Genomic DNA, 238883 nt, shown 5'->3' with positions numbered 1-238883 from the left:
ACCGAAGGTCGTGGGTTCGAATCTCGCTCATGACACTAACTTCTTCATTTCAACCAAAACCTTACGTAAAAAGGTTAACTTTTGTGTTATTTTCAAAACTTTAAAATTTTCGGCCGAAATTACAATGATACGATTTGAAAAATATTTTGGTCGTATGTAAATATGGAATGTTTATCCCTGGAACAACCTAGGTTCCTATTAACATTACAGTTTAATTATTATTCATAATAATAAAATAATAAGTATATGGTGCATGTACAGAATAGCGTGAATTTACAGTAAGTACTTGCTCAAATCAAGAGAATTCTACAAAAACCATGTATCACAATGTAGTTTCTTTTTACTTCTCGTTTACCACAAGAAATGATAAATAAAATAATCATCATAAGTATTTTTAATTCTTGGATCAATATTTGATGTTATTATTTTTTATAGAGTATAAAAACCCATTCAGTGAACCCTTCTAGCAGGTTTTAACTCTGATTCTAGTTGATCATTAAATGCAAAAATTATGGCAATCTATAAGTTACAAATAATTAACAACAAAAATGTATAAATAAAACATTGGTATCACTCTTTGAAAAACAAACATATTCACAAGATTTGCATTCCATTAAATATTTATTTAGAATTCAGGTCGTACAATTCGTCGATGGCTATAATTTTCAAATTATGATGAAAAATATTCCGCTCCACGTTTCAATGTACAACTCAAACGAGCTCCTGTTTTTAACCCCGCTGGAAATAATTAATCCCCCAGTATCGGACAGTAACAAAATGCGATCACCGAGATAAATCCTGTTTAAAATTAGGAGGTGTTGTTTTTACTATAAAGCAGCCGAGATTTATTGTTCTATTCAAATGATCTCATCTCGTCGGACGTGATACTACGTTCACTATTTTATCGTACAACAGAGAACTCCCTCCTTTCCACCAGATCCAGGAAATAGAAAGTTTGAATCAAAATTATCGTTTTACCTCTGTGCATGAAATATGTAATCAATTATCTCTTGCCTGGTACTTGCATGTATTTTCAAAAATACAGGCGAATTGTACTTTGCATCTGCTATGTTCAGCAGCCTCAGTATAATTATATATATATATATATATGTGTGTGTGTGTGTGTGTGTGTGTGTGTGTGTGTGTGTGTGTGTGTGTGTGTGTGTGTGTGTGTGTTCTGGGTAGGCAGTAACCGAAGATCAGCCATTTTCTAAAGACGACGATAGTTATTTTATCTGCAGCCTTATTACTATTTTATTAAACTCGGCTATTTCATAGACAAGAATCGCTTTCTTTATAACGAGGGTTCGCAACAGCAGAGGTCATATCAACCCTCGGGGTGCCGGTGTTTTTGAAAAAAAAAAATCCCATTTGTAAGTATGTCGGGTTCGAATGCAGGGCCGCTGGATTCGAACCCGGGACCTTCACCTTACAGTGATGAGCGCTGTATCAACGCCTAAACCGTTGCGGCCGCCGATGCTCCCAATCACTATTATTAAAACTTACTTTGTTCCAACGTTTAAATTTATCTCGGAAAATTGAACAATTCGTCCTTTCAGAATCTAGATTGTTATTATTAACAAAGGATTTAATTATTGGTTTTTGCTTTAAGGTCTATGGTGGTGGTTGATCATGTTGATTAGCAATTATCTTATATAACTGTCATAATTAACATTCGGACATTTAATAAATTAATAGTAAATGAAGGGTAATAAAGGTATACATGCGTTATACATTTTCACAACTGCCATCTATGAGCTGTGGACGAAACCATCGTAAGGGTATCGTAGAACGGCGTGCAAGGGCCTTCACCTTCGGTATACCATCTTGTTAAACAAATAAACATTCTGTACAGTGAAATTTTTGTTTATTTAGTAAAGTTTATAGAAATATTTAAAAAAAAAGTCATTGTATCAAATGTTGTAAGTTGCGTGTATACACATTGGATACGATTTTCAGGAAAAATTTACATTTATTTCAAACCCACTCGGCGTAAAATCAAGTCTATTTTTTCGACGGCTATTGAAATTATAGTTGGAAACTTTTAACTTTTTTAAACTTATCTTAGCATCGATATCCTTTAAATAAAATTGCTCTACTTTTTTTAATTCTCTCCGAGCATCGGATTAGATACCAAGGAATAAATTTAAATGTGAAAACTAGAAAAAAAAGTCATGGGGAAAAGGAAGGCACGCTACATATAATGGTGAATTGCGTTCTCGACCACGGTTTAGCTGACACGACCTTAAGAACAAGATAACAAATGTGACCTGTCCAAGCTCATAACTCGGAATGAAGGTCAAAGTAACACACAGTGTCTTTTATCCCGCTACACAAACTTTTCCCTGTTGAGTTCACAAGTACAAATCTACAATCGCACAATCTAAATAAAGTTTAAAGTCTAAAAAATCTATTTATTTCGAATAACAATTACAGAATAAACGAAAAATTTTCTTTGAATCGCATCATCGCATATTATTTATCAAAATAAATAGGAACAAGAACAACTCAAACTAGTGTTTTTTCCGGGCTGAATATAAATCCTATATGGTATTGTGGAACAATGAGAAAATTTCTTTACTGCAGTATTTATATTTCTAAAATGACCACACAAAACTATTCTGTCTGATAACACCATAAATTTTTTTAACGTGTAATTTAACCCTTTTGAATTTATGGTGACTTTCGTTTTGATGAATTTTTTATTAGTGATGGATATAAATGAAAATATACAAATGGAAATATTGCTTTAGCGTCTATGCTGCGTTTAGCTCATAAAGAGACACGAAACAATGAAAAAACACAAGAATGTGGTTTAATTGCATAATTTGTGGTGTCTATGTCACCACCATCCGTATCAAAACTTTAATAGGAAAATAGAATAAGCTTTAAAGGTTAGTCAAAATTTGAGAAGAACCTGAGTGAATATACACTTTCCAGTTTCACCATGATATTCTGTAATAACACAAAATAAATTTGATTTGTACATCTCAAAACACTTCCTCTTGCTGGAATTATAGTTTTTTAGTAGATGTGTTGGCATCTCCTCTACTTCTTTACAAAATATGCACGTGCCTGTTTAATCACAGCAATCTTCATCAGTCTGCAGGGTTCTGTCAAGAAACCCGTGAGGATTCGAAGTTTTTCCAGTTTCCTTTGATGCTTTCTGCTGCTTCTTTCGTTTCAAAATTTTCCTAGAAGATTCTTGGATTGTTTATGTACATTGGGTGAATTCCACTATTGCCTCATTTTTCATTTGTTTTTCTGTCGAATATACTTCATTGATAGTGTGAATCCTTATGCCTGCACCTGTAAGCATGCAAGGGCGTCCGCTCTCTCGTTGCCCCAATGCATGTCCTGGGACCCAGCAGAGTGTGACTTTATTTTGCGACCTAATTTATTCAGTTTTGTTTTGCAATTCAGGTCCATCTTTAATCTAATCAAGTTTGAACTTAATGATTTGATGTTTCCTTGGCTCTCTGACACGAGAGCTACATTCTTTTTTCAAGTTGAACTGGGTCATGTCTCATTTTCATGTCTGGAAATTACTAGTGTATTTTCCGTGGGTTCTGATATTTGGTTCCAGGACCGAACACTCCTGCCCCATAAAGCAAACAAATGCATTAATAAAAGATAATTTTTGCTTACGACGAGAGGTTGCTACCGTTACGGAACTGAGATAACAGATTTTTATACAAATAAAACTTTCTTTGTGACATACTAAGAATAGTAGAGCGTGTGCGAGCGATTTTTTAGAAAATCATAAAAATAGTGTTGACTTTCGAAGAGTTTTTACTGATTTCATCCTTAATTTCCTCACGTGAAATGACGTAGGCTGGAAGAAAAGACATTCAGTTTTCCAACGGTTATTATAACGTTGAATTTAAATGAAAAGTACTTTTTTAATGGAACACCGAACTTTGTAGGGGGAAAATAGCCCCTGGCGAATCCAGCTCAAAAATGTCTATTTTGTACGTAGTGCTTAAAGCTGAATTTCTACGCTGAAGCGTCTAGTTTCTATAACCGTTTTGAAAATCGGTTTAACTTCACAGACATTTATGTAGTTGACATTAATACCTATTGTGAGTAATTCGTTTCACTCAAATTGAGCCGTGGGAAATTGTCGAATGCATGTCTTGTCTGTTATGACTTTCTCTCGTTTCACTTGCTTTTAAATATTATTTTTTTCGAAAATAACTTGATTATTACTTCACTGTTATCCATATGAAATTTTAAGGCAATTCAGATTACTATTACTACCCCCACGTAATGACATGAATTTACCATCCGTAAATTAATAAGGACTAGTGATATGAAGTAAAACGTTAAGTTTTTGTTGATTCCATACTTATTTTTTCACTTATAGTAGCATAAAATCTAAACATTGTTACACAAGGCTGAAATTAAAGTAATTTCTCTTTCAAATTCTTCCAATAACGTCGACTTTGGATAAAATCCAGAAGGACTCGTTTCAAGTATTTTACGACTCACCACGACTTCGCTTTTCTTTTCTTCACGACTTCTCCTTGTCAGTCATAGAACGTTGTACTACTAAAACAAACCTCGGGATGAAATAAAAAATAGCCTCAAAGTCTAAAAGGCAACCTTCATATTCAATTAAACTATTTTTTTAGATAACCCTAAAAATGAAAACTCATGGTTTAGGCGATCATCTTTTTCTATGCCATTATTGGACCACCAAAAAATGTAGATTGCGAAGAATTTCTATAAATTGAGGAATTAATTATAATAAGCATAAAGAATTTCCGTTTTGGATCTTTGCTAAATAGAAAATATATAAATCATCCTGAAATCCTACCTGCCCGAGAAATACTTTAGAGTGTGGTCGGATCATCACACTCCTTGTACAGGATGACCGCGGGAGTCCCTCAAGGAAGCGTCCTCGGCCCTCTGCTGTACACCACTGTCCTAACATATGCTGTTGAGACTATTCTCGAACTCCAACCCCGTTATATCCCATCTCTCCAGACTCACCTATATTATCGGACAATTGTTCAAAAAATGGCGAATCACACGAAACACCACAAAGTCCTAAAATGTAACTTCACCCCCGTCGCATCACTGCACCTCCAATCTATTATAACCTCATCCTCCCTTCCCACCTCAAAAGTCGCTCAACGACATCCCGATACAAGTGCCCAATGGTGGGAATGTAACGACGATACCGACTATTTTAAAAAAACTACTAGACAGCAGATTTAAACTCTCCCTTGACTATGAAATACGCATATACAACTCAATGCTGAAACTGGACTTTGGGGTTCAAATAAACCTTCCACATCAAGAACGCCCTGTTGTGTCTAACTACACTATTCATAACGACCTAAATGTTTCGGTTTTAAATGAAATTGTAAAATCCAGCTACAAACAATACTACACTAGCCTCTAATCCCCACGTTAGAGATTTCTCGATCTCTTCTCCGCAATTCTCCTCGACGTGTCAAAAGGCAGTGGCCTCGTGACCTGCTCGAGTGCTGAGTACGAGTGATTAACTGATGATTTCTGATGAAGGAGGACTATTCGTTTTTGTTTTCCTTTTAGTTTGAATTACCTCGTTATCTATGTAACCCACCGAGACTGTTGACGGAGGCAGTGGTACGGAAAAATGTTCTTTTATTGTGGATCTTAACAGCGGTTTAAACAAAAACACGGACAAAAGTCATATTTTTTTCTTCTATTTTTCAATTTAGCCAGCAGACAGAGGAAGCATAAAGTTGTTTCACAGCAAAAATCTTTCTTTGTAAGCTGCTTTGAAAAAGGAGTAAACCCAACTTTAAATGTGTCACGGCCAGTTCAGCCCGCTGTATCAGTTTAGAATACATTATGAGAGAAGCAGCCAGAACATTTTAAAAAGAGAAACCCTTTAAATCAACCTCTTTTATATCAGGCACTGCGCAGTTATCATCAGGAAAAGAATGTATTTTTTAATTTGAGAACGATAAAATCAACACTGAAATGCAAACACATTTGAATATTTGCCGGAGTAAAAGATCGTTTGGCCGGGAAATAAAATGACACTGTTTTATTTTTAAAGCACAGACATTCTCGTATGTCCTGAACGTATACAGTTTATTTATTCAAGAAAAAACCTAAGGTAAAACCTTGTTCTAGTTTATTTTTAGTAATTTTAAAAACTTCAAGGAAGGAAAAATACAGGATAAAGTTACTAGTAAAAGATATAATCTAAACAAACAAAAATTAAGCACCGATCTTTAGCTTGAAATTTCAGATTAAAGGTTCGCTTAATTATTTATAGTCGTACAACAGATTCGTACCCGAATTCCTTGTAGCTAGGGGAGTGGGCAGAAGATCATCCTGTACCTATTAATTACCGGGTCGGCCGAAGGCAGCTCAGCTATGAATATCAATGATTGCCATTGCAGGAAACCAGATCTTTATGTTGTCAAGGTGAAATTTTTCACATCTACATTTCGTTGGGATGGATCTACGTTATCGGTCGGGGCGAGAAGAGGTGTTGGGTCGGTGCCACCACCTAGCGTGAGAGCTTCCAACTTTTTCAACCATCTCTGGCTTACTGGATCTAGACTACAAACTGAATACACCCTTGGATATAGAATAAAAATTATAACTTAATCAAATTATATATAACAATATTATAAAAAAGGCTTTGATGGTGATTTGAAATGCTTAGCCAAGAGAATTCAATGACCTACGAAAGACAAAACTATGATGATTTGGTGTTCATTAATTGAAGAATCATATTAAAAATAATACTCCACAAATTTATTTAAAAAGTATTTATGAATTGTTTCTGAACAAGTATGATCATTTTGCATATAGATTAATAATTTTAGTTCGTTTAACAGATTTATACTTCACATAGTTAAAATTTATGTTATTACCAGACTGTATAACAAGTTGATAAATAGTGACATATTATTGCAGAGAGATGCACGCCAGTTTACTGTTTACAAAACTGAAAGCAAGCGTAGACCAGAATGATAAGAGAAGAATGTTAAAAAATGGAACTAGAGGTCTTAGGTAATCCTCTCGGATGTCGTTGGAAGTCAGGGCAAGACTACGGGAACAGCCACCAGATCTGTTCAGCCAGCAACACACGCTTTAACGTAATAGTCATTCTTAAATAAACACTTTCCAGAAAAAATACCGTTCATTTAAGTTGGGTGGTATAGCTGTATAGCACTGAGTAGTCCTCCTTTCAACTTTTCACATTACACTTTAATCCCAAAAAATGCATTCGATTTGACGGTGACATTCCTACTCACTCTCTGAAGGACTGGCGCACTTGAATACTTCGAGTCATATATCTCTGCATGTTGGGCCCATATAAGGCCTGTGTCCTAAAGCCAAGCATCCCTGTGTGAAACACGTATGTCCTATTCGAATCCGACCTCTCTTTTATTCAAGACATAAGTGCTTCACTGTGAATCTCACCCACCGATAATCATTTTTTTTCACTTCACAGGGCTGGATCGTGTCAATTACAGATCTGGGTATTGGTATGTCCATCATTGATAGAATTTCAAAACTTTCTGTTAAAAGTAAAATTAAGTTTTTAAAAAATGAAAAAAGTTCTTTGGAATGTTCAGTTCGAATTCATTAGGTAAATAAATTTCCATGCAAGCCCACTGTTAAGCGGCTGTAATAATTTGCAGAAAAGAATGCGTTAATTTCCTCTTCAAATCTGGCTGGCGATAAACAAGTAGTTTGGTCATTTCCGTTCGTTTTGCTCGAACTATTCTAACGCTTTTGGTTTTTCAGACTCGTTTCGTCTTCCGGAATATTTGGTTGACCAATTCATTAATACCGTTTACTCAAAATTCAATTGGCTCACCGTTTGTTTTTACCTAACTGCATTATGCATTTTATTTCGCCGGGGCTGTAAGCAGGATGGGGCTACAGACCTAAACTATTACTAGTTGCTTATTTTTTTTTAAGTGTGTTTATTATCGCAGAAGAGAAGAGAGACAGAAAGATAGATGAACATCTATCTAGTCAGAGAGAGGGAGGAAGAAAGGTAGAAAGTAAGAAAGAGAGAAAACGGACAGAGGCTGACACAGTTTCAGTTGAGAAGAGAGAGAAAGAGAGACAGACAGTTAAAAAAAGGAAGAGACAGAAATAAAGATAGAGATATATACATAAATAGAAAGAAAGATATATAGATATATATAGAGAGAGAGAGAGAGAGAGAGAGAGAGAGAGAGAGAGAGAGATGGAGTGAGAGCTAGATCTTGGGTTAGGATGCCCTACTTCAGATCTAGTATTTCAGCAATTTTCTGATCATTTTACCTTTTCATCAAATTGGTGGGTCAACATTTTTCCGTTTTATTTTCCTTAATTTCCTTTACAAATTTATATATTCGTGTTATATAACTTATCTTCATTTTATTTACAGGCCAGAGAAAGGCGGAAAAAGCCAACATGCGGCACAGTGTTGCAGTCGATCCTTCAAAAATAGTTCACGAAAACACTGAGTGAGTATACGTTCATTTTTTAATTAGTTGTATATATGACATATGAACGACGCATATGTCATATTTTCCTATTGACATTTCAACTGTAAAACCATTAAAACCATCGATTAAGTTTCGTGGTGGGATTGACAAAATAAATTCTTTTCAATTAATTAATCTATAAATAAGGTATTGGTTGTGATAAAAAAGTCAGTGTCACGGGCGGGATTCGAACCCTCGACCTTCGGCTAAATACGCCGCTGCTCTACCACTTGAAGTCACGATAGCTCAAGCGGTAGAGCAGCGGCGTATTTAGCCGATGGTCGTGGGTTCGAATCTCGCTCGTGACACTGACTTTTTATCTCAACCAATACCTTACTTAAAGATTAATTAACTGTAAAAACATTCTTTAAACGTATATGCTTGAAGCAATAGTTCTTCAGTATTTAAAATTAATGAGGACTATTTTGACCTAAACAAAGCTAGTTTTTCGCCTGCCTCCAAAAAACCAAATTCCCAACATTTTATCAAATTTATCTAACGCTGTTCTCACCTACAAGGAAAAACGTAAAAACTTCGAAATGAAATTTAGTGAATAATTTTTTTTTTTAAGAGTAAGAAAAAGCGACAAAAAACGGCTGGTTGATTCTTCCACCAAATAAATTTAATTTGAAATCCTGAGTTAAGCTCGCGTTACTTACAGGAAAGAAAGTGGAAGATACCCTTATAAAGACTGCGGGGAGATTAACTTATAGTTTTGTCGTTTTCTCTGATTTCGGTCCTCCTATCCTCGCTGTTTTACCTTCTCGTCATATTGCTGTTGTTTTGATCCGGTTGATCGGATCGGGTCCATACAAATCAACTTTCCTTGACTTGATCTTTTAATTAACTATTGGGTTGTCCGGAAAATAATGCAGGATTTTGGTATTAAACAAAAAAAAAGAAACTAGTTACTTTAAAGCAATGTTCTTTAATCAAAATAATTTCCCATACTCTCAATACATTTCTCCCAACGTGTTGGTAACTTATTAATTCCGTCTGAGTAGAATTCAGAATTTTTAGAATTGATAAAGTCAATAAATGCATTTTCCAGTTCCGTTTGATTTTTGAATATTATGTGTTGTAAGTAGTGGTCCAGGTGTCTAAAAAAATGGTAGTCAGTAGGCGAGAGGTCCGGAGAGTAGGGTGGGTGAGGCAAAGTTTCATAGCCAAGCTCCAATAATTTTTGTGACGTTACACGTGACACATGTGGTCGAGCGTTGTCATGCAACAAAATGGGCCCTTTCCGATTGACCAAAGAGGGCTTCATTACTGCCAATTTCTGATGCATGGTATTAATTTGGTTACAGTATGATTCAGCATTGATGGTTTCGCCAGGATTTAAGAAGCTGTAGTGTATTAAACCAAATGAAGCCCACCATACCGTAACCATTACCTTTTTTTGATGAGTTGGGGGCTTTGGAAAATGTATTGGAGCTTCTCCTTTGTCGAGCCACTGTCCAGAACGTCTAGTGTTATCGTAGAGAATCCACTTTTCGTCACATGTAACAATTCTGGCCAGAAATGGGTCATTTTTGTTTCGACAAAGAAGTGATGCACAAACATCAAAGCGCTGATTTTTTTGGCGATCGTTTAATGAGTGTGGAACCCAATTTTCGAGTTTTTTCACTTTTCCAATCGCCTTGAGGTGGTCAGCGACGGTCGTTTTACTGACTTTGAGTTGCTCTGCAAGTTCTCGAACAGTTGTTTTGGGGTTTTCTTCCACCACTGATCGCAGAACATCATCATTAAGAGAGGAAGGCCTTCCACGACCTTCTTCATCTTCAAGGCTGAAATCTCCCTCCCGAAATTTTTTAAACCACCTTTGCACAGTGCACTCATTAACACAACCCTCGCCCCAGACTTGGTTAATGTTTCTAGCCGTTTGGGCTCCGCTTCGGCCGAGTTTAAACTCGTAAAAGAAAATCGTACGAAATTCTCGCTTTGACATTATAAGGATGACTGAATTATTTCCAAGTAGCGGAATGCTACAGAGGTAAACAAACAATATCATTTGGAAGAGGATTAATAAGTGTTGACATTCATACAAATGAGTAATCCTGTAAACGTAAACAGAATATTTTATATAGATTTTTTTTAATGAAAACTTAAAATCCTGCATTATTTTCCGGACAACCCAATATATACCTCAGGGATTTAAGGAGGGAGAGGCAAGACTGCACATCAACGAAAATGACAAGCCGAAACGCCTCAGGCAGGTTAACAAATGATCAAAAATGACCACACTCCATAAAAAGAAATTGGCTCACCGTTGTCAATGATGTGGGTGGCGACTAGGTGCTGATTTGGACAGACGATAGCGAAAAATAAATTGGTTGGGTCTTCACGATTTGTGTGCCTTAGTTGCCTTAGCTCCAGAATGACGATGGATTATCTTAACGTATCTCTTTTCAAGTGAGTTTATTTTTACAAAATACTAATTGAAAGTTTAAAAAAATAAATGGTGAAATGAAGGGAGGAGGATGAGGGAGGAAGCAAAAATAATAAAAGAAATATAAAAACGTACGTCTTTATATTTTCCTTTTCCATTAAATTTAAAGAAAATAATAAAAATATCACATAGGATCAATGAACCGAGATTGAACAATTTTTAATACAATTTGCATTTTTCATCTCAAAAGATGGAATGGCTCGGTATCAGTTTTTTGTAGGGAAATACCTTAAGGCTCGTGTGCCTAAAAGATTCTTTGAGGGTAAAGAATTCCACCTCTCAGAACCACCATCTCCAGCTCTTCACATAAATCTCTTTGAGCATTTATTTGGAGGAAAAAGTGTCTCATGCACTGAGAAGGAAAATGGGATGAAAAGCTACAGGAGGCGCGAGTTGGATTTGTCTCTTTCAAAAGAAATAATAAAACCACTTATTTCAGGATCTTACACGTTTTGCCTTTTAAATTTTTACGGCTTTTCAATACAAAACAAAACTTTAAATTTAATTCTATAAGGAAGGATATCATCTTTAGTATTTAAATTACCATTTTAAATCACCATACAATAAACAAACATCAAATTGTACGATGTATTCTTGGCAAATCATTTGACTTTGTGCTCAATTTTACTCCTAATAAGGCAAATATGTTTTCTTACCAAAAGATTTTATTGCTGTGAATTTATCCAAATTGTGTAAAGGAGAAAGTCCTTTATTTTATTTCTTATCGTGAAAATCAAAATGATACCGCCCTTTTTCGGATAGGAAGTCGAGGGTTGGAATATGGATCCACTTTATCTGTCTCCGAAAGAATCCGGTGTACCATTCGAGATATCTGCAACCCGAAATCCTTTGGGTCTTCTCCCTTTCTATCATTCCATAAAATCGATCCAACCACTCGTCTCCCGAAAAAAATCAGATTAAGGATACGTCCTTAACTTTTCAACGTGCTCAATCGTTTTTCTCTAACTTTTCAATTGACGCGGGTACGCTTGTCACCGAAAATACTTCACTAAGAGGAGTTAAAAGTACGAACGTAAATAAGTCTGCTTAATTAATTCAAATAAACTTTTTCCTATTCTTTCAAACTCTTTGTTCTGAAGATAAAACAATGTCTGCATTATTTACCAACCCATGACATTATTATAATAATTTAATTAATAATTTTTATTCCGGTACACTTCAACCATTCCAAACCAACAGAAAAAATGTATGATTATATATAAGACAAAAAAAATGTAGGTAGAAAAAATACATTAGTAATAACCAAAACATCACAAATTCCTTAATTAAAATACATTATACTTTCTTACGTGTTTATGTAAATATAAGAGATGAGCCCGAGAGATTGATAGTCAGAAACGAAAAGAAAGCTCGATTATGAGAGAAATGAGAGAAGGAGGGATGGGGGGCAAGGAGAGAGAGTGAGAGGGAGGGAAATAGATGTAGCAAATCTTAATTATAAAATCGAGTGAATAGAAAGATAGGTGAAGTAAGATAAGACTGTGAAAGAGGACATAAAAAAGAACTAGAGAAAGAGAGCGAGAGAGAGAGAGGCAGAAAGAAAGAGTAAAGGAGGGATCGAGAGAGAAAGAGGGAGAGGGTGAGAGAGAATTAGGTGCAGGTGGAGACCAAAAGATCAAACAGGTAACTAGAAAGAAAGAAAAACTTTATTGTATTCTGGGAGTAGGTTCCCTTAAGGACAATAATAAAAAAAATATAAATGTATAAAACTGTTCTCTGAGGGACAAAACAATAATTTAGCAATATAATACTATAATACATGGAATGGTAGGACACACACACACACACACACACACACACACACACACATANTTGTTCTACCATTCCATGTATTATATTGAGAAAGAAAAATTAAAAAAATCGTTTTGTTTTTATTTTATTTAATATTGCATTGTTACATAGTACATGTAACGTACATATATATAACGACTATATAATACCAAATAAAACAAAGAGTACCAAGTAGAAAGAGAGAGAGAGAGGGTCAGTTTAAGTGCATAAATATCGAGAAAATCTGCCAGACAGCTGTACAGACGAAAATATTGATAGAAGAGCGAGAGATGATGAGCAGTTGAATGGTTAAGCGGGTGTGAATGATATAAATACACCCTAAACTCAATAATCTCGTACAAAGTTTACCTTTATCTGTCATCACAGAGATAACTTGTTCAAAGGATGTTATCTTTTATAAATTCGTCCTGACGTCTGCGAAGTAAAGTACCTGAAGATCACTCGTTTCCGAACCAACTAGTCCGACTAAAGTTGTTGGTCTGAGTTAAAAGCAGGGTAGGACAGAACAACAAATCCTCTATTAAAGATGGCAAATTGCCGAAACTCGATTGAAATAGGAAGAGCAAGTTGATCAGAAAGCGACTACTTTTATATACCAAAACATTATTAGAATATAATTATCTTTTCAGTCGCACTTGAAGTTCTCGGCTCGTTTCCTAGCATTATTTGAGATTACTTTGGGAAAAGTATTGTAAAGTGCTTTAATTCCTTAACCGCAACACTCACAGGTTATTGGATTTCAAGCTCTCCTCACAGACAGGCGTTACTTAACCTTTTTTACAATAGATTTAATCATGGCAAAATGTGTACCAGCACCTAAAATTTGAAAAATCACAAATGATTGTGAAAGTTTGTACTGCTATATAACAGTTTAATGTAAATCAGTTGTTGCTCAGGAAAACATAGAGTAAATGTCCAGTTCAGCCCGCAAATCGATGCTTCGACTTACCCAAAAGCAATTACCTCCAGATAATAATGTTCAAGTCTTGAAATATCAAGAAGTTACACATTACCACAGCTTGTTATCTCTCGGTTAAATTATGCATTTTTGTTAGAATATTCGGTTTGTACGACAGAATTAACTATTTGGTTGAATTATGCAGATGCCGTTTCAGCCTGCGGCGAGCCTACCAGGCCTGTTGAATCATTGATTCCAATTCTAGCCTCGTGGGGCCGGCTAATTAACTGATGTTCACCCCATCGTTTTAAAATTTCAAAATCGGTATGGAGGGGGCTGTTTATTTTATTGCATTTTTCCCCCCGGTTGAAGCGGTCAAATAAATTCAAATCAGGTGGGGACGCAATCAGTGACCAGCTTCAACAGGTTTTGATACTCGTAGGAGTACGCTAACGATTATTACGTAAAACTATAAACTATGCCTGTCTAATATAGATTTTGATAACTTCGGAAATTGTTGTTTTTCTTTTTTAATATATTTGCTTTGTAGTTGTGCCCAGACGCACCGTCACACTTCACCAGAGCTGATTTTTTTAAATTAAGTGTCCATCCTCCTAACACTCTACGAAAGTTATAATCAAAGGTTTTAAGAATCGTTTTATCATTTGGGAGTTACCCACCGGATCGATAGTAGATTTGGAAATAGGGAGGCTTAAGTACGTTGAATCATCGGTCTACTAGCTCGTTCCATGATCAATCATTATTAAGGTTATCTCCTGGCTCAAACGGATCCAAACATCTGGTATCAATCCTCCGATAACGCACCCCCATGACAGACCTATTGCCCATAGACGTAAATAATGAAAAACATATAAAAGGGGTAAACTAGGCTGTTCCCGACCAAATACCCACGGTCGTTCCCACCGCAGCTTCCTCTTTATTGAACAATATCACTTCGTCGTACCAGGGGGAAAAACAGGGAAATCATGACTTAATATTCAGATCCGAATTCCAGGAACGTGGTTTATTTCCTGTGCACCCTTTTGTCTTGTCTTCCTCGGGGAATTTTTCTTTTTTACAATAGATTGGTTGATTAGAAAAGTGTATTAATCAAATCTCTAGCATACTATTGTTATAAAGGAACAAGATTCTTTTTATGCGATTGTTGAATAAATAAAATCTGCCTCTTTTCTAATTATACCATAAAATAAATGATGAAAGGCTGGTCGGAGAAAAGCAGATCGATTATAATCACCCTCACAGTGTCATCATCATCAGAGCTATACAAATTTAAGTTAAAGCAACAAACATGTTTTGTGTTTTTAATTGTGTGTAATGTTTTGACATTAGACGTATTTTTATCGCTGGGTCGCTGAAAATAAAATAAGAGCTTCTCTCAGGCACAATTTAATTTTCCTCCGAATCAATATTGAATCCACGTGTGGTCGAATGAAAACATACAAGCCGACAAAATGCTAATACAAATCAGCTTCAACATAAATACAGCGGAAGGGAGTGGAAAGCGGAGACTGTACGACCGGTGTTATCTATGTTGTCTCAGCCGTGCGTTAATGTGCTTGAGGGTGAGCACCCCTTCCTGTACTTAACATCTAATTGTTTCTATCAGTTGGAAACTGTTAACCCTCGGGTTAATAATTCAACTCGCGGTTTTTGGGCATTGTTCCCCTAGGTCTAGCAGACCAAAACATTAAAGATATGAGGACTAGGGGAGTGATAACATATCTCAAGAATTAACGTCTCAATACAAAAAAAGTTAAAAAGTTTTACATGGAAACTAGTAAAATCAGTGAATTTTATTCTGGTTCAATTTAATCTAGCATAATCAATTAACAGTCCATTCAATAGCTTTTTCTTTAAAATGTACTCTTTGTTTCCCGTGTTTGTGCTTTTGCGCTCCTCAGAATTTCCTCTCCAATGTTTCAATTCTGGCAACATATTGCATGACTGATTCTGCAATTCAAAGAGGGGAGAAAAGGGAATGGCAGAAAAATAATGTGACAATATTGGAACGGCAGAAGGGCTGAGGGGTTGTTAACTGGGTAGGTTTTATTTTTTATTTAACAACGCCACTTTTCTCCGACTATAGATGTTAAAATATTCACGTAACCGCTGTACTGTATTAAATGTGTTACTAAACTGTTTGGACATTATATTTTGAATGATTGAACTTAGATGAAATCACATAGGAGACGACCTTTTTACGACCTGCGCACCGCGCTATTGGTCTATTGTGAATCTCCTTTTTTTTTTAATGTAGAGCTCCTCCTTAAGCTTGGAGGCTTTTTACCATTCGCCAAAGCTTTTTCGAGGCGTTAGGTGTGTATCCTTCAGGCTCTGGCCTTTCCTCTCCCAAAATTAGGAATCTCAGCCTACATAGGACATGTTCCGCAGTTTCTTCTTCTTCTTGGCAATATCTGCACAGGCTTGGTTCTGCACTCCGAGTATATATGACTCCGGGGTCTGCAGTGTCCAGTTAGTAGTCCAACTGTTATTCTAGTTCTAGATTTAGTAGTTCTACTGTTTGTTTCTGCAATGGTCCTTTGATATTTTTTCGCATGTCTTTGTCCTGACATACATCCCCATTGAGCTGAAGTGTTTAATCTATTGTCTAATGGATCCGCGTTTTTGGCAATTTGGTAAGCCACAAAAGGATTCAGGGCCAATAGGTGTCCTCATTAAACTTCCCTTGACTATAATTTATCGGCCTCTTCGTTGCCCATCTGCCCTGTGTGCCCTGGCACCCAGACAAGGGTAATTTTGTTATTTTCTCCACTCTCTGTCAGCGCCCTAAAGCAGTCCCAAACGTTTCTGGATTTTACCGTCGATGCGGCAATTGCCTTCAGTGCCGCCTGGCTGGCGGTGTAGGTGTCTATTCTTCTGTTGATAATCCCCAGCCTTTTTATCTCCCTAGTAGTAGTAGTAGTAGTGGCATATTGTCCAAGTCTTATATGAATTGTAATCCTTGGTTTACTTCGGTAAATGCCAGCTCCTGACCCATATTCGGTTTTGAAGCCATCTGTAAAGCAGATATGGTAGGCATTAACTGGGTTCCCTTTCTCCCGGTTTGCTCTACAATAATTGAGAAACCGGGTGGTTGGGTAACATTGGAACTCAATTTGAGCGATTGAGGGGCGATGACGTATCGAGGTGATGGTCGTTTAAGGCAGCGTGGTATGTTCTCGGCATGGGAAATTGTGTGGAACATATGGAAGCGAATGTTGAGGACGTAATGGATAAAGGTTAATGGGGTGTAAGCGGCTTTGACAATATGTCTTGAATTTCAGTTGGAAGGATTTGATGAGATCGTTGTTGGATTCTCACAGTTCTACTCAGTATGTCCAAATTTGTCGTAATAAATGTCTCGCATAAAACTAGTTGAATTTTGACGATCAAAATAAACTTCCGTCCTAAAATGCTTTACAGTTGTCCATGTCTTTGGGGAAGCTGCCTCATATGACTTGTGTTAAGATTCCATGTCAGTCTGCTTTCTAGGTACAGTCCTAAGTATCTGGCTTGAGTGGAAGCCAATACTTGGAGGGCAAGTTTTATATTCAACCTTGCCTTCCAGGTTTTTGCAACATTGTTTGATAGCAAAGTGTTTTTTGATACTGATAGATAGAATTCCGGTTAGAATTGTCCTGATAGTTGGTGATGATACTTGTTGAGTGAACGGGAAAGTACAAATGGTATACGGGGTTGAGCCAAGAATACCACCTTGTAAGATGCCGGCTTATATGGTACAAATATTCTGAAGCAGAGTTCAGTTAAATAGGATATCAAGATAATTATATTTTTTAAGCATTTCCTACATAAGCAACTAACACAAGGCTGTAAAATATTTAACGAAATAGCATATCGATATAACGTGTCAAGTTCCAAGATAACAAAACTTTATTTGAAGTACACCGGTATCTTCGAGGATAAATTCACGCAATTGAGATATATTTCAAGGGTGCAAAAAGAAGGACATAGCTATCCTGTCAGATAGCCAGGCAGCTTTCAGAGCACTAAGTACAAAAATCATTAGCTCAAAGATGGTGCTGAATTGCAAAATTAAATTAAATATATTAGGTATATAAAATAATTGTATGTGTCCCAGGACATGAAGGAGTAAAAGTATACGAAAAAGTAGACAGCCTTGGAAGAAAATGGGCTGATAGTTCTTGTACCCTTTTGTGGCATAGGGATACACATTATCAATGAATATCTTAGAGAAAAAGAATAGATGAAAATGAGGAAACGATGGAATTCACTGGACAGACAATCCAAGAACCTCCAACGGTATGTATCAAAGGAAGCAAATTTGGAATCCTAAAAGGATTCTTAACAAGAGACACTAACTACGGAAAATTTGGATAATACAACACATTACGTGCAGATTCTGCAAGGATGCACAGGAGGAACTGTAGCGCTACATTTGCCCACAGGAAGAAAATGCTTTGGGATTTTAACGTAAACTTTGAAGAATTTTAAGGCTTGAATTTTTAAGAATTGAAGAACACAGAGACCTAATAAGACCATGGCATAGTAATACAATTTCTTGTTAAACTAGGACTCTCCAGTGTGCTTTAATACGAGGGAAAGGCATTAGCCTTAATGACAAAGATAAAAAAATCAAATTTTCTGAATTAGGTATTTAAAAATGTTTTTGATAAAAGTTTGATTAAAGTTTCGGAAGTAGTTTGAAAACAAGACATTTTCATGAAGCATTTGCTTACAGTTTGTGTGAAAACACCATTGAGTTGTACAATATTTTATAATGAATCGCTTCAATGGGCATTTTATTGAAATACAAAACCTTCAACTTTTTATAAGAAACCTGAGAAAGATGGGAAAATTGTATTCCGTTTAGAAAGACGGCTTAAAGTGCAGGTAAAACTTTTCCAATAACTGAGAAAGCGCCGTCCCCGTTGGAATGATTCAGAAGCACCATTTTCCTCCAGGAGAATTTCCAGGGGGGGATGAAAAGGGAACAAAACCGCACATAATTGGCTTTCGATTCTCTTCCTCTGTCACACGGGCGGACTTAACAGGTTGGAAGACTTACGGGAAACATGTTACTGGAGTCGAATATACGGGGAAAGGCCGAAACGTCCTCCGCCGAAGGAGATAAATAATTTTTATGGCCCATCTTTCCCCTCTGCCTCGTTGATCTTTTAGCTGACAGACACAGAGTAGGAAAACACGTGAAACTCCGTTCAATAATGTTTTGACAAATAGATGAAAATACATATCATTTTATTTTTTCAAAAGATACCTATATTCAGTGTGAACTTTCTTGATATAGTACAACATTGAATAACTGCATGTACCACTTATTAAGCACCAAAAAAAAAAATTTGACTTCGATTGACTCTTATATTATTATCATACTAATGATTAATACAATTTAAAAAATATCTGACATAAGGAAATACATAAATTCACTCATTAACCGTAAAAACGTAAGTTGCACCTCACCCTGTAGAAAATATTGAAGGTCAGTTGTCCTTTTCAAATTGCGGACATCAAATGAGGCAAAAATATTTTCAAACACAAAATTGGACTAGGAATTAAACTCTTGTTAATGTAATGGCAGCTCGACTGTAGGATATTTATTTATGAGGTCTGAGCAGTAGGACGAACTTGAACTTCGTATCTAATCACTCTGATGAGCACATTCTGAATTTGGGGGGGGGGGTTCAGGTACTCAGTCAGTCCTTACTGTTTTGCTTCACCCTGCTTATATCCAGACCAACCACCAGCGAAATGCCAGAATGATCTGAACGAACAAACTTCATGTACTATTTTCAGAAATTTACAAACTGAAAAATTATTGTTGCGTTAATATTATAATGATTAATTTTAGAGATTTAACTGCTCGGCTCTCAGAAAACCTCAGCTGAAAAATCTAACGTTTCTTCCAGCTTTATGTTTTCATAAAGGTAGGACGTAGCGTAGTCATTTCCGATCATGTTTTTATGTATATCTGACGCTTTTCGGCATTTTACCATCTTTAGGAAAGGGCAGGAGTATAAGCAGGGTGAGACAGGACAACAAAACCCACCACAGTCCAAAATGAACATAACTACCAAACCACAGGTTCATCATCAGTAGAAAAGTCATACATTTAAGCATGTAAGGAAAAGTAAATATGCTTACATGGAAAACCTTTAAATAGCAATAAAGAAATCTCACAAGGTAGAAATAACAAAACATTTTATACATCTACATACTTTTAAACCAATGGTAATAATTAAAATGTTACATATTTTAATAAAGATAAAAAATTTGTGACATTTTGGGTAGTCTGGGGAGTGATGGACCTGAATTTTGGTTGTTACCGATCATCCATTACGTGTTTATTACGCGCGTCAACGTTTTGGCAACTTAGCAGATGGGACTTAAGCCGACTTAACCAGAGTGATACAGGACAACAAATCACATCACTGAAGATGAAGGAATGTCGAAACACGTCTGAACGGACAGTCCAAAAGTATCAGAAACGATTAAACAACAGATGACCTCGGACCCAAGGATAAAATGTTATAAATTAAGAAAGAAAGGAGAGTAAAAATGCCCAGGTGGAAAACCTCAAACATACAAAACACTTCTTGTTCTGTACGACCATGAAAATTTTCAAAAATGACGCTATCAAAAATCGCAAAATGAGTTAAAGGGTTAGGTAGTTAGGTTGTTACAGATCATCCAGGTCTGGCTATCCTCGCTGTTTTGGTCTGCCAACTTCCTTTATTGGTTTGTGTTGACAGGATAGCCAAAATAATAGAAAACTTCTGAAGCTAGTGAAATATTCAAACAGAATTATTCGCCAGAATTACAGCAGTAAAACATGTTTGATTTCTATGTCTGCATGAACAAAAACTCCTTCGTTTTATTTATTTATTTTTATTACAAACATTCATAACCCCGCTTCGTATGTCATATCATTTATCTTTAACTATATCAACTTTGTAGTATTGGTTATAATTTATGAATAAATTATTTTGACGTACAGGCAACACGTTTCAATGTAACACAATGATTTCGAGCTTTCTTAATCTATATAAACCAAAATTATTATTTTTTTCAATGTAGCATATTTCCATGTGAAACACAACTGCATTAGTTAGATTGAAGAACTTGGTTGCCATTTTTCCTGTCCTTTTCATAAATGGAAATTATCCAATATTCGAGGCATTTTACAAATATTTCAGAAGAAAGAAACCGTTGAAATGTCAAATTTCGCACATATTTGTAGGTTTTTCAATCGAATTAAAATTTAGTTTCGGACTAATGAAATTTTGTTCACGACCATTCCTTTTTCTAATCTTTCCCCATTGCTTATTTATGCGATTCGTTTTTGAAAATCTCTAGCTCCGAGGGTTAAAAGGGATTAACGGGAGCGGGGAAACAGCCTCAGGAGTTGTCGGGGTTGGGGGGTTGGCTTTAATCGGCGGGGCGAGGAATGAGTGGAGTGACAAACATCCGTACACAGGGCTGGGGGATGGTAATGGATAGGGGAAGTATGGTCCCCTTCGCTACCATTACGCCAATGGTTTACATCACGCCAACATCACGGAGGGCAGTCGAAGACAAAGTCAACTAAAAGGTGATTTTTCCCTTCCCGGCTCTATCATGTTACAGGAGCTATTAGTCTCCCCAGGGGATCTCGGCTGACGTTGAAGAACACTGTCTGTTTGTCTACAATCCGATTCCCTTTTCGAAATTTTTAAAAAGGTTTTTGACGAATCTTTCTATAAAAATGTAGTTATTATGACACAATTATACTCATTACATCCAATATTATCCCACATATTGGCACTTAAAAGGTGAGGATTCGGACGTAGGATCAGTGATTTTAATGAAACATTTTTTTGATACTAGGTCAAAAAAGTTAACGTGTGTGTTCTTGATAATGGCCCCTACTCCTAATTTATTTAAATATGTTTTTATGAGGTTTCTGACCTCGTAGTATATGTATTCTTCTTAAATAATCGTTTTATATATGTTTATCTATCGATTCATTTTTACGAAGAATAATTTAAAACGTGATCTTAATAAATGAGATTAGATTGGTACAAACATCAAAAATTATAAAAACCAAAAGAAGGCTTCAGAACAGTAGGCCAAAAATATATATACTTTTATATTTTAAATTAAAATAAGTTTTAAGCTCCATTGAAAGGTCTAAAGTACGACGTTTTTTGTCAATTCAAAATAGAAATTTTATGGGCGGATTATCCGGGATGCAATTTTTTTCGGATGTCTGGTTCACTAAAAAATTTATAACTATTCTAATTTTTATGTGAATTAAACTCTATTGCCACCGTTGGAAAAATGGATTTCTAATGTTTTGGTTATGTAAACAATGTTTCGATTATATGTGCTCATAAGTAAGAAAAATAAGGTTGATGTCTACAAAAAGATGTCAATTTTTTAATTTTATATCCCTGGTTTTATTAATTTTTTGAGGTCATTACGTGTAGTGTATAGTGGTCGACAAGCTTGTTAAGGGCCACTACCACTACCTCCATAGCTTCTCCGGAGTGAGTGATATTATGTCGCGCGTGCATATATTGTTCTCCTATTAATCTCCAAAACCTTGACTCGTCCGAAAACAAGATTTCAGTCCAATCTTGCATTTCTAACTTGAAGTGTTGCTTCTTCTTCAACAGCGGTAGAATGTCGATTACGGAGTACATTCCAAACAATAAAACGATCATCTCTCTCAGATGTGACACGATGGCGACCTGATCCATGCCTTCTTGAGTAACCTCCAGTATCTTGGTAGCGATGGGAGAACCTTCGAATATCTGTTCTGGGAATGTTGAGCACCCTGGCCACATACATTTGACTTCATCCATCTTCCAACAATGCTATGATTCTTGCCGAATCTGTATCATTTTTAACCACCTCCCAAACATACAGAAAATTAAGAATGGTACAATTTAAAAAAATCAAACCACTGGAACGTTAGAAAAACCAACAAAGAAAAGATTAACTATTCGAAGATTTATTTACAAAATACAGTCGTAAACACAAGTTGGAGATTTTATCTGTGTTTGATTTACTTTCACTCTTTTAAAACGGCTCAAATATAATTGTAAGATAGACAGTTGAGGATTGTTAAAAAGATAATTAAAAATGTTAAGATTATAATTTGATGGCTGTACCAAGAAATTCCAACCAATTTAATAAAGGATATGCATAAGGAAGGTTTCCTGAATTAACAATAATATCTAAGCTTAGAGTTCAAATAAAGAATAATTTTTTGTATTTTCCCCTATCAATCTATTTTTATATTGATCACACAGATACGCAAATAAGAAATTCAGAATAATTAAAAATTTGTTTAGTTGAGGTAAAAAAGTCATTGTCACGAGCGGGATTCGAACCCACGACCTTCGGCTAGATAGGCCGCTATTCTACCACTTGAGCTATCGTAAAAAATTCAAAAAGGTGGAGTTGAGATGGGAAGTTGGTGTGATAGCTCAAGTGGTAGAGTAGCGGCGTATCTAGCCGAAGGTCGTGGGTTCGAATCCCGCTCGTGACACTGACTTTCTTATCTCAACTAAAAACCTTAATTGATTGAAAGATTTAATTGGTCAAGCGGACCACGAAAACTAGTGAATTTAATCATTAAAAATTAATTTCAAGAATTGTTATCAGTTATCATTTAAAAACACCTGATGGACTGAATTATGAGAGTTTATGATGGGGAATTTTTATTCTTCCCGCCGGTAATCAAGCCGCGGCCATAAATAACATCGAGTTTTATGCTTGGCTTCGGCTGCTATCATAAATGTACTGAAAGGCTCAATGAAAATCCCCTATTTCAACTTCTGAAACTCTCTGAAAAATATTTTTTTACTGCTTAGTGTTTTGAAAAATATAAATTTCCTTTATTTAAATATGAAAGAAATGTTCCTAAAATATGCAGAAAGGCGGCAAGGGAAGGGTAAATAAGATGAATATTAGTATTAAGAAAATTACTGTTAGTCTTTTCAGAGGATCTTCGGAAGAGGTCAAAACAGAGAAAACTTCCTTACGGTTTTCGCCGAGCTTTCGACAGTTTTATACTGTCATCTTCGGGGCTTTAAAACCTTAATAGGAAATTAAACAACATGGTGTTTTGGGCACAGAAGTAAATTATGTTCTTTTCGGCTCAGCATCTCATATAAGTCTAAAAAACCAATAAAATCCACCTTTTTTTAGTTTTTCAGGTACAAATGATCACAGTACGTTCCCCAATATAAATATATATATATATACAATTAACTTATTTTAAAAACAATAAAGTAGGATCACAGATCAAATCAATAAAAACCGATAAAAACAATCTCTACGACGAGGGGAAACAAAGGATACGGATCTCGAAAGCTCGGCGAAAACCGTAAGGAAGTTTTCTCTGTTTTGACCTCTTCCGAAGATCCTCTGAAAAGACTTCTTGTATCCAGCAGGTCGATAATCTAGTTCATCGTAAAATTACTGTTTTAAATTAGGAAGGATTAGAAAGATGCTCTGATCGGGAAGTTTAAATAACCGTTAATATAGCGTTATTAAAATAATGCTTAAACATCTATGTGAAACATTCAGGAATGAGCTGAGTAACCTTTGAAAGACTAATTTGAATATGTTTTAGAAATCATAAAATCCCAAAGCATTTCACTTAAAACGTAACACATAACTGTAACAACTTAAACGAATTAACAGTTGTTTTTTTTAACACAAGTTTTAATCTTTGCTGACAACCAGAAATGATCAAACGTGTAAAAATGTCTGGTATGTTTTTTAATTCATAATTTTACTGAAACAGAGAGAAAAGAGAGAAATTTCCTCTACATGCTAAACTTTTACAAAATTTAATAAAGTCCTGAATTTGAAGGAATTTATAAAATTAAATTAATTAATTAATTAAAAAAATATTGGATTTAAATTAGCAACATATTTTAATGAATAATTCAGAAATGTTTTCTTATTAAATATATATTTTCTTTTATTTTATGTACATTTTATATTGCTAGTTGTAATGACAATAGTCGTAAAAATTCAAATTGAAAAACTTGATCTAAATCAAAATCAGGTAATAAACAACTTACATATAAACCGATGTTTGGCATTGAAGAATTCGAATGAACGTTTTTAATACCGACCCAATCATTTCATCCGGTGACCCATCAGATTATCAAGTAATTTTCTTTATTGGTTCGTTCATTTGTGCTTTACTGCATGATCGCCGTTAAAAGCTCGATGTGAAATTTACGAATGACTGATAAAAAGCCGTCCAACCGGTTATGTTTCGAGTATGTCGATAAAAGTCGAATTGTGCCAATTCAATTAACTCCCTTGATTGCACTAAATCGTCCAAGCGTAGCGAAATCGATTACAATGCTCATTCAAAAATATTACACTTTTCAAGTACGCTGGGAAAGACGAATGTCATAAAAACTTAAATTTTGTTCGGTTCCGTGCTATTATCAGATTGACATGATTTTTCTATCAATATTTTAAAAATATAAGTCGGACGTTTGCGATCATTTTGGTCTGCCATCCCATTAGTTTTGGTATGGATGTTGCCATCTTATTAATTGTCTTGCTTCACCTTGCTTATAACCCAGACTAATATCAATACGCGTCAGCAGATCAAAACGAAGAAAATAGGCTGCCCAAATGTTCACTAACGACCAAATTGTTACTTCACCGTACGGCAGAATTCAAAGAGTCTTAACTTTTTATTATTTTTTCGATTAATTAAGATTTTTAGTTAAAATAAAAAAGTCAGTGTCACGAGCTGGATTCGAACCCACGGCCTTCGGCTAGATACGCCGCTACTCTACCACTTGAGCTATCGTGACTTCAAGATCGTGGGTTCGAATACCGCTCGTGACACTGACTTTTTTATCTCAACTAAAAACCTTAATTAATTGAAAGATATTAATTGGTCAAGCGGACCACGTAAACTAGTGAATTTTTATATTTTGTTAACAATTACAAAATTACGGAAATCCAGACTCAGCAATTGCAAGTGTCTACGCACAAAGCTTAAGAAAAAAGAAAGACAGTATTGCCTGACATTTAGAGTGATAACTAAAGGCTGTTACGAAATATTTCAATTATTGTTGATTATTGATTCAATTATTGTTAGCTTATTTTCTTTTATGTGCTTTTGTCTATTTTTTCTTGTATTTTAATTCTTATTGTAACTGTTCGTACAAATTTTCGTCTGCCGAGGTTTTATGTTGGGTCAATCCAAAAAAATTACCAAGACAAAGCGAACAAGAATTTTTTTGTTAAAGTGTGAAGTATCGTCGTGGGGTCATCTGGATAATGAACATGTACTTTTGTCGTTTTCTATCATTCTAAATCGCTTATACTCGCTTTTCTGGTCTATCTGAATCGTTTCAGCATTTCGCCATCTTCAAAGGTTTATCTTGGCAATCATGTCCACGCAAGCCAACAATACATATATACGCCTGATACAGACCCAAAAAGAGATGAAGGCAGGTCAAAATGAACTAAAACGATCAAATTGCAAGGCATATATTCCAATTTAATGAAATATACAAATTTTTTTAGTTCCTATGAGGTTTAGAAAAAAACTTGCGTTCTTATTGCAAACGATCATTGTCGTTTGAAGACGATTTTCCTGTGTAGGTCGTAGGTAACCCAGCACAAAACTAGAACAGGTTTTTTTCTCGTCTGTAGAATCCTTGGACCCGGATTTTTTTCCATCCCTCTTTATCAGGGTCGTCAAATGAGGTTTTCGCCTCGTCAGCAGGGCGAGACAGTTATTACAAACATAACGGGACCCCGGCGAACGGGTTGACATCTTCCTAGGGCGCGTAAATCACTTTCACGCACACGCGATCCAGCCGGCCGCACGCCCCCCCGCTAGATAACAAGTCATAGGTGGCGAAAAAATGGAAAGGGGATGGAACGAAACCAAAATCACGTCCCTCGCATATACCAGATAAATCAAGGGCCCTCTTTTAAAACTTAGTGCTGGAAACAATAGTGGTTGCGCAGTAACGAGACTCAGAGGGAGGATCAATATAGACAGGCGTGCCAGGGCGTTTCGAGTTAGTACGGTGCCTGACGGTGTCTGGAAAGGGTCTCCTCTGTCAGTATGTGGATTAGTACACGAGGTACGTCGCTAATATCTTTTTATCTAGTCTCTATTATTCTCTAATTATTTTTTTTTAAATTATTTCACTGTAAAATAAAAACATTCCAATTTTTAAACACCAGAAAAAACTGACCGTTCATTTTCCAAACTATTTTCTAAAAATCTCTCAATAACTATTTTGAACACAGTAAATACATATTTACTTTTCCCCATTCCAATCAAAAATTAAGTTTTTGAAGTTTGTCTTTATGTTTAACAGTGTCTTAATTTTTTCATTGCGAATTATAAAGTCTTAATTTAAAAAAAGGTCTTTTGCTTTTTGAAGATTTTAACTATTCAATATAATAAAAAAGCTATCTCTTGTAGCACAATAAGCACTTAAATTAAAACAATCTGCATTGCAAAACGTGCACGTCAAATTTTCTTTTCAAGTTATAACTTAATCCTGATAAGTTAGACTTAATTTTTAAGCAAATTCAGTAAAATATATTCATAATTGTTTCGAACATAGCTAAAAATGGCGTTGGGTCATTTTCTAGATTTTATAATTTAAAAAAACACAGAGAAATTGCAGCATTAACAGGATGAATGAATACATTTTTCACAAATACATTTTGAATTATTTTCTGTCAACTAAAAGACGTTCTCTATTTAGCTATAAGTAATTTTATGATTGTAAACCACTCTAACTGTTAAGAAAATGTAAATAAGTAATCAATTCGGGCAGAACAATTTTTTTTACAGTTCAGTTTATTGTAAAAATGTATTGTTCAGAAAAACGCGAGAAAGCACGCATTAAACTTCATTCGTTAAAATTATTAACTTAATCGTGATAAGTGAAACCTTTGTGTTTTACGAAAGGTAGTTGAAATTATTAATTAATTTTATTTAATTGTCTTTTACGTCTCACAAAATTATCGTTTATCTAATGCTAAGTGTTTTTCCTCAATTTTTTTTTTCTGTTTGACAGTCGGTCAAATTTGAAATATGAATTGGTCAAGTAATAGTAAAGACTTCATTTGTACGATTTGGAAAAGCTTTACGAATAAACAAATTTCAAAGAGAATAACAGTCTAGACCTGAAAACGTTTTCTTTGTATGTATTATACACCCAAAAATATTTTTAAAAAATGGATAGATAGACAGATAACAAGCTATTGAAGAAATTCATGCAAAAATAATTTCCGTCCACATTAATTGAAATTATCGTTGAATACCAATACGGAATAAATGTATAAAATTAATAATTGTTAATAACAATATATAAAACATTTGCTTTTCAAAAATAAATAAAAATGTCACAAAACACCTTGTGTACATACATGCAAGTGCAAATTTTGTAAATATGCACTAATATAAAAATATAAAATAACAAGTTACTATGATTAAACCTGCCTATTAAAAGGCATCACCCTTCAAAATTGGAAATCACTTATTAATTCCTTCCTATATTTTATAGCTTGTACAATGTAGCCATATAATGTTTAACATTTATCGCCTTTTAATATCACTCTTAAAATGTGCCTTGTCAAAAGTTCTCGATTAAATTTCTTAACCCTACGTTACTTTATTGGACATAGCGCGAGGAAAATTATATGTATCTTCAATCAAATTAAAATTACGACATTTATTTTGATTACAATATGTACACGAGAAAAATTCAGATTTAAAGCCTCTTCTCTGATGAAATGTAATTCTTATTTGTCAAATAATCTACATACAGGTTTTTGTACATCTCATATAGTGATTTTTTCCTTTTTTTTAAATAATTTAGTCTTTAATTCAAACTTTACATATTTTGTACATTCTTTCTCTGTAAATCTTAATTAATCAAATAAATAACTTGTTATTTTTGAAAGTAAGGAATGCTAATAACATCTTATTTTACGAACAGAAGCAAAGATGTACATTACTTTCGGCAGCATTGAAGCAGTCCCTTATATGCCAGTTTTAGGATTAGGGCGTTAGGGATTGTGGGATAGATTTTAAAAGAAACATAAACTTTTACGTTAATTATTTCGCCATAAACAATTAGTATTAAACAAATAAAATCTTGTTTATTTTTCTTGAATTTTAATACTGCAGGTTTAATTTCTTAGTGTTATATCACAATTTTCTTTCTAATTAATAACAACAGCAAAAAGTACTGGGACAAAGGCTTGCTAAACTCCCAATTAAACTGTCACTGTGCTGTGACATTCTCAGTTAGGTAAATTAGCCCTACCTTGTTTTTAGTTATTTTTCATAGAACGGCACAATTTTTCATGTTTACTGGCACGGTGCAGTCGATTTTTTTTGTTCTGTTGAGCGAAGAAATTTTAAAAATCTTCTGCCAAAGTTTAAGCCTGCGCACACATCAAATAGTTAAATGTATAGAAAAAAGTCTGCACTTTTCGTATGATCGTTGGAAATCGAATGAAGGACCCTATTTTATTTGCTATTATTGGTTTTTACCGAAAGGACCGAAAGTAATTCTGTGTCATTCCTACACATCGGACCTGTTTTTACCCCTTACACCCAGCTGATTTCATTTATACTGTGCTCACTTTGCATTTTATAGAATAATAAGCGATATGAAACCTTCCGTTGGTTGTGAAGGCTCGATGCTCTTTTTAAAAATGACAAAGGGCCTAGGTATTCAGTGAATAAGTAATTTAAAGCCACTCTACACTTCTTGGTTGAACAAAGGCGGAGTGTTATTAATCCCAGAGATCCTTGGACGTCCTTGAATTAAAATGAATATTTCAGGATGAATTGTATCCAACCCCCCTAGGATTTTCCGTTTTACACTTCTTAATAAAATGATAATGGCAGGACTACTTTTTTTTAAAGGGCAAGGTCAACAAGGCAAATTGATTAAAAATGTACACTGCTGTTAACTAACCTCAAACACAAAATACGACTAAAAATGTACCAAAAGCACTAAAACCATTACAAATGTTTAGCAGGTAGAACAATTTTCGTTAAAATAAATATTGTTTGCCATTTTTATTACATGCCTTTATTTTACAATATTGGTATTTAGTTTCAACTTTGTAAACTCCAGATAAGACTTCTTCTAAGGGATCAAGATTACCTTATGTACCTTTTCCAAACCAAATTGACTTTTTTCTTTAAAAAATTGAATTTTTTTTTTTTAAATTGACCTTTTATGTGTTAATTTGAACCTAAAGTTTTTAGTTGATATTGGTCTACGCTTCGGTGAAAACAAGTTGAATTGCTTCTTACTGGGTACGTCTTCATTCGCCCTTGTCATCCGTATGCGTTTTGATATTTAGCAATCTTCTGTGGTGGCTTTGTCGTCTTGTTTCACGTAATTTATAATGCTGACCTTCAAACATGGTCAGAAGCTGAAATGCGTATGCTAGACCAAAATATCGACGATAAATAGACCAGTCTATTCGAACTGATCAAGCTACATGTTCATGATTCCGCAGAGGATGTAACTACCTAAAAAAACACTTGATTTCATAAAAATCACCCAGACCTGACACTGAAGATGGTTAGATACTGAAACGCAAACGACACCAAACTAGAACGTACGGACCGAAAATTATTGGAACAAACAAGTTACAGTTCATCACCCATCGTGCTAATACACATACCAAATCTCAAAATTGAAAAAAATTAATAATAAAATAAATAAAATGTAATATAATTGCCTTCATAAAAGTCTCTAACGTAAACGGATACCAGGGGTCCTCTGGCACAAAGACAGTTCAGCTTCATTTGCCATGTTACCATGATGCAGGATGTTTATTAAGTCCAATTCTTTTCACTGTATTCTTTCTCACTCCTGACCTCTTAAGAAATTTCAAATTTATGAATAATGAATAGTTTGATCTTTCAACCAACTTGAAATATTGACGGATACAGATGGTCGACTAGATAGTGACATCGCAGCCGTTATAGTAAGCAACCTTGGAAATATAAACCACCTTGACTATAAAATTGAACTAGATATAAAACAATTAAAACTTAAAGTTGATGGTCGAAAACACTGGGTCCATCTATCACTTGCTGGTTTCGATATGACTCAAATGTGTTTCGACTTTACACAAGAAGTTCCGTGAGTCCTCAAGAGTAGATGGACCCAGTAAGTGACCAGTCAGTTCATCATGGTCCATAAATAGGTACATTAGGCGGTAAAAAGTTCATTTACATCAGTAAAATGTTAAATTAAATTTTATATGTTCGCATGTCATGTTACCCTCTGGCATCATTGTAAACATATTATGACAATAACTCATGAGCGGTTTGGCTGACGTTCTACTACTTCAACTGTTGTCAGCAGTACTGACATTGCTAAGTCCTCTGGAGAAAGAACATAGCACAATGTAACCCACTCAAAAAAGGGGTGGTCATTAAATCAAAAATTAATTCTGTAACGTGAAGACTTCTTTTAACAGTGGTAATAATATTGGCCAAACTTTTAAAACTAACGTGCAATATTTAGCACATAACAACCAACACCTGTGATTATTGATCAATTTTTTACCTTTGATTATAGAAATTGTCAGGTTGTTTTGTCAGAACCAAAATGAATCAATCAAAATAGTGTTATATGCCCAAAAGCCAGGTGATGGATGTAAGAGGGATATTGATTTCTGTAATGTATAATCAATTTTAATCAATTAATATCGTGTCCTACATTGTGTTAAACTTTTCCAATTTAATTATTTCGATCCTCTTCATGGCCGAGAGGATAAATTACTTTGTTGGAGACATTACGAGCCAGTTCGTGAAACAGAACCCAGGTGCGGGAACAATGGGCCGAGTGGGCGTCGGCCCTTGTGGCCCTTTTACCACAGAACAAGCTCATTGTTCACAAAGCCACACATCAATATTAATTAAAAACTAGGTAATTTTTAAAATATTTTGAGCATAAGATGTCTAGTTCCTTTGTAAAAAAATAAGAAATTATTCCAGTAAAATATGTTATTGCACTATTAAATCAAAATAGTAAAATTTGTAATTTTTTTGGGAATAAATTGTCCAAATCTCAGTTAAAATATTTAAAAAACTAAATCTAAGTTTATTCGTTGAAAATTGAGTATGCCAATGTAAACATTTTTTTTAAATTAGTGTTATCATTTATTTTAGTATGATAGCTGTGTTGGCCTATTTATTTGGGAATTTGCTATCTTCATTGTTGGTCTGTTGCTACCCTGCTTATAACTATGACATACATGATGCAGTTATTTAAACGAAAAATCTATTTTGATAACATAGAAGATGCACAGAAGCCGAATCGCATATGACATAACCCCGCGGACCGCACTGAAAAATCCCCCAACTTGCTTAATTCGTGTAAGATTTTGCTACTTACCGTTATTCGATATGGATTTTAAAAAGTTTATCATTTTTCTTCATCCCCAGTAAACCGGATGAATATCGAGAACTCTGATGGAGTCTGACGTGCGTAATTGTAATTTATTAGCGCGAATGGAGGGACTACTTCCACACGGGTCAACCCGAGGAATCTTGAGCACTCTGAGAGAGTGTGAACGCAGTCCGGTACGCGTAAATGTAATTTATTGTCACGAATGGTGGTACTCCTTCACCACGACCTACCCCGAGAAATATCGAGTATTCTGGAGATGAATGGAGCGACTAGCAACTTGTTTTTAAAAATATATTTTTTGTCTGTCTATATATGTAAAATTGATCGGTTTATTGCATGCATATTTTTATCCTTTATTGACGAAGCCTTGAGGTAGATAGAGGGTGACTAAAGAATAGAGAAATAGACTTACCTTAATACCTAAAGCCTAATTTACGTCAATATAACTTTGGTGCAGTGACAGAAAAATTAATTGGTAGGAATAATAAGCAAAAGGGCAAGAAAATAATGAAAGAAGAAGTGGGCATGCGATGACCAATTTATCGTTATTCGCCTACACTAAAAATACATAAAATTTATCTTAATCAAAACCTTACGTAGAAAGAATAATTAATTAAAAAAGTAACTTGGACAATTGACGATTAAAACATAAATGGATTAATATTTAATAAGTAAAAGAAGTATCATTTACATAAACAGCTCCCTGTGGCCACGTCATATGTCGCTGAAAATCCAATCTTGATTACACGACATTTGAAAATGTCAAAAAGAGGGAAAATTCGAACGGTTGTAGGTTGAAATGGAAAGTTGGTGTCCGACAAGATCGAAGTCACGCTAGCTCCAGTGGTAGAGCAGGGGCGTATTTAGCCGGATGTCGTGGGTTCGAATCCCGCTCGTGGCATTACTTTTTTATCTCGACCAAGACTTTACATAGAAACAATAATTAATTGAAAGAAGTAACTTGGTCAATTGAGCACTAAAACGTAAATGGAATATTACACAAAATGTTGAGGCTTTAAATTGAAGATTGGTTCAACAACAATTAATATAAATTTGTTTTTTGAGACTTTATAATGTCAATATAAATACACTCCATATTTTTTCATATAAATATGTATTTTCCTAGGGCTCTCTTATTATTTTGGATCCATATTAATTTGAGCCATTGTTGACTTTTTTCAATTGTCCCGGAGTTATTGCAATTGCACAGATGTCTACGTTTGGACCACAATCAACTTCGCTCGTAGCTAGAAGAGAATTGGCCATTGTGTTTCTCCTGCATTGTTCCATCCATGCGCCAACTACCCTATCAGCAATCTGAGTAGTTTCGAGCCCTTGTACACTCACATTAAGAATTTAACCTTTTTTAAAAATATATTTAAACTTTATGTTAATATAAATATGTATTTATGCGAGAGAGAGAGAACACTTTTCATGGCGTTTAGCCCTTTAAAAAAACTTTCTTTTTTCCTTTGAATAAACAGCTACCGGGCTGATTAATGTCAGATTAAACTTCCTTCAGTTTGCTCTGGAATTACGTTCAAAGCCTTTGCCACTTCAGGCTCTCAATTCTCAATTATAGTCCTTCACAGAAGAACCGGCGAGGCGTTGAATTAACGAGTGAACATTTCGATGAAGCGGCCATAAAATTTAACTGCTCTTGCAAGATTTTCGATCTTTCGTTTTCATTTTAATTTGCGACTTGTTAGCGATTTCAGAATTCCCATTAGAAAGTGTTACTAGCCAATTGGTGTACATAAAATAAAATAGGAACAACACGATTTTCAATCTGTTTCTAATATAACATCACGTTAAATAATCAATAGTTAATGTCTCGCATTTATCGAGTCAGATCGTAAGTGTGGATCGTAACTGGAAAATTGGACCATAGTCGAATATCACAAGGATTGGCAAGATGAAGAAATCTTCATATTCAAAGTACGACAGTTTTCTTTCAATATTCTTGGAGCATATCAATCCAAGAAAGTATTACAAATATATTTTCTTACATCCTAGTCAACAAGTTTATAACTAGATCTCGGTAAATAAGATCTGTATACGCAATTTTATAATTAATTTAAACATTTTGTTGTGGTATAAAATGAAAACGAAACAGTACCGTCAAAGATTTTTGGATTGTCGGACATTATTTCTAGTTTGAATGGTTTCTAACATTCTGATGTGTTTTGGCCCACCGGACTCGTTTAGGCATTTCGCCATCTTCAGCAGTGGGCTTTGTTGTCTTGCCCCGCCCTACTTATTTCCTCGACCGGGGACCCCGGTGACCGATTGGTTAGTGCAGCCGATCCGCATTTGCATACCTAACTGTTCTGGATTCGAATCCCGGGCCTTGCCATTGAAATTTTATTTGAGATCAATTTTGATTAATTATTGTAAAGTGATTTAACACCTCATACGCGAAAATTAACGGTTTATTTTAAATTTTCTTCTTTACGATAGAAATTATTTTACTTTACTTTTACTGATTACCCGCTGATTATAGCAGCAAAATGCAATGTACAATAAAAAATTCCCAAATCCGATCGTCTCGTTATAATCCTAGAAATCTATATGAGTGCCATTGAAAATACCTAGTGGCTTAATCTATTTTTTTGTCTATTCATTTCCTGTGTTCTCTTCTATTCTTCATTTGTCCGAAACCTCATAAGGAACAAACAATACATGCATTTGTTAAAAAAACCACAGATTTGCAGGCAAGTTTCAACTACTTCCGCCTAGAATGGAAATAATTAAAACTGGTAAATTCGTTAAAACTTTCTCCGCATTTTCGACGGTCCCGACGAAGTCCGAGAGGGCTTAGTTGCCTGTTAGGTTTAAGGTTAGTAACCTGTTTCCCAGAGGGCCCGGAGAGAAAATGAGCTTAGATGTTCTCGTCCTCATCAAGGGAACAAATAAAAGGGGAAGCCGTTTGATGTAGCAATCCCTTCTTCGTTGCAACGCTAAAAAGGTTGAAAGAATAAAATGTTTGGTCATTATTAAGCTTTCGAGTTTGAATATTTTTAATATAACGTCAATAACGTCTTTTATTATTTTCTTTCCGTTTTGGCTCAATTTAATTTTTTTTTTTTTTTTTCAATTTGTTAGATATTGTTAGATTTATTCATGAGGTCACTGGAGTGAAAGATATATTCGATGGTTTTGTACAGTTTCAATCTGCTTTTTGACATCTTAGGTAGTACATCTGTTTGTTAGCTTGTCCCGTGATGTATCAAAAAGTTGCTTCATTGATTGGTCAGGGATATAAGAGGGCTTGAAGCAAGGTGACAGACGGCGAACAGTCTGAATACGGCACAACACCGATGCGCGTCTGACATACCATGACAAGGAAGAGACTTAAAAAATGACAAAAACTACAAAACAACAAGTTTTGCAGTATACTTAAATATACAATTAAAATATAAGTAAAGTAATGCAGAAGGTTGTAAGGTCTAACTAACCGTTCGGTTGTACATTATCTATTTTATTTTTGAATATTAGAGTTATTTGGACGTTAAGATATACAAAACAATTAATTAAGATTTTTACTTGAGATAAAAAAGTCAATGGCACGAGCGGGATTCGAACCCACGATCTTCGGCTTGATACGCCGCTCCTCTACCACTTGAGCTATCGTGACCTCGATCCACTTCCAGCGACAAAAGTAGCTTCCAGTAAAGTAGGTCCATTTTTTGTAAATAAACAATTCGGATTTGTTTTAAGCACTCTTTAAAGCAACTAAGCATTATTAAATACAGCGAAGAAAAAATAAAAATATTTGGGCTGAATTCTCCAGGAGACATTATTTTTCGTACGATGTCGAGTGTTCCACATAAAAATTCATAATCCCTCTGGACTTCATTCAAATTCAACGTTATGACAACCGTCGGAAAGCTTAATTTCCCTAATTTCCATCTCTGTAAACGAGGTTTAGACTTGTCATTACAAGTGATAAACATAAAGATTAAACCAACAAAAACTTCTCAAACATTTAGTTTTTAAATTAGTTTTCTAATTAACTTTTCGATGGTCAAATTTGTGCCCTTACGTGTGATTAATAGAGTTCTAATCCTCTGTAAAATTTCATGTGAATCGTTTTAAAGTTAACAAAATCTTTCTGATTTTTGAAGAGCATCGGACGGCATGAATAAACTTAATACGCTTTTCCAACATTGTTTTACGATCAAATACACTAAAAAATAATAACATAATACAATATATTAATACCTACAACAAAATAATAAGGAAATTCGTAAAACACAGTTGGAAAAGCGTAATAAATTTACTCAAACCCAAATAACCGTATTTAGGGATATTTTTGGGGTTCGATATTTGAATATCAACTTTTTCAGGATAAAGAATGTTTTAACTTTTTCCCATGGCTCCTAGGCAACGTTTGGACACGTCTAAAAACGTCGACCTAAATCACGAAAAAAATAATTCATAAAAATCAGTGATCCACATCCTTAGCCCCCTATATCTAACATAACTATATGCTATAGAAAATATTGTAAATTTATTATAAAATGTGTAAAAATTAACTATGTAACTTAATAGATTTTAGTCATTCTAAGTGAAAGAGGGTGCCATGATAGGCGAGTGGTTAGAGTGAAAGAGACCCTGTGGTCGTGGGTTCAATTCCAACCTTAACCAATTTTCTTTCCCCCCCCCTTCTTCCCAAAATATGATATACATACTACATGGAATTTGGTTAATATGAAAAAGCAAAAAGGGCATTACAAAAAAAACCTCATCCGTTTTACTAACCCCTTTTTTATTTATCAACTGAGACCAGGATTGTCTGTTACGTGTAGGTTATAATGCGTTAAGCCTCTGACATGTTACATGTGGAACCGCTGTAGACCACGAGGTCATGAGTTCGATTCTCACAGTCGCCTCAGAAATTTTATACACGCGTCCCGTCCCCAACTGATTGATTTGTGGATGCTGGAGCCAAGAAAACCTTCCATTGCTCATGAAAGAATCATTTGACCTACTAGTTGGGCTTTTTTGGACCCTTTTTCAAAGTACAAAACGTTCTGAGAACACCTTTGTTCCAGAAATAGCGAAATCTTGTACATAAAATTCCATCAATCCTTTTCCACACATCCAAATCCTTGATCCGTCAGCTCAGTTCCACTATCAACCAGATGATCTCCCCATCTTTTTATAGCGCCGATGGTCACGTGATTCTCTACGTAGTGACGAATTGGAAAATTGAAAAGGTGAAGTCATTAATTATTTACTCTAAAGGAGAATCACTGGGGGAGTTTGTCGTGCTTCGTTCTGACAGCTTTTGTACAGTTGTAATTGTTTTACAACTGTAAAAATCAATAAAAATATCAACCAAGTTAGGTTGAATACAGAAAAGATTATTGAAATTTACAACTAATTCAAAAAGTTGTTAATCGTCCTAATACAGTTTAAAGTTAAACTTTGTTATGACTAATGAGAAATGACGTCCCGACTGTGCTTTAGCGCCGAGTTACTTCACGAGCTAAGATTTACAAGATGTTTATTATTATTTCGTAAAGTCCCGTCCCGATGGATTCAAGTTCCTTAAGGCGCACTCGAATGCCCGGAATAAAGAGCCGATTGTTCGAAATTCGCCTCTAGTTGATCAGAAATTAGCCAGAAACAACAAACTTCTCTCCACAGATTGAAACGGGAAATAACGAAGTTACAACCCTCTCAAAGTTACGTGCTACTCTGTATCTTTTAATTACATTGTATAACATGCAAAGTTTTAAAATCATTCGTATGACAAGGTAATTTAAAAATTTCAAAACATTGGATGTTTTCAAGCTACGAATTTAACATAAACGCAAAATATGTGAATACTCTAAAAATGTTATATATCTGCTGAAAGATTGATATTGATTACATATTAACTTTCTTGTTTATTCCAACCATAAACCAAACAGAACATAAAAACCTTTCGGATCTTGATTAGAGTTACACGCTCGTGAACATTTCTAATAGGATTATAGTTACATGTTCCGTGTTAAAAGCGTATTTAAAAACTCCACCTCCGTTCAGCAAGCCATCATTTTGGAATTGTTTAGATATTCGTTTTATAATAAAACTATAAGCATTCATGGAAAAGGTCCAACATGTGCTGTGTTGACGCCCACTCCACTTCTTCCCACGGAATCCCGGAACGACTCCTACTTTCAAACAAGTCCCTGTTTGTTAATGAATCACAGGCGAGCATGGAAAACATGCTAATTTGTATCTAAAGGTAAATTACATGTATGTTAATACCGTAAATGGAACTAAACGCAAATTGAGTGAATAAACATTAAACGAAAAAGACGAAAATAAACAGCTCATGTAATTAAGCCTATTATTAATATTATTGCTCATAAAAAACAGCTGTTTGCAAAGGTAAAAACAGTTAAGATGCTAATCAATAAAATATAAGTAGGTTTTTACAGTGAATTACATTTAGTTTAATTTACTGATTAATTGAGAATCTCTCTCTCTCTCTCTCTCTCTCTCTCTCTCTCTCTCTCTCTCTCTCTCTCTTTCTTTCTTTCTTTCTCTCTATCTATCTATCTATCAATCTATCTACCTGCTCTCTCTCTCACTCTCACTCTCCCTCCTTCTCCTCTCTCACTCTCTCTCTCACTCTCCCTCGCTTTCTCTTTCTCACTCTCTCACCCTCTCTCTCTTTCTCTCTTTCTTTCTTTCTTTCTTTCTTTCTTTCTCTCTCTCTATCTATCTATCAATCTATCTATCTGCTCTCTCTCTCTCTCTCTCTCTCTCTCTCTCTCTCTCTCTCTCTCTCTCTCTCTCTCTCTCTCTCTCTCTCTCTCTCTCTCTCTCTCTCTCTCTCTCTCTATCTCTCTACCTCTCTTTCTATCTTTCTCCTCTTCCTTTTTCTTACACACATTCCACATATAGTCTGTAAGAAGATCTGTCACGAAAATCATTATAATTTTTAGTTAAATGACTTTCTTTTTCTTTTTTTATGATGAAATTTTCAAGTTGAATTATTATTATTAATAATGAAGCAAATGTTTCATTATTATTTTCAAACAAACAAGAATTTATTTAGAGAAATTCTCATTTTCTATTTGTTTAACTTTGTTAACTCAACAAAATTTTGTTATTTTGGTTTTTATTATATAAAAATATAAACAGTTAATTTGCCAAACAAATAGAAAAACTAGTGTTGCTTTCCCCATAAAGAGCAGTAGCTTGAAAGCAGTCCTGGCGTCTACTTCGTATAATCAAACGTTACCAGGTTGGCAAAAGAAAATATTTTATTTATCTTTAGTATGATTATTTTGATTGAGATTTTTTTTCCAAAATTTGAATTTGTTTGTTTATTTTATAGAAAGGAATATAATTTTTTATTTCTAATTCGGATTTTATTTTATTTGTATTATTTCCACTGCGCAGAAAGGGCCTGCTAAATATTTTTTTAAAATTATTGTCCCATTCAGCACGTGTCCTAATAAAAGATACCACATATCTTCATTACATATCACTTAACTAAATACATACATACGGACACGTATAAATAATTCTGTATTCATGTTACTTATTAGAGTTTGAATTTTGCTACATTTCTTCATAAATAACTATGAAAATAGCTCGTGCAAAAAAGACATACGTACACTCACAAAAATAAGTATATACATGTAAATATACTCCTACATTCCCCTTTCTTACATATGTGTTTTTGCTTTGTATGGTTTAGAATTTGGCTGTGCTTAGTCGGTATTTTTCTAGTTTATAAAATTTTATAAATAGTTAATAAAACACAGACTGGAACACATTGATTTTGAAGTTCAGGTAAGTAAAACTTCAGGCACATATTTCATGGCAATAAATATTTTTAATTGCCTATGGACCTCTGTACCTTCATGTACGTGATATGTCTTATTTATTAGAATGAATGCATTTATTAGCGTGAACGTAAGGGCTTATCCCCTATCACCGTTAGAATATCGAGTACTTTGGTGTACTGTTAAAAAATTGTGGTAAATGAATGTAATTTTGTACAATAGTACGAATAGAGGGGCTCATCCTCAATTATCGCTGGGAATATACTCTCTAGCTAAATGATCAAGAAAAGACAGAGTCGGTCTCTCTCCAATCTTCCTAATTGGTTTAATCATAATTGGCTGGAGAAACACGCAAATAAATTAGTGGGATTAAAACGCGAGAAAGACGAAAATTCAATTATCCAAATGAAAAAGACATTAATAAATATTGTGGTATTAAAACTTACGGTTTTTCGTGATGATGAATATGTAACTTGGTAGTTTCCGTATTTTTTGGTCTCTTCGCTGTTTTGGTCTGTCAAACTTCATAAATAAATTATGAAAATATTTCCCTCGTTTTTCCCAATTGTTCCTAACATGACTAATTTTTACTTTATTAGATTTTTATACAATGAAGCAATTCTTTCTTTTTGTTATGGAATGTTGTCATTTAATAGAATAAATTTTTGTTTAATTTATGTTAGCATGGTATTAAAATTGTCAGTGGAGTAAATAAGTATGTAAGTAACGTAATTCCTGTCATACGGGAGGGCTTAACGTCAAACTTTGGGTGTTGAGGACGAGGGATCAGACTTTACAATACTTTTTTATATTATTCCAATTATGAAACCATGGTATGAACACAGAACTGGAGGCGTTGCAAACTCCTTAGGTCACCGCGGTCGCCTGCCCTTGTTTGGTTTGGTAAAAAAGTGAAAAAAACTTGTTAATCTTATTTTTGTGTTTGATGATTAGATCCTAGGACATTTTTTGTTGGTTGAGGCAAACTAAATTAATTTCACATTAAACTAAAGGTTTTATAGAATTAATTAAAAACAGGTCTGAATCTTATTATAAAAAATAGTTAAAAATCTTCCTACCAGTCTTTTCAAAACTTGGTTCTTAAAGCTCACTTCCTGTCTTCATCGTTGGAAGCCATCTCATAGCAATATGTGTGTATTGTTTAAAAAAAGCTTAAAATTAGCAAGCAAACGGGCTCGTACACTAGCAGAGGGAAATTTCCCTTCATTCGAGGCACGTGCGGTCCCGCTCTGTGAATCCTATTCAATCCTCAAGCATTTCGTACGCGTTTCTTCAATTTGCTTGCCCCGCTCGGTTAGAGTTACGATAACCATTTTTTTTTCTTTGGGGTAAACACGATTTGGGAAGATGTTGATAGCGATTGCAAAATCATTCCCACGTAGAGCATTTTAGTGGGCTGGCGCTTTATCTCATCCTTTTGTTCCCAGCATATCCGGTTGTTATGAAGGATCTGAGTTTGTAGGAACATATGCTTTTATGTTGAGTGCCGAGCCGTATGAAATCCCAGAGAGATAATCGAATAATCCGTGTGTCTTTTATGTTACGAAACAAACAATAACTAATATGGAAACAGCAAATTAACAGAACATTACCACATAAACATTTTTTTAAATGATTAAGGAGTGAGGTTATGATACACAAAACAGGTCAGATTTTTTTAAGAGGCCAAAAGAAAACTACGTTATCTATATATTGTTATAACAACAAATTTCTATTTTATGACCTGTTCTTTAGGTAATTTTATTTTCAATTGAGAGATATCCTCTGGGATTTGCTGAGTGATGATTCTGCAGTTTGGTTATTTCTGATCATTTGGGCGTTTATCCGCGCTGTTTTGTTTTATAAGACACGTTTCAGATTTATAGCATAAACATACCAAAAAACTCACTAATTTCGTGGTCCGCTTGACCAATTAAATCATTACAATTAATTAAGGTTTTTAGTTGAGATGAAAAAAAGCTAATGGCACGAGAGGGATTCGAACCCACGACCTTCGGCTAGATATGCCGCTGCTCTACAACCTGAGCTATCGTGACCTCGATCCACTCGGACATCAACTCCCCATCTCAACCCCACCTTTTGAGTTTTCCCTCCTTTTGCCATTTTTCAAATGTCGTGTAATCGGATTGGATTCTCGACGACAATTGAAATGGCGACGGAGAGCCTTAGTGAAGTGTACTTCATTTTAATTCATTAAATTCACTAATTTCGTAGTCCGCTTGACCAATTAAATCATTACAATTAATTAAGGCTTTCAGTTGAGATGAAAAATGGCAAATAATGCTAATTAATAATGCTCAATTGCTTTAAAGAGTGCTTAAAACAAATCCGAATTGTTTATTTACAAAAAATGGACCTACTTTACTTGAAGCTACTTTTGGTTTTTGTAACGTTTTGTATATCGTATAAAGCCATTTGTATGAAAATGGCAAAAAGGAGGGAAAATTCAAAAGGAGCTGTTGAGTTGGGAAGTTGGTGTCCGAGTGGATCGAGGTCACGATAGCTCAGATGGTAGAGCAACAGCATATCAAGCCGAAGATCGTGGGTTCGAATCCCTCTCGTGCCAATAGCTTTTTTTCATCTCAACTACAAACCTTAATTAATTGTAATACCAAAAAACACAGAATAATGTTGAAACAGCGAGGATAAGCCGACCTTCTAATTTTACAATAAAATCACAATTTTTACACTACGGTACCTTAAGGTTCAGTCTGTGTTAGTACCTCGAACGGATATCTTCAGATTTAAAGGTTAAAACGAGTCAACCCCTTTACGACGAGGCACGACCAATATTGGTTTACTGTGCAATCTCCAAAATTGTTTAGTGCTCTTCGTTAAGGTTAAGGCTTTTTATCAGATCCCAAGACTCTGATAAAACAGAGGCTATTCTGCTGTCCCGAATTCTGTCTCCGAAGTCTGCAGTGTCCAGCCAGTAGTCCTACCACCATTATTATCCTTACACGTCACAGGTTCAGTAGTCTGCAGTTAGGCTAAGTTTTGATGCTTCGAAGAACTTTTTCACATGTCTTTGTCCTGAACCGAGGACTTATTTTGAACCAATTGGCTGATTTTTGGCAATTTGGTATGCAGCAACAGGGATCAGGACCGATAAGGGTCATGCTGTTAGTCTATTTATCGGCCTCCTCTTTACCCTTCTGATGATTTACCTTAAAACCCAAACAAGGCTAATTTTGTTGACGTCCCCAATGTCATACAAGGCCTAAACTTTACTACCGATGAGGCAGTTATCTCTAATGCCGCCAAGCATGAAATTAGATGGGAAGTCTTTTGTTGTGTGTACCAAGGTTTATACGAGTTCAAGACATTGGTTTATTTGTGGTGTTTAGTGACCAATAATTAATTATTATTTGAGGATGGTGAGATGCGGTCTGGTGTAACATAGACCATTTTCTTTGTCCGGGCAACGTTTCGGCACACAGTAATGACACATCTACACATAAAACAAACACTTTGAGTGAGTACTAATACTTTGATTGAGTCTAAAATTTCCATCCTTGTGTAAATTCATTTTTTCATATCTTACAGGTATTTGTATAATTTAAACAATGTTTATAAATCCCATGCGCTGAAGATGATCTCAATAAAGATCGAAACGTTGGCACGATTAAGAAAATGTTTTTCTAAACCTTCGTCACACCAGACCGCATCTCACGATCTCCAAATAAAGATTTGTTTATTTTTATAGATATCCGCTCCATAAATACATAATAATCATTTACCAACATTGCTATAAGACATGTAAATTAATCTTCCATTATACGATGTAAACACCTTTCGAAAGCTTGTTAATTAAATGCATGCTTTAAAACATTTGAAAAAAATTTAAACTATATCACGAAATATTCATGGATTTAAGCTTATAGCAGTAATAAACAGTTGAAATAATTATATATATAATATTTAGCCTTGTTGTTAGTAGGCTTCACACGAAATGCCTGTTGTTCGAATGAAGGCGAAATCCCTAGAAGGAAGGGAAATATCGCCCCGCCGCAGATGTGATGCACGTGTCAACGTTGACGTTCTTGAAAGAAAAAAATCCTCGGTTGATCCGGTCGGGCTTAAGGACGCGAATCCGAGGGTGGAATCCGGCTGCTTTCGTATGCAGACCCAGTAAATGTCCGGGGGCGGGTTATGAAACTAGAGAATAGAAGGAGCTGGTATTGATGCCGATCGATTTTCCACCCATCGGGATATATCGTTTTTTACCCCTTTATGCATAAGTTGACCCTAAGGACCAAGATAATGTTAAACACAAGTCAATCCAACGTCTTAAAATAATAATCCAGCTGGCTACAATGAGAAGATTGGATATTTACTAAAGCATGGTACATGCAAATACGGGAGAGAAATGAGAGAGGGAAGGAATGAGTTGGATAGATAAAGAAAATAGGTAGAGGGAAAGAAAGGATGAGAGAAAGAGTTAGAGGGATAAAGAGAGAGAGAGAGAGAGAGAGAGAGAGAGAGAGAGAGAGAGAGAGAGATGCATACAGATATTTTTTTTTACTAGGGTTCGAGAAAGCAGAGGTCATAGCAGCAACCCTTGGAATGCCGGTGTTTTTGAAAAAATCCATCGTAATTGTATCGGGTTCGAATTCAGGGCTGCTAGATTTGAACCCCGGACCTTTCCCTTCCTTTGTCAACGCCTTAACCGTCGCGGCCACCGACGGCCCCTGATAGAGAGATAAACAGGTAGAGATAGATATATAGAGACAGATAGAGAGAGTTACAGAGACAAGAAAAAGATAGGGGGTGTGAGAGAGAGTGAATGAGAGCTAGAGAGAATGATAAAGAAGAAGATAGATAGACATACGTAGGGGGAGAGAGAGAGAGAGAGTGAGAAAGAGAGGGAAAGATAAAGAGGAAGATAGATAGACATACGCAGAGGGAGTGACTGAGTGAGTGAGAGAGAGAGTGTGAGAGAGAGTGAGTGAGAAGGTGGGAAGGAGAATGTGATTGTAGATTGACAGGCTGAGAACCGATTTTGTCAAAACTGCTTGGAACCACCTGTTACTAGTTAATATTCATCTTAAGCCAAAGTCAGCTCATTGCAATCAACACGTTATTAACACCTAATTATTGTGTGCAATAAATTTTCCAATCAAATGGTTAAACACCTGGAGAAAATGAATCATTGGCTCCACGGCAATTTCAATGCATTTTTGACTTTCAGAGAAAAGCGGCACCATTAACTTCAAAGGAATGAATTGAACGATCCCTTTGAGCTAACTCTAAGCTGTTGGGCAGGAAATATCCCTCATATCCCTCGGGACCTTTCCACTCAAAGATGCCGTTGACTTGACCTGCTCAAACAAATCTCCTTTATAAAAGAAACGGATTTTGACAAATTTTGTTAGAAAGTAAGAGAACACCAAGGGATCTTGAAAATTGAAAGCTGCATTTTTCCGCTGTTCTGTGAGCAGTAACGTCGATTGTTTGCAGCTTAGTTAGTCTTTTGTGTTCTATCTGTAACAAAATACGGGTCTGTTGGGCGGTCGTACATTTCTGTCCGAAAATGGCTGATGGTTTGATAGATATTTTTGGCAATTGGAAAATTGAAAGTGCAATAACAGGCTTATCACAGATCATGTCCACTTCTTACGATTGTCTACTGATTTAAATCTTAGTTAAATCATAAGTGTAATTTTTCGTAATTTGGTTTGTAAGTGCCTCTGAGAGTGTTTATAATGCCGTTTATACTCCTGTTACGAATTGATATTTCACGGCACACACGCCGTTTTGAAATATGATCGCGGGTCCAATTAGATCAGAGCCGCATCTATCATTCAAACTGCCAGTATATTACGAATTTCACGGCTGGCGGGGCAATTTGTCATAAAACTGGTTTTATTACCGAGCCCGGCTGAAACAAATTGCCAGGGTGGCCGCTCACCCGCAAGTTCGGCGAAGGTCAGGGACTTGAACTTCCTTCCCGTTCCTCCCGCAGAAAATCGCAGCATAATTGTTATCAAAATGTACGAAATAAAACATCGTGACCTGAATTACCATTATTTGTAAAATACGGAGGGTAATAAAGTGGACGTGACGGAATTTATTGGGTGGGAGCGTTTGGGCCGGGGTCCGAGCACCAATGGGACTAGCTTCCGGTGATAGATAAAGCGTTTTTCACGAAAGGCGATTTATATTGACCCTCCTGTTTGTCCAGACACATTAAAACCCACGTTCATTACAGGATCACTTCCACTTCATTATTGGGAAATTAAAAGTTTAATTAGCAAAACTTGACAACTTAATGTTCAGATCGCTCCAACCTCTCCAAATTAAATTTATAGGTTTGATCTGTAAGTCGAGTTTCAGTCTATCGCTATTATAAATAGAGATCTTGCGTCACCTTTATTATTTCCCTCAAAATGGTAAAGAGCAGAAACACGTCAGTCTAACTAAAACAGCGAAGATGCAGATGTACATACATGTGTAAAAATTCGCGATGATTACTGCACCTTTTAACAGCTACATCCCGAGTTCTGTACCTATACCACACCGTTCCGAATTTATCAAGAAATTGATTAATAGGCCCCGTTTTAGTAGGCTAGGTAGTACCTTCAAAATCCTCCAAAGCTTTGCGCATTTCTTCTTGCGGGTAAGCGTAGTACCATAGTTTATAGGTAGATGCTTTTTGCAGAATCCTCGTATTCTTTGTTGGTTTATAGCAATCTTCCTCAAGTGCCCATCCTGCCCAAAGTGCTGCGTTAAGAATTCGGAGTTTTTCGTGCTTCTTTTAAACCATTCTATTATCTCTTTCTTCCCAAATCTCGCCAAGGGATTTTTGGATTGTCAAACAGCTAAGATAGATAGATCAAAAAATATTGATAACTAAATTACAAGTTCCTAACCCATCTGACCACACGAAGAAATCTAACGATGTTTGTAAATATTAGGATATTTCTACCTACTGAAAAAATGAAAAAAAAAATTATTTCAAGAATATTTTGATAGAATAGACGAACATCTGATAAGGATTGAAAAGCAATAAAGCGATCTTGCGGGGCACCAGGTCGATGGCGTGACTGATGAGTTTCTCGAAATAAATCTTGTCATGAGACAAGCTAATACAGAGCTTTAGTCATTATTTGCTAAAATTGAAAACGGTGTAGATTTAGAGACTGACAAAACAGAACTCATCTAATCACGTATTTTACGAGGCCGATCATCACGTCTACACGGAATCCGGCTATTTTTGACAAATAATACAAACGATCAACGCAATTTGTTAGTTGTGATTACTCGTGAAAAGAAAATTGTACCGGTAAAACTAGATGTCCTTAATGGGTACAGAAATTGTATGGCAAAATGTGCATAAAACATCAAAGATAGACATGGTTCACGAACACTTTGGATCAAGGCATGGTCTTGAAGATAAAAGCAAATTCAGTTTGACCTATTTTAAGCCATCATCAGGGCAAAACAATCTTAAATATGTCTATCAACTGACATATTCAAGTGTTTTACAGGCCATCTCAAATTTCCTTGAAGACCGCTTAGTCGCAGCAGTATCAGCTGATTTTGCTTTTCTTTTCAAGACCACACCTCAATCGAGTGTTTGTGAGTGAAAAATCGATACTTCTAACACTGAAAATGGGTATGGTTGCCGAACAAGTCTTTTATTATGACACCATAAAAAGGTCCTATAAGGTAAAATCTTAGGTCCCAGATAAACAGGGTAGTTGCCAGACTATTTATATCAAAACTGCTGTAGACAGAAGAGGCACGGTTGGGATTTCCACAAGGAGAGCTAAAAGATAAGGAAAAAGGTACTGCATTCATCCAATCAATCAGGACAAGCCATTCATACTGCACGAAAAGCAACAATAATATTAAAAATAATAACAAGGACCATAAATGTGCACACTTTTCCTGTCAAAACGTCCTATTTTGATGAACACAGTGCGGAAGGCTTTTTCGCTACCCCACACGAACCTAATCTCATAATCTTATCATGATTTTTCAAGGATTGTAAAGACAAAGGACGCATTCTAGCATGAACGAAAAGAGTAAGCAATTCTTCAGGAATGATTTCGAATTGTCTACGAATCCATTGATAACCTTAACGACAAGATAATATTTCATCCTACCTCAGGACAGTTTGCATCCTGAATTGTCAAATTGACAACGCAAAAGACTCGATGATAATAGAACGGAGTAGTTCTCAATATGTTCATAAACTTGGATAAAAAATCGATCAACTAACTAATATCCTGAAGTTCAGTAGCAGAGCAGGTAGGACTGGTTTTTTTGTGTCAGGGTATATTTGAACTTATCTACCTCCACTCTTACGCCAAAAGAGAGCATATTAGCAAGTCTCCATATGAAAAAGTATGGAGAATATAAAATATGGAGGATAAAAGCATGGGACTCTTTTCTATCTACTACTTAATCACAGATATCATTGTAAAACAAACTCCTGTATCTAAATGGTTTAAAAAAGCTAAATAGATGTGTTAATACTAGTGTTTAAAACGCCCTTCTCCGATTTGGCAACATGTTTTTAAGACAACGTTCCCTTAAACCTTCTTAAAAGGCTCAAAGGGGGTTTCAGCGATTAAGTCAGTGTTAAGGAGACGTGTTTCCTAATTAGTTGCCAGATGGCTTTACTAATCGTAGCTATATTAACTACCAAAGGGTGCCAGCAAGGGAAGGTCGCCTCTTACAATCAAACTACTTTAAACTTACCTAATTTATGCAAAACCGCGAGGCCATTAATTTCTAACGACAAAGTGATTTTGTAAATAAATAACTATTTCTTTGGTAACGTATGCTGAAAGCTGGCCATGTTGGAAGCATTGATTGGGAATAAATTCTGGGACAATATGGACTAGATGAAAGTTGGAAAGACTCTTTATTTCCTAATTTTTCTGACCCGTTTACTAAACAAGATTCCTGTCACCGGCGAATTAATCGGGGTAGATAAAGTCAAATGTTACCCGGCCTGGTCTCTTATCCGTTCTTGTCACAATTTCGGAGTTAATCTAATTTCGTGGTTACAGCTGATATATTTTCTCTGGGCTAATGTAGTTATCCGTGTTTGGCCACTGATAGCATCTGCTCTTGTTGACACGAAATATTGATTGTGATAAGCCAGCAACGCAGTGCTAAACCTCGTTTTTTCCCAACTGTTAGAAAACTTCCTACAAAAAAAATTAACTTCTTTCCGTCTATTTCCGTTAACAAATGGCATGACGTGTTCATTGGCAAACTGGCAGACGACGACTTAGACGATGCGCAAAATTTCAAAGTGATTTGAGTTTAACACGCAAATGTTATATGCAAATCAGTCTGAACAAAATGAATACCTATTTTTACGGAAAAAATTAAGAATTTTTATTTCTTATAAATAGTTATTAATTGCCTAGGCACTTCCTATAACGGTAATTTGGAATATGAAATTATAGTGCAGCCCATTGTATGTCCTCAAGTTAGTAAGCTCTGCAAGAATGACACACTATATTATGCATTACACACATTATCGCAAATCTTTACAGGACGCAAAAAGAAAATGTTAGCATAAAAGGTAGCACATCGGATGGCATAGAAATCAAGATAGGGTTAGAAGGGGTGCATTATGCCGCCACTACTATTTAACATACACCTCGGAACCGGTTACAGAAAAAATCTTGATAAGGTGAAGCAGGGTGTAAAGCTGAACCCCAATAAATAATATCCGATATGCAGACGATACAGTTTTAATTGCAAACACCGAAAGTCTACAAAGCCTACTTGATAAGGTGTCACAAAAAAGGTAATAAACATGATTTAAAACCTAAATGCGGCAAAGACAAAATTTATGTTTATCACTAAAACCTTGGACGTATAAAGTTAAGATTATGTCACGTTAGGCAAGCTGGCCTGAGGAAGAACCTGGCCAATCGTAAACCCAGAACCTATAATTGGGGTAACAGTAAAAACAGTATTCTCCGCCTTTTCAGAAAGAACAAATTTTGCATAGAGGGCAGCACATCGGATGACATAGAAATCAAGATAGTATGAGACGGGGGTGCATCATGCCGCCACTACTATTTAACATATACCTCGGAAACGGTTACAGAAAAGATCTTGATAAGGTGTAGGATAAGAGTGTAAAGCTGAACCCCAATAAATAATATCCGATATGCGGACGGTACAGTTTTAATTACAAACAGTGAAAATCTACAAAGCCTACTTGATAAAGTGTCACAAAAAAGATAATAAACGTGGTTTAAAACTAAATGCGGCAAAGACAAAACTTATGTTTATCAATAAAACACCTACAATGGATGTATAAAATTAAGTATGTCACGAGTATTCTCCGCCTCTTCAGAAAGAACAAATTTTGCATAGAGGGCAGCACATCGTTTGACATAGAAATCAAGATAGAGTGAAACGGGGGTGCATCATGTCATCACTACTATTTAACATATACCCTGGAATGGTTACAGAAAAGATCTTGATAAGGTGAAGGATAAGAGTTTAAAGCTGAATCCCAATAAATAATATCCGATATGAAGACGTTACAGTTTTAATTGCAAACAGCGAAAGTCTACAAAGTCTACTTGACAAGGTGTCACAAAAAAGGTAATAAACATGGTTTAAAACCTAAATGCTGCAAAGACAAAATTTATATTTATCAATGAAACACCTACCTTGGGCGTATAAAGTTAAGATTATGTTACGTTAGGCAAGCTGGCCTGAGGAGGATCAACCAGGCTAACCGTAAACCCAGAATCTATAATTGGGGTAACAGTGAAATCATGGTAATCTTCTCCTTTTCAGAAAGAACAAAGTGACAAAATAGATATGAAACGTAGTAAACCTATAATTCAAGAACCTTCGACAAAACTATACTACACTTGGCTACAACAAAACAGCGTAAAGCTCAGATGAGGTCAATAGCATCTGAGAAATCACTTTCCCAACGTGGGTAAATTGAACGTTGACCCAATTCGTACGTTATGAAATGAGAAGGTAGAACCTACCACCCATATTATTTTCAAATGCGAACTGCGAAGTGGAGACATAGTACAGAGTGCCAAGATGACCAGGGAAAAAGCATTGCAGCAACAACTGCCAATGTACCTGACGCGCCAATGTAATTGACAGAACGAATAGCGGGGCCTAAACCGTGCCAAAATATCACACATGCTTTACAAATGATCGATTCTTGACTTTAACGCATTTAGCAAAGTTAGCCCAGTTTGCATGAATACTTCCCGGATGTCTATATTCTTCAGATTTTACAGATAGGTAGATAAAACATTTTACTTCGTTACATTGTGAGCAGTCTCTTTTTAAATTAGGATGTGATTCCAAATATTTTTATTACATTGTTAAACTAAAAAATTGTCATAAAAACCTTGTTCTCTTCGTTTACGAATATGAAAACCTATTTTAGAAAGAACTGACAAAAAGACTGCTCTCTCTTCAATTGAAGCCCGTTTGTACTAAGTGAAAATATTCACGAGGTGGCTTTCTATGGGTATTTCCTCACCTGGAAATGACTTCTTCAATTGATGCAAAAGGGGGGAAAAAGCCTGCGGGGGAAAGGATATCGAGGCAAAGGACCACAAGAGGGTGGGGCCGGAGTAATCTCACCCTCGGGAGAGTGTGGATTATTCTTCCTCCCTTCCAACCCCGTCCAAAACGGATAGTTGCTTAAATGCTAGGAATTATTTCCTCAGATGCTGGAAAAAGTTTTGTAAACAATTTGTTCAGTTGAGGTTTATTACTTTTGAAATGGGGTAGCTCGTGGGGGGGGGGGTCCGCTCCCGAAATCGATTAGGCTTCGGGCCCTCTTCCAGGCATTAAAAACCTCAGGATCGACGGGCTCACGCATTTGAATTTCTTCTCAATTAAACCGTTCACTAATCCTTAATCCTTTTTAAAGCCTATCGTCTATCAATGAGATTTGGGTTTGTATTAGATGTCGCCTGTATTTAGAGCAGAGAGGATTTTCACACGGTACAAATGATGATTTTGTTTTTGAATGTTCCTCTTCTTAACTTGATTATAATTTACCGAACCGGTCTACATCAAAAGTACGTGAATTTTGGTATTTGTAATGTGCAGATATATAGATTCAGAGGTCCATGGTGTCCGATTCCTAATGTTACGCTTGCAAAATCCCCTCGTAGACCACAGATTTTTAATTGCGAATAATGTGTACAAATTTCAATTAACTATTCTTTTTATGTAAGGTCTTGGTTGAGATGAAAAAGCTAGTGTCACGAGCACGATTCGAACCCACGACCTTCGGCTCAATACGCCGCTGCTCTAACCACTTGTGTCTTCGATCCACTCGGATACCAACTCCCCATTCTCAACTACAACCTTTCGAATTTTCCCACCTGTTTGCCATTTTTTCAAATGTCGTGTAATCATGTTTCGATTCTCAGCGACTTATGAAGTGGCCACGTGTAGGTGTTAGTGACGTGATTACTTCTTTACCTACTATATACTAATCCATGGTTTAATTAACCATATTAATTATTTAAATTAATTATTCTTTTTATGTAAGGTCTTGGTTGTGTAGAATGTTTTCCTAATGGTTGAACATCTCGACCGCGACGTCCAGCGGGTAGTCTTCCTGTATAAAAGGAATTTCTTTACTGTAGTTTTGACTTATAGTAATGATTTTTTTTAAACTAGAGGAAGATTAGTTGAAGATGTTTCACAATACACTGTGAAGTCTATGATGCAGTGCAGCAAAAAGTACGACAAAACAGCAACTTCCAACGTCAAAACGTACACTCAAAATTTCCAAAAACAATTCTGTCTACTTTAGTTTCTAGTAATTCTTGCAATAAACCAAAACGCTCGGCAAGAATTGTCGATATTTCCTTATACGTCTTAAATATTCTTGTCTTCATAAGTCTATTGCTGTATTTAATCCTTTGTTCAGCACCGGAGTTAAATACTACTTGGTCCTACTTATTTGAAATTCTAATAACCTGGAAATGGGTGATTTGTTGTTATTGGCGTTGCCGCAACAGCTTTGTGTCTCATGAATATGTATTCTTGGTCTTATTATTTTGGATAGGGGCTATTGATTAACGAGTGTGTGAACCCTGTATAAAACAATATTAAAATTTGAAATAATTAAAAATTCATCATTACCAGGCTTCATGAGTTATTGTCTGATTTGTCCTGACGATTTTCATTTATAAGTGTAGTTCACAAACTCTTACCTTTTATGTATAAAACAGACAAGAATTGTTCATAAGACAATTGAGTATAATACTTTAAAAAGTATCCTCTGTAAAATTCAAGTAACAGTACGGACAATAGTTCAATTGGCGTGACATAAAAATAGGAAAAATCATCTTTGACATTAGACTTTTCAAACTTAATCTTCAACTAGTTATATTTACATGTACATACACTAGAGTAAACATGGACTTTTATTCAAATAAAGGATTTCCCATGGAAATAAATGTTATTTAATTTACCCTTTCGTAATACAGGTACCCGAGAAACCCCGGGTGTCAGACAAAGTAGGAAAAGGTCGTCGGGAAAACTAGTCCGAGAAAGTACAAAAGTATCCGTTTCAAAGAGTGTTAATCAAGAAGGGGTTGTAGAACGGCATGAATGAAGGGGCGTCAACGGATGGTGGACCTTGGGAGCCGCCCGGCAGATCAATACCCGCTCTCAGGCACAAGGACACACGTAAATCCACGTGCAGAATTTACCCCTGGGGAACGGATGAAAAATTGACCCGACTTGTTTATTTCGCCTGGAGATATATAGGCGAAACTAAAAAGTCTAGTTTTAAAAGGGTCCTACAATCAGATGGTGGGATGTTACCAATACCTTAATTTTCCTAGAGTTTCTTCTGAAGATCAGTTACTTATAAATTGACTTCAAATATACAGATAATTGAGAAATTATTAGAGATTTGGTTTGCATAAATAATGAAAAATAAATTAAAATAAAAAAGTACTAATAGAAGAAAACCGAAAAAAATACATCTAAGAAAATAAAGTCGGTTGATTTTTAAATTTCCTATCGAGCTTTCTATTGACTCTTCTTCTGAGATAATAAAACGCCTAGAAATTTTACAATGTAATAAATATTTTCATAATTCAAACAATACTAATCAATTTATTATTTGGAGAACGTGAGATGTGTTCTTGTATGATGTAGGTTTATAAAAACATTTTCTTTATGGTGGCAACGTTTCGATTTTTATTTAGATCATCTTCAGGGCCTGTGAGTTACGAACATTGTTGGGATTATAAAAATAAATGTAAGATGTAAAAATAAATTTATACAATGATATACACAATGTAGAAATTTTTGGTTATTCAAAGTATTTGTACTCACTCAAAAATGTGTCGCACGATCTCCAAACAATCATTAATTAACGGTCACTAAATACTACAAACGTCTGCACGAGAAGAGCGAAGAACAACATGGGATTCCATGAACAATTTTTTTTTAATACGGAGAAAACCACACTTTGAGTGAGTACAAATACTTTGAATAAACCTAAAATTTCTATATTGCGTACATCATTGTATAAATTCATTTTCACATCTCACATGTATCTGTATAATCCAAACAATGATTGTAAATCACAGGCCCTGAAGATGATCTAAATAAAGATCGAAACGTTGGCGCAATAAAGAAAATGTTTTTCTAAACCTACATCAAAAGAAAACCATTAATTTTGGGGCTGTAAGAAAAAAAAGACACCTCCGTTTTCGGTAAAACTCGGGACGGCATCAAAAACCTACTTTCATGCTCAAGGATCGACTTCATGTCCGATGCTTACTCGCTCCCTGTAAGGGTTCAAGGCCTGGCACTCCTCGACCAATTGTGACACACCTCGACCTTTAGCTATAAGCTGGACACGTAAGCAAGGTTTTCCCCAAAAACACGTGTCCATTCATTCTTATTATTAGTCTTTCTCTTAATTGTATTTTCTGCTACTTTTTATAGACGTACTTTACATAGAATTTAAGTCTTTTTTGTAATATTGAGCTAATGAAATTCTTAAGTTCAGTAAATAACGATTGCAGAAGTTAATAGCAAAACTACTAAACCTAACTTGTTAGTTATTCAGAAATCTTGAGATGTGGTCTGGTGATGTAGGTTTCAGAAAAACATTTTCTTTATCGTGCCGACGTTTCGATCTTTATTGAGATCATCTTCAGGGCCTGGGATTTACAAACATTGTTTACATTTAACAAATACATTAACTTGTTAGTATTAGAATGGTAGTACTGTTGTCTGGATACAGCAGACTTCGGAGGCATCGAGGTATCGATTCCTCTGATTAAAAAAATCAACCTTGTGGTGGAAGAAGAAACAGTTGAATATCTTCCTTGTTGTGGCGTATGTAAATTGAAATTGCTCTCGGGGGAGAGGAAAAGCTTGAAGGATATACACGGGAGCTATTAAAGACCTGGTAAGAGTTGAACTGTCGCGGTGCGTAAGGTCAAAAGGCCGACTCGTTTTAACCTTTAACCTTTAAATGAACTCTGATTTGCGTATTTAATGCATGTTGAAGACCTTTACATTTTATAGGATATAAAAGAAAACCGGAATTCAGATTGCATTCACCTAAAACGTTCCCTCCTTACTAGTTATTCACCATTTGTAGTACGATCATCTTGTTGTGCTTATATCTCCTTATTTGTAATGACCAGATAACCTCTGAATATAGCGAAATCCAGAAACCTGCCTTGCAGTCTAAACCGGCCCGAATCTGATAGAAGATTATCAAAATGTATGATTTTATCCGATATTATAATACAAATATAAAATAGTTAAATTCGCAAAAATAATTTCGTTATGTTAATTTATTTAATGTATTTAAAAATAAGAAATGTTTAATAATTGTATGTTTTAACATGAACACCGTTTTGTTTTAGGTAAGTTGAGAGCATTCTTTCATCCTGGTGGTAAAGTTGTAAGTCTGACAATTTCTATCTAACTAGCAAAATCTGTAATAAAACTGAAGTATATTAAGTAAGGAGTTTTGGTGATTTCGGTTGTATAGAAATTTATAATTAAGTATAAATGAATTAAATTTCACTTATAACAATGAAACAGGTTTGATTTTTACACACTTTGTAGGTTATAATATTATGTTAGCATATTAGATATAGTTAACATGGGGAGCCTACGGAGAATAAAAAATAAAAATAGTAGACACGTGGTATACCTCCACTTTTTTATTTTTTTGAGAAAACAAAACAAATTGTAGTAACTTTAAAATGAATCCGCTGATCCACATAAAACTTAGTGGAAGTTTAAAGATCTATAAACTGCTCGTAATGGCACAAATATGGTCTACGTCAATAAATTATAAGCGGAGATAAAAAATAAAACGTATGAAGGATGTTTTGCTAATTTAATAATTTTTCCGGGGGGCGTCGGTGGCCGCAAGGTTTAGTCTTTGACACGGCGCTCATCACTGTAAGGTAAAGGTCCCGGGTTCGAATCCAGCGGCCCTGCATTCGAACCCGACATTCTTACAAATGGGCTTTTTTTCAAAAACACCGGCACCCTGAGGGTTTATATGACCTCTGCTGTTGCGAACCCTCGTAAAAAAAGAAATAATTTTTCCCTTTCTCGTTTAAACAGTTGTTTACATAACAGAAGTAGAGAAATTAATCTTTCCAACCGTTTGGGAATCGTTGAATTTAAATTAAATCTAAAGGAATCATTAATTTTTAAGATGAACACCGGACATATGCGAGAAAAAAATTGTCCCCAGCGAATCCAACCCAAAAATGAATTTTTTTTTATCAATATAAAAATTCATCATGGTCTTTTGCTGGAGTATCCTTAAAAAAATTCGATTAGGTTTTTCGAACAAAAAGTCCTATTTTACTGTCAATGCCTTTTGATTTTTGTAAACTTTTATCTATCTAATCTCACCTGGTATGGTATTTTTCTACCCTAAAATGAGTTATTATTATAATTAATTTATTAAGGCTTTTTGTTGGGATAGAAAAGTCAGTGGCACGAACGGGATTCGAACCCACGATCTTCGGCTAGATACGCCGCTGCTCTACCACTTGAGCTATCGTGACCTCGATCCACTCGGTCACTAACTTCCCATCATAAAATGAAATATATTAATTGGTCAAGCGGACCCCCAAAACTAGTGAATTATAATTAAAGTTTAAAACCATCAAATTCAATTGAAAATCGAATTAGTTTCATTCAATCTCCAAGTAGAATTGGCCCACAAACGTAAAGTTGTAATTTTATTACGGGTGTTTATTGTTCATTCCTTTCTCCAGGCTTGCAAGTTGGAGGCCCAATCGCCCCTGCTTTGCGTTAAAACAACTTTAACTGAGTTGCAACTTGTTTCTTTGAACTTGCCCCCTTACAGGTCGTCAGATCTGATTATTCTCGCCCTCCGACCGTCTGCTGAGTAAGTTGTTTTAAGGTGGGAAATTGCGAAAAATAACACGCAAAGCGGAAGTAGTTTACCTGTTTGGACTTCAACAGGTTATTTCTCACAAGGTCTGGGGATATATAAGTATGATTATTTTATTGTCCACTGTTATTGCTGATATGGTACTCGATTTCCGCTATCGACCCTCATTACACAGACAATTTAACGAATTACAAGTACATACACATGTAATTGATATCAATGTACATATATACACATAATTACTATTTATTCGCCCACACCTCACATTATATACAATTCATGTGTGATAAAACACCCCCGTTTCCCTTAAGAAGACCGGGGACGCAACATTTACCCGCCCGACTGAGTACCATCTTGTCAGCCGTCATGGCTACTCGCCCTCAGTAAGCAAAGGTTGGCACCTTTATCAGATGTGACTCACTGAGCACCTTTCTGTTCAAACAAGACGCCTGCGCGGGTTTTGACCCAAATCAAGTTTCCGTGTATCAGTCCGTATTGAGTTGAGGACGCTCAGACGACGCTGCCGGAGTCCCTCGAATGCGTGAGAAGTGGTGGATGGGAACGGATAGTGGACGTTGATGCCACGAATGGCGTCCTTTACTGAAGGCAGTCTCCTCTAGGTGGTGGTTAGCAATTGCACTTTAAAATAACCGCGGCCGGGATGGATCCGGAAGTTGTTACGCTGGAGGAGCCCCAATCCTGTGGGAGATAGAGTGGCCTTCTCTATCTAGGGAGTGCGTGGGAGACCAGGCTGCTGTATTTCGGCCTTGGTAGCCCTTTACGCGCGGCATACGGTCTGACGCACAATGCGGACCCGACCATTCGGAATGGGCAAGCGGGGAGGGAGGTTCGTCTTGGCCCCTCTAGGCTGGGACAGCTTCTGTACCAACACTTGCGGTTGTAACACACATTCAGTCGTGAGCGGAGGTGCGTCATCTCTAATCTTGAGAAGCAAACGTGGTAAGGCCATGCGCCAGTTACGGACGCTAAAGATCCTCATTGTCCTTTTAAGGACGACCGAGAATTTGGGAACGACTGACAGTCGGGTATGGCCTATCCTCAATTGGGTTAGCTCGTTCCTTCTTTCCGGTTCAGATTCTCAGAAGACCATCGTGCTCTTGATTCGCGAGAGCTTCTGGGACGAACCTGACCACTGATGCTGCCAACGCTCTCTTACCACATTGTTTACTGCTCGCACAGCGTTACTGGGCCGGATCGCGGTGGTTCAGGACCTTTCGCTGCCTCGTCTGCATGTTCGTAGCCCTCCAGCCCGACGTATGTAGGTATGAATAATCGAAAAATGTTAACTAATCAATGAATTAATTCACACATAAGTAGCAAATTACTAAATATTTCATTGGTTCCAATTGTTAGCTTTAAAAGAACATAATTAAACCAGAAAACATAAATGATAAAAAACTTGAAACAAATAAAATAAATAATATAAATTCCAACTAAAGTCTTTACTGTTAATAAAACGTAGAACGACAAATGTCAGGTAATTTTAAATTCTCTGGACATTATGTTAGAGTCTGCCCGTTCTAGCTGGCTCCAACAAACTATCTCACTTTGGACTTTTTTGAAGGAAGTTTTAAAAGATATCTTTGAAACACAGAAAAGCTGGCGAAATTGACTCGAAGCTACTACGTAGATTAGAACTTGTACTCGTGGATTTTGTGTTTCATTTTAGATGACGAACATTTTAATGAAAAATAATGAATAACTAACCTTAAAGTTTTCCCCCTTCATAACCATATGAAAATATGAATTTTATATCGGTGTTTATATCGAACACGAAAGCTAGAACTTACAGTCATGACCCGAGAAAAGAAGAAGTTTAATGAGATTTCCATTGTTTAGTCAGTGCAAAACACAGTGTAAAGTTTCATTAACTAACATTATAATATCATAAAAAACCTTTTATATTTCTTAAGGAATCGAATTAACGAGTTTTTAAAAAATTGCAACTTATCGAAAGAAAGGAAAAAGAAACCTTGTTATAACTTCTTTCCCCAGGAGGACTCTGAGTCGGTGGAAGGACCGGAATCGATGATGTACCTCTCATAAATTGGCATAGATAAGGGAAAAAATCGGGCCCGTTCTATTTCTCCGTTTCGGCCCCAGCTTTGCTTTCTGCTTGCCACGCCCTGTGCTTGTTAGGGCGGCGAAGAGAAAAGGCAAAAAGCCAAACTTTCCCTTTATTCCATCCTAATGATCGGAAGACAGGGGAATTGAAATGGTTGCAATTCTAACGAGTCTGTTAATAGCTATGCTAAAGTTTCACTGAAAGCTAAAAATCGGCCCAGGCAATCGCTATCAACCTGCAAAACCTATAACTTTGAGCAAACACGTTAATTTCTCTATTAATAAACAAAGGAAATTATGACCAAATGTACAAGTTTATAAACATTTCTTTCAAAACCAAATTTTTGAGAAAACGGGTCTGTTTGTCTACAAAACAAATCTTCCACTGAGTAATTTGGTAGTCGAATTCTATGCTATAGTTTTGATTTGCGTTAAAATAAGACTTTTCAAAATAATCTTGTTTCGCCAATTTGTTTTACTAATATTATAAATCAGTTGGTAAAGGACCCAGAAAAAGTGGCCATCTGCACAAGTGGAAGAACGGCGTACGCAGGGCAAAGCAGAGACATTCGTCAAAGATAGGCGGTTGCAGCTTAATGATGCTGGTATGAATCATAGGAATGGAATTTCGGAGATCATTTCCATTCCGGAGGAGGCTACTGGGCAACTTTTGGCCATCGTAGAACCTCTGTATTATGAATCAGTCCGATCATGATTTTCGTTACAGTACAACAATAGTTTGACAACTATGAAACGTTATTGCAGGGCTTCCCAAACTTTTAAGCCAGCGAACTCTTTTCACACAGCAAAATCCAGGGCGGAACCCTCTCATTCAGGTATTTAAAATTAGATATAAACTTATAGTGTATAGTAAATTAACGTTTTATACCTTCTTAATTAGGTGATGGAGGGGGATATAACTATGAAAACAAACGTAGATTGACATAATTAACTTTATTTACAAAATCCTGTACACAAAATTCAAATTGTACAGAACGGAACCAATAGGTAGGTAAACTCGAGCCAAATTCAAAAGTAATAATTTGAACATTGATGATTAATGAATTAATGGGAAGAGTGAGGATGTTTTAAACTGCCCAATTTGGATTTGTTCGATTTAATTTTTGATAGCTGGAGACGGATGATGGGTTCAGCTTTTAGGCAGTTTCGGGGATTTGTTTTTGTGGGTGTATAGATAGAAATCAGATTCTCATAGAGTCAAATGGAATAACACAATAACTGCTGCTGCAATCCTTTGATTTATTTTTTATTTTAGTAATCACTTCATCGTTTGGCCAGTCATTGCTTTTGCACCATCTGTCCACACGTCAATGCAATTAGACCAAGGAATTTCGTTAGTTGTAAACAAATCGTAAACAAACGGAATATTTCGGCATCTGTTGCATTGGCAGGAAGTGGTTTGCTCAAGGGAAGATCTTCATCGAAACATCAAACATAAAAGCGCCAAACATAAAGTTTTAATGTTTTTTTCGTCAAGCATGCAAGATTCAATATCTTTAACACACGCTTTCACCACATTTCAGCGATGGTATGAGCTTTATCTGCCTGTGCAACTCGATAGCTTATCCAGAAGACGCTTTTAGCAAGTTTTCCTTATCAGTTGTTGTATGAAATTTAATGAAGGTTTGAGAAGCAGCCAGATCGGTGCGCTTCCTCCTGCAAAAATCAGTATTTAACTGGAACCATTGATCTGTTTCGAAGAACTTTCGTGCAAATCGCACACTGAGCTTTACACTCATCAGTCTCTGTAAATCCCAAATCTAAGTAGCTGTCGTCGCCCTAACACTTATTAGATATTCCATATCCACCGGCTATTTGGCCTGCACCTATTCGGAGACTTGTAGAATTTGCGCATGCTGGATCCAGTATCAACAATGAAATTTGTAGGAAACCGAACAACCGTCCAGCCTGGTCCCGCCCATCTCACTTACCTTACCTATTTTGCTTACGTGCCCAAAAGTAAACATAGAATGAATAAATAAAAATAAAAAACTCATTTTCTGTACTCATTATCAGTTTTTGTAATTTTATTTATTCTAACTAATTTGTATTTGTAATTATTAATTTTTTTCGAAGTTCGCCGCGGACCCCTTCCTAGTTAGAGTCGGACCAAAGTTTGGGAAGCCTTGCGTGGATCAAGAGGTTAAGAAAGTTCACATTGGGATTATTGTTTTCAAGTACTATTCGTAACACGTTGAAAGAGAGGTAGGTTGAATAAAATTTGTCAGGGAAGATAATACATAAAAGCCAAAAGCGTAGAGGCACATTTTGGCTCCGACCGAGCGCTCCTAATCTCCTCTTGACAGATAGTCCCGATGCCTAATGTTATCTTACACCTGGAATATCAAAACGTAATTTTCGCGAGTGGTTTAATCGACACCCTGAAATATCGGAACGTTAGATTCTTCTTCTTTTTTGAAGCTGATCTACGTGAGCGCTTGCGTAAACCGGAATTTATGGTTTTCCAAATCGGTTCCCCCCAAAATGACCATGGCAATAGATCAGAAGTGGGGGGGCCTCGTGCCGCCCAAGGCGTAACCGTGGCCGCAAGTGCTTTCATATATCTTCGTACCCGTCAGCTTTTATTCTATTTGAAAACGCTTGGGAATATTATTTTTCTTTTGTTGAACAAAGAACTATCGAACTCTCCATTTCTTTCGAAATTCTGAACTAAAAGTAACGGACCTGACCAAACTATCATACCAGCTACCAAAAGAAACGTATAAAATTCATTGAAGGTGGGAGATTATCAATCAACCCCAACATTCCAGCGCGTGGATGTATTACATTTGGAAAGAACCCTTTTAAGTACTTATTTTTAATTTCAAATATCTCAAATGTCAAAAACCTAAATTAAATTATCAAATATTAATCACCATAATATTGAAAAAATGACATTTGTTTATAACACAGTAATGGTAAACATCGTGTGGTGTTTTGTGACCGTTAGTCAATGATTATTCGGAGATCGTGAGATGCGGTCTGGTGTGAAGTAGGTTTTAAAAATGCTTTCTTTGTCGTGCCAACTTTTCGATCTTTATTGAGATCATCTTCAGGGCCTGGAATTTACAAACATTGTTTAAATTTAACAAATACATGTAGGATGTGGAAAAGAAATGAATTTTTACAATGCAAAAAATATTTTGTATATTCAATCAAAGTATTTGTACTCACTCAAAGTGTTTGTTTTCTGCAGTACAAATACTTTGAATATAAAAAAATATATGTTATGTTTGTAAATCCCAGGCCCTGAAGATGACCTCAATAACGATCGAAACGTTGGTACGATTAAGAAAATGTTTTTCTCAAACCTACGTCACACCAGGCCGCATTTCACGATGTCCGAATAATCATCGTGTATACAATATAGCCATACACAATTAAGCAAAGTTCACTTTCACTGTTGCTTCATTTTAAAATGATTATCAAAGTACTTGTATTTTTAGCGTCAATCTGTTGCTGTTTTTATTAAACAGATAATCCAAGCTTGCGAGAGCCTTTCTGCTTGGTTGATGTGTTCCATGAATAAACAAATTTTGCCTTAAAGTCGGGATCGCTGGTTGGTAGCAGTATTAATAGACACTGATTACTTTATGGGGTCAATCTGTACTCGCTTATTTCTAATATTTCACTCATATATTTATCGCCATCATCAGTCACAACAAGGAACTTTTGTACTTTTGTAAGGCAGTGATTGGACTGACATCGTGCAAAATGAAATAAGCTACCCCACTATCAAACGTTTATATTAATATCGCAACTGTACAGTCGCTGTACATCGAAAATAAAGTGCAAAAAAGCAGAGGTGTTGGTGGCACAGGTGTTTTTGAATTTGTAATCAAAATATTGTTCATGCCGGTATACAAATGTATCAAAAAAAAGTAAACGAAAAACCTGTAATCCAAGAAAGATTAATGTACCCGTTGGGTGTCTCTGACGAGGAGTCAAACCTCTTTACAATACTTCTTTTTCAAATTATCATCAATTAAAATTTCAAGGAGTATGCCTGGTCTCTCCGTGTGGCATGTCTCTTCATGCCAACATGAAATTTGGCCGTTATCGATCGCTGTCCATCTATTTTGGAGACCGACACCCAATGGCTAGTTATACGTCAAGCCCTCCCGTTTCACAGGATTCACTTAACTTAAGCCCCATTTACTACACGACGATAGTGTTGTGAGAGTGGCTGTCGAGAGATTAATGCAAGAACTATTGTCCTGTAACCTTCTTGATGAGTCATGAGAGGATTGTCGGTTTTGATAGTTGAGAGTAGCTAACGCGATAGTCACAGCTACTTTCGTAGTCATTATCACATGCAACAACGACACTCACACTTTTATGATAGCACGTTATCAAAACACTCCGACACCCGGCACGTTAGTACAGTAGTTACCACTGCGATTAATTCGTTACCATTATTCTACAAAAACAACTCACACTCCCATACTGTTGCGAGAGAATAATCGTGAGAGATTTCTGTCGTCCTGTAAACGAAGTAAATACTGTTAGACACGTTGCAACATTTCTATTCTTTCTATAACCAAGTTTAAGTTTACAGTTTTGCCACAACAAAAAAGCTGGTTACTCTTTGGAGGGTTTGGGTGGTTTGATGACAATCCTTTCTTTCACTGCGACCTAAGCAGATCTATTGTTGAACTCCTATAACTATACCTTGGACAATGAGCTTTTCCTTATAAAGCTAAGCACTTTGTTTGGTGTGTTTTCGCGGACTCCTTTGGTGTGAGAAATATCCTACCAAAGCGATTGTACCGTAACCGGTCTAATTTTTCACATTCGATTGGAAAAAATCGTGTAAGAAAGTGTTGGGAAGTCCCAAAAGTATTTTTTCCTTTTTTTTTCTTTTATATCTTTTTTATCGACGGCATTCGTTGTCAATGATGCAGAGGGTCGTTAGCGGTTCAGCGACCCGGTACAAAGTCCTCACAAAGTTTGTTCATTCGAAGAATTCCATGTTCGGATTGTGGTCATTTCATGATTATTTACTTTTCAAGAACATCTGCAGGCTTAGTGAAGCTCTAAGCCAACGTTGCATGGCAGAGTACGAAGTAGAACGAAAAGCCTTAGAAGCATGCACGTCATGGCTGTATGTCAACTGATGCTTCAAATTAAAAGTAGAATGAACACAACGTCATAATTACCAGCGACATATCAACTCAGAAATAGGAGAAAAATTGAATAAGTTTTTCGGCTGGACTTCTAAAATATAGTTAAATAAATTTACCAAATTAATATTATTTATGCAATAATTTTACTACGCACATTTTGAGTTTATTTAGTTGTAAATTATGTTCAGCCTTTTTGAAGTAAAAAGTCAAAACACAAGGATTTTGATTAATAAAAAATCAGATGTCAAAGCGCAAAGAATTTAGTGACATATTCGCCTCAGTATAGGTATTTCTGAAGCACTTATTGCAATGCTGAAGATATTAACTAATCACATTAAATAAATTTATTGCCAAATAAGTTGTAAAATATATTAGGATTAGATGCAATGTTCTATTTATTCTCCTGTAAAGTACAATTTCATTAATGATAGTATAATCCACGTATATTCATTTGAGTAGGCCTGGAGCCAAATAAATTACAGTTAATTATGAAAGTAACACTGGATTAGTAAGAATCGGGTTGTTAACAGGCTGAATTATTCCACCTTTGTCCGTTTAATTGATTAATTCCAAGTTGGATTAGTCGTTAATTGTTCCGTTGTTCAAAGCGAAAGGGCTGTTAGACGGAATTTCAGATCTGTCCAAATTGATCCTGTTCATGTTTGAAAATACCACCTAACGAGAATTTCCGATTAAACATCGTCCACAGGAAAATCGAGCCGTGATGTAGAACGCCCTAAATTTACAATTATCATTAACGTATCGACCACATTGGGATCGTCACGCACATCGAATAACAATAAACAAAACCCTTTCGAGTGGATCATCAAACTTACACTTGTAAATCTATTGTAGTTTTGTTTTTTTAACCAATATCAATCTATATTATATTTGTTCGTTTAGATACAAAAATATTTATCATGAATTAAATGACACAGCGTTGATATTCCGATACAAAATAATTCTCTGTACTAGGCAGAAGCATTGTTGAAATTGCTTGCGTCCTCATATTCCTAAAAATTCTCTAATTGTGTCTGACGATCTGCCAGGTCAGTGCATTGCATATAAATTCAGTAATCATAATTGACTGTATTAATTAACCATTCTTTTTATGTAAGGTCTTGGTTGAGATAAAAAAGTCAGTGTCATGAGCGGGATTCGAACGCATGACCTTCGTCTAAATACGCCCCTGCTCTCTACTTGAGCTATCTCAACCAATACCTTGCATAAAAATTAATTGAAAGAGGTAACTTGGTCAATTGACCACTAAAACATAAATGGATTATTGACATTGAACATTTGAAACTGATTACACATTTGAAAATGGCAAAAAAAGAGAAGATTCGAACTGTGGTCGGTTGAGATGGAGAGATGGTGTCCGAGAGGATCGAAGTCACGATAGCTCAAGTGGACACTGACTTTTTTTATCTCAATCAAGACCTTACATAAAAAGAATAATTAATTGAAAGAAGTGACTTGACCACTAAAACATAAATGTATTAATTAATTTCATTAATTATACTTTTTATCTACAGTTTTTATTGAGATGAAAATCTAGTGTCGTGAGCAGGATTCGAACCTCCGACCTTCTGCTCAATAAGCCGCTGTGTCAGAAATCACGTAGCTCAAGTACGTCTCCACTTGAGCTAACTCAACCAAGACCTTTCTTAAAAAGAATAATTAATTGAAAGTAGTAACTTGGTCAATTGACCACTAAAACATAAACGGATTACTGACATTGAACATTTGAAACTGATTACACGACATTTGAAAATGGCAAAAAGAGGGAAAATTCGAACAGCTGAAGGTTGAGAAGGAGCCGAATACCGGGGCTAGTTGGGTTCGAATCCTGCTCGTGACTCTAGCTTTTTCATTTCAACCAAGACCATATATAAAAAGTATAATTAATTTAAAATTAGTATTATATTGAAGTATCACCGGTGGGTCAAAACACAGCCAACTCGACCTTAGTTTTAAAAAACCTGCTTTTACGCTTGTGCTAGTCATTGCTTGCTCCATTAGTGATGAGAAGACGTCAGAGATCATGCTTTAAGCCTGTTTAGACCTTATATAGTTTGTCACATTATAATTTGTAGAATGAGTAAACCAAAGATAATCACCACAGTATAAAACCGAATCCTTTTTGGCGAACCATTCATTGAGATTTGCCACCTATGTCCATGCTATAATTCAAGTTATATTTGATAACTTAAGACAATCCCACCCTAAACCACTTATAAAGGAAATTACCCTCTGCAACAACCAACGTCAAACGTCATTAAAAACATCTTCACAACAGATGTCTTTATTAATTTCCATCTTGTAAGGCAGAAGTTTTTTTAATGATTCTATTATCAGATGTTTTTCTTGTATTTTTCTTTCCTGGCAATATTTTCTTAATATGTGGTATATTTTTCCTGCATATAATGTTTTGGTACAATAATAAAAAAAAGAACGTGTAAATTTGTAACCCATTGAACTTATTAACTGAATTTTCCAGTAGCGATGCTCATAAAGTTCCAAAATGGGATATTGAGAGATCGAAAGTTATGGGAAGAATTGATAGGCATGTAAAATACAGATGAAACCCGATCATTCATGACCTGAATTCCATTCTTGGCTGAGGGGCCGCAATATATCAGTCACTGTACTTCAGACCGTATCGACGGATGCTGAAACCATACCTACCACCTAGAACGTTCATTTGGGTGTTTTCTTACATCTTACGGATACTTAAGAAATTCTCGGGACTTTCGTTGTGTGTTTTCGGTTGCCGACGACACTTAATTGCGCTATGCAGTGTCATATGTGTAAAATGAATGTGTGCCTTGTGAAGAACGTGCGCGGTTTCATATTTCGTGTTTATAGCGTCTGTTATACATGACAAATCTCACTTTCGTGTGCCACATCCAACTTTCTCATAATTCATACCCGAAGACCTGTATAATTATAACAATGAAGCAATTATTTTAAGACCTCGCCGCCTTTATTTAATTAAAATTGGGAAGAAATTAGCCCCATATATACAAAGATGTAAAAACGTGCACACAATAACAATATTATAAATTAAACCGTTTAAATTTATGATTTATGCTGGTAAGTATTTGCCTTGCTCAAATAACGTCGGTGACTTATCGTAGGCCAATTTCATTTCATCTACATCTCGGAGATATTTTTGGATATATTTTTCAGGAAATACTACTATTTACATTTGTAATAACGCCCAAAGAAGAGATAAACAGACAGAAAAATGCAATGCCAAGTTCTCTTATCATTTGCAGTATCGGTCATGATGTCATCGTTGACGTTCGCACTTTCTCCTCACTGACGATAACGAAAACTCCCACGAAATAGGCACAAAAGATTCCTTTCTAAATTCGACTCACCGCACAAAATATCATATATTTAACAGATTTTAAGTGGCGTTAAGTCGTAAATTATCCTTTATTTCCTGGCAAGTGTTGATAAGTCGGACTAAGCGAGAGGAACTTCTTTTGATTTATCGCGTTAAGGGAGGATTGCCCGGGACTTACTTCGTGTACTTAACGTCCAAAGTTTGTTTTATGCACTGCATTGTTGAAGCAAAATTTTCTTTTTTGCTTTTTATTACCCTTTATGTCTTAGAAAAACAACAACAATAGCAAGTCAGTACCAAATTAAGCAATTAAAGTTAAAATATGGCGTGTTAACTATTCGATGCCTATAGTTTTCAGACTGCACTATAATCCTAACTACCAAATAAACAAATTTTCCGAAAACAATTTTTTAATGTTCCGAATTGTTACACCTATACACCAAAAATGAGCTTTCAATTATTAAATCTATTTATATTGTGCATACTTTCCTGGAGATTATTAAAATATCGATCGGTATTCCGCTCGAAGAGAATATGCATTGTTAACGTGCTCGGCCGCCGAACGATCGGCACTTAGACGAAGTCCATCTAAAACGGGGCCACTCCGTTATTGAAGAAAGTACGAACAATAGCCTTTTGTGGGCGAATGGGCCACAAGTGGTGCTGAAGCACCAGGAGAGTCACTTGCGGTCTAAATGGCCCGACGGCATTGCCGGGCACGCTTTCGGCCTCGGGACTTATTTCCAACTTTCAAATCCCTTTCAACGGTTCGCTTGTTATGTCATGACGACGAAATAGTATTTCGATCTGGCACATCTTTCTCAGAAAAATAAACAGTACGATTAGTTAGGAGTTAGGATAGTAAACTGATACCATGATTGTATGGAGAATATAATAAATAACAATCAGTACCAGTCTGCCTTCGATGTTTGTATTGAGAAAGTAGAACATTCTTCAAACGGTGAAAAATATACGTCAATTATTTCAGCGAAGTATCGCTCAAGGTTTTGCCAGTCAGGTTTCGGTATTTCGCCATCTTCATTGTTGCATTGTTTGCTTTTGTGTTGGCATAAGATGAGATTGGTCCCCTTTGGAAAAAGATTGGATTTGATATTTTATGACAATCTTGTTACATGTTATAATTACAACATATAATTTGCGGATGCGTAGACATATAATGGATTCTTTAATAAATAAATTGAGGGGAGCTAGTCACCACTATTAGTCACATTACTTCACCAAAAAAACTTCACTACCTACTCAAAAGAAAAAAAGATCGCGGGGCCATTTCCTCTTGAGACTCTTTGTGGGATTGTGTGTATGGTTTCTATTAGGCAAGGTTTGGGCGATTTTTTGGGTAAATGGAATTTTGGAGTTGTGGAGACATGTGGGACATAATACGGAGTATTTATATTGATCTGAGAACGTTAAATTGAAAGATTTGAGTGACTGAATGTTTACCAGTTCCCCTGTTCTATCTGTATGCCCAAATCGGTTGTAGTAGCGTTTGTTTTTCGTCGATAGTTTAGATTGACATCCTATAAGTTTGTAGAGTAGACCGTAGCGTCCGTTTAGGCCTTGTCGTTTCAGTCGTGTATGCTGATTCCATGTTAAGCATGCGTACAAGTGGAACCTAAGATCCAACGCAGTAGGATTTGGGGATAGGAACATTTTTATAAAATATTGTAATAGGAGATTTGTTACCAAGTGGAAATGTGACAAGGACGCACTTGCTGTCTATTCATCTCTTTTTCCATTGTCAACTCCAATCTGCCTATGAAATATGTCTCTGTACATCTTCCGCCAGGTACGAGGATAGTATAGCTGTTTCATCGACAAAAGATGCAAGGAGGGTGGTATGTGTAGTGGGAACATCTGCAATGTAAAGTATATATTCACTAATTTCGTGGTCCGCTTGACCAATTAATATATTACAATTAATTAAGGTGTTTAGTTGAGATAACAATAAAAATGGCAAAAAGGAAGGAAAATTCAAAAGCTGATGTCCGAGTGGATCGAGGTCACGAGAGCTCAAGTGGTAGAGCAGCGGCGTATCTAGCCGAAGATCATGGGTTCGAATCCCGCTCGTGCCATTGACTTTTTTATCTCAACTAAAAACCTTAATTAATTGTAATAAAGTATGTAGAGGATTGGGCCGAGCACACTGCCCTGCCGAAATCCCATTGCCAGATATCCTCATTCAGATTTGGGAGTAATTTGATCCTTGTCGGACCCGAAAAAACCGCACTGTTAGATAAGAGCGGAAAATTAAGTAGAGGGAATTTGGAAGGACATGCTTTAATTTGGACAGGAGGCCATTGTGGCACCTCAAGAAAAGCACTCACACTCATTAAGCTCTCTTCCTACTAATGTGAACATTTCACTTCTCAAAACGGCATAGAAGTACTGCATGAATAAATCGAAGGAGAACTGAAGTGGGCAGATATGCTACGGTTTTTCGGAAAGTCTAGCAATTCACGTGGGAAATAGTTTGGAATTTGCTACAAATAAAAGACGTATTACAAAATATACCCTTAACGCGCCTAACTATGTAGGTAAAACAACAGTTGAAGGATGCGAGATGAAAGTGATAAATAGAAAAATAAATCCAAAGAATTAACTTACTATAAACCTGTTCATATAGCCTTCGATTTTTCAATCAGAAATAAAAAATGTTTGTAATTCACTCGACGAAAACTGCACTTTATGATAGTCAAGGAGCACTCAAAGTTTTAACCTGAAATGTGGTGAAGCAAAAGGTGTCTGCGTTGCATGTAGCTGGCGAGAGTCAGAGACTAAAATGACCACCATCGTCCTGAGCACTCAGGGCACAGGTGTAATGAGCAAACAGATATTCTGGCCAAGAGTAAAGACAGAATGAGCACTTCCGGTCCCATACCCAATTTTGGGTAAGATACATTAAATCTTGGCTCTTTAATGAGTCCAAATCGTTATGGAACAACACCTCATGTTCGAGAGAGGGTTAAGAGATTAATAGGGGAAAAAATCCAAAGGCTGAATAAACTATAAACTATCTCTATATCATCCATGTTGTGTCTAATGTGTGTGCTTGGGTTTATTACCTCTATTTGCCTATCGATTAGGTGTTGGCCAGGGTTATAAGCAGGGTTAGCCAAGACAACAAAGCTTCCACTGAAGGAGGCAAAATACTAAAATACGTTTGAGTGACATCGAAAGCAGCGAGTATAGAGACCCATGTTAAATATTCCAACCATTCAAGATAGGACTCAGGTGGCGTACGTTCAGCAAAGGTAGTCTAGTAGAACTGGGCCCTTATCAGGTACCAACTGGAAATAGATGGAAGACGATAGTAACAATAGTATCCTCTCTAAAATAAAATAAATTGAAACAGTGCATAAGATGGCGAGATGAACTCAGTGTTTTATGGTAATGCTTGGTCAAGAGATGAAATGTAGACCTAATACAAGACGAACAAGTTGAGGAATAATAATTATAAACCATATATGTAACCATTATTGACCTATTAATTATTTTAATTAATTACATTTTTTATCTAAGGTCTTTGTTGAGATAAAAAGCTAGGGTCACGAGCGGGATTCGAACCCACGACCTTCGGCTCAATATGCCTAGTTTTTCATCTCCACGCAGACCTTAGATAAAAAGTATAATTAATTAAAATAATAATAAATTAATAGTAGTAATGTAATAGTTTGAAATATCCGATGATTGGCCAGATGTTTGCGAGATCATCACGAAAGATCACGAAAAGCGTCTAGTGTCACTAGTAGCAGTTATACTAAGTTCTTTTGATCGATCACACCCTTATTATTGTTCTGGCCCGAGGTTCCCAGCTGTTCCGGAAAGACGGGATTCCTAACCTTGGCCTTAACGTCCACAAATGCTCAAAGGACGGCTTGGTCTTTTTAAATATAGAAACAGTATGGTGTGTGATCCATGCGATCCCCCACGTAGACCCGGATTGAAGGGTAGTAGGCTATGATTCATTCAGCGCCTATCGATCCCGCCTCCGGGACGTCGGAAGTCGGCCTCTTTAACCCAGACATGCGATACACGTTTTCAACACATGTTCACGCGTCTTGTTCATTATTCAACCGAAATTCGGTTCTGACCGGTCTCTGGAAATTGTCCGATCGTAAAATGCGTTTCTGGCATTCGGCCCTTTTTCCCCTGTGGCAAAAGGTACATAAAAATCCATGATTTATAGGCCAGACTAGAACAGCTTTTAAAACCACCTATCAAGGAGAACGCGTTACGATGGCCGAAATAAACAAAAGAATTAACAAATGACACGACTAAACCGGCTTTCCTAAATTTCCTCGATAAACCCCAGAATTAATAAACAACTCAAATTATTTCGACCAAGAAAATCTTTCAATCAGGAATTAACGCAATCGTTTATTACGCTAAGTGTGCTATCGTGCTGTTAAATACGAATTCACGTGCATGCTAAATGTTTTCAGGAAGTCTATTTTTTAGGTTATGTTTTGCATTGTCCCTTATTAAAACCGATTAATTGATTTTTTTTACTTTAACTATTTTTAGTTTATCGATCTATTTTGCTTTTTCCTTTCTTTTGCCAAAAATCCCTTTATAAGCAGTACGTGATAAGAAAATTAAAACATTGAACAATTTTACAAATTAGCACACTTTCACCTAGGTTAGCGAACCCTATTCTAATAGAATGTGCTATCAGTTTCGAAATGGCACATGTGTGTCAGACGACTTTGTCTTTTTAGTCTGTTCATCTCCAGTCATCTTGGTTTGCACCCTTGCCGTTTTGTATTTTGAGTTCCTGTGAAATCTTGCCATCGTAAAGAAGAAGACAGTTTTCAGGATTTGTTACCAAAAATCGATATGATTTCATTAAAAGAGCGTAGGAGGATAGAAACGGCGTCCATCGACCATCTAAAAATAGCACTGTTTAGTTCTGCCTCATCAGTGTGCCTGAAAAATAAGACGAATTGGAATAACCCATTAATTTCCATTTTAAAAATAGCTCCCCTGCTAAACGGTCATGAAGTACAAAAATATGTAACCTCTTTTATATAACTGAAAAGAACCTATTTTTACATCATCAATCGTATCTCTTTACTACTGAACCCTGGCGAACCATTTCTGCGTGAGGTTAGGCACGACTTAAATACATTTTCCATAACAGTTGGTATTATTATAATAAACCGTTTATATATTGGGCAACATCTCGATCTTTTATTTGCACAGTTCGTCCACTTGATTCATCGAATGTTTTGCGCTCAAAAGGTTTATGTATTTACACTAAATTTTTAATTATTTTATTAGCTTCTACTTAATTCTATAAATACTCAATTAATTATACACATTTTTTCGAAAGGAAGCTCAAGTGGTAGAGCAGCGGCGTATTAGCCGAAAGTCGAGGGTTCGAATCCCGCCTGTGACACAAATTTTTCATTTCGAAAAAATTGGGTACAATTAATTGAGTGTTTATGTATTTGTTCAAACCAATGTTTATTGGATAAATGGCTGAAATAGTATTGGCTTTACTACCCAAAAATCCCTACATCCACTGTTCCAAGACATAAAAACATGAGTAAAATTGAATTGTTGATCCTGCAATCACTTATCTTTTTGTTATCTAATTCGTTTCATTGTTCGTCCTGTTCACAATTTCGCAATTCTTCGAAGTGTTCCCTCGAGTAGTCGAAGGTCCTGGTTTGACCATCGTCAGGAGTCATTACAAACGATCTTGGAGACCATTTTTATAGTCTTAAAGCCATTCGGAAGCCCCAACAATTTTACAGTTCAGAGAGGTCGGAAGTTCGGAACATCAGAGCTATTAATATTCTCTGATTATATTTGAAAGTACTTCTTGTTTGAGTCGGCCAAAATTAACTATTTCACTGGACGCTTTCTCCGCAAGGACATTAACATTGCAAACATGAAACATATGATCCAGGTTTGCACACTTATGAATATTCAAGAATTATAAGTAGACTAATTTTAAGCATCCCTTCGGACGTTATCTTCTTTATTAAACTTTCAAACAACACTTCAATACCCCACTGTTGAATTATTTCTAAGGGGCTCAGAAGTAATCTTCCTGTTAGTCGGCGTTTCCCCTAAAAACGTCAGACGATAGGTCCAATGACTCACCAAAGCTATCAAAAATATCGTTTTGTCGATTCCCCGACGGGTCGTTTACTTTGTTTGATGATCAGACATCATGAGTACCATCAGTATGGAGGATTTGAGGGCAGTCGAGCCCGCTAAATGCGATGTAGGGTCACACTTTCTGTACTTTTCACTGAAACGTTGTTATTTAAGAAAATAATATTGTCTGTACTAGTTGCCCCTCGAACCCTTGAACAAACGTCATTATTTCAGGTCATTCGAAAATTAACTGAAAAGTCATTACAATTCAAAGTTTAATTCTCAATTGTATTTGAAATATTTCACTTTGCAGTTTGTTCAAACTTTTACAACTTTGTCGTCCTATAAAGTCCACCGTATAACTGAAGTCTTTGCACTACATTAAATTGGATAACACCAATGGAAAGAGATTTGAAAAACTCATGAGATTTATGTGTTTGATTTAAATTTTTTATTTATTTTGACTCTCAGTGCAAACATTCTATTTTATACGTCAGCATTTCTTTTCTTGCTTTGTAGTTTGTATGTCGAATTTTTTGGTACCGTTTGTAATCGAAAAATTAAGTTTTTAGCAATTAGTCAAAACCTGTTACATCGTACGTAATTAATCTTACGTTCGTGTGTTTAAAGCTCATTAGTAGGAGCATTTTTTTCCTGTAAGCGCTGTATATATATATACAGGGTGAATTGCTACTCGTGCTACAAACTTCTCCAGTAGATTCTTCACCCTAAAATGAACAAAAAAGTTCATATTGTCCATGGTCCGATTCNTCGGACCATGGACAATATGAACTTTTTTGTTCATTTTAGGGTGAAGAATCTACTGGAGAAGTTTGTAGCACGAGTAGCAATTCACCCTGTATATTATATATCAGTACTAAACCCAGAAAATCTTACCTAAACTTTAGACAAGAATTTTGAAAACTCGAAAAGTTTATAAGTGATTTTGTATTTTGTTTGCTTAGAGTTTCAGTATAAAAATAAAGATAAATATAAATTAAGATAAATCTAGTAGTGTTTCCAATGCTATATACTGTAGGATTGAAATTTTATGAGATACTGTATGAAACTGTATGAAAAGAGGTTGGGAAAGTTTGAAGTAACCTGAAAAGTGAAATACATATTTATAATTACAATTGAAAATCATCGACTTCTGTTCACGGGATACCGTGATTCGTTTAGATTATCGTGTGGTAAATAAATAAATACAAATACAAACACTGTTGGATCTCGAGAAACCCGATAGTAGAAAAATATAGAGTCTGAAACGTGATATTTGATCATCTAAAGTTTAGATTCTAAACGATGTAAAATTAAACAAAATCAGCTTTTCTTTTCATAGGTTCTGGCACCCGGGAATGCTTACCCACTTCTTATTATCTTAACCTGAAATCCCACCAAACCGACCTCTGCTTCAGGAAGTAATACAAGGGGCAATAAGTTCTAGGAAATCAATCCGAAGCCGTGTCCTGCAAGGGAGCATTCTTGGTCCCAACATTTATATCGTCTAAACTCGTGATCTACCCTAATAACATTATCAACACCTATGCAGATGCAATATCTTTCAGATATTGATATTGATATTGATATTCACCTATGCAGATAGGATTCATCCTGTAACTCGAATTCTATCTACGCTACCTTCAACATCCAAGAATATCTTATGCTTGCGGAAGACTAGTGCAAAAAGTAGAGGATCAAAAGTCCTCAGGCAAATTTTCAACGCTACTTACTACTTCAATAACCCTACTTTCCGCAACGACCTCAAAATTCCGTTTGTCAACGAACTGATCCGTTCCCGATTCCAAAAGTTTCACATTAACCTCTCGACCCATCTTACCCTAGTGCTCGAGTCCTCTCAACACACCCATCCGGAGAACCCACCAGGTCGGCTTAATAGACGATGGTCTCGAGACCTCCTTGCCCCTCACACCGACAGCAAAGGCATGCTTCTTCCGGGTGCAGCGCTGGCACTAGTGTTAGAGCTATGACCGTGTGAAAAACGTATTGTGACCACATTTTAAATATGTACTAATTAAAAAAGGTTAACGGGGGTTACCCAGTAAAGTTTTCTTCATTATTAATCAACTCCGTTATAGAATAATTAAATATTAAAAATCAGGAATATATTCAATTTAAAAGCAAACAGTCAGTTCCTTCGTCGAGCTTTCGAGGAATCCTTCAACAGGACTTTTAAAATATTATTAATAATTTACAAGGGTTTTAATCATGTGAGGAATTTCTTAGCAAAGTAATTGGACTAGTTGAATAGTTTAGTACTGAGTGTAGTAATCATCCCTTAAATTATCGATCCCTTGAAGTCTAACTAAAACGAGACTGACTGAATCATGAAAGTATTGATCGACCGTTTAGGACGCCTTAGAACAAATATTTTCAAATAGCAAAAAAACTAAGGCTTAGTTTTCTTCTAAAATAACATTATTTGAGTGAAATAGCTTTTTTTGGAGGACAACTAGAAGGTTGTAGTCTTCATTATAACGAAATAATAGAAGTGAAACAATGTTCCTGGGGTATTTTTCGAATTGACCTGCTAGAAAGAACCTAATCAAAGAATGCTGGCACGGCCAATTAAATATTTGCGTTATCTCGAAGCAAGTTACGCGGAACTCTTCTCATCTCCTTCTAATCGCAGTTCACACTTGGCTGCCCGGGTAAATAGTACACCTCCAGGCTCCCCTTCCGTTTGCTTTGCCCGTTAGTTCACTTTCGGCGTCAAAAACATCGGAAAATGTGTCCGGCTGAGTGAGACCTCTGTTATACGCTTAAATCTCGCCTGTAATTACGTTTCAGTTCGTTTGCCATCATGGTATGACTTCTCAAAGATCCGTCTGTATGGAAAATATTCCAGATTTATTTCACAAGGTTTTATGGCCTCGAATCTCTTAAAATGAATTTAAATTCTACAACAATTGAATTGCGGAGTGAACGGACGGAAAACCAATGCCCACTTGTACTTTACATTCTATTTGAAATGGGCTTCGTGTGTTCGAGAACTTGTAAGCCTTTTGCTGTGTCCGGAACGGATTAGTGTGTTCTCTAAAGGTTTGCCGCAGATTGGACCACAACATTTTGTACATGCCCTGATAAAACTATTGAGTTAAAGGTTTCAAAATATCAATAAGACAACACTTAACAATTCTTTGTTAAGTTTTATTTGACCAATTCTTTCTTTATAGTTCCTGAATAAATTCACCATTCCCATTTTGAAATTTGGTCTTTGATCGTCGATCAACTGATTAGTTTGATTTTTGTCATCTCTAAATCCGTTCTTTTTACCTGCTTTTCATTTTTCCTCCTGTCTGTCTTATGTATTTGTTTCCACATTTGTATACTATACAACATTACGTTTTTAATGGATTTGAGATGGATGACCTAGTTTATTAGGTGATAGTGTGCTGTTGGTAGAACGAGTGGCAATCAATGAACCAGATGGTTTATTGACGTTGTTAATGTCGAGTACCGAGTATGGGCTTCTGACCCTTGTGAGCCAATTCTGCAGTCGAGTGAGCGATTAGTGCGAGCTGTTGAGTGGACCCTGTTATTTCTGTGCTCTTTCGGCATCTTCAGTATAAGTTTTGGATACTATTTGTGAAGTCAAGTTTGTTTTTAGCAAGGTTCATTTGGTCAGTGGAGTGATGATCTTGATCTTTTTGATTAGATTCACTAATTTCGTGGTCCGCTTGACCAATTAAAGTCACTAATTTTGTGGTCCGCTTGACCAATTACTTATCTCAACTAAAAACCTTACTTAATTGTAACTTTTTGATTAGTCTTGCGGACCTTTGGATTTTGATCATTTCAAACAAGTATTGTGATAATGTACGACACCAGATATATACATAAATACATCAGGAATTACCACATTTATGACCTCTTCTATTGTTACATTTTTCTGAGCTCTGCGGGGTGATGAATCTAGAGGGTTGTTTTTTCTGATTATTTTTATGGCTTATGCCCACTAGTTTGATCCGTCGGACTCGTTTCGGCTATTTGTCATTCTCTGCGGTTGGTCAGGGTTATAAGTAGGGTGAGGCAAGACAAAAAATCTTCCATTATAGATGGCGAAATCCGAAATGCTTCAGGCATGGAGATTCATCACGCTGGGGCTCAAGTAAAAATTCTAACTTTATCTTCAGTGTGACCTATATAAATTATTATTCCATACCATGGCAAATGCCCTTAATCCCATAAAACTCTTCTCGTACCTCTTATTGTGCCTCCGGTGCCTCACCAAAGTGATACCCTGACCAGGATAGTGACTTACATTTACATCCATGATCTCTGATTTCTCCTGACAAATTTGGCATTTTTCTGTTTCTTCTTTGCCCATCTATTTTAGGTACCAGTTAAGAGAGTAGTGGCCAATATAGAAACATTAGAAACTTTAGAAATGTTCATCAAGTCTTCCCCTCCTGATGAAGAAGAATACTTTGGCCTTATTTATGAGAAATTTGTAAATATGTAGGCTTGCCTCATTCTTGGTGCTTTTATCCAGTGTTTTTGTTTTTCTTTCTCAGGCCGTTTTTCCAGCTTAGATTTAACCCACTTTCTAGTGTGTGCTTTTGGTCCCATTAGTGAAAGGGCCACCTAAAATAATCGGTAACGACCTAATTTCAAATTCATCTCCACACAGAATAAATGGATAAATATCTCAATTGAATATTAATTTTTTCAATAGGCTGTTTGATTTGTTTTCATTCCCTGTATGAGAATGCGGTCCACTGATGTCCGTTCATATGTCGATTGGTTTGATGTATGTCTTTCGTTTAGTTTATCGATCGTCGTAGCCGCTGTCGTGCGTTATGTTTATTCTTCGTGTTTGTACTTTTCATTGGTTTAGTCATCCGTCAAATATGAGTGCAGACATGATGTCTATGATCTGTCTGAGTGGGTGGTTTTGAGTCTGCTCATTTGATGTTGTGCTGTTAGTTTTCTGTATATGTTTTTTCTGTGTTTTTTATTTGTTTGTATTTGTAAACGACTAAAACACTACCCCAACCTTCAAAAAGAAATCTCTCGATGTAAATTTAATAAGATTACTTGAATAATAATCATCAATTTTTAGCAAATGAATAACAGATTTAAAGCGGTAGTCGCCAACGTTATAATTTGATGTGTTCCACGTCAAATTTGACCTTCGTTATTCAGCTGTTCTCGTCTTTACCCTCGGATTTTTTTCCCATGGGTTAATAGTTGGCTTGTCGACGTTGTTGACAATGGATAGTTAATGAGAGGCCTTTATCAATTGGGCCGTCGTGCCGATACCAGCGGCACTTGAATACAAATCACGACGAGCCGGTGGCTCTTGTTCATTAATCAAAATCCTTTCAGCAGAAGCGATGCCTGCCAGATTTTTATATTTGCTTGAGTGACATACATTGAAAAATTACATAATATTGTTTTTTTTCCACTGGAAATAGTAATTATGAGATATGTTGTGACCGTACGTTAGTCGTAAAACATGGGCTAAATTACTCGAATGAAAAAAATCATTTAATATAAGCGTGAGGTTAATTGATCCCAGCGAAGAACATCAACGAATAGTGGATGGTTAAATAACCTGAAAATTTTAGGCAATGTGATTATTAAAAAAAAAAAAAACATTAACGCCAACGCCATAAAAAATAAAACGAAAATCCTAGACACCATAAAGATGCAAGATAGCTAATAATCAATAAAGGGAATACAGAAAATAAGAGCACCAAAAAATATCTCGAAAAAAGAGTTGATAAAGAAAGGCAGATTAGGAACTTATATAAAACAATACGATTGGCAGATGTTTAACTACTATAAACCTGGGTTCGAATCCAGTGGCCCTGCATTCGAACCCGACATACTTACAAATGGGCTTTTTTTCAAAAACACCGGCACTCTGAGGGTTTATATGACCTCTGATGTTGCGAACCCTAGTTAAAAAATATTTAAAAAACTTTAAAAAAAAACTAAACAATAATAATCATTATTAATTTAATTAATAATCCTAAATTATTGTTATTATAAACTTTCAATTACTTAATATTTTTATGTAAGGTTTTGGTTGAAATACAAAAGTTAGTGTCACAAGCGGGATTCGAACCCACGGCCTTCGGCTGAATACGCCGCTGCTCTAACCACTGAGCTGTCGTACTTCGATCCACTCGGACCCCAGCTCCCCATCACAACCTACAAATCTATAGCTCAAGTGGTTAGAGCAGCGGCGTATTTAGCTGAACGACGTGGGTTCGAATCCCACACATGACACTAACTTTTTCATTTCAACCAAAACGCTACATAAAAAGATTAAGTAATTGAAGAAGTAATTTGGTCAATAGACCACTAAATATAATTGATTTAATAAGTAAAACGAAGTATAGCTTCACTAGCAGTTCCCCGTGGACACTTCATATGTCGCCGAGAATCGAATTCTGATTACACGACATTTGAAAAATGTCAAAAAGATTGAAAATTCGAAAGGTTGTAGGTTGAGATGGGGAGTTGGTGTCCGAGTGGATCAAAGTCACGATAACTCAAGTTGTAGAGCAGCGGCGTTTTTAGAGGAAGGTAGTTGGTTCGAATCCCGCTCGTGACAGTAACTTTTTCATTTCAACCAAAACCTTACATAAAATGATTAAGTAATTGAATGAAGAAATTTAGTCAATAGACTACTAAATATCATGGAGTTATTATAAACTATACTTCAGGTCAGATTGCAGCACGCCAAACAAAAAGAAATTACATGACTTAACCGGTCGTAATTACGCATGTAAAGTTATGAAAATGTTAAGTCCGTTGCTTAGGATCACTAAAAACACAAACAAGGTAGATCTTGGGGGAAAAAAGGAAAAATAGTACTTGAAATAAAATTAATTTAGGTTTGTCTTTGGCGAGAAGTAATTATAAAAGATTCTGTAGGTAAATCATCACTGGTACACACGAAAATTAAAAAGAATTAACGGAAGTCTGAGGCTCTTTCACGGATTGTAAGCTCATAATTGATCAACTGGGCGAAAATGCTCGACGTGGAGCCTGTGCGTGAGCGAATGTTTGCTTGTCCTGGGAGGGCAGCCGTCCCGTTTCTGCGGGAGTTGTATTTCGGTGAGTAACACAATTGAAAAGGGGGAGCCACAATGGTCGAAAGAGGGAACAGCTCGAGCGTGAACGGAATTAAACCGATTGCACGGGGCCGATAACAACGCAGAGATAGTGCCATCCACAAGCAGCCCAGTACATCCGATTCGAAATGGCCGGGACTCGTTCCTTGGATTGAATCGATCCTTTTTTTGCCGAGTGCGTCAAAAGGTTTATGGGCACCGTGATTGAATCCCCCTATGGAATTAATTAATTGATATTCACAAAATGCCACACCCCAGGGATCCTACATGGCGATATCCCGCATTTTTTCCACTAAACCGAGGACAAAATATTGATTTCCGTGAAAGGTGAAATTCAATTATGACTTAAAAGTACAGTTACGTTAGTACATAATTCTCGTCAGTCTTTCATCACATAATAACTAATCAGAGAATTCCCACCGAGTTGTACAAACATCACATAGCAGTTCATTGGTTGTCCCATGAAAAGAATGTTTTTGGAGTACAGGAATAAAAGTAAATAAAAAATTAAATATATTTTGTACAAAGTACCATCTTTTTTCAATTTTTGTGTATTCAAACATGAGGTCGGACTTATACACCCAACAGAATAGGTGTCACCTGTTAACCAATACCATATAGTTTTTGATTTCATTTATTTAAATTTGGCCAATTTCTTGATTAAACATAGTTTAGTTTATTGTTGTCCCCTCCAGAAACGCACAAGTAATTATTAAAACCATAAATCATTATCAATTTTTGGATGATCGTTTTGTTTTGTCAAGTGATCAATGATCGAGGGCTAACCATTGACCCCGTCGTCAAATTATCACATTGATTAATTTTTGCTTTTATATTAATATATTTACGTCTAAAAATAGTTCATATTTTTGATCTGCAAGCAGAAAAATAATACTCTTTTGGGGTTTAATCTTTTGACGATTGAAATACCATAGAGGTATCAGATGACTCTACTCCGGAGAAGGGGTGATGGAAAGGGTATTAGAAGTAACCACAACATTTAACACTTTTGGAAACGTGCCTCTGTATTTCAGACAGAAACTGTGACAATTGAACACTACGGCAGCGAGATTAAAAGGTTAGTTATGACCAACAAAAGCCAACTACATCATTAAAGGCAACTACCTCATCGGTAGAAAAATCCAGGGTAGTTTGGAAATGCACCAAAGCCCCGCCAGATATTGTGAAAAATAACAAAACTCCTTGTTTTTGTACTAGGGCAACGAAGAGGCCGATAAATTAGACAAGGAAAGTTCGATGAGGACTCCATTCTGACCTGAACCATTTTGCGGCATACCGAATTCCCAAAACCGGAGATCCATCATACAATGGGTTAAAAAGCCATCCTCGATTCAATGGGTTTGTATTCCATGGCAGGGTCATGCGAAAGGTTAATTAAAGGAACGCTGCAGAAACTAACGATAGAATTACTAAAAATAGGACGTGTTCGGATTAGAATTGGGCTGCTTACTGGACACTATCTTCAAAGGCATATGGAAGTAGGAGAAAAGGTCTGGGCAGATATGGCCAGGAAGAAGTAAAAACAGCAAAATACTGAGACCCCTGTGAGAGAAAAAGGCACTCCCTTATGGAGACACGTGCTAACATTGAATAAAGCTTTGAGGTCTGGTAAAAAAACTTTAAGCTTAACAAAAGCTCTAAACAGTAATGAAATTGCATAGTAGACCAATATAGGTCGAGCAATTAATAACACAAAAATTAATATGGGACAGCCCAATGCGATGACAAACAAAATTATCTTGGAAAATTGAACAAGAATAAACAATTAAGAGCACCGTTGGCAGCAGCGGATGAGACATTGACACGGCAAATTATCACTTGTAAGGGCTGCGGGTTCGATTCTCGGCACCCTGAACTCAAAAACAATTTACTTACAAAACATCGATACCCTAAGGGTTGTGTTGACTTGCACTATTGCAAAAAATGTTTTTTTACTTGTGATATTTTTGACAAACAGTAATATTCAGGTTGCGAATGGTTCGTTACTGTTACATTGGTTTCAGTAATTTCATTATTTTTTAAATTGTAAAAATTATCGCTTTCTCAAATAACCGTGTCAGTTGATGGTTTGCGCAAATTTAAAAAAAATCCTGATCTGAAATGAAAAGGAAGCGAATCAGGACTACTTCAATTAAGAGGAGTTTCTCAGCGACCCTGGCCCCTCGTGTCCTTTAGTCCCTTATTCAAATGTCGCTTGTAGAATCTGTTTATTCATGAGGATGAGCCTGAGCAATCTGATAGCGCTGCAGCATTCATGTGCTCTTCCTTCCTTCTGTGGCAACAGGCAGAAGGAGCAAGGATTCAGCAATAATGGACGTTATTTTCGTTGACCTTTTTAAAATTGATTAGACGACTTAATAAGCACTGCGATGCAAAAAAATTTACTGTTATCATTTATTGTGTGTTAAATTTAATATTCGTTTAATGTAACTTCAATTCAGTTGTTATGCTGTACCTAACGTTCTCACAGATTTAATTTAAATTTGTAACATTTTGTAGTAAATATCTACGGGAATGCTGCGGTATATCACCATATTTTGAAGTTGGTCAGGGATATAAACCGGGTAAGGCAAGACAACAAAACCCCACTGAAATGAGTAAGGCTGTAATGATATGAAACCTCCAAACATCAGTTTGTTTATAGACTATTTTTATATAATCAGTACGTACTGACAGCTAACAGAGAACACGGTATTAATTATTGTAAAAAAATTATTGTGTCCAATAAACAAAATTATGGAATTAAAACCTTTTATTTTGTCTGGTGATTAGTGACCGTTAGTCGATGATTATTCAGAAATCGTGAGATGCGGTCTGGTGTGAAGTAGGTTTTAGAAAAACATTTTCTTTATTGTGCCAACGTTTCGATCTTTATTGGGATCATCTTCAGTGCGCCAAGTGTTTGTTGGCCCCACCCCTTTAATATCCAACGTATATATACATAAAACAGCAATTGAGATCATCTTCAGGGCCTGGAATTTACAAACATTGTTTACAATTAACAAATACATGTATGATGTGGAAAAAAGTGAATTTAAACAGTGCAACAAAATATTTTTTAATTATTATTTAATTTTAGTACTTTTATTATGTAATTTTTCAAAATCTCTTCATTAAACTCTCCTGCAATAAACAATATAATAATTCCTAATAAATTTTAATGAAATTTATAATAAAAATAAAATAAGCATCCTAGAAAAAGTAAATGCCACAAAATTGGCAATATCCCTACTCATTTTTGAGTTGTTTATATTATTTTTATCAAGAAACATTGTATTCTTTTTTCGCGCACGAAAAAATCCAAGAATGCATTGTTTTGGGAAAATCAAAGAGTAAGACTTTTGCTCACATTTTGCCTTTCAAATTATTACAATTTTTTTCGTAAGTCTCAAAAATGGTCGCAACTTTAAAAAGACTTCACTGACCTACAGAAATCTTTACAGGGGTTTAGTATTAATTACGTATAAATTATACGAAATTACACAGTTTTGGCCTCCGTAAATAAATTCGAACCGTACGCATCAAATTAAACTTTTAAGGAGTATTTGTTTATTTCATCTTTTTTTATGCACTTTCTTCCCCAAATTGAAACATGAAAAATTGCGAAAAAATTGCCTAATCCAATCCATTATTATTTTCTTATCCCACATGAAAAAATTTCTTCATAAATCGTATAATACATGATTATTATACTCCATATAATATTATTTGAAGTGAGTGAAGGCAGAAAAATGTAATTAAAAATATTAAATATTAAATTATTTATATTATTTTTTATTCGTACTTCATTGAACTTCACAGTGACATGAACCAGTTACTCCGTACGTTTCTGATCATCCTAGTGCACTTGAGATTCGGTGTTTCGTCATCTTCAGTGGTTTTCTGTATTATTTTACTTAGTCCTCAACAATTACAATAATGAACAGACTTTTATAACACGAAAGGTTTCAATAATCAATTCATCAACTAAGTGATTAATTTTACTACAAACATTTTACACATTAATTCAAACTCAGTCGCTCTGCAGCTGTGGCTGCCCTGAACGTATTTTACGTTATGGGAATAAGTTGGTGGACGAACCCCGGTTTCTGGTTTCAAAAAATTTAAGCCTACAACCTACAGAAAGCATGTAACAGACATTGGATAAAGGCGCATTGAATGGTATTTTGTGGAGACCATATAAAAGCAATGGGGTTGTGGATATGACAGCCGAATCTGAAGATCATACTTGAAGTATTTGCAGAAATTTTTCGTCAATAGGAAAATTCAAAAGCTTTAAACTGTTTGTAAGTTGAACTATCTTTAACTATTTCTATAATTTTCAGTATGTTCTGTACCAACCAAAGCGAAAAAAGGTGGACACCTCTTCCATCTAATACAAAGCCAATGATCCATTTTTGCATAACATCATCCTTCAAAATTTCGATAATTTTAAACTGTCAGGTTTTAATTTGGCAATGTGCAGAATGGAGTGCTCACCCAAAACAGGTATCAGTTGGTGGTCAGTGAAGAGTGTTCGTTACAACTCATTGGTAGCAGTCGATAGCACTGATGTCAACGATTACTTGTTTTGTACCAAAAATTAAGCCATTAGGATCCAGCATTGATAAATCAAAATGGCCCTTTTCTCCTGCATAATAATGAAATACCTGGTATCTCAAAACCGATATAACCGAAACAGAAAACTTTGATTTGAAGTCGGATGTAGGATGTATGAACATTCGATGTACTTATTTGTTAAAACATTGTTAATACGAACGAGTTAATGTGAAAATAAAAAAATTAGGCTGTTATCTGCCTCTTAATCGTGCTATGGTTATAAATACAGGTTTAAAAAATCAACGAGCCCTTTTTATGAGCTGCTTTGAATGAGGACACAAAAAATGGCTAAGGGATTGTTTCGTTGAAGATTAGACTTTCTCCAGTAAGCCGTTGCTGTGGCAACTCACACTCTTAGCAGATATTGGATTATCCCAAGTTTTTTAAAGGGTGTCCCGGGCGTGACTGCCGAGCGGAAAAAACTGCAAAGTGGTTTGTTTTCCCTCCGAGGTCATACGGACAGAGATGTTAGACGAAAACGGAAGAGATCGTCCGTCTGCGCGGTTCGAGCTCAACTCGTTAAGATCGGGACAATTTCGAAGCGGAATGTCGGATCCACGTCTCAATCCTCTCGTCCGATTTTCTTCTTTTATTTCTCTCCCTGTGGATCCTGCTATCCTTTTCTTCTGCCTGCCAACGAACGCATCTCGCTATTGTCCAGCCGATTCGCTACGCTGGAGGAGACGCTCCTCGATCCCCGCTCATGCGGAAATTCCATCCTCACGGTAAAAACGTACAAAAATAAAAACACAGCTTTATCTTACAGATACTACTCTGACAATTTTATATCCATCGATACATTTTAAAATCAAATAAATTTAATATTTTCCATTTTTAATAGTGACTTTATGACCGCTCAACATAGGAAAAAAAGAACTCTTACACCGACAGTTTTTTGATTTAGTAAAATGTACTGTAAAATTAATTACAATTATAAAACTGATTAATGTTTTAAGAATAGAAAATTTGTTTAATGAGAACTCGCTCAATGGGGGCATCCTAAAATAGGTATCTCCTGGGTGATGAACCATTAGATTAGCCATGATTTTTCAAAAAATTACCAAGTTAAAAAACATCTTTTTCGTACGGTGATTATAAGATTTTTAATTTGAATAGTTAATGGCCAAAGCATAGGTCCATTATTTTCCCAAAGTTTCTGCTGTCACAGTAATGTGTTGGCTTGAAATATGCCATCGTTTATCTGCGTATAAGGACTGTCCTATTCTCCCCTAGTGCCATTAACACTTCCCTTATCTGCTATCATGCCGAGAATATTGCTGTTCATTCAATGCATTCCGAGCGACTTACTAGGATCGTTTTATTTATTAACATAGAAGCAAAATCTAACGCATTCATTTTTCCATAACACAAAATATCTGTTGTAAGTATAAATTGATTGTTTGAATGGGTTTAAAACAAACTGTCCTATTTATCCAATGATTGTCCCTTCTATACCAGCTGTTTTTGTGATCTGACGGGATTCCACGGTTCAACTTATAGACCTCGCAAAAATTTTAATTTACTATATATTAATCCATTTATGCTTAGTGGTCTAATTGGTCATATTAATTATTGCAATTAATTATTCTTTTTATGTAAGGTCTTGATTGAGATGAAAAGTTAGTGTCACGAGCGGGATTCGAACCCACGACCTTTTGCTCAATACGCCGCTGCTCTAACCACTTTTGACTTCGATCCACTCGGACACCAACTCCCCATTCTCAACCTACAACCTTTCGAATTTTCCCTCCAGTTTGCCATTTTTCAAATGTCGTCGCTCTAACCACTTGAGCTATCGTGACAACACATTTTAATTTAGATTCATTCAGCCGAAAACAGAGAAATAGAAGATGAAAACGTTCTCTTTCTCTGAAATGAATCTTTCCTCCCGAAACGTGCCTATTCGTATAAATGGCAATATTTGCATAAATATATCCTAAATCGGTCGTTTTAACGTTTATTTTCGACCTATCTTGTAAGGCTATAAGTATTCTACGTGATTCTCTTTAACAGTACATGAATCTAATCAATATTTTTAAGCATTAAACCTTTCAGACAATTTATTTGGTTCACAATCTCCCAGCCATTCATCGTTTTATGTCAGTTTTTAATTAGTTAATTAATGATACAAGAAGTAATAATTTAGTATATCACAATCAAAAAACAGTTCTTGTTATAGCATTCATTAAAAAAAAAACTGTCTGCTAAAAGGTAATCACCATATCATACGGCTTAATGGGTTAGTGGAAAGCTTCCGCAGAACTCTAAAAGCGTCGTTAAGGCAGTTCTGAACTACTCACCTCACTGGTCCCTGACATTGCCAGCCATTCTATTCGGATTGCGAACATTACTTAAAGAAGACCTCTGTATGGTTAAAATTGAGACAAGCTCTCTGCCATACTCCAGTGTACTCTTTGCAAGCCAACTTGGTCTGATGATGGAGAATTAAGTATGGGAATCAAACACTCTCTCAAAACTCTCGTAGTTCCCAAAAATAGAACCTGAAACTCTGAAATAATGGGACATATGGCCAAAAATGAAAGAGAATACTCGCCGAGGTAACCTAACCTCAATAATAACCTCAACCGGTGAATAACACTCAATAGAAACATCGTTCAGATTGGAATAATTAAGGCAGATAAGTTCGCAGTTAAGTTTGAAGTACCAACATAAAATCTTAGGGGACAACTTTAGATTATTATTGTTAAGTCAAAGCTTTTGAATGAACGAGTTTGTTATAGAGCGCAGAAATTCATTGAATCTTAGGGCTAGATGTAGATGTATTAGTCGGGTGTAATATACTGCGCCCGTTAAGAGTTTCTGCCTAAAGCACACCGGTGAGTCCTATTTCAACAAGGACCTTGATTAGTAGGCCCGTTTTCAGTGGTTGAATCTCTTCCAAGGTCACATCATCACCACTTCCTCCTACGGGCAAGAGTAGCTCCGCAGGTTGTTAGTAGATGTGTTGGTGTCTCCTCTCTTTGCACAATCTGTATGTGCCGTCTTGGATTATTCCAATATTCTTTAAGTGTCCATTTAGCTTGCAGTGTCCTGTTAAGAATCCTATTAGGATTCGCAGTTTAGTCCTGCTTCCTTTGGCACATTCTGTAACCTCTTTCATTCCGAAATTTGTTAGGGGATTCTTGAACAGTCTGTGTTCAATGAGTGAATTTCGTTGTTCCTTCATTTCCTTTTTGTCCTTCTGTTTGAGGTACTCATTAATAGTGTGGGTTCCTGTGCCACAAAAGGGTTCGGGTTCTATCAGCGGTGTAGCAGCCCCTTTTCTTGCAAGGGTGATCTTAGGACTGATTCAGTACAACTTTCAAAAACCCTAGAACGAAAATGAACGATTCAAAAGATGAGAACTTACAAGCCTTATTATTTTTTATAATTGTTGTTCATGGTAATTTAAACTACTCAATTAAATCCTTAATTACAATTTATTTATTTGTTTTCAGGTCTGACCTTCTCATAGTGAGTAACGTCACACAGAGCAAGAGCCTATGCAATATAAAGATGGTAAGTAATAAGTTTTTTTACATTTTAAAATCTTTTGTCCATGTTATCATTAAGAGAAACGTATAATTTCGCGTGGAAAATGTAATTTTCTACAAATAGATGTGAAGAAGTACGCTCAAGCCAAAGATGTGCATAGTTTCTTCGTCGGATAACTTTTCCAAAACCACTTTACAATGACGTGCCTTGAGAGGCGAAAAGATGACGGAAAAGGGGGAAGGGTAAAGTTCTAAGCCTGACGAAAAAGTCCCTCAGCCCAATCCTTACAATCCGGCCTCTCTAATGGGACGGGTAATCCCAAAAGAAAATGGAAAATCCCCTAGAAAAATAACACAAGCTTCTTACGTTCGTGCTGCCACTATTTGACAATACATAGATTTAACTATATTGTTGTCTGGATATGTTAAAAATCTTTTTTTTTTAAATATAAATACTTGGTACTTTCTTAACAAAGTAAACCACCGGACCCAAATATTTTGATTTGCCGATCCTAGCTATTTTGTCGGTGTTTTGTTGTACTTCCGTCTGCTTTTATACGTGACCAACCGTAGGCTTTAGTATATTGTAGTATGTAAAAACCGAGCTATATCAGGATATATACTTAACTTAACTTTATTTATTTTATAAATTTTAATTATTTATGTGCCTACCAATTCTATGAACTGGTTGCTTATTGATCAAAAATACCTAAGCAATTTCATTCTTCCTATAAATATAAAAAAGGCAAGAATTTTTTTTTTTTTGACCTTGTGCAACCACACATCAGCCATGCCGTCAATCCGGGATGTTAAGCGGAGGAAACCGACGAGAAGAAGCCGCTGCGCCCCGGGCAGCGACAGACCACGACCACGCAGCGGTATGAGCTGCCATGCTTTTTTTTTTCTTCTTTTTTTTTAAGGCAAGAATTTAAAAATGTAAATAGTTCTCCATCATTATACTTGAATAGGCGTGTGTGAATGTGGCTAGTTTTCAAAACTACATGCTTTGGAGGCGGGACTTACAATTCCGAGGATACATATAAAATGTAGGGTAAGATTAAGAAGTTAATTAAGTTAAGAAAAATATCGGTGCTTTGTATAACGTATGACCGTGAATCCGTCCAGTTTCGCTGATTTTTTCACAAAGCTCGTTTGATATTCGTCCCCTTTTTCGAAGGATATCTGAAACTTCAGTCACAATAACTTCATTTGGGGTGGCGAAGGACAGAATTCCCCTTGAAGAAATAACGTTTCCCCTCAATCCCAAAAAAAGGTTGCATAATTTAAGAACGGATGGTGAAAATCGACAGACCATAACTATCGTGTTCCCTCCCATGGAGCTACAAGCTTTAAAAAATGTCCGAAGGGTTTCTGCGGGTTTGGCGAATAGGGGGAAAACCTGGAAGCAAATATCTATGGAGTTAGTATAGTTTTATGATATAATATGTATATTAAATAGATCAATTCTGAAAATTTAAACTATAACAAAAACCACCATAACTAATTAAACGTAAACTGAAGTGGTTCCTCTTCTCCCATTGTGCCGGGATCAACCATATACCCAAAATACCAACAACGCTTTTAAGTGAGAATGTAAAGAAAAATGTAAAAGAAGTACTATTGGATTATTTTTACGAACGAACATGTGTTGAAGTTGAACATTTCCGTGCATTATTATGTCATATTTTGTTATAATTGTCAACATTCTGAGGTGGGTTTGTTTTATAGCTTCACCCCGCTTATATTCTAACCAGCCAACATTCATTTACCCGCAGACCTTCTGGGGAAATCGCAAAACAAAAATATGTTTAACTCTTCAGACAGAAAATTATGGGAAATGGCAAAAATACAGCATTAATTTAGTTCAACCATGATTATGATGAGTAAGAGAAGGAAGAGCCGAAACGGGGTTATTCTGCGCTTAATTAAAGAACGCTTAATTCCCGGACCGCTTCAGCCTAGTGGCTTGTACTTTCACTAGCTCTCTTAAGTTCGGATCAGTCGACTTGGATCTTTTTTTAAGAAGTAAAATGACTGCTATATCTTATTCCCGAGCCATCTAGGTACCCTACCGCAGGCAATGTCTCCATGCAGTGGTTGCTTCGCATCCGAATAAAACACGGTAGACAGTTTCTTCCTCCCATTGCAAGAAAGCACAAATGAACCTTGTCTTTGCATATACCCATGTTGTGTAGTTTTTCCCCGATGCCAGTGATTGGTGGTCCTATCACTACACTTATTTTTACCCTGCTTAGCTATAGCAATGTGTGCTAGTTTTGGCGAGTGTTGTTTAAAATGCGGGTCCGGCACCTCTAAAGTTTGGGCATTTCTCCTTTTACCTTGAGTGGACCCATTCTGAGATAGAGGATTTTATGGTTGATGTATAATAGGTTACGGATCGATGACTGGTGGCATATTCTCCCCTGGTCAGTTTGTCTTGTCCTATATCCAAAAATTTCTTTGCGCCTTGGCATTATAGTATAATATCAATAATAATAACTATTTTACCCTTGTTCAGATACTACGACATGGCAAAGGGGCAACGAGAAGCCCGATAAATGTGTAAAGACAAGTCCACTAAGGACATCTAAGGTCCTTGAATCCTTTGCGGCCATATTGCCAAAAACGTAGCAATGGTTTAAGAATATATTCTCGGTTCAATTCTATTCCACGACGTGCTTCATCATGGGACCAACGCAAAAATTATAAGCAGGACTACTAAACCAAGGAACAATAGTAAGACTGCTGACTGGTCATTGCACACTTTTGAGGCGAATCTATAGACTCAGTAGAAACAAGCCTGGGCAGACATTGCCGAAAAGAAGAAAACAATGGACGGTCTTTCAGTCTAAGGTTCCTACTCCTAGGGGTATAAACGAATATAAACGAAGAGCTAAACAGAATAATAGAGATTGCACAATATCGCATATATTGCTCAATATATTGGCCCCGCTGCATAAGGGCTTTTGTACCGTAAGGTTAAGCGGCCCATAGACGGTCAATATTATTGTACAATATAGATTGCACAATAATTTAACGGTTGCCCCTTAACGTTCAATAATATTGTACAAAATTTTGTTTGTGCAATGAACTGTACCACTTGTTGATACTTCACAAACTGACTGATATTGCGCAATAATGCCAACAGACGATGAGATTTTGAGATTTTCCAGGTTGTACAATATATTTTCAACTTTTCGTCAATCACGCAATGTGTTGTACAAACTTTCAATATCGTCTACACACGATCAATTAAATTCCACAACCCAAAATATTGTGCAATAATATTGATCGTCTATGGGCCGCTTAAGGTTATTATGTTTTCCCAGGTTTTAGATCTGTTGGATGCATTAATTCAATATTTGTGATATTTTGTCGCTATAATGCTTTTAGGACTGCTTTTCCGCACAAACAAATGTTTCAATGCTCATGTGTTGCGTTTGCACAGAATATACTTGTTATTGTTGTAAGCCCGAAATCTTTAGTCCCCATACTAATTATTGTGTGTATTTTCCTAGCTTGTCCTTATTTATGTTTCAATTCGAACTAGGTTTAGTAGTGTTTCTGAGACACGTGATTGTGTTGTTTTCATCGCCCCTGTGATGCGTAGATTAGCCAATCTTTGCAGGCCGCCTAATTTTTTGATAATTGTTTTTTGTTGAGCTTTAATCCACCGGATTAGTTAGCCATAAGATTAAAATTGCAATACCTACTATAAATAATTTTACAAGTACAAAATTTTCCTTTTTACATTTTGTCGATACCAATATTTCTAACGAATAACAAATAACATAAAAAGCTTCCAGGAGTGTTTTCGGTTTATAATATCAAACCCCAAGCAACCCTGGTTGAATACTCATTTGCCGGATTTAATTATTCAATTCAAACCGTCCCTACCTTATTGCTTACAATTCGGAGGGTTAATCTGGAAGTGCTGAAATCACTGTAAAATGTATTACAGCCAACTAACGTTGCTAAATGCAAACAATTCCGGGTTCGCTGGTTAAAATTGCAAACATTTTCAAAGATTTGGTCAATTTATGACTGGCAAAACATCGACAAAACGTTTTACCAGATAGGATAAACTTTATTTAACATAAATATTTCATAAACCATTTTTTGATTAATTATAATCAAATTAAATATTTGGTATATTTATGTTACAATATTTAATTTTCTAATAATAAAATTTGCTTAAATTTGCTTAAACTGACATTAAATATATCTATATTTTCGAACGAATTTAACAAATTTGTTGTTCTTGGTATACAATTGAATTTGGCATAATTAGTTCTATGGCAATCGATGGAGAATGTTATTTGACTTTTGGAATGGTAAGATGGAACATGAAAGTTAATTCGATTAAGCAGTAATGGGCAATCAGTTAAGGCAATTTATACAGTAATATACAATCAATGAAATTCCTTCTGTACAGAACAGTCGTCAATTTCAGATCCGTCATTAACGATGAGTATGCATTATCTATAGTGTATCTCTGTATTCTCCAATTGTTCTGTAATATATCAGGCATAAAAATCATTTTTGAACCTTTTCTATGCAACTGATATGGATGGATTGAAAGGGAGCCCAAAATGGTGAATCCAATATTGTAGTCTTACAGTGGAAGTGTATAAAATTTTAAGTGTATCTGGATCATGGAATGTTTGTTATGACGCGTAATAAATCCCAAAGTTTTATTGGCTTTAGCAATAGTTTTGTTAATGTGTGTGTGAAAGTTTGTCTGTCTGTCAATAATGATGCCAAGATTTTTAACAATTCCATATCTAATGAGAAGCGAGTCTGGTTAGCGAGGGTAGTTAAACTTGATAGAATATTTTGTTTTATCTTACAATTAATTAAGGTTTTCAGTTGAGATAAAAAAGTCAATGGCACGAGCGGGATTCGAACCCGAAAGGAGGGAAAATTCAAAAAGGTTGGTTGAGATGGGAGGTTGGTGTCCGAGTGGATCGAGGTCACGATAGCTCAAGTGGGAGAGCAGTGGCGTATCAAGCCGACGATCGTGGGTTCGAATCCCGCTCGTGCCATTGACTTTTTTATCTAAACTGAAAACCTTAATTAATTGTAAGATATTAATTGGTCAAGTGGACCACGAAACTAGTGAATTTTGTTTTATGGAAAGTCATAACTGAACATTTGCCAGAATTAAAAGAATATATTAGTTTAAACACCAGTTATTAAGTATTACGAAGGCATGTTAAAGTTGTAAGCAGTCAGAAACAGAATTAATTTTTAGGAATATTTTTAAATCATCCGCAAAAAGTAAAGTCATAACGGATGGAAGAGAATCAGAGATATCGTTTATATAGATGTTAAACAGAAAAGGCACTATGTGCGACCCTTGAGGAACTCCAGAAGTTGCTAGAAAACTATGACTAATTGTAATCATTTAAGCGTTTATGTAAATCTATGCAAATAAATCAGTAATAATATTGTGGATGTTACATTTTAATAGGCTGTACAAACATTTTATAGTATTTCTCAGGAAAACTAAACGAATAAAATTATGTTTCGATTTTTTTCCCTAACATGTGTTTACATAGACATTTGATAAATAAATGAATGGAGAAAAATAATGTTTAAATTTCTGAATAACTAATGCAGTTATTTTATATTATTGTTCTTTCAACTGTATTTGAATAATGTTTTAAGGCATACAATACGTTAAGCACACAAGCATAAGTTTTGCCGATAGTACAAAGAAACGAACAGAATGCTGTTATGTGTGAGTAATCGAGTCACAGGTGGAGATGAGCGCGCAGCAGTTATAACTGGAAAAGTAATTAAATTGATATCAGATGTTGGTGTTCGAAGTTAGCCAATTACGAATATCCCGGGGGAGATTGTTTGGGCCTTTGAATTGTTCCTACATTACAGTTTCAAATCCAGTTATGGACCCATAACGCCCACCGCGGCCTTCCTACTCCAGAAATGCTGAAAAAAATGTTAGAAACAAAACTTTGGTTACTGTTTGACCAGTAGAGTAGGCAATGGAAACTTGAGGTGGAGTTATCAGTTAATAAATGTGGTCATTTAAGACTAACAATAGTAAGTGGTTCACGACGTCTTTAGAGTAGCTGCCCAATGCTAACAACTAAAGTTAATAGAAATTCAGGAAAAAAGGCGATAGAGTGGGTTTGAACCATGTGCGCACCCCTAACCGTTGCACGTTAGACACTATTGTATGGCTGGAATTACTTTACTTTTACTTATTTTTGACTATCAGAGTTGTGCCGCTGAATTATATGAATAACAGTCGTCACGTCTAAAGTGAAAAGTCCAGTTCTGTTTTAAGATAAATTAAACTTGACAAAGAGTAGATTAATTGGCTTTAGGGAGAACTAGGGGGAAGTGTGCGCATTTGAGAAGAAAATGAGATCAGATAAAGAAAAAAAAATGGAGAGATCTAAAGAAAACGCTCCCAATTTTCGTTATTGTCATCGTCATAAGTATTATCGTTTTACGCAGCATATGTGTTAATATATTTATTTTTATCCTCGGATTGTCTAGATATTCGATATCCCTATAAACCGGGGAACCAATAAATGACGATATTGAAAGAACTCGTGGAATTTTCATTTTGGCCCGGCGGATCGTGAGTTCCATAGAAATTATGCTACCAACGAGGAGGGCCCACTAATTCCCTCTCGGTTATGTGGATAATAAGCTGATTCCGCTTTGGAGACCAGAGTGGCCGTGGATACACGTGACCGCAACCGTGTTTGCCGACACTGGGGCGAAACCCGAGTTATAACGGCTGAATTCCCCTGGCGGATGCAGGTATCCGTTTGTTTAGGGTAATCAAAGCCTAATTTCGGAGCTTTGTTTGATTAAACAACTTATCAAACAGCAGGGCCCGCTGGATCAATAAGTCTAATTGGATGAAGCATCGGCCGGGATGAATAAAGCTATTAATTCGACGGGATCAGAAGAAACGACCAATTAGTCAACGAATCGTCAAAATCTCTTGTTTAACAGTGTTTCCTTATCGCCAGTAAAATCTAGTTTAATAGAGTTATTAAAGCTTAGTTCACATCTTTCTATATGTATAAGGATCCCTGAAAGTATATGCCATCTTCAGTATTCAAGATTTATGACTGCATAAAGATTTTAGAAATGTACTTTTTTTACGATTTAAACCAAATTATATATTCTACAATTAATTAAGGTTTTTAGTTGAGATAAAAAAGTCAATGGCCCGAGCGGGATTCGAATCCACGATTTTCGGCTAGATACGCCGGTGCTCTACCACTTGAGCTATCGTGAGGTCACGAGCTCAAGTGGTAGAGCAGCGGCGTATCAAGCCGAAGATCGTGGGTTCGAATCCCGCTCGTGCCATTGGCTTTTTTATCTCAACTAAAAACCTTAATTAATTGTAATATATTAATTGGTCAAGCGAAGCACGAAATTAGGGAATGAAATTATATATTCTAATACTGATTTAACTAATTGGTTCAAATTTTCATTTCAAACTTGAACATGTTGGACCATTTTGTATGTCATTTTTACTTTATCCATGACTTTAGTTTGATCAGTCTATTCCTGATTATATTCCAGGCCAAACAAAATTAATTAAGCCGAAATAGATCACATACCATAACAGTGAGAATATAGATAATAATTTTCCTTATTTGATCAGGGATATAAGCTGAGCGAGGTAAGATACCATCAACCTAGGTCTGCGGTGTATATTTTGGTTTTGTTTGTTTTTTTATCGTTTTTGGCCTGTCGTGCGCGTTTTGCCTTGTCGCCATCATCCAACCAGCGAGGATAGGCAGATTGTGATGAATCATAAACGACAAAACTACAAGTTTCTATGTCAAGTGCAACCTCGTTTTGTGGACCCTGTAAAAGTCAAATCTACCGGCACCAGACCTGTATTGTTTTGCCAGAATGGTTTGAACATATTGTATTATTCAGAGGTGGGTCAGGGATGTAAACACGGTGAAGCAAGGCAACAAACACCACAGCAGTTATTCCAGTGGTGGATGTTGTGTTGCCTCAACAAGCTTATACCTCTGAACTCGATAGCAAAAAAATGAAAAGCGCGTCTGACAGGCCAAAATAGACGATCGAAACGGTGAGAAAAACCAAGCTAAATGTTAAACACTTTGCAAACCCCATGCTGAATGCTCACTATTTAACTCAGTAACCGGGGATGTTGAGACGTTGCAGTAAACGCCAAATTACTCAGTAAATGAGTCTCAAGAGTTTGGACTGTGGTGCTCCATACGCCACACAATTGGAAAAGCCAAGGACAGAGGATACACACGATAGCCCTTACCAAAGCTTTCAGATCTTATAAGTAGACTTAACAAAGAGCTGTAGACAATAATAGAGATTGTACAATAGACCAATATTAGTCGCGGTGCGTACGTGGTAGAGATGCCGACTACTTTTAAACTTAACTTTTACCCCATAGGCCAAAAAGTAGGTCCAAGTTGGACAAATCGATGGGAGGTGTGTTGATTACCTTGATTGTAAATAAGCAAGGAGAACAATGATCCAGACAAACAGAATTCTGATTCGTCGTCATATAATTGCTCAACTGATATGTGCAACTTATGTTATTAAAAAGTATATATGCAGATCCAAATATTGCAAAGTTTCTATTGTTGGGATTGTGGATTGAGTAAAGTGTCGATCTGGTTTTTGAAAATTTTGTTTATTTATTTATTTAATTTTTTTTGGAATTTATTGTTGCCCTCCATTTGTCTATTCTTAAATTTCTGGCAGATAAGAGGCTTTTTTGCAGACTCGGCATTGTGGACTGTTTGAAGAAATAGATTGGCTTTGAAATTTGATCCATTTCCTCTGTGGTCAACAAGGTGATGAACATTCTAGTCTGCCTAACATCGTTGTGATGGGTGTAGTATTGCCTCGCCCTGCTTACATCCCTTTTCAACCACTGAATTTTTTCATACTGTAAAACGACAACCAACAAAAGTAGGCAATCCAAAATTATTCAAAAAGACAAATACCATGCAAATAGGTGTGTGTAGCACAAGGCGACACATGACTTGATATAGAGGTTTCTCTGTCGTAGTCACGACATTTAGCTTCGTTGTTTCTGATTAGTTTTATTTAGTATGCCATCTTTGGTACTGTGTCGGATGTCTGACAGAGCAAAAATAATTAAAAACGACAATGCCTAAGAAATCCCTCAAAGTACAACTTGTTAAATTGTACAGAGTACTAGAAAAGGTGTCGTTTTATGTATGAAAATCAAATTTATGCCATGTATTTTTACCTCCAGCTTAGCTATGTACAAATAAAAGAAATTGTAACTTGCGACTCCTTAAAACAAGTGAAAATATCCACTGGACAAACTTTCGTCTGTAATGATAATATACAAAATTTTCTAGAAAAATCTGTAACTATTCAAAGGCTAAAGGACGACACAAGAAGAAACACTTATTTCTAAAAACAACTAAATATGTTTGGTTTGATGTAAAATCTCAAAGAAGAAATGTAAAATCGTTTATTTTCACAGATGTTTATTAATTCTTTGACGTTTTGATGTTTTTTACTGCTTAATTTCAACTTATATTCGTTAGCCCTAACTGCTGAATAAAGTTAGAACTTTACTTATACGACGTCTTAAGAACATAAAGGACATAAAATTACGACCTGGGAGTATAACTTTGTTACAGAAGTTTATTCAGGTGTATTAATACGAAAAAAAGGTTTCATTTGACTAAACTACAACTTTTCCTATAAATTATTTCCAAGTTTTGAATGAACGGTTTTTCCATTTTTCACAGCGGACAGGGATTTTCTTTTCTGACACAATGGCACGGTAGAATGTTTGGGATTCTTTTAATAATGTAGACGCACAGGGTTAGTTTCAAAGCGAAGAATTATTCAGGAGATGAAAACGCGCTTTTCCGACAACATTCCGTCCAAGAATAATAAAAAGCCGCCTGTTGAAAATCACACCCGAATAATTCCTGGAACACCTCTTTTGACAGAAAAGATTACGATTTCATTTAATAAGATAACTAATGGTTTTAACCGTTTCGACGTTTTGCAAAAGAGGAAAATCAATTATATGAATTGCCCAATTTCTTGAGCATTAAGTGTTTTGGGGAAAAACATCATTCCGGGCATATGTATATGTCTTCATTTACCGTTAACAGCAAAGGAATTCACTATGCTCAAATTTGGATTAACGGATCAAAGTTGGTTTCATCCTCTTTTTCCTGCTGGAATCCTTCAAAGCCAAATAAATCCGAATGATAAGGCCGGGGGGTTACAATGAAACTTTAAATTTTAACTTTCTTATTTGACAAATAAAAAATTATGGAGTATAAATGAACAGATTGAATAAACCAAGCTTTTTTAGGTTATTTGTTTTGGTTGTAATTTTCAGTTTACTTTTAATTATCGCTTTGTTGTCGAAATCAGATATCGTTGAATAACTTCCGTCAACAGATTTCCGTCACACGTAGACCCGAACAATGTTTCATAGTCAACTTGTTTCATGCCGAGTGCCTATTGAAAAGGGGTTTTCTTTCATGTGCAACATTGCCAAAAGATAATATCCTAATATTGAATGTCGAGAATTATTTCATTTCACTTTCTTTTGAAACAAAGATACGATTATTAAGCATACCCTTATCACACCTTGGTCGTGCTTAAACCGATGGCCGTTTAAGGCACATGCATAAATCATGTAAATTTCGTAACTCACGACTGCCATCATGCCGCGCTTATTTAAAAGACACAATACACAAATTGGAATATAAATTAGTTAAATCAGATAATGTTTTACAGTTAAATCTTGTCGAATATTTTTGAAACTTTCAATAAAACTCATAAGGCTATAATGTAGGCTATAATTATGTCAAACGCGTTTGTTACATACAGTCTCATATGAAAAAATGTTCATACGTGGTTTTATCAGCACTTATTCATGCCCTATTAAATAGTGTTAGTTGTAAATTAAATTCATATTTAAAAAAAACCGTCTGACGGGTAGGCTAAATCAGCATGACCGTTCTGTTATGCATGATAGCGTTTGACGCCTTACCGAAGACTAATATGTATTACAAAATCAGTATTGTTATAGTTACAGCACTAAAGCAGTGTTGTTATAGTTACATTGTAATACCAGTATTGTTACAGTTACAGTACCATCGTAGTTTTTTTTTGTTAAATTACTAAAACAGTAAAGCTATAGGTACCATACGTGCTACAACAGTATCGTTCAAGCTACAATATTATGAAACCTTATTTTACTAGAACAGTATAGTTACATTACAAAACCAGTATTGTTACAGTTACATTACTGCCATAGTTTTCTTATACGTAACTAAAACAGTGTAGGTATAGTTACCGTACGAACTAAAAGCGTATTGTTGTAGCTAAATTATTGTACAAAGTTGTTTTAGTTACATTGTTACACAGTGCTGTTATAGTTATAATATAGCCGTGCTATTAGCTACGTTCCCAAAAGATTGCTCTTATAGTTTTACTTTGCAATATTATTAAAGGATGTAACTAAAACAGTATTTTTATAGTTACTGACATAATTATATTGCTATAGAATGTTGTTATAGTTACAACATTTGTTATAGTTTCTTATACAACCGATAATAACAGAACAACATAATGGTATCCTTAATACTGCAGTCTTGTTATAATAATATTATAGTAACGTATAGTAATAGTTATACTTTATTTATTAAATCTTCTGAGAACTACAGCATATTGTTGTAGCTACATTACTGTACAATATTGTTATAGTTACATTAGCTGATCTAGGTACAGTAATATAACAGTGCTATTAGCTACGTTCCCAAAATACTGCTGTTATAGTTTTAATTCGCAATATTATTATAAATAACGTCACTAAAACAATATTGTTATAGTTAAAATATTAAAGCAAGATTGATATATAATATTGCTACAGATTGTTGTTATAGTTACAACAGTTGTTATAGATTTTTATACGATCGATAATTACAGAACAACCTAATGGTATCCTTAATTCTGCAGTCTAGTTATAATAATATTACGTACATATATTATATCGTACAGTAATAGTTATGTTTTATTTATTAAATCTTCTGAGAACTACAGCATATTGTTGTAGCTACATTACTGTATAATATTGTTATGGTTACATTAGCTGATCTAGGTACAGTAATATAACAGTGCTATTAGCTACGTTCCCAAAATACTGCTGTTATAGTTTTACTTCGCAATATTATTACAAATAACGTTACTAAAACAATATTGTTATAGTTACAATATTAAAGCAAGATTGATATATAATATTGCTATAGATTGTTGTTATAGTTACAACAGTTGTTCTAGTTTTTTATACAATCGATAATTACAGAACAAAATAATGGTATCCTTAATACTGCAGTCTAGTTATAATAACATTACTTACATATATTATATCGTACAGTAATAGTTATATTTTATTTATTAAATCTTCTGAGAACTGCAGTGTACTATTACAGCTAAATTACTGTACAATGTTGTTATAGTTACATTAGCTGATCTATACAGTAATATAACAGTGCTATTACCTACGTTCCCAAAATACTGCTGTTATAGTTTTACTTCGTAATATTATTATAAATAACGTTCCTAAAACAGTATTGTTATAGTTACAGTACTAAAGCAAGATTGATATAATAATATTGCTATAGAATGTTGTTATAATTTCTTATACAACCGATAATTACAGAACAACATAATGGTATCCTTAATACGGCAGTCTCGTTATAATAATATTATACGTTATTATAGTATCGTACTGTACTAGTTATAGGTTATTTATTAAATCTTCTGCCTAGTTTAAACCTAGTCTATTATAATTATATCCCTAGTTAAATATTTAATTATTTAATTATGAGAAATAAAAAATGTGAAATAATACAGAAAACATGCTTTGAGAAATCATTAAACCCAATGATTATTTAGTCTCATAAATAGGTTTGAGATTGATTTTTTCCAAATTCCGAAAACGAGGAACCAATTATTGTTTTTAATTGTAATACTTACTAATCAAATTTATTAAATAGTATTGTTGTTGTTCAAACATTGGGTTTAAATAAAGGCTCCTATGCATTAAGGGGTGAATGTTTTCTTATAAACGTCATTGCCCCATCTCTCTTCGTGATGGATGTTAGTTGCGACAGCAGTTAAAAGAAAGCGTGAGGGCAGGTGAAGATGAATTTAAGGAAGACGACTAATGAAAAGGTTTGAAGGGTGTCGGTCTACGTCAAGTATCTTGTAACGTAACAAGGTTCAAGCCCTGGGTCCTCCCCCAAATCCAATAACCAGGAAGGAACGGGGTGACCCTAGCCAGCCAATTCCGCCTCTCTCGCCATTTCTCTTCGCTAAACTTATTGCACCCTAACCGAGTAACAAAACAAACGGGTCACGGGGTTACTGCACTTCCCGAAGGTTACTGCGACCCGCCACAGAGCACTTGTCCCTTGATTTCATTCGGCCATAACCCAAATAGTCACAACTGGTTTTATGGCTTTTCGAATTGCAATTAACTATCACCAAAGAAATTCACTTTTCGTGTCTTTACGAATTTCAGCAAAGAGCGAAGAAAGAGAAAAAACCTAAAATCTATTAAATCCACATCTTAAGTAATCTAGTAATATTCAAATCAAAAAGTGTGTAATGACATTCAATCTAAAACTTAGACTTAAAAATTCCTCTTTCAGAATTAATAATTAATAATTAATAATTTTTTTACCGTCTCGAAAATTGAATTCGATAATTTAATCATGAGAAAAAATGCTCCCAGCTAATTCAGCTCAAAAATGTTTGTTTTTGGTATGCAATAAAAATTAGTATTTAGGCACTTGAAAGTTGCTTAAAACTAATCCAAATTGTTTTTTCTTCTATCACATATCCAATCCCGTCTATTATTTTATTATCCTAGATTTAAAAACAAATTAATGATTATATAATAATCTTGAAATACATAAACCAAAAAGGCAGGGAAACATACATTAAAACTGGGCTCCTATGGCAACAAGCCAGACACGAGACTAATATTTGACAACCTAGTGTCACCAAAAAAATGTTTTATCAATAAAATCGGTGTTGTAGTCCTTTCCTTGACACTACATAATAATATAATGAAATGCATGAAACCCGAGAAAAAAAAATCAATTGTGAGACCTCTTGGGTTCAGCTGATGAACCAGCAGTTTGTACTTTTAAGGTTATTGTGATTATTGTGATCCTCCTTTTCTCGCTGTTTTGGCTCAACTTACATAACCTCTCCCGTTCTTATGCGACCTCCTGTCTTTCCTTGGTACCCATTGATGTGGTTCCCTTCGGGTGGCCGAATTAAAGGAGGTAACGCATCCTACGAAGAGCAGCCTGGAGCTGGAGGACCTTCGGCTGTGCAACCCGAAAGAAAAAAAGTCAGTCGTGGTCAATAGCCTCTTCCCTGAAACAATAATGTAGACAATCACGTCTGAAGGAAAAACAAGAATAACCTGGGGTGTGGGACGTTAATTTTTTGCGTCTTATGAATACTCCTGATTACCATGTCCCAACCCTTGATAACAAGAAGAGGTTAAGCGAAGCAAACTCTCTGAAGCACAAGAAATCTTCGTACACCGGCGAAAGAACCGATCATTTGAGTCCGTGAACAGCTCTGGCTGAAAAGATGAGGTCTGAAAAGATCAGATGGAGCATGACTGATTGAACTACCGGTGCAAGCAATGGTAGTGGTACTTTGGGGAGGCTCCTAAAGAGTACTTAGTATTTGGGACTGTCATTCAAATGGTGCTGGTTTTGCAACCTTTTGCCGAATGGCTTGGTTCTCTAGGGGTGGTTAGCATTCCACTTAAAACGAAAGCCAATGCCCGCCTATCGGAAGTTCTTAGCTAGAGGAGCCCTTACACTTGGGGGTGATGGAACAGCCAATTCCATCGTCAGGAATACGCTCGGAGGTCCGGACAGAAATCATTTCACTCCTTTGACAAAGCGAGGAATAAACTCCTCTTGATAGTCCTGTAAGCATAATTGCATCGCCTCCAAACTTGTTATAAACGAACGTCTAATAAGGCCAAGCGCCAGGTGCGGACGAAAAATAACCTCATCTTCTCTTAGGCGATTCTCCACCTAGGGAATTAAGACACATATACATATGTATAATACGTTAGAAAGAGAATGCTAAAACTGTTTAGCAATTTCTCAAAAGGCTAAACAAGCTTATAACAAAAATGCTAGAAACAATTTAACGGTACTTATATTTTACTATATTACTATTTTCTACTTTAAACAATTTTTTTAATATCAGCAAGATTTGTGCTTGACGAAAGATGTTATTTTAAAACGAATCCATTATTAAAAATTGTTGAATATCTTTTGATTAATCTCTGTCGAATACAAAGTTACTTGAAAACCCGTACAGTGGAAATTAATCGGTCTTGTTTATATGAGTTCCTTTTGACAAGTGATTGAAACCAAGTCCGAATGGTTTTTAATCAACAATTGTTCAAACTACGGTACATCCGAGGTTTTTCCGGTGTGGAAAAATTCCCGGCCAGCCGTTAAAACACGGCTCGAACCCGGATGTAACCGGAAGACAGCAGGGCCGATCAATGAGAACACGCCCAGCTGAATCCATTATCAGCGTGTCGCCATTTTCATCTTTCCTTCGGTCGCCCTTTACTTTTATTCCATGCCCGAGCATACAAACTCATGTACAATTAGCAGAAATCAATATTTAAAATAATAATTATTATTATTGTAAAATAACAGAAGCGGGACACTCGTAGAAAGACGATATTACAACTTATCCATTATCATTAGAGACCTTTATGCCGTTTCATTCACACTGGTACCACATCTTAGGCTGTCAGTCCAAAAATGCGTGCACCGAAATTTCAACATAAGCAAGAACCGTAAGTTTTTCCTCTTGAACAATGGTAGAAACAAATAATAACCTGACGGAGCGAGTTCTGGATGGATGGAATGAATAGTGGTTGTGGCAGAAGTTTGATCCAAAATAGGTTTAACTTTTCCTTTACAGTTTTAGTTCTTCACAATTAGCAGTCATTCATAAGAAATTATGATGAAATAACTCATTCCTAAGTGTCAATTTATAAAAGTGTGCAGTTTGTTGTTTTATTCTTCCCCATTACTGGAACTGGAAAAGCAAATGAACCTCGATCAAGGCACACTCCACGGGTGTCATTTTACCAGACATCACACGACTATCTTTTGATAAAATCTCATATTTAATATAACATAAAGATTTTTTGCAAGTTTCTACTCTCTTTTACCAACTTGTAGCAAAGGTTTAATCGAGAATTCGCTCTTTTTGTCTTCCCCGTGTCTTTTAGATGGCGACTAATGGTGTCTTTCGACACTCCACCCTCCCTGAGAAGTACGTGAGTACTTGTGTCTGGATTTGATCCTCCAGCTTGCTGTGGAACATCATCAATATCCATTGACTGTCGCCCTGAGCCGTTCTTCCCAAGGACGTATCTCTACTTTTGAATATTTTAAGGCCAACACCGAACGGTTCACTGTTCGAGGACCCTTTTCTCATCAGTAATAACAATCCCACGAATTCTTAATTCTTTAGCTGATGTAAATATGTTTAATACAATAATACGACGAAAAAAGAAACAGTCTGCGCTCTGTTTTGAACGAATTAATTGAACGAGATTAACATTGAGCCAGTGGAACTTTTATAAACAACAAACACTCTGGAAGATTATTAATAAACATTAATAAGAATTTATCTTTGGTCTAATTATAAATTAATATTGAGAAAATCATGGATAAGGTCAATGAAGGGGAAAGACAGTTTTCATCGAGCTTTCGAGGAATATATCCCCTTCATTAACAGAAAATCATTAATTGATAATAAAAATGGTAACAAATTACTATGGTTCCAAATATAATAAAAATACGAATTGGATTAGCAGAGGACTAAATCAAACCTGACCAGTCCATTTGTATTAAAAAATAACCTCCACTTGGTTATCATATACAGTTCAGCCAATATACTTCACCATCCTTACACTACCCAAGGCGAAGGTTAGAAGAAGTCGGCTTCTTTATGTCCCTACGCACTGCGACCAGTATTGGTATATTGTGCAATCTTCATCATTATTCAGAACCCAATCAAATAGAGAAACAAATAGAATACACGACATTTGAAAAATGGCAAAAAGGAGGGAAAATTCAAAAGGTGGGGATGAGATGGGAGGTTGGTGTCCGAGTATCAGCATCGAGGTAACAGCTCAAGCGGTAGAGCAGCGGCGTATCTAACCGAAAATCGTGGGTTCAAATCCCGCTCGTGACATTGACTTTTTTATCTCAACTAAAAACATTAATTAAATGAAAGATTATTCAGAGCTCTTAGTTTAGTTTAAGGTTTTCTATCACAACCAAAGCTTGTTCAGGCCTTGGTTTTCACCTCCCAGGAGTAGAAATCATAGCCTGCCTTCGCACCAACAAAGGACATGTTCCGCTTTTTCTTTTTCTTCCTTCTTGGGAAGCAGGACGTAGACAGCTGCAGGTTAAAGTTGAGGTTAACCTGTGCACCGCAACTGGTATTGGTCTATTGCATATGCATTTTCCTTTATTGTTTATAGCTCTTCATTAAGTTTAAGGCTTTTCACCAGTTCCCAAACCTATAATAAAAAATACCGTGTATATACTTGAAGCTTTGGCTTTTCCTCAGGAGTAGGAATCTCAGGCTGCATACCTTCCGCTATACAGTCCAGCCAACGCACTTTCCAATTTAACTTAAATAAACAACAGTGTCTTCACACTGTTTCTTTTTCTGAATAAGCTTGTTTCTGCTGCTCCTATATGCCTCTGGAGACTGCAGTATTCAGGCAGTAGTCCTAGGTTTATTAGCTCTGCCGTTAGTTTGTGCGAAGTTTCTTTGATGCATTTTTTCGCATTCTGGCCGGCTCATTAAACCGAGAACTTCTATGTAGCCCAGTTTTTCTTCTACATTTTTTTGGCAATTTGGTATGCCGCAGAAGAGTTCAGTTCTGATAATTGCCCTCATCATACATTCTCTTTGACCAATTTTTTCGGCCTCCTCGGTACCCCTTTGCCGTATATGGGTTGGTACCTCAAGGGTAAAATTGTTGTTGTATCCATTGTCTGACCAAAACTAGATGTTATGTTAAACGACTCTGGCCTTTACTACCCTTGAGGTATTTGCTTAGGATATACCCCGCATTGTTCTGCCTAAAAGGCAGTGACGTATTGCCCAAAAGCAAAAAATCATGGGTTAAACCGATAGAAAAAATTCAGTTCTTTTTTCCAGCTTTAGAATAATATAATTTAAGGGGTACAAATCGAACATCTACTTATTTACAATAATGAAACAAGTATTCTGAAATTACTGAGAACTACATATGTACTAGATCAAATATGACCCGTCCATTTTGGGGGATAATATAACGTCCTACACAGTACAGCCAATAGACCTTTCCATTTAAAACCTCCAATAATCGTAATAATGTCAGCATTAATATGTAAAAAAATTAAAATAACAAGAATTGCCAACAATTAAAAAATAAACAAACCAATTAAGGTTATAGACATACCGATCTATTACTCTGATTTTGGTTGATGATTCTAATTTTGTGTTAATCTTTTTCTAGCGGCTGTGTTATTCAAATCAGGATTAAATTAGTAAACCCGAGACAGTTTCAAACACGATTTGGCAGTAAACAGAAAAACGTCGAATGTGTTTAGTCTCCCCCGATTTAACTGCACAGAGGTGGCCCGGATGAATTATTTATGAGGGGTGATATTATTAAAAGACGGTAGCAAATCATTTAATGCCCCACATGTAATTTAAAGTGGGAACCGGACGGTTTTTTGTTCCGACAACTGCGCTCAAACCGCTATAAATAAAGCTCGATCCTAGACGTTAATTGTATTAAGGCCGAGATTGCACCCTTGGTACGAAAGGGGGTGTGTCTGCCGTCCAGATAGGGCAGTTGAAAACTTCAGTAAATTACGAGTTCGCTATACTTCGGTCGTGTTGGTGCACAGGCGAACTCGACATCCACAAAAACGAAGCGGCCTGGAAATGGGATTTGATTCAATCCGGTTCATGGGATTTAAAAAACCTCCGATACGGTCCAGCAATCGTTATTGGTTCGTCATTCAAGTAGAATTGACTTTATCAAGCAAAAAACATGTTTCCTAAAATAGGCTTAGATAAATTCTCCATAAATTAAAAGTGTAGTTTTGCCAAAATTTATGGTTTGAAACTATGCTTTTTCATATGTCAAAGCGCGTGAGATATTCCTAGATGTTTGTAATAGCTTCGTGTTTTCTATTGTCAGGAATCGGTAGTGGACCCATTGGAGGACGGCCCGGGTTTGAAAAAGGCACTCGAATGGGAGCTATCGCTGGAGACGAGGGATTTGCGGTCGCACGCTTGGTATCACGGTGCGATACCGAGGTTGAGGGCAGAGGAGATCCTCCGGCACAACGGAGAGTTCCTCGTCAGAGACTGCACCTCACAGCCAGGAAACTACGTACTCACCTGCCGCAGTGGTTCCGTCCCACTCCATTTCGTAATCAACAAGGTAGGTCCTAACGAATGTCATTTATTATGTCCACCTAGTCTTCCTTGCCATTACTTACGCTACTATTTTACCATCATATATGTGTTCGTTTTATTATTCAGTTATTATTTATTTGCAGGTCGTAATTCAGCCGGATACTGTTTATGAGAGAGTGCAGTATCAGTTTGAGGACGAGCCTTTCGATACGGTGTCGGATTTGATCACTTACTACGTTGGGAGTGGCAAGCCGATAACCACCGCGAGCAGGGCTAGGATCCAGCATCCCTGCAACCGGTTGTACCCTCTAACTTTTTATGCGGCCAAATACGGCCTTCAGTCACAGGCGACGTCTCCGCACTCCAGGTCATCGCCGGTTCCTTCTCCGACGCGCGGCCGTTGGGACATCCCTCCGAGAGTTCCGAACAAGAAAACCACGAGAAGCCTTTCCCTGGCACCGGAAAACGGGAGGAACGTCCTCTCTATGGCGAAGGTCGAGAGTAACAGCGCCGACGGTGTGATCCAGGACCAGATGACCCGGTCCGTCGGCTGCGAGATGGTCGTATCCAAATTCTCGACCCACTCGCTCCCACGCGGATCATGCAATATCAAGAAGAACACTCTGCCGAGGAAACTGACGAGGGTGACTAGCGACCCGACACTGAGCCCCACTTCGGAGCGGCGGCCTCTGCCGGAACTTCCGCCCCCCAAGCCGACCAACAGGCCCAGTTTGGCGGAACTGGACGTCACGGACTGCCCAAATTACACGATGACCTGCCAAGGCTTTCCTCGGGTCATTTCTTACCACGCGTCCGGCAGCGATTCGGGCAATGGTTCGGGCGACTCGGTCCAGAGCTCGGCCGCAGGCGACATCTCCGATTCTGCAGTGCAGTGCACGGTGCTCACCATGCGCCCAGGAGGGGTGATCGTGAAAAACCCGAGGTATCAGTCTTCCCTGACGTCCAGTTTTTCTTCCACGACTCTCAAAGCCTGCGATTACGATTCGGGCCTCGAAGATTCCATTCCGCCAACGATCGACTTCGAGATCCCGTCTTGTTTCGTCTTGGACAATTTCCATTCTCTTCTCCTCCCAGTGATGGAGAACAAACCGCTGGATGCGACCGCCCTGAAAGCCGTCAGGGTCCTTCTTCAAGACAACGGCTCAAGGATCATCGCCAACCATCTGACCAAAGTGGACCTCGAATTAATCATAAACAAAAACAACATATGGGGGGACCTAATAGGGTTTTCATCCGGGTTAGAATTGTGTTCCCTCCCATTCGGTCGACAGATGAGGAAAGATTTAATCGAAAGGTAAGTACAAATCCTTATAACTCAACTCAGACCGTCATGATCAAAGTTTAATTGTTTTTACGACATTTTTAGAACGATGTGTTTGAAACTGCTCGTCGCAGTAACGATACTCACCTGCAACGCAGACTCTGAGCGTGCCGAAACCCTGAACAAGTGGATCGAAGTGGCCATTGACACAAAAACTGCTTTGGGAAATCTCTTCGGTTTCAACGCAATCATGATGGGATTGTGCATGCCGCAAGTAAGTACAACAATCTCTCTGATGACCGCAGTATACAGTGCACGCTTGTTTCTATACCGCTTGTCATGATTAAATTAAATTTTATATTAAATAAAATATAACTTATTAATAAATGCCATGCCCACCAGAGCTAGTTTCGTGCTGTCAGTCGCGTGTTGACTTGTTGCTGTAATTAATTAAATTGCCTAGTGATGCAATTATCGAGGGTGGAAACAAGAAATGTGTATTTGTCAAAAAAAATGTAATCTTTATTGCAAAGTACTTGTACTGCGATTGTGGTACAAGCAATAACTGAGATCTATTACTTAAAAATCTCCCTCATCTAATGAGAATGTTTACCCTTTTTTCCAAACTGCTCACAGTTAATATTTTTGTGTTTTATTTTAGATTCAAGATCTAGCCGTGACTTGGCATATTCTAAGACAGAAGTACACCGATGCAGCCTTTAATTTTGAGGCAAAACTCCGGCCTACGTTGAAAAGTATGAACGAATGCACAAACCCTCAAGCTCCTAATACGACCATCCCCCATCTTCTTCCATTCATCTCTCTCATGGAAAGATCTATTGAAGATACAATCCGTAAGTTAACAATGGAGAGTAATTTTTGTTATACATAACTGACATAATACTTTGTGCTATTGCAGATAGCAAAACATCTACTGTCGTGGAGCATGTGTGCATAGCGCAATGGGAATCTTCGTCTCCTGACCTAGGGCTTAAGACACTCGCCCTCCATATGGAAGAAGGTAGGAAGATGGTCAGGTCGCTCCCTTCCTTCAGGCGCAATTCTGAAATCTTCCTCAGCGATTCGAGGGTCGTAGAACTTCTCGTCGACATGTTCAGAACCGAATTCCAGCTCAAGTTCCTCTGGGGAAGCCGTGGGTCCACAGTCGAACCTCAGGAACGTTACGCAAAGTTTGACCAAATTTTGACTGCCATGTGCGACATGTATGAGCCGAGGGCTAAATCGCCACCACCGCCCGCACCGCTCAGTCCAACATCGTACAACCCAGCTATCGGCACTAGTGTCTGATCTAGTGACTTCAAATTTCAAAAATTCAGCTAATGTGCTATACAAACAGCGTTGAAAAGCTACCTCAAATTTGAGACAAAAATATTGAATTTGAAATTTACAAGGCCAATTATTTATTATTTCTTTCTTCACATATACTATGTAAATACACTCCTTTCTTTGATTTTTAATAATTAAAGATTAAATTTATTATTTTATTTTCTAAACGTTTTTTGCTTTTAAAAGTGAAAAATAAAGCTGTGATAAATTATTTTTAAATTGAAAGCATTATTAAATTTGTTTCCATATGAATTGTCTAGTACTATGCCAGTTTTTACGATACAATTGTAATTATATAATATATTTACAGTCTGCTTTGGAATATTTCATTTTTTAAAATTCAAATACACCCGCATATATTAGAAATGATAAACTGAAACAATTATTATGAACATTTTCAATAAAAAAATTAATTGATAGATTTGTTACTAGTCAACAACCTAATTACAAGAGAGAGGTTAAAATGTAAACAAAATTGAATATTTGAAGGCAGTCTGTTGTAATTAATGTTGAGACATTTTTTTAATAAGAAGAGTTGAGGGTTGCATTAACATGGTACCTTGGTTGAGATTAATTAAATTTTTGTATAAAAGTAGTGAGTATTGTTGCATAGACGGAGTATTACAATGGAAGTGTTTATATTCAAAACATTTAAATAAAACTATATGATAATATTTTTAGAATTTATATTGTGGTTGTGTTAAAAGATTTCTTTTTTAAAATTTATTGATTACCCTGGAAAGATGTGCGATAAGCATTGATTTTATTGGTAAGATAAATTTTTGTACTGGATTTGGTATCTCATTTTAAAATTTTGAACAAAAGACGAATTTTAAAAGCATAAGCATCTCATCGTAAATACAATGTTTACATTATGAGTCTATGAATTATAATATAAAGTATGTTCCTGTTTACATTCTTAGAATAGAATATTTATTAAAATTAAATTCTTTTAAGAAAAATAAAACATCTCAAAATTAATGTCGTTATTAATAAGATGTTTACATGATATAATCTGAAAGCCTATAACATACAGAATTGAATTCGGGTTTTAAACTAATTTTCTATAAGCTTTTGTATAAAGTGTGACATGTACAAGGGAATTAGGGATGGCTGTTTACAATATAATAATTCATTTAAATTTTGTTTACACAACCCCCCCCCCAAAAAAAAAAGTTTCGGGAAAGTGTAAAGTGGGATGTTTGTGATTTGTGATATTTATGTAAAATGAATCAATTAAGTGAAACAAAATAAAATAAAAAGAGACTGCATTGTGCAATATGTAATATCTGTATGAGAGACCTGGTAAATTGGAGGTAAAGAACCTTGTTGTTATGATTTTGTAAATATTTTATTTAATTTGTTGGATCGTTTTTGAAGTGATTTTTAATTTGTCTTGTGTGAGATGAGTTTTGTGTATATATCGGGTAGAATTTAATAAACAAATGGCAGTAGAATTTAGGATTCAAATCATTAGATTCAAAAATTTGAGAAAAATAATTTGTATGCATTTGTACTGTTTCTATTAAAAAAAAAAGAAGTTTTGAGTGCAGTTGTTTTTCATAGTCGAATAATCAAGGAATTATTCCTAAGTGTGTCTGTTTTGACTGAGAATATTTTTTGGGTGTTTTGTTTACTTAGTCCATTTCATCTAATATTCGCTGTAATAAAAATGTATATGTGAGACAATTCAATGCTTAAAAATGAATTACAAGATGAAATTACAAACACCTTGACCATCGTAACTATTTTTTACTAAAATTTCGGATCAAAAAGCACACTGCCAGGTTCTTTTGTACGCCTAAAATAAAAGCTGTCTATGATACTGGTGATCACAGATGTGCTACAATTCATAGCAGACAATAGGATAATAATTAAAACATGAAAATTCATAATTTTTGTACTCAAAAATTAGAAGAATAATAATCTCTATTTTAACTTATCAAATTAAATGTAATCCATTTATATACAAGTTTTAGTGTAATTTATGTGCATAAGCAATATTGTAAGTAAATAATTTAAAACATGGTTTTAAACACAAATTTATATTTTTGTTTTGAGTAAAATGTTTTCCACGTGGCTTTACTCAATTTTTGTTTTTAACTGTGTATCTCAATACCTTTTCTTTTGACTTGCTCAAAGCCTGAAAAAAAAAAAAAAATGAAACCCCGATTTTTCGTTACATTTCTACTGTTTCAATATAGTGTATATACTTTGTAAAGTAGCGATTATAATTTAAAAGAAAAAACAAATTATAAGATATATAAAATTAAAATGTTACAAAATAGTAATGAATTATTTATCTGGATGTATAGTTTATAGAATTAGAGGATGTTTAATACTGTGTTAACTTTATCTTTTTTCTGTGCTTGGATTGGAATTCAACTATTTGTATTATTTATTGAATTGAGGTGTGTTATGTTGCTTTAGGTGGGACCAATTTTAAAAGTATGCTTAAAAAGTGAAACATTTCGTCTTGAATTTTGACGATTCATCGCAATAAAACAAATAAAAACCGAGGTCCATAGCACTGAAAATGTCGATTCGTTTTGCATGAAATCAATAACAAATTGTTCGCCTGTTCAATTTCAATTCGAGCACATATTTGAACTAGTCTAACTTATTGGAATAACCTCCCCCCACATATCAAAACTTACTTATTATATGTATATGTAAGACTATATGGGTGGCTTGGTGCTAAACATACATGAACTGTAATGCATTTATTATAAAATTATAACCTTACAGGATTAAAATTCAATTCTTTTTAACCCAGAATTCTATAATATTCGCTATTTATACTTTAAATATTAAAATAAAAATTGTCTTGATATATTTAATATCAACCTTCAATATTATCATTTTATATTAACAATCAGAGACAAGACCACTGTCCGTAGTCCATAATTTTTAATATACAATTTTTAAAAACTTACATCTAAACGTTTGAAAATCACAAATCATGATTTATCAGCAAAGGTGCAGAAGAAAATGAAAAAGGGAGCTTTGAAAGAAAAAGAGTAGGCTGTGTGAATATTTAGTTCCTCCTCTGTCTCCTAAGATGTCCATCATGGTAAAGGAAAGGGCCAGCGCCACTAAGTACACAATTGATATTTAGTGGCAGAAAGTAATAATGAATAATCTCTCAATATCTCAAAAGGATGAAAGATGACTATTTTCAGTAGTATGTATAATTTAAAAAAAATTGTGTTGCAGTCCACAGGTTTGGGGAATAAACATACAAGGGAATAATAAAAATATTTGATTTAAAAACTCTTCTACCTCCAACAAAGCACACCAGGTGTATGTTGAGATCACAATCAAACTGCTGTACAACTTACACACTTACTTCTGGACTACATAAGAAAAGTTTTGAATAATTTCAAACAGGGTAAAACGATTTTTGACCAAGGCTTTTATAAGCAGAGGAATTTCATAATACAAGAGGTTATCTGAGTTATGATGACACAATATACAGACTAATAAAGAGACATCATGTCTTTACTAATTTTTTACTTGTGCCTTGTGCAAACTTAATGATAGATGCATGGAAGACACCTTGCACATTTTGGGAGTATATTTCAGCTCTATTCTGGGGAAGTTCCACAAAGCATCTTTGCGTAGACTGATTAAAGAAGAGGTGGTGAACAACCTCATTGAACCTCTCAAATACAGGAAATACTTGGTCCATTATTTCAATATTTATTCTTACATAATAAATTTATAATTAGTTAAAAACTAAATGTATACAATACTAAACTAACAACAACAATAATGAACAGTAGTAACTTACAAAACAACAATAATAGTTAGTAACTTTCTAAACTGCTCAAAAATTAATAGGGGTTTGCCAATTTCGTAGTATTTACTTTCCATATCATTTTTATTTTATTTTTATTATTAAAATTTATTAGAAATTATGTTTTTACTCAAAGAAAATTTAATTAAGGTATATTAAAAAATAACAAAATAATAGGTTTAAATTCCATAATTTTGTTTATTGGACACAATATCTTTTTAAACAATTAACAAAACAACAACAATACCGTGTATAATGTCCTCTGTTAGCTAAAACCTATGAGCGTTAGGTATACTGTTAGTAAGGTTGCCACTATTTCACTTCACTCCATAGTTGTTGCAACGCGTTTTCTGAACATTGAAGTTTGGCATACAGAAATCGAAAAACCCTATGGGTAAACCCTCCGGTTTGAGGGATGTATTCCTCCATAATTTCTAAGACATAACGGACTGCGGTGAGGTTTCCTTCAACGATATGCAGTCCAGTTCGTTCTCCAGTGTAAATCCCAGCCCAGATCATTACACGGCCTCCTGCAAACTGCACTGAATGGAGCATGAACTGGGGCATTGCACGCATCCCCTGTTCTCGGTAGACTCTTCGACGCTTGCTATCACATACAGACAGAAACTCATCAGTAAAGATACCAGCATTCCAATCGGTGTTTTCTTCTAAGCGCTCGATGCACCATAGTCTCCTAAATTGCGAGTGATGGGCTGTTGCTGCAGGTCGTCTCAAACTCAACGTGGCATATGATGTGAGATTACGAATCGTTTTAGTTTGCTTAAAGGCCTTGCCAAAACATATTATACACAATGGAATGTGTTCGTGAAGCAGTGATAATGTTTTTGTACTCCTTTAGCGTCGTAATGCGCTGAGATCCACTACTATCCAGAGAATATAACTGGATTAAAATGAAGAAAACACAAGAAAAGGTATTTTTTTACAAAATGACTATTCGTCATGTTTACTATTCTTAAGCAAATCCGTTATTAAAAATGAGGATTAACATTTGTTTGTTTTTGGTTTGTATTTTCTATTTTGTTTTATATTTAGTGAGGAGTTTTTTGGTGCCCCTGACAAGGTCCGGTGTTGTTTGGAAGCGTAGCGTTGAGACGATGTACCGAGGCCGGGAGCGAATGTGTGTGCTTGTTGGTAGAGAGAGCGCAGTTGGCTGAGATCCTGGCCCTGATGCAGCAGTTGGCCGAGTGCAGTGGTTTGCCTGTAGCCAACTCGACTATGTTTAGAAGGCGAGTTGGATGTTATCGCTGAGAATACCCTTGCCATCATCGTAGGTGCTTCATTAAGGGATAAGCGTCGGGTTGACGAGTCTGATGAAGTCAGTGTGCTTGTATGTATGCGCATACACTGGCTCTGCTCTGATTCGCTGCAGAGTAGAGGGCGAGACCATTCCAGAAGCGGTAGTGACACCTAACAGGTACCGTGGTAACCGTAGGTTTCCACTACATATCCAACTAACAACAATAAATAGGTTAATTTAATTAAAATTAGTAGAATAAGAATAAATTACAAATATCCCTATTCATTTTTGAGCAGTTTAGTTTATAAATTGACTAAAATGGCTACTCGACATCTATGCACTTCTAATGCATATGCTCATAAAACTTAAAAAAGAAGTCACTCGATGTAGATGCCTTTAAATAAGGTGCGTGCTGGTGTGGTTGCTAAACCAATAATGAAAATAGTTAAATAAACTAAAATTTAATAAAACCCCAATACCTGAGATGAACGGGTGTGTCCTCATCATCATTCTTCTTTACTGTACCCGGCAATGCATCACCTGAACCCTCAAAATAACCAAGGCCCTGAATAATATGATTACCTTAGGTTATGATTACCGAACCTTTTCTATCGGCAGCAGGCGGATTTCACTCCCTGATTTAAATTAAAAGAAAATTAAACTGAAAACAACTTCTAAGCCTTAAAGTAAGTAATGCTAACTCTTCGGATTTTACGTACGGAAGCAAAGCCAAAGTAATTAGCGTTATGTATAGTAATGTATATGTTATGTATATAATACATGTAACGTATATATTATATGTATTAGTAGTGTAAATAAAGTGTTTTATCTATTCTATCTACCTATAAAAACAAATCTCAAACTCCTATGATCTTTAGAAATAAGGCCAATTTTTTAATCGAATCCTACAATAAAATGGCGTTGAATGTTTGTAACGGCAAAAATCAGAAGGAATTTTGTCACAGAAAACAATTAATCATAATTGAAATTATCATCCAGTATACATTCAAAAAATCAACAGAAAATAAGGTGTATTTTTTTAAACACTGAATAAGAGTTGTAGGTGTATTTTCACAAGTATATCATGACAAGTAATTAGGCAGGCATAAACACAATTAATTACATTAATATCCTATCGTATATCGGGATATCAAGTCTTAAAGCCCCGACCTACACAAATCATCAATAATTATATTGACGTGCGATTACGTCAATAAATAGTCATTAATGCAAATCCATTCAATAGTAATCAAATCCCTTCAACTATACAGGGTGTTACGGGGTTACATGTCAATACTGCCATGATAGATTGATTAAATAATACGTAGTTCTGTGCCATCAGAATGAGGTTTCTATCTCGACCTTCCTGAGATATTAAAATTTTTGTGATTTTATTCTAAAATCAGATTTTTTCACATAAAATCGTAATTTCTCAACTTTGGCGGCATTAAAATATATATCTGACCTTTATTTCGCAAACTGCATTAAATATTCCACAAAATAACATTTCCGTTGAAAAATTCGCGCTTCCGAATGCACAATAGCCTCTCAGAGGATAGCAAATGGCAAAACCCATATTTTGTCGGAAGTAACCAAATGTGGCTTGTGAAATGTCTTTTCCATCAAAATTTTCGGGGATTTCGCCAAACTTGCTTTATTTCATAAGTATTCCTAGGACAGATTCAATTTTACCTTTGTTAAAATTTTTCTTAGTGAAATCTCCTTTCCAAAGTTGAAAAACGTGATATCGAACCCAAGGAGAGCAATAGCCCAAGAACATCGTACATGACATATTTTTAATAGAAATTATTATTATTATTTATTTACTGAATCAACCGTGGGAGTATTGATATTGAACCCTGTAACACCCTGTATATACTACTTTCACATTATATTACAATTTTTAGGTTAAAAAACTGTGACCTTTAGTTCATTTCTTCTTCGCAGCAATGCTATAGAAATAAAGTATAGAATATTGTTCTAAGTCACAAGTAAACTTAATTAATAAGAAAGAAGGCAAGGAAAAGTTTAAATTAAAAACCTGTTTATTTGTAAAAATTAACATTTAATAATTAATAGTCACTCACATCATGTTTTTACAACTGATCTTGGAAAATTCACAAACTGGTTATTAACAGTATCACTTCGAATCAGAAAGCACAGGCTCTCTAAGAAGAATAATGCATTTTTTACAAAATAAATATTGAGTATTCTGCTTGGTTGTTAATATCCATTGTTATATTTAAAAAAAAAACTAGTCGATAATTTAACCAGATAGGAAAAGGAATTTTGTCTCTTTAAAAATAAAAGTTTTAAAGCATTTTATTTAACTTAAACTAAGACGAAATAACATTAATATTTACATGGCATATACAAAATCAATTTGGATGTATGATCAATTTTACAGGAGAGAATCTATGGCATGGATGACTCCGTTGGTGGCTGGAATGTTTCTCGAAATCACATGAGCGTTGTTCACTTTGACTCGGCCTGTAAAAAAGAAAACAAAAAGTTAAATAACATGGAGAGGAATGAGGGGTAAATTTTTAATTTGGGCCACATAAACATATAATTGGGTTAGTTAAACATATGCACACATGTATACATTTTTGACTATTTTGCGTCACCAGGTAGTGTGCCTGAGAAGAATTAGGTTAGGTTAGAAATGGTTAGGTTAAGTAAGGTTATGTTAGGCTTAGGTTTAGTGTAAGAAATTAGGGGCGGGTTGGGAAGGTTAAGAAGAGTAATTATTAGCATTAGTGTTAGGTTAGGGCTATGTATAATTTGTACGATTAAGTTAAAGTAGGTACGGATAGGCGTCCCTGAGAATGGGTTAGGGACTTATTAGGTTAGGTAGGGTTAAGGACGGGCTAAATTGAATAGGGACAAGTTAGGTAGGACTGTTAGGTAACATGTCCATGATTCAATGTTTTTCCGTTAAGTTGAGAAATAGGGAGGGCAAAGGCGAGTTTTGGACAACAGTATTTTTTATAAATACGATTTGTAAATAAATTGAGAGTGCGTGCAAAATGGAAATTTGAGAATGCGGATAAAATCGCCTCGCATAAATTTGAGATTTCCTCTTTAGGTCTGTGGAGTTACAAACCTGTTAGCTCATTTCAGATCATTTTGGTCCGCTAAAATTTCTTGATTTCACCATATTAAATATGGTTTGTTGACTTGCCTCATCCTCCTTACTTCACTGATAAAAATAAATGTCACAGGCTAGTACTGTTATCTTGGCCAAAATTACGGGAAACGACCAAGATATAAATTTGTTTTATTTGACTTTTAAAACGACAGTTAGGAACTAGTTCGAACCATTGAAGAAAATTTCTCTCTTTCTGTCTTGAAAAGGCTTTCCTGGTGAAAATTACCTGCGTCCTTTGAAAGCTGGATCTGGTTCGAGTTGTTCATCGAGTCTCTGAGCTGATAATAAAGCATGCCTGCTGAGTAAAGTGTTCCGGGTGTCACGTGCCTCAACGCGAGTGCACGAGCCGCGCCTCGCTGTTCGAGCAGTTTGTCCAGCTCACCATCCGTGAAAGCTGCATCGGTCGGTGCGAACACCGTGTACGTCTTTCCTCCTGCAAAAACCATAGGATAAATTAAGATGATTATACCCTTTGCAAATAAAGGTCAGCGAGTGTTATGTTCCGATTGTATAGGAGTTTATGCAGTTGAGGTTTTGCATTTAATCTTACTTTACCATTCAATTCACTCTCAACCTTTATGTTACCTAATGTTCGATGAAAGTGTGCGTTGTAAGTTAAGTAAAGAGGATTATGATTATTATCGTAAAGAAAACCAACGGGTGAAATGCTGTAAATGATTGAATTAACTGATGAGTTCGTTGATTATGAATATTTTTAGGCCATTCATGAACATTGTAATCCCAAATAAAATAATATTCCTTCTATTGTTATTGTTCCAATATTTTTTACTTAATCACTAATGATGAGTTAGGATGATGTTATGATTCAGCTCTAAAGGGTTCGAAGGACTGCCAAGACTGATGACTCACTCAGTCACGATTAACTCAATTTGCCTTTCGCTCTCACTACCTGTCCTCAACAGATCCACAGGGTGATAAATGGCTACTCATGAAAACCAAAAAGCTTGACTAGGCGTTTTCGTTGATACGTAGAAGGCTTTGGACTTTGCTTGGACTCTTCAAACTTGAGCACCCCTTACACCCACTTATGTTTGTTATTATCCAACCTATTTTCAATTAAGTATAAACATGCACTCACAGCATCTGAACCTATTCATGCAAAGACCTTCAGGCAGCGTTTAATCTCACTTTACCACCTTTTATAGATAATAACCACCCAATTAGATAACGATCTGGTATTTCTTGATACAAATTACTTAATGAAAGAATACCCAATAAGTACAATATGCCCGAAGGCTTCATTGCTTAGGGAGTAGAAAAAACCCTCCTCCCATCTTTTCATCATCTTCATCATCCCTAGACATAGATTATTCGGAGATCGTGAGATGCGGTCTGGTGTGGCGTAGGTTTTAGAAAAACATTTTCTTTACCGTGCCAACGTTTCGATCTTTATTGAGATCATCTTCAGGGCTCAAAGTGTTTGTTTTCCGTGTAGATGTGCCATTCTTGTGAGTCGTGTTGAGTGCCAGTGAGATATTGCTGTTTTATGTATATATACGTTGGATATTGACGGTGAGGGGCCAACAAACACTTGGAGCACTGAAGATGATCTCACTAAAGATCGAAACGTTGGCACGATAAAGAAAATGTTTTTTCTAAAACCTACGTAACACTAGACCGCACCTCTCAATTTCCGATTAATCATTGACTAACGGTCACTAAACACCACACATTCCTAGCCATAGAGTTTACTATAGGAAAATAGAACACTCGTTATATTGAATAAATTATATGGAGTCAAAGATTCATTCCGATAAATATTTTCTAGCATCGTTATAATGTTGCTAATTTTGTTGAGAACTTATATCTGTTTTTTAGGCTAATTGGTTCTTGAACGGATCACGAACAGTCTGAAAGATGTAGCACGCTTGGGAGTTAACGAGACGAAAATTACCGTTTACGAGGTGTCGTAATCGAATTCACAGTCGGTCGAGCAATTTGCCGTCTAACGAATGATGCCTATGGGACGTCCCGGCTTTTCTTCCCGATCTGGCACTCGGCCGGCATCTGCGGGGGTCTCGTTATCGTAACTTTCTTCGATCTCTTGTCGGATAAGAGGACACGCTTTCACCGGTGAGGACGGGACCTGGGCCCCGTCCCAGGCGCCGGGGACAGGCCGAGGGCCTCCGTGCAGTACAGGGCCCGATTTAAATTGGATTATCTAATCCGGATCCTATTCCAGCTTGGTAACGAAGAGGAAAATTGCCGGCACAATGGGATTTGTTCTGGCACGAGCGGATTGACGTTTCGTCGACATGACTAACGGAAAACCTCCTTTCCTCCTTGCTAATTAATTGTCAACCCTTTATGCCGAATCCTGTTATTTGGTCTTTCAATTGCAACCGATGCGAAAAATACTTCGATCTTTGTTAAACCTCGTCACACGAATTAAGTTCAAGGATGAATACCGGAATGGTTGTTACGTTTAATAAATTTATATTATATTTATCAAAAGAGTAATCTCGTAAAACCGTATGTAAAGGACAGGTGAACCGACATCCTAACGTTTTCCCCGTTGCGAAAAAGTTCATTAAAGGATCATCGCAGAAACAAGCGGTAGAACTATTAAACCAAGAACGTGTTATGACTAGAATGATCGGTTTGCTGACTACCCTAAAAACTTCGGAGGCATAGACTCGGAGCAGCAGAAACATGTCCTCGAATATTGCCAGGAGGAAGAAAAACAGTGAAATGTCCTCTGCTAGTGCGAAAGCTTATGCGGCCTGACATTCTTACTCCTATGAGGGGAAAAGGCGAGGCTGGAAGGATACAGAAAGTAGCAATTAATAGATCTCGGTAAAAAGCCTTAAGCCTAACGAAAAGCTCTAGATAATAATGGAAATTGCATAATAGACTAGTCGCGGTGCGAAGGGCGTAAAGTCCCTTGCTTCGTCGACAGTCCAGTCTGTCGTATGTCTATCAACAACTGTACATGATGATGATCAGGACGAAGCTATACCTTCCTACCTTCGCAGTCTCAAATGCAGGTCAAACATTGCTAAAGTACATGTGTAGCAGACGATGGTTGGACATATCGGATAGAATATATCATAAATACTACAGCTAGGGTTTTAGTTCTAATCAGACAGCCGGTTTGGTTTTCGGAGAGGCACCGTTTAACTACCTTGAGTTGAAGAGGAATTTTCTGGGAATCGTACTTTATGCTGCCCAGGTTTTCGACCGGATTGTTTTTACTCATATATATCTTTCCTTTCCCAGCTACCCAATTTTTCATATCGTCGGCATCTTCCCTAAACTACGTTATCTTTCGAGTTCCTCATAGTAGCGTCCTGGCTACCTCAGTTTAGCAGGTGTACACAACTGACATCTTATCACATGCCCAAACTATCATCCTGACATTTGCAGACGATACAGCGATCCTCTTAAGCAACTCTGACCTTGTCGTTTCTACTCGAACCCTTCAGCCACACCTCATACCACTGGAGTCTTGATGAGAAAAAAAATCCACCCACATTATTCTCTCTAAGAAGCCTACGTTTATGTCAACATCACCTCCATCACAACTGCGACCAAGGTGCGGCACATAGACAAACTTCTAGCAATCCTCACACACGGCTAAAACATCAAGAAGCTATAAAACGATATAAAGCACTTTCTTGGCCTCTTGACAAACGATCTAACTAACCCCTCACAAATATTTGGCTGCTTTATAAAAACTTAGTAAAGCCGATATGAACTTACGGAATGGAAGTGTTGTGTTCAACCAAATATTCTAATATCTTTCCCATCCAAAATGGTCAATCCACTACCCCAATGAAATTCCTTTATGCCCCTTAAATAGCTCTAGGTAAAAAGCCTTAAGCTTTAACCAAGAGCTCAAGATAATAATGGAGATTAAACATTACACCAATACTGGTAGCGGATTTAAGTCGTTAGGAGACTGACTGTTTTTATCAAATAACTTTTAACCACCTAACCTCGACTACAGTCAGTCTATCGAATGTGTTTTATTCAGGTTGTAAAACGTTTCTGTTACCGTACATTTCATAAACACACCGAACTGACAAAATGGCCGAAACTAGTATGCCAGCGAAAATAGCAAATATAGAAAGGCAAGAAGAGATCGGAAACGACCAAACTACAAATTTTTAAGTAAGTGACTAAGATATTTAATTATTATTTAAAAAAAACAGGCTGGCAAAAGAATAACAAAAGTGTAAAGCCTTCGATCTAAAGGAAGAACAGCCACATAACCTTTTTTAGCTGATTCTAGTCGGTCTGAAATGATTATACTGTTAATAGGATTGATATGTTATACTGTTAAATGATTATGTGTTATAAAGTGTAAATAAAATTGTTTATTATTTTATTTTTATTATGAACTACATGTATAATATACAGTGAACGGTTAATGAAAACTGAGATATCATCGTGGTCTACTAGGAATCATAAGTGTTTCCTTTTATTTTCTTCTCACGAGTAATTTCAATATGCTGAATCAGGTAATTAAAAGGAAAAAATCGCATTAAAGTATGGATTCTTATCTACGGTCTGTACTATTATTAGAAACAATAATTTATTCCAAATATTATCCAGATCGGGACTTGTTTTACATTTTCCAGCTATTGATGATAAAAAGCAAATTACTGGACAAGAGTGAACGGATTTATCCAAGGCAAGAACGTTAGGTCTCGATTTTACATCACGACGACTTACGAACCAAGGTCCACTATTCCTAGATTATCAGTTGAATGGACTTATGTTAGTGGAATGCTTGCCTTGCAAAGTCGCCGCTACGCCGGTCTCTTGCAAGAGCCTGATGAATTTCGAGAATCTGCCTTCTCTGTCTGCCTGGAGCGTCTGGACGACGTCCCCGACGGGAAGAGGGAACATGACCCGGTCAACCGTGTGGGCGATACCCTGGGGCACCTCGATGTCGGACTTGTCCATGTTGATTTTGGCTCCGTTTATCGTGACCACCTGGAACACAGAAGAACGAAATCAGTCATGCTATTTTAAACAGGGCAGATTCAGTTGCACAAGAGTTTACAAGCGATTCAATATTCACCACACGTCAATCTAGACCCGTTTGATATTTCAGTGTATACGAGGGTCTGTATTTGCACAATCTTTTGAAATAGAGTGAATACAAAAGGTAACAATCTTGATAATATCAAAAGCAAAAATAAGATAAAAATGCTTAACAAAAGAGATTATAATTATATTTTACAAAATACAAGATTTATTATGCTTTTTATAACAAATCTAACTATACATATCATACAAATATGATATCAGCAAACACTGCATTTATTTGGTATCTGTTCAAAAATATACATTGAACTATTGGAACATGTGCATACATATATATACAAATCTGACTGATATTTAAGACCACGAGACATTATAGAGATAACAGCCAGTGTTGAAACTATCGGTAATTTTATTGGAATAAGGATCTAGGGGGATCTTGACTAAGATAGGGACACGGTAGGTGATATATAAGCCATCGTCGTAGAACTCGTTGAAATAACTTGCTAGTGGGTAGGAGTGGATCTTAAGAAGAATAGCTTAGAGAAGAAATTGAGGATGGATGGATCAGATCCTCCACAAATAAGGTGTCTAGGTGAATCTTGAGCTTGATGAGGTAGTAGGTAACGTTGAGGATGGCACATTGAATTAAAAGGATTGGATGCATTGGATATTGGAGGATTTAGCCGAGCCCCACAACTCGACTCTGATCTGATGAGTATTTTCTAAGCGGTTAGTTTGTTACGTATGTTTAATGAAGATTCCGGTCCATGTGTCTGTTATTTACATAAAACCCATGGTAGAAAACAATGCAAAAGTAAAGGTGAAATTTCTTCTTGAAGGATTGCTGGACAATGAACCTGTAATTTCGTAGATTCTGATCATTTTAATCTCCTAAAGCTCGCTATCAGATGCGTTTCGGCGGTACGAACTAAAGGAAGCAACGCTCCTGTTTATCCTGTGAAAAGTTGAAAATGCAGACTGGAGTGGATAGGTAGAGCACGCAGCCCGAAAGGGTAAACTTATAAACCACACCGTAACCACCCGTTTTCCAAAAATGGAGGACTTAATGCCAGAAACGGCTTGTAGCCTCTTCCCAGGATATATAATGGCGGTGATGAAACTAAGGGTAAATAGGAGTGACCCGGGGCCTGGGGCGCAATCTGAAATATTCACGAGCTCACTATTAACCTCAAGGGAGGGATCCAGTTTTTTTAAGGGAAAACGGTGACCAAAAGTTCCAAATCCTTGTCTCAATCTTTGCCGTATAGCTGGGATCCCTCGGGGTGTTTAGGATTCCCCTCTAATCGAAATCCGGTAGCGACCCGTTGTTTGGAAATCCCTAACCTAGGAGGCCCATCGGCCCAGGGAGTGTTTGTTTCAGTACCTTTGAGTTTCTCGGTAAGAAATTTTGAAAGGGGCAAGTGGAGAAAAATCTCTTCTGTCCATATGGATTGCGACGTTTTTCTGCACTTGAACTTACGAGCAAAGCACCATTCTTTTGTAAGCAGACGTGTGGCACCTCCCACCGTGTTATAAACAAACGACTGAGAAAGTCATATGCCAGGTGCGGTCGTAAAAGAACCTCATCATAATTATTCTACTATTAATCACAATTAATCGTTCCTCGGGCTATGCCGGAATTCGGACCCATCACCTCAAGCGTGGCAATACGAATAGGACGACCTACCTCTCGTCGACCGCGGTCCCTTGAACCATTATTATTACTGTTTTAAAAATCTAGTACATTGTCTTGGGTTTTTAAATCTATTTTATCATAAAATATGTTTAAAAACAGTATGATGTTCGTCAATATATTGATACGCTTGGTGCAAAAGTTGAACAAGCAATTCTTGAAATCAAACTGATATTTTAAATGCACCTAGTTCTACCTTGAACCATTGAGACGGACCTACAAACTTTTTTCATTCATTCATCACCTAAAAAATAAAACTTTTAATAGATACTACTTTTTCAGTATACCTAGTTAATCATTAAACGAACACAATTTAAATGAGAAACTTAATATTAGCAATAAAAATGGGTGATTGTAAAAAGTATAGAACTAATTAAATGGATTGGTTCACTCGATTAATTCTATTGTTTTCTTTTCCACAAAATAATTATCTTTGAGTGAAAGCCCTGTCAAAAGAAATGAATCTTGTATTGTTTTGCATAAAAACCTTTACAAATGTAAATTTTTATTTTAAATTATAATATGTAATTCTTCTATAATTAATGTCCTCTCCCATATTAAATAAAATTGTACATATTAAAAAAAATTGAGAAGCCAAAATTATATTTTAAGACAGTATATTACTTCAATTACATAGGCACTTTTTTATCAAAAAAATGACTTATAGGTTTAGAAAACGGCCTTATGAATATTGTATTAATTAGATTTTAAAAATAATTGTCCAGCGTGACATTAAGGTTGGAATGAGCTACACATAATAATGATAATGAATTCGGATTGAGTAATAGATCTTTATGATTTTAAACCCATAAATTAACAACAAAGTACGTAAGGCCGGGTAATCCGTTTTATCTCCTGTTTATATATTGGTTAAATTATGAACGGTAAATATTTGAATATCAGGTCGAAAGGAATTTTTATAATGGGAAATTGGACAATGTTTACACTGATCATATCGCCATGATGCTTCTGAATAATGTGTCAGGTTGAAATCGACTTATGACAAACAGGTTACAACAATATGTATTTTGCATTAAAATTATGTTATACGTTTATTTTTAGCGTCTAACTAAAGGAAAATTGTTTCGTTATTATTAACAACCTGGGTTTTTTTTCCAAATAGAACAAATATCAAAGAGTGTATGAAAAAACACTTACAGATTAATGTCACGATTGGAGATAAGAATTAATTAAAAGAAATTTACATTTTAAATTAATCCTTTTTCAAACCTATCAACTTTCAAATTGTTTGAACATTCGTCCTACTGTATGCGTTGTACATATTACATATTGGTAATTTCAGGTAAATTGGCTTGTTTTTTTTCGTATATACATAAACATGAAACATTTAATGATCTACTAAGCCTATACATTAAGGATGATACCAAACTCGTCGACTTTGTGATCTTAGTAATTAAAGTGGGAACGAATATAGCCTGGGTCAAAAACGCTTCTTTTGATTAATAAGATCTTTTTGTAAAAATGTGGGGAAATGGATTTAGGATCACTGATTTTAATTATTATTTACAAATAAATAATATACTATAATATATTTATTACAATTAATATATTTATAATATATTTATAATATATTTATTACAATTAATATTTACAAATAAATAATATACTATATATAATAATATACAAATAAATAAATAATATTTAACTACATTTGTTTAAAATAACAGTTTTAATTTTTAACCTACGAACACTCATCTTAATTATTAAACTTTGGTTTAATAATTAAGATGAGTGTTCGTAGGTTAAAAATTAAAACTGTTATTTTAAACAAATGTAGTTAAATATTATTCAAAGCATAAAAAAGAAAATATTGTCAATAGTTTATTGAGCAAGTTTAATTAAGGCGAAAGTTTATTTTTTTAATTAAAATTAAGATGTACCAATCCGATCCTTAATGACGACTTGCATCGTTAACCCTTTATAGCTTTGTTATGTAAATCCATCATCTTGAATATAAAAAAAAAACTTTGTTGCACAACGGAAGAAACTTACAAACTATCACAGATCGAAAGCACTTCGGTAACGTTGCAATTTATACGGTGTCATATGAAAATCCGCTCATTTGGAGGGGAAATATTGTTTTGTGATACCTGATGTTTTTAACTCGAGTGTGTGCTAAATTCCAAATTTGAAACTTGAACATCTCGTTTTTAAATGACATAATTATTTATATAATTAAGTATCAAAAATGACTAATTTACTGGATTAGACGAGACGTTTCATTAATTTCGACTAGAGTCAAAGATCAAAAAGAGGTATGGAAGGTATTAAAATAATTTAATAAAATATAGGCTGTACAACATATATTCACTATATTGATACATACATTTAATAGATTTCTAATCTAGGAGTTCATGCTGAAATCCTTCCATCACAATAATTACATGGTATTCAATAAGAAAACGCGGCTGTAGATCAAAAGCATTCTGCCCCGAAATCTCTTCCTATAAAGAATTCTTAATAAAATAAAAGGATGGCATGATTATTTTGCGCCTGTAGTAACCAAAAAGAAAATTTTTAAAACAACGGGGAGTAAATAAAGATTATAATAGCAATAATCATTGGAAAGAATAAGTGTAGGGTTGGTTTAACGTTTTGTAAATCAACCAATTTTGTTGCGGAGAATTTTATTTAAAAAAATTTAAGACTTATTACTATTTATGAAAGGTATTGGTTGAGATAAAAAAGTCAGCGTCACGAGCGGGATTCGAACCCACGCTACTCTACCACTTAAGCTGTCGTGACTTCGATCCGCTCGGACACTAACTTCCCATCTCAACCTCACCTCTCGAATTTTCCCTCCTTTTAGCCATCGAACGGTGGGGTCGAGATGAGAAGTTAGAGTCAATTTTCAAGAGATGTCGCCGAGAATCGAATAGATTACACATTTGAAATGAAAATGGCAAAAAGGAAGGAAATTCGAAAGGTGAGGTTGAGATGGGAAGTTAGTGTGCGAGTGGATCGAAGTCACGATAGCTCAAGTGGTAGAGTAGCGGCGTATTTAGCTGAAGGTCGTGGGTTCGAATCCCGCTCGTTACGCTGACTTTTTTATCTCAACCAATACCTTTCATAAATAGTAATTCATTGAAAAATGTTAATTGGTCAATCGGACCACGAACTGTAATGGATTTAAGACTTATCCTAATCTATTTCTTGCAATGGCGATATTTTAAAAGTCACCTTAGGGGTAAGTTCATGTAATTTATATAATGTAAAACGAGGTAGATCACCTTTTCAGACAGTATATTTAAAAATATTTACTTTTAGTGGATCGAAGCAACACTTGTATAATTTATCTTACGTAAAATCGACAGTTCAAATAATAATAACCTTAAAATTCATGCACAACCTTGGCAGAAACCTATATTTAATTACAATTTTTACATGCTAGGTTCCTAGGACCAAAGATGCTGCAGAGGCATAAATTTAATATTTTTCGAGTAAAGGTATGTTTTCCACGATGTTCCATTGGTATGATTAATCATTGGACGGTCATCGTTTGTTACTATTTTCCTTGGAGCGTCTGCGATTTGTTGATTTTTCACTTCAGTTGCGTATTTTCGTTCCATTGAGTTTAAAGTTGAACAAACGTAAAAGCTTATTAGGTTTTTTCGCTTTCTTAATTAGGAGATGGAAGACGACCAAATACTTCTCCATGCATGCAGAAAAGAGCGAGTCAAAAAAACAGGTTTGACCTCAAAAATGAAAAAGGGCACACAAAAAAAAAAATTATCACTACCCAATGAGAAGATTACAAAAAGTTACCAGAACTTTTCCATCTTTCTGTTGAACAGTTTTACTTTATGAACTCAAAGACGGTATATTCAAAGAATCACACAAAGTAAATCAGTATTCTATAACAACCGATGAGAAACTTGATATTACATGGAGGTAAGGTAAGGTATTTTCAAACAACCTTACAGATATTCAATAACACCAAGGATATTAAAAAACAATGTTTATCGAACAAATTTATAGGAAGATGTTCATAGAATACAATAAACATCACCAAAAAAAGTTTCAACAAAAAGTAAACATTGTAGAATTATATTTGAAGATGGTACAATTTTAGCAGTGGTTTTTGGATTCAATAGTAGGCAAAGCAGCAAGTATTTAGATAGACGTTAGAATAAGTAACGAACGTTTTTTTTTTTAGATAAAAATAATGAATTTTTATGTTTATTTTATTAATTTGTAATAAATAATCATTTTTTTACAAGAAATTCTATCGAAGAGTGATTTTGAAAAATGTACATGAAAAACATATTATCAAATGTAGAAAGTTTTAAAATTTATTTTAAAAACTTTCTGATGAATCTGCAAAAATGCAAGAAAAAATATACTCTTGAGATGCAATACAACTTGTTCATCGTATGTGACCGATAAACCCCCTTCTTACTTCATAAAACACCTCCTCAATATCCCATGTTATACTTCTATGACCCGTTAGATCGCATAACTTTGTTATGTAACCGTGCAAAAAAAAAAACAGACAAAGGCCTAATTGTTCAGTTAAGAAAAAAACTTTTAAGCAATTAAAGCACAGATTAAGTGAAAGCTCGCGTCGGATAGACTTAACAGGGACTTTTACCAAGGATGGAGGCATTTGTTATTCGACCGTTAAAAACCGTCAACCCATTCACCAAGTTTGGAACGTGACTGAAAAACGCCTGGAGACTTACGATCAAGAAAGTCGTGCCAACTTCTCTCCAGATCGATGCAGAAAAGTCCGGAGGGTGTCTTCGCGTTGAAACTGGACCGAATCCAAATTTGCGAACTGCACCGTCGAAAGTTGTTTAAATTGGGTTTTAAATTATTTACAAAAAAAAAATCGCACAGTTAAGCAGATAAATTATTATTACGGATAACGAACATGAAAGTAGGGTTCGTAGCAATTTCTAACGGTTTAATCATCGAACACTTAACTTTCGATGCTATGGATTCGGACAACCATATTTGTAATTTTCTTACAAGAGAATTAAATCGAAAGCTGGGTAAGGCCTAGAAATTCAACTAAGCTTTAAGAAAAGTTAAGAGATTTTTTTCTTCTTCATCCTGGCGAGAAATTTTTGGCTTGTTATATTTCTTCCAGCCTTTTTAAGTAAAACACGCAAAAAATAATCCAAAGCTCAATAGTACGTGATGCCCGCCTTTATACTATAGACCTACTAATCCGATTTATCGCATCAATCAGCCTCTCTCTGAATAAACAATTCCATTGTTGTCCGGACCCCCATGACCTTACATTCTAATATTTGAAAGGTTCCCGGGTTCTCGTAATTTTATTGATTCGATATATTTTGCCAGGAGCCCGGGGAAAGCTTTTTGACAGACAATGAAGCTCGTCCTCTATTTATCATATTACGTGCTTTCCTGCACGACCGTCTATTTTATTTTTTATAAGTAAATTTCACTGCCTTCTAGTTTGAAATCTCAATCTTTAAACGCCTTCTCGTTTTAAAACCGAGCGCTTTCGTTTCCACTGCACTTTCACTTTTTTAATAATTAATGGGGGAAATGTAAACACTTTGCAGTCTAAGGCAATACTAGGAAAATCCAAGGGAGATGAAGTGACAATTATTTTCCTTAAACACTTAAATTTAAACAAATAGTTGTCTATGTTAAAAACTTGTTATAAATAAAACTAATTAAGGTGTTTTTTTTCTTAAGGTCTGCAGGGGATAAATTTATATATTTTTCTTATAGATATTTTGGTTCACCTACGCAATGTTTTAGTCTAACAGACGAGTTTCCGCTTACCACCATCTTAACTGATAGATCAGGATGTAAGCTCGTTGAGGCAAGACAATACACAAAGTGTCCTTTTTAGATGGCCCGGCTGAATTTGCTTAACACTTTTTAGTCTAGTTTCAAATTTTTACAATTTTAAGCCGTATCGCTTTCATCCTGTCTAGGGACTTTGGGCCTCTTATGCCCTGAAGTGTCGATTTGGGAGGCAGAAGCAAAGGTTTTTCCATACATCTTATGGACTGTTAAATCCAAGTTCACCTCTAATGGCATACTAAACCGTTGGAATTTTTAAATGTGGGCAGAGGAAAATCCGAAAATTTCGTACCTTGTCATCATCAGGTGGTTCATTGTATCAGCGTTTGTTGCGGACTTCTCGTCTGGGCCTCATTTCTACGAAAATAATTTAAATGGTGCTCAGTTCCTGAATTTTTTGAGGGAGGTTTCATCAAACTACTAAATGATGTTCCTCTGCAACAACGATCAAAAATGATTCTCCAGCTTGAAGGATGTCCCGCACACAATTGTTTGCAGGTAAGACTTTATTTGAATCGTCAGTTGAAGAACTGCGTTAAAAGATAGAAAATGCTTTTAAATCCATCTCCCCTGACTCTATCGCTCTAAACACCGGTGAAGAGTGGGTAAAAACAGAAATTCTAGCATCTTTACGCAAGGCAGGCAGTTCGAACATGAAATGTGATTAATAAATATCAAACCAAATGTCGTTTTTTTAACTTTTTGCCATTACTTTGGTATTTTTTAGCAATTTATAATCCGATTGCACCATTGTTTTCAGCATAAAAGATCCTTTAGATCCTTTAAAATGATGTGTCAGGATGTATAGGGTCGTATTTAAAATTTTGAAGTTGAACTAGACATGAGGTACCCTGTATAATTTTTCTCCAAAAAAAGGTAAAAATTTGAAACTAGACTAAAAATTTCTTAAACACATATTTTATTTATTTATTTTTGTGATAGGATCATTGGTTCAAGAGAAATTCAGCTAAAAAATATATCCTGTATATCCCTACCATCCAAAATATAGAAAAGCTGAAAGTATATTATAAATTGGCCTCATCGGTACCAATATATCACACGAAATAATTAAAATGTATAAGCGTAACCGAAAAAAATATTGTGTAGAAAATAAAATCGAGAAATGTTTCACATTTTTCGACACAAAACTGCGTGGGAAAGGTACTATTTATTATGTTTATTCTTTATATTATATTACATGTTAAGAATTTTTTTTTTATTGAAGGTAAACATTTTTTTCTGAAAATGTAAAGTGAAAAGTCGACATACTGGAAAGTAAGCCTCAATTCGTGATGGATACCTACTTTTTTCAATTTTTTTTTATTACGCCGGCATGACATAGATATTAAACATATAAGAAGAAACACCACGTTAACGGAACTAATCCGTATTTGCAACTTTTCTGTACTAAGGAACACTGGCGTGAAAGGAGCCGTGAAAAAATTATCATGACTTGCACGAATAAAATACACTTTATACCTGGAATCCACTACTTGCGGAATACCATTGATAAAAATATCGGCGTATGTCGAAATTTATAAGAAGACGGCATATAAAATAATCAGCCGGAACGAACTGAAACGACAGCCAAGATTTGAACATTTCATGAACTACACTTCAAATAACCCTTTACAGCATGAATTCCATGAGAAAAGCTTTACCACTGAGGTTGATTTATTGTTCAAATTAAGGAAAACTTTTATCAGGTCATCACGTAATTAAGTCGTTTTAGTTGGCGTGTTGCACACTTTTGGAGGCCAAGGGAGCCTCGCCCCTTCGTGCAACAGATGCAAAATGCCAAGGAAGGTCATGTGATTTTACAAACACGTCTGGCTTCATTCCCTACTAACATTTGACTAGCAGCAAATAAAACAAAATCAAAATTCAATATCAATTTGATTTTGTTTAACATAACCTTACACAATTCAAATGGCAAACATTTTTTATGTAAACATCCTGCGGGGTGATCAACCTGCCGTTAATAATAAATAATTGAATAGTGGTTAAATAATTAGTGAACAAAACCCATCAATGAAGTAACAAAAAACCGAAACTCGCCTGACAGACTAAAACAACAAGGTTAATTAGATCAAATGATCGGAAACGACCCAGCTGCAATAATATTTGTAATGTGTGGTGTTTAGTGAGCGTTAATTGGCCCTGAATTTTATCTCAATAAAGATCGAAACGTTGGCACGATAAAGAAAATGTTTTTTTAAGCCTACGTCACACCAGACCGCATCTCACGATCTCCAAATAATCAATATTTGTAATATTGTGAGATTCCTATTAGAGGAGATGCACCTGTGGCTTGGTATTTTAGATCGTTTTGGTCTGTTTTTACATTTCGGTTTTTCTGCCGTCTTCAGTGGTTCATCAGTGATTGTGTGCAACACTGTTAGCAAAATGCGGAAGCGTGGCTCGCAAACCAAAACACCAAAATACGGTATGCCCGGAAACGTCTAATTCAGGACCTGGATTCTAATTGACAAATAACGTTTTATAATAAACCTTAAAAGGAAATATCAAAATCTCCAATTTTGTCGTTTCGTCGTTCATCAGCAGGGCAAGACAACAAAACCAAATGAAATTACCAATATCTTCGTAGTACACTGGCCGGAAAGGATAGTTCTAATCACAAAACTCCACTTTGTGAAAAGAAATATCCTGTCCAACCAGTGAATTGATTACTCGTCCCTCCTCAATCTATCTTCACGTTTGTGATTTTTCTTTTGAGGTCTGCCAGGAGATGTACCAGCAACTTGATTAGGGTTGTAAGCTGGGTGAAGCCAAATAGCAAACCCTACACTGAATAGGCGAATGCCTAATATCTGAGGCCAACGATAAGCAAACATAAATGAACAATAACGTCCAAATTATATGTAAATTTAATTTAGTATTCTAGTTGACGTTGATCGACCTACATAGTTTAAACTGATGTTGTATTGGATCTTCTTGAGGTCATTTTACAGGTGAATAAGGAACATCACTATTGGGTTTCACTAAGCTTTCGGCGAATGTTCCGCCATCTTCAGGGCCTAATTTATTAAAAAACAAAATTTACATGAACAGAGTTACATAGCACATCTTATATAAAGATATACATTACAAAAATACAATTACGTACTTAACCCAGTTGTTTGGAAAATTAAATTCATAGCACATGTTTGTTGTTTTTTTGAAGTGAAGGTGAAAATGAATCTATAAACTAAAATGTAAAATGTTATGTAACTCTGTTCATGTAAATTTTATTTTTTAATAAATTAGGCCCTGAAGATGGCGGAACATTCGCCGAAAGCTTGGTGAAACACAATAGTGATATTCTTTATTCACCTGTAAAATGACCTCAAGAAGATCCAATACAACGTCAGTATAATTTAGTATGTTTCGTAAAAGTATATGTACTAATAATTAAATATTAAATAATATCCAAGTACAGACAGAAAAATTAACTATATATCAACTATGAAAATATGTTACTGAGAATTTATTCTTCATAGTATTTTTGTTATTTTATTTTTATGTGCTACTGTTAAAAATTACCTTATATATATTTAAAATGTTTGGTTGAACACCTTGATTAAGTAATCAAGGATACGTTTTTGCATTTATTTTCTTTATTAATGCCATCTGAATTTGCATTTGGGCCAGCCGCATTGTACTAAAATTAATCAGTACTTAATTAATTAGATTTTATTCAACTATGATGCCTGCCAAATACGTTATGTGTTCTTATTATATCACGTAAAATAAAGTGGAATATATTCCACAATCACTATCAAAATGAGATATAAGTGGAAGGGAATGAAAAAACAAAAATTCGTAATATTGGAATTTAATTGCATTTTAATCAACAATAACACAAACGATGTGCTAAGTAAGAACAACAAACACGCAGTCAAAATTTCAAGAATTCAATAAAGAGTGGCTGGTCGTTCAAATCAACTAAGAAGAATAAATAAAAACAGCATATACAGCTTGTAAGATAACAAAAACATGTTTCAAACTCTGACAAAATTGGTGAGAATTGAAAGCATGAATTTCTCTTAAGAAAGGAAAATATATTTGTCGGTGTACTTATGTGTTTAAAAATTCTTATACTAAGAGGAAACAAAGTTGCATTGAGATACTGTAGAGAAATTGACGGTTTGGGGGAAAGCTCAAAGTAAAGAGAGCAATTCTAACCGGACTTGCGAATCATAAAAGCCTATTGTTTTACGCGACAACCCATGACAGTCCGTAATAAAGATCATTTCTGGAGAAACGGCTGCAACAGTGCGTAACTATCTCTTTCTCACGTCAATTTACCAAATTCAAGAATAACCCGGGCTTGGGAGTGTGTCCTAACACATTGGAACGAAGTTAATGAATAACCTTAGATCGGAAAAAAGTTGAGAAAAGAAAATAAACAGTTGCGTTAAAGTAGTTTCATCTGAATAAATTAAAAAGGAAGAAATTCTCCTCTACTAATAAATAAGAGGAACAATTCACATTAGACGCATTACCATTAGAATGATTAAATATCAATAATTAATTAGAAGACTGGCTTCCGAAGACTCACTAGATTTTTCTTAGAGATAATTTGTTTGTATTGACAATTTAATATCCCTCTAATAGAAACTAGGAAAGAAGAAATGATCATTATTGAAAATAAACATCTTGTAAGCCGGATTTTTATATTCTGCGTATAATAGATTGGCCATTTTTTACAGAAAGTGAATTCAAAAATTAACTATATTATTTTAAATATATTTTATTTGATTGATAGTTATGTTTTGACAAAATATTTACTATACTCTATTTTGCCAACGACTATTTTTTTTCAGCCACTTTTTAAAAGAATGGGTCACTAGTCTTTATGGGGCAGATCAGGAGAATAGAAGGGATGTCATGTGTTTTTATAACGAAGCTTTTTCTAATATTTCCACGTTTGCATTGAACTATATGGTTGGTCGTGATGCAACATTTCAGTACCTACTGGTTTTGGATCAAATTTTGTATTTGGTCAACGTCTCTGCAGTTCGATATTCGGCATACTTGATCGACTTTTGTTACACACCAAGAAATCTTTCTTTTTTTTAACAAGGATACGTTTTTGAGCTGAATACATACATTTTTACCAGATCGTCTTCACGACATCAATTTAGCATTACCAGGAGTGCGCATGGTCAAGGTTAACAAAGAGGTTATGTAGAGTCAAGAACAGGTTAGGTTAGATAAGGTTAAGGATAGGTGATGTTTTATCGAGAACGGGTTAGGTAGCGTTAGAGTTGTAATAAGGGAAGTGTTACTGTAGGTAAGGTTAGGGTTAAGTTATGTAGGGTTAAGTGAAGTAAGGTTGGGTTAGTTAACAAAGTTAACTACATAACAACCTAACTACATAACAACCCTAAGTTAGAGTTATGGTTGTTATGAACTGTTAGTAATTTGTTGGATTCGTGAGGAGCGGTCAAGAATAAGGTAGTTTAGAAAAACACCTTTTTCATTTTTTTGCCGACGTTTCGATCTTTATTCGGGTTATTTTCAAGGCATAGATAGTGGTGTTATTTTTTTGGTGTGATATTGGTGTTGTGTGAAATTGTTGTACTAACACAACACCAATATGACACCAAAAGAACAGCACTGCTATTTATGCCTATGCCCTGAAGATGACCCGAATAAGGGTCGAAACGTAGGCAAAAAATGAAAAAGGTGTTTTTCTAAACTACTTCATTCTTGACCGCTTCTCACGACGTGTTGTTAGTGTAAGGTTTAGGGACGGGTTCGGCTAGGAATAGATTGGGTTAAGATTAGTGGTACAGTTAAGGAAAGGTTAAGTTAAGAATGGTTAGAGTAATGTTACAGAGATTAGGGGTATGTATATATATATTGCATCTAAGTTTCATATGTGAAGCGGAGAAAATATACGAGTGCATCGTGCAAGCAGAAAAACACAGCTCTTTTTACTTTTCTGCTGCTGACGTGCAGAATCCATGTAGCGAGCATTTTCACTTATCTATTAACTTTACGTGTGTTTCTCAGGGTCTGCAGTCGTCACCTAAGGACCACCTTTCTATGGAATCATGTTCCTCAACGTGCATCATATGACACTAGTTCAAAATTATATTAGCAAGCAGTTGGATCCTTTCCGATCTCTGTACTCCTCCCGTAGAGAAAACCTCACAACTATCTGAAGTTGTTGAAATTCAGCTCATTTTTATCTTTTCAAAATTTTACACCCAGTAATTTACAAAGGAGGATGATCGAATCGACCCAAACCACATGTAGAACTCATATTGACAACTATCTCAAAATTATATAACATAGAGTGACTTTCTGCAAAAGGTAAGATAGCAGAAAAGCCCAATAGTTTGTCACTTTAATAAACAAACTTTATTTACGGAAATATTCGGTGAACCTGCAAAATCCTTACGACAACGCTTCATGCCAAGCTTACTAATGTATCAAATATGCAAATTGAATTCAAAGTATAATTTAAATATAATAATAGCCAAAGACTTTCCGCCCCGTTCTTGCAAGTAATCCAAGTTTGTTACATAAATGCAATTCACCATTAGTCGATAGGAGGTCACCAACCTTTGCAACGCCAACGATTGCATGAAATAGCATCGGGAAATTAAGCATTTTTCCAAAACGTCATGGTGAAGATTTACGACAGTTTATATGCGATTACGCTATATTTCCAGACTAGAAGAGAATAAAACGCTCACCTTAACATCGTTCCATTCGTTGTCCTGTGTTGTGTAAGTGTTCACCCTGAGTTGGGTTCCTGCCAAGCTGACACCGGTCATCTCGTCGAGCAGCGAGTTAACTTTGAAAGCTCCAGGAATGACGTGGTGCAGAAGAAGCTAGAAGAAAATAATTCATGTTATATATTTTTTTTAAATTATTAGAAATAAAAAAGTACTAGATTTGAGGAAACACTACACAAGATCGAAAAACTCACTAATTAATAAAAAAAGATAATTATATATTATATATTTCCGTCTTTATTATGTTTTATTTCATCTAAAATTGTAGGTCTAAGCAAAAGTAATATGTTTAAACAATCACTATGAAATATCGATAGTGAAGAAAATATTTATAACATAGACCAGTTCGTATTTCAAATTAACTGCACAAACAACATAACACGAACAGAATAACATAACAAGAACAGAATTTATATTTCCTTCCCTGCAGCCAAAATATCTGGTCGAGTCCATTCATAACACCCGGAAAGATTTATATAAATGTACGATTGACCTAATCAAAATTAAAGACAGGGTTATTTTATTCAAGACACATGCGAAAAACCGAAAAGGTGAACCGGACTCGGAAAGGAGATTGCCTTAAACCGTAAATTCCATTGCAGATAAAAAGTCATCCTTCTTTCTACAGTTTTTGTCAAAAAAAAAATTAAATGTTTATAAGAAGTCAATCACTAATGATTTAAGTTTTTAACATGCTGTGACAAAAATATATTATTAAACTAGCATAAAATTAATGTGTGACTAATGTCACTATGATAGGTAAATAATTAAAAATATCAACTTTTTTTAAATGAGAGACTTACCAGGTTTTGATACATTTTCAAAAACTAAATTTTTTTAATACAAAAATGGCCGCAAAAACAATTATATCGGTTGCATGTTTCAATTCAAAGGCTGAAATCTATTTCATACTTTCTATATTTATTTAGAAATCGTGAGATGCGGTCTGGTGTGATGTAGGTTTCAGAAAAACCTTTTCTTTATCGTGCCAACGTTTCGATCTTTATTGAGATCATCTTCAGGGCCTGGGATTTACAAACATTGTTTACATATAACAATTACATTTTGGATGTGGAAAAGTGAATTTATACAATGAAAAATATATTTTTTATATATTCAATCAAAGTATTTCTATTCACTCAAAGTGTTTGTCTTCTGTGTAATTGTGCCATTCTTGCGTGTAGTGTCGAGAGTGCCAGAGAGATTTTGCTATTTTGTGTTTATATACGTTGGATTTTGAAGGGGTGGGGAAGGAAGTCGGTATAGAAAAGATATTTTTGTATAAGGAGTCGGCTTCTTTGAGGTTAAAAGAGCCGACGAAGGGAAAAAAATGTGTTGGTAATGGTTCGGTCAGATTATCCTTTCAGGATTATATAGAAAGGGATAAATAGGAAAAGGAAAGCTAAATTGTTGGGAAATTAGACTATGTGAAAAATATTTGATGTGTGGAATGTAATGTGATGTATAGGTATGTTATCTGTATTGAATATATATTGGATTGAATGTATAAAAAATATATTTTCCATTGTATAAATTCACTTTTCCACATCCAAAATATAATTGTTATATGTAAACAATGTTTGTAAATCCCAGGCCCTGAAGATGATCTCAATAAAGATCGAAACGTTGGCACGATAAAGAAAATGTTTTTCTGAAATCTACATCACACCAGACCGCATCTCACGATTTCTAATTAAATATCGATTAACGGTCACTAATCACCACACATACTTTACTATGTTGTTCAAACAAAAATAATATTTTATGAGTTTACTCTTATGTTGGAAAGAGAGGCTTAAAAATGAATTATTTACTTTTCCTAATAGTATAATAACTGCACTCAAAGTTCAATTTATTCTTTTTATATATCTGTTTTACTTTGCCTTTTGATTACAGGTATCTGTTGTAATTGTTGTAATAATAACGAAGCAGTAAGAGTTCAGGCAGTGGGGCATGAAGCTTCTAGACTGGACGAATTACGATAGCATTAGCAAATTTGAATACTTTGAATAAGTTCGAGATGGTTGCGTTGAGAACCATCGTCCCGAACGAATCAAACAATAAGTAGGTTAAAATATTTTTTGCCAATAAGCAAAGTTGTTAATTAAGGTAGTTTTTCACTCCCCAAACCCCTGAATACAAGCTTTTCCGAAAAAATAATCTTAAAACCTTTGCTCCCAAATGCATCCTATTTTTCTTTAATCAAATTTAATTCCAACTGCATATTTCTGTTTTGTATTACGACAAAATATCGAATGATATACTGTGTCAATACTTCACGAGGTTATGCTAAATGTCAACTTGTACTAAAAAGTCCCTATTGTACCAAATCTGATTCTCAGTATTGCATTCCAGATATTTCATTTTTCAGGTTATTCCAGCGTTTCACTACTTTTTTTCCATAAAGCCCCCGTATCTCATAAAATCAAATCATACTGTACATTTTTTTACAACACTAGAAAGAGCATTAAAAACCCTAAGATATTCATTTTTTATAACCTTAAACAAACAAAGTAGAAACTTCTTGGCGCTTACGGATAACTTACCTTTACTAATGAATAAACACGTGTACTTGATTTCTCAAAGGTCAGTTATCACCGATATAAAATTAACGCTTAATTGCTAAAAAAGTAATATTTCTGTTACAGATGGTTTCAAAAACGAGTCATTAAGTTTTCAAAACTTTTATTGAAAAATAATGAACGTAATGCGTAACAAAAAAAAAACGTTTTGGTAAAATATTGAACGTAAGAAAAAAAAACTAACTATGATTCATTTCCTTAAGGATACAATAAAAACATTAATCCTTTATGGTTTTTAATGCTCTTTCCATTGGGCTAAAGAAAGTCTTAATAAAACTTCAGACAAGAACTTTGGAAACTCGACAAAGTTTATTATCCTAAGTGATTTGGCTCAAGTTTGCAATAGAAAAAACAAACGATCTAAGGTTTTTCAATGCTCTTGCCATTGGTGCAATCATTTAATAGGATACATTGGACTTTATGAGATAATTATTCAGAAATCGTGAGTTGCAGTCTGGTGTGATGTAGGTTTCAGAAAAACATTTTCTTTATCGTGCCAACGTTTCGATCTTTATTGAGATCATCTTCAGGGCTCAAAGTGTTTGTCTTCTGTGTAATTGTGCCATTCTTGCGTGTCGTGTTGAGAGTGCTGTTATGTTTATGAGATAAATTGGTGTAAAGTTGAACTAACCTGAAAATTGAAATATAGCAAAATTTGACATGTAGAATAACCTCCTAAGTATTGTATGGCTAAATTTAACAATACAATAAGTTGAATCTTATAGGATGTTTCATGCTCTTTTATTTGATCTAATTAAAATTAACTGTAGGATTAATATTTTATGAGACTAACTAACTTTATAACTAACACCTAACTTTATAGATAAAAGTTCTGAAAGATTGAATTAACATGGTAAGTTGAATATCCCGAATACAATTGAAAAATAGACTACGGACAATAAGGCCTTTTTAGTTCAATTTGACATGTAGGACAACCTCTTAAAGTATTGACGTCTAGTCGCGAGCCTCCACGTATAATAACAATAGAAAACCATAAAAAAGAAATTTTTTTTTAATTTGCGAGGGACTGCTGACAACAAGTTCAGATCTGTGTCCAATATTTTTCAACCTAGTATCACCAAAAAAAGTTACATCAAAAATGGTAGTACTAGGGTAGCTTCCACCTTGTTAGCCTTAACTACATTGGGAAAAGTTTATATTTTTTTACACTTTTTACCAATAAAGGTTTTAACTCATAATTTCTGTTTCATTGTTCATTCCGCAATTATTTTATGTGGTATGATTTGGAAAAAAATAGAGCATAGTGGGTGGGTTATCAATCCGAACAAAAAAATTATTTAGGTCGGTAATAAACATTCCTGTCTTTCTCCTACACTAATCTACTCGACCATTACTTGAACATCATGTAACTCGACAAAAACATACTCGTTGCACAATCCGAGACAAAAAAGAAACATTGTTATGTTTAGCACAAATCTCAGTAGACAATCGTATACATTTAGAAATCCGTTCTTAATCATAATATTTCCTAATGTTAATTTTTTATTGTTATGAAATTCATTAGTGATTATTCTCGTCGGATCGTTCTGCCGGTCGATTTCTAAATGTGATACGAGAAGGGAAATGAACCGGGCGTGAGATTCCGGTCCGATCCATGTTCAATACAATGTTCGGTTTCTCGTTAATGACATGAGAATCGCTCTTGTCAGACGCATTTGTCTCTGTGCACTTTTAAATACCGAGGCCTTACACAACCTTTCCGTTTCTTTGAAATTTCTCTTTCTTTTGAACGTTCAACACGGATGAATGACAATGAAACGGAAAACGACTGCGTTTGTGTATACCGCGCCCCTTTAGAGTGCTATTGTACTTCCGGTTTTTCCGGGCTACGGCAAATTTCTGAAATGTCTTTAATCACTTTTACTTTCAAATGTCACAACTTTCATTAAAACTTAAAACAATTGGGAAAATATACAACGAGATGAATTGGCGTAAACCGCTGAGGTAGTTCTTGGCGCGATGAAACATGTTACCTAATGAATCATGACAATCTACGCTGATCATATCGTACACACACAAAAAGTGACACAACTTAACAACAGAAACAGAAGAGACAAATGAAAGTTTACTTTCTTACTTATGTATTAATTACACGTCATTACGGGGGAGAAACTGTAATCTTTGGGATACTAATACTACCCTAGAATCAATGGAAGAAAGCGCGGTGGGGATCGCAGAGCGTAGAATAGGGTAGCGTAGCATACCATCGGGCAGATGTGCACGTTGTAATACAATCTTATGGAAAAATGGACTTTGGATTTGCGTCGGGTAGCGTAAAAACCCAAAACTATAAAAATCCAGCTGCACTGCCCCAAAAAACTACCCATTTTAGGTTGTGACACTTTTCTTGCACATATTGGCTCTCAGTAATTTAAGTTAGTTTGTTTGCTATAACGATAATGGATATCAAAGAATATAATAAGGGTATTAATTTTTTATGACAGTCTGTTCTATCTTAAAATATACAAACCTAACAAACATAAATATCCATGTAGTACGTTATACTAAGATTATTTTTGACCTAAATGGTCCATCCATTTTCCCTCTGGAAGCAAGTCTAATTAGTTATTAAAAATGCAAAATTAAGTATGAAAATAAAAGTTTTATAAAAAAATAATGTAATTAAACCATTAAAAAATCATCGAAACGATAAAATAATGTAAAAGTTAATAGAAAACATGCTTAAAAAATTGTGAAAAAATATTATAATTAAGAACGCTATTAAAATAAATGTAATGAAACTAAAATAATTCACGAACCCTCCAGATCAATTGATTGGTCTTGAAGAAAAAAGCAAATTCGATTGGTACTGCCATGCTTCGACCTATTTTAAGGTCATCATCAGGGTCTATATTAATTTAAGGAAAAACATGTCCGTACAATTGATTTAACAATTGTTTTTCTTAATGTGAAATTAATATAGACACTGATAATGACCTTTTATAGGTCGAAAGCTTGAAAGTAACAATTGAATTTGCTTTTTTCCTTCGACCATACCTGATCTAGGGGGTTCATGAGTGAAAAAGTGGTCGATACTTTTTCAACTAAAATAATTCTAAAATTAGTACTATTTTTCTCTCACAGTGAAGAGAAAAACACAGCTTGAGAACTAGAAATGCTGTTAGATTCAATTAAGGACATGCAATCTTATTTCGAATAAAAAGTAATTGTGATAATTCAATGTTTGCACTACTTTGATTTTCTGTAACTTTTTGAAGTTGCGTTATTCATGTTTCCCAGATTTGTAAATGGAATCTGAATAGCCCGAACTATCAGCATTATAGGTCATACTTTCTTTCTCATTACCCGTTATCAAAGTGCAACGAGAAGGTCCAATTCCATAACCCTTTGTCCCACGGTTATTGCCAAAGGGATGGAATTTGACAACTGACTGACTTCATTACCATTATTTACGGCAGTTTACTTCTTGTTGGTTGTCAACCAAATTATAATCACTTTGTCCACGTGATGTAAAATTCATTTTTACAGATATTTCATACACCGATGCTTAAAAGCTCGGCACAGAACTAAGATAAGCCAATTTTCTTTAATGTTGACCCTACGTTCCTGCCAATTCAAAAGTGTTACTTAGCAGCTACGTGTTTACCACCAGTTTTTTTTCCAGTAGCATCACACACCCAAATACTTAAAAACTAAATAATCCGGTTTTTATACTTTATCGACTTGTGTCACTCTTCTTGTGGGTGTGCGATATACAGTAAGTAATCAGCTAACGATCAGCTTGGTCACATGGCAAAATAGCATCTTAATCCGAAAAATTAATATTACTTAATGTTAGTGTGTGGCTGGAGTAATCCATGTTTTATACAGGGTGTCCCATGAAGAGACGTCAATACTATAGTATAGTTATTCAGATATCGTTGGGCACTCTCAACACGACACACAAGGATGGCACAATTACACAGAAGACAAACACTTTGAGCCCTGAAGATGATCTCAATAAAAGATCGAAACGTTGGCACGATAAAGAAAATGTTTTTCTGAAACCTACATCACACCCGACCGCATCTCACGATATCTGAATAACTATCGATTAACGGTCACTAATCTCTACACATTTGTCTGCATTTCAGCTATAGTATAGTTACTTATACTATTCACTAGTTTTCGAGGTCCCCTTGACCAATTAATATCTTTCGATTAAGGTTTTTAGTTGAGTTACTTATACTATTACTACTATGTGAAATGGGGCCAAAAAGCCCCTATTGTCTGTTACTTTAACCTTTCGCATTTTTTGCAATAAAGCCTCTGGCTCTCATAAAATATTAATCCTAACGTAAATTTGTTACATCCACGGAAAGGGAATTAAAAATCCTATAAGATTTATTTATTTTTTATTGTTAACTGAAGCCATACCAAGTACAAAATCAGTTTAGGACGTGAATTTAAGATACAGGGCGTTCCGTGAACAAATCGATAGTTTAGGAGGTACATGTCAAATTGGACTAAAAATTTCCTATTATCCAAAGTCTAATTCCTAATTCCGATATATTTCATTTTTCAGTTTAGTTCAACCTTACACAACTTTATTCCTTAAAGTCCAACGTATATCATTAAATATTAATCATGCTGATTGAAACAACGGTGGGAGCATTGAAAACCCTATCAGATTTATATGTTTTTCTAATGTAACCTCACGTTGGTTTTTTTCTTATGGTCAATATTTTTTCTAAGGTTTTTATTTAATTTGCATTATTAATGATGAATGTTAATAACTAACTAATATCTTTGAACAGTATGTAATCATAAGATCAAATTTTTAGGAATTAAACGTTAATTTTATATTACAATTAATTAAGGTTTTTTAGTTGAGATAAAAAAGTCAATGGCACAAGCGGGATTCGAACCCACGATCTTCGGCTAGATACGCCGCTGCTCTACCACTTGAGCTACTACTCGATCCACTCGGACACTAACTTCCCATCTCAACCCCACCTTTTGATTTTTCCCTCCTTTTTGCCATTTTTCGAATGTGTAATCGGATTGGATTCTCGACTCGATTCTGACAAAAATGTCAAGCGGACCACGAAATTAGTGAAGTTAATTTTATACTGGTGATAAGTTACCTTTGAGAAATAGGTAGAACTATTATATTTAAAGCTCGTTAGTAGGGGCAACTAGTCTGTAAGCGTCGTATCTTCAGTATTGATACAACCAGGAAAATATTACTTGAACTTAGACAAGAACTTTGAAAAATCGTACGATTTTATGTTTTGATTTCTTACTTTGCATAGATTAAATTTACAATAAAAAAATAAATTAATTTTGTAATATTTTTAATGCACTTGTCGTAGAAGTAATCAAATTTACGGTAGGATTAATATTTTATGAGATATGGGGGCTTAATGGGTAAAATTTCTGAAAGACTGAAAAGTGAAATATTCTCGGATACAACTGAGAAACAGACTAGGGGCAATAGGGACTTTTAGGCCCATTTGACATGTAGAATAACTTCCTGAAGTATTCATGTCTGTTCACTGAACGCCCTGTATTTTGAAGAGCCAACAATCATGTCAACGACGGACTGTTGAGTAAAAGTTAAAAAAGCTATTCTTTAAAAAATAATGAAAAATTATTGTTGTTAATTTTTATTTTACTTTACACTTGATACACTCTAAATTTTCTTGCAATTTTTATTCCCAGTATCGATCATAGAAACCTCACACACGTGTTTTATAAGATTGGTCAATGATGTTCATTCTCAAAAGAACTAATCAAAATTATTTAATAATAATTATAATATAGCGACTAAAAGCGAATAAAATAATAATTTAATAATATAGCGAATATGAATAGTAATAGTATTTTTTTATAAAGTTTTGAATACTACTTCCTCAGAAACTCGTATTGGCTTAAATATTAGGTATTGTGGTATAACGATTCCCGCACAGAATATCGCCAAATGCGATTTCAGTTTTTAAAAAAAAATCTTAATCAATACCGTAATTTTAACGCACAGTTTTTAAATTCATTCAAGTCATTTCTATATATTGATTGACAAAGCCTGGAATGGAGAAAAAAGAAGATACGGTAAAGAAAATTTGGTTTATATAAATTGTTTATGAACATGGGCTGGGGCCAAGATTTTGTAAAGCTCTATTTTTAAAATATACATAACATGTCCAAACCAATATAATTTATTTACATATGTACAATCTATTTTCCTACCTACTATGAAACAAATGTTAAATATTGTCTAAGAGAGGAGTGTAAAATGTTGTCTTTACATTATTTTCATGATTGGCATCTACAAAAAATAAAATCAAGCACTTACCCCACTAAGTAGCCTTGGGTTCTCTTTGAACTTGATCTCAGCTCGATCGGGGCCGCCGAGTTGAACCAGCAAAGTTCTAAAAGCTTTGTCCGTGGGAACAAACAGCGTGTAAGGTCCTGAGAAAAAAAATCAACAACGAAATTTAAATTATAAATATTATTCGAATAAATTTATTGTATTATTGTATTGTATTATAAATGAATGTTGTTTCATCATTCCGTCTCTATTAATGCATAATTTGTGTATAGAAAACATAGGTAATGTTCAAGTCTACTTGAACTAATAAAAAATTCTTTATACTAATGTATGGTTGTGTGCAATAATTTTGATCTTACAGTAATACAGAAAAAATGGGATAAAAACATTGAATTTAAAACAGAAGTAAATTGTTTTATTGTTAAACTTTTGGGGATTATATCTGTATCATCAACCACCAAATTTAGAAAAAAAAATAGAAATGCAAGAAAGTGTCTAATATATCAAGGTAACAGTTTCAGGAAAACTTTTACGTTTACAATTATATTATATAAACATAACAATTTTATTCTGTAGGTGTTTTTAATAACACGAACATTTGTAAACATATTTTTTCTTTCTTGGTTTTTATTTAAAAAACAATGTGGTAATTTTTAAAGTAAAATTCTTGTTTAAATATATATTTGGATATTTCGGGAATTTACACTCATCATCAGAATCTAAACTATTAAAACACATAAGTCTAAAATATAAGTATAAAAAAGCATAAAAATTTTTAAAAAAAGTTAATAAGTTAGATTGAAATCATTCTACAATTGCAGATATCTTTGCATTCAAACTGCCATTTCTGAAGCTGAAGAATAAATTTAAATATTTAAAAATTACCCATTTAAATCTTACAAATGTAAATATGTCTTCGCGAATTTTTAGATAGCAGAAAAATGTGTAACAATATTTTTTTAATATGTTTATTTATATCTGCATAGTTGTGAAATTTGTTAATCAGGTTGCAATCATTCAGACTGCCATTTCTGTATCTGTAGAATAAAGTTAAATACCAAAAATTAACCCTTTAAATCTTATTATATTTTCGTCAATATTTTATCCACCAGACAATCGTAAAAAAATGTTTGTTTGTTTCTGTACATTGGTAAAATTAGCTAAATAAGCTCGTCAAGAAAGCATTCAAATTTGTCGTTTTCTTAAGATGGTATAAAATTAAATATTTCAAAATTAACTCTTTAGATCCTACAATTTATCTGGCGAAATTATCTTCGATTTCCAATTTTGTGTTTTGATTTCGTTTACTTACAAATGTACTAATTGCATGATGGAATATTTTGAATATATTGTAATGTATTTCATGTACTCTGTTGCTTTTCGGGCTCGAGAAAAATTGTTAAAATGTCCGTTTGACCTTTAAATTTGTTTTTCCGGTTGAAATAATTCCATCTGCCATTATCTGAAGGTGTGTAATAAACTTAATTATTTAAAAATAAACCCATCAAAAAAGAAGAAGGAAGTACTGGTATAAACTTTCTCTTGTCTTTTCTACGTAAAACATTAATAACAATTATTAAACAATTAATTAAGTAACCATACAAAGTTAAATGAATGTTCTAAATGAATTTTACGTTTAGAAAGCGCATAGACTCTGACAACCGTATCTAAAAACATCCTAAAAGTGAGAAAAGAAGGACCAAAACACTCAAAATACGAGTGCTATTTGCTAAAAAAGCGATAATATTGAAACATTAAACAATAAAAATTGCATGAACTGAAAACACTAGAGACAAACGTAATAATCTCATTTTTAATTAATAATTTAAATTAATTTAATTGCTTAATATAAATTATACCGTGGTAAAGAGCGTATTCTAGTCTGGTCTGGGCTCGTATAAGGAAGAAAAGTACTCCTTCGAACAACCAGCCTCGGTAGCGCAGTAGGCAGCGCGTAAGTCTCATAATCTTAAGGTCGTGAGTTCGATCCTCACCCGGGGCAAAAATTTTTGTTCCGTGTTTTTGTTGTTATTAATGTTTTATCACCATTATTACAGCTCAAAATTGCATTTTAAATTAAACTTCATCCAAAAAGCAATTAATAAATGTGCATTAATAAATATTGTGATATGTGCATGTTCATTTGACCGGCAGAGTTGAAGGGTTGCAAAATTTATTGTTTTAAATTTTTCATGAAAACAAGGTATACAAGAGTTGATTACTTTTTAAAAGTATCACTATAAGTAATAATGTTCTGTATGTGTCACCGTTGCATAATCTAGAAAGCGAGCATGTTTATTTGTCACAATTCGTATAAATTAGTAATTAGTACAGTAGACAACAACATTGTATGCACAACTATATAACATAATTTATACACATACATAAAAGTTACACATATAAATAGAGACGGAAATAATAATAGTCAGAGAAAGATAGATCGAAATCGAATTGCCTTTCATTTGAAAAATTGTTTTAGGAAGTCGATGACGATCAGTTAACGACTCTTAATAATATAGTGCGGATAATCTGATAATCTTTATTCTTAAAAAGTGAAAACATTTAAGCTTTAAACTCCTTTACGATTCAATTAGCCTAAATTAGTTTCACCCAATATCAACATCATCATATACTTCTCGCATATTAAAAAGTTAGGAAAATAAATAAAGATTTTAAAATGTATGTAACAACTGAACAGTCGAATATATTCATTGGAAAGTCACAATGATAGAGTGTGAATAAACCTAGTATTTGGTAGCTTATCATAGTTGCTATGGTCAATCGACAGCAAGAGAAATAACCACACACTGACCCTCACTGAAAATGGCGAAATGTCGAAATGCACGTCTGACTGACCGAAATAACTACGTTAATAGTGATAGTTACATATAAAATGCTCACCTGTCTCGTTGAGGACGGTGTCGAGACCCGACTGTTTCAAGAATTTGGCCATGGCGTACAGTCCGTTCTTTTTCAGTGTTTCGCCGAGCACTTGTATAGCATTAGGAGTAGAGCTCGTGAAAGGTGGATTGGAAGAGTAAACCGGGCTGGAGAGTTCCTGATTCGTGTAGGAATGGCTAGGCACTTCGGGGTTCGGATACTGGCTGGACAATTCGTGGTTCGCGTATACCTGGCTGGGGTAGATTTGACTAGACGCGGATTGGCTGGGGAAGGTGGAGACGTAAGAGGGTATAGGGCTTGCCGTCGGTCCAGGTGTCGTATAAACTGGTCTCGGAGTTGTCGTGTATGCTGTGGACACCGAGTACTTTGGAGGCAAAAAGGTCGTCGAGGGCGATGTAGAGTAAGAGACGGAGTTGTCGTTTTGGGGGCTAACTGTCGGTAGAAAAGCGGCAACCCTGTTCGGACTGGAGTACTGAGGTTTTCTAGGTGCTTGCGTCGTTACTCGTTTGTATTCTTCGACAGGGAGGCTGGGTCCGGCATGGGAATTGGCGACTTGGGTCGAATGAACGTAAACCGGAGAGCGTGTCGTGCTTTTTCGTTTTGGTGCTGCAGTGGGCTTCGAGGGGCTTTTTTCCACGTGTTTGACATAGCTCGGTGACGGTTGTGACTCTTGCGGTGTAGAGTTCGCCACGGGCCGTGACAACTTTGAGGACGGAGGAAGCTTGATTTCTCCTTTCTTCAATCTTTCGATAATGGATTCTACTTCTTCTCCTTTAGTGTCGGTCGGTCCGTCTTCGTTCCCTCGTACGCCTTGTACTTTAACGCTTCCGTCTGGTTGTTCCTCTAAAATGACGAATGTGACTTTCTTCTGTGGGATATTTTGGATAGGACCGACCCTCTCTAGAGCTCCGTCTTGTTTCTGCCTTATGACCTCGAAATCTGCACCGGGTGGTAAAACTCCTTTCGTAAGTTCTTCAAAAAGAACTGCCGGAGGCTTTGGTGTGGTCGTAGTCGTCGTCTGCTGTATCACAACGGTTTTAATGTTTTTCTTGGACGCTTTACCGGGTGCAACAATTTTCACTTTTTGCCCGTTAGCCAAAAATAAATTCTGAGGGAAGGATGAAAGCTGAGGGACCTGGGCTACCGAATCTCCTAAAGCGATGTTAGGAAGATTAGCGATTTGATCCGAGCTCAGTTCACCAGGCAGCGTGATTTTTAAAGTTTTGAAAATATCGTCTTTTCCGCTTAGCTGTTCCTGGATCTGTTTCTGTAGTTGTTCTTGTATGTACTGTTCATCAAGGATCCTTGGAGCCGGTGTCGTTGTTGTCGTAGTGGTTGTCGTGGAACGAGTGGGTTTCACAGTCGTCGCTTTAATTGTAACCGGTTTCGGAGATCCAACAAGTTGATCAAACAGCTTCTTTCTATCAGGTTTGATATAAATTTCTCCGGGTTCTTCTTTACTCGGGTACTTGTCTTCTTGCTTCACTGGTCTTGGCCTATATTTTACTACTCTCGGCGCCGGAGTAGACGTTTTGAATGATTCCGTCGCAAATGTAATCGCTTCGTAAGGTTTCTGCTTCTTGTAAGGTGTGGGAGGTTGGGTTTCTAAAATCCAAGAGGGAGTCTCTTGTTGTTGCGGTTTTGGAGTGTACGCGTCCGGCTTAGCTTGGTGCTGAGATACTTCGGTCAAGAACTGTTGATGCTGAGGATTTTCGGACGTCAGAACGTAATTATTTTCGAACGACTGGAAAGGTGGTTGATGGAACTGAGAGAAAGTCTGCGATTGTTGGAAAGACGGTTGCGCCTGCTGGATAGGGGCTTGCGAATTCGAGTGATAAGTCGGCTGATAATCCTGCTGGTGGAAGTTTTGCGACTTGGGAGGAGTTGGGGTGAATGTCGGCTTGTGGTCCTGGGGATAGGTCGGCTTCAAAAGGATCGGCTTCCTTTCTGGCTGGTACTGCGGTTGGTAATGAGAGAAAGAGAAGGAATCCGACTGGTACTGCTGAGGAAACGAGGGGGCCGAGAAGGAAACAGGCGGTTGTGGTGGAGGAGGCGGCCTCTGATAATTAGGCTGCGTCCTTGGTCTCTCCTGTTGTACCAAAAACCTGTGCTGCTGGACATCGCTCAATATGTGCGACTGCTCCTGAGGCGACAGCACTCCTCTGTTCAACTGCTCCTGGTAGGGTTGATACTGAAACAAAAAAATAACACAATCATGTTGAGTAATACGAAGAGATAATAATACTTCATCATAACTAATTTAAACTTTAGAAAAGTGTTTTTAACTATGCAAGGCGAGACTAATGAAAGTCAAGATAGGATTGAACTTCATCAGTCAATCATTAACGGTCTGTAAAAGATGTAATCATTCACTATTCCTTTTCCCTTGTCGATATATCTCGCTAGCCTTTACGTCCTGCTCTTCCTGCCTACTTATCTGATACTCTTCTCTTATGAAAGTCTCAGAACAAAAAGTTTCATTGAAAGATATCAAATTAACTAACGTCCTTATAATTGTTTTGAACTTCTTTTCGAATCGTCAAAACTGAACTGAACAAGTTTCTCGAGTATGTCGAATAATTATGCTCACCGACCAATTGAACGGAGAAGTGAAAGCTGCAGAAAGATTCTATTTTAGGATGAAAATAAGCTCGGCCTTGCCCTTAAACAAGGTTTCAGGTCTACTTGTATGTTTATAAAAAAACGTACAAGTTAACTGGGTCAGTGTGAACCTTGTCTGAAAGCTGTGAAAATAACCGATAAATTAATTCTATTAGAAGACATCACAATTTTTCAAATTGGTCGATATAAGAATGTTGGAAAAAACGATCAAATTGTACCGATCTAATTTTGATTAATTATATATTTATTAGAACAATTTGTAAATTATAGGTTATAAAGTCCGTGCTATGTCGCATTACCGTATAATCTCACGGGAAAAGGCGGACTTTGATTAGAAAACAATTGTTGAACTTATCGTTTATACCGTAATCGCGTACATTTATTAAAAACAACTTTGGCATGGGAAAAGCGTTTTTGAAGTTCCGGCATAAACATAAAACAACAGGTAGGTTTTCGAACTCACGACAAACGCCTGTGGTTTCTGGGCCAGTTTTAGCAACTAACCAGGCCTGTTATTACGTTTCCCAATCCGCTTCAGTTCAGAAAGGATTTGCATTTTTCCCACTGCAGTGAAACAAATGAACAGCATAGAGGTAATAAAAATGTCGCAATAAGAATGATTGTAAAAACCACGGAAAAGAAACGTGTTATTTTCAATTCAAATACGGCCAGGCCTGCGGTCAAGTTTGACCCTTTATTTCTTTTCAGACGGCTAATATGGAGTGTTATAAGTCCATAGCCCCGCAGGAATAAAAATCCACATAAGAGTTTTCCTATTCAAAAAAGTTTGCCTTGTCGAATTTGCCTGTCGGTCTTTGCTTTTTACTGCACGCAACTTTCCCTGGACCGCGATTCCATTGTGGTCGAGACAATGCTCGGATCTTTATTCTTTGTTTCACTCGTCCTCAGATAAATGACTTTCCTTCTTTCTTTTTTTCGACAACGAAGGGCTCATTGATCCATCCGCTTGTCCGTGATTGACTATCACACGCAATTTGTCGTAGGGAGAGTGGACGTCTCCGTAAGAATTACGACATCGCGGATTGGAATCGATGACTTAACCGTATTGTACTAGGAGGATATACGTTCTACATAAATTTGAATAAACTTTAATCGCGGAGCTAAAATAAATTTAACCAATTTGTGCCAATAGATTTGGTTGAGAAAGGAGGTGGATTTGTCGAGGTGAATAATGAACCTTTTGTAAATGCTGACTTTCATATGAAAATTTTATGCCTATTTGCTCAAATCCAATTATTGTATATAAAATGTATAAATGATATGATATGGTTATGATATGATGGTTATGGTATGATATGATAAATGATGATGATTTTGGTTAATGGTTTTATGAATAAATATTTTGTATCAATAGATCTGGTTTAACCAGAAGGAACTGTTCAAATTTGGAACTGAGAGGGCAGTGGCTCTTTCCCTATTTATTTGATTTCCATTATTATTATGAATATAATTTATACAATTCTATGATATTTTTCTAAAAATGACCACTTTCTAGAAATACATTTTGTGTGACAAAATATTAAACTGTTCAATTTTGCCGATATTGAGTTGGCGATATTTACACCCTAATTGTTTAATTTGAGCTATTAATAAATATATATAACTCTATAATATTGATATTAATTCATTTACGTTTTAGTGGTCAATTGACCAAGTTACATCTTTCAATTAATTGTTCTTTCAATGTAAGGTCTTGGTTGAGATAAAAGTCAGTGTCACGAGCGGGATTCGAACCCACGACCTTCGGCTAAATACGCCGCTACTCTACCACTTGAGCTATCGTAACTTCGATCCTCTCAGACACCAACTCTCCATCTCGACCTACAAACGTAAATGAATTAATATTTAATAAATAAAAGAAGTATAACTTCACTAACAGCTCCCCGTGGCCACTTCATAAGTCGCTGAGAATCCGATCCGACATTTGAAAATGGAAAAAATAGGTTCGAACGGTTGTCTCAACCAAAAATTGAAAGAATAATTATTGAAATATTGTTATTAATTGTTTCAAAAACAACAGTGTGTACCAAAAGAAAACCTAATAGAAAAACAACTGTTTAACTTAGCATTGATTGAGATGGCAGAAGTAGTAATTTTCTCCCTCTTTGTTTAATTCGTGTCAGAGTGACAATTATATCCCAACTAGTTTAATTCAAATCATCAATAATAACATTTATAAATGCTATGATAATCTTGTAAAGTGTGTCATAATTAACCATTTTGTACCAATAGTCTTTGGTCTTGTTGTAGGGGAGAACTGTTCCAATTTGCCGATATTGAGATGACGAAGGTATCTGTTCAATTTCAGTTATTAAAGATAACATTTAAAAAAGATATATTTTGGTTATTTGTGTCTTTAATAACTAGTTAGTAGTTTGTACCAATAGATCCAATTTGCCAAAGGAGAGAACTGGTCAGCTTTGCCGATATTGAGTTGGCAGAAGTGTTTATATCATCCCTAATTGTTTAATTTCAATTATTAACAATAAAATTTAATTTTTTAATTTTTTTATTTAATATATTTTTTTAAATTTTAGTAATTGTTGTCTACCAATTGTTGTAATTAAGATATTGGTATAACTGTTGACTACATCCCTGATCAAGCCTAAGAGGATAAGAGATAAATCTGCAAAACTTTGTTAATTATGTCACAAATAATTTGTTTGCACCAAAAGAAAAAGTGGACAAGTGGAACGCATAGAAAGAAATATCAGAAGTAGCAATTTGATCCCTATTTGTTTAATTTCAGTTAGTAAGGATAAAAGTGATTTAATTAAGATATTTTTGTAGTTGTATCACAAATAATCTGTTTGTCCCAAAAGAAAAAGTGGACAAGTGGAACTGTTTAACTTTACAGACTATGAGATATCAAAAGTAGCAATTTTCTCCCTATTTGTTTAATTTCAATTATTAGCAATAAAAATGATATAAATTAAGATATTTTTTTAACTGTGTCTTAAATAATATGTTTGCACCAAAAGAAAAAGTGGACAAGTGGAACCGTTCAACTTTGCAGAGTATGAGATATCAAAATTAGCAATTTTCTCCCTATTTGTTTAATTTCAAATTATTAGGAATAAAATTTTATTAAGAATACGAATTATATAAATTAAGATTTTTTTATATATTTTGTTGTATCAAATAACGTGGTTGCACCAAAAGAAAAAGTGGATAGAAACAGAACACTTCAACTTCAACAGTTCACGTCAGAATGGCAATTTTCTCCCAATTTCTTCAATACCTAATACTAAAGATAACAAGGATAACATCTCAACATGCCAAATTTTTCATAATTGTGTCATAAATAACTATTTTGTATCAATAAAATATGTTGTTAAACAATAGAACTGTTGAACATTGACAACATTAATTAATAAGTCAGATGTGGCAATGTCCTGTCTATTATTACTATTGAACTTTATAAAAACAATATCGAAATTTTAAATTGGTCATTTGTGTTTAGTCTGTACCACGAGAATTTGTTGACAAAGGGGGAGAACAATTAACAAATGCAAATAGTACCTATATTGGATGAAAATCGTCCCTCTCTTAGTGTCTTCTATTACGGCTATTGTATTGCTATAGATAACATTTATGTGTGTTATTTATGTTAGTTGTGCTGTAAACAACGTTTTTTAAACAGTTTGTTAACATAAGAGAGAAAAGTTAAAATTTTTTGACTTTTCAGTCAGTAGTCAGTAGCAGAGCATAAACCAAAAATCGTAATGGGTTGTCGGTTTAATTTGAATGGGCCTATTTTGTATCAACAGGGAGTATTTCACATAATACATGGATAGATTTGAACTACCAAATCAAAAAAAAAATTATTATACCGATTAACTAGAGCTTCAAATCTTACTATTTTTTCACCATTGACGAATTTACAATTCTTGTTCATTTTTATCTGATTTATTTTTTTCTTTGCGTTTTAACTGTCATTTGTTGATTGTTTCTAATTACGAAAAATTGTATATTCCGATTATCCTTCTACGATTCAACGGTTGATTAATGTTGTTCAACGATTGACTATCAAGTTTTCACTTTGTAAAAAATGCATATGTGAATGCCTAGCGAAACCATTTCTACAATACATTCCTTAGAATAAGCACAAAATTCATGGAGATCGGTGGAAAAAAAGGAAACCGAAGAAGCATAAAATTGTTCAGAATATGGAATTACTATTGTATAGTACCGTCAGGTTTTGTCTTTCAGCCTGGCGTTTAGTACGTCGTAATTTTCAAAATTTGCTTGACAAATTCTTCCCAAGGAAAAATATTATTCGTATTACATCCGTGATAGATGACGGATAAGGGAAGAAGGAAGTGTTTCGCCGTGAAATCTGAGCAAGTTTCATATCTTCTAAAAAAAAAAAAGCAGAAATCAATAATAACCGAGAAGGAATAAGTGTGGAAAGTGGAATTGGCCGCGATGGGCCGAAGAGGCGAAAGTGTGCAACTGCGCTCGGTGCTTTATTGGACAGACGTCTTCACCTTTCACCTCGTCACCTCTTCCGTTGTCAACTGCAAGTCCAAAGCCGCCGACGATTCCATCTGTTCTCGCCACTTTGAAACTGCGGTTAGAAAGCTCTTTCGTGGGCGTTTGTCCTTATTGAGAGAAAGAGACCGCCGGGAAATAATGGCTCTTCCCGACAGACACCTGTGAACAGACGTTACCGACCGAGGCCAAGGATAATCTGAGGTCGGGGCTCATCTTTTTTTAGCTCCGGCATTTTCGCCAAATACTCCGGCGCACAATTCGATATACGATTTTCCATTATCGAAGAGTTTATTCGCCCGATTATCGAGTTATCGCCCATTCAAGTAATCGCCCGCATTATACCCTCTCTAAGATTAATGAACTACTAAACATTACTAAATTGTGAGAAATCACTTTGAGGTCAGGAAAGGGATGAACCTGTAATTTCGTCGTTTCCGATCATTTTGGCATGCCTATCTCCGCAATTTTATGACACGCGTATATTACCACTGTCACACTACTACTCGACAGACGATCCAAACTTCCTTTTAATTACAAAATATACAAAACACCATGGTTCTCAAATCTATGTGGACTTATGGTTTCGGGAACTCTGGGGATCAACCAATCATTCCAACTCCCAACTCATTCAAAGATTCCAATCAAAAGTCCCAAAAGAATGATTAACCCTCCATTATTATGCATCAAACCTCACCCCAACCGAGATTTTAATATTCCGATTGTTCCAGAAGTAGCGAAACGCTATTACAAAAAATCCTATCAATCCCTTTCCATACATCCCAATGCCTTGTACGTCAGACTCAGTTCCACTAACATCCCAGATAATCCTTCCCGTCGACTGAGAGACCGATGGCCCTTCGTAGTGACGAAGAAAATTGAAAAAGTGGTCATTTCTTTTGAACGAGGCTCACTTCACATGTTTTTCATGTCAATTTTGTTCTTACAGTATTTTCACTGCTGTACTTGTTTTACAAATGTAAAAACCAATAAAAAGAAGAAAAAAACATAGGACAGACTAAACCAGCGAGGAATGGCGGACCAGGATGATCGAATTTATCTCGCTTAATTAAACCCATCTTATTTTAGTAGTCTTGTCGTTTATATTACTACGTTCTACCTACGCTCGTTGTTTTTGGAGTTTTAGCCCATCTCTAACCAAATGTATGCCAGACAAAAACAGCGAGTGTAGGTAGAAATAGAAACGACCAAGTTGCTAAAAAGAAGGTGATTTTAGTTGAGACAAATTAAGTTCAGTTATCCTGGTCCGCCTTTCCTCGCGTTTTATTTGGTCGGGAATGGACAGTATAACAAAATAGCTTGGATAGGCTGACAAAAATAACCGAAAACGACCAGGCTACTAAAAAGCTGGCAACAGAAAACTAGAACATTGCAAAAGAACAAAATGAATTCAAGGAAGAAAAACAACGAGTATAAGTTCTCTTATAACGCGACAGACCTAATCTGCGAGGATAGGCAGACTAAAATAATCGAAAATTACCTGGGTTTTTACAGACAAGGTTTTAAAGTTGATGTCAACTTAGATCTAGAACATTGAAGAAACAAAATGGATCCGAGAAAGAATGAAAAATGATTTTCTATGAGTTTCAATTTATTTCTTATTTATAAGTATCATACTCGAGTATTGTTGTTCAAAAATTAACAATATAAAGTTATGACTTGCATGAACCAGTAGTTTAGTCGTTTCTGGTCATCCTTCTCCGCCTATCCTGCTGATTTGATCTAATAAGGGCAGCGAGAAAAAAATACTTGAAAGGTCGGTACAAGTGTCTCAGCGTTTCGCCATCTTCAGTGATGGATTTATTGTTTAATTGATATAACACCAGGAAAAAGTTTTCTAAATTAAGCCACTTTTTTTAAATTTTCAGTTTTCATTCCTTTATTTACGATCAATTTTAAGTGTATTTTTCACAAAAAAGGTGGTGAAAATTTTTATTTCCTTTAATCACTCAGTACAATAAGGTTTCAACACAGTGAAATACTAATCAGAAATACCAGCAGATTGGATTTTTACTTGTGGAAATAGGTTTAAAAAATATTTTACTTTTTCGAAAATAAAGTCCCATTACATGCCCGTTGCAGTGTGAACGTAAGTCTTCTATAGCTAGAAAAGGAAGAAAGTGGTACTTGCTCCAAGACTATAAAAATCAAAGCAATAAAATGAGATATTAACGGCAGTTTTTCAGAAGCAATATGAACTTTATAAAGATGTATTAATTTATTTTCATCATAGTATCACGTAACATCTGATCTACCTTTATAAAGATCTGTATGGTACATTTTGTCAATTGAAATGAAAAAATATATAAACAGAAATTAATTTATACAAATCATTACTTTTCAATTTTCATTAATGTGTTCGTATCATTTAACCAATAACATTTTTCACAAAATAATTTACTTTTGGCAAAAAGGTAGTTTTATATAGCTTTTGTTTCCTTGTGTAATAACGGTATGAAGGTCAGGGTTATAAGAAGGGAGCGGCATGAGAGACACACCAACCAATGCAGATGGTGGAATGCAAAAACCAGATACTTAAAAATACTACTTTGATCTTAGCCAAAAGACCGAGAAGCGAGTTGAAGGTCCGAAGTCGTCGAATGTAATGACTTTATGCTGCAAGTGACTTTAATCAGTTCTGTAGGGATAAAAATATCGATAGTTTGTATAAATCATGTTTTTTCATCATTGTTGGTGGAATGCAAAAACCATAAAGATAGGCAGACCTGAATGTTCGGAAACGACCAAATTACAAGGTGATGCATAGTGGTTTTTCAAAAGCTTTTGTCCATTATTTTTTATCCTGCTATTTTTTCTTGAATTTAAATTGAGCATCTTATTATGAACGCCCCGATGGAATAATTGTGATATTTCATGTATGTTAGGGTTATCAGTATGCAAGCATCCACAACTGTCCGTCTGCAGGCGTTCTATGAACTTTAATGATATCTTCAATCATAATTCATGTAATGGCCGATATCAATTATATAATTTTTTATAAGGTCATATTAGTCGACGATTGATAATTCAGCGAGATAATAAATCTCCAACACCTTCACAAAGACCATCAATCTTGAGAAGATGGATTCTATTGCAATTAACAACTGGATAAATCAGCATGAAAAAGATTTGTCTAAAAAGTGATATTTCACTGAACAAAAGCATCCCTTTCTAATTATTCAGCAAATGTGCCCATTAACAAAGAATCTGTAGTGTGAAATTGCATGTTTGGCATTGTTTCGACGGAAGGTGGAAAACAGACGATCTGTGTAGAAGATTTCAAGGCTAGATAATTTAGTAACTTAAGTAACGAACAAGAAAAATACAATTTCAAGCAGAGTAAAAGGTAAAAAGTCCTTTCTCCATGATTGGATGCAAATATTTTATGTGCCGGCAATCGGAACGGTAGGAAAATTGAGCGTGAATGCAAGCGCAGTCGGTTTGCCGGGCAACAGTCACGGTGAACAATCATTTGATTCATTTGACGTTCGATTTCACTGTTTATCGACCAGAATCGGTTACAAGTTAAGCGAACGGACTTTTTATACTTGACGAGGGCCACAGGGCGGAAGTCATGTACTTTCAGAGAAATATGCTTGGAAAGTTCATTTGAAGGACTTTCGCGGGGTCGAAGGTGACCTGACCACTTTCCCCTGGGGGTCGCAGGTTCACCAACGTACATAATTTTGGCTAGATTTTACATTGTACTATCGCAAAATGGGCGGAAGCAATTAATCAAGATGCGATCAATGTTCATCGCATGAAGAGGGACTACCCTATAGCGACCTGGCCTCGCCTTTCTCGTTTAATATAAATTTATTTGGGTGTAACATTCACAAGCTACACGTATAATAAATGTCAAATCAAACCTTTAAATTGTTTAGACAAATTAAAAAATATTATTATTTTTAATTATTCGTAGGTTCCTTCTAAACCAGATTTATTGTTCGCTGCATAGAACTAAGAATTTTTGGAAGTTAACAGCTATCAAACATTTTATTGCTTATGAACTGTTGTGTTCAAACAATTAATCTTCAACAGTTACGTGGTCTGTTGAATTAAAATTGATGAAACTTAGCCAGATCAGGATGACAGAAAACGGCCAAATTACAGATTCATCTCAATAGATCTCAAGGTGAAATCTCACGATTAAAAAAGTACCATAATCAAGACTAAACAAACATGTAATGAAAAGTTTAATGTCAATATTCCTTCCTCCAATTCTTACTATTAAAAAATATTTGAGACACTTCTTGCCCAATGAATTACTGTAAAACCTCTGTCTAAATGGTAAGTTAATATATTAATTTGCGTAATTTATTATATATTATTTGTAGGTCGTGAGATGCGGTCTGGTGTGATGTAGGTTTTAGAAAAACATTTACTTTCTCGTGCCAACGTTTCGATCTTTATTGAGATCATCATCAGGGCTCAAAGTGTGTATTTTCCATGTAGATGTGTCATCCTTGTCTGTCGTGTTGAGAGTGCCCCTACTCGCATCAAAAATAATTTTAACTTCACAACTGCCACACTAAAACAACCAAACACCAGAATTTACGACATACATAACGCCACAATACATTTCAAAAGAAAAATATTATACATAAAATCACTACCAGCATTAAAAACATTAACACACTGACACAAAAATTACACCAATTAAGACTCAGTGCCGCCAACATAATACCTACAGACAATTTACAAAATTGTAGAAACATCAAAAAGATGCGTACAATTTTCACTTTGACCAAATTAAAAACACACACCATTAAAAATATATATATATAAAAAAATAAAAAGGGCACTCTCAACACGACAGACAAGAATGACACATTTACACGGAAAACAAACACTTTTTGAGCCCTGAAGATGATCTCAAAGATCGAAACGTTGGCACGATAAAGAAAATATTTTTCTAAAACCTACGTTTTAGACCAGACCGCATCTCACGACCTCCAAATAATCCAAGTAACGATCACTAAACACCAAACATTTATTGTATAGTTAATAATAAAATTGCTTCTTCTTGGTTTTCGAAGCACAGAGTGGAAAGTAAGTGAAAGGCAGACACACACAGGTGGTGTAGAATTCGAGGAAAAGTATGCATGTGCTCCCGGCACGGCAACTACGTGCGATGAAGTCCTGTTATCACGAATCTTCTCCTAGGTCGAATTACCCCAGAGGTCAAAAGGCGCGTGAATCCTTCGAAACGAAGTGTTTCACTCAAATAGGACCAGCCCTGGGATAAAAACACAAAAGCCACCTTTTACATAATTCGCCGTCATTCGACGACGATCCGATTCTTTTCTTTTGTGATTCAATTGTTGTCCGTCACGGTGACAAGGCCGAGGGGGTGAAACGACATTTACCAGATTCAAAAAAACCCCTCTGCCCAGTTCAAAAACCCCTTTGTGGGTTTTTCAATATTCACGTCTTAGGAAACATGTCCAGCCGAGTCAACAGAGTCAAAAGATTGTTCATACAGTATACTCATTGAAATTTTACGCTCGAACTACGTTCGTCAAAGTTGGATTATTGGAAAATATACCAACTATGCTATTTACATAGCGTGAAGACCAAAAGTGTCTAAATGGAATGATTACCATTTCCTTATTAGTTTAAGTATTGCATTAAAAATGTTTTATTTTTTTTCTTTGGGAAGTAACAAAATATCGTGGCCAACCGGTGATCTCTGACGCAAAATATACAGGGTGTTCGGCTACTCGTGTTACAAACATTGCCTGTACATTCTACATTTAAAATGGAGCCAAATTGTCCTAATTTAACTATGGTCCTAATCTCAACAGTTTCGGAGTTATTCCCCTTTTGCTGATTTTTTAAGATTTCAGGACCTTGCTTCAAATAAACAATCACAATTTCAAAATTAACCCGTTGATACCATTGAAAATTACGTTAAATTTCCAATAAGATGTGATCAATACTAAACTTGTAAAAGTTGGTGAAATAAGCGTTTTACTAGCAAGAACATTGAAAAAAAAATTTTTTATATTTACCATGGCTATTCTAAACTACTATTTCCTAACCTATAAACCAGCAAATTTCCGAAAACGTACTCTACTTAATAACCTTTTTTGTGCTTTTTAATTACTTTTTTCAAAGATAAAGAAACTGATGAAGGAATGGAAAAAACTGTGGCTGACTGATTGGTAAGGTAGAAAGATTAGTACTAATAGAAAATATTAAAAAAACTTAAGGAAATTTTGAATGGATGAGCTAAAACGTTTTGAATCTTAAAACTCTTTTATACCGAGGAATAATAATACAATAATAAAATAATCCTTTAATCAAAGTTGCAGTCGTGTTGGTAAATAAGTAAACAATTGCACTATTTCAGTTTAGAACCCAAATTAAAAAAGTTAAATAAATTCATTCAAATTTCCTTTTTTTAATCTTTCCACCTTACTAATCCGGAAACAACAATTTTTACTTATCCTTCATCAATTTCTTCATCTTTGAAAAAGTAATTTTAAAAAATACACAACTAAAAATGATGGAGTACGTTTTTTGAAATTTGCTGGTCTTGGTTTGGAAATAGTAGTTTAGAATCACCATAGTAAGTTTTTTTAGCATAGAAAAAAAATTATTTTTCTAAGTTCTGGCTACTAAAACGCTTATTTCACCAACGTTTACAAGTTTAGTATTGATCACATCTTATTGGAAATTTAACGCAATTTTCAATGGTTTCAACGGATTTGTACAAAACCTTTTAAATTTGGAGTTATCATTGCTTATTTGAAGTAAGGTCGTGAATTCTTAAAAAATCTGAAAAATGGAATAACTCCGGAACTGTTGAGATTCGGAGCATAGTTAATTAGGACTTTTTGGTTCTATTTTAAATGTAGAATCTACTGGCAAAGTAAATACCACGAGTAGCAGAACTAATCAAAGATGTGTTAAAAAGGATTAGCACTGTCGGCAGATGGCTCACTTAACACGAGCACGGTCGAAAGATGGTTCTCGGAGGGAAAAAGAGGCATCATCCATGCGAAGTTGACACACCAACACATTATTTTGTACTAAAACCCGTATATGGGTCCGTCTTGTAGAGAAAGGTTGCTCGGTGTGTCCCAACGAATCGAACTATTTCCTTGGCTCCACATAGAGAGCGAGAAGGAATGCCACCCGATGTAAGAATTGAGTACGGCAGTAGTAGTCCTCTTCCCGAGTTTTGGAGGAAACAGGACTGTTCTATTATATGCAGTGTCTTTTTTAGATGGCCCGGCTGAATTTCTCTTGAAGCAATAACGCTATAAAAAAATACTTGATTAATATTTTTTATATTTATTTTTTAATATTTAATCCGAAAAATGTGCTATTCGGTTCATTTTGAATAGAATGTAACGAATGGGTACTGTTGTAAAATTTATTTACTCCCAGGAATTAAGATTTGCTCTCATAATGCGAATTTTTACAAACAATAAGAGAATTTAAACAATAAAGGCAATTAATGCTTACTTTGGTGAAAAAGAAAATTAATGGAATTAACAATGAAACAAACCAATTGCGTTTTTTCAAACGTTTTGCCATAATTTTGTCTTTTTTTGATCAATTTAAAATGCGATTGGACCATTTTTTTCAGCGTAAAAAATCCTTTAAAATAATGTGTGTATAGGGGCCTTTATAATTTTTCTCCAAAAAAGTTAAACATTTGAAACTAGACTAAAAAATATTAAAATGGATTTTTTTTTAGCAGCCTCTTGGTTCAAAAGAAATTAAGCCGGGCCATCTAAAATGGACTGATTTGGTTATGGTTTCACCAGTGATAAATTATTCACCTCACGATTTTCGCACCAATAAAAAACCTACTGTTTTACGTTTAATTCGACAAAATATAAAAATTACAAATTTTAATATAACTTATTGTAATAAAAGATATTTATGTAATTTGGTAACTTGATAATGAATCATCATTTTTAGCTATTTTTAGAATTTTATATGTCAGTGCCCTATAGTATTAGATATTTTGTCTTCTGTTTTTAAATAACTATGAGAATATTGAATAACCCATCAACTTCGATTAGATTAGTTATAAAATATGTGTAAATGATGTTGGAGAATGTAGACTACACCGTCACCCTAAACGAGTGAATTTTGCTTAAATAGGAAAAAAAAATATTTTAGACTGTGTGTGAGTGTCTATGTTTAAAAACCGTACGGGCTGAAAAGACCTAAGTTTTGACAGCGCCTGAACCGTAACTTCGGCAGCAGGATGGATAACACCTAAGTCTGACCCCGGATTACGGAGACACCAAAATCATTAGCCTACAATGTTAAATAGTTGAGCGATACGAAATTTGAAATTTTTGTACAAAAACTTTATTTTTTAAAGCCTTTATAAAAGTATGCACATATATATGTAATTTATGTTGTCAATATGTGAACATTTAGTCTAATCGTGTCTGTTTGGGACAGTTTTTTTCCAATGAGTTTCTCGGGGAAAAATGATATAAACACTGTCATCTCTGGTCTGTTTTTGCTTTAGCTATTCATTAAAAAAAAAAACTCTGTAAAACGCGTCACGCAGCATGAAGGACCTAAGGGGATGTTATCCAGGTTGATATAAAAAAAGTAAGGGAAAAACCGTCGTCGGATATCAACCGAAGTAGGTCTGTCTCGATCGTCGATTACACGGTCGGGAAAAAGTGTACCGTAAATGAAGGGAATTTCTGCACGAGCCGAATCTGCAGCAAGCCGGATGTCGTCTGTAAAAATAAACCTTGCATAACACCAAAAGGGAAATTTTCGCCCAGCTTATGTTGAATGGGAACTTGATGTTTTGATCAGGCAAACTTAATGTATGGAAAGATTTAAATATCGAAAAAAATTCCTATTCTTGTCAATAATCATTGTCAAGCAACAAATCCTCTAAATAAGCCATTATTTTACAACAATATTTATTTTTATACTATGAAGTTATTTTTATACTATAAAAATCATATTTCATCTCGAAATGTGAAAATATGTGGCACTAGGGTGAGAAAAATCACCCAGTGGTGACACTTCTACTAGGGTCTATGTGTCTTGACTGCCGCTTCAATCTCCTTGGAGGATTATTCGGGATAGTTCTGGATAAGTTAAAAACTAAAGGATTGGGTTGAAATGAAAGGGAGTTGTAGAATTTTAAGTATCGGGATTTGATGACCTCTTAGAAAAAAGTAATTTTAACGTCATTGTCGATTGTTTGTTTAAAGATTTGGTTGAACCCCACAGTTCAATGCCGTACGTCCAAATGGGCTTAATTATTCACGTATATCAGTAGTTTGTTGTGAAGTGTCAGTTTTGATCGGTTGTCTAGGAGTCGTGATAGTGTTTTGTAACGTCTAGTCAGTTCCTGCTTTTTTTAGCCTTGTATGAAGATTCAAGTTAGACTAATGCCGATATACAGCTAAAGGTAGGGAACATGGTTAACTATAGGATGGGATATGTGATGTAGGCATAGAGGCATTCCACATCGGGGGGTAAAGGTTATACGCCACTTTTGTAGCCAAGGTTCCAGTTTGATTAGGTGAGCCTGTAAGGAGCGATGTGAGAGGACGGGATCTTTATTGGAGGATAGGATAACAAAATCATCCGCAATGTGAATGGATTGTCAGGATGGGTAGAGAAGTCAGCAGTATACGTTGAATAAGGATTGGACCGAGGATGCTACGCTGCGGGACTCCGGCCACAACAGGATAGTAGTCAGAGTCAAGTCGTCAGTCAAGTATGATCGGTATATGAGGAAGTAGGTGAAGAGAAGAATGCTGTTGGGCTTCCACAGCAAAGCCGGATGTTGCCCCATCAAAGGCTTCAAGGAAACACCCGAGCAGTACTGTCAAGGGAGGAAGAGATAGCGTCAACAACACAGTGGCATTGCTTGATTGTGGAGTAATGTTTTGTTCTTCGAAGATGGGAAGGATTCATTTTAGAAGGAGCTTCTCGCGGATTTATCCTAGTATAGGTAGAAGTTTAATCGGGCGATAGGATTGAGGTAAATGGTTAGATCTTTTGTGCTTGGGGATCATTTTTACTATGGAAAAACCAAAGTGAGTGGTTCTTAGGACTGCATTATATAGGTATGTCAAGTATAGAATTCCTTTTCTAGCCAAAGATTTAAGGATTTCGAAGGTGATAAGGTCGTATCCAGGAGCTTCCTTTTTAAGAAGGTTTTCGATGATGTGCTGGATTTCTAAAAGATGAAAAGCTTTTGGGGGAAGGAAAGAGGTAGTGGTTGGACCTGTTCGTTCCCTTTGTAAATAAAACATTTTTTTTTTTAATGTAATGGTTTTAAAACTAATTCTTCCTTCTCTATTGCACTTAAACCAGTTGGATTAGTTTTTAAATAGGTTCTTACTTTTCCCGGTTTAATTTTAGAACGAAAGCATGTTTTGATATATTAATAATATATCATCGTGGGCGTATGAGAAAGTCGAAGAGCGACCTATTAACAGCGCTCTAGGCAGAACAACATTCGATCATGTTGCATTGATTTCATTAAATACATTTTCTCTCGTTTACTTTAAAATCGGATAAATGATCTCAACGATTATTCACGATCAACTGCTTTCTACAAATATTTTCGCCTGGGGGTGAACGAAATCGTTGATAATTCAAAGCTTCTTCCAGTCAAGCAAAGCAACTCAAGAAGTACGTACGCAAACATTAAAAACAATGTGTTAATAATAAAACTCACTTATTCGTGGGGTTATAACCATTAGTAGCATAACTATTAATAAGTGATCGATACTGTCCACTCTATTCGGTTATTCGCTGATTTTCGAAAATTCAACTAACACAGTTGGCGTAAAGCCATGTTTGCAAAACATCTGACCAATATTTACATCCCTTCAGAAGCCGAAGCTCACGTGCTACCATTAACAAAAAAATTATTAATAAATATAACTGTTAACTGTTCATTTCTACGATTTAATTATACATTTTATTTTTGTCATTTGTGGTTCAAAGGTTCAGAAAGCTTCAGGTAAACAAAAAACAGTCAGTTTTTTCTTTTAATTTTTTGAACAGGCGATTGTAAGTTGAAGTTTTGATCATTTATTTCAGATTGTACTAAAATTATGTTTACTTTTCAACTAACCAGGTTTAATACAACATCTGAAGTACAAACGACAAAAAACCGAAAGGCTGAAAATTGACGTTCATCAATTTGTTATTAACATATTAAGTGCATACATAAGAATGTAATTCAGGTTTTTAGGTTCAGGAAGCGCAAACACGCGAGAAAGAACCTGTGCAATTGCCTCACCGAAGCCTCGATGTGGCAAACAAAGCACAAAAAATACTTCTTGCCCAATGATGTTCCAGAGATTTTTGAAGTTACTAGAGTAAGAATTATTTAATGCCCATGACACGGTTCTTGATTCACTCGCAAAAGAAAACTATGATTTCCCAACATTTCTTCCTTGAAGGAACATAATGGTTGGACCACCATTGTCAGTGGAAGATTGTCAACATGAACGTTGATAAGGTAAAGTCCTTTTTGTTCATTTCAGTGTGTAAAGAAGCTAGGTGATAAAAGTGAAATTGAAAATATTGTTTCGAGCTGACATGTTGCCGCTAAAGTTGTATAAATAGTCAATAGAAGTGAATAAGTTAAAATTTATAAGGAATCAGGATGAACATGACTGGTTGCTAAGAGTTTTTCAATATTTTTATTGCCCCCGGTAAAAGTTTTCACACTTTGTTACGAACGTCATTTGCTGGATGTAAGATGCTGAATTGAAAGTGTACAAATTTGCCCTCAAGAAGAAGGCATCGCGGGTCTTTTGATTCGAGGACAAGAAAATATCTGAAGAAACGGTTTCGACAGTCCTCCCAAGTAAAAGTTGTCCAGTCCGGTTTGCAGAATATATTCGGACGCCCAGAAGTATTTTGAGTTTCGTTTACCGATTTTTACATAAGGCTCGTTTCACAACCTTCAAACCGGCGGATCTCGGCCAAAGAGCACGGCAAATATCTCAGCGGTGGATCAGTCTCATGTACATACATGTTTACCATTATTTACATAAGTTTATTTTCACCCATTCTAAACGTGATGCATAAAAGCAGATAGGGAAAAATTCTGAATGCAATCATCTGTAAAAATAGAAAGCGAACTTTTAGACCGACTACAACGGACTTAGAACGATTCATAGGCAAATAAGTCCTTGGTTTTAACAGCTATAAATGAAGTCCGTCTGTTAAACTTTCAAAGTAACTTTGAAGTTTTTAAATTTTTACATTTTAAACACACTTACTTATTCGACAAATTAACTTTCTTCTTTTCTACAAGTCGAGTCATTTTCCTTCGTAAACTTATTTTTAGCAAAATGTTGACTTATGTGCCATCGGATCCCATATAATACAGAGGAAGACGGATGTAAAGGCGGAAATGTAGGTGGAAGAAAAGCGTGGGAGCCGGTTTCCCTTCCCTGGGCAATATTTTAACGCCGACTCACCACCCTGCCACGCGTGTTATTCCAACAATGATTCAGTCTGTGGAAGAGAAACCGAGTCTTAAAGAAACTGGCGCCCGGACACCACCTAAATAAAGATAGTACACAGCTGAATGATTTTATATTGAAAAGAACGGGACAAAAGATTCACTTGCGCAAATATCGTTTTATGGGTTGGGGCGTTTCAGAGCCCCCTTGATCAGAAGAGCAAATGACAGATAATCAATATTTGTACAGGTTGTTGACAGTTTACATAAGAAGGGAAATTTATATTTAAAAAACGAGGTTTTTACACCTTTTCCCGTCATTATCTGAGAAAAGTGTGAAAATAGAGTAATTCACATTTCCTCAGTTGCCCTCTCAAACAGATGGTCTCTCTGGCCTGACTCTTTCGTTCAACATCTTCCTCTTTCACTGTATCTTTTTTCTCACTCCCTCTCATATATTATCTATGTATTTATCAATCTTTACAGATCAATCCGTATTTACGAATCAATGCATCTTTCTTAACCTTTCTATCTAATTATTTATGCAATTATATATATATATATATANTATATAATTAATATTTAACTAACAAACAATTATTATCATTCTACCTATCTATCTGTTTCATCTACTATCTAGCCTCCAGAAACAGGCTAACAACCCTGTTGAAAGAAGGAGTTGAATACGTAAAGGCGCAAAGGACGCAATCCGGGACAACTTCATGAAGGCGACCCTGAAGCCGACAAATGAAAAGAAGCAGGAGGAAATGTCAGCCCATATGACAAAAGCTGCTTCGAAATCCGAAAAGAAAAGGCCAAGGTCGGAAGATAGCACCCCCAAAAGCAGGTGCCAAAAAGTCAAGACCCCCCTCCCCAAGAAGGAGATATCCTATAAGGCAGCCTTGACACAAGTAAAAATAGATGTGGTAGAAAAAGGCTACCCAGTAACCAGATTACCCCCCCGAAAGGCATGACACCCTCGAGGATGCCATCATGCTGGCCTATAAGAAAATATTGGCCAGGCTATATGGTTATAACCTGTGAGGATCAGGTTAGTGCAGACTGGCTCAGAGAGACCGTCCCAACGCTAAAGCCATGGAAGGACGCAGTCCTCGAGACTTTGGCAGAAGACGATATACCGAAGCCAATTGCCCGCACTACCTACATACCGGATCCCAAAACAGAAAGACTGACGGCAGAGAAGATTTTAGGCTAGGGTAAAGTCCTCAAACCGGAAGCTAAACACACAGCTATGGTCTGTCTGGAGAGACATCCAACAGGAGAAGGGTATCTTGTGGACGTTCTCCATGGACAATGACTCCTTTCAGGAGCTCCAGAAAATGGACATGTACCCCCACCTTGGAATGGGAAGAATTCGATTCCGTCGAAGAGGTAAGTGCGAAGAAGACTAAAGTCGAATGGCACAACTCGCGCTTCCAACCACGGATAAAAAAGCACACTCAGCAAAGGACGCTGAGGATTACACAAGCCCGCTCAAAAGGATATAAGGCCAACAGAAGGTAGACCGAATGGAGAAAGATATCCCACACAGGGATACTCCATCCACTTCGGCCCAATGTCAGACGGACAGGGAGGAATAAGGGTACTCTTGGTCTACCTTCAGCATGCAAAGGCCGCATCGGCCACACTGTGCAGGAGGTTTGACAGGGAGAACTGGACGTCGCCCTGGTCCAAGAACCTTGGGTATACCAAGGGACTGTGAGAGGAATAAAACCCCAACAAACATAGGTAATATACCAGAGGTCATGAGAGACCGACCCCGGGCTTGTATAGTCTTCAATACAAGAACTACCTGCACACTAAAACCGGAACTATGTTTCGGCGATTTTGTTACAGCAATCCTAACAGCAAAGACTGCGGATGGAGAAAGAAGATGGTTAATCTGCTCAGCCTATTTCCCAAGAACTGTCCATCTTTCTATATATCCATTTATCTATCTAACCTCATGTTTATCGTTCTTTCTAACGGTCTGTGGGATTTACTATTTTACCTACGTCTGCCTTTCAAGCTATTTATCTTATTTATACATCATTTTATCTACGATTTATTTGTATTTATAAATCAATCAATCTAAATAAGCATTTCTATCGTTTCAATCTATCTATTTGTACATTTTTATCTACGCATCTATCTGTCTGTCTTTCTAGCATTTATAACTGCTTTATCTATTTATCTATCTTTATATCTACGATCTATATGTATTTATTAATCAATCCATATATATCAACCTTTCTATCTATCTATCTGCCTATATCTATTTATCTATGATCTATCTGTAGTTATAAATCAATCCATCTATCTTAACCTTTCTATCTCACTTTCCATGTATCCATCTATCTATATATTTATCATTTATCTATCATCTTTATCTAAAAATTTTATATATCCATTAAAATATCTAACGTAAGTATTTAATTATCTTTGTTATTTATATAAGTAGATATATAAATATCTGTATGTATCTACCATTCTACTTATCTTTCTGTCTGTGTCTGCTATTTTACGTATCTGTGTGTCTACCTTTCTAGCTAGATATTATAAATCTATCCATTTATCTACGATTTAACTATTTATCTTTCAATATAGCTATTATCTATCTGAATCTACTTGTACATCAATCTTTCTGTATATCAATGCTACTATTTATTTATTCATTTTTTCAGTCGATCTATTTCAATTTTCTTGTATAAGGAATTTTCTACAATCTATCTGAATCTATGTAGTGACGAATTTCATTTTTATATATATGTTTATATCTACCATCCATCAATTTACAAATTTACCCCCTTCCTCTGTCTTCGTTTTTATCTCTCTCACTCTCTCTCTCTCTCTCTCTCTCTCTCTCTCTCTCTCTCTCCCTCTCTCTGTATCTTTCTCCCGCTCCCGCCATCCCAATCTCTCTTTCTCTCACACATACACTCTCAGGACCTTTCTTCTCACACATACTTACTTGTTTACTCTCTCTCAAATCACCACTCTTTCCAAGTATCGATAAAATCAAGTTAGACAACAATCTTACCCTAAGAACGTCGCTTATCTGAAATGTAGATCTAGTTAAAAAGAAAGTCCACTTGTAATCTCAACAACAGAGTTTCTTTGCTTTAAAATATCTTTGGCGTGCTATAAAACCGATAAAACGATTTTTAAGCTAGCAATCTTAATTATATCAATTTCCATGCTACTCCAATTTCGAGACTGATGGAACGGGTTGACCTCACCGCTATCCCGTGATGACAGGATTTGGCCGAACCACTTATCCTTTCAGAAACGTTCTCACTTACAGTGATGAAACCGTCTGTAATTTTGAGCCGACGAAGTGTAGGTTCGCTAATTCAGTTAAGAGGAAAACCTTTGTTTTTATAAAAGGAAACCCGGTTGTTCTCTTGATCGCCATGAACTTTATCCAAATTTACTGAACAACACCAACCGTCTTTGAAAATCTCTTCCTCTCCATTTGTAAATGTCGGCTCTTTATGTTAAAGCAGTAATTAAAGGTTATTTAACAATCTCTCTCATTCTAAAGATATTCTAATAAAAAATAAAATGTGACCAAATTAAAAAAATGATGGTCTGGAGAATGTTTTCCTTTTGAGCAAGCTGGGGGCGTTGTCTAGTGATCGAATAGGTTTTGTTTTTTCGATAGCACGAAGAGACGAAATGAACCATTTTATTGTTTTGCCATTTAATTTATATGAAACGTACGCTTTGTTATTAAGTAAGGTTTTTTTTCTGTGGAGGGTGGCAAAATTCTGCTTCAAAACAAGTCAAGAAGAATTAATTTATTCCGAAATCATAGTTACGACATGTTTTTTCGAAACTGGATAATTTAGGCCCACATTCCAAAACTAGGGCGGTGAATCGGAATCCAAATGGCACTCACATTGACCGTGTTGTTATAACGAAACTTATATGTCTACGGCGCCAAATAGATGTGAAACGAAATGGATTACCCGTGACCAAAGGAGCAATTCTTCGACAAAGGACATATCACGTCGTGAATTTTGGAAATTCCCGTAAATAATAGATTGTGGGGAAACGACTTTTTTGAGGAAAATCTAACCCTGCCGACTGGAAAAGTTGGGATTCCTTTTACGTCATATTCGTTTTTCGTTATTAAAAAAAAAACATTAAACCAGGTCCGTTTACCGAAGTAAGGAAGAGAAATCTAGAAAATAGAAGAAAAATAAATCCGTGAATCGGAAATGTCCGATAGTTTAACAAACGGCTAAGTCTTAATCGCCCGAATGATTTCATGATATTTGGACAACTTAGAACAATATAAACAACTATTATTAGGCCAAAACAGACTATTTCCATTACACTATCTGTAAAATGTAAAAAATTTTACTCCTGAAAAGAATCATGCAATAATAAGGAAGTACGATAAACTTTCTTCAACGTAATATCAAAGCTTTTATTGAGATTGATTCACCGAGCGAAAATGAAGACGGGCATGATATAGAGTTGAATTCTTACCGTTTTCACAAATAATAAGATTTAAGTTCAAACTTTCTCTACCAACACAGAGGATTGGATAAGTTTGGGATGAGCTGCAGGGAGAGGAAAGTCATTTAAGTTGAGAAAATTGAAGAAAAGTTCTGAAGGAGAGGAAAACTGGTAGGTACCCTGGATTTTTTTTAAATTAAAAATTCACTGTTTTAGCTAAGAATACAGATTTTTTTAGTAATGTTATCAAAACCGATAGACTTTGCCCTATGTTTCCAATTTCAATTTTGTTTAAAATTAAGTAATCTTTATGTAAGGTATTGGTTGAGATAAAAAAGTCAGTGTCACGAGCGGGATTCGAACACACAATCTTCGCTACATACCCCGCTGCTTTACCACTTGAGCTAACGTGACTTCGATCCACTCGGACACTAACTTGAAAAATGGCAAAAAGGAGGGAAAATTCGAAAGGTGGATCGAAGTCACGGCAGCTCAAGTGGTAGAGCAGCGGCGTATTTAGCCGAAGGTCGTGGGTTCGAAACCCGCTCCTGGCACTGACTGTCTTATCACAATCAATACCTTACATAAAGATTAATTAATTGAAATAAGTTATTTGGTCAATCAGACCACGAAATGTAATGGATTTCTTTAAAATAATATTTTTCAAGGGGAAAAGCGCCACCGAGTAATGTTTGTGTTAAACGTACGTGTTTTGCATTTAAAACTATTAAAATGAGATTGATCCGTGTTGTCTGAGGAATGATGAACCTGTAAGTTAGCCGTTACCTATCATCCTTGTTGTGGTTGGTTCATCAGACGCGTTTCAGCATTTCGCCATCTTCAGTGTTGGGTTGGTTATCTTGTTTCACCCAGCTTATAACCTTTACCAACGGCCTTATGGCCGAAATGCAAATAACAAAAGTGATTGAAACTACCGAGCTAGAGGTGCATAAAACAAGAAGAAATGTCTCAACATGACAAATGTCAATTTAGCTCTGCTATGTCCGACCATTTGGGTCTGCTTATCCTAGCTATTTGAGGAGAGGTTTTGGCCTTTTACCTTCAGTGGTTGGTGTCTTGCCTCAACCTGCTTAAACCCTTGCAGTTAGCAAAATGCCTAAATAGGTCTGTGAAACCAAACGAATTAAAAATTTTCAAAACTACAAATTAATTATTCAGAAATCGTGAGATGCAGTCTGGTGTGATGTAGGTTTCAGAAAAACATTTTCTTTATCGTGTCAACGTTTCGATCTTTATTGAGCCCTGAAGATGATCTCAATAAAGATCGAAACGTTGACACGATAAAGAAAATGTTTTTCTGAAACCTACATCACACCAGACCGCATCTCACGATTTCTGAATAATTATCGATTAACGGTCACTAATCACCACACATTACTACAAATTAAACTGATCGACACGTTCTGGTTTTCTCGCCATCTTCAGTGGTGGGTTTTGTGGTCTGAAAACGACAGAATTACAGGTCCTGCAGGGTTCCTCACTAAAATAACTAACGAAATAATAAATTAATTTCACTATTTTTATTGTTTAGGTCTTTTCCGATCATCCAAGTTTGTTCATTTGGACCACTTCGCTTTTTTATTTTTGTTAATTTTTACACAAACTCACCTCTGAAGTGGAAAAATGGAGAAGCGTGTCTTTCAAACCAAAACATCAAAATTTGGCATGCCAGGAAACTTCTAAAATGCAAATTCATCCCCGCGATCTTACTTTTTGTACCATAGAATAAATCTCACAACCTGAATTTTGTCTCTTAACATTTTGTTGCGTTTCGGCATATCGCCATTACCCGTATAAGCAGCAAGACTGCAAAGTAAAAAGTAATGGCCAAAATTCATAGTTGTAGGATTTTAACTTGAGATGTTCAGCGATATTTTCGTACTGTAAAATTAATCAACATAAGATCAAGAAAATTTTTGTAATTTTAATTTTTTTTTGACAGCAAAGCCAAACCTGAAGATGGCGACTGACTGATGGAGACAGCAAGTAATACTGGTCTGCATATCATTGGTGTTCTAACACATTTCCATTCGTGGACTTAATTCAGAAGAGGTGGATCAAAATTTACTTAATTATTTGTTTAAAACAGGAATATCAATGAATTTGGTGAAAATGTCACTTTGCCTAAAAAAAAGAGAATGTAAGTAGACTTTCTTTTTTTTTAACGCCAAAATTATTGGTATATTAAAATAATTTCTGATTGTATTGCGATTTGGGTAATTCGTTAATGAGGTATGTTCTTCAGCAGAGACATCAAATAGTCTTTCACTTGTAGCTTTTCACTTTTTAATTTTCTTCGATGACTGAAGTAAGAGAATTTTAAGTCCGACTAGTCCCGGAAATGGCAAATTTGCTTAATGTAACTTTTACTTTTCTAGAATGGACGGTGGAGGCCTCTCGAAGAATGCCGGACTCGATCTGGATCCCACACAGACCGTGTAACACCGTTTACAGATGGAAAAAAAGGAAGAAAGAGCCCAGCCTCCCTTTCCTCGGGTCGACAAAACCCGTGTCGAACTCGCATCGATCCCCGGATTCCATTGTCCGCCCGTGAAAGTGTCTGTCACTGCTGCATTATTATAATTGGCTATTAATTTTCTAGAAATCAGTTGTAAAAATGACACCCGGGGAGGGCGATTTCTATTTTAATATTCACCCCGGGGGGGATTTTCCGATGGCTCAGGACTTACTTAAGGGTAGCGACACACGCGGAAGCCAGGAGGCTTGGTCAGCGGTTACCGAGGAAGTCCCACCTACACCAGGAAGCCCCCAAGTCCTGTTATAAAACGCATCACCACATTTTTCCACGTCTTGAACAGAAAAATTAGACTCGGTGAATTTATAATTATTAAGTATGGAAAATTACAGCTTGGAAAGATGATCGCTTGAGATATTGTCAGTGGTTGCATCAGCACTCAAAAACACTGAGTGAACATCATTAGGACATTTGACAATAAGAAATGAAAGCGAATCAAAAAGCTATTTAAAAAACCTTTGCTTAAATAAAAAGATGATGATATGATAATAACAAGAATATTTATGCAAACTGTGCTAATCAAGTTAAATGCGTTATGGTCAAAAAGCAAGCAAGTACGAACCTACCTTGGCACTAGAATTGTAAAGGGTTTGTTAACCGTTGGACCCGTTCCAAAATTCCTTGCGGTTTGGTTTACTGACCACGTGTCAGTTGCTAATAATAGATGTATATCCAAAACTGTATAGAAAGGAAACCCTAACCTTACTTAACCTAACCTAGCTAACCGAACCATAGGATAACGGAGGTACTGTCAGGCCAATGTAGCTAAACATTTCGGATTTCGACAGACATCATCAACGAAACTACAGAGATGTTAGAGCACATTGTTTTGTTCTGCCACTGAATAACCACTTCAGGGCTCTTCTCATCCGCCAAGCCTTTCGCACCCGTCACCTTAACCCATCCTAACCTAATCCTAACTCTAATTCTAACTTAACTTAATCCATCCATAACACTAACCCGACCTAACCTAACCTAGTTTACCCCCTAATCCTATGCTAACCTATTTCATCCCTAACCCTAAGCCTAACCTTACTTAACATAACAGTTTTTAACAACCTAATCCAACCCATAACATTTCCCTGAAACGCAAAATTGAAGAAGTGGAATCTGTCAGACAAAAAAATTTGTTTATTCAGCCTAAAAACATATCCATGGAAAAAAAGCAGCATAAAATTCAATTTAATCAAACCTACGAATTACATTCATGAGCACATTTAGCTGATGAAAATCTCGAAATAAAGCAATGTAAAGGGCTTAAATAACCGTTAGGGTTGATAACCGTCAAAAAAAGCAATGACAAGTCAAGTAATTCCTGACGTAAGGAGGACTTAACTTATCGTGACTTCGATCCTCTCAGACACCAACTTCCAAATCTCAACCCCCCAGCTCTACCACTTGAAAAATGGCAAAAATGAGGGAAAATTCAAAAACGTGGGGTTGAGATGGGGAATTGGTGTCCGAGTGGATCGAATTCACGATAGCTCAAGTGGTAGAGCAGCGGCGTATTTAACCGAAGGTCGTTGGTTCGAATCCCGCTCGTAACACTCACTTTCTTATCTCAACCAAAACCTTAATTAAAGATTAATTAATTGAAAAGTACAAATAAAGACGATTATTTTACAAATATTTGCATTATTAGTGACTGTTTACGAAACAGAATTCCTTGTATTTTAAACATATTTTTCTTGTTTCGACTTACAAATTTTACTTTTATATTTTTTTATTATGAAAAAAAATTGCACAAATTACATACTACACTGATAGTATTAGTTTGTATTGCATTATGAAATAGGCCCCTGGTTGTTCACTTATATTTCCACCTTATAGCACAATAACAGATAGTATAGAGGAAATCGCTTTTCGATATGTCCAATGGTACCAAATGAAATTTCTCTAAGTCAAGTATTAAATCATCAGTGGATATTTCTGTAGCCGTATTAACGCAAACTGTCCTGATCTGTTAGACGAGTTGGGTGTGTTAAAATCGAGAAGTTTTGTTTCGTTCTATCTCGTACTATCACTTCCAGTGGTCTAAAAGCAATTTTGCAAGTGTGCCATTTCATAAACGTTTTTAAGATTAGGTTTCGATTTATTTACCACGTGTTAGTCTCTTGTAATTGAACTGTTCACAAAAGAATTAGATACGAAGTAACAGGTTATCTTGAGAAAGAAAGGGTCAGAAAAGTGGTCTGAGACGGATAAAATTCAATTTCATAGAAGCCTTTCTATCAAGGTAATGTTAAATTGATAACCTATCTGCTCTGTCTTTATACCGATCTTTGACATTTAAAAAAAACGATCAACCGTTATTAAGCAAGAATGAGAACTCGTTGGAGAAATATTTAGCAAATGAAAATCTCGTCGAATACGAAAAAAAAGCATATGAAAAATAGATCATTTACGTATATTTTTAATATCTTAATAACTCAATAACACATTTAATATAATGGTATGCCAATTAATGCAACCACTCCAAAATACAACTTACCAATAAGTACAAAGTACTTACACCAGAACGGTAAGAAAGGGCCATAGGAACACCACTAAAGGCAAATTTCTACTGGTATATTGACGGCTCCAAAACCGACAAGGATACGGGTGCTGGGGTCTTTGGGATGAACCCCAATTCCGAACTGACGGTAAACCAAGATTAATATGCTACAGTTTTTCAGTCTGAAATCATAGCGATTGAACAATGTGCCAGAGAAATAAAAACGCTAGGAATACATTCCTGGAAGATAGCCATATTCTCTAGTAGCACTCAGGGCTTTAGCCTCATGCGAGGCGATTATTTGGAACTGCATAGAGGCCCTGACGGAAGTCAGCGACACTAATGAACTGACCCTGGCATGGGTCCTCGGACATTCGGAGCATAGAGGCAATGACAACGTTGACATGTTTGCCAAAAAGGGAGCCAACATGGACTCCCTGGGCCCAGAACCCTTCTGCGGCCTAGCAGCCTGCCACAAAAGAGGACATCTTAAAATGGATCCTTAATGATTCAAAACTTGGTGGAACAATACCACAGGTAAGAGGCACGCGGAGAGATTCATCAAAGAACCATCCGCAAAACTTACAAAAGAATTATTGGAAGGCGACCGCAACCGAACCAATTCTGGTTGGACTCCTGACAGGGCACTGCCACTTAAGAAAGCATATGCACCGGATAGAAGTACAGACTGTGCAGATACTGCCAGGAAGAGGAGGAGACCACAAAACACATTTTATGTTTCTGTGAAGGTGCAGGTTCTTGCAAGAAAAACCACAAGCAAGATCCTACACCAAGGAGCCGCTGGCAAAGCTTTTGAAGCTGGCTAATAACCTGAAGCTAGCCAGTGAGTTATAAATAACAGGGGAGCACAATATTTTTAATTCTACAAAATTTTTGCTACTTGGCATTTCATGGAGGGGGAAATTTTATGTACGTCATTCATCAATTAATCAATCAATTCATTTTGTTTTCAATACAAGCAAAAACAAATATATACTTTATCATACTTGTACAAAGAAGCTCTTGAGACTATATATAAATTATAAACCGATAATCAATTAATACAGAGTGAATAAATACAAATAAAATGTCTTAAACTCTTGTTTTCTTCAAAACTGGATTTCTAAATAAGTTCACCTGTTCATTGGTAAAACAATATTGTAGAAATATTCAATTCAAGACGTTTTGAAAATTATACCCGAGTGAAACTTTCATGCATTCATTTCGACAAAACAAAGACTTTTGAATTACAACTCACGAATCCCGAGATATGAAACGGATCAACGTGAATACTGCTTCTCTAAAGCGAAAGGGTGAATGGTAATGGAGATATGAGAAGAAAAATGAGTGGAAGGTTCGAGGAATGAAAGTTCCCAAGGTCGCGATCTTGACCTCTTTACATCCCCAAGTCGGTAGATAGCCGAGGCGAAGCATCTCCGATCAAGAAACGGTAGACTTTTTTGTAACGAGATCGTCCGAGCTGAACGACTCTTTCCGAATTCCAATCATGAATATGATTCACAACCGGACATCCTGGTTTGCGTACTATCCAAAAAGGTAGTGAAACCGGTAAATTCTTAATTTAACAAGGAATGTCGATTGGTTTAGTCAGGCGAGTAATATGGTAGATCAATCGATCAAACCATAATTTACAGGTCCATAATTAGTATGCCGGTATTAATACTTCACACTAATTATTAATTAAGGCAGCTTGGTATATTTGGCAGTATACTAAAAGCTTTTCATATTTTGGAACTTCCTTTTGCGTCAATGCCCATATTTGTAGTCGGAAAATTGCGGAATTAGGATTAATGGTGTCTATCTGATCAAATACCTACCTCAAATGTCCTCAGGGTAAAATAAGGTTTCACACTAAACGTAGAAGTAGTGAGGTGAAGAGAATTGGGAATACTTTGCACTTTGGATAATTTTCGTTTTTCAGGGATCGAACCATCACCAAGGAGAAACACCGAATCGCGTCAGCCTGGGAAAAATACTAAAAGCTTCAAATTATTCTTCAAAACCGAGCAGTAAGGACACTGCGCTGAAGATCCGGGTCTTTGCGTCCTGCATGCCGTTTGCTATATGATGCACAAATTTGGCCAAAAACCAATAATCTACCAAGAAAACCGAGCTTTACTTAAGAATAAATGACAAAGGGAGCAATAGGATTTTACGTAAAACTAAAAGGCATTATAAAATAATCGCCAGAGTCCAAATAGTGGTAATGGACCGAAAGACAGGCGTACGAGAGGTCTAATAAATGGATCCATGCAGTTGAAACCAGAGGAAAAACTAGATCGACATTGCAAAAGAAAGAAGCACCCAAATGAAATTGTACAAAACTTTGGCATAGATCTGCTTTTAACAATATTACCTCTAGTAAGCCAGGCCTTTCCCCAACAATTGGTCGATTCCTTTGCAAAGAATAAAAAAGGAAACTATGTACAAATAATAAAAGGGCAATATTTTTAACCTAGTTGAATTAATGATTTATTAGCAAAACCGGCTTAATGTGGGTTAAGTCTCTTATCCCCCCCAGGACACACAAAGGTAAGCCTGTTCGTGCTTGACTCAACTCGTTCAAATAAAGTTCAACAGTTGAACCTGCAAGGATTACGCCAATTAGACTAGTCCGGATGCCACATTTCTACAGGTTTTTACCATCATCGTTTTCAGTCGGGGGTATTGTACGGAAGTGGTCGGCCTTGTCTTACTGTCCGCACCTCCACGACTCCTGGACAAACCGTTGAGCTACTTTCACTATAACCGAGTTGACCATGTTTTCATTGGGAAATCTTGCTATTGGATCTACTGTTAATATAAGTAATAAAGTTCAGAAACTCCTGCCATTGAGTAGTTTACGTCCCAACCGACTAATAAGTTTCGTATCAAATAAATTGTACAGACCTAACAGAAAATTTCCTGAAATCCAATTTAAACAAAATTCCTAATTGTTATATGGCATTGTTAAAATTATTAAGTGTACATTTTGACGTTGTTATTCTCTACTTAAAGTGTAAAAATGTTTCTACCTAATCACAATTTCCACCTAATGATTGATAATGCATTATGGTCAACTTTAGTCAAATCATCAACATTATTAGTTTCACGTTTTGGTCTTTTCTAATGATGAAATAATATCAGAAGCGAACCTGTTTTATCCCCTTATTTTATTATTCCCTATGTTAATTATGTTTAATCCTGTATTAATTATAGTTAACAAGCTTTCAATTGAAGTGAAAATGTCAGAAAAGAGAATTTCTAATGAATCATGAATGAAACTGAACTGAAACTGGTTTCCCATCGCGTTTCGTTGTATGCCAACGCAGATCGCGGTTAGGCCCCGAACGTGGCCGGAGTAACTTATTTTCCAAATAGCCAGAACAATTTCACTCAAAAGTAATAAGAACGTACACTCGTTTTGTTCTCATATTTTGATCTTCCTATGCTCTGATTGTTGGATATGAAGAGCTCACGTCTTCCGTACACGGGGATTTTCTTAAATAGCGTGATCATCATCATCACCATCGGCCTGGCTTTCGCCCTCATTGTATTTGCTCAGAGACCGCGCCGTGTAACTCGTTCTATATTTCAAAATAAAGTCTCGTCGAAATTAAAAGCAAAACTGTCAATTGAGGGAGAGAAAACGGTTAAAAAGGAAAATTTCAACCCAATGCCGATTATTTCGAATTTGAACTCACGCAAAGGGCAACGCTTCTTCACTTGAAATGATAGAGATCTAGCAGGAAGCAGGTCTGATGTTTCCCTCTTATATCTTTTTCCAAATTTGTACAATTTCAACAATAAGGATCCTTGTGTTCCAGACGCTTTTTTGTCCCACCACGTCAGTATAAAGTCGTATTTTTAAGTAGAAAGGCTTTTATTAGCATCCGCCTCTTTTATGTCCCAGAGTACACCGTGCGAAACCAATCCTTATACGTAGCTTTATTAGTCCGAAACGATGCTCTCCCTTTTCGGCCTTTCGTAAAGCAGGGATGACTCGGAATATTTCGTAACAAAGAGCCAGTCGGTATATTTTCGTTTTTCCATTATATTGGTTTATGTAATGTTTAACTCGTGTTACAAGTGACAAATTTTGGGAAATTTTCGCCCTTTGAACCGCAGGTAATTGGCTATCAAAACTGACAATGTACGGACAGTTAATCTATTAACATCTAAACACTACATTCAACACGATTTCACGGATTTACTCCGAGAAGATTAAACTTTTCAGTCTCGTCGAAAGCGAGCTGTAGAAGTACTTCCAGTAGTATTTTTCAATGGCTGATGGCCTATGGTCCGAGAAGTAGAGAGTTCGTTATAAAAAAAATCAACACAAAACCTGTAATAGTATAATTCACATATATTTTCTGTTTTTTAATATTTTTTATAAAATAATTTTCTGAAAAAACCAATGATAAGGCCAACTGGAAAGTAAAAATTTTGTTCTTTTCAGTATGAACTTAATTTTTTAAGTATAGACGCTGAGGTTTGACTTCAGGTGTTATCAACAACTTTCAGCTCCCAACGAAATCAGTTCCTTTTCCAAACCCACTCACACGCTCACTCACTCTAAAATACATTCTTTCTTATTTACATACATATTTACATACATTCACTCGGTTGGATGGTGGAGTACTGATATTTTTCCATCATACATATACTTTATCATACATATACTACTTAATTGAGGGTCGATGGGGTACTCAATATTCCGCTATCAACCTTCTTACACGACATATTCACGCTGATAAATAAATTCACTCCCAATACACACTAGGTACACAACAATATATAATAAAAGAACACTGTTTCCTACAAGAATCGGAATAGGAAACCCAGATACTCGCTGCCGCCTTAAGAACAATTATAATATCTAGTGGCATTCCTAGACGCTCTCTATATGGAGCCAAGCAATTGCAACCTTCAATTAGGTGGGATACATCGAACAACCTTTCTCTACATACTGGACACATCCTTGTGGCAACTAACAATGATTGGGTGAAGATGATCCTTTTTCTACGGGCCTGATCCTCCGAAGGCCACCTATCGATAGTACTCTTGATACGTGGTTTTTAAGTAAGTATAATGAAATTACGAATTGTATTTGCAGTGAACAATATACAATAACAAATATGGCCCGCCCATTCTACAACAAAATATAACCTCCATTCTGTTATCATCCCTAACCACCCCTAACCATCCCTTACAATCCTTAAACAATACAGTCACTAAAACTACCAATTTAACCTAAATTTTCCCCACTATAACAATGTCAGCAAGAAAATAAACAATATTCAAATTTAAAATAACCAAAAGTTGTCAAAAATTAAGAATTAACATAGGTTTTAATATTGTAAATAGTTAGTTCATAATATCCCATGACCTCTTTAGGGCTACAATAATAGAAACATGAAGTTATGAAGTTATAACCTCCATTTTTCGTCTCCTTACCCTTCTAGATTCCTTTCCACTCGCATTTTCCCACATTGTCAGAAGGTATTAATTTTTACATTACATTAGAATGTTTTGTTATTTCATGTTTGCTATGTACTGTTATTTTATGTTTTTTACCTGGCATTATTATTAACAATGGCCTATTTAAAAACAAAGAACAGAAGTTTTATTAAAATTAACGAACAACCTAATGAAGAAAGTCTTTAGGATTCCAAGTAGCTAGAATCATATTTATGAATTCGACTTTTTCACGACCCTGTACAAGAAAGAAATTAAAAACGAACGAAAAAAAGTTAAACCATTAATTGTAATTTTATTAACATCCTTAGGGAGATGTTAAGCCAGACTGCCGACGGATTACCGGATCAAGACAATTCAAGAGAGAAAGGCATTCCTGTTGCATGATTCGGACAAATTAATTTATCTCCTAGACGAAAATTACATTAGGAATGTGTAATGTGTATGCAACGAACACGTACGCTGTAATTAGAGTAGAACTTTTAATAAGTACAGCGTGAAAAATTTTCATTTTTGCCCTTTCCACATTCAGAAACTTAACTTCAATTAAAAGTCAATTTGTGCTTGTCAATTATATGCGGTCTTCAATTGCGACGGGTAATTTTCGCACAAGTTTCAAATTGAGATACATTAAATGGAATTTTAATATCAGTACTTAGGAAATAAATTAACATTAAATGATATAGAGCTTTTAAATTGAGGCGAGTAATAATTTACTACTATTAAGGTAGAAGAACTCACCGCAATTTATAAGCATGAAAATATCCATAAGATTGGAAAATGTGATCTGAAAAACAGAACACTAAGAAAAAGAAAGATGGCCCAAAATCGAAGGATCTAGTTGAACTGTGAAAATGTATTTATTTTTCTTTTGCTAATGTAATTAACACTCATTTTCGACTGTTTGAATTGTAATTTCAGTTGTTAAAAGCTACAAATCTAAGCCAAATTAAATAGACTTTTGTTCCAAGAAAGTGTTTAGAAAGTTCATTAGCATCCACTTTATATCTAAACGACTTGTTTTAAGTCATACATGGTTTAACACGGCGCTATTACGATGTTTCTTTTTTTTCTTTTTTTTTTTTATTAAATCAACTATTGTTAGAAATAACATAAACCCGAGTGATTGCACATCCTTCTCTCAAATTAATTCAGCGTACTTCTCAAATACATATTTATTTTTCTACCGGCTGGACCTGACTCGGTGAGGAGACAGGTTGTAAATCAAGTTCCGTCGTCGACTTTCTTCGACCCGATCCGGAAGCTTTGCGATACGTTACAGCGAGACGGGACGCCCCCCGTTTACTCTCACACAGAACGGAACAAGTTCTCCACCTTCGTTGGAAAGTTGGGGAAGCCGCTTTGGGAAGATTCCCAAATTCCGAACCGCCAATTAACTCGTCGCTATTGCACAACCGATAATAAACACTTTCTGTTTTCTTTATTTTCTGCAAAGTATTGGTCAGGCTTTTCTTGACAAACTTCAGCTGAAAGCAGGCTGGTTTGTTTACTTAACTATAGTGTACATTCACGTTGACTGATCGATCATTACTCAACTTCAACGACTCCCGGACTAACAACCTAAATACTAACTGTTATGATTTAAATTTAAAATAAGGTTTATTAAAAATTCATTAGCATAACATCTGCTAGCAAATTTTTCTTCTGGTCTTAAAAAATAATTTTGTAATACGAACTCGTGTATGATTTAGATCTTCAGCAAGGAGGAAGAATATTGAGGAATTGTCTGCTGCAACCTTGTGTCTTCAGAAACGTTATCTCCGTACAATAACAGGAGATGATTTTTCATGATGATTTTCATCATTTTTGGACCTTGAGGGTATAATCTCTTGCGGTGAATAAGCAAACGCTGTTTTCGTGTGAATCTTCATTTCCTATAAAACTTATATTGGTTTTCTGCACAGTATACTACATCACCTCGAACTTTTCCTTGCCTGCAAATCACCTATTCATGACCAAACTATCACGACAAATAGTTATACCAGAAAGTATTGTCTTCCGTTATAAACCTTTAATTACCTGCTTGTCTGATTGTTGGAAAAAATTTATTTTAAACAATTTAAGAATACGCTCTTTTTGAAACGAATTTATCGTTACTAATAGCTCAAGTGGTAGAGCTGGGGCTTATTTAGCCGAAGGTCGTGGGTTCGAATCCCGCTCGTGACACTATTTTTTTTTTTTCATTTCAACCCAAACCTTACTTAAGATTAATTACTGTTATGGTTTTATAGAAGAGAGTGCACCAGATGAGGATAACGTCAATTTATTTACAATATGGCACACCATGACGAGGCTCAGTAAGATAATTTTTTTACCAACGTAGGCTAAACAGACTCCTGTTATATTTCGTACTGTTACTTTAAACAAAACAACATATTTGAAAGTGAGCATCAAAAGAACATTTCCTTGCGACCTTTCTACCGCAGTAGCCTCAAAAGATTTATGTAATGTTTTCTTTTGTTTATTTTCGAGTCACGACAGTCAGATTATATATTAAGATAAATTTAATCCAGAATGAGAATCCGTTATATAAATTCAGTTTGTTTGAACAGTAAAGCTTGTTTATTCGTCTGTGATATTTCCGTGAATCTTTTGTTTCAAACCTGTTCGTCAACGGGTTTTAATTATTTTTTATCCCCTATGTGCGAGACCATGTGAGACAGTACATTACAGCACTTTCGAAATGAATACCGAAAAGGTCATCGGATACTTTTTTTTTCTTCAATTGTTTATTCATTCAATCGAGAGAAAAAAGGAGTAAACGATACTAATTCAGCCCCCTTTCTAGTGTGAAGACGTGGCGTCTACAGTTCCCACACAACGCCCACCGTACGTTGTACGTACTTTTACATGTGAAAGTTACGCCGGGTGCAGAAGACGGTCGAATCCTCCACGGCCGCCGCGGGAGGATCGCCTCTTCCTTTCCGAAAACGCGACCCTTGACCGGCAATAATAGAAACGAAAATAAAAAGAAGGAAGTGGAGAATTATCGATTACCGTCGAGTTAACTGCCTTTGTACAAATCACTGTGGATAATGGAGGTAGAGGGCTGATATTAGCCAGTGCCTTCTGATTGTCTGGCTTTCACATCTACTGAAAAACGCCTTCTAATAACACCCCACTGATACCCTAACACTTTCTTCAACCCATTAAATACAAATAAGACGAATTAAGTTCGATGTTTGTAATATTTCATTGAATATATAATTATTGATTTCATTGAAAATATTTAATATATTAGGTTGTGGTTCCAGGCCATATTGATTAATAAATTTACTTTTAACACCCCAAACCACGTGGAAATTGTTTAATACCACCAATATAATGTGTATATTAATTGTAAGGAACAGATAACTTTCCCATAATTACTGTTTAATAAAAATATTATTTCTTTTATTATTATTATTATTAACCCAAAATGCATGTCTTTACCTTTGTAAATAGTCTAAAACAATATTATGTAACCAAATATAACAATAAAAACAACAATAATAAATTTTGTTTGGAGGAGGTAAATTTTATTCGGAAGAGTATATATCTTGAATTGGGCTGCTGGTCTAGAAAGGCTTTAAATTTTTAAATTTTGTTAAAGAAAAACATCAAACGAAAAACAAAAAGCAAAAACATTACGAAAGAATTCCATTTTTAAGTAAAAATTGAATTGAAATATATATGATTTGGTTTGGATACAGTTTAATTTCGACCAAATAAAGCGAAATTTGATCTGCAATACTTTTAATTTGATTTAAACAAATAAATTTTGTTTGAAAAAACTACTATTTTATTTTAAATATTTCAATTTTCTTTGAAAAAAATTCACATTGATTGGAAATATTTTCAAATTGGCTTAACAAAAGTTAAATTTAAATAAAATTGATTTCAAAAGATCAACTTCCTTTGAAATAAATTCTACTTTATTTTAAATACTTTCAATTTGGTTTAACAAAAGTTAAATTGTCTGAAAAAAATTATTTAAGATTAAAAAAATCTACCTGATTTGAAATACTTTCAATTTCGTTTTAAAAATTTAATTGGTTTTATATTCCATTTAAAAAAAATTGAACTGAATTGATATATTTTAATTTGGCTTGGAGGAAGTCAAATTTGATTTGAAATAATTTTCATTTGGTTTGGAAGTTGAATTTCCTTCGGAAAAAAATACTATTTTCATTGAAATAATATCAATTTTTTATTCAATTTGGAAATAGTTCAGTTTGACTTTAAGAATTTTCAATTAGTTTGAAAAAAGTTCAGTTTGGTTTTTAACCATTTCAAATCGATGTGGAAATTGTTCATTTTCGTTATAAAAAACTATATGTTGACATAAAATTTCAATTTTGTTTGAAAACAGTCAATTTTGGTTTTGAAAATTTCAATTTTGTTTGAATATACTTCAATTTCTAAGTAAAAAACGTTTAATTTGAATTGAAAATATTTTAATTTTGTCATTGACATGCCCAATATAATTTCAAAATCCTCCAAATTTGATTTGAATATGGTTCATGTTCTCTTGGAAAAAGTTCAATTTGCTTTTAACAAATTTCAACTCATTTGAAAAAAAAAAGTCCAAGTCGCTTTTAAAACCTTTCAATTTCGTTTAAAAATTCTTCTTCGGAAAATGGTCAATTTGGTGAGAATGAAAGCACGACGAAGGTACAGTGTTTTCCTTGTAATTCACTTTATCCCTCATTTTCAATGTAAAATTGTATTATTATTGTTGTATTTTAAACATTTAAACTACTAAGTTCATTAAATTGTTATTTTCAGGCAAAAAGTCCTGAACGTGTCATTTTTCTAATTTTATCAATCATCATGATTATAATAAGTATCATATTACTCTGTTTGATTCAGTATTGTAGTAAGAAAGCTTATTCATTTTTTGTATTACACAATAAAAGAAGTTTTATGTAGCTTCATTGGCTTCCGGAATAATAAAGTATTTTATCATTGTACAATTTGTATATTAAAAACCTATAATACGCAAATATACGCATTATTCGCTTGGAGCCACTCCAAATTCAAGATTCCATAGACACACGTCTTTCAGCTTCATTTGAAATCACACAATCAACCAATTTTGATCACTGATCGCATGGATGAACCCATCCCCCAAATCACCCTTGATTGTCTCAAAAGCAATTTTTAAAAAACTGACTCTTCCATTTGCAACATTAAATTTGGTGTAAGTAAATTTATTATTTTTTATTAAACTATTTTTGGCCAATAGCACTGGTTATTAAGTTTAAAAAAAGTATACGTATAAATAAATATTGACACTTTCAACTAGATAATTTTCTCCTTTAACCCTTTCTTTTCTTAGTAATTTACTTTTTTTGTTCAACTAACCCTAAATGACTTGTGCTGATTGATCAACCCCAACATACACACGATGAATAGTACAACAGTATATATTAAAAGATAGTCTTCAAACCTGCAACTGCGAATAGTGCTGGGCTTCTTGTGAGTTTGTGATCGCGCTGGCGGACGCCGCCAGTAAAAGAAGGAGGAACCCTCCGAACGACATGGCACTGGACACAAGACTGTTGCTGGCTCAAGGAGGACGCCTAAGAAGTGCACTTGTCTGGAAGGAGGTCCAGAGTGGAAGCGCGAGGAAGAGGGGAACCGACCCTCTCCTCGACAAAAGGAGCGAAAGGGAAAGGAGCACCCGCCTCTCCTAAAACGCTAACGAAGTATTTGTTAAAAAAGGTTTTTTTCGCCAACTTGGTAAATCGGGGAGAAAGCGACAAAATCCTCGAGCAGATCTGTCAATTTCGCCATTCGCCAAACATATCGGGATGAGACGGGAAGACCGAAGCAGTATTGCAAACTAAATCTTGATCCACGATCTGGAGAACACTCCACATTGTCAAGTGTTCAGTCAAGAAGGTAAGTTACATGGCAGATCACAGCTACAATTATACCTTTCTCATATATTGCCAATATATTTCAATGTTGTTGAAATTTCACAAGATTTCAATATAAAAAACTAAAGATTGCTAGCAAAGGTTGTTAAAAATGTTCAAATCGTTGATTTTTTTTATAATATTAGCTATGTTAAGATGAAGTCATCATAATTGAAACAAATATATTTCAGTATTCTTAAATTTTAAAAATTTGAAGAATGTCAACAAGATTTGGACTTAGGCAATATTTCACTTCAGACCCGACCGCATCGGCAAAACAAATTCACATTTGTCTTTAATTATCTTTGTTGTCATCTGCATACGAACTGACGACACAAAAAAAAAGTAGAAAATTCTTTCTGGATTCGTACAAGCCACTTTACAAGCAGTACATCAGTCAGGGAGTACATACAAGGATATCTACATTGTCATCTATCACAATGAAAGTAAACCCCTAGTTTTATTTATGAGATGCTGCTCATATATTCCTAAAACAGTCAAGCGGATGTAATTTGTACGGTCGTAATTATGAAATTTAGTTGACTTAATTTTTGTATGTCAAACAATTTTTCAAGTCTTCCATAGACCAATATCGTCATGGTTTCATAATCAATTTACCTTTGTACTACTACTTAAGTACTTTCATTTCATTTGAGTAAAAGGTCGATTTTCTTTAGAATAAAAAAATTTGACATGAAATATTTTCAACTAACTAATTTTTTTTACTAGGGTTCGCTACAGCAGAGGTCATATCAACTTCCGGGTTATCGGTATTTTTGAAAAACATAAGTCCATCTGTAAGTATGTCGGGTTCGAATGCAGGGCCGCTGGATTTGAACCGGGGACCTTTAATTTAAGATAAATTTTAATAAAGATTTTAATAAAGATAATAATAAGATAATAGATTTTAATAAAGATAATAGATAATAGATAATAATATATTATATTAAGATAATAGATTTTAATAAAGATTTTAATAAAGATAAATTTTAATTTAAGATAATGAGCGCCGTGTCAACGCCTTAACCGTTGCGGCCTCCGATGCCCCTAAATGATTTAATTATATTTTAGACAAAAACTGAAATTTGGTTTTTAATGATTTCCATTTTGATTTTCAAATTTGAACATGCCATGTTCCATTTGATTGTACAAAAATTATAATTTGGTTATAAACAAAAATTTTAAAAATATTTTCAATTCGTATTTAAAAAAAAAATGTTAAAAAAAAACAATTTGGTTTGGAAAAAGGGAAATTGGATTTAAAGCACTTTTTATTTAATATTTTATTAATATTTTTATTTAATATTTATTTAATTTATTTAAAAAAAATAAAAAAATAAAAATTTCCATTTGGTTTAAAAAAATCAGTTTTATTTTAAAAAAATTAAAAAACTTTTTCATTTTTTTGAAAGCTTATTCAACTTAGTTTGTAAAAATTTCAGTTCGGTTTGAAAAGAGTTCACTTTCATCAGAAAAAAGTTCAATTTTTATTGTACAAATTGATATTCTGTATATTAGAGCATTTATATTCTGTATATTAAATGTATATTCTGTATATTACATTCTTTATATTAGAGGAAAAGTAAACATCGAGATCAACTATATTGACTGCGTATTTCGCGAAATATCTACTCTAAGTTTAGCTAGTTTAAATGTTGTTTCAAGCTGTTCAGTAGCATTTTAATTAATTGTTATCGATGTCAGAATAATAATTTGAAATGATTAATACATGAACTTGTCACAAAACTTGGTTTCAACAAATAAAAAAATTAATAATTATTCTTTCTCCACGAAACAGCAATTTCTGTCTGTCTGTCTGTCTGTCTCTCACTCTCTCGCTCTCTCTCTTTCTAACTCTCTCTCGCTCCCCCTCCCCATCCCCCTCCCACTCCCTCTCTCTTTCTCTCTCTCTCCCTTGCTCATTCATTCTCTCTCTCTCTCTCTCTCATTCTCTCTCACTCTCTCTCTATCTATCTATCTATTTATCTATCTGTCTATGTATCTATCTATCTATCTATCTATCTACAAAATACATACATACTTAAATACAGTACAGTTCGTGGTCCGATTGACCAATTAACATTTTTCAATTATTTTTATTATTATTATTCTAAATTATTAGTATTATTTTCAATACCTTTCATAAATATTAATTAATTGAAAAATACATACTTAACTTGAAAGCATAGTTTCTGGTTTTAAAAATTGACTCGTTAAACCCTAAGGATAGCCTAATATAATACGGATGATGGAAAGGGTCTCCAAATAATGAAAAAAAAGTTTAACCTGTCACATCGCCTTAGTGATACAAACAGTGAAGAGAAAACGTTGACGTGGGCCTCGAGCGTGAAAACGTATTACCTCGTAATTCCTGAAAAACCACGTAGAAAGCTTTGTATCCCTGTCAATTAATCTTGTCGTATAGGAAACAGTTTTATTAAAACATTACCTAAAGTGCTTCTGTTTATTCTTTACGAGAAAAATGTCTTTAAAGGTCCAATGATTTGAATTGCTAAACATTTTCGACTAAGGACGTTCTCTTTCACTCTCACTCTCTCTCTCTCTCTCTCTCTCTCACTCTCTCTCTCTCTCTCTCTTTCTCTCTCTCTCTCTTTCTCTCTCTTTATCTGTCTACGTATTTATCTATCTAGCTATCTAGTTATCTACCTATCTATCTGTCTACATCTAATCTGTATCTACCTATCTATCTCACAGCTATTGGAAGGTGTTCAAATTTGCACAACAAACACTCTACATCACGGTATGGTCTTATGAAATAGCAAACAAACAATTATATTTTTTGCATAGGTAACTACTTACTATATTGTTTTTTATGTATTTATTTGTTTTGTTTGTTTTTATAAAATAACTGTTAATTAATTGTTGTTAAATTGTTTTAAAATATAGGCCCTGATGATGACCTTGAAGCCCGGGTCGAAAGCTTGGCAAAGTTGGAATTTTGTTTTTATTCTACCCCTCGATCATAATTCTACTCTTTCATCAAATTAAAGTTTTTATTGTTTATCTTTTCTTTTAATTGACTTCTTACATAGATAAATACATATTGCATTATAAATGTATAAACCAACAATTGTTGTATTGTGGAATATTTAGTAAAAATGTGTAAACCTTTATTTTTTCTGGTATTATATTTGTAAAATAAATTGTAAAGACCAACAAAGTCTGATAATTTGTATGTATAATGTAAAATTTACAACTCACGTTAAGTGGATGAAAGGTCCACAACACCTAACTTTGCGTGGTTAAATAAAACTTTTAATCAATCAATCAATCAATCTCCCTTATCTATGTGTTGTTTTACATATCCATATATCTATTATTTATTTATTTCTACATAACAGTGAAAGCATATGTAATTTGCAAAACCAACTTCCAATTTTATATATCATAAAATATCGTGAACTATTTTTTACAGCCAAGAAATTTCACGGTAGGAAACTAACGAATTAACTAAAAATATATAATACTTTTTACAGATTAAGAATTTATTTATTAAGTGTGCATGTTTAGTTTAAAGAGGTAAAATAGAATCTGAAGAGAAAAGTAGATGGAAAAGTATAACCAATCGTTGAATCAAACGGACAGATTTTAGTAAGAGCAATATCGCATAATGTAGATATTTGAGCTCGGCTCACGAATCTGACGATCAGAACAGATTTGGGCCCTTCATGTTCCCTGGGTTGAGGCTCAACTTTTAAAACCTATAATCTCTCACGGGAGAACGTTATCAAAGACTTTTCCAGCATTCGTGTTCACTTGTAACGGGAGTCGAATGGGCATGGTCTAGACCTTGGTAATTTCACTTTCTTCCACGCGAAAAGGAATGGAACGTCTAATCTTTATTGAAGACGGCTAAATCTCACAAAAACATCGATTTGGCCATTGTATTGGCTACGACATATCTTGTCCAAGCACGAGAATTATAATCGACCACAACGTTTTCTCCCGTTTCAGATTCGCCCGGGTACGTCTCGGCAGGCATAACCTCACGTCGAAGGCCCGAAAAAGCGAAAGTTGACGTAAACGTATCATGATAAAACTTTTAAGCATTCTGTAAGCATAAATCCCGGTATAAAACAAGAGTGGCCTCACTAAAGAATTCTAAAAAATATTGCTTAAAATTGCAAGCATTGGTTTTCTTCAAAAGTACGAAGAAGAAACCATCTGCAATATATTTTGTAATAAACATGGTTACATTTAAAGCATAAAAATGCTTTATTGTAAAATATCATGCTCATTTTGCTTATGATGTTGCAATTACTTACTTGCAATTTGTCAAACCGCCACAACTAATGCACTTTACGAAACTTATTTATATAACTTATATGAAAGAGATATGCGAAACTCAAAATGGCCAAGAGCTAAGAGGTAGTGACAATAATGATATTAGATCAATTATGCATGATTCAACATAAATCATAGAACCTTAGCTGCCTGCATGGACACTCATGGTCTTCATGCGTCATATCTCCATAACATGGTGCTGTCTCAATTGTTAGGTACTTTAACAAACTATACAGTAAATTTTTTAAATGTATATTAATGTTGTATATTTTGCAGTTGTATATGTAACATTAAATGTGTATTAATGCTGTATATTTTGCAGAATTTCAGGATAAGATAATTAGGAGTGGTAGGATATGTTATCCTGAAATCCTAGCTAAACCACCGCAGGTTAAAACTGAAGAGCAACTACTTGTCGATAGGATAGACAGATACAAGCTGGCATCCCACAAGGGAACATTCTTGGTCTCAACATTTATATCTTCTATAAGCCTTACCTACCAACACACCTCAATACCATCCTCACTACCTACGCGGTTTATACCGCAGTTTTGTTCTCAATACACAATCCAAGCTACCTCCAACTTCCAAGAACATCTTGAGCTTATCAAAGACGATCAAAAAGAAGGTGCAAAAGTGGAGAACAAGGCTGAATGAAAGAAATTGCACTCAGGGTACGTTCACATTAAAAAACCGTCCTGTCCACCAATATGCATCAACAACTGAGAGGTCAAATACTTAGTACTATACCTACACAACAGACTGACGTGGAATCTCCACACAACATGTAAGCAACAACAACTTAGCATAAAACTTAGATAACTACGAAGACTATTAGGACCGAAATCTGTCTGGACCGTCAAAAAGCACTAACCTTATACGAGAGCTGTGAGTTTCTTTCAAACCTTCCAACCCTTCTGATCAAAAGTCCTCAGATATCAAAGGTCCTTCCTACGTCACTAATCTCACTATCCTCACCCCTATTCTCAATTAACTGATCTCGATTCGAAAAGTGTCACACCATCCTCTCGATCTACCCTAACCATACTGCTCGAGCCTTCTCTACACAGTCCCATCTCGAGGACCCGCCACGTCGCCTTATTCGACCTTTCGAACCCATCTTATACTGAGAGCAAGCATTGGCCGGTTTCTTGTGGCATGCATCCTCCGGGTGCAGTCCTGGACTTAGTGTTCAAGCTGTGACCGTGAGAAAAAACATAATGTGACCACTTTTGTATTACACAAATAATCTATCAAAAAATGTGTTTTATGGTGTCATAAGCAGATTCTTTTAATAAATAATTGGCTTCATTTCAAGGATGTCCAATCACTATGGGGTAGTCACATGACATAATGTGGTTTTGGATAGTTTAGATGCTGGTGACCATAACCATTAATCAAATCAGTGATAAATCCACCTTAAATAGGGAAGGATGTATTCATTAATAAATACCTAAGCATATTCAGTCTATTTCTATTTCTCTATAAGTACTAATTATAATGTTTTGGCTTAGAATAGTCACTCTCAATGTACGGTTATTAACATGTGAAAAGAATTAAGTATGGACATTTGTTTTCTTGTTTTCTCTCCACATAGCATCCCGGTAGGTATACATGGAGGTATACCTAGCAATTTGATTAACACAAAACCTTCTAGACATCTGATGTTTTTAAGGAATTTGACATAAATATATGTACCTTATGGCAGTCTCTTTTGTTGTTACAAAACTGATTGTGTCATATACTTTAGTTATTATGGTGAATCTCAAATTGGGCACATGGCGTTAGCACGGTTGATGTTATCCAACCGCGAACGAGAACTCCGATTATCGACCATCACCAACTTTTCCTCCGAGGTGTATACACTCTACACGAAAAAAGGGTTAATTTGTGTTACGACAATAGAGAAAAAATCGCATCCTGTGGCTCACTTTTTGCCCATTTTCCTCCGTTTTTGCCTAACCCAGAGCGATCCTTTGGTAATTTTGCCTAGCTCTGCGAGGGCCATGACTCGAAGCTTCCTTTATGTTAAAGTTTCCCAGCCTAACACGCTTTCTGATAACGCCAAAATCTATTAATCAGATTATACATATCGACGGTTCTTAAGTAAAACATTAAAAAAAATATTTTGGCGTTCGTCGATTGAAGAATCTTAGTCCTGCACTGCCAAATATTCTCACATTAATATTTTTGAAAGTTGAAAGCTAGCGAAATGACAGATAAGCTGTTCAAACATGAAAGTAGGTAATCGACCCGCCTAATTCGTTCAAATCCTATCTCAGTATCTTGCCACGATGATACTTTCCAATTTATTCAACATTTTCCTCAAAACTCATTTTTGTTTAGTTATATTCATTATACAGCCAACAATAGTACATAATAGCCCTATTTGCCATAAATGTTAAGGCCCCGTCACGGGGCAAAATCCCACTTTTGTAATTACATATTATTCGTTAAGTAGGCATTCGACAAACAGCTAGATTTTTTTTTAATTTTCTAACAAGGAGACGACCGGATGGTGGTTCACGGATTTGGACGAAACTTTTGTTGCACTTATTTTTATCACTTTTAATTACCTAAAATCTAAACCTCATTGACCTAGACTCAAAGAAGAGCAATTAAACTTTCTAACGGTTTAATTGCGTTGAATTTGGTTACATTTTTTTTTAATTTATTAACTAGTGTTCGCAACAACAGAGGTTATATCAACCCTCGGGGTGCCGGTGTTTTTGAAAAAAGCCCATTTGTAAGTATGTCGGGTTCGAATGCAGGGCCGCTGGATTCGAACCCGGGACCTTTAATTTAAAGTAATGGGCGCCGTGTCAACGCCTTAACCGTTGCGGCCACCGATGTCCTCTTTGGCTGCAATTCCAGAGGTATTGTGAATTTTTAAATGAAACACAAAACATTGGCGAGAAAAACTGTACCCTGCAAATATGTTTAGGCATATATTTATTGGACTTTTTTTTACTAATGTTCATTTTGTTAATTAACATATTTCATTTGTTTGTTGCATCTCAAAATGCAGGTCAACCTCTTCGTTCTATCTTAATATCAAAATAAGCACGTTCACAATTATGCGGTCAATACAAGTACAAGTAAGTCAATACAAGTAAATATTTTTTAAATAAGCTGTGTGTCAAGGTGATCTACTTTGTTTTATATGTACATAAAACCGAACCTGACAGACATGTTTGTTTAATTGATGTCAAAATTATTATGAAAAATTTACATGAATGAACCTTTAAACATCTTCTTTTTGGTTACTATAGGCACAAGAGTTTTGTCATTTTGTTAATAGTTATTACCGTCTTTTAAATTAGCCCATTAGTGGAACCCCTCTTTTTGATGACTCCAATCAACTGTTCAATATTTGTAACCAAATGTATCGAAATTAATTAAAGGACTTATCTAAATTAGTAAATTAGTCGTTTTTGATACTAAATAACAAATTTTAGGGATTATTTTTAGTTCTCCGCCATGGACTGTTTGTGCACAAGAAAACTTAATAAAATATAAAATATGACATTTGAAAAAGAAGTAAATAGGGTTTCTTAAGATATTTTCAAATAAGGAATTTTGCACAGTCGAGTTAAAAAGATCAGGTTTCATAAAAGCAAATTTTCCCCCTTCAAATTTATATAAGTACGTGAGGGGATTTTCGTACGAAGACGTTAAATTGCCGTGTAACCGAAGTGCTTTCGGGCTGTATGATATAGAGAGGATAGTTCGTAAGAATCCTCCGTTGTGTAACCAAGTCTTTTTATATTCAAGATGAGGGACTGTCCAAAGATGAATCCATTAATAAAACATGTTTTTACTAGATCGCTTTTCGCGATGCAGCGGTTAAAGTTTCATCAGTGGTGCAATAAAACGACGAAGATCAACATAACAACGCCATAAAGGGTTTACGATTCAGATCATCATTAAGGATTGGATTGGTACATCGAATTTTATTTAAAAAATGAACTTTCGCTTTATCTAAACTTGCACAAGAAACTATTGAGAATATTTTATATTTTATGCTTTGAATAATATTTAATTAAATTATTTTAATAACAGTTCTAGTTGTTAGGAACATAACTTTTCTTACTGTGTTATTGCTGTTGAAAATCGATTTCGACCCCTCTTTAGTCTTGTTCTTTTATATCATATTTAATTGCACCTTAAATAATACATGGCTTTTTCTTTTTTGAACAATTGCCACATGCCATCACTGGAAAAATTAATTAGAACCTCACCCGACAGCGAGAGTTTTTCAACTTGCAGGCCATAAAAATTAGCCATTTCCTCGGTGCATGACAGCATGCGACGAAAAAATGTTCAAGAATGAGCGCAGTTTATTCCCTCACAGGGTCAAAATCTGTAATTCGCACGGATCCAGTTACAGTAGTGTAAAACAAATTCTCCCTGGTCTCGTTCATTGGAAATATGTATGAAAGCTTAAAGGCATCAAGAGGTAAACCATGCTTGGTAGACATTTTGAGGCTACTTGGACGCCATGATGGAAAAATGTTCGAGAATGGGCGCAATTTATATCCTGCCAGGCTTAAAATCTGTAATTTGCACGGATGCAGTCACAGTAGTGTAAAACAAATCACAAATCAACCTGGCCTCGGTCATTGGAAATATGTATGAAAGCTTAAAGGCATCAAGAGAGAAATCATGCTTGGTTGTCATTTTGAGGATACCTGGTCGCCATGATCGGAAAATTAACCTTTGGTCCCGAAGAACATAAAATAAAGAAACGAAAATTGTTGATTGTTCGATTGGATTTATAAAGGCTCTTATTCGTCACATATGTGCAGAATGGAATCTGTGATCCCCCCGCAGGTGTTTGTTTGGTGGTCCTGGATCGGACCTCAGTCTTATCCGTACCAGCGCCAAAATTGGATCCAGGCGCAATCAACAGCAATGTCAGGTCAGCTCCCAACGCATGCAGCTTTAACATAAACACACTCACTCATTCTTAAAAACCTCCTTTTTTGCATATCAATCACTCAAGTAGGATGATGGTGCACTTAACATTCCTCCATCGCCCTTTACACTTACAAACAACTACACATACACTAACTTGTCTAATTGAGGGTCGAGGGGCACTTGATTGCCCTCCACTCATTCACGCTTATAAGTACTTTCTCAGGAAACAGTCAACACGGAATACATCTATCGCTAAACTTGTTACACATGCAATAATAAGATTACCTGCGATAAAGATCTATACAATTGAAGACCCAATTTTTAATAAGTAAAATAGTGAAAATCTTGCACAATGTTATATCGAACACAATATGCCTACTAGCTCTCTGTACAGAGCCAAGAAATTGATCCTTCTATTAAATGGGGCACATTGAACAACAAGCACAATTGTGTTTATAAAGGTAAACTAAATACCCAAAAAACACGCTAAATTTTATAAAATTTGAGTCACGAAGTGAAAAGAAATTCAAAAAAGGTTTGAATCTCCAATCCATTCGGAATAGGTTGTCAAGCTTCGAAAAAATTAGTGTGTAGAGCTGAAGAGAATAATCAGCATGTGTGCTAAGATGTCACAGTCAAGCTGTTTCACCTTTTTTGTTCCCCATAGCTATGGTTATGATGTCTGTAGCACTACGATTTTTTCGAAGCTTGTACAACTCAATCAAAATTGATTGGAGATTCAAAACCTTCTTGACTTCGTTTTTCCTCCTGCTCAAATTTTATAAAAACTGGTGTTTCAAATTGTTATACCGTGTTTTTTTTATTTTTAACCATGGCTTCTTCTCGAAAAATAAAATGCGCCAGGTGGTCTTTCACAATAATTTAATTCGCAATTTAACGTTGCATTACAGCTCCGAATCGGACCTCACTGGCCGTCGGTGAAAGGTGAAGTTGAAGCAGATCGTCCTATTAATTATTCCTCAGACGAAAAGAGAACGTCGGCTACGTCTCTCTGCACAGTTTAGATTTGCTGAGGTGTAGTTAATCCATGACGTAAGCTTCGAGTCGGTAAATTTCAAATCCAACTGGAGATACCTTTGTCGCCGACCGGCAGAAAATGGCTCATGCGTTACAGGGGCTGCCGGAAAAACAATTTTCGAAAGAGAATTTATCATCAGTCGTGAAAGGTCAGTATTTTAGTTCACAATTTTCTCAATTTCAGATACTGCGGAATTACTTTGGTTGTTTTGAACCTTGTAAATCCGCTGTGTGGTAATTTCTTTCTCCATCCATTTGTTCAGTTCCGTTTTTAGCATGCTTTGGGGCCGATTTGCATTCTGGTTCAAATTCTGGAGCTACTGCTTTTACTAGCTTGTCAGCCTATCCATTGCCATCCACCACCTAACCATCAACAGCATCAGAGTTTCGTTTTTTCATGAGTTGGAAATATGTTAGGCAATCCTAGACCAGCTTTGAATTGAAGGTGGAGGAATTTAAGCTTTACAGCTGCTTGGCTATCTGAGAATATGTGCCCCTTTTACTTTTTAAGTATTTCTTGTGCATAGAGTTCTCAGCTTGATGGTGTGGGGTTTAAACGTTTTGCTCGGACAAAATTTATGGCTTAGGCTCATTTTATTCCATTTTAGATCCGGCAGTATACCAAAATAAGGTCCCTCTATCAGTTTTTAGGTACAATAATGCAAACCACTTTTCTTAGTCTCTTATTGCTGTTGAAAATCGATTTCAACCCTTCTTCAGACTTGTTGGTTTTTATTATAAGTGCACTTTTGCACAAACCATAAAAAAACCTTCACTAGCATAATTAATGGTACGTAAGCTATAAAGTAACTTATATATGTCAGAACTAATAAAGATGTACGGTTTTTATTCTAAATTTTACACTTTTTTACCGGTGTCAAAAAAGTGCATGTTGTATTCGAATTGCTGTTCTGCTGAGATTCGAACCTGGGACACTTAAAATAATCAGACGCCGGGTAAACGCATAACCGTTGCAGCCCTAAAATATTTTATCGTTATTTTTATTTGGGAGAGTCTATCATTATTTTAAAAACTTTATCATTTTTCTAGAAATCTCATTTATTTTTATCCTTTTAGGATTTTATGATGCCTTCTCTTAGATCAGGTTTCGCTCTATTACATCCAGGTCTGGATGTATGTATGGTATAGTGGCAATCCCAGTACGAATCCATTGCTGAGGTTGGCCTACCTTTGCCCAGTAATGTTAAGATATTATTTGTAATGTTTTAAATTAAATTCGAATTCTTTTCTAAGGTGGCCATCCTCCCTAAGGCTGTATATGTGGAACAGAGGTTCAACCGTTGTTGTAGGCAGCCAGTAGGCTATTTTTAGATTTATACTCCGTGTCTTCCGTTTTTAGTTTTTTGTAGGTTTTGTTGTATGTTTTTTGACTTTTCCTCTCCCAGGAGTAGAATGTATGTGTTTCTTTCAGGCTAGCTTTTGATCTAGTGTTGTTCCCATTGGATTAGATTATGTAGGAGGCCTCTTTACGACCTTCACACCGTGACCAGTATTGAGCTATTGTGCATTTCTTTTTTTATCTTGAGCTCCTCTTTAAGCTTAAGGCTTTTCACCAGACCGCAATGCTTTTTCAAGTGCTGGGGTGTGTATCTTTCAGGCCCTGGCTTTTCCTCTCCCAGGATTAGGAATCTCAGCCTACATATACTAATTCGTTTATTTGATTTTAAATATTTTTGTTTAACTTCCTCTACTTTTCTAGCAATATCTGTCGGTTTTAAAGATAATGTAGCTTCTTGTAATTTTGTTCCAACTTGACACTGGTTAGTTATTGATTTAATTATGAGTTTTAAGCTAAGTATTAAACTCTATGTAGAATTTCTAAATTAGACATAATTATTTTCCAAACTATTATTCAATATTATTTACACAATTTACTTTCTGGATGTAACTACAAAGAGAAACTGCGGAAAAAATATATGAAGCATGATACAATAATTAATTATCCAAAAAGTTGTCAAATTTCTCAAGAACTCATTCGAAGTTTATGTCCCCTGAGTCACGTGTTTTAAAGCTGAATTAATTATTTAATGACAGTACTCTTATTATAAATTATAAACGACAAACATGACATCGGCAAGTTGTAACCTTAAACAACCCCCCTTATTATTCCGTAACACCACCAATGTGCACTAAACTCAGACGGAAATTTCACAAAGCGTAAATATGATTTTGTTATGTAAAATCGAGACGTTTTCCATTTATTTTGCAATCGTTAATGTTAAACATCAGCCGTTGAAGTCTAAGGCAATCGGGCCGTCACGGAAAGAGAAGGGACGCCGAAATCTGTCTCTTCTTAATTTCTGCGGGACGTGACCACCTGGTGAAATGTCGTCAAGAAAAACGTCGTGTCGTCAAATCAAACAGATGCTAATCTACTAACTCGCCAAAACGGATCAATCATCAATTTTGAACAAAATAAAATTCATACATCCAAATTCAATCTCTTCATACATTAGTGAAAAGGCCTCCCAAAAAATTATTTTGATAAACTTAAAATTAGTAAAGTTGTGTATATACGACAATGTTCATGTCAGAAAACATACATAAGTCATGTACAATTTCTATACAAAAGAATAAACCAACATAAAAATAACTTAAAAAACAAATATGATAATACTGGTTTAAGCCAACATGTAAAAGACCCAGGACACGGCATAAATTTTGAGAGGTTAAAATATTGCGTAGAAAAAATAATCAATAAAAAGTAATTGGGCTGGAGTTTAACGACATTTTTTATCATATAACTGTAAAAAGCAATGTTTTGAAAAATAGCTCGTAATCCTGTATATTTTAGAAATTCAAAACTGATGAGGCGAGACGGATGCCCCAGAAATCGATCTCTTTAAGAAACGAGTAAAAAACAGACGGGTTTTATTTGTTCCAAAACATCCTCACTTAATAAAAATACCAGTCCGGAAAAGAAGAAAACAAGATTAAAAATAAAAATTATATTTCTTGTGTGGCGAGTAGTGACCGTTAGTCGATAATTATTCAGAAATCGTGAGATGCGTTCTGGTGTGATGTAGGTTTCAGAAAAACATTTTCTTTATCGTGCGAACGTTTCGATCTTTATTGAGATCATCTTCAGGGCTCAAAATGTTTGTCTTATGTGTAATTGGGCCATTCTTGCCTGCACTCTCAACACGACACATAAAGATCGAAACGTTGGCACCATAAAGAAAATGTTTTTCTGAAACCTACATCACACCAGACCGCATCTCACGATTTCTGAATAATTATATTCCTTGTCTATAACTTTATTTATAAAATGTGTGGAATATATTCGCCTAATAGTAATATTAAATTTCTCACAAAATTAAGAGATATACAGATCAAAACTGCTTTGAAGTAATAAAAAAATAATAGACGATTTGAAACACGTGAATTATGATTTTAAAGGTTTCTTAAAAATGTCTTCTTTTAAAGCAAAGATGCTCCATTGTCCCCCCATAAAAGAGTGAATTATTTGGCACTCAATATAAGTGATTAAGGGGCAAGAAGATGTCGAGGGCAACGTCGTTAAGATGTGGCGGGTCCTCAGGATGGGAAAGTGTCTGGGGTTAGTATTGATCGAAAGCTTGTGTGGAACGTTTGGATGCTGGATCCATCAATTTAGCCATTATAGCCTTTCACACCAACAGAAGATATGTTTCTTCCCTTCATAGCAATATCTGTTTCGGGAGTCTGCAGACTGGATGAAACTATCATTATTCATTCCTAACCCAGCCTAGGTTTAAGAGTTCTGCGTCAGTGTTTAATAAACTTTTTCGTATGCCTCGGCCCTGGAATACATTTTCATCGAACCGAAGACGTACTTTTAACCCATAGTCGAATGGATCTACCTTTTCGCCAATTTGGTATGTGACGAAAGAGTTCAGAGCCGTCAAATTGAATTTTCCTTGGCTAATTTACCGTCCTCCTCAATGTCCCTCTAACCTGGTACCCAAACAAGAGCAATCTCAATGTCTGACACTTCTTTGATACAACCCAAAACGCCTGAGGTAGACGCTTTTAGTGCTACTTAGCTATCTAAGTAGATAGCTAGCATTTTGTCAGTAATACCCAGCTCTTTGATCTACTTGGCACAGGTTCTCGAATTCTAGTACTTGGTTTATTTATTATTTATAATTTGTTTCCGTAGTAACTAGCTCCTGACCATAATCGGTCGTTGAGCTATCTGTATACCAGATACAGTCAGCATTAACTGGGATCCTTTCCAAATTTCTGATCAAATCTGAATTTTTGGGCCATGGCGACGGCAGGCATCGCCAGAAACTGTAAAAGGAGTTAAAAGTAATTCTCAAGATTGGTTGATGAAAAGTTTCGTTTAAAGCGAGAAAACCGTGTTGACACTGTTTAGAGATAGGACATCAGCCAAGTTTTCGTTTAGTTGTTATTTAAATGTCAGTGTTTCTGTATCATGAGGTAAAAAAAACCGAATCGATTATAATTAATTCATTTTGAAAATGAGGCAGTTCGTTTCTCAAGATTTTTAGAAAAGTCTTTAATGTCAGGAAGAACCATCAACTCAGAAGATATAAAAGAACCGCCTAGTTTTCGTTGACAAATAGCTAATAATTTTCATTTTTGAGTCAGTAAAAATTATCTTATTGAAGAATCAGTTACGATTACCAAAAATTTGTAAAAGATGTTGTAAAAACTGAGAGGGTTAATTTAATTCTCAAGGTTGCTTGGTAACCTAGGTAGCTTTTAAAAAGCGAGGAAGCTGCATCGACCCTGGGGACGTAAGAGCATCAGCCAAAGCGGCTTGTCTTCGTTCCCACGGTCTACACCAAAAGTCGATTCATGTAAATAATGCAAAGATTGCACGTATGAGTGGGCAGATTCAAAAATAAGCCGATCGGCTGACACAATTTCCTTCTACTCCGCGACACCAAAACTTTTCTTAACCGATCAAGCAAACTCCAACCCACTTTGTGGTTTCCACATAGATTTTTCATTAAGCGACAATGTACCGCCGAATCGTTCCAATAGTTCGATCCCTTTGTCCTTTGGCCTTCGCGATACCGAACATCGCCCTTTTGTCATGATTTCAAAGATGATTCAACCGGGCACAAAAAGCCCGTAACAACCGAGTCCGAAAGCGCAATGTCAGTAGAGAAATGTAGATACGCAAGCGCCTAATTGAATCGAGTACAATACCATATGATGGTGTCCCATTAACAAACAGACATTACGAGCACAAAGCTTAACCAACTTTTTTTTTTCAATAAATATCAAATACCCCTTCAAAAAAGCGTAGTTACCCAATAAACGAAAAAATCTGGTTAACACCTCAAAGGACCAGTTTTATATGCTCTAATGTCAACATAATCTAATTCCCCTTTTACTGGGCGCATTAGGGCCATGTTTTGTTTGACCGAAGGTTGAAGAATCCGATAATTGTGTAAGGAGAAAGTTATCGCGTTAATTTACGCTCACTTTCTTTATCGTACATCTCTAAAAAAAAGTTTAACTATAAATTCCTAGTTGATAGTTTATACTAATGGATATCCCCTTGTAAACTCTAAATTACTTTCTGTGATTAAACTTATACAATAATTTATATTTGAAATGAGAAAAGAATTTTTGAAGATAACTTTACGTTTATTTAAGTAGATTTAACGTCACATCTTCTCAAACCACGACCACTACAAGGCCAACCTTAGTTGGAGTCATCCCCCCTCTTGGTTCAGTGTTAAGGTGAGACTGATCGCCCACAAGGCACACCTAAGAACCCCTACAATTTGCACCCATGGGAAGGGGTAGGAAAAAGGAAAGATTACCCCTAGACGAAGAGCTGACAATAGGCTCATAGGGAAGGTACCCAATTTGATGAGGCACCTCGACGTGATCGTAACGAACAGCGATTTAACAGTTGCAAAAATTGATCATTATCCACAGGTAGAAAAGGTTATAGGCAAGTTTAAAATAGAAATAAAATGAATACAGGCACATGTATATCATCAAGGAAACAACTGGCAGATACATAAGTCAAGGAAGCTGCTGAGGATGAAATCGAGCAAACCCACAAACGAAGGCCTTGGCAGAATACATGGACGCACTTGTAGCTATGATTGTAAAAATTTGCATACCTGCCATCAAAGACAAATTAAGTATGATGATTTTACATGTCCAAATTTACTGAATTAACTGTGTGTTATATTATATTAAATAAGTCCATTTGATTAATGTATCACGGGTGTAAGCAGGGTGAGGCAGGACGACAAATTTACTGGTTCTTTATTTCACGCTCGAGAAGAAATCTTATAACTAGTCAATTAATTTGTTTGATAATAGCTATATACAATTTTGGAATCAAACTAATATGTCTATGTAATTTTATGTTCATATTTAGGGTAGAGTAGCGGCGTATTTAGCCGAAGGTCGTGGGTTCGAATCCCGCTCGTGACACTGACATTTTTTATCTCAACCAATACCTTTCATAAATATTAATTAATTGAAAAACGTTAATTGGTCAATCGGACCACCAACTGTAATGGATTTAATTTATACTAAAGCTGAAAGAAACTAGGTAGATTAATTTAAAAAAGATTTAAGTCCAGGGTTTTAAATCTGAATTTTTTTCCGCGTGGGACAATGATGAAAAATAAAAATGAATTGGATAAAAATACGTAGAGATCATGAAGAAAATGAGCTGGCAGGTGTAAAGAAGAAGTTTGGGAGGATGAAAACCTGCATATATCCTAGTACAAAGACATAGAATCACGAGTATAACAGCCCACACAAGAACTGACCTGTAAAATTGGCATTTCGAAATTAGATTTTGATAATTTGTAAAGAGTTCACATGCCAAAGTCAATTTGGTGGGTCAGTGTATCAAGGTTATAACCATAGCGAGGCACAATGACAAACTCATAGGTTCATCATCTCACGCACTTCAATTTAATTTGTTTTATAATAGCTATATAACTATCTTAGAAAACTAATTTATGCAGTTGATTTCGTGCACTTGATCACCAATGCAAAGTTCAGAATTATTAAGCTGAATTAAGATAACTTTAGCTTTAATTTGTCAACAGGTCTAATCAAAAAATTTCTCCAGTTTATGAATGAAGATTTACGTCCTGTTTTAAATCTTATTTTTTCCTTTAAAAAATTGGTTGTTAAATGAAGAGATATATTTCGAATCTTCATTTCCCGCAACGACCAGGAGAAATAATTAGATTTCTCCTTTCGCTTAGGTTTCGTTTCGGGGCAATTATTTTCTACTTATAACGAATCCATAGTAGCAAAATACATGCTAAATAAACCACTATCCGATTACTGATGTAACCTGTTAAATGGAACTCCTCTTTCCTCAAAGGATCGTTTAAGAGCGAAGCATGCGGTCTCAGAGTGATTTGCCAGCCCTTTGCTGATTCTTTGGTGAAAGGATTGGAAAAGGTTAATACTTCGGTCCATCGAGTTCACATGGGTTCAGACCTCAAACGTACAAGAGGTTTTTCTATACCGTTGTGAACACAATTCTGTTCAGACCTTGTAAAAAGTGAGATTATCTTTCGCAAAATGAAAACCCGACGCGGGCAACTTCAGTAATCTGATACAAGAAAATAATGTCTCCATAAAATGTCAAGGTTCGCGTTAGATCCATAACCGGGTTAATTTCATGGCACTGTCGACCGAGGAGACACGTCTACAAAAGAGTTAAATATTAAAGAGATGTCACAATGTTTTCACATACGTGATGCGTATCACACAAAGACCAAGTGTGATAAACCCAGTTTGTCTCTTTACAAACCTAAAAAACCACTGGCATAAAAAGTTATAAACTGCATCATTGCCTTTAAAGATAGCCACTTTTAAAATCAACTATCGGTTTCGTTCACGATCATCTCATTACGACTCGCGTTTGATTCATGCAACATTACCTCCTAAATCTAGTGATTGTTTTTTCTCAAAAAAATTTATTGGTGGTTCTAACTAGAATACGTTAAGCAGGACTTGATTTTCAAGGCTGGATTTTACGATGCAGATGTATACAAAGAAATTCAAGAACAGGAAAATAAAAAACTTCAGAGGATTCGAGGTCTTACGAGTGTAATAGACCGCATTTGGTAGCCACATTAAGCACCTCATCCTCAATGGATTTTATTTTTATTTTTCTACGACTTTAAGTTAAAATAGAGAAAGAAAATAATTCACTGCCTGAAACCTTGAGTGGTGTAATGTTCTCTTCTTGTGTTTCGTCCTCTTTCAAAACAAATACAATTCACAGATTTGAGGATGTTTTGAAACAACTTTCTTTTTAACTCAGCGTTTATTTGGACGCGGAAACGGACAAAACCGCCACTCATCTGGGATCTTCGGCTTCCGTCCATCGATCCTAAGTCGGATGAAACTTCTGGCAAATTAGCGGTTACTTCCTTAGAAGCGGCATCGGGACCTTTGACCTCGACGTGTAAGGAATGGCTGTGGCCTACTTTCCAAATCCACGTATGGCTATTTGGAAATTGGAAAATCATTCCGGTTTAGAGGCCCATTACATATATTAGCTCTCAATTAAGGCGCAATTAAAACTGTTAAAATTAAAAATACCATTAGAACTATGTTGAAATTGCGATGTCCTTTCTGCGGAAGCGGGGGAGCTTCCTCCAGGAATTAGATTACAAAAATTAGCCAAAAATAAATTATTACATTTGCAACATTCTGAGAGTGATCTTTTCAAAAATTTCAGTATTGACCGAGTTGGTTACAGACAGTTATTGGAGAAAAAAGAAACCCTTCCAGTAGTAAGTGCCTTTTTGTCACTTAAACCCGATATATTTTCAACGTACAAAAATCAACACCACCCGGTCTACAAACTTGACTATCAAAAAGCTATTAGTACATCAAGTACACTTTATTTACAAGATTACTCAGAATATCCCCCGCATATTGCAAATTCATTATTCGTAGAGGAAGTGAGTCAACAACTGCCCAATAACCATTTGAGTTTTACTGATGGTTCGGTAATGGGTGGTAAAGTTTGATGTGCCATTTATGATCCTACTAAGCAATTTTGTAGTAAAATTATGCTTCCCTCAATGATGTCTATATTTTCGGAAGGAATGTATGTGTTTGAAAAGCCCTGGATCATGCCACACTAGAAGGAACTAGGTTTTATGTATTGACAGATAGCAAAAGCTCAGTTTCCTAAAGGCAAAATTTTTCTCCTAAGGCTAAATGTGATTACCCGGTGACGGAAAACATGACCTAGATAAAAAAAAATAAGAAAGTAACATTTGGTTGGTGTCGCGGTCAGTGTGGAAAGGTGCATAACGCAAAGGAAGCTACATGACGTGAGGAAATCCAGAACGTCAAAATACCCAAATCTGATATGATCACCCTGAATGATAATGTAAACTTGATATCGCCTGAACAAAGTGGTATTATTTTGTTTTAGAATAGTCTAAGAGAATGATGGCCAAAATGGACCCTTCAGGTACTACACTGGCAATAAAGAACGAGTTCAGACTGTGAGAAAAGTTTTTTCTAAAGTTTTTTTAGGTAAAAGACGTAACCATCTAGGTTGCACTTTTACCAGCCAATACTTATCCTTTATTACTAGATCAAAAGGATTTTCAATATTCAGAAGTTCAAGAACTCTAAGAGATCACGTCTCTTCTCAGTTGAGGATTGCTTTGTTAAACCATTGCAGTCTGATCTTAATAGACTTATTAGCTTATTATTTGATACCGGGGAATATTTTTAAAATTATGTTAATGTGTCAATGCCTCTGTTCGGAATAAGGCCCTTAAAATACCATCTCTTTAACAAGGTAAAGATGGGACATCTTTGCTTGTCGCTTTCAGTTTCTGCTTATGTTCCTTGAGTTATCAGATAGGATAAATTTCTCAGTCGAACCTATGCATATCTTTATGGTTTTTAAATTTGTACCTTTATCACACTTTTTTGTAAGATTTTGATGTTTTTGCAAGTTTTGAAGGTTTTTACAGCACGAAAATTCGGTTTTTATTAATAAGAAGTTACCATTCAAGTAAAAGTAATGTAAGAACTATGTATGTTGAAATCTGTAAAACATATATATACATATATACATAATTAAGGACGGTTTAGCAGACGCCATCCTGGAAAAGTTTGTTAACTGGGATTGCCATGTTTAATTCAATATCAAACCGCCTGAAAGAACGTTGTCGACGTTATTAACCGAATTCTTAACTCCGAACATAGGCATTCCTTAAGAATATAATTATGCTTGTTTGAGAAAGTTGGTTATTACATGTGGGACCTTATCAGAAAGGCAATCAAAACGATTTGAGCGCGTAAAAACGTTCCCACAAGAAAATGAAAAAATCTTGGTCCGTTCTGACACGTGTAGAGACCACAATAAGAGCTTCGTTTTTAAATAAATTACAAAAAAAGCACTGCGTTGCAAAGTTCCTTACTTATTCGTACTTAATTTGTAACTGAAGTCGTGTCAATATAAATCTCATAAAAATGCCGATAGCAGATAATATAGGCTTTTAACTTAAGTATTATGCAATAAAATTACAGACGATAATTGACGATATTTCTTATAAGAGTATCAACGGTTACATGGTTCTTAAATACTGGTTACCGCTTTTAAAATATTTATGTATTTGGAATATTGTCTGTACATGACGAACTTTGTAAAAAAAACTACTTTGTCCTTGCTGTCACGTTATATGATTGTGCAAAATATCGATATAAGGCAATATCGCTTTTAAAATTAAAGTGATGTTCAATGACCGTTAGCCAATGATTTTTTGGAGATCGTGAGGTCGGCACTCTGAACACGACACACGAGAATGACACATCTACACGGAAAACAAACACTTTGAGCTCTGAAGACGATCTCAATAAAGATCGAAGCGTTGGCACGATAAAGAAAATTTAAAAAATCATTTAAAAGTAAACTTCAAATATGACAGACATTGGATAAAAAGTGTACTATTCGCATACACACTATCCAAGTGCACACTGTACAAGATGAAGGTGGCAACGGAGTTTCAGTCGGTATGAACACTATTATTATAACATGGTTACTAAGGGGATGACCAGTGGAGTGAGGAGGCGAATATTTTTTTAGGGATAATACGGAAGGGTTGTTGGGGTGATGGTGAAGGTTAGGTTAGACCCGAAAAAAGGAATGTTTCAATTCAAACGGCAGGTGTTGGACTGGAAGATTGTTTCTTTAGGAGTTTGATGCTTTGCCTGAGCCCTAAATTTGCGGCTTGACCAGTGCCAGTCGTATGCCTGATTCTAGATAAATTCTACTATGTTTATTCGACGTTTGTCGGTGTATTGTAGTGAAAAACACTATTGAGAAATACAAAAGATGGATTCCTCGCCGTACGTTAAGGTACTGTCATTCATTTTCGTTAACTTTTATCTTCCACTTGTTTATCAATGAGTCAAGCACGGTAAGGTGAGACTAAAACGGCAATGGCAGGATTGCAGTACTGCCTGCATGGGAACAGGGTGGTATTGGGATGATTAAAGTATAGGATTAAGAATACATCCTTGAAGGACAGGATGGATGAAGGCGTTGGAAGAACGATACGTTACCCATAAGTAACGGTCGACAAGTTGACAAGATAGATGCTCGAAGAAATCGAGCAATGATTGAAGCTACTCGAACGTCGATAAAGACAGTGAGAAGAACTGCTTCTTTCAAAGATTAGGCGATAACGTCTACAACACGGTAACATTGTTGATCTGTTGAATGTGGGTGTTGAAAAGAATATTAATGTTTTTTACTGTATCAGCCAGCCAACTATCTATTGTGCTTATCACATATACAGGGTGTCCCAGTTCCTTCTGACGAAACTCAGGGAATCGATTCTACTCTTCGTTTGAAGCAAAAAATGCTCAGGAGAAAATTTTCGTAAAGTTCTCTACTTTGAAGATATTCGTCAATTTAGGTTTTTTCAACTTTTCACTACCTTACCACATAAAAACGCTTACAACTTCCAAAATGTTGAGACTATAACAAATCAAAGAACGCTAAATTTGCTGTAAGATACTTCTTTGCAATAATCTGAATGATATAAAATGTTAGCCAATATCAGTTGGAACATGTCAAAATTACAAAATTTAAAATTTTGGTCATGATTGCACGTTCTACTGAGGATACAAAAAAATACCTACAACTTGTCAAATTTTACAAAAACTTCTTCATCTAATATGCTTTACGTTGATATATCCAGGTTTTTAAATAACGTTCTAGTAGAGTAAAAAATAACAATTGAATGTTCGAAAACGTGAGCTAAGGTAAATTTGAAGGGTTTTATACATCATTTTTATTTTACAAAGCGAGTTGTAATTGATTTATTTCTAACCCCCCCTTCAAAATTACCTTAGCTCACGTTTTCGAACATTCAATTGTTATTTTTCAACTCTACTAGAACGTTATTTAAAAACCTGGATATATCAACGTAAAGCATATTAGATGAAGTAGTTTTTGTAAAATTTGACAAGTTGTAGGTATTTTTTTGTAACCTCAGTAGAACGTGCAATCATGACCCAAATTTTAAATTTTGTAATTTTGACATGTTCCAACTGATATTGGCTAACATTTTATGTCATTCAGATTATTGCAAACAAGTATCTTACAGCAAATTTAGCGTTCTTTCAAATGGTGTAATTGGATTTGTTATAGTCTCAACATTTTGGAAGTTGTAAGCGTTTTTATGTGGTAAGGTAGTGAAAAGTTGAAAAAACCTAAATTGACCTTCAAATCTATCTTCAAAATAGAGAACTTTCCGAAAATTTTCTCCTAAGCATTTTTTGCTCCAAACGAACCGATTCCATGAGTTTCGTCAGAAGGAACTGGGACACCCTGTATATGTCTGAAGTACGATATTCAACGTCGTTATGTTGGATGACTGCTATTCTTTCTTCTCTAATACATTCAAACAATTATCTAACTGTTAAATGCCGCCTAGTTCTTAATTTTCTAGAATCTCATCAAACTGGCTTGATTTTGGGGGCTCCTCTTATGAATTGACTGGTGTCAAATTTTTTCATCACCGAAAAAAATTTACAAGACGTTAGAGACTTACCACTGTTTTAAATGATGAAAAGGTTAAAAAATCAAACCCACTAGGAACATTAGTGTAGGATAAATTGACCACTACCTCCCAGCGTAGACGTACGACTTGTAATTCTGCAAGCAGTAGGCGTCGATGGAATCTCACATTTTCAAAAAGAAATTATATGTTTTAAAAACAAACTAAGACACAACTAAAGTTTTCGAACCTGACCGAGAAAGAAATTTTAAAAAAATAGGAAGATTGTAGGTTAACAATGCCTCCAAAATGCCAAAATTCATACAAAATAACGAATCTTTCCAGCGATACAGAGCTTCACTGAGATGTAATGGGTAATATTGCAGTAATGGTACAAAAATATTTATGTTTCTCATGGTTATGCCAAGTTTCGATGCTTACTCAAAGTCCAAAAATTGTTGGACATTGGGCAAAATAGTTCACTACTCACTCACAACAAAATGCCTTCAAATGGAAAAAAATATTTTTAAAGATGAGATGATATATCGACCTGCTGACGAACAACTTGGAAAAAAAGGTCTTCCGTGAGGTCACAAACAGAACGACGATTCTTTTGCCGTTTTTGCCGAGCTTTCGACAATTATACCGTCATTATCAGGGCTTTAACTCGATGAGTGTTGAACAGGAAACTACATTTATAATAAGATTATTTAAAATTAGGTGAAGCTCAGTATCTTGGTTAAAATATACATATATGCACATGCCACTTTTTTAATAAATTTTATTTTCTCAGGTAAATTTGAATATCGCAGTTAAGATTAAATAAGCTTTTTTTTAAATTGTACTATATATAGATAACTTAAATTAAAGTGCTAACTTCTATCACAAGGGAGAGACATGAGGCTCAGGTGGCTTTTCCGTTTTTCCAAAATATTTATTACCTATGGATAAAAATATCTTTTGGAGATGTCAAGTAAGTCTCTGTAAAAAAAGCGATATTTTTGTTATATTCTTGAATAGATTATTATCCCTATTTTGATTGGTGATCGATTTTTGTAAACGTCCGTGGGAAGTAGTGAGACGAAGATGTTCAGCTTTAAAGTCAGCAGGTCACTGCTGACCTCACGTCACAATTTGCCAAACAATTTCCTCTTTTATTCTGGCTAATGAAATCCTGAGCGCCGACCGGCCGCCCATAATGGCTTCGTTAATTCAGATTTCGGAAAGTCACTTCGGAAACGTTGGACAGAGAATTCTAATTTATTCTCGTCTTAATGGTCTCGTTCGGGTGTCCAGTTCGATCGGTTACGAATGACGTTGCATAAACTCTTTCTCCCTTTTTCTTCGTTGTAATGAATTTACGACACACGAGGATAGCTTATGGTTATGATGATTCTTCCTCAAAGGAGTTGCGACACATAGAGTGATTAGTCGTAGGGGACACTCGCCGGAATAAAACGAACGAACGGTCGTATTGTCTACTTCAAAGCTACATTTCAACTTAAGTTACGTCATATGCCTATTATGAACAGAAAAACTCAACCTAAGCGTATATAAACTAAAATTAAAGAGTTACCCAATTCATTTGATTTGAAAGCTTTTATATAACTCTGTAAAATTTTTGTTTGCAGAACGTCTTCTTTTAATCGTTTATTAAACTGATTACTGATTTATGTAAGTTCAAATCTTCACACGAATGTACATAAATTCACACGTGACAGAGTTGAGCCTATCATTTCTCGCAGTCGTTCGGCAATTCCCACTTTGGTAATTTACAGTAATATGATAATAATAAATCTTTATTTGTAAGAATGTACATTACGTATAAATTCACAAGTTTTCGTGGTCCGCTTGACCAATTAATATCTTTCAATTAATTAAGGTTTTTAGTTGAGGTAAAAAAGACAGCGTCACGAGTGGGATTCGAACCCACGGCACTAGATACGCCGCTACTCTCCACTTGAGCTATCGTGACTTCGATCCACTCGGACACCAACTTCCCATCTCAACCCCACCTTTTAAATTTTCCCTCCTTTTTTCCATTTTTCAATAGCCATTCATCAGTCGTGTAATCTATTTGATTCTCGGCGACAAATGAAATGGCCACGGAGAGCTTTAGTGACCAATTAATATCTTTCAATTAATTAAGGTTTTTAGTTGAGATAAAAAACGGGAAAAAATCCTCCGACGGGAGACCAAGGAATCAACATGTAAATTAAATCTCAAATTTAAGTACAATGTCACACCAGGATATCTAACACAGCAAGCAAAAGGGATAGGTAAGCAAAAAGCTCATCATTATCATAACAAGAATGAAAAGCAAATTTTAAATTATTGTTACTTATTATCTTTTTTAATGAAAAGTGTAATGCATTACATTTTTTGTGTTTAAAAGTAGAAACGTTCAGTTTAACAAAAATTAATCATTTTTATATCATTATTTATAGTTTTAGTTTAATTAATTAATTTTCCACCTGAGAAAATGATGCAAGCATCATCTGCATAACTAATATTTTACCAGATAATCTAATTTTCAAAAAATCGGTAATATATAAAAGAAACAAAATTAGGCCTAAGGCTGTACCTTGTGGTACTCCCGATTCAACGTGTAAAGAAGATAAACTGTTCCAACCTCTTCAATGAGCTTAAGGGGAATATTAGCAATACACTCAAGTTTTTTAGCATCAACTTATGGTCAGCAGAGTAGAAAGCCTTTTAATGTCCAGTAAAAATTCAACAAAGGTAATCTTGTGAAATCAAATTAGCAGCATCAAGCAAAACCTGCTCAGTGGATCTGCCCGGAAGAAAACCATACTGTTTTGGAGAAATCATTTTAAACAAAATTATTTCAAAAGTTTATATAGAATCGACTGTATAGTAATCGATTATTGTTTTATTTAGCTTGCAACCAGCGTGATCATTTTTGCAGTGTGTTGTTTTCTATACGTGCATGTATTTCTTATGCTAATTAAAGCCTTAATTTCTCATAAGGTGTTTTCAATTATAAAAATTTAATTAGCATAAGAAATACATGTACGTATAGAAAGCAACACACTGCAAAAATGATCACGCTGGTTACAAGCTAAATAAAACAATAATCGATTACTATACAGTCGATTCTATGTCATTCTTCCCTCCTGAGAGAGAATGTAATGATCCTCGAGGTAACCTGGTAGACGACGAGTTCTAAGTGGACGTTGGGGCCTCGGTCTTTCAAAACTTGATTTTTTCTAGTGGTGCAGGTATATGCGGTGGTTCTCCATGTACTTCCTCAAAAGTCATCATGAAAAGTATTATTATCTTAAAAGCATTTAAAAAGTGGTTAAAGATCCGTACAGGTTATTGGCTTTAAAGTAAATGGTGTTGTAGTTTGTTCCCACAAACAATACTAGTTATGATCAAAATTGGAGATTTCAAATGTACTATTTTGAATTTCCTCTTTATAACGGCAGACCTGAAGTATTACACACCCCGGGTGTTCGCAGTCCTGGGTTAGACTTCGGTCTTGTCAGTCGAGCCGCCGAGGTTGGGTGGTTCAGGTGGTTATCAACATCTAGGTCATTTCAACCCCTAATGCAATCACTTCCTAAAAACCAACCCATTCACCCTTTCAATCCCTCATAAATACATTCTTACTAATATACATATCGTTCACTCAGGTCAGTGGAGTATTCGACATTCCTCCATCACCCTTTAAACCGACTATACAACTAACCTAATTGAGTTCGATGGGGTCTCAATATTCCGCCATACCCATTCACGCTAATAAATACATTCACTTTCAACACACTCTAAAGGCACAAAACAATCATTACTATATACGATAAAAATAACCCTGTTTCCTCGAAGAATCGGAACTCTTGAAGAAACTTTTATATTGAGCGTCCAAAAAATTAACATCAATTTTATTTCTTGCTAAACATGTATATAAATATTACATATATTTTTTAAAATACTTTGATACTTGCACGATTACAAATTATGTAATTCAAGTTACAGGGTGATTCGCGAATAATGTGTCAAACTTCTGCGAGTGTTTCTACATCCAAAACGCCACAAAAACTTTCTCTTGGCCCTTGCCTGATTCTGACCAATAAGAGTGATATTTCTGGTTTTGGGTTTTTGCCATATAACTCGAGCTTTTTCATAAAAATGGGTACAACTTTTGAATCCTTGTTCCTATAACAAAGTTGAATACGTCGATAAAAACTTATTAAATTAGGAAAACATCCCTATCAATTTCTTGTTCCGTGTAAATATTACAACATTATAAAATGGTAAAATTTAGAAAAATTTCAATTTCATTGCACGAATTTTTGTGTTTAGTAAAATGCAAATATCGCAAAAACTTCACTATTATGCTAGCTCCCGAACAGTTTACTCAACGAGCCCCATAATAATTTTGTGATGAAATTAAGCAAGGATGTGAAAAATCGCGAGGTATCAAATGAAAGGGGGGCGGAGGGTGAACAAACTAGAAATCTACAAGCATCTACTTCACAATCCGTTCTTGTGAAACTTGGATCCATTAAAATAGTCCCAAAGGAAAGAAATGATCAATAAGTAAGGTAATAAATATGTAAATATAACGAAAATTTGGGTATCTCCGATGGTCAAGTGAGTAGAGGTCACCATGGAATTTTAATTGATAATAATTTTAAAAATGTATTGCAAAGTGATTCTGATCCCTCGACTGTGACACCCAATTACCATTGGATGTTATGACCTCCTCTACGACTATCCATCCCTAACCGACCTTGCGCCATATGACAAATGTAGCATTTTATTAAAAAATTCAAAATTGACCACAATTTTATTTATAAATTTTAATATTTATCACAGAAGAAAGACACATTTAAAGTCGGAATAAACTTAGGGGTGAGGGCAAAGTTGGTAAAGATGCATGCAATCCGAGAAATAAGAAACCAATTCCTGACCTTTCCCAGTTTTTAACGAGCCGGACCGAACTTCTTCATCTTCTCAAAACACCGAATTTATATAACAGATCTCAATACACGATTAGATACATTTGATAAGGAAATAATGGGTTTGAGTATTAGGGCCAATTGAAGCGACCAGATTTCTGAACTGACTCCTCACGATTTGTCTAGCAATCCGTATGACCCAAAGGCGAAAGAAAGGAAAACGCGTTCCTTCTCGTATTGAATAATACTAATCCCGGATTGTCGCGTTAATTGAAGTTCGGCCACTTATGTAATTCTGTGACCATATACTTTCTTCCTCTTGGGTTTGAGGTGAATTCGCTCGTCACATGGAAAGCATTTACGTGTAATTCAACTTCCGATACGACAATCCCTGTATGGAACCGATTTAAACACAAAATGTTCACGAGGATTTGCACCAACGTCTCGGAATTTCAGCTGTACCATCTAAGGAATAATTGGCTCCGACATTTTAAACAAGTTCCTATTTGGAATCCAAGCAATCTTAATTTAAACTTAACTTAACGTCTAAGTACACAAAAGTCATAAAATGTCCATCCTAACTGTTGATCGATTAGCGTTAACAGGTGTCATACATAAAGTTCACTAATGAGTCCTAATGATAAATGTAACTATACAAAAATATCAGTTATACATTTTAAAAAATGATGTTTTTGAGGAATTAGATTGCTTAACTCCTCGCAACAGCTGTATTTCTTCAGAACACATTTCGTTATATTTTCACTTACGAAGAAGTATCACAATAGTATGTAGTCATTGTATTTTCTCTGCCTAGTTGCAGAATCTGCAAACTTCGTGTTGACGCCATAAACAAGACACCCGGTAAGAAGGTCCTGAGTTCCTTCCTGTCTCCTCTAATTCGTAAATTTCTTTCCTCTTACATATCATCTACTTAGGCTGCCTATGCGCATGATTCTCATTTCTTCCTAATTTTCATCTTCTTGCCTTCCTCGCTATTTGATAGTACGGTTAACAAAAGTGCTTGAATCCTATCGGTAATGTGGTATCTCTTTCTTTGCAAGCGCATCCCCTTCTTCGTTTCATACAACTCCTGCATTTCCTGAAACTGGAATGCTGACTCTGCAGGAATGCCCCATCGAAAGACCAGTTAAAAAAGCCTGAGTGTTTTCCTTTTTCCTCTAATGTTTTCTGACATGTAATTCCTCTCATCTTTTATGAATGCGTGAGTCCAGTGAGATTCTCATTCTCATCTTCTTGCCTTCCACATTTTTACAATACAATTAATTAAGGTTTTCAGTTGAGATGAAAAAAAGTTAATGGCACGAGAGGGATTCGAACCCACGACCTTCGGCTAGATACGCCGCTGCTCTACCACCTGAGCTATCGTGACCTCGATCCACTCGGACATCAACTCCCCATCTCAACCCTCTTTTTTTCATCTCAACTAAAAACCTTAATTAATTGTAATGTTTAATTGGTCAAGCGGACCACGAAATTAGTGAATTTTTTTACAATATTTCTACGATGCTCTTTGTCAGTTTGGATCCTTATATCTCAAAAAGATTTGAGTAGCGGTATGGCATCTCCTTTTCGTACGAGGGCATCTCCTTCTTCGTTTCATGCAACTCCTGTATGTTCTGAAACTGGGATATTAGGACTACAATGTCCAACGAAGACACCTTTAAAAAGGTCTTGAGTGTCTTCTTAATACTTTCTGAAATGTAATTCATCGCAAATCTCATATTCTTGGATTGCTTGTGCCCAGCGAATGATTCCCTTTGTTCCTCACTTTTAACATGCCTTCTTTCCAAAGATACGCTTTGACAGTACGGCATCCCTATACCATAAATCGTTCGGGTAGTGTGAGTGTAGCATCTTTTTTCTAGCTGGTGTCCCGTATCTTCGTTTAATTCAACTCCCTGTCCTGGACCTGAAATATTGAGTCCGAGAAACCTGCTACGAAAGTGCCCTACCTTCTTTCTATAATGCTTTCTGAAAAGCCTTTTCTCTCCATTCCCTTCTTGGACTGTTTCCGGCGAGGGATTCCAGTTGCTTCCTCACTCTCAATTTATTCTCTAAACAGTGCGAAATTCACAAAAGTTTTCATCTGTCAGCGATGTTAGGTTCTTTTCTACTAACTTTTAACTGCTAACGAAGGGGAAAGTAATTAGAGTTCACCTAGTGGTGACTGGTTTTTTCATTCACTTTACACTTTCGTTCTCTTTAAACGTTCTACCAGAGTGTCTAATAGTGCGATATCTTACTCGTGTGACTTGTATCCTGTATTGTACATTTGGATGTTACGTCGTATTTACAATATTCCGGATTATTTTGTGAACCCTTAAGTTGGTAGGGTACCTCACCACTTCATATGTCGCCGAGAATCGAATCCTGATTACACGACATTTGAAAAAGGCGGGAAAATTCGAAAGATAGGTAGAGATGGGGAGTTGGTTCCCGAGTGGATCAAAGTCACGATGGCTCATGTGGTTAGAGCAGCGGCGTATTGAGCCGAAGGTCGTAGGTTCGAATCCTGCTCGTGACACCGACGTTTTCATTTCATCACATAAAAAGATTAATTAATTGAATATCAACTACGTTGACATGTGATGAATGAAAAATACTTAAAAAATGAAAATTTAAGTTAATTCATTTATGAATAAACGAAAAGTACTTATATGAATAAGTACTCGTTAGTCGAATAATTTCTGTCGATACTTGTCGAGTAGTATCCAATATTACTTTCGATGCCAGTATCGAGTACTGGTATCGCATGTCACTACCTATTTCTGTATCAAGTTGGTTGCTGTTACTTGCTGCAGAATCGTCTTCAAAGGTCACTACGTTCACGCCCGTACAGTACCATAAGTGATGCTTCTTTTTTCCTGTTTAAGTCTGAAAATCCTTTCTGTTGAGCAAGTTTTATTTAACTCGTACAACAGTTTTTGTTCGTACCTGATAATCCTTTGTTTTTAATTCATTTATTTACAACTGACATTAAATTTGTAACAAGCAAAAATATTGAAATTGTTATTTAATTGTGTGAACGTGCATACAAGGTTTTATGTGCCGTTAGTTCACCAACAGGGGACAACTATCCTTTGCCGATGTAGGTAACTAAGTTATATAAGCCAAGGTCGCTAATCCTAAACCTCCTTTTCTCGCTATTCAAGTCAGGTTAATCCAAATTCTAAGTGTACATTTTGTAATAATAACTTGCACCATTAATATGTTTAAAAAATGTCATAAATTTATGAGGTTTCTTGTTCTTCTTGGAGACAAACGCAGGAACAGGCGGCACACCAAAACCCTCCTAGCAGACAAAAACAGCGAAGATAAGCTGGGTGATCGAAAAACCAAAGTACAAGTTCATCAACCCGCGTTTTTATAACACCGCCTTTCTTTTTACATAAAAAAAACTCGCCTATAATTAATCGTTAATGTTAACAGTAAATTTAACATATTTAGAATTCAGGTTGAATAATCTTCGTCGCGGTCTAAATCGCTTGGGTGGCTCGCAGGCATCTGAAGATAATAAACAATAAAGATTTGCCGTGAGCTTTCTTCCTCTCCCTCGTCCCCCGTCAAATTAGCGATACTTTACGTCAACCAACAACGAATGGAGGTGTGGATGATCCGATGATCCGCATGGTCGCTCGCTGAAATAAACTCGGTTTCCGAAAAACTAACTGTCACGGTTCGGCTGACTTCCTTTATCCTTCTTGCCACTACGTGAATCCAACACAGGGCGAACGACGAATCGAATTTAAGTCAATACTGCCGGAATCAAATAGTTCACTCTATTCTACCACTAACAAAGTGTGTGGGTTGCTTTCTAAGGTTAAAATTTTTTTAAATACTGACAATAGGAAGACATATAAAGTAAAAATCAACATAAATCAATAAACTATCGAATTTTAATTAGCAAATCGTAAATCTATATTGAAGATACTGCCCAATCGGTTCGTAAGAATGGAAAGTATCAGATGTAACTTGAACAAACAGAACCAAGTCCGGTTTGATAATCAGCTTGAATTTACTGAGTAGCGTGGACGATTCATTATGAACGGATAGACAATTCTTCCCCTGGGGCTGTAATAGACCCGGGTTCTAATATCACGGTCTTCTTTCGAAAGGTACGTCTATAATTGGTGGCTTAATCATAAAGGGAGTCGGAAAAATGAGCGGGTGGGTGTGCATGGTGGATTTCACCAGTTGACACTCGTCGGCTGTGGGCGGACAATTGGCCGTAATTCAAACTCGCCTTAAGAAAGGGCTTCACTTTCCCAGAGGTGTTACCATTGTCTCTTATTTTATCGTAAATTATTTTTTGGCTTATCGCGAAATTCCCGAAATTGTTTTTTTTTGCCCGGGATCGGCATCGGCCGGTGGAAGAACGAAGATGGCTATCGTGGGAAAGACACATTCTCGGGTAGAAGTGCTTACTAAAAAGGAAATGCCTTCTAGGGAAAAATTTTGAAAAGGGTTTTTCTTTATGACTTTGGGTACAACGTTTTTGCTCCGATTCACCTGTGTCTACTCATGTATATTTACAAAAAGAGGAATATCAGAGAAAGCACAGTAATATCAACAAGAAAAAATATATAGCAATGTTAAAAACTTTCCCATGACAAATACCTCCAACATTATATACCGAATCAATATGTGAAAGCAAGGTCCTTTTTTTTTCCTCCTTTCTTCTTAGAGTTTTATTATAGATTCTGATACATTCGTATATGTGTTTCGACTTGTCATTATCACGAAAATAACAATACTAATAATCACGCCACAATATTAATTAATAATATTTCAACAAATTTATGAAACTGCTATAATACAATTAATAATTTATAAGGCTAGCAAATATGATCATCAATACAATGATAAAATATATGATTTCAAGTATAATTAAATTACGCACTAAATTTGAATGAACAAAAAGGAAAAAGAACCTCCTTCCAGTTATCCTATACGGTTCAGCCAATACACCTTCGAATTTAACATAAATTTACTCACAATAATAATATCAACAACAATTTCAAAACTTTAAGTCTACAAAGACTACAATATAAGGTCTAGATAGATGCAGTACAATCAAATCATCTTCCCATTTAACCTAAACTTCCACAATTGTAACACTTTCATAAATTTAAGTCCATAACAATTTTCGACAATTACAAATCATCACATAAACAATTTAACCATTAGACTTTATTGGATAAAGTTATATTTAATTAAATTTAGGGTGAACGAAAAAAAAACTAACCTTCACCCCGTTATCCTACATAGTACAGACAAAATCCCTTCCCACTTAACCTAAACATACCACAAGTGCAACACTTTCATAAATTTAAGTCCATAACAATTTTCGACAATTACAAATCATCACATAAACAATTTAACCATTAGACTATATTGGATAAAGTTATATTTAACTAAATTTAGGGTGAACGAAAAGAAAAACTAACCTCCACCCAGTTATCCTACATAGTACAGTCAAAATCCCTTCCCACATAACCTAAACTTAACACAAGTGCAACACTTTCATAAATTTAAGTCCATAAAAATTTTCGACAATTAAAAATCATCACATAAACAATTTAACTATTAGAATTTATTGGATAATGTTATATTTAATTAAATTTAGGGTGAACGAAAAGAAAAGTTACCGAAACTGCAACAATATTATAAATTCACTATTTTTCGTGGTCCGCTTGACCAATATCATAAATTTTACTCGAAACATAAATTGTCGACAACTAAAAATTATCATAAACGACTCTGTACGGCAAAACTGGATAAATAAAAAAATACAATTTTTCAGGGTTGTGATTTTAAAGTTTAGATCTTTCGTACAAATTCAATTTTTATAGAAACTTTTTTTATGTGCTCAAATTTGATTAAATACAATGTACTTTTCCTAATAAATATGTTTTTAATTTATTTATATCTTAACTTTTTGGTTCTTATCACATTATGTGCCGACGCTAATCTAGTTTTTAACATGAATTTAAGACATTTGCTAATTATCGTAATACAACTTGTGCAGTTATTCATTGTATGTATTGGAAAAAAAAATTGTAGATAACAATTCAAGATAACTGTACTAATGCACTTGTTACCAACGACTTGTCACCTAAAAAAACCCATTTCTTTGTCGCACCTAGACATACATTCATTAGGACATACTTAATTTCAGGATATGAGTCATGAAAATTTAGAAATTGGCGAGCAGAATTATCAAATGTTGACGAGACTTTTCGAGGGTCAAAATGGGAACATTGCGTTCGAAAAAAATGCTTTCCTCCTCGACTTAATTATTTATGTTGTCTTACGTGAGTACGCACTCATCACATTTGACCAAAATTTGGCTTATCGAGTTTTTCCTCGAGAGCGGAGAAAATAACTAGTCAATCGAATTCGATGGAGGTTACATTTAATTAAAATCACCTTCATCCGCTAATCCTAAACATTAATGTCAATAAGAATAGAATTATATTTAATTAAATTTATAATGAACGGGAAAAACACAACCTTCCTTCGGTTACCGTATACATACAGTACAATCGACCTTCCCGTATTATTTAAATTTACAATTATAAAATAATTTCGTAAATTTAAGTCCGCAATGATCGTCGACAGTTAAAAAGTATCTTAAAAAAATTATCCTCAACCTGCAATGGGTCACTTATTGGGTCCGTCTTCACTCGCGGGTTTGTTGAACTAGTCAAACGCGTTTTGGCATTGCTCCATCTTCAGTGAAGAAGAGGAAGAAATACAATTGGATTTAAAGACTCGCAGACTCCCAGCATCAATATAAATAATTATGTACAACTATTATTTATTGTCAATGCTATATAAAAACAAGGATCTGGAATCGGAAAATGGCAACTGTGCGGAATATTAACTTATCAAAAATCGTAGTGTACAATTCATTAAAAAAATAAAGATTCTAATAGCACTTGAAAAAGTTATAAAGTGGACAAAAGCATAAAATAATCAGAAATAGACTACAAATTATATCAGTACTATCCTTCATTTCAAACATTCCATCGCTCATTTTTAAAAAAATGAGATGTTAAGCGTGGTTCACAACACTATTTTCAGTGGAGTAATATATGATCTCACATCTTCAAGCGTAGTCATGCCTACAACATGTTAACTGACCGTAGGGTCCATAGATCATTTAATAGAGAACCACTTTCACTGGATCTTGGTCAAATGAAACGCATTCCACTGGGCATGGGCTAATAGAAGAGGGCTATCCGTGGAGCCTTACTTCGCAAAGCGGAGCTTTTTTTACTCGGGAAAGATTAAAACAGCACTAAAGACGATACTGTTTCCTGAATACAACTCGCATGCCACGGACCAGTTTCACGTCAAGCAAGTTCGAAATAACTCGATGGTTCTGGAAGGATAAAAAATCGAAGGCGAATACTTCAAGACGTGGAAACTCGAAAACAAATACAAGCAAACTTTTGTTCGAACAATTGAAACAAATAGTTGAACGTGTGTTGTCAAATTATAAAATAATAATTTGACCGAAACAACTTTTATTTCTGACGGATTCTTTACAATATGCAAAAGCTAAGAATTTATTACAAAAAGTAGGCTTTTGTACTATTCATTTCAAATAGGTGTACTTATACAAAATAACTAAACAAGATTGAATTTTTGAATGCTGGTCGCTTTAAAGTCGGTTCGTTTGAATATCTCAAAAGTCATTAACATATTACAAAAAAACTGCATCCCAATATTAAAAATGAAGAGTGGAGGTAACTAATTAAAAACTCTTTAGAATATCTATTATATTGTCACACATGAAAGGTCCGTTTTGTTTATTATAGCACTTTAAGAACTAGCACTTCCTGTGTAGTTTAAGCCAAAATGTAAGCTGCGAAATAAATACTAGTTCCATAAGTTGGCTAGTAAAGGTTAGAGGTGAGTTACTCTTCTTAAACAAATATCGTTTTAAAAATGTGCCAGTTGTGTAACCGTGGGGAGGATGAATATGTTCTACGATTTTGTTGCGTTGTGCCCTATCCTGAGCCCGATAAATTTATTTTAATAAAACTATATTGATATTTGTGGAGTTTACTGAATATTTAAAAGGAATAACTTGTTGTTCGGAAAAATACTGTAAGAACATTACTCACCCCTCGGCCTCCTGGTCAGATTTGTCAGATAATAACTAAACTATTTGCTCAATGTATATTTTGTACAGATAGCAAAAAATAAAATAAATTATTTAAACAAACTAATCGATTACAGCTAGTACTACAGAATTGTTTGATAAACAAATTAAACAATGTGTGGTGTTCAGTGACCGTTAGCCAATGATTATTTGAAGATCGTGAGGTGCGGTCCGGTGTGACGTAGGTTTAAGAAAAGCACTTTCTTTATCATGCGACGTTTCGACCTTTATTGAGATCATCTTCAGAAAATGAATTTATACAATGCTAGAAATTTTAGATTTAAAAAAATTAATTTATGCAATGCTAGAAAATTTTTAGATTAAAAAAAGAATGAATTTATATACATATATATATATATATGTGTGTGTGTGTGTGTGTGTGTGTGTCATTTCATTCAATGAAGACAGAATGGCAGATCTAGAACCGTGGAATGACACATATACACGGAAAACAAACACTTTGAGTGAGTACAAATACTTTGATTGAATCTAAAATTTTCTAGTATTGTATAAATTCATTTTTTCTCTTTTTTTAATATAAAATTTTCTAGCATTGTATAAATTTGTTTTTTTCCCACATCCTATAAGTATTTGTAAAATTTAAACAATGTTTATAAATCCCAGGCCCTGAAGATAATCCCAATAAAAATCAAAACGTTGGCATGATAAAGAAAATGTTTTTCTAAGACCTACGTCACACCAGACCGCACCTCACAATCTTCAAATACAAATTGAACAATTTTCTAAAAATGCCTAAACTTAGTGACCATGGTCATCAGTAGAATTGAGAAAATACCCGGAAGCCGCAAGAATTATCATTCAAAAGCGAGTAAATATTAGATTTGTTCATCACGAACCTCTGAAAGCGAAATTTGCGCCCAAGAACGATTACGAGGACGATTATTACTGTGGACAATAAAGCCACGCCTGAAAATCGTCGAATGAACGCATTCAGCGCTGGCCCCTGTGAAGATTGTATCGTCGATTGTGTCGTCTTATGATTGCTCAATCAAAACAAGGTGATTTCTCTTAAGTGCTTTCAGAAATTGGCATCTTTCTCACATCCTCGCTCTTATTAAGTTCGGGGTGTGCAGTACTTGCGCAACCTCGGTGACGCTGGATTTCGTCCTTTTCTCTCACTCGATCAGAAAGTCTGCAAACACTTCACTCTTTTTCAATCCCTAAAAAGAGTTTGCTACCTCAGCCTATGCAATTCCGGTAATGAAATCTATTCAATATTGCTCTGTTCTATGTAATTACGTTGGTTTATTTGGTTGTGATTCTGAACAATTTTTCTAAAGTCTAACTAATGTATTCCTGTTATTCTAATGTGTTCCAGATTTGAAAAAGACATCTATACGGCAAAGACCAAGAAAATAAGGGGAATTTCATAATTTCATACCCAATTTATTTGTTGGGTTATTTCTACTATCCATATTTGGTAGTGAGTTGATAAGTGTGAGTCGGTAGAAAAGAAAAATGGACCACCATACTGTTGTTTCCGATCATCTTGAACGCTCATATTTGCTAGTTTCGTCTGTCATTCAGGTTTCGCCATTTTGCCTCCTTCAGCGGTGCGTTTTGTTGTACTGCCTCACCCTTCTTATATCTCGCCATTGATGATGGTGAAAGACTCGACTGACAGGCAAAAACCGTGAGGGTAAGCTGCCCAAAAATGATCGGAATTGACTAAGTAATATAATAATTAGAATAATTATAATCCTTTGCAAACAAATACAATATTATACATTCTTTGTTTACTGTATAAGCCAAACACACACGTACATAGCCATTGATGTTTAGATCTTTGGCTATGTACCGGCTTCTGCATGTAAATTTTGTTAAATTGAATAAGACTCAGCTTACTGACTTGTTGCTTAATGATTACAAAAATTTAATCAATATGCGCGCCACGCTTAGCACTATCGCCAAGAGTTAATACTAGAATTTACTTTTTGAATATTTCAAAGGTTTTTCATTCTAAATTGCTGGCCCAAATAATTTATAAATTTATACTTATTGTAAATTAAACGAAGAACAAAAATGGTGGTTTATAATATTTGTTAGTAATTAATGTAATTATTAACATTTAAATTATTAATTGTAATATTTATTTAATGATATTTTTTTTCTTTTATTCTTTTTTCTCTGGGTCGACCTCAAATTTAAGTCAAATGTCAATCGGCCAACGGTAGACGGACCCTCATGCCGTAAATTTACGTTAAATTATATTACATTAAATTATTTACTTTTCTTTTTTTTTTGCAATAAAATATATTATTATTATTAATATGGCCGTTGAGGCCGTCTGAGGGGTTGTCTTGAAACAAAATCAATATCTAGAAAAAAAGAAATGAAAATAAAAATAATAATGAAATGCAAATGCAGTAAAATTAGAATTAACTGTCATCAATCAATCATTTTTAGATGCAAAAAAAAAAANTGTAGGTTTCAGAAAAACATTTTCTTTATCGTGCCAACGTTTCGATCTTTATTGAGATCATCTTCGGGGCCTGGGATTTACAAACATTGTTTAAATTTAACAAATACATGTAGGATGTTAAAAAATGAATTATTATGAAAAAATTTTGATTAAAAAACGTTAATTTATATAATGCTAGAAAATTTTAGATTCAAAATGTTAGATTTAAAAAAAAAGAATTTATACAGTACTAGAAAATTAACTTTTTTAATCAACATTTTTTAGCATTGTATAAATTCATTTTTTTACCTAAAATTTCTATCATTGCATAAATTCATTTTTTCACATCCTACATTTATTTGTAAAATTTAAATCACAGGCCCTAAAGATGATCTCAAAACAGATCGAAACGTTGGCACGATAAAGAAAAGGTTTTTCTGAAACTACGTCACATCAGACCGCATCTCACCATCTTCGAATAATCATTGACTAACGGTCACTAAACACCACACACTAGTTTAAAAATTTTACTTTTTATTGGAGGAAAATTATACAGGGTACCACACATCATTTTAAAGGATGTTTTACGCTGAAAATAACGGCCCAATCGGTTTTTCAAATGGTCAAAAAATGAGAAGGTTTTGGCAAAACATTTGAAAAAACGCAATTCGTTTGTTTCATTGTTAATTCGATTAATTTGCTTTTTAACTAAAGCAAACATTAATTTGCCTTTACTGTTTACATTCTGTTATTGTTTGCAAAGATTCACATTATGAGAGCAAATCTTAATTCATGGAAGTAAATAAATTTGACATAAGTACATGTTCGTTACATTCAGTATTCCATTCAAAATGAACCGAAGAACACACTTTTCCATATGTACGACTGCTTTATTGATAGTGGTGGTGTTGCGCGTCGTGCAATCGAGTTGCACTCTCAGAAATTTCTTTATTTATTTTGTTTGGCAGATTAGGATGATATGTAACGACTAAATCACAAGTTAGTCACCCTTTAGAGACATAGAGAAATTAATTGTTAATTTCCTACCGTTCAAAGGGTTTGATTAAGTTCATTATTTGTATTACGATTTATTATCTGATTTTATACCCGCCGATGAGAATATTGTATTGTGTACAAGTCTATGCGTGCTTTTTTTTACAGACGTGACTAAAATGAAAAGCGGTGTCATGCAATGAAAAAAACATAGATCTTATTTACATATTATCTGCGCTGATGGTCTATTTATCTATACAGGTAAATGCATTTGAGGAAGTCGACTTCCTCCGCCCGGAAGGCTAGACAGATGTAATGCTGCTTCGTGACAAATTTCTAAACGTTATAGAAAGTTGGGTTCCAAAAAAAATCCGAAATTCGTGTGGTTCACTAAAAAATAAAATTTAAAAAAGCGGAATGTATGTAACATGTATTAAATCAAATAACAGAACACATAACAGTAACGTCAAAATGACAAATGTTACAGATTTAAAATTTAATCCAAATAACAAGTGATGAAGTATTGTATACTAAGTGCCAAGATGCAGCCGACCGAAGTTCCGGGAGGACTTAGTTATTTAAAAAGTGAAACTTGATAGAGAAATTACGAGATGATCTTTTCTTTACCCAAGGTAACTCCTCCTTTTTTTTTACTTTACATTATAAAGGCCACCTGCTTCCCTTTCCAGTGTTCTTTTTGTTTTTCATTTCTCTTTTCCCGCTTTAGTTATAAAATAAAACGCATTGAGAAGCCTAGTAAATATCCGACATAAAAAATTATTTTTATGCCCTGGGCATCGAAAAATGCAGACGTTAACGTTCTCTGTCGGAACGCAAAGTGAAAAAAGCAAAAGATGCACATCTATTAGAGGTTTTTAAGCTCAGACCGTCTATGAATTATCCCAAAAGAGATGGCAATTTTCTGATTTAAAAACCCGAGAGGGAAAGCTTGAACAAATAGATCACGATTAGAAAATTTTATGGGCCGTGTTCAAAAGTGGCCAACCTTTCACCTTCACTTTTACGCAAGAAATCTCGTACAGAATACCGACCTCACTGACACACCGTGAATTCACTTTTTAAACATTATCAATCATCGGCAGATCACTAGCCGGAACTTTTTTTGACCGCCAACCCAGCGACGATGGACGGACCACAATGATCCATAACGACGAAATTTAACTTGGCTTTAATGTGGCTTTTTATAATAAAATTTCTCTATTTGCTAGTCGTTTTGATGCTAACAAGTTACAGATTATACTTATGGCAACAACGATTAAAAATATAGTTGTTTAAGTATGTGTGGTGATTGGCACTCTCGGCACGACACGCAAGAATGGCACAATTACACAGAAGACAAACACTTTGAGCCCTGAAGATGATCTCAATAAAGATCGAAACGTTGGCACGATAAAGAAAATGTTTTTCTGAAACCTACATCACACCAGACCACAACACACGATTTCTAAATAAATATTGTTTAAGTAATTAATCTCATTTAAAAAAATAAAGATAAATAAACCCCAAAAGTTTGCATGAACAAATTTTCGGTATTTGTGTGTATTTATCGATCGTAAGCAGACACCACATAGACACTGTAAAATCCAGTTTTTGTCTGAATTTACAGTACGTTGTAAGAGGTCCTCTTGAGGGTCTAGAGGTATATGATGAACCTGTCGTTTTGTATCGTTTTGGTCTGTCAACTCTCGCTGTTTTATTTTGTCAGATACGTTTCGACTTCTCTTCATCTTCAGCATTGGGTTTGTTATCATGTCTCACTCTACATCCGGACCATGGCACCTGCCTGAATATGGCAAAAAGCCGAAACCCATCTGACAAAAATGCCCGGAAACGACTGGAATTATCGGAAAAAACGAAATCGCACAATATTACAAACGCTATTGAAGTTTTTTATGCCTATCCTCGATGTTTTACCCTGTCGGACGCATTTCGTCTTTTTATCGTCTTCTATGGTGGGTTTTGTCTCGCCTCAACCCGCTTATACCCTGACCTACCACGTAAAATGGCGAAGTTGCCGAAACGCATTTGAGATACCAACCTATATTAAGGTTGAAAGATTTCTTCTTGAGAATCGCGGGGTGAACCGGGTATAAGCAGGGTGAGGCTACATATTTCACTTAGTCAGCTTCCAGCATCCAATCACCCTCTAGTACATAGAAAACCGCTAATTTCTAGTCAACCTTCTGCGGTTCTAGCACCTTGCGTTTTGAAAGTCTTGCTTAACCTGATTCTACTCCTAGAGTTAATCGATACACTTATTCGGATATAATCGGAAAATGGTCACAGTAGTTTACATTACATTTCAAAAGTGGCTTTCTTGAAAAGTCTTTAATTAAATCAAAACCGCGTTAAAGAGCAAAATTGTGGAAACAAGATTATAAAATTTGTAATGTAAAAATTTAAGAGATGTATATTTTTGCACAAAATTTAAATGAAAAAAGAATAATCAAGTATTATAAATGTACCCATGCCGTTTTAAGCTGAATATTTTTTTAACTTTTAACAAACTGATATAACATGGCAAAACAAGTGGCCATCGTGAACGCCATTAACCCCAACTTCGATGAAAGCGTGAAATTTTACTTCAAGAACTGATCGACATGGCTTTAATGATTGAACCATTTAAATCCGGCCGCGGGGATTGACTGCAGTCTGGGTAAAAAATTAATCACGATATTGCACAAGAGTTAAGTAATGGAGATAAGCAATTAAAGCTTCGATGATTAATTACATGAAAATATATTATTGCAAGATGCATGAGGAAAGGCCTCTGACGCATCTTACAACATGCTATGACTCGGTGTTTTCCTCCACTACAAAAAGCTTAATTTGACAGTAACAATTTACTAATTAACATAAATGATGAGTAAATGTGACAGGAAAAAAACTATTTCCAATTGATGTAATTGCGTGTTTTATATGTAAATATCCCTTTTAATATAGCACTAGCCTGGAGCGTTCACGAAATACATCGGTGTTGAAACTATCCTTAATCTATACGGATCGTTCCCTTCTGGATAATAATTGAACCAGTGGGAAATCAGTGTAAATCCCGATCCGGGGGATGAAGATCCATTTCCCTCCGGGCGTAGAGTTGAATGATCCCTCCACGATCCCTTCCTCTTTTCAAATGATATGGGTTTACATAATGTTTGGAAAATATTCCGGAAACTGGAGTGCAAAAAGAAAGATCACGGAGGCCGTTCATGTGCGGAATCATTGTTATTTTTAAATATTGCCCCGCAATCTTTGAAACCGTTCCCGCAATGAAACCACTCGAGGATCACGCAATATGAAAACAGTACTGGTCATTAAATGAACGCTAGACAACTCGAAATGCCAATTGAGGAGACTTTGAAAAAAAAAAATTGAGTGCATCTTAGGGCTCCCTAAACACATCGACAATTTTTCACCGTAAGTTGGTGTAACAGTATTTCCTTCATATTAAAAAGTACCTTTCAAGTATCAAATTATACAACTGATTTTATTTGCAACATCTGACATACCTTCATCTTGAGGAATTGTATTGAGTTACTGTGACATAGATAAGCTAGTAAGTATGATTGACGATAAATTCAGCATTTGCTACATTTCGTTCTATAGATATAGTACACCAATTAGCCCTAATTCATCAAGGAATTTCATTATTTTACTCGGTTGTAGCGGTTGTATCACCCAACATCAAGTAGTCACATAAACACTTGATGATGGTGATGAAGAGGAAACTAGGAAGTTGGTGTTGGGTGTTCCCCAAGCACTGCAGTCTTGTAGCTCACTGTATTTTTCCTAGTTACAAAATTCAGTTCAATTGGTTAAACCCTTATTTCATTGACTTGTTATTGCTGCAATTCTTTTCTCTGGGACATTTTAGTTTCCAAGGTTGTCCCATTGGGTGGTTGGTTACTTGGCGTTAGAAGAAATACAATATATCTAATTTTTCGGCATAAGTCCCTGTCAGTCCCCCTGAGTTTTACTCTGCTTGTTGGTTTTGGCAAGGATTGAGTAACCATAAGATTACTGGGTCGCATGCACGCGGACGGCCATCTTCCTTAGGTGTCGAGACTGCAGGGTACCACCCACTGTTCAAAATGCTGATTCTCTCGTTTTTCCTCTTCAAGCCGTCTTGAAATGCTTGAGCCCAGTGAAAGATTCCCGATGATTCCAAATTTTCCATTCTCCATTGTCCTGCTTCCTATGATGCATTCTGTAGTTTCTTTTCGAATAGCGCAATGATGTTATTGGGTTATTTGTGCTCGTGATATTTTGTCTTGTTATTCTCACCTTTTATTTTTTCTTTGGTGGTACTGCTCCCTATATTGCAAAAAGATTCTGGTCCTTTCAGTACTATCTTCTCAGATGTCTGTAGTGTCCGCCAAAAAATTTCTTAAGGTTCAGAGAAGCTTCGTTCTTTCTATAATGTTTTCTGAAATTCCTACCATTCTTATTTTCCTCATTTTCTTGTTTTATAAAAATGATTTTGTTGGATTGCTTGCGCACTTAGTGATTCCCTTTACTCCTCACTTATCATATATTCTAAGAAGTTCTCTGTATTGTAAATCTTATTGATTGTTGAAAGTTTCAGTAAAAAAAGAGGAAAGTAATTAGAGTTCACCTAGTGGTGACTGGTTTATTTCATTTCTCTTTACATTTTCGTTCTCTTAAAACGTTCCAACAGGATATGGATAGCTAATAATAGCTTGATGTTTGTGTCGTGCTTTGTATACTTGAGTACATGGCTTATTCGCGATATTACGGAATATAATATTTTGTAAACCCTCACAGTTGAATCACCTCAGAGTCGTAAAGTTTATAATAATAATAGTATAAATATACTCCTGTCCCTGTACCTCTTGCAACCTAGAAAAAGTCAAGTCCGTTGATAATTATAACTACTAAATATTACGCAATAGTAGTTATTAAATGTGTGGAACTTTTTACCCGATTATTTCTGATAGAAGAGAAGCACTTTTATGAGGAAATGCGCAGCAAAAATATGCTCATAAAACAGTTTTAAATCACACTTCCAGACAATTTAATAACCCTTTCTCTTTCGATTATTTGTATTTTTATTAACAAAAAATACTATTTTTGCATTATGGTGAGAGAGTTTATTTTATCCTCAACGGATCAGCAAAAAAGTATGATTACTCGAAACTAACTTCACTTATGGTTTGTATAAAATGAAAATGAACATATTAGTTACGCCGTATTTATTTTAATAATAAGTTATTTGTATTATGTACATGTCAATATAGTTAACAAATATGAGCTTTTTTGTTTTTATTGTTTTCTCCCGGTTGCACAACACTGACACTATGGCCAGCACCCGAAGGACAAGTAAGATCGTTTAAGGACACGGTTCTCGGGAAGATAAAGGGTTGGCAGAGGATGGACCAACTCCATCCATTCTGCAAAGTAACTTGGAGTCCCACTGGTGGCAAAGCTGTTTTTTGACAGTGGATACAGTTTTCTTCCTTCAGTCTTGTCCTCAACCTTTTGCACCCGTTTTTTATAAGGTCCGGGGGGGGGTCTTGTTAGATATTGATAGTTGTTTGGGTGTAATTGTTTTAAGGAAATGAATGTAAAATGTTCATTTTTTAATTAAATTATGGATAGGGAAATATTCAGAGAGGGAATGGCCTTCGGTGACTTGGAAAAATCGGTCAATTACTGTGCAGTAGGAGATAGTAGGTTCTGCGTATTTCTTCTATCCATGCTGGTGTACCTAGGGTTCTGGCCCCCACACTATACCAGGTGTTCACAGCTGACATGCCATCACATCCAGTAACCGTCTGTTCTTTTCTTTCTTTGTTCTCTGTGCTGCTTAACACATCCCGTAACCACCATATTACTCTAGCAACTGCGACCTTGTCATTTCCACTCGAAACCTCCAAAAACACCTAGAGTCTTGGTGTTAAAAGAAAAGGATAAAATTAGCACAGACAAATCCACACTTATTACCTTCATTCTCCATAAAAAGACCCCCCCCCCTCTTTAAATAATAAAGTAACTGCGGACAAGGTGAGTTACCTCGGACTGTACATCGACAAACGCCTTACGTAGAATCCTCACACACGACTGAAACGTCGGGAGGTTATGACACGACATTTTGCACGACTTCTTGACAAACGTTCTAATTTACCTCTCAAAAATAAAAGGCTGCTTTACTACACCATAGTTAAGTCGGTATGGACCTACGAACTGGAAGTGTGGGGTTCAGCAAAACATTCCAACATCCACCGCATTTAAACTCCCCAGTCGTTAATACTACGAAAAAATACTAGATGCTCCATTTTATGTATCAAACCTAACTATGCATACTGACTTATTCTTGTTATTATCCCTTTCGTTCAAGATTAATCCGTTCCAGTTACCGCAAATTTCATAAAAACCTCCCAACTACCGTAAATCAGCATCAGAAACCTCGCATCCCGACGAATCCCCTCAAACCCTCCCCGCCAACTGAAGATACAATGGCCGCGAGATCTCCTAGGAAGTGATGGTGATGATAGTGAAAGTGAAAATGACTCAAGTATCAATTAAACAGACAATATTTTAGTAACATTGGATTAATCTTCAAGTGCCATGTCCTCGTAGAACGTTGGCGATCAGTAGCCTGAGCTGGTTTCGATCCAAAGCTATTCTAAATAGATCAGCTGTGTTCACTGCGGACCATTGGCTTAAGTTCTTAAGCCAGAATGTTCTTCTACGTCCTGGGCCACGCTTCCCATCTATTTTTCCTTGAAGGATAACCTGCAGCAGATGATATTTCTCATTGCGCATTTTGTGTCCAAAATATTGTAATTTTCTTCCCTTTATGGTATTGAGGATTTTTAGCTTTTTATTCATGCGCTGTAATACAGCCACATTAGTGCATCTGGCTGTCCAAGGTATCTTCAGAATTCGTCTGTACTTCCACATTTCGAATGCTTCCAGCTTCCGGCATAATGTGTCTGTAAGGGTCCAAGTTTCAACCCCATAGAGAAGTATACTGAATACATAGGATCGAAGTATTCGAATACGAAGCCTGATAGGTAAGTTCCGGTTTGTCAATACTTTCCTCATTTTCTGAAAGGAATTTCTAGCTTGTTCAATTCTACATCGGATTTCGCATGCAGAGTCCCAGTTATCCTTGACATAACACCCCAAGAATTTATAAGATGATACTCTCTCAATTATCTCACTGCCATTCTTGAGAAGGTTCTGGAACCAATTTGTTTTTTAGTGATAATACCATCCATCGGATTAATACCAATGGCTATTTTCTCCACTCTTGCTTTTAATTTTGTATATATTATCTTAGTAGAAAGTTGTAATGTACGACAAATTAAAAAAATATTAATTAAATTATATAGGTTTTTGTATTAATAAGTTCATTATGATATTTAGGAACATTTTACATTCATATGACATTTTATTTTTACCCATAAGGAGACATTTTAAGCACAATATATTTTTTTTCGATGTGTATGTTGCTGTCTTTATAAAAATATTCTTTGATCAAGGAAAACCTTGGTCAGATGCATCAGATTTGCCGTTACACTGTCGGATCAATAGAGTCTCATTAAATAATCTTTCTAGGATAATCTCACAAGATCGCTTTTTCTGGGGAAAGATCACGCCTGACAGAAATACGCGAAATTGAAGTAAAAGGTTGTTCCGTGTGATTCCAAATTGCGTTTTTTCCAGTTTTGTCTGTTATTTCAGTTTCCGAGTTCTTATCGTCCGCGGGTGGCTCCGGAATCGTGTTTCTGGAATTATTCCATTATTTCAGATTACAGCCTGAGATTGTGTTGTATAATGT

The 238883-nt window shown here is 35.4% G+C and overlaps 2 protein-coding genes and 1 non-coding gene across 4 annotated transcripts; 2 read left to right on the top strand and 1 right to left on the bottom strand.

The window, feature by feature from the left end:
- The first annotated feature begins 8398 nt into the window (after positions 1–8398).
- Positions 8399–114224, top strand: LOC106668804 (breast cancer anti-estrogen resistance protein 3). Of its 2 annotated transcripts, none has more exons than XM_024224938.1 (7): positions 8399–8477; positions 89252–89312; positions 108630–108875; positions 108994–110165; positions 110238–110406; positions 110794–110986; positions 111052–114224. In XM_024224938.1, the coding sequence occupies exons 1-7, from the start codon at positions 8425–8427 to the stop codon at positions 111438–111440; spliced, it is 2283 nt and encodes a 760-aa protein (XP_024080706.1). In that variant the 5' UTR covers positions 8399–8424; the 3' UTR covers positions 111441–114224. The 2 variants fall into 2 exon arrangements, with proteins under 2 accessions (XP_024080706.1, XP_014253405.1); XM_014397919.2 differs by lacking the exon at positions 8399–8477 and adding an exon at positions 26705–26802.
- A 4618-nt stretch (positions 114225–118842) lies between these two features.
- LOC106668836 lies at positions 118843–190928 on the bottom strand. Its single transcript, XM_014397972.2, has 7 exons — positions 190774–190928; positions 150729–152919; positions 147852–147967; positions 138912–139049; positions 124448–124649; positions 119914–120120; positions 118843–119026 (listed from the first exon to the last, which is right to left on the bottom strand). The coding sequence occupies exons 1-7, from the start codon at positions 190864–190866 to the stop codon at positions 118938–118940; spliced, it is 3036 nt and encodes a 1011-aa protein (XP_014253458.1). The 5' UTR covers positions 190867–190928; the 3' UTR covers positions 118843–118937.
- On the top strand, positions 149757–149829 carry Trnam-cau. The gene has a single exon. It is a non-coding gene; the product is annotated as a tRNA-Met (tRNA).
- Positions 190929–238883: the final 47955 nt, after the last annotated feature.

This window comes from Cimex lectularius, unplaced genomic scaffold (genome assembly GCF_000648675.2).
Source record: "Cimex lectularius strain Harlan isolate CLEC.00 unplaced genomic scaffold, Clec_2.1 scaffold125, whole genome shotgun sequence".
Lineage (NCBI taxonomy): Eukaryota > Metazoa > Arthropoda > Insecta > Hemiptera > Cimicidae > Cimex > Cimex lectularius.
This window is presented reverse-complemented; position numbering and strand designations above follow the sequence as displayed.

Bases quoted from the DNA above. Each gene is read 5' to 3' on its own strand.
- LOC106668836 (XM_014397972.2), bottom strand. From the start codon at position 190,866: ATGTCGTTCGGAGGGTTCCTCCTTCTTTTACTGGCGGCGTCCGCCAGC. The intron at 147,968-150,728 runs GTGAGCATTTTA...TTTTTTTCTCAG, and splicing joins CACCGTCCTCAACGAGACAG to GACCTTACACGCTGTTTGTT. The intron at 124,650-138,911 runs GTGAGCGTTTTA...TCTGTGTTCCAG, and splicing joins ACGAATGGAACGATGTTAAG to GTGGTCACGATAAACGGAGC.
- LOC106668804 (XM_024224938.1), top strand. From the start codon at position 8,425: ATGCGGCACAGTGTTGCAGTCGATCCTTCAAAAATAGTTCACGAAAAC. The intron at 8,478-89,251 runs GTGAGTATACGT...ATTTGTTTTCAG, and splicing joins ATAGTTCACGAAAACACTGA to GTCTGACCTTCTCATAGTGA. The intron at 108,876-108,993 runs GTAGGTCCTAAC...ATTTATTTGCAG, and splicing joins TCCATTTCGTAATCAACAAG to GTCGTAATTCAGCCGGATAC.